Source organism: Streptopelia decaocto, assembly GCF_964273445.1.
Source record: "Streptopelia decaocto genome assembly, chromosome: 3".
NCBI classification, from domain to species: Eukaryota; Metazoa; Chordata; class Aves; order Columbiformes; family Columbidae; genus Streptopelia; species Streptopelia decaocto.
The window spans coordinates 53,368,352-53,608,808 of NC_138656.1; the positions used below are offsets into that span (position 1 = coordinate 53,368,352).

Here is a 240,457-nt window from a genome sequence, read left to right on the forward strand (position 1 = left end):
TGTAATATTAAACTGTTCTTCTCAAGAGTTGAAAGTATCCTGGTCTTGCCAGCAGGGGAGGTAAATACTACAGTGGTCTTGTACCTATGTGTGACTGCAGACCAGACATACCCTGAGGCAGCAAAGCAAAGGGCTTACTGTGGCAGAGCAAATAAGTTAACACCTCCAGGAATAAAAATTAGATGTTCTGACTCCTGGCTTGGAGAAAGTCCCTGCAAAAAGTGAAAGATAATATCTGAATTGTCATCTTAAAAATATGTATGCAGAATACCTGTGTCCAACATAGGAGTCTGTGTGTGGCTGGCTTTCACCAGAGGCTTTGGGGTTTTTAAACTTGTGAAAGTGGTCTGTTATACTTGGTGAAGTACAGGGCTTGCTTGTTCTTCCCTAGCAATCTAATATTTTTAAGGAAGAAAGAAGCTATGAAACCCGTCTTGTTCTGTTTAGTTGTTTGTGATAAGTTTGCAAGTTGTACCAGTTCTTATGGGAAGTGAGTTAAAATATTAGCAAAACTTCTCATAATAGTTGGCAAATACAAGTGTTTAATACAGAGCAAGTTTATCTACTTCATAGGCTGTCTTATGGCATTAATTTTTATGGTATCTAAGCTCAGCAAAATAGTAGGCTTGTCATCAGTGTTCTGCAAGGGATAGACTTCTGTATTTAAGAAGAGGTGGGAGGTGAGCTGCCCAGGTGCAAAGGTGACTGCCTTGGGTGCAAAGGACCACCTTCTTTCCCACGTTTTATGCTGAGGAGCTGATGCAGGGGTGGCTTCCACCCCAGGCTTTTAAGTGAAAGATTTATATCTAGTTTCCCTAGCCCCTCACAAAGGAGGGTGTTTATGGCCTCCTAACTTTCTGGGAAAGGGTGAGACTAGAGAAGGGGAGTCTCTTTTATGACTTTTTCAAATTATTATTAATTTTTAATCTTAAAATGAATTCAGCAACTCTGTAAATCTCCTTAGGAAAGCAACCTGTCTCCTGGAGGATTGCTCCCATTGCTTCAGTCCACTCCTTTTTGGTTGTCAAGGCTCTTCTAGAAAAGAACATCAAGGGCTTCCCAAGCCTCTTGAGACTTATGTATTCATTTTCAACTTTGCAGCAAGAGTTGGACTTGAATGCATCTCAGCAGAGATACCAAATAGGAACAGTCTCCCACCCTGCCCATGCAAAACCTGCCTGCTCCTTTCTGTCAGCAGCCCCTTCCCTTAACTCAGGAGCTGACAAAGCTGAAAAAAATAAACCCCTGCAGCCTTGGAAAGTGCAAAAGGCTCAGCAGCAGAGAGCCCTGAGCCCCAGATGCTTGTGCTGGGGGAAATTTCGACACAGCCTGTGCTCTGGGTGGGCTCCTGTGGAGCAGGCGGTGACACAGCGGTGACAGCGCGGCTGCCCCGCTGCCCTGCCAGCAACAGCCCGCTGAGAAAAAACCCGCTGCTGAGCAGAAGAGCCAAGAGGAATCAAGTTCTGTTCAAAGCCGAAGTCTGATTTATTTTCTCAGACACTTTCTCAGCAGAACATGCATTCTATGTATTTCACTGAAAGATTTCCCCAGTAAATAAGACAGAAATGGAAGAAAAATAATTTATTAGACATCAAGAGAAGATTTTTGAACAGCCACCAAATTCCTGTGCATCCTCAAAAATGAAAAAAGCTTATGCGCATGTCTCCAGCAAGACGAGGGCCACTACATAAAGGCAGCATGCCAATTTTCCTGTGGATTTTAAATGCTTTCTATATTGAAATATGTAACATACATTCCAGACACAAAAATAAATGTTGGCGTGTATGGTTATATCCTGCTCCAGTACTGTGTGTATATTTTCTGAATGCTGTCATTTGGGACTTGCTCTGTTTGAGTATGCAGAAGGTGTTTTTCCACCCCGTGTTGCATTTCCTCTGTGTGTATACATGTGTACAGCAGTATGTATGTGTACAGCTGTAGTTGAGAAAGCTCCAGTAGAGGCTGTTAGGCAAACCAATGAGCCTGGCCTTGCATAAGCACAATATAGGCATTTAATCCTTGAAATGTCTCAGGTCACTTAAATGTTTAAAGTGTGGTGTGTGGCATATTTCAGCACGACTAATGGTGGCTGATGAACTCAAGTACTTTTCAAAGCATTTCACAGGGCGTTTATTCCATAGTTTCATTTTAATGACATTTCTAATCTTTATGTAATATGCAGTGGATAAATTTATAAGCCATTCTGGTAATTCAGTTATATATTTTATGACTATAATTAGTGGAAAATTCATGGCATGTGGAAAAAACTATCATCATGTTCTGTGAAGGTAAATAATAACTTCAACCTCCAAATTAGAATTTCTTGGAGCCAGCCACGTAGCCATAAGCGATTGAATTGATACAGTATACTTATTTCTGGAAGATTCTTTAAACACCACCACCAAAGAAGAGCTGTTGGCAGTTTCTAGAATGGAAAAGGTCAGACTATTACCACTTTCAAATATGCATCACGTGATAATGTCACTAAAGGTAAATTATTACTTCTTAGCCACCTTTTTGAAAGCAAGAGAATTCAGAGCTGTCAGTGAGGACCATGTTTAATTCCTGCCTGGGACCAACATCACTGATTGCACTTTAGAGAAGAACCTAACAGAGATATTGTAGGGCCAGAGAGTTTGTAAAACCCACCTTAACATTGGACTAGATGAAGCAGCAGTGCTAAGAGGAATGGGAAAAAAAAATAAAATAAAATTAATAAAATAAAACCCACCACTACATTATTCAGAGCATAAAGTGGTCTAGACCATCTAATAATATATTAAAACATTTTAAAAGCACGTCATATTAACGTATTTAAACTTTGGTGTAATGCCAAAAACTTTCAGGATCAAGCTTAATATTGGAATTCTAAACTGAAGAATTCAGTGGAATAATGCAGTGATTAGCAGCTTTACAGCTTACTGAAAAACAAACATGTCCAAAGAGAACATAGTTTAGATGTTTGTCTTCATAAAACAGCTGTATAATTGCATTATGGGACCACATTTGGTAGTTAAAGGTTAAGCCAACAATTTTTTTTTTTTTCTCCTGTCTTGGTATTACCTCTGTTAATTCAAAAACAACTGTGAACCCTCAGTCCACATCAGGACTTACACTGAAGATGACTTCTCTGATTTACATACATGGAATCATAGAATTGTTTAGGTTGGAAAAGACCTTTAAGATCAAGTCCAGCTGTTACCTGAGCATGCCAAGTTCACCACTAAACCATGTTGCCAAGCACCACCACCACATCTATATGTCCAGGGATGGTGACTCAACCACTTCTCTGGGCAGCCTGTTCCAATGCCTGACAACCCTTCTGGTGAAGAAATATTTTCTAATATCCCATCTGAACCTCTCCTGACACAACTTGAGGCCATTTTCTCTTGTCCTATTGCTTGTTACCAGATCCTCCTTCTGGCAGATGGGTGTCACTTTTGCCAGCTTCCAGTCAACTGGGACCTCCCCAGGTAGCCAGGACTGTTAATAATTGAAAGTGGATTAGTGACCACCCCATCAGCTCCCTCAGAACCGTTGGGTGGATCCCATCCAGTCCCCTAGACTTGTGTGTATCTAAGTGGTGTAGCAGGTTGCCAGCCATTTCCCCTTGGATTATTGGGGCTTCATTCTGCTCCCCATCCCTGTCTTCCAGCTCAGGGGCCTGGGTACTCACAGAACAACTGGTCTTACTATTAAAGATGACTGAGGCAATATTATGTGTGATCCCCGAGAAACGTACCTGCATCTACCTTCAAGTGCTCTGGAGTATCTCCACCAATTCTGCTGGCCATTCTGTGGGTTCAGAGCATTGGTTTATAAACAAACACAAGATGTGTTTTTGAAAGCTAGAAGATAATAATATGTATCCAAAGATGCCTTCTAGCAGAGAGCACAGGTTAGAGAAACAGGCCAAATTACTTTTATGTGCCAGCTTATGAAGTAGTCACAGGGACTCTGGGACCCATGGAGCTCGTGTTTTTTTTATGGTAGTTGAACAGTAGGTTAAGACTATAAAAATGTGTCTAGTGTTTCAAGGCATCAATGAAGATCTACACCATCCTAAAAAAACAGTTTACTGGTGAGGTTCAAATGCTGACAGACCAGTTCCCCTTAGTCCTCCCATTCATTTCCATGGGAGGTGAATGAGATCCCTCTGCAGTGAGCAGGGGCCTTTGTCTTGACCTGATGCCCCATGAAACATAGTTGGTTGATGCTTAGCCTTTGACTCCTGGAACAGCTATAGCCCTTGCCATCAAGCCTTTCAATAGCACTTCATTATGCCTTAGCTTTGTGCCCCAGGATTTGTGCTTGTTGGGAAAAGTTTGATCTGGAGGCTTCACAAGTTTCTGTGTCTTTGAATCAGTAAAGTCAAGCTAGCAATATCCTTGATATCAGGGTACAAAGCCATGATGTGGTTCACCTCACCATAAGGGAAAAGGGAGCACAGCTCCCTGTGGATGTTTGCTTGCTGGACAGAAGGTGGCCTTGCAGCTGGGGTGGGCCAGTAGTCACTGTAAGAGGCATGGGGGTAAGCATGGGCTTTCTGGAAGAAGCCCAGCTTGTTGCTGGAGTCTAACAGAAAGGGCTGCCGAGGGGGCTGGCTGGGGAAGCGCTGCTGCTGCTGCAGCTGATGCTCGCTGTACAAGTGCGGCACGTCAGGGGGATGAGCTGCAGACTGTGGCAAAACATGGTGCTGCATGTCCAGGGCCTGTTTGTGCTGAGCACCAGCAGGGATGTAGCGGCTCCTCTGACCCACCCCGTGCACGGCGCAGCACTCCTGAGGCCAGCTGTGCTCTGGGCACATCCCGCCCTGCACAGGCGGGAGCACTGTTTGCTGGAAAGGGCAGGTGTGGTCCGAGCTATGGGGGTGATGAAATGAGTACGGGTTGTGCCTGAGGTCACTGCAGTGATGAGGACTGTCCATTACCTCTCTGTCTTGAGAGGTACGTATTGACCGATTGTAACTGTAAGTGTCGTCGCTGATGGACAGCGCTGACATCTTCTCCAGGAGTGGCTGGTGTCTCAGCAGCTCTGGTTGCAGCAACTGCTGGTCTGGCCCCAGGCCGCTGCTGGGGCCACCAGCCCAAGTGGCAGACAGCTGCTCAGGACGGCTCCCCTGGGACCACCCTGGGTAGCAGGAAGCCCCTGCGTAGCCGTTGGCTTTTCGCAGCGTCTCTGTGCAGACATCAGGTGGTGCAGGCTCCCCCCCAGTCCTGTACGGTGAGTGGTTACGCTGCTCCTCCTCTTTCCCCGGGTTTAACGGAACCTTTGTTTTGGCCCTGAGCTCATCAGCAACTGAGAGCTGAGCTTGATGTGGTCTCTCTGGGTGGTAAAATTTGCATTTGTTCCCATAGGTGCATTTTTTACCTGAAAGAATCACAAATCAAACAAGAGGTTGTCACTAGCACCAACGTCAATTAACGTACTCATCACTTTTCCCCAACACTGTGCATTTGCACAGGTGGGGTGAGGACAAACAGTGAAGATGGGAAGTGCTATTTTCCAATTCAGTACTTTTGACCCTAGATTTAAATATTGCTGACCTAAATAGCAGGGTGAAGCAGCAGGGAAAGGAAGTGTCTGCTATTTTGAAAGTGTCTGAAATTCGTTCATGTTCCAATTGCTGCACTCAGTGGGCTGGGAGACCTACTGTTACGAAGGGTTGCTTTAAAAAAGACGGTATAGAGGTTTACTTCTGAGAAACCTCCACATTACTGGAAAGCTGGTTTTGGGGGGGAAGAGAATTTGGATGGCTTTTCCCGAGTGCTGTAATGGAAGCCCACCCTGCAGTGTGAAAAGTGTGTGCAGGCTGGTGGGGTCAGTACATCCACGGTGCCTGCTTTGGGTGCTGTGCCCAGGTGAGGATGGAGAAGCCAGAAACTGCTGCTGAGGCTGAAGCCACTTAAGCAAGAGGGGAAAAAAGCACCACCCTGGCCAAAAACTCTACCACACAATGAGGTGTATGGGCAGTACATGGCAACAACGCTTGCCCTTAGCCAAAGGACAGTGCCATGAGGAAGCAAGGGGCAGGAGGAAGCACAGAGAGACACCCACCATAGGGGCAAGGCTGCCATTTTGGTTCAGGAAGCACTGGTTTTTTGCTGAGGAAGTTACTAAGAGTGGGTCCATGCCGGCCTAATGGATCATCAGGAGGCATAAACCTGAAAAAGGAAAAAGTCACAGGGGTAACAAAAATACCTCAAGCTTTTGGAGCTAAAGTGCCATCACAGCTTGTGGCACAAGCTTAGGGAAGAAAATCCTTGTGCTCCTTTTGTAGCCCAGCCTTCAGGCTGCGCTACTAGACAACGTGCCTTCCTGCCTGCCAAGCCAATACTTCAGCTTCATGTAGTTGTTTTTTCCTGATAACTTAAAGCAACTGGGAATACACGGTGGCTTGGTATAGCTCTGGCCAGCTGGCAGCCCCATCCATCACTTCCCTTTTCTCCGAAGCAGCAGCAAACTCTCCTGTGGTCCCAGCCCTGCCATCCTCACCGGCAGCTCCCTTCCACAGCAAGCTCACTTTTCTCTTACTAAATACTTGTAGGAGAATGAGATTTAAAAAGCCAGTGGTTAGTTCAGAGCTACAGCTGATCGTGCATTTGGTGTGATAAACAAGACCAGCCTTCTTTAAGGGTTCAGTGAAGGTTTCCTGCTACAAGGCCCTCAAAAATGCTTCAGATAAAACTGTTTATTCTCCTATGCCAGTGCCTGAATGTGATGTTTCAGGAAGAAAACTGATTAGCATCTCTAGACTGGTTTGCAAATGAATCTGTACAACACCCACCCGTGGAACAAGTCTCTGTCAGATGAAGGGAGTCACAGGCAAGTGGGGAAGGGAATTTGTCCCTCTGCACCCACCCGGGCACCACCAAGAATTTGTTCAGCTGCATAATGGGACTGAAACCTCCAACTTCAGGCTGTGGTTTTTGAGAGGTTCCCAAAGTTATGCAAGGAGGTTCCACTGAAACTATTCAAATGAGCTTCAGAGTAACAGCTAGGCTTTCTGAGGAAAGGGTTCTGAAAAGACCTACGAAATAGGAAGGAAAATATCATATAAATATTTGTAACCCATTAGTAACTGGGGAAGAAGCCTGGTGGTAGCTGGAGATAATGGACTGGAGCTTTGAGAAATACAGTATATTGATGTTCGGCAACTGCATTTCTGTGAACAGCATTACAGGGAAACTGTGCCAAGCAATCACACCCAGTCTTGGTGGTGGGAGAGCCGAGTCTCCATCCTGACCCACCGAGAGTGCCTCCATCTGATGTGGCATCTGTTCTAGAAAGTTACTATTAGAAAAGCTATTAGAAAGGGGGCTGTTCTGCCTTGTAGCAGAATTAAAAATACTGCCAGCTAGTGAGCCTCCTCTCACTGATCTAATTCTGTTATCCTGCTATGAAACAGAAATGAAAGGCTACCAGGCCTTGGGTTAACATTTCAGTTTGGATTGGAAAGAAGCAAAGCGGTCACTAATATTGCCTTTCAAACTGAGAAGTTCATTGAAGAGTGACATGAGGGGTTTAAGACCAAAGCTGAGGGAGCTGGAACTGAAGAAATGAGATAAGAGAAATTGTGGTAAATCCTCTTCAGAAAAAGGATCATGTACTCTGACACTGATGGGTGGTGCTTTAATGCTGGAGCTGATATAATGTTTAAATTAAAGACTGCTTAGCAACAGCTGTCTCTTACCTGTTACTGACAAAAGAGTACATGAGTAGTCGCTGCTCAATAAACCACTTCCACTCAGGGTTTTCATTCTGGAGATCCCGGTAATGGTCATTAGAAACAATTACTCCATCTTTCTCATAAGCAACTTTCACTATGTAGCGATCATCGTAGCAAACTACCCTCTTGCCTTTCACTTTTCGGCATGGGGTGTACACAAGGATCGATTGCTTTTCAAGCTCTTCAAGAATGTGCTGATCTGGTGGGGTGGTTGGCAGAAACATAAGGGGAAAACAAACAAACAAAACCCACAACAAACTATTAATAAAGACCAAGTCTCAATCATATTCTTCAGACAACTTACAGTGGTGTGACTTTCAGATGCACTGATATCGGGTGGTTATTTGGCAAGTGGAGAATTAGGTCTTTTACAAAAGCATCTAATCATAACATTTGAGATACTTTTAAAAATTTTTTAGGTCTTATCCATAGAAGGATATTCCACACCAGAGATACGCTGAACCCCTGTAGTTCCCTTTTATCCCACTAGATGCTAGAAGGCTCATAACCATGAGTGTTAATGGGAGATAAAATGTGCCTGGTAAAATAAACAAAAAACATCTTTGCTGCCCTTGAGGACACTCTGGCTTCTTGTCATTCCTGCTACACAGAAAGGCAGACCCCCAACCGCTGCAGATGCCAAGCTGCTGGCACAAATCTGGCTGATCTATTTCCACACGAACTAAATCTCACCACCCTCCACAGACTTCAGATGGTGCATTTCCTTCTCCTGCAAGAGGAACCGGTGTAGTTCCTGTATTAGAGTAAAAGGCTAGCAGATAACAGTTATGCAGTAGTGAACACTTCAGATACGGCCACCTTTGGATAATATGTGAAATAATATCATCGTCTCCTGACCAGCCTTAAAAGCTCTGCAGACTTGTGAGCTGACAATCTCATTTTCTTTAACTCAGCTGGCAGTAACTTGTGTTTCTAAAGCAGAAGGCTCAAAGCAGTGTAACAAAGCCTTGTATGCAGTTTTATAATAGCTGCTAGCCAGGAGTGTGTGGCAATTAATTAATGACTAATTTAAATGATGGAAACTTGATACACAACTTCCACTGTGTTTATCCTTACAGGGCAAAACCATACTGGACTCTTCATGCCTCCTGTCTCCAAAATGCACCTAAGGGTTGCCAAATTATGGCCAAGACAGTGACCTACCTGAAATTGGACTGTCTTGTCGAGGAGGCTCCTTTCGCCAGAGTGGGACAAAAACCTTGATGTATGTGTGTCCCCTTTCTCGAAACCAATCCACTGCCAGCTGGATCCCCCAGCAGGAGAATACTTCTTTGTTTCCATGACTATAAAAAAAGAAAGGAAGAGGATGGTGAGGAAAAGCTTTCAAGAAGCTAGAGTCCTCTTTAACCGAGCCAGAAATGAAAAGGCAAACCAAACAACTTTTGTGTCATTCATCATTTTCCAAGAAAGCAACCTGGTAGGGTGGCCTGGTTGGACAGACCGAACACCTCCTCCAGTGAAACCGGAAGCTTGTTATCTGAAGCAGTTTGGATGTTTGAAAACTGAGGTATCCTATCTACCATCGGTATGACCTGCCTGTTAGCCAAGCCTTCTGCCTCTATCTGGATGAACTTGGGTCTGTAAAGTACCAGCAAGACCTTAGGCTGTGTCAGGCCCTTCACATGTCTTGTCTGATAATGGTTTGAGGAGTCAGAGTTTCTTCCAGCACAAGCAGAAACCCACAAGGCTCTCCTATGAGAAATAAAATGTGGGCACTTTCTTCTGTGGTAACAGTGACACTAGGGATTGTAACATCTGAAGCTTCTGCAAGTGTGATCACAGGTGATCCTGCTGCTGACCTCTTTTGGGAACAGGAGTGGAACTATGAGGGAAGGAAAACTGTTAGAGGCAGGATGGAAAACATGGAGAACCTAACCCAGGACACCAGGGCTTCACTGGAGATGGCCACAGGCACCTCAGGCCCATCTTTATCTTGCCCTAGTTGGTGGATTTTGTCTTCATTGCAAAGAGAAGTAGGAAAGACCTAGGATGCGTGCTGTAGAGGATGCAGGCGAGGTGGGTTCAGGAGAATTATCAACATGCAGGCAACACAGAGAACACAACTTCAAGAAAAACAATTGGGGTGATATCCTCCCTAAGTTTGTCCCCCCCTTTATTGAAAGTTCTTACTGCTTGTCATTCCCCTATCTAACACTAGTAACAATGTGATGCATGTGTAAAGGGTGGTAATTTAACTACCTCTGCACAAGGAAACAAAAATAAACTCTACACAAAGTCCTAAAAAAAAAAATCCAAATTTTCTACAGAAACCTTATCTTTGTACTTTGAGCTTTCTGGATAATGTCACCACAGTCTCACTCAGGTTTTCATCTCTGCAAAACATCCTTGTAAACGACTCTCTCAGTTACTATACCTGCCTGCAGTGATGGACCAGTCAAGGATGATGCCACCATCTTAAAAGGCTCTCTCCCTACCATCCCCCAGGAATTCAAATCTAGGTTTTGTCTACATCAGCCTCGTAATCAAAGCTCCATCTTGCACCTAATAAAAGTTTCAGTCCTGAAATGGTGACTACAAATGAAAAATAGAGCAGTTTGAAGGAAGAAACCCAGCTGTTTATTAATAGCTACACAGGCAATAGGCAGTCTTTGAAAAAGAAACAAACAAACCAACCAAAACAAAACAAAAAACACCCCCCAATAATGAATGGTCTGAAGTGCTCAGTGCATCTAATCTCCATTCTAGAGTAACTGTTCAGTTTTAAAGGACAGGGCAAACAATGATAGGACAAGGGGTAATGGGATCAAGCTGGAACACAAGAGGTTCCACTTAAATTTGAGAAGAAACTTCTTCTCAGTGAGGGTGACAGAGCACTGGAACAGGCTGCCCAGGGAGGTTGTGGAGTCTCCTTCTCTGGAGACATTCAAAACCCGCCTGGACATGTTCCTGTGTGACCTCACCTAGGCGTTCCTGCTCCAGCAGGGGGATTGGACTAGATGATCTTTTGAGGTCCCTTCCAATCCCAAACATACTGTGATACTGTGTGACCTACCCGGGGTAGGTATAAAGTCACCTGGATGGACAGGTGAATTGGAAGTGCAGGTGACTTTTTCATATAACTGGATCTAAAAGGAAGCCTAGGTACATCTTTAATACCACAACTCAAACAAAGTTCAACAACAGCCTGCTTTAACATTGACTACTCATGTACACAACCTTGTCAGCTTTAGGAAAGTAATTCTTGATGTAGCCCCGGCACAGAAGGTAAAGCACTGAAGCACAAGCAATTCGGCCAAAAGGACAAGCAGAATGAGCAAGAAGAGGCAGCTGGAATTGTTTCTTAGCGTTATCACTTAATCCAGTTGCTGCTACATTGCTACAGCCCAATCTGGGGAACATGCACCTAAAATAGCATGTACATGCATGGTGTGCTGCAGTGTCAACATTACTGAACACCAATGTCTGTCATGCAATGGAGCAGGACTTTAAAACCTTACCTTCTCCCTGCATGTCTTGGACTCATATTTTGGAAATTATTATACAAAAATATATAAATTTCACAGGCTAGAAGCACATGTTGTTTCTTGAAAACCCATTTAGGTGGGCATGTGGTCTAGGAAAGCAATATGACATGGTAGCTCAAGCTATATGCTGCACATACCTTTAATGACATTTGCTTTAAATAAGCTCTGTCTAGCAAGCTCCCGTGCATGGGCTGGCACAGTGGGATGATCTTGAAGCTCTCCCAGAGTACTCCAGTCTCAAAACATGCATTATCTCATTAGCCACCAACCTACTCTGGGCCTCCTGCTCGGTGGCAAGGGTGCATCTTCTGCCATCTTAGAAACAATGTTGTTCTCTGCCTGTCCACCCCTACCTGCTCTAAAAAAAGCCCTGGTAAATTGGCGAGGACAAGGTTGTGCCAGGAGAAAGAAGCACATTGCCAGTCAGGGTGAGTATCACCCCTAACGCAATGAAAGGGCAGATGCTCAGCTCAGCTGCTCTGTCTGAATGGATGTTTATTTATTTTGCAGAGAGGCAAGAAGGACATCCTAAGGAGGGTCTTGGGTGACAATGTAAATGGGGACAGAAGATCCTAACATCTGGGTATCGAGCTCATGGCCCAGCCAAGGCTGACCAATTTTGCATTGTTGTCTATTTCTCACTGCGCTGACCAAGGAACCCTCATTTTCAGATGGGATTTCTCCCTTCATCCAGAAGATGGCATAATTTGCTTAGTCTCCAGTTGCTCTGGGTGGGTGTGCTTGTCCCCTTTGCCCTCCAGCCAGAGGGGATGTGCTTTCATCTCACCTCACACCAAAGCCAAGGGAAGAAGGAAGGCCTCCTCTGCCCTGTCCCAACCTGCAAGGACGGGCTTGGCCATGCTGAGGAGGAAGAGGAGTGAACAGGGAAAAACGGTGAATCACCAGAGTGTCCTGGGCTCTCGACTGCTGGGGCCTCTGGCTGTTCGTGTTGCTCAGGTAAACAGAGACCAAGCCACAACTGTCCTTGGACTTCCCATCTACGTGGATGCGCCAGGTTCCCCACCAGCAAGAGTGGTTTCACAGTGTAATGGCACTGCTTAGGAAATGTAATAGGCCAGAATGGGTTGCTGTGACATTTTCCAGAAGCAGAATTAATTAAGGAGGAAAAGAGACTATTCAGTACAAGTCAACTATAAATTCCCTGATACTTCCATAAAAAATGAAGCCAAACTGAAAACTGACAAAAATATGCAATCTGGGAACATTGTTGGGGCTTACTTGCAAATCCAAACAGCGCAGCTGTGATGTTGTTAGGAACCACAGCCACCCATTTTTATTTTCCCCCTCCTCCTTAGGCTAGTTGGGCTGTTCTGTCTATCTGGTCATCAGTCTTTCCTGGAAATATGTCAGCATACAGATAGGTACCCATTTGAAAAGGCTCGTAAAGATGAACAGCGAGCAGAAAGAGAGAGCGAGCTGTGGGATCACGCTGCCGTACGCAGCAGTGAGCTCGCTGGTGGCTTGTGGAAAGCCAACGTGCCGAGCAAGCCGGTGATCGCACTGAGCGTGCGCATTTATGAGCATAGATACAGCAGGTCCCTAGAAGCTGTGCCTCAGCCAAAGAACGGGAATAAGGGGTCGTTCATACTTTATACATCAAATACACCAAAGCACCTCTCACCTGAATAAAAACATATTTCAGAACACCAGCTGTAAAACTCAAAATCTTTAGAGAAAGATATATCCCTTTGAGGAAACAGAGCTTACCTCATTGCAACATTGCTGCCATCGATCACAATGGGTCTCAAATGATCGGAAGAATCACCTTCATCTTCCCCAAGCCATTTCAATCCTGGTGAAGTGCTACAGGAGCCACGGGCAACAAGTTTTAGCGGGGAAGGCTGAGCCTGGCTCTCCAGAGCTTGAGGTTTGCTCCCCATCCGAATCAGCTCTTTCAGCACATCGTCCTCCAGGGCCTCTTGGCCCAGGTTCTCCAACACTTTGCAAATGTCCTGCTTGCCATAGCCCAGCTTGCAGAAAAAATCCAGCTTGCTCTGATGCACTTCCACCCCTGCTGTAGGAACTTTTCTGGGGCGTGGAAGCACTGGCTTGCTAGAAAGTGAACTGGCCAGTGCCATCTTAGCAGGCATTTAGGTTCCTTTAAACCTGGTGCTCCTGTCTTCCCAGCCTCATCCAACAGGCATCAGCTTTAGGTGAGGGAAAGATTAGAAACAACAAAATTCAAGCATTAAAGAAGAACGTGCAATCTCAGTTATTTGCCTAGCACACAGCAAAGAGACTGTCTGATCAGCTGTCTTCTCTCTGAAGAGACCATCCAGTCTTCTCTCAGCGTTAAAGCATTTTTCTGGTCCGCTCTTATTTATAAAAGCACTGGAGTGTCCCGTGCAGTGTTTGTCACTGTCCAGGCATTATGTCAGACAAGTGTCATCCTGCTTCATGAGCTATGCAACCCTGCCCGTACACAGAAACACTGTATGCGTTAAGTTTGTTCTTCAAACTTATCTCACAGGAAATGATATAAATGACAGTGTAACCGGGGATTTTCAATTTGCTCAGTGTGGTTTGTGAGCCACAGATAAAAATCTGTCAAATATTGTTGGATGAGCTCAGATGCCATAGCAACTTAACAAGTGTAGAAAATTTCATTGAGTGATTTAAGGAAAAATGTCATTCGCAAAGTAGATGGGAACTCTGAACTTTTTTTATAGTTTTGCCTTTCTTAATATGTGTCCACATGTATATTCACAGACATACACCTTATAAAATTCTGTCACTCATCTGTTCCATTGATGCCTGACTTACTCTTTTCCTGTTATTTGCTATTTCAGTGGGGGCTTTTACATTCAAAGAAGCAGCTTGTTTTTTGAAAGTGCTCAGGGCAGTGGTTGGAAATCAGGCAATCTGAAAAGTGGTTTCAATTTCACTTATATTTATTGTCAAGAGAAACTGATAATTCATAAATGAGTATGCAGAAGTAGCGGAAAAGTTACTTTAAACTTCTCCAGAAAAGCACTATTTACATTTCTGGTCCACACAGTAAATGATAGTGATGGGCAGCATACACAGGCGTACCCAGAGCTGCTCCAGCCCACCAGCTGTGACAAGGGCAGGACAGACACAGTCACTACTCATCCTTCAAGCCAAACATCTTCAGTCACTGTTGGTGTGCTTGCACCAAAGCTTCTCTCACCACATCTCTGCAATTATTGGTACTACCTGCATAAAAGCTGGGAGTGATTCATCTGCCCACGTGTAGGACGTAAGGGCGGCCTCTTCCCTCCACTAACCGTGGTCAGCAAATGACGCAGAATTAACTGACCAAGTAACTTCCTTCATGACGAGCCCAGAGCCATAACCACATCGCACCCACTGGCTCCCCTTCTCGGCCCTGCCCAGTGCTGGCCTGCTCCAGCAGCTCAGAAGCCAAAACCATCTGGAGGAAAGCAGGACGGACTGGAGACAGGAGAGGAACGAGTGCAGCTTCTCCCCAAGACATTAAGGACTCCCTGGGCTATGGCGAAGAAATCCATGTTGGGTTCAGTTAATTTAAGACTGATTAGTTCAGCAGGAAAACATGATAATCAGTTAATAACCCCACCTCATGCAGCTTTGATATTTACTGCTCTATGTAGCCTTATACCTTTCAGGTATTCTTCTGTGGAAGAAATCTGGCACTCTCTTAAAAGTGACAAATAGCATCAGTAGCATAAAAAACACCGTAAGTATGTCATATACATAAGGGGAAAGCAGTTGTCATGTGCATTTTCCCAGCTAAACCAAAACATTGCTTATTTTAGCCGGTGGACATGACTGTTTTTCCTCACAGTGCAATCCACACGTTCAACAGTTTTTACATCTAATCCTTGTTTTTAATTCATGGATTGAAGACAAAAAGGAATTTGCCTGCTTTTTCATTACTGAAATGATTTCTCATCTTTGAAATAGCTACCCTCTGAACTGAAATCCAGTAATGTACCTTCATACTCAAATACAGCTGAATCTGTCAGAGCCGGGCTGGAGCAAACCCTGCTTCCAGGTATGTGGTCAGTGGTTCCAAACTCTTAACATATACTACTTGATTTTTTTTTTTATGTCTAGGTTGTTTCAATAAATTATTGTAAATGAAAAACTTCCATTGCTATCAGTCCTCAGGTTGAAAATAAAATATTGAACACGTATTTTAATAGCCATCACTATTATTTTTTAAAATGGTACTTCTATCTACTCTGACGCTTTTTAAAAAATAGGTATATCAGATCATTTTTTCACATTAGCATCACATTGTGTTGTGCGTATGTTTCTCCTGGATTTCATCAGAAAGTAGGCTCAATTGAATCCAGAATTTTAGCAGGCAGCTTTCCAGCTGCAGAGGGTGCAGAGGCCACATCCGTCTTACGGCACAGACCTCGCAGCCCCCGCCAGCAGCAGCACAGGTGAGCACAAGCTGGATGAAGGCTGCTCACCACATCACCTTCATGGCTCCATCCCAGGAAGCCCCGAGCCTGTGGCAGCATCTGCACCCTTGGCACCCTGGCACACAGCGGCAGCGTTTTGCAAAGCCTGATCCTTTTGTACACCCTTCGGCTCAGTGAGCTGGGGCAACGCGTGGGAGACACTGAGCTCTGGGTTGCTGCCAGGGGTTGATATGATGTAGTATCAGCCATCACCAGAAACATGGTAGTTCTGCAAAGTTAACCACTGGGTTTCTGCTGTAGTTTGGACAAACATTAAAAAGTAGTAATATGGTGACTGCAGCGTTTTCACTACAGATAGGAAAGTTTGAAACCCTGAGATAAAAGCCTTGGTCACAGTCAACACTGAGGTCACCCTTCTAAAGAGAGAATTAAAGGATAATACAATCACTAGCTTACACATTAGTAAACAGTCAGTAGCGCGCCCAAGTCCAACAGGTCACTTGCATGCTTATAACCAGCACAAAAACATATGACAAGAGGATAAATTGTGCATCACAGAGTTCAGCTTTTGCTATCACAGGTTGTGAAATCCCACTTATAAACTTTATGACCTTTGTTTTCAAACTACTTAGATTTCCTCCTGCCGCTTTCCCCCCTCACCTCAGGAGACACAACTGGGAAGTTGCTCTTTTTTTCCCTCCACTGAGACCCAAAATCTTCTCATTTCCTGGTTAAATTTATCCACAGGTGGTTGTGTGCCCATCCTATGTTCTAGCTTAAAAAGTACCTCTCCCTGTTGGCAGTGTTGTGCCCCCTCTTGCATACACACATGCACACACAGAGCAGGACCCGCTTCAGTGACATTTCCAAAATTCTATTTTAATCTTAACAATTTAGCTGTTTAAAAAATTACCTTTGACTAAAAAATTGAGAGACCTGTTAAGGTCTTTTATCTTTTGACAGATTTGGAAAATTAGAAAATAATATTTTGAGATTTTTGTAGAAATTTTTTAAAAAATATTGGCTGTTATATTATAATTCTTCAGCTTGAACAGCTTTGAAGAATGGATTTTGCCTAGTCCTTCTGCCAGATATCTGCTTCACTTGCAAACAGCCAGAGCAGGACCAGGTTCGCCGCAGGGGTGTGTTTGAGCAGCACCACCAGCTGCCTCAGGCCACAGAACCAAATAAGGACCAGCTTGACTCAGAAGGAGCTGAGGCTCCTCAAAGCCTCCACCAAAGCCCCATCCTGCCCAAGCAGGCACAGAGAGGTCACAGCCCCAGCTGGACCTGGCATTGGTCAAGGCAGAGAAGATTCGGGTCTTCTCTAAACTAGGCGTGCACACTGAGGAACACCAGGAATGCAGCAACAGCTCCCTGCCATGTCTGTGTTCCCCCTTACACCTTTGGTCTGGGCCACCTCTTCTTCCTCCTCTGCCCCTGAGAATCCCACCACAAACCACCTCAGCCTGCCAGCCCATTTGATCCCTTCCATGAGCTGTTCCTCTGAAAGAAAACGGGCTGCTCTGTATTCGGAAAAATAAGAATTTTTACCTTTGCAAATTAGACATGCACATAAACTCTTAATAACAAGACTAGTCATTTGTTGTCTTTATGACTAGAAAGAGATTTGCCTTTTTCTTCCCCGCCTTTCCTGTTGCATTTGTTAAAACCAGCAGAGACAATCACCCCAGAGAGTGAGCCGTGCCCAGAAGTAGCCCCCCGGCTCTGCAACTTACCTGACCGCTGCAATTTCTGTGCCCCAGCAACACCGTCGCACCATTCATGAGCCAGAAGCTGGAATCAGAGCAGTACCAGGCTCACAAGGAAGTCGTCAGCCTGTACTTAGAGGCTTTATGGCAAGGCTGATGTCAACTGAGAGCAAACAAGTGCAGTGAGCAGGTTAGAGCTCACTCTATAGGAAGGTTTTACTTCCTCATTTGGCTGGTTGAGCTCTCATTTAACTCTATAGGTTTATAAACTTTCACTTCAATTTTTCAAAAGGAAAAAAAAAAAAAAAAAGAAAAAATAAGTTCACAACACATCTCCGTTCTGAGTCACAGGCAAAGATTAGTCAAACCCACTCTGTCAGGGATCCGCAACACTGGGCTATAAGAAAATGGCATATGAATTCTGGGGCGAGTGAAAAGTTTTCCACTGGGGATGCTTTACCAAGTTATTTCAGCCTCATTCCCCCTGTGTCTGGCACAGTTCTGACCTTCAGGAACACATGGAAAAAATATTTTTAAAAGATCAACATTTTGCTTAGCACTTGATATTGCAAAGCCTCATTCAAACAACTCCACATCTGAGGGAACCTGCTCTGAGAGGCCATAGTAAAATATCAAAAGCCAAACCAAACCCCCTAACCTACTGATGCCTCAACTGAAAGACTTCAGAGACACACAGTCCTTTCCCAGCAAGGACCGACAGACGCCTCCCCACAGAAACCTGAGGTTTTCCTCTGCTTGTGCCTTACCTTGCTGCAAACAAACATATGCCCCAGTTCCACTTTTAGGCAGCAGGAAGGTTTGGAGACTTGAGGTGGGGTTAACCTCTGGAACAGCTCTGCAGGCACAGTGCCCACTGCCCAGGGTCCATGGATGTGGGGGTACCCTGCTGGGGCAGGAGAGCACCTCTGCCACTGTCTCAAGGTGACAGAACACAGCAGGGCTGCCCTTTCCCGGCCAGAAATTCCCCATGACTTGCATACCTTGTGGGAGGAAGCAGGGTGGACAAACCCTTTGTGGTGGCACCCTGTTTAATCCAAAGCATGGCTACTGCTAAGCAAGCCTCGCCACTGCTTGCCAGCCAGTGCCAGTGGGACGGTTGTGCCTTTGCTTTGTGCCCAGGCTCCCAGGAACCCTTTGCGGCCCAGCCAGCCCTGCTGCTCTAGAGCGGTGCCCAGGCAGTCACGGGATGGAAGGACAGCGTATCGCCTCAGCTGTCTTGCCTCTGGCAAAGAACTTCCTCAAATCCACAAAGATCTGGATGGGCAGGTTAGTGGCTGCAGAAATAGGAAAGTGTCCCCTAAGGTCACAGCTAAAGAAACGTGTTAACTTTCCGCTGCCCTGAACAGCTATACGAGAACATCCAGAGCCTTTGACTCCATGTCCCTGGAGAAGAAGGATCCTCTTCGCTCCATTTGAGCTTGCAGAATGCCACATGCCTCATCACAAGACCACCGCAGAGTAGTATTATTGGAAAGGAAACAGAAAGTTGCTGTGTTATTTATAATGCAAGGAAGAAACAGAGCAGAGCACACCACATTGCATAGTATCGTTTTAACTCCTACTTCTTAGTAAAACCTTTTCTTTTTTTAACTACATAAATAAGAAAGAAAAAAAAAAAACAAAAACCAGAGCTTATATAAAGAAATGAGAAGAAAATCAGGTAAGAGAATTTTGCACTCTTCTTTCATTTGTAATGAAATGACTAAACCCATCTACTGTAAAAAGCCATGAACAGAAGACTTCAACGTTATTCAAATCATAGTCAGCCAGGAAGACCCTTACCCAATTCCTAAAATCTGTTACGGGCCTTTACTTAGGCGAGACTAGTTGAGAGACAGAAGACCATGCGAAAGAAAGGATCATATTTAATTCTTCAGATGGGCTCAAACCCCTTTGCTCACCAGCACAGATAAGCATTTGAGTGCCCAAGGCTGTGGTTTCACAGACATTTCCTTTCTCTGCTGTGCTCCTTTGCGCTGACAAGCATGCTGTGTTTTCCCAGTGCAAAGATTTACTGCTTCTCAATGGTATTGTCATGTTCAAGAGGGAAAGGGCTGCAGTGGGGGAAGACGCCCAGAGAGGAAGATGCCGCCACTAATGGATGTTCCTATGCTGAGCTGAAGACTGAGGTTTTACTGGTTTGTGAAACAGCTAGATCGTCACCAGAAAGGATCATTACCAACCTCAAAGCAAGACAGCCTTGTCATGGAGCTCCTGGAGGCTACAGAGAGGGCCAAGCATGGCTTTCAAGGAGGCTCCCTGTGCAAAACCACTTTCCTGATGGTGTCAGACTTTCATATGGAAAAACATTCTCTTGAAACTGGTAGTGTGGAACACCGCAGGTGTTTTGGTCAACACACCCCGGTGAGCTATTTGCTTTGCTAAAGGAAACAGTCATTTATTGCATCAGCACCACAGAAAGGCGTTATTACCGTCTTCCTCATCTGAAAACCTTCACCTGCTGGGAAAATCAAACAAGCGTAGGTGGCCATAGTATGACAGTGAAAATTCTTTAGCCCCTAACCAGGAGAAAACAGGATAAAGCAAATGCTTAATCAAATTCAGGTCTGTTACCAGGAATATTTTAAATACTACCTGGAACTAATACATTCCCCATCCTGCCTCGAGCAAGAATATCTCCCTACTGTCTTCTACCAGGCTTGGGTCAGATCCTCAAGCCATACGCCCTCAATTCAGTCTCCTGGTTCACTAAGAACAAGTCACCATTACACAGTTAAGAGCTATGCTCCCAGTTTTAAATATTATTTTTACACACTATTAGGAAAAGTCTAGACGTTTTCTGCCAGTGACATTCTCTCCCTGTTGGAGACACTGGAAATTTTGACTTGAGGACAGGTGTTCACCCTAAAAAATCACTAACTTAAAGAGGTCCTGCTGGAGCGTTAGATGAGTTATTGATGGGCAATCCTATATTCAGGCTGGTAAGGAGTCAGTACATTTAGAAGAGGTATGTTTTACAGGCTTACGTAAATGACCACCTTTCTTCCCTCCCCAAATCTATGCCACAGTAGTGAGCACTTTATGACCACAGAACATGGAGAAGGGAGAAGAACTGATTTCACTGGTACAGCCAACGGTAACTTCTTTTACTTCTTGGAAAATTACAATCCCGACTTAAGATCTGATGTAGCAGGATCACAACTTGGTTTTGTCTAAGAGATCTGTTTTTCCTCTGCCTTTTATATAAAAAGGTACTGCTATTACTCAAGTGTTTTCCACTGGGCTTATAATAAAAAGTACCTTTTACAATCAGAAAGTCCCAAACAAGTTTCAAGTTGAAAAGTTTAATGCTGTTCAGCTTAAGATTTCAGAAAGCTCTTGGAACCACCTTTCAGCTTCAATGATCTGTTGTATGCTTGGAAGACCTAAACCTTAGTAAGGTTTTCTGCTGCCTTTTAACACAGCTACTGCATTTAACCACAGTGTTACTGGTTTGCTCACTGAGAAAAAGCATATTACGGCAATAACCAGAACAAGAGTTTTACACAAAACTACTACTTTGTAGTAAGTAGTTACATAATTCTCAGTGTAATTTAACATTTTTCAAATTGCTTATACTATCCTTACGTATGAAACATGTGACTGATACAATAGGATTGACATTATCTGTGCTCCAGGAAGCTTACGAGCAAAACCTGTAATCCTGTTGTCAATAACATACAAGATTTATGTGAAAAAAATCAGGCTATAGGAGGGTGAGGTGGACAAAGGTAAGAGCAGCAATGGATTCTGAAATGCTTCTGAACTTCTTGAAAATTTTAAATGTAACTTCTTAAATGCATGCACAATTAAAAATGCTTGTGCAAATAACTAGTGGGGGGGTGCTTTGTTTTGTTTGGGTGGGGTTTGTGGTTGGTTGGGTTGTTTTGTTGTTTTTTTTTTTTGTTGTTGTTGATTGGGTTTTGTTTGGTTTTGTTTGTTTGTGTTTTTTTTACAAGTGGTAGGAAGCAGGTACAACTTTACCTACTGAGAGTAAAGATTCTTGGCAGCCCAGAACCAGGGACACACTGTCCCATCCATGCCTGGGACTACATAGAACAAATCTTGCAGCACACATCCCCAAGGAAGAGCAAACGCACCAAGGCATTATGCCCAAACAGGATTTTGACAAAGAAGACTTACATGTTGCCAGCTTCCTAACCCATCCACAGCACAACCCAGGGTTATGTTTCATAAACACACTCATGATCTTTGAGAAAAGCAAAACAGGAAGCCATCAGCAAGGCCGACAGCCACCAGGCAGAGCACACACCAGGATGAATGTAGGCTTATCACGAATGTTTTTGGGAAACCACTTACCACGTCACACATGCTAGAACACCAACTGCTTGTATACAATCCTTCTGCTACTTCTACCGACTTGCGTGAAGTCCATGGGACTGACACAAGGACTCTGTTGCAAGGCCCCAGCCTCTCTCGCTGTCGGTGCTGTAAGACCAGACCCCATTCATAACAAGGTTTTCGTCAAGTCCACCTCAAGCCTAGGGAGAGCTAGACAACTAAAGGAACTGCAATGCATGACTACAAAATAGGTCTCTGACTTCCTCTTATCCACAGACTACAGCAGTATACAGAGCCTTCATCATATTTTTAAGTTCTTACAGAGAAGGGAATCCAACAGAAAACTACTATAAGCAGCTGATTTTTAAGCTTCTAATCTCTGAACAGTGGACCTAAAGTATGAAGAGCTCCCCTTCAAACAGGCCTCAGGCTAAGTCGATGCAAAGACACTGATGTTTCCACTGTGACACATTCAGTGTTATTCTCAACATTATAGAGGAAGGTGGGGTTTTTTGTTCTGTTTTGTTTTTTAACTACCACAAGCACCAAAGGTCAATACTGAAACCACGGCTGGAGATAGCATTGACGAAAAGGAAACGTGGACAGGGAAGTGCGAACTCTCGTTAGAACAAAACAAGCCAGCTCCTCAACTCCCAGATAACAAAAAGTCCTGTCCGCTCCAGCACCTCTGGCAGGACAGGAATGGCAGGAAACATTTGTGGTTTCAGCTGACCACACAGCTCATTCGTACCATTTCCAGGAGAACCACATGTACACAGCCATAACTTCCGATGACCGTAGCAGTAAATCCCGTCTAACTCGGAGTGCTCCGCACTTCATGCACACCCCAGGTGAACTGTGATCCCTCTGCAGTGCTGGCATAGCCCAGAAATTCAGTATTATTTAGCAGTACCTGAAATTAAGTACCTGCCTTCAAATAGGGAGCTTTTATGCTGTCACCCCATTTTTGAACATCCAAATTTGAAAGTTTTAGCTTGAAAATATAAACAGGTAATTTCATCCATCTGAAGATACTGGATACATTTTAAAAAGCTCTAGGGCATTCTGAAAATCAGAGACCTGAAGCCTTTTGGATGTAATTGATTTTTAACCCTTTATTCTTCACAGAAAAATTCTTCATGGAAGGGGTTGCCAGGCATTGGAACAGGCTGCTCGGGGAAGTGGTGGAGTCACCATCCCTGGAGGGGTTTAAAAGGCATTTAGACAAGGTTCTTATGGACATGTTTTACTGCTAGAGTTAGGTTAGGTTATGGGTGGACTGGATGATCCTGAGAGTCTCCTCCAACTGAAATGATTCTATGGTTCTGAGGACACCTATGCAAATTGACTGTTTACTTCCATGCACTACTTTTATAGATGTTCAGTTTTTAAGTATTTACCTGTTGTGAGGAGAAAAACAAACAAACATTTCTGCTGCTGAGAAGTGATCACATTTGCCAGAAATAGGGTGTTTGATTTTAAATATCAAGTTCTGTATGTCCCATAGGTGGCTGGAGATTGGCTGAAGCCTGGGAATGTCTGCTGAAGCTCTTCATGCTGCTGAGTCACTTTTATCATCACTCCCATGGTGGTCAGCAGGAATCCAGGCTCTTTTTTCCAGTGTGTTTTTTTAGTCTGTGACTGCCATTTCCTAAAAGCAGCAAGAACTCAAGTGCATTAGCATCTCCAGATCCTTACATCCTTGTGAAATTTAGCCAACATTTTTTGCACGTTAAATACATGCTGTGAAAGAAGAACTGAGGACAGTGTGGCAGCGCAAACCTTATTTAAAAAAAAAAAGCAGGCTAAAAGCAGGAAGAGCAAACCTACCGCAGCAGCACTACCCCAAACATCCTGGTCTAGCAGAGTTCTGTGGAAGTCTTTTTACGCCCAGACTGAAGGCAGAAACTTTATGATGGGAACAGTGGGCAGCACTCAGTGAGCAGTGCTCAGTCCCTGGCTCCAGCTCTCCTGTTCACCTCTCCCCTGGGACCACGAGCCCCACGCTCTGCTCAGACTCTGCAGGGACTGCACAGGCCCCTGCATGTACCCAGGGGCTCAGAAACCTTCGTCAGGAGGCAGTTATGGAAACCCCAGATTTCTAGTTCCCCGCTTTGAAGCACACAAAAATTAGAGAGATTCAGCAAAAGGCAGCTTCTTAGCCAAATACACTTAATCTTGAACAAACCACAGGAGAGATGCTGCTGGAAAGCACATTCCCATATATTACACAATACCTTCACTATCGTCTCTCAGCTTGGGGCTGAATATTCTAGGCATCTGGCCTGTTGGGTAGGCAGCTGCTTTTGTTCCTCTAGTACCAGCCTTCCATAGAAGCATCTCAATCAGAAGTTCACTTTTGGCACACAGCCCATCCAAATGCACTGGCCAGGCAGAGCTACTGGCTCTGCAGGCACAGCAATCTCCAGCGACTCTTCTTGGCTTGGTCTTTGTCCTGCAGATCACATTCCAATAAGAGGTATCAAGCTATAAAATCTTATTACATATTACAATCAGACACTACAGCAAATATTGCAGAAAAAACACAATCACAAATGAAAAAAATTAAATTTATTAATCAAAGAAGAATGCCTCCAAGATGTCACATTTCATGAAAGGGAAGAAAAGACAAATATTATTACTCATGTCTCCCCTCCCTTCCTAACAATGTGAGATCTCTCTTTAGAGAGAAAGAAGACGACACACATGTTCTTAGAATGTATCATACTGGCTAACACTGTTTAAATGGCGAGGTCTTGTTTATCAGAGCAAGCCAGACATTTAAGAGCCTGTCAGCTTTCACTAGGACCCAGGCCCTGATAACACCACCTGCATTCCTCTATAGATTATGAGTTATTACCTACTTCTGCCACAAAACCTGAAAATTAATCCCACTTCAGTTTTGGCAAGTACAACGCAACTTACAAATTCTGTTATTCTGCTAATTCTACTAGAGACTGTTGTCTTCTTTCTTACCCACCCAACAGAACCTGCCTGACATGAATAGCAGCTGAATCCCCCTGACACTACAGAGGCCAGATGGGCCAAGTATCAACTGAATCTCAGTTTTGAGGGTCATTCTCCAGCAATGCCACAAGGCCAAGTGATCTGTGTGAATAAGTGAGCAAATAGGTGCTACTGATTACGGTGCAGCACTCCCATTGCCCTTGCAGGCAGCAGAGCAGCAATTCAGTGCCTTTAACCACTGCTGCACACTGGAGCCAACAAACAGAGCTGACAGGGCTAAACCAACCAGAATGACTTAATTTTAAAGGAAGGAAAAAGAGTTTTGAGTATTCATATACAAATGGTATCTGCTCACTTCTGGAAGGAGTGTGCACAGCACATTTCTGTCTCCCCAGGTCTTCTCAGTACCATAGCATCTGAAAGTGCTGAAAGATAAACACAGCCTCCTAGTAGACAGGAGGTACGTTCTGCAAACCTCTTCACAGGGGAGAAAGGCAATTCACTTGTTAGTGCATGTTTATGTTTCCAAAAAACTTTAGACAATATTCCTCATCGAAGACTCAAATCATTTCACTAAAGTGTAATACTTTATTGAAACAACCTTTCTGGAATCAAGGCTTACTCTAACAGTCGTACACTGGGCATTTGTAGAATTATAAGGCCAAGCTGCCAACAGAAGGCAACTGTTTTTATCCAGTAACTGCATATCCATGCGACAGAATGATGGAAATGCTGGAAGAAACAGATTTTAACATATTTTAGTTCCCCTCTCTCTTTTTTTTTGTCCTTCATCTGTATTTGGACCTCTCTTTGTCTTTTGATTTCTTAGGACTTCTGCTTCTGCGTGCTTTTTTATCCCAGTCTCTTATTCGGAAGTCTTCTTTGTATTTGTCTCTTTGTTTGCTGTATGTGTAGTCTCTCTCTTGAGATCGGCTGCGACTCCGATGCCTGTCTTTCTTCTCACTCTTCATCCTCTCTCTACAGCGTTCTCCTTCATGTTTTCGATCAGAATCCTGTCAGAGGAATTGGATAGATATGCAGTTACAGACAAACACAAAGACATGGAGAAAACTAGAAAAGAGTCAAGCATGGTTGGTTCCTTAGCTAAGGCTGGTACTACCTGAAATAGATTGACATCCATGATTTGAAAAAGATAACACATTAAAAAATCCCCACTGCAGCTACATGAAGATGATAAGTCCGCAGCTTTTGTCAGCATTTATGGAAAAAAGCATGGCTGCCAAGCATGCTACTACTTGTATTTCCTAAGGAACTTTAGCAAAAAACAGTTATAGCAGGTATTCAACTTGGATAGTATCAAACTCTTCAATAAGCATCACACAAGCTTCAAAGCTAGATTTGGATTTTGACTCCTTATCTAAACAATGGAAGTATTTCCATCATAGGTTTTGGTTCAAGCCCCACAAGCATTCCAGTGCTACAAAGATGCAGAACACTTTTTAAGACCTGCCTGTAATAACCCTTAATGGTCTAAATTCCAGGCTTTGGAAAAATGAACAACACTGTTACAAAGACCAAAACTACACACACATGCACACAAACTATTTCACTTCCTTGAAGCTAGAAGTCCACAAGGAAAGGCAACCTGGGGAATCAGTCAGACAATTAGGTAATTAAAAATTAGTTGCAATTTGCAGGCTGATGGGTATGAGCCATAAAGAAAAATACACAAGGATACACTCATACGCAGACATAATACACCCTAAGGGGTACAAGTCTACCTGATTTAAAATGGCCTAAAAATGAGAGACCAACACTATGTACTACAAGTGGTAATGGTGTCTCAGCACACACACAAAAACTCTTTAAAAAAATGCTGCAAGTTCAGGTAGCCAAAAAATGAGGAATTTTTTAATTTCCCAGGCTTTCTGCATACCATCACCAAGAATGCTGAGTGACTCAGCACATAGAACAGATTTGCTCTGGAGACAAATGGGGTTTATGTAACAAAGGAGGAATTTCGGTCAGTAGAACACCTACTTCACTTGTTGCACCCAGCAGACACTGAGACTCTGCATTAGTAAATGAAGGAAAGATGGCTTAATTACACAGATTGTGAAATGTCACACTAACAAGATCAAGGCACAGCACATTCTAGAACAACTATGTGGAGACTTCAAGACCTGTACAGGCCATAGTATCATGGCAATTTTAAAAGTAAAAAGATAAAGATCACTTAGAAAGTTGAACTCTAAAACTCTAAATAGATTTTCTTAATACACAACATGTGAACTAACGTTTTCAAGCACTGCCACTATTTTGATCTTATTATTCAACTAAGACATACAGCAAAACAAAATACAAAAGGAGTTTCATAATCCTGCAGAAAGATACATATACAACTTGCTATTGAGAAGGTGTTTGGCACTTGTGTTTTGAAGGCATGATCACTTCCAAGTTTAGTATCATTGTATGCTCTAGTAGACAGATACCATTTTATCCATTTTACAGGATTTTAGTAACACCACTATTAGACACAGATCATTACAAACTATGAAAAATGCCTGCATTAAATTATGCAGAATTTATTTCTTCATTTCAGATACAATTTTCATTTTTAAAAATACTTACTTATGAGAGTAGCATTCGCAATTGTATGGCTAAAACCTACACCACATGTACAAACAAGCAAATTTATTTAAAAGAATGGTGAAGAAACACTCTACTTGAAGCAGAATTTTTATGCAGAAAGGCAGTGATCAGGATGGTTTCCAGAGCAAACTCCCAGAGGAAACATCACCTTTAGAATTACGTAGATAACGCTGAAATACTGGAGTTAAAATAAGCAACTCCTGGACCAATACACACATCCATAATCACAGATTTGATATTTTAAAAAAATTTCTGCTGCTGTTGGTTACAGTAATCTCACTGGTGGCCAAATACTTATTCCACATCTTTACTGTCAAACCTCTATTCCAGTACAGATTTTAAAACCTGATTCCATCAAAAAGGAGTGGTGACTCCAGCTATTCATAAGAAGTTTGTCCATCTTCAGAATGATGCACAGCCATACTACTCTTGTACCCAAAAGCCTCAGTCTCCATCTGTTTGAACAAGACAGGTTTCAAGCCCCTTTATGGAAGGACCTGAGTAAACATCAGAAGATGGAAAAAATGGTGGCGGAGTAGAGAGGAACAAGACAAAAAATCCCGGTAAGAAACACGGATGGTGGGCTTGGTGCACTGCTGCTTTCTAGCTAGTTTGTTGCTGAAGTTTCCTTCCAGCACAAAGAGAAACAGGAGGAAAGCAGAACAGCATTTAGCTGACAAATCCACCGAGCCAACACTGGAGACAGGCTACTGGCCCAGGTTAGTGAAGACTCGAAAGTGAAGATAACTAGTCTACGCTGAATGACACAGAGCAGGGCACCTTACTGAAAGGATTAAAAAAGTCATATAAGCATGGAGCCATCTAAGCACAATGATCTTCACAGAAGCATTTAGAGTATAGGTCCACAAGGCAAGTCTGAAAATGCGACAAAAAGGTTGTCACAGTACCTAATATGATCACTGAATAAAGAAAAAAAGGTAGTTATTTAAATTAGTAGAATTAATTGCATCTTAGTTCCTCCCCCAAAAAATCAGTTACCTTTCCACTTAAATAAGACTAACTTTTTAAAACCTTTGGCACAGAAAAAAATTCAATTTTTTAAACACTTACAATTACTACAGTATTTTGAAATCAAATCTTCTATGCCCTATCCAAGTCAGAAACATGTTGTTTTCCCATTGGAAGAAGAAAAAAAGATTCCTACTTAAAAAGAGGCTCTCTTATTGCTGAAGTGCAGACTTCTCAATCCAGGATCACAGCCTCTTGTCAGTCAATGAATAAGTGATGACCACCCCAATTCTTAATCCAGCACTGTGTTGGTGAACACACATGAGGAAAGAAATATAAAAAGGGCGAAAGACTCTGGAAGTTCATGGCTTGCCAAACTACACTTCCAGGTAAATCAGCTAGAAATACCATGAACACAAAAGCAGAACAAATAAGCCACCTCTACATACGTTAAGCACACTAGTTACAGGTTAAAAGGAGCAAACAAATAGAGACAGCCTTTTCAGGAGGGAGATTTTGATTAAACTTTACCATGAATATAAAGAGAACAGTGTCCAATAAGCAATAAGAGCAGGAAATTAAAACCAGAAAAATCAATATCTTTGACAAAACCATACACTACAGAAACATGGAAGTCAGGAAGCCCCTGTGTCTCAGAAATTGGATATGTAACACTCCTCCACTGATCCAGTTATCTTAAAAAAAAAAAAAAAAAATTCCAAGAAACCAAAAAACACAAGGAAAACTGGAAAGGGAACAAAGACATAATATGTATCTCAGGCAGAAGTGTGATCTGTATTCAAAAAAACTCTACCAAATCACATTCACAAACCCACACAGCAGAGCTGCCTCCTGCTCCAGACCCACATCCTGTTACCTGCCAAAAGGAAGCCACAACCCTACCCCTTATACCCTCTGGAATTAAGTGAAACAGCACAGCACTCAAAAATATGCTCTTAGAACAACAACACAGAGGCTGAAGATTCAGGAAAGGGGTGTCAGACTAAGAAAAGGATGAGTCAAAATATACTAAAGAAAAACCAGCAAGAGAACAGACAAACATGTCAACATCATGGAAACTATTCAGAAAATAAACCCCCTTCAGTCATAGCTGGATCTGGCAGCACAAACTGAAGTTTCAGTTGCCAGAACTTCCCATTATAATACTCTGTTCTCTGTTAATCTGTTCCACACTAGCGGCTCAGGGTGGAAGTTTATGTCTGAAGCATGGCTACTGTGATCTTTGGCCCACTAGTTGAAGAAGGTCTGCTGTTCTTTTGTTTTAAAGTTCTTACCTCAAATATATTCTAATATTTCCAAAATAGGGTTAAGGGAAAATGTTCTGTTTGCCTATATTAAAAATGCTACCGTTCATTTTGCATATGCTAAATAGGATTTGTCAACTAAGCTGCTTGCAGATTTCATTTGGAAAGGGCCATGCGCAAGACACTTACTGAATCTCTAAATCAGACTGACTAGATATTTATCAGTATGTACATACTATACAATACACACTAACAAGAATATTAAAATACAGACACAGAGAAAGATTCTTCACATAAATTCATTTTCACAGCTCCAAGGGGCAACTGTGTTGCTTGCCAGCAGCGTAAGCCTTCACCTGTGGTTTTGGACATAAGAAGGGTAAGCTATTTACACTGAAACAGCTGAAGGTGAGCAGCAGAGAGAAAAGCAGAGGCAAAGAAGATGATACCAGAATACAGCAGTAGACTACAGGAACAAATCACAATAGGAGCAGGTGACTAAATCACAAAAAGATACAAAGAAGACATAAGAGTCAAGCACTAGAAATCACTAATTACCAGAGCCTGGAAACAGCACCAAGCTCGCATTTTTGTGCTATGAAATCCACTGCTAATGTGTCTTGCAGTGCACTTGTAACAATTGTACAGAGGTTAACAGTCTACTGCTGCCAGCACTTGTATGACCTGCAGGGGTTGAGACATCTCAAGGATTTTAAAATGTTCTCTGCTGACAATGCAAAACCAGACAGTTTCACACGTATAATTTCGGAACCATCAAGAACAAAGACTACTTCCAGAAATATCTGTTTCAAGAATGTTAAAGTGACAGTGTCAATGAGTCAAAAAGATAAGGGGAAGTCTAAACCAACATTTATTCAGTCCTCTTGTAGGTAGATGCTCCAACAAAGACTTCCATTATTTGCACAGGCCCCTTCCCTCCACCCAAAGGATCCCAGCTGAATTAGGATACAAAGAGTGACAAAAAGACTTGTACCACAAACGAGCAATAGGGCTTACTGGTGGCACTAAAAAAAAAAAATAATTGCTAATGTTAATGAGAACAGTTTTTTTAGTATCACAGCAAGGAGCAATGCAATGGAACAACCAAATCATGTACACACTCTGTACACAGAACTTAAAGCGGCACACAAAACTCATGCCAGGAAAATGGCTTTATTTACTATAAATATTGGGGTTTGGGTTGTGGGGTTTTTTTTTCAGCTTAGCTCAGTTCTTCCTAATGCTCACACTTCAATGTTGGTTAACCCTCCACTTTATCATTTCAGACAGCGCTTCCATGAAACATCAACATCTTGACTATTCCAAGTTCACAGAAACATGAGAATGCTGACCTGACAGGTTGTAGTGGAGCTAAGGAATGACAGAGCTACTGCTTTCTGATGATCTCCTCCACAGTCTGAGTCTTACAGCACCGTATGCTTGCACAATACAGATGCAAGCAAACCTGCATACAGATTTTACCAAAAGGCTTCCAAAACAGTTAAGGAAAACTAAAAAAAGATAATGCAAAAAGACTGTGTGTCTGATTCCATAGGGGAAAAAGCCAACACAGGCTAGCCTGGTAAGAAAATGAGAAATAGTTTGCATTCATGAAATATGATTAACTACTGGTTTATGAGTGGGGATATGTGAACAACAGGTTCAAAGTGCTGAAGATCTCCTACTTTATGACAGGCTACAATGCCTCTTCAGGATGTTTTGGCAAAAAGCCATTCAGATGTGCCAAGCTTCAAAAGTCCACGAAGATTTGGAAAGCCTCTCTCATAATCAGATACTAACATCAGCCTTCTGTACATTTACAACTGCTGTATTTCATGGGACTTTGCACACCATATCCTCAGTCCAACATCAGACTTCTTTTTCCTGGCTTCTCTTATTAGAACAAGAAATGGGTATCAAGTTAATGCACAAAGAGGTTAGTACCTTAGATTTTTTGGTCCTCTTGTCATCCTCCTCATCTTCAGAGTGGTAGTGCTTTTTCTTCTTCTGTTTTTTAGCCAAGTGTGATTGACTTGTTTGAGACTCTTCTATATCCTCGTCCAGCACAAGGTCATACTTGGTACTGATAGTGTTGGTTAAGGACAGACCTGTTACTTAATAAATAGCAGAACATAAAAGCTCAGAAAGCAAACAAGAAACAGACCCATGTTTATCAGACCAGGGTTTACCAAGACTTAGTATATATTTCAATTAGAACAGGACCATACACATTGAAAAAACTCCGTGTGCTAAACTGACTGAATTCTGTGCTGTTAAACAGTACAGCCAGGTCCCAATTCTCCTTTCTTTTCTGCCTGTGGACAGCTGAACAAGCTGTGGTCTTCTCTCATGCTCACCACGGGCAAAGTAGAATCATAGAGTATGATTTAGTTACTAATATGGTCTCATTCTGGATGCAGCAGGTCCCTTGTGAAACTACTTACAACTCTGTTACGCCACATGTCATTCCAGGGCTCTGGGCTGGGAACATTAATTACTTGCACACAACATGGAAGTGAAACAGCACATTCTGATTTGACTAAGTTCATCGAAGTCATCAAATGAAACATGAAAAATGCGTAATTCCATCTCAAACAACAAATGGTTGTATGAAGCAGCAGCGAAACACCGACTTGGCAAGCTTTAAGAAGTCTTTTCCAAGCTGTTTTCATAAACTGTACTTAGAGCAAAAAAATCCTTTGAACAGAAAAGGATACTCCTGCTTTGGTTTTACCTTCTCTTTCAGAGCAAGTTTTGAAGATTTGTCACGTTCCTTTTCATAGTCTTTGAAATCGTCCTTGGTATACCGCCCACCTGTCCACAGAAAAATATATTCAATTCACTCAACTGAAAACAAACAAACAAACAAGATCCACACCTATGACTAAGCTCTGCTTATGAATTTAAGGGCTCTCTGTAACCATAGGGAGATTCATAGCAGGATACAGTTCCAGAAACAACACTGACATCTGGGTAAGAGTAGAAGGGAGCAGGACAAGTTGTGATCTTTTGTCCTTCTCTTGCTTGCAAATGCCATTAACCAACATATGGCTTTCTCCTCACTCATGTCCAGTGGAGACAATGCATGAACAGCACCACAAAGCAGGACTTAGCAACTAGTCCAACTGTGATTACAGGTTCTATGTCACACTACTTACAATTCTGTTACCTTTAATGTCTACAGACTATTCTCATTATTAAATGACTTTTTATTCTGGGCTGCGCAAAGAGAAACCTGAGCCAGCTACAGCTTTGGAACTCAAATGGGAAACTATCAAAAAAATTGATATGTCTTGATTAAAGAGGGGCATGACAAATTTTATTTTCCAACTACTCACTTGACAGCTCCAGCTCACAGATTAATAAACTATTCTACAGCGATGTGCTGCCACCTCATGGTCATACTTAAAATGCCAATATTAACTGGCTGGGTCAGAAGTGGCTACTCAGGATGGAAGGACATTTTTAAGTACCATATAACTACAACAAGATGACAATACAGTTAGCTTTCCAATATTTAGTACAATTTAGACTTAAATTATCCAGATAAAGAGAAGTCTTCCATGTAGTCACTTAGAACAGGATGAACTGCAGAGTATGGTATAGATTACAAAGTCATCTCAGCTCTGTGCAGGACAAGTTCTAGTACCTCAGTGTCCACAACTAGGCCTCAGTGCAAACAGTTGAGTGCTGACTGCATTTTTAGGCAGAGACACAAGAACGTCACCACTGCAATGCAGTCACCTCTCCAATTCCAGTTTTCCTCACATCCTCAACAACTAAATAACCACTGTATCCAGCCCTCCTGCCATCTTTTAGCTCCCCAAACATCCTCGAACATCTGGAATTGGGTTTTACAAAATACAGTCTGCTATGCAATATGCCTGACCCACAGGAGGTGAAGAGGGGAAATCCCTGGCCTGAATACTGACTACTTCTTGTATACAACCAAATGTCACACAGCGAATAAGGAAACTAGAAAGTAACAATGTACTGGGTATTATTTTCTTAATAAGTAATATCAAAAAAACACCTCTTTTAGAACTTGAAAGGAACAAATACTTTATTGGTAAAAATACATCTGATAAAAAGGCAATCCATGGTAATGTAACATTAATACAACAGTAATAGTAAACTGTTCTACTCTTTCATATGGAACAAGTGAAGAGCTAGCAACTGTGTTGCTCTATTTATTACAGTACCAGGAAAACTTATATTCCTGAAGATGAGAAGATTTAAACTCGTAACAATTGCTTCTCTTTATATAATACTTAAAGTCTAGAAGTTAAGACTCACTAAATTATGAGAGCCAAAGAATCACAAGTGTACCTACCTTTTCCTCTCCACTTAATCTTTGCAACAGACTGGCTAAAATCCACATGTATCCTTCTGTCATCTATCAGCACATTGTCCATTTTGAAGTAGGCTTTCTCACAGTCTTCCTCCTGATATTAATGTTTTCAGAAAATTTTGAGTCATGATTATTTCATAGAAATATTCACTGAAGAGCTCAAACACAAATTCAGCTGCTTAATGTCATACATTTTTTTCTAAAATTGCATACAGCACAGTTCTTGCATTGTGCCATTTCAAAATAAAGTTATGCTTTGTCCAAATGAAAACACTTCAAATTCCATTTCTTCAGTTCATTTCACTATTTTAAAAATTTGACAATCCAGCTACGTGTTTGGCACATGTAAAACATCCAGAAAAATAAGGAAAAAAAGGACAGCTAATAAGTCTCCATTTTAAGTACATAACTAGGCTAAAGAAAAGTGTTTTCCAGTCTTCCTCACAGACTAGAGAGATTAGCAAACAAGAAACTATGCACCATCAAGAGAACTTTTACTATCAATCTCAATCAATCTCACAGTAAGAGCACCACAGTGCTAAAGCAAGCATCATTTACAAGCCCAATACAGGACACTATCTACCTTCTCTCAGACTCCCTCCTCTCTTTCATGCCTATTTTTTTCTCCTAGCACTCGCTTCGTTAACTCTTCAAAGTCCTAAAGTGCTCTGGGAAAAAATGGCATCCATTTCTCCTCCTACTGGTTTCAAGACAAACTAAGAAAAATGTATGTGTATTGCTTGGTTGAACAGAGAAAGATTTAAATGTTTGTCTTGATTAGGACCTACAACTTCTATAACTCAGTCAGTAAGAGAACAATATTAGCTACCCCACACTTGAAGATTTCACTGTTTTTCCTTAATGGAAGCAGACCAAAAATGAACATTTACAAGCAGACTCTATACAGTATACCAAAATAACATACCTTTTCAAACTCAATGAAAGCATAACAAAGAGATTCACCAGTCTTCCAGTCTCTAATCACTTCACAGCTGAAAAATTTATATGAAATTAAAATGTCAATGCTGCTGAAGCAAAAAACATAGGATAGGGAAGCACTGCTTCAAAGGGAGAATAACAGCTAAAAAAAAACCACAAACAAACAAACAAACAAAACAACCCCCACCACAACAAAAACACCTTGAAGGTATAACACTTGATTCTGAGACCTCTACTGATGTGAAGGTGTCTACACAGAAAAAAACGCACATAGCGTTACTTGAATAATTATTACAGTTAATTTGCAAGTGGTTAATACAAAGTGTATAACAAGAGATCTGTTTTCCAACATTATTTGTTATTGATTTTTTTGCATTTCACTAAAGAAAGACAAGAAATATCACATTCTGTTTTCTCAGTCATTTTAAAGAAAGTTTAAACAGACACCATGTGAAAAACTTTCTCTTCTTGACAACCACCTCTTTAGCAACCATCTTCTTATCAGACAGTTCACTGGGCAAAAATAAGAAGCCTAAGTATTGAATCAGTAGATGCAAAATGGGAACAATACAGTAATACATCAGTATTATCAAACTCTTATATGACATGAGAATTCTGACTACAGGATGTTGAAGGAGGTCAGACAGGCAACAAGGGCAGGAAATGTAGTATTAAGGTGAGATTTAATACGGTGAAACTTCCCCCTTGTGTATTGAAGAAGTGACAAATCAGGATTAGGGGACATGATCCAAAAGATGACCAAGCCAGGAAAAGAGAGAGAAAACAAGGCTATGCAGAGAAGCTATATAAATTCTTTGCAGTAGCCATCAATGAGAAAGAAGGTAAGAACCTTGTGCCTGAACCTTTCTTTGTGGATTATTCAGAGAATCTATCTGAAAGTGGAAGCACTGCAGAAGAGGTGCTGAACAAACTGATGGAGGAAAAAAAAAAAAAGTATAAGAAACCCCTAGGACATCCAGAAATCATGTTGGAGTTGTAAGAGTGGCAAACAATGCCAATTTTGCTCACACACAGAAAGTCTAGTGAAGGAGCTGGAAGCCTGCCGGCCCATATACCAGTACTATACAAGCTGGTAGCAACTAAACGCAGAACAGAGTCAGCGTGCATCTGAATAAACAGGACCTATTCACAACCATCTGAATAAATCAGTTAAGTCCTCTGAAAGAGTCAATATGCTTATGTGGGATGATATTCTACTTGATCCAGTTTTTCAAAATTCCTCTGGAAATTCTAATAAACTCCTGCACCAAAGGCTTTTGGGGAAACTAAGCAGCAATGGCATAAGAAACATCTTTGCATTGACAAACATGTGAAAGACGAGGTAAGAGTAAACACTCATTTCTCACTGAGAACATAAAGAGGTCATCAGGAGAGTCCACTGTTGATACTAAGCTGTTAAAGGTGGCAAAAATAAAGATGGAAAAAATTGCAGACAAGTTCTTAGGAGACCGTCTGAACAACAAGATAGTAAATGACATTCAACATAGATAAATGCAACAAGATGAGCATGGGGGAAGAATGCTAATTGTGCACAGTAAAACAACAACAACAACCACCACCACCATACACACACAAAGAAAAAGAAAAAAACTTCAATGTTAACTAGAAAAGGAGTTGAGAGCCACTATGCCACTCTAAATATGTAATTTCTGAACCAAGTTCAGTTTCAAAGGTTTTCTTTTCTATTTTACAATAATTACCTTTTAATGGGACCAAATCGTGAAAATATTATCTCCAGGTCTTCGTCTGTGGTCACAGGATTCAGTTTACAAACAAACAGTACATTTTCTGGTGGCTTGATATCTGCATCTGGTAAGTCCCCCACCTGTGGCATATGGAAAGATACTTTCATCCCTTTTGCCTAAAGCTCTATACATTTTATTGCCACAAGCACACTGGCAACAGATCTTCTGAATTATCTCAGACACATTCCTATCACAAAATCAAAAATTATTAAACGTTTTTCCTACTCAATGTCATAAAAAAGTGTTTTCCATAGCACCTAAAAATGATTATCTATTTGCAATTCCACCACTGGGACTTCATGGAAGTCACAAATATCTACCTTGCCTTCCCTGTTCATAACATAACAAACACGCGGTCCTAAAAGGTGAAAGCGTACTTTTAGAGCCACTCTGTTATAAAAACAAAAATGGACTGGATCCATTCCCTAGTCTCTGTCTGCACCTAAGATAAACTTGCCTTTTCTTGAAATCTGGCAACAGCTTAAATTTCAGATAGCTTGATAAGACTGAGCAGTTGCAATTATACAACTTCGTTCAGATAGAAGGGAGAAAGCATTCATGCTTACTTATAAGTAAGGCTTGTTTACAGCACAAACAACCTTCATGTTTGCAACCTTTGATCAAAATTCCCATTTTGGACACAGCAAATTAAATTACAAGGGAAAATGCAAATACACATACCTCCTCTTATTGAAATGTAGCACTTACTTTTAAAACCTGATCGAAAGACTAGTGATATTTTAAACAACTTATCTCTGTCTTCCAATTAATACGGTAACAAGAAGGTAATGCGCATCAGATAACAGAAAGGAAGAAAATAACACAAGTAAGAAGCAAATTCCACAAAAAGAACACAAAAAGAGTTTAACCAGAAGACACTCTCCGAGAAATTTACTGTTTTGAGAAAAGAACAACGGAACTAATAGTTGGGGTTTTTCGAATCAGTGTAACTAGCAGTACACTTAGTTCTTCATCTCTTCACCTTAAGTAACATAGCTCCCCCATTGCATACTACTCAGCAATACTCACTGAAAATTACTGCACTGGCCCACATACTCCACTTGCCTTTTTTAGCTAACCTTATCTGGAAAACAGGTCATTAGCCCCACTGCTGCTGCAAAACAAGAGCCCACACCTGCAGATCTTCTGCAACACTGTGGCCACATCTGGAATGACCTTGGTATTAGTCCACTGCAATCTATTCACCATCAATTTGAATTTGCTAGTTGTTCAACAGTGTCTGTGCTTTTTTGCTTGTTTTCTTTAAAAAAAAGTAAGACTTCAAAGCCTTTTCACAATTTTTGTTACTATACAGAGTTTACAACTGTCAGTTACTAAACATTGTATTTAAGAAAGAAGAACATAAAGTTAAGCAGTGTTAAATTTAACTAATCCCACAGATGGAAAACATCCATTACATACATTAATAAAACAATCTCAGTGCCAATACAGGTACTGGGAAGAGATTATCTCAAATTAGCTCAGCTCTCTCCTGCATGTGCTAAACCTTTTCCAGGATTAAAGACATTTAGCAGCATACTGTGTATGATACGTTTTTTAGTTGGATGCATTTCCAGCAAGTTTTGATGAAGTCTACACTGGTTCATTTTTAATCCTGGCTTTAAAAATGAAGTATCACTGGTTTTATCCGAAAACCATCTCCAGTGCTCATACTCAGCCTCCTTCATTCTACCACAGACATTTAATAGCAGAGATTCTGGCCATGACATCATAATCAGATAAGCAATTTCAAGATAAACAGTAGAGATCCTCCTAGACTTAATATAACATGCACACACATAGGAACAACACCTAAAAGGTAAATACAGAAAGATGTTCACCATTTCCAGGAGAATGGCACGAGTTTTTGCTTCTTTTTCTGCCTGAACTTCTTCTATTTCATCTGCAGTCCGTCCCTTCATGTCATCAATTTCTTCATCTGCTCCTATTCTGCCACTCTGAGGAATTAAAGAAAAAGCTATTTATTACCAAGCCATGGCCAAAAATTCTTTATCACTTTCCAACTGTTGCTTCGATTACCTCCCCCCTCACTCCCAAAGACATGAAAAATGCTTAAGCACTGTATCTCTGCAGAACTGGGCTTTAATTCTGTTCTTCCCACTTAGATTAAAAAAGAGAAGATGTTATCCTCATGTGTTTCAGGCACTATGAACTATGTATGAATTTTCAGACCCAATTTGAATCATATTCAGCTAGACAGTCTGAGTTCTTTTATACTCCCATCTCATACTCAACATCTCACCACAAGCATTAACTCATTTCTAATCTACCAGAAATGAAGATAAGGAACAGTGCCAATACCTGTGGTTGTCTAATAAGACTCAAGTATTAAATACAGTATATCACAACAAGAATTTTATTTTTATACATCTACACCTAGGTAGGATTTGAGGTTTAATTTTCCTCCTCATCAGCATCTCTAGAATGCTGCCCTTCTTACAGACATTTCTACACCAAAAGGTGTATCTTCAGACAGGCTGGGGGGAAGAAAACTAAGTATAAGCTTTCAAATCTGCATGACATTGGCAGTGAGCTATTAAACTGCTTATACCATTTAATATATCTGAAGGTATGTCAGAGACCAAACACAGTGCAGGCAAGCCTAATTCCAATCTTGCAATTATATCTATTAAGCTTAAAAATAACCAATATTCCTTGGAGCAAATTTATTCATTGCTTGAAACAACTGTTTCTACACAAGGAGATCATCTCACATAGCAACCTTCATAACTGCATGCTATGAGTATGTTATGAATAATTACCATTACATTTTTATCTTCTGTCTGAACAAATACACCACAACAGTATGCATGCTTGCAGATGTAACTCAATAACCAAGATTACTTTTACTGAAACACAGACTATTCCACATTTAAAAGGGAAACAGCAATAGACACTTTTAATATTAATAAATATTAGTTATATTTTTGTCTTCCACCAGAGAATACAAAAAACTAGTAATGCCAAAGGTGAATACTCTGAATGTTCTGCTTATCTACACTGTAATTAGAAATCTAAACTAGGACTTTCAAACTTAACTCCACCATAGTCACAGGAGAGAGCACCCAAGTCACCTTTTTATTCTTTTCTTGACAGATTAAGCAGCTGTATTTGACTAAACACAGCGATAGCCCCCAATAACAGACAAGCATTTCATATATCGGAATTCAAACTGGCGCGGTACAGCAGCATCTCTTATCCTCCTGTACTAAAAATAGTGCACTCTGATGTGACAGACAAGTCTTAAAGACAAAATTCTTATTTTGATCAAGTTCGTGCTGGCCACTAATAGGGACAAATTTATTCAATTATTTCTTCCAACTTTTCCCCAAGAAGCTACTACCATTCTATAAATTATAAGAATCACATCAAGGTATTAACAGAAATAAATAAACAAAGGGAAAAAAAAAAAGAGGTCTGAATTCAAACAAAATTTATAAAATTAAGCACTCACATCTAGCTGTTCCTTGGTAGGTTCTGGTGAGCGATCGGGAACAGATAAGCCAGGTGGATCTTCAAATGGATCATCTAAAATTACTGTATGATTTATCCTTACAGAAAACAAAATCAAGATCAGCAGCCACATGCAAATAAAACTCTTTACCCGAGTAACAGGAAACCAGCCCCGCTGATCCTCAGTTACATCCCCAACAGCCAAACATACCGTATGCTTGTAAATACTAGCACTGATGCTTGCATAAAGGCAACATAGCTGCACATTTTCTTACACAATTGTTTATTTTAGTAGCTATTTATTTTAGCAATAACAGTGGAATAGAAGAGTATTTAAGATACCATGTATAGGTCACCTGATATCGCTATGCTAATCTTGTTTCTAAAAAAGAATAATTGATTGTTTATATTCCTCAAAAAGGAAAGTTAAAAGCAGTCACACCTGATATCTTGATACGGGATAAAATCCTTATCTACAAAGGTTTCATTAATTGTCTTCAATACATCCATGCCTTCTGTCACTTCTCCAAATACTGTATGCACACCATCAAGGTAATCCAGGTTTTCCCCTGTAGTAATAAGAAACTAAAAAAAGAATATACAACACTAGTAACAGTAAACAGAAAAATTCAGGGCTTGAGTTCTACCTTAGCAGAAGCACAACTCTCAGTGAAATCAGTGGGGAAAAAAAAAACTCTTCCTAACTTCTGTGGGAGAAGGTTAGTCTTCTTCCATGAGCCCTGAGAACACGGTGAGCCAACTGACAGCTCGCAGCCTCTACCCAAAGAAGAGAGACTCTCACGCAAGTCTCCCCGCACACAAGCTTGCACCACTGGTTCACTGGATCTTCCTGTGAATTGGTTTGACTCAGTAATCTGGCAGAAAAGACTGGCCAAGGAAGAGCCGACAAGTTATCTGCCAGGTAGGTTTGTGGAGCAAGATCAGCAAAGGTTGTGGCAGGCAGGGCCAGGACAGAAAGTTTAAGAGTACCCTTCCCAGCAGCAGTGAGCTGAGCTCAAATCACCTGTTCATCAAACTGCACTCAGCAGGTGCATTTTCACAATTCTGGCAAAAGCTTCCATAGTTCTACCTTCCCTTCCCTCAAAAAACCTTTTCTCCCAAAACCCAGGATGCAGGAGCATCGAGAGAACTAGAACACAGTAGCATTGAGTTAGATCAGCTTGACCCAGCACTGAAACGCATCTTAACACAAATCAGGTGATTTGCTTTAGGACAGAACTGAAGCTACCAAAATTGATACCAACTGAACACTTGCTAACAAAGACCAAGAACACTTGGTAATGAACAAAGGAGGAAGAAGCAGATATGCACAAATAACAAAACACAACCATTATATCCACCCTTTACAATCTGCCTGGTAACATCTCACTCCTCTACAACACAGTTAAGACTGGTTAGTATTTGGTATAGGTTACACTAAGCTACATTGTATCTGTAAGCCAACTCCACATAATTCCTTACTAGAATTTTTTTTTCCAAGGCAGAAGCTACAATAACGTTCCTGGGAACCGCATTAATTCCCATATGCCTGTGTATATGCTAAAAGGCTGTATTCTCAAATGTAAGTATAAGCACCATCATTTCTTCCTAAACTTCCCACCCAAACAAACAAATTTATACATACAATGCAAGGAAGCAGTAAAATTAACTCCATACATTACAAACTCTAGCCAGAATAAAACCTTAGTTTATATTGCTCTTCCATTATTAAAAAACCCTCTTTCTAAAATCAAAACATGGATATTACAAACGAGGCATTTTAATATATAAAAGTGACAATGCATCTAAAACAATAATTTAGAAATAATATCATTCTATGAGACTAGAGCTTTAACTATACCTACAGCAAAAACTTTGTGTATGGCAACAGGGAACAGCAGGGAACACCACCACTTTCAAAAATTCTTTTATAACAGCACTGGGATAAAACAGCAAACTTACACTGTATTATTAGTTCACACTTTTACATAACCATACAGAGGACACTGTGTTATGATTTCAGTTTTGAAACTAACATGAAGTTATAACCAGAAAGTTTTAAGATTATTTTAAAATCCAGTTTCCTTACTTTTCACTTCCATTTAACTACCATTCTATAAATTATCAAAATCACATCAAGGTATTAACAGAAATAAATAAACAAAGGGAAAAAAAAAGAGGTCTGAATTCAAACAAATAAAATTTATAAAATTAATCTAGGACAGGATTTGAATCTGAGCATTTTCATCCTTCTTGTCTGTAATCATATACCCAGTGGCACCTGGGACACTAGGCAAAATACTATTTTTACCTATGGCTGTTTTTTTACATGCCTTTTAACCATATTACAAGATGATGCTATTGAGATTATGCTGTCATTGTTGTGCCTTTTTGTAAATTCGAGGAATTTTCATTTAGTTATTTAGATGTGTACCAAGGCTTTCCAACACTTTATGCTGACCTGTGATCCATGCTGATCGTTGCCATTGTTCACCATTGACACGGTTCCCTTTTTCTTGTGCTTAATTCTTGGTACTTTTTCTGCCTCAAAAAATCTAGCTTGATCACCATACAGTTGACTGAAAATATATATAACAAATATGTTACAAGGCAAAGGAATTTTTAAAAGTGAGATAAAAGAATGCTGTGAAACAGTAAATAAAACATCTTAAAGAATTTTACATTGGCATTCACATAAAAGCAGAATTGACATTGCATCCATGCACATTTTTATGGACCCGTACACTTACATAATTCACTTTATATTACAGGCAACAACAGATTTTTCTTTGAGGCACCTCATAGTGGCTTTTTTTTGGGGGGGTGAAAGGGGTGGTATTTATGTTTTTAAACGTAGCATATAACATTTTTCTAAGGCATGAACCGAATGCATATTTTGATAAATAGGTTCCATAAAAAGAAGTTAATTCACACAATAAAAACAATCATTTATGTGACAACTTTCTCCTCCAAGATATATGAAAAGCCACTAAAACTATGTGTAGACTTAGTTCATCTCATAGACAGGACTGCATACAGTAATTTGAGATATACGGGGTACAGCAAATTGTTACATTATTTTTAATTTTCCAAGCCTAACCCTGACATCACTCCTTTTGTCTCACTCCATAACTGACAGAGGCATAGTCAATACACACATTTTCCCAAATGTAGTAACACTTTGCTGAGCAGGTGTGTAAGCCTCTATGAAGAGAGGATTCAAATTAAACTTTGCCTGCACCAGCTTCCTGGGTAGCAAGAACAGAAATTCCAATTTCACGGACATCAGCGGTAATGAAGACATAGAAAAGACAAACTGTCACAGATAAACTGTGCTAGTAGTGCAACAGAACTGGCCACTGTCTCAGCACACTGTACCTCCCTATCTGACACACCAAAGAGCCTCAGAAGACCAGTCCTTACAAAAGAGCAGAATATCCCACATGCAGAGAGAGCTCAGACTGGCAAGTTTACCTATCTAGACTTGCATCTGCTTAGCACAATTACACTGCTTCCACGATCACCAGAGTGGTGATCCATGTAATCCGGGTTTTTAAGGTTTTGTATTTAAGAGGCTCTGACAGACCAGACTTATAAAAGTTGATATTGGTCTAGCAACTCTGCCTCTGCTCAAACTGCTTGATCTCTCTATACTGTGTTCTGCAGCACTCCAGGTTCAGTTCTGCTCTGCAATTTTCATTCTACTTTTAGTAACAATTTCAAGGGCATCATATAGAACATATGCACTTTGCTAACTTCCATCCTAGCTCTCTGAATGATTTCTTCAACTTTTATGTGCATGACCACTGAAAACATCTTAAACAAGGAAGAAGTTATTTCCTCATACACATTCAACATGACTAAAATGAACTCAAATTTTCAGAGCAATAGGATTATTTTCTTACAGACAGAGGAAATCAAGTATAGCCTCTCTATTCCCCTCCTGCTCAGTTAAATACATTTTGTTACAGAAATAAAAAGTAGTAACAAACTGCTAATGATTCTGCCTTCTACAGAGCACTTAGTTATAATACTTCTCCTAGAAAACCAAACCTATAGTTATTTGCTAACTTTTAAATAAACTGAAATTTATGTACAACTTGTTAGTTGCAACTTCACTTCTAAGGTCAGAGATAGAACACTGTCCATAAAAAAATATAAATGGCCAAAGGCAGAGTAGAAATTAAAAAGACAACCAGAGAGGCTTACGTATCAACATTCTTACCTTCCTCCAGCAATTTTACCCCAAGAGGTAGCTGAAGACAATCTAACTGGAACCCCTATTCTCCTACACAACTTCTCTGTCGATTAAGTAACACAAAAGTTTTACTTACCAAAATATTGATTCCCCTCCACGGCCAGTTCCCATGGGGTCACCGGTTTGGATAATAAAATCCCTCTGTCACAAAGCAGAATACATAAGATATTGCTTTCATGTTTGTGAACTTCAACCATAAAAAAAAAAAAAAAAAAAAAATTGAGAATACTCACCTGGACATTATGAATAAGACAATAGTTGTAGTACTTGACTTTGCAGAGCTTCAGAAAATTCAGACAAGCTGTAAGAAATTATATCAACATTTACTAATGAAAATCCCAGATATAATAAGTACAAATGTAACATATATTCAAGGTGTGAAAAAGTGTGTTCAGAGCAGACTGTGTTAAGATACAACCTATAAATACTGTGAGAAATGCTCTAAGGAGAAGTAACACAGGTAACACCTGCCTCCCTCCAGCCTACCTCTAGTGATGCAGAGAGCCCTAACTATAGCTACCTATACAGAAATGTGCATTTTTTTCTCCACAATATTCTTCCAAACACTTAAGAAACAATATCACAGTTGCCTTTCCATTTAGAATATATTACATTGCCTCAGTTTTCTGAATAACCGTGCATTGCACATATAATAAACGCATAATAGAAAAAACAAACGAACAAAAAACACACACACACACACACACAAAAACAAAACAAAAACCAAACCCAAACAACTTCTCAACAGCACGTGATGCTTGTAAGTCCCTCAAACACATATCTACGAGCAGCCCGCGGGGACTGCTGACGGCCACGGAGACCCTGGCACCCACTGGGATCTAATCCCGGGACTGAGACCCGACGTGAGCACGGCTGGGAGAAGCTGCCCTAACTGACACCGCTTCCCGAGGAGGCCGCGCCGGCAGCGAAGCCTCGAACTGCGACACCCGAGCGAAGGGCCGGGCCCGCTCCCAGGGGCGGGGGCGCCGCCGGGCAGCGCTCGGGGCCGCCCAATGGCCCCTTTCCCGAGCGGCGGGAAACCTCGGGAACCTTCGCAACCCCAAGAGCCGCAGGGAAGCGACCGGCGCGTCCCCCCCACCGCAGCGCCACAGCGGCCGCCATGAGCAAGGCCGCGTGGTTAAAACCCGGCACTTCCTGACCGCGTCAGGCGCCATCCGGGCGCGGAGGGCGGACGCGATCACCAGCCCTCCCGGCGTTTTATTCAGGGTTTCCACCTCGGCTTCCCCGGCCCCGTCCCGCCGCGCTCCTACCGCGGGGTCGCTCCTCCGTGTACAGGTCGATCACCAGGTCGCCCAACGTGGTCTCCAGCAGCACGGCCATGGCCGCCACCCGCCTCCCCACGGCGGCGCGGCCCGTCGGCGCTCAGCGCCCTCTGGCGGCGCGGAGGAGTTTGGCGCGGAGGCAGCGCGGCCCTGCCGCTCGCCGTCAGGCCCCGGGCGGTGGGGAGGGCGGGCACCATGGGCGCGCAGGGAGAGCTCCGCGCTGGAAGCTTTTCACATCCTCGGGATCAAACAAGCCAACTGTCGCGCCCGGTTCCTCTGGTTCTCGCAAGCCCAGGGGCTACGGGAAAATATGGTGCGGCTGCGCCCCGACGCCTCTTCCCCGCGGCGGCGACAGGGCGGGAGGCAGCCGGGGTAGAGGACCCAGGAGCCCTTCCTGAAGGGGATAGCAGAAAATGGAGACACCCCCAGGAGCAAACTCTTCCGGCAAAGCGGGCGTCTTGAGGCTGATCATTCAGCTCTTGAGCGTGGTGCTCACTGAGGGCGGTGCGTGCTTATGCTACATAGTCAAATAAAACCCCTTTTACCTCACAGTTATTATTTAGAGGGCTATGAAGTTATTAGCAGTCCCAGTATTTGCCTGGAGCCTATGATACTGGGGGCAACACTGAAAACACAGACCAGCAAATCGAAATTTACTCCCTTCCAACTCATGCCATAGCATGGTGGTTCTCGGTCTCACGTGTTTCAGCGGTACTAATGCAAAGGCAAAGCAAGAGGTGCTGCTCCCCTGCGCAGAGCTGCTATTACGGGCTGCACTGTCTTCACCTCTTTCCGGATCACACTCTGGCACTCACTGCACAATGAGTTGATTCAAGTCGCTAATCTGATGGGAAACAATTTATTGTTTTATTGCTGAATTTGTTTTCTGCCAGTTTAGTGACCCAAACTGACCCGCTGCACAGTAAAAGGGAATCAGCAAAGGGGAGGTGGGGGGGGCAGGAGTGCATAGCAGACAGTACAAAGAAGTGCACGTAGGTTGTTAAGAGCAGGATCTCCTCTTTAAGAAGCAGCAAGAGTAGTATCATACATAGGATACATAAGGATACATAACAGCATCCTTATAAAGAGCCAGGAAGGGTATTTACCCACTTTTCACCACTATCCTGCTGCGTGATGGTCCTGGAGACATAGTGGTCTGGTCCCGGGACCAAGATCTGCACTGCAGGGAGTTGATTTCTGCCTCCACAGTGTGCTAGTCTTCAAAACTGTTTATGCTATCATCAAGCATTTTGCAGGGTTGTATTGTTTTTGTGTGCTTATTCCCAGTCTCTACATCAATCCTGAATTGATTCAAGGCTGGTTTTAAGCCATCCTGAATGGCAGTTATTGATAGAAGAAAGCACTATAGTACACATTAGACTTATTACTTTGAAACTTTAAAAGGGATGTAAGCAGTACATCAGTTTTATGCAAGCCTATGCTGACTGAAGTTTAACTATTTACTTGCTAGTTAAAGAACTCATACCTTGCACTTCAGTGAGAGAGCAACCCACCTACTTAGGCCAGACTTTTATAACTTATTTTAGTCATAAAATAAATTAAATAATAATTTCCTTATTCTTTACACTGGCTTTTGTCTTCTAATAACCCATGGCTATAAAGAAGGTTCAAAGAAAACATGGCTTTTCATGATCACTTTAAAAAGACAGAAACCTTACTTGCAATTTAAATATAAACCCACTGAAATACAGCACTTCTGGCACACTCAGCAGCTCGAGTGGTAGTCAGTCTCAGTACAATATACCTAAAAATGTTACAAATTTTAATAGTTATAAATATCAGGAACAGGCTCCCAGCCTGTCCCAGCATTGAGTGGTTATTGATTCACCCAAGGGGAGACCACTTGTGAAACTAGACCACGCGTTACTTGGTTATTGCAAGGAATTTCACCATTTATGTTAAATAAAACTGTTATGACATCCATTGTGATGTGAGACTAAGGAAAGCTTTGAAATTTGGGGAAAACAGAAGTATGTTGAAAGCATTTTTAGTGCATGATTTTTGCAGTTTTAATTAAGTTCCAGGAGAATAAAAAGAAAGGAAGAAAGAGGATCGAAGAAAAGGGGGTGCAAAATATTGGGAGAAAAAGGAAGAGTGAGGGAAACAAAAACGGAAGGAAGGCATTGCTTGATAGGCAGTTTACCAGGAAACTTGCAAAAGGAGACAGTCAAAAAGGAAGAGGCATTCATCTCTTACTCCATATCAGTGAGACACTAAATTCCTCGAGGTCAGCTGAGAACCCAGCCTGCACTTTGCTGAATCTATAAATTCTGCAGGTCAGCAATCCTTGCTTCCCTGTATTTTTTTACAGTCTGATGCCATCAATTATGCCTTCAGTACATTTTGTAAACATTTTAATAATGAATCTAGTACAGAAAACACTGTAGTATTGCAGTTTGCTTTTGCTCATCTAGGATTCACCAGTCCTGTTGGGAGGTAACCCGCACTCTGATTTACGCACAGAGTGCAACTCATAGTTAAAAATTTAGGCAATTTAAACTTTCTCCCACCAGCACGTGCAAATGACTGCAAGCACCAACACGAGTTGCATTCTTGTCGCCGCCCTCCTATCCCGAAGACTCTTGGCTGCCCCTTACAGGACAGCAAAATGTCTTGTTGGGAAGCTGGCTTACCATGTAGTTTTCTGCTTCATGAGACTGCACAGTGAGCAGACCCTTTGCCTATTTCTTTCAGTTTACCAAACACAACAGATGAAAAAAAAAAAATTAAAAAAATCCTAAGGACGGGTAAACTAGGTGATGGTAAAGAGAGGTGGTGGGAATGAAGATGTCAGAGTTTTTATCCCTTCTTCCATTACTGACCTGTGTTATCACAGAGAAGGCAGTTAATCAGCTTTATTTTTTCTAATCTCTGAAGCTACTGATAACAAATGTATTTAGTAATGAAATATTTGAGGTTTTCACATATTATGTGTGAAATATACCTCATAATATATGACTCTCTGAGGCCTCATTTTCCTGTGCCTTGTATCTCATGCCAGATGTTTATACCAGTGTCTCATGAATGCAAACTGCATATAAAATACTACATTTCTGTGAGTTTAATGATTTACGTTTGCTATCAACCAAGTGGGAGTCATGGAGCAATATAAAATTAGGCTCCAGATGGCTTCAACAGGACAGCTAATTTATTGCCCTGCCCTGGTGATACTAAAACCTCCCTAGACAAGTTGTTAAGATGTTTGCCACCCTGACTGTTAGAAAGCTTTTGGCTGGCAGATAACAACAATCTTTCTTGTTGCAGATAAAGCACTTTTTATCTCCACAGACACCAAGCACTTGGGAGATTCAGGTTGTTTGCTTTCTCATTGTCATAGGCTTCCACGGTTTTGACTACCGCTATTAAGTCTCCTTCAGCTTTCTTTAGGCTTTACCTTGTGCTTTCTTCCTTTCTGATGATTCTTTCTGCTCTCCCTGGAGCACGCTGCCTGCTTTTGCTTTCGAGAAACCTTTATGGATGTGCGGTGCTCGCAACCTGGCCCAGGATTATTGCCTTGGCGTTCACACGTAGAGCAGGTGCCCAACTGCCGGTGCCAAGGGTGTAAGTTGGTTTGACGAGCGTACCTTGGCCGCTTCATAAACAGTGTAATTATTAACATTGGCTAGGTAGGTAATTATTATGCAAAGTGCTTTCAAAGGCTGCAATCGCCTGTTAACGGTAACGGGCGTTTGTAGGCGCAGGCGTTACAGTGCAACGCCTCGGCCGGGACCTCCAGCGGCGGCGGTACCGGGCCGGGCCGGGCCGGACAGCACAAATACAGCTGTTCCGCTAAAATTTCGCTCCTCTTCCAAAAAATAAAAGCTCATTCCCGAGCCAACACCCGCCCTCAGCGGGGAGCTGACAGGGTGGCCCGGCCCCCTCCCGTGCCACAGCTAGTGCCACAGCCCGGGGGCTGCGCTCTGCCCGCGGCGGGCGGGAGGAGCGGGGCGGCCCGGCCCCCTCCCGCCACCTCCCCCGCCTTCTCACGGCCCCGCCCCTGCCGCCGCTTGTTGATGTTTCACTTTGTTTTAATTCCCGGGTCGCAAGATGGAGGCGGCGCTGGGACGGCGGGAGCTGCTGCTGCTGTCGCTGGCCGCCGTGTTGCTGGGCCCGGCCGCGACCCTGCAGCTGGACCAGGTACTGCCGGCGTGCGGGGCGGCCGGGGCCAGCCCCAGCCCCTGTCCCTCTGCCTCCGCGGGGCGAGCCGGACCCCGCCGGGGCGCTGGGCGGTGGCGCGGGCGGCTCTTGGCCGCAGCGGCCGCGGCTGCTCGGCCGCAGGCTGGCCCGGCCGGGCGGGCGGTGTCGCCGGCGGGAGGAGGTGGCCGAAGCCGGTGGCGCTGAAGGGCCGTGTGGTGGGTACGAGGTTTGTTTTTCTTTCAAGCTGTAGCGCTTGACAGCCAAGGTCTGTTCTTCCTACTTCCAGGGCTTGTCCTGCTGCTCAGGTACATTTCGGTCTCAAATGTACAAAAGTGGTACAAAAGGACAAAATAATGCTTCTGTCACAAACTCAGTGCATGTAATGTTTCCCCCCCCTCCCTTTATTCTTTCATTTATATAGGATTTGATATGCCAAAATAAATACCTGACAGGTTGAGGGGAGAAAGAGTTACTTCTGTCCAATGTAGATGTATTTATATTGCATTTTTATGCTTCTCTACCCTCATCTTGATAGTTCAGTGCTATAGAAGTATGCAGTGCATTAGGTCCACATTTGCTTCTAGTGATTTCTGTACTCTTGAACCACAAAAAGGTTTTTGATACACTGGTATATTATGGGGCATTGTGCTGTCTGCTTTTCCATTCCATTACCTATGTTGTACCTTGGTAAGATTAGTTTTAAATTAAATTTGGTGTTGTTTTAAAGAGTGGAAGGAATTTTTTGGGTACTACTTAGGAGATCTTCTCGGTGGGAATAAGATGTGCCATGGCACTGGTGAGATTTGACCTCTAGACTTACAGAAGAGAGCTGGGTACTTCTGTCTGTAGTTGAATCACGGCTAAATACATCCTCTAATTGTTATAATTGTGATCTCCAAAATGTGAGATTGCAAAGAAGGAAGTAGTCGCTTGTCTAGCCAATGTGAAGTTGCTGTCATGGGAGTAAATTTATTATGCCTTTTTTCCTCCACAGTTTTTTTTTTTTCATTTAAGTAAAAACCTTTCCAAGAAAGCCTGACAGAGGCACTGTACTGACGCATCCTGTGCTGCAAAGACAGATTCCTGAGCTTACTTCCTTGTTCCTGCTTCTCTATATGAATATTTTGAAGAGAGATGCACTTAGCTCTCATTTCAAAATGGGGATCTAGATCTTCAGACACCTTTAACATTGCATCTGTGCTTGAATTCAGGTGCTCTGAAGAGAGCAGAGAGAGCTCAGTGCTCAGGTACTTCGCTTATCCCTGTGAGAAAAGGGACTGCTAGCTTCAATTTGCCAGAAAACACATGAAATGAAACATAGACCTATGCTTTTGCGTACCTTCTCCCTAGAAACTGTCTCACTTTCACACCAGACGTTCAGCGTAACAGCATTAAAGTCATTTGTCTGTCACAAGTTGGCAGTGGTAGGAGATGTGGAGGCACATCTGCACACGCTATCTTTGGATCTGAAAGTGTGGTGGTGCAGGGTGCCGGGGTGGGTCCCATGGAAGCCAGCTTGGGGTCAGAAATAGAACAGGTATGTTTTAGCTTGCTGATAGGGCTTGATTTAGTAGCTGGGAGAATGCCTTACAGGCACAGCTGTGCTGTTTGGGGGGTTGTGTTTGTCCATTTGTGCCGTACCGCTTAGGTGGTCTGTCAGCTCAGTTTTTGCTAGTTGGAACTGTCTGCACTTTTTAAACTTTGTACTGGTGTGGTGGCATAAGTATATGTGGAAAAGCTCTTTTAAGAGTCAAAAAGGGAACATATACATTTTTACTTCAGTAGTTTTTCTTTTAAAATCTCAAAACCACCAGCTTGTGTTTCTTTGTGTACTGTTTCTTTTTGTACATACAAGATTGTTTTTGCTGTAGAAGGAACAACGCATCTTGAGAAAGTTTGTGAGTAGAATTGCTGTTTTTTGAGAAAGAGCTGGTTTATGGTGGCCTGATAGGAACAGAAGTGGCTAGGCAGTGGGAACAGTCAGAGCAGGAATGCTGCGCTGTCAGGTTGGCTTCAGAAGCCATGAGCTTAACAACAGTGGGCGATGGGGTCAGAAAAGTGATGGTCTTTTCTGAGAATGGCTTGGGACCGGAGATGGGTTGGGAGCAGGCAGCATCAACATATTCAGCTTTTCTTTGCCTGGATGCCATGGCTCTGCCCTCTACAATTCTGTGAGCCCACTGGCAGCACAGCACTGATAACTTCACATGTTGTAATTCTTGTACATGGTATTTATTGAAGTTTACTTCCAAGTTGATGGCCGTGATGTTACAGAAACCATAGTGGAAGGACTGAGAAAAAACTTGAAACATTGGAATAACGTTTTGTAAGGCTGAAATGCTTTTGTTTGGCTCCAGAACGTGAACGTCTCCATGGTTGTGCAACACTTGTCATTTCTTAAATAAGCTGTTTTGAAATCTGGGCTCTTTTTCTAAACATTAGCATGTGTGTTTTGATTTTTCTTTCTCTTCCTGGAATTCAGATGAGCAAAACTGGATTACAGATTGATTGATACAAGACAAAATTAAAAATAAAAAAAAGTCAGGGAATGACGCAACAAGGCAACCAGCCTTCACATGAAAGATGTTTTCTGGTGCAAGGTCAAGAATTAGGTTTTGTGTTTTGGAGTATTTTTTCAATGTGCTGGTAGGAACTCGCTAAAAGCACAATGGACTGAGTGTTAATGATGGGGGTTTTGCCTACTCTGTTTGCCTCTCGATAATTTAGGTTTAGCGATGTTCTGAATGGCTTACTTGCCTACCAGATGGGTTTTTTTAGTTTAGCTGCCTGAAAAACATTGTTTTCAGAATATTTGTTGGCAGCAAGAAACCTCTGCCTGGATGGATTATTTCACAACAGAATAAAGTAGCCTTCACTACATCAACCATTTGAGTACGTATGCAGCGGGTGTCATGTATTTTAATAAAAGAAAAAAACTTGTCCATAGTGACATACTGCAATGTTTATTTCATCGCTTTATGCCAGTTTCTCTATTAACAGTTTGACGCTGAACTTTATGTTTGAAAGATGTGACATCATCTTTCCATATCTATTTGATTAGATTAAAGCAGTATAGTGCAGCCATGTCCTGGTGACGTGAGACAAAATATTGACCGTTAAAACTCCTTATAAAATACTCATAGTATGAGTTGACTTAATAGGGAGAATTAATTCTAGAAATGTATGTAGGGCAAAGGAGAGGTTAAGCAATATTATACTAAGAAGCATTGCAAAATAAGGAAGAATTATAAGTGCGCTTGTTCAGAAAAGCAAAGCAAAAGCATCAAGTTAGATTTTTATATCAGCAGAGATGGTTCTGCTTTAGTTTCTTAAGCAAATACTGGATTTCATTATCTTACCCTAATTATTGTCCTGCAGTTTAATAATGCCAGGCCTTATTGGAAACAATTTTGTAGTGAAATTTTGTAAAATGTGAGGGACTAATTATAGCCCTGCAAACTTGTCAAGTCAAACTTGTCACGTCAAACTTTCACCATGATTATTTCTTCACTCAGTTATGCCTGATTGCAGTTAAGACTCATCCTACAGCAGAGCTCTGGTTTTGAGTCTGATGAAAGGCTTAGGAGAAGCACAGATCACAGAGCCCAGATTGCAAATACACAGTTACACTATTTGGAGCCAGTTGTTCGTGTGAGTGCCAGGACTCAAATGCTGTGAGGCTGGCTGGTAGTTTTGTTTGTCTGTTTGAACACTTTTTTCCTATAATTTGTTTTCAAATTTAGAAAGGAGTTATTAGTTTTGCCTGTTTCTTATCTGTTTGGCAACCTTCCTGGGACTCCATATTTTCCTGTCACGAACAGGATATCCCGACAGTGCCCTCTTGATCGCTGCCAGGGGATTGTCTGTCTTCCAAGTCTCAGCACAGCTGGCCATCTTGCGAGGCGCTGCACCATCTGTTCCCAGTGCTGCCCGCTCCGCTTCCCACAGCCTTCCAGCGCAGAAAGAGCCTTGTTCCGAGAGCCCTGGCGGAGAGCAGCTGTGCTTTAAGTGGGTTGGCTGCTCACGGCTGAATTTACATGGGGTTTATGTGACTAATGCAGCTGTGTAGGACTTAGCAGTTACCTTGTGCTGGGAGAAACTGAACTAACAGGTACCCACTGCTCAGGGAAGAAGTTTTTCCATCATTCTGTAATCAGATCCCTTTGAAGTTCTTGCGGATCAGACCCAACAGATTTGTCTTGTGCGGCATTTTTCATAAAAGGCTAAGATTACGTGATATGTTTTCTATATATTTATGTGGCATTGGTAAAGGGAGTCTTTAAGAATTAAAGAATATTCCCTTGTAACTTATGCCAGATGCTTTATATTCTTTGCTGCCATCTTTTCCCCATCTTGCTTTTCTGCCATTACTGCAATTAGACTGCCCTAGTTAATGCTCCTGTGTTCTCTTACAGCACATGGTGAAAGGGTTAGAAAATGGTCACTACCTGCTTATCTCTATTGATCCAAGTTCACAAAAATCCACTAGTTCACTGTCATATATGTTCTCATGCTGTTACTGCTGTTGCCTAGCTGTCCTAGAAGAGAATGGCATATATTTGTGATATAAGTGCTGACCTCTTTGCAGGTGCTGTGGCTATTAGCACTGTGAATATCATTGCTGAGGCACTAAGTAAGTGATGATAAGTCATAGGAAAACTCAAGAGAGACATCTGCGTCCTATGACAGCATTAAGAAGGATTACATGAGCTGGGAGTGTTAGCATAAAATCAGGAAGACTGAGTTGGAGGACTGTTGTTTTCCATGGGACGACATTGTGAAGAGTAACGAATGACCTGTTCATAAATTGCAGCAAGGAAGCTTCAGGTTAGACATTAGGAAAACTTTTTATGTTAAAGCTATCTGAGCCCTAAATAGTTAATGAGAGTGTGAAATTTTTGGACATCACTGGAGAGCTTGAAGAGTAAGTTAAATTAACACCTGTCAGGAATGACATCAATATAGTTGATTCTGACTCTGGAAAAGTTGATCTTCCTCTGGTCCTTGATGTGTTTCTGTATCAGTTCAGGAATGTTTTGAGTAAGAACAGTTGAAAACTGATTATATGTTACCACCAAAACTTTGAGATCTCTTTGAAGTGTTTCTTAGCAAGACTGGCACCAAGTCTTTGGGAGTGCTTAGTGAAGAGGCAAAACAAGAACACATGAAAACTCAGGAGAATGAATGCACAGGGCATGGGAAGTCACCAGTTGTAGAATTTGTTGGATCTGGATGTGAGCAACTTTCTATTGATGGCTATTTCTATGACTATAAACAGCAGAAGAAAACATGGATATATTATTCCTATCTCTTAACTGAAGCTAAATAAGTCAGCCTCTAGGTACTCAGCACTGTGTACTTGAGATTGAAGATTCAAATTAGATAAATGCTGCTATAATTTATTTGTTTAAACATAGCGTCACAGGAATAGCAGGAACAGGAGTTCTCCAATTCTTGTGAACACAAAATTGCAAGGGTCATGGTATAGCTGCTGTGGTGGAGTATTAATCATTGCTCTAAGTTATTGAGTGGTGTTATGAACCTGTGCTGTTCAGAGGATGCCACATCACCCCGCCTGTGATCAGAGGGAGATGCTGCCAGGACAGGCAGACCCTGCAGCAGAGCCGCCAGCGGCCTGTGGCCACCAGAGCAGGTGGCCCGGCTCCGTCCTGCCAGGTGCCTGCTTGCCTCTCCCATACCTGTCTGCCTCTTCCTTCCTTGTCGACTGACAGAGAAACAGTCCGTCAAAAAAAAGGAAAAGTTTTCTTGATAGCTTAGTGATCTTTATGGGCTCACTGGCTTGGCGCAACTGCAAGGGCAGGGGGATGTGCAGGAGAGGAGGGATCTGCGCTGTCTTTGCTCGCGGCAGAGGCAGGAAAGCCGTGCGGCGTCCTGTCTGCGTACTGCCTTCTGGGGTTTGTAACCCCAACAGCATGGGAGCCATCCACTGAAATATTTAAATTTCTTAAACATGTAATACGCTCTTCAAGTGCAAGTTTAAAGTATGTACCTGAATTTATGACTCTGCTTGTGGATACTACACTAAGAGAACTGAGGGCAGTTGTGAAGAAAATTTGTCATTGTTTATATAGCTCACTTTGTATGCTAACGCTCTATTGTTGAGCACGTCTGTCTTGCCCTGTGCCCTTCATTTTCAAATAAAGCATTCGATTAAAAATCTAAGGGGGATTTTCCTTTATTTCAGCAGTCACAGTCATTTCCTTTTTCTTGTAATCTCAGTGAGTCAGTTTGTAGATGTTGAAAAAAGATTGCAAAATATTTTCTGTGTAAAGGAACTCAAATTTAATTAAGGCTTAAAAACCAAAGGAATATCAAGACTGCCTGGAAAATTCATCTTTTGGGGCCTTTGAATTCCCAGAAAACAGAAAAACCTAGGAAGTCATGACACAAGGTTGTGGTAATCTGTTAAGCAGGTTGAGGGTGTGAAAGAAGTACAGCTCTGAATGTTAGATAAAGAGCTAAAAGTTAGGCATTTTGGTGTGGTATTTTTTGGGTTTGGTGTGGTTTTGTTTGTATTTTTTTGGGGGGAGGGTTTGTTTGTTTGTTGTTTTTAAATATACAGAATTCTTAAACCTTGAGAAGAAAATAAGTGGATTGAGGAAATTACAGGATGACAGAATAGATTACATCCTATGATTGTATTATTGATCTGGTTTATATTTTCAGTAATAGACTTCCAGTTCTCTAAGTAAATTGGTAATTTTCATTTACTTTGATTAGCTAGGATTTAAATTTTGAGAAATACTCAGTATAAACACTTGTTTCGTAGAAGGAGCATTGAGAAAGAGATTTCTCTTTGGTCTTAGTGGACAGAGAGTTTTCCTACTGATTTGACAATTTGTCTGAAGCATCAAATGACAGGTCCTTTCCAACGTAAAGGTTATTTGTGTTAGATTTTAAACCACACTTCTCATGCTGCCAGTTTTCTGTTGAATCAGATTTGGGTGCTGTTTTTCAGTTTTGATAGTCCTGGGTACCTTAGTATACTGCTTAACACCCCTTGTTTTAAGGATTTTTTTACATGATATTTGCACTTCAGAAGCTCTGTGTTCATGAATTGGGACTAGGCTATGCTACGTACTCTATATTTCAAGTATTTCCTGGCTGAAAATTTGGTGTTTTGTAAAAAACCCAAACGAAAAGCCCTTTTATGTATGTATGTATTTATTTATTTATTTCCAATTCTGGGCAAGTTCAACCTTTTACTGAGACATGACTCACATTTTAGCTGCTGGTTGTGAAACCATGACTCAAACACAGAGAGCTAAAGAAGATGCTGAAGGTATGGAGAAGTTTTCCCAAGGAAAATGAAGTGGGATTAGAATAATTTAAGGCTCCTAAAAGGCAAATAGGGAGTTTAACATTAATTTTGAAGAGGTGACTCAGGAAAGCAGTGCGGCAATCATTACTTTTGGATATGTCCAAGAGTGGTTTGGCTTTTTTACGCGGGTTTTGCCAAGGGCAGGCCTGGGAGATTTAGGGTCCCATCTATAAAAGAGCCCCTGAAACTGCAAGGGTGAAATGAGGGGACACAATGAGTGAGTTGATAAATTACAGCAATTAGTGTTCGAAAGAAGGAAGCAAATCCCCATTAGCTGGGAGTTTGGAGGGTGATAACCAAAGAAAAGAAACAGCATTACTGCTTACACTGAAAAACATTAGTGTTCTTTAGTATAGGTTAACATGTGTTAAAGTACCCTTCACCTAGAAGTGGAGCACTTGAAAAGCATTTACAGAGAATCTGATTTCTACCTTGTATTGTCTATTATTTTGTAGCTAATGCAAGAGATTTCTTTTCCATTATATCAACGTGAAACAAGTTCTCCTGTGAATTTAGCCTATTATTATTTTACCTTGACTTAAAAAAAACAACCAACCAAGCAACTTTATACATAAGGGGATGCAGCTGTCGTTCTTTCTCGCTAATCGTCTTTATTAAAAAGAGGGGAAGAAACCCAAACCAACTCTTACATGAAACATGTAAGCATCTTCCTTTTTCTTCTGTCAGCTGGATTGAAAGCCGGGGAATGTGCTCTGGAGATTGTAGGTTGTTACTGCCAGGACAGTGTGTGAAAGTTGCCTGTGGTCTGCAGTGGTTTATGTTTTCCCTCAGAAACCTGCATCTCTTTTCACTGTTGTTTTCCAGGAAGCAATCAGAGTCAACGTTATGATGTTGAAAACCAATGGAGAATTTCACAAAGGACAGGTTTGTCTGGTTTTTCTATTTATTCAGTGAATTAATATGCAGTGAAAAAAAGTCTGCATGTGGATGCAAATACATTGTTTTGTCTGATGCCACTCAGTATGAAGTGCGTTCTTCTGTGAACAGAATTGTAGCATATGGCCAGAAACCATACATTCATTCTGTTTGTCTTTGTTTCAGGTTGTTTTTAATATCACCTACGTTAATGGACAGGTATATCTAAATGATTTTCCTATGAAAAGCGGGGTTGCACACATAACATGTCAAACAGTAATATGTGAGTATTCTTTTTTTTTTTTTTTTTTTTAATTTCCCCGGGGTATTTGGCTTCCCTGTTATCTGGTAACCAAAGCTTACAGTGACTACATGACCGTATTCTGCAAACCTGAGCATTGTAGAAGCAAACCATTTCCCAAGAGAGGAGAATTTTGCTACTGAAGCGTGTGGAAAAAGTCTTACTGCCTTGTTCTCAAGTCACATTCGCATACTTATATGTAAATGGTCTAATCTGACATCCAGACTCCGCCATCTTTTCAACAGAATGTTTTGCACTACAAGCTAGACAATGTAAACAGAAGGATGCAGCTCCACCCTGCTAATGGCTGTGTCCCTGGCTTGGCTGGCACAGATCCAAAAAGAAATTCAATAACAAAAGTATGAATTGTTCTTAGGAAGATCTTTTAGTTATTTCTCTGTCTCTTGGACAAACAACTTCCCGTTGGGTAGCATATTATAGCACAAATACTGCAGTTTTGCTGGTGTCCTGCAGTTGTTGATGACTTCAGATTATCTTGAAACTGCTGTTTTTTCCAGTGAATCGTTGTTACACATTTTGTGAAAGACCAGCAAGTACTGTGATTTTTTGAGATACACAGAACATACTGTATAATTAATTAAAAAAGGGCCATTACGCTCTTTTGATTTAAGCTTCTGTTGTCTTTGGAATGATCTCTTGATGGATCAGGTGCAGTCAGTCTCTAGCTTGGTTTCTGAGGTCATCCTCTCCTTACAATCAGACATTTACTTAGAGACTACTAATGCTTTTTCTAAATTGCTTCTCTGAGCCATGACCTTGTTTCTTGAACCCTTCCTCCCCAAGCACAATCAATTATTAATTTGACACTATTTCTTTTGTGGAGCAGGAGAGCAGTAATTAATTTCTCTTTTACTGGGATAGTTACGTTCCTATTGCTTCTGTTTTTTTTTCTGTCCTAGGGTAGGAAAACATGACCAAATGTCATTTACCTGCAAGACGACTGACTCCAGAAAAATAGATACTATTTTAGTGACTAATTCTGAGAGATGCTGAGCACTTTACTGTAGTTTCTATTGATTTCCTAAATCATAGCTGTATAGCTGGCAGTGACTACAATTACAAAGGTGAATCTGAATCAGTGAGAAAAATAACTGATTTGACCTGGGAGCTAGGAACCTGGAACTCTATCTGCATGTTCAGGTCTGAGTCCTCAGCACAGTACATCTGTTACCTGTAGTATTTATACTATTTACTAACTAAATCCTCAACAGTAGATTTAGATAATGTTTCTAAAAAGCTAAAGGAATATCAATATGCTTGTTTCCTGTTAACAGAGGGGAAGAATAGTCCTGAATGTATGTACTTGTCACACTTGAGCCCAATATTAACGGTCTTGAATATTAGAGTCCAAGTCTGCTGAACAGTATTGTCTTGACACTGTTCTTATATCATACCTGATGCGTGTATCCCCACTTGAAGTTCCCACAGTGGTCAGTTTTGGAAGTGTGCCTGTCTTTCAGTCCTGTGGAATCTAGTGGGGATTGAGCAGCCTGACACATGGAAGGGTTGGGACCACAGGGAGCTTCCGCTACTTGTCATCTTGGAGGCTTTGGTCCTTTCACGTGTGCTTACTGCTGGAAGTCAGAAAACATGCAGCAACTGGGATAGCGTTCTGGCTCACACCTACAGGGAACCTTTCTCTTTCTCTCCTGCCACTTATTTTTGCAATGGAAGATACTGCTAAATGATGCCAAAAAGTATTTTTCTATGTTTAAAATAAGCACAATAGCTTCATGAGGAAAGGGGTCATAGCATAAAAGCAATCAACACACTGAGCTGTTAACTTTGTAGCTGAAGGACAGCAGCCTGACGTTCCCCCAGGTTGCATCTCAGGCTCATCACTGCAAGTGACGCAGCACCAGGGGCTTAGAAACGGGGGCCAGTTCAGTCTCAGCCCAGGTACCTCGCTCTCTGTGTGCTGGAGATACCTGTCACCTCTGTTCTAGCACTGCTGCTGCGCTGCAGTTCTAGCATGCCCTCACCTCTAATAGAGGTAGTTGGGAGGAGTGTACTGCATCTATCCAGAAACAGCAAGGGTAGAAAGGCAGTTCTCTGTGTACTTGTGGAATATGAGTTGGTTGAAATAGCTGAAGGCTTTTGAGTAGGAAGAGAGGCTGAAGTGTCACAGTAACATATGAAAATAGAGCTGGGGGCAGAAAAAATACATATGAGGAAACTGACACTCATCCTGAGTGCCTGGATAAAAGCATGTTTTTTTCTGTGTTGAGAGAAAGGGAAATGTGTGAATCAAGATGTTTACACAGGTGGCTGGCTGGGCTGTGGCATTAATCTTATGAACTCCTTTGGACAACTAAAACAAGAATGCAGCAATAGCCAAGCCAAAGAGCGCTGCTTAGGGTGTTTAAACACAAACCTCAAAGGCCGGGATGCGACATTGTGAGCTCCCTCGGTTATACAGTGCTGCTCTTGTCTGCTGTGTTATATCATGAGACCTGCTCCAAGTTTGATTTGGTGATACAGTGGTAAACGATCATGGCATCTTTTTTACCTGTTGTCCAGATTACTACTGCTTGTAATAGCAGCTTCTGGAAGCGTTAAGGATGTCAGCACAGTACAGACTTTCATGCAACCGTTCAGGCATCTCTAGTGGTGCTCTGTAGTTGTAATGATGCTTCCATTCAGGTGCTATGTGTACAGAGCCATATGTGTCAGAGTTGCAGCTGTTTGCCCCATGGCTGTATACTGCTTTTTGTTTGGGGTGCTTTCTCTTTGAAAACTGTGTATGTTAACAGTGGAGAGTGGAGACTTGGGTAGCTCACCAGATCAGCAGCGCCTGGGAACCGTCAGTGTTCGCATCATGGTTCACGAGTGGCCTTTGGCGTCCAGTTCTGATTTGCAGCTGGTTGTCATTCAGGAAGAAGTAACAGAAGTCGATGGAAAACAGGTAAAAAACCCCACAAACACAACATTCTGTGCATTTTTAAATTTAGGAAAGGCAAGCAGTTACCAAGGATTAAAAGGCTTACATGTGTCTGGCTGGTGGTTAGAGCACAAAGTATATGATCTAATGTTAGCTAGCACAGTACTGAGGGAGATAATACCAGCCTAAGTTGCTGGTATAGTAGTGGGGGTGTTTCATGAAGAGACTTCAAGTTTTAATGCTTCTATTAATATTTTAATAATTAAGTGTTGAATGACCTTCCCTTAAGTTTATTAGAATATCATTAACTCTGTCACATGCTCTTTCAACATGTGCATTTATGCAGGCAAGGCCAGACACACAAGCAATACTTAACTTACAAAATAAAAGGGGGATGGGCTTGTTCTGAGTCCTGAGGTATTCCCCATTCTTTATTCCGAGCTAACAAAGTGTTTCAAGCATGTAGCATGGGGTACAGCTTGCAGCAGCAAACTCTTACGGCAGATGAAAGCCCACAACACCCTTAGCCTTAGAATATTTTGCATATAAGATAATTAATTCATTTGAATAAAACTCTTGATAATGAACATGGATTTTGAGATGAACAGGAAAAACCTCCTCAAATTTTAACTGTATTTACACAAATACCAGTGAATGTGAGGGCTTACAGTTCTAGCTGAGATTTTAATGTGCTGAACTGAGTTCTCAAAATCACCTATAACGTATAGTTATTTTTCTAACCAGAGAGGTTCTGGAGAGAAGATACAGCTGCTGAAGCCAGCAGAATTATGCTATTTTTGTTTCAGTACCTATGGCCAGGCTTTTTTGGAGCTGGCTTATGTTCTCCTGCCCTTTTTTTTTTTTTTTTAAGGAAAATGATGATAATATCATTGATCCTTAATTAATTGCATGGCCAGCATGTAGTATTTTTTAGAGGGCTCTGCACCATGTCAAAATGTTACACTGTTAATGGAAAAAACCTGCTGAGAGTTCTGAAGCTTTTCTAATGACGTGATGTGATGAGGCTGGTATATCCTGGTTTGATTCTGTCATTACACAGTAGTATTGTTGTATTTCAGGTCTCAAACTAGGCATCACAATGCACTTCAGGTTTTCACAGGGAGCTGTTAGGAACAACCAGAAAGCTGATGCTGTTTCCTTAATTGTTCTTTAAGTCAAAAGCTTTCAATTTTTCTCATTAGTTACCAGATGACAGTAACAATCATCAGTTTCATTGCACTGTTCTGCATATGTTCAAAGAAAAAGGAAAGTGTTGGTTGGCCTATGGCCCTGAAAACATGAATGAAACTCTATCACATGCTTCTGTTAGTTGTATTTCTACGTAGCAGTTATAATTATGGTCATAAATACTCTGGATTTCTGTCAGTTCTTGGCCTTACAATGCAGTTATTGATGTTAGTAGGAGTTATGTGGAATGTGTTCTATATAAGTGATGCTTGTAGTGATTATTAAGTGAAATGGGTCTGGTGCATCACAGGAAGAAAACTTGCTGAAAACAACTTCGGTTGCTGAAAAAAAGCGACATTGCTACAAAAGCAGAAGTGTCAGTTTTGCCTCAGCAAATGTTTGCAAGAGCTCTGTTACTACATACTTGAGTTTGCCATGCCCTAAAATGCCTCCCTGAAAGAGGATTGTAATGAGCTATTTAAGACTTTTAGTTAAAAGCCCATGGAGTGACTTTTGCAAGGGGAGAGAGACCCACTCTTTTCAGCATGTTTTCTAAGGCAGTATAGCCTATAGAGGTTTGGTACATAAAAACAAAGAATACTAAGTCATAACTTCCCTATGTCTAAATCTTAACGGCTTGGAGTTTTCTGTGTTGTGTTGGTTTTGGTTTTCTCTGCCTGCATACTTCACTGTAAACTCAGTAATATCAACGCGTTTGCATCTCCTGTAGGTTCAGCAGGAAGAAGTAACAGAAATAGATATTTTGGTAAAGGACCTGAGAGTACTTAGACATTCAAACTACACTGTCCCATTGAAAGAGAGCATGCTGTATTCCATCCCAAGGGACAACGATGTGTTATTTACACTTCCCAACCTCTCAGGAAAAGGTATCTCGTTTAACTGTTACATAATGTTTTAATCCATAGTTGATGTATTGCTTTACAAGGGCAAAAGAACATTGTTAGTGCTGTGTTTTTCATAGTGAAAGTTTATTCATTAACAGGGAAGTGGTTTTTGTTTTATGTGGTTTGTTTTTTTTAAACACCTAAATTTAACTCTTCTATATTCTAGGTATTTTGTTTGCTTGCTTTTAAATCTGTTTTCCTTTGAAACACTTGATACTTGTTACTCTGTAGCCCAGACATCTCACAGGAATAAATTTCTCAGTGCTACGATGGAAGTTTTTGTAAAGCTCCCCCTTTTTCCTGAGAATGAAAGAGAAAACTGGAGAGGAAATACCTGTCTGGGTCACTTCCAAACCAGAGAATAGTTTTATGTTATTAAGCTTGAAGAACTTAAAAGTAAGGGAAGTTATTTGATGTCTTAATCTAATTTCAGATTTGTTTAATCAAAAACTCTCAAGGATTTCTTAGGGGATGAATATTTTGGTCTCGTTCATCACTTTTTAATCTGGCGACAGCTGAAATTCACAGCTAAGGCGCAGCTAAAGGCTGCCCTGTAGCACCGCTTCTGCTGCTTGTCAAGTTCACTACTCAAGTAGACAAAAAAAAAAAAGTCAGCCTTCTGTGTTCTTGTGGTAAATGTGTGAGAACTGTACCATAAGTATAGAAATGCAGTGTGTCTTTGTTTTCCTGAATAGTGAGTCAAATAAAAAGCAAGCCCTTCACTAAATCCACCTTTTCTTCTTCAGATATTCAAGATCCACTGCAAACTACCAGTCAGTACCTCACCCGGCAAGTAGAGACTACAGTAGATGAAGAGACATTACCTGGGAAGTTACCAGAGACCCCTCTTAGGATAGAACCTCAGTCTTCTTACAAGGTAATTTTGCTGTTTGTTGTTTGGTTTTAATTATTAGTATATACCTTTAAAGACTGGTCTAAAAAGGAGCAGCGTTTTTTTTTCTCTCCCACTGTTTTTTCCCCTGTTTCATCAGAGATTAAATGCATACACTTTGGTGACATTTCTAGGAAGAAAATTTGTAGTAACATGCTGCAGATAGAGCTGAGTGTTATTCAGTATTACAGTTTGAGGGGAAAAACGTCCTTCCCCATTTTTAATATTGTCTACAGAAACACATACAAATGTTTTCCTCCTTTGTGGATGTTTATGGAACAAAAAAAAACAAACCCAGTGTTGTTACGATTCAGATAGTGGGTTTTCCTCATGTAAAGACTAAACACAACACCTATTTAAAGATGGTAACAAAGTATATAATATTCCTAGGCCTTTGTCTTTAGTCTCTTGTTTTTAATTTGGAAAAAAGAAGGCAACATAGTATGTATTAACTCATTTCTGTAAGAAGTAATTGCTCTTCCTACTTAACTTAGTATTGACTTCTCAGAGTGTCATTTTGCTGCTTTGTATTTGTTAAAGACTGGGATTTTCTATGGTGTGAGGTATCTGAAAGTAACAGACTTCGACAGAAGTCTAATAAATCCTCACAGCCAACCACTAAGAAGAACAGAGTTTTACAGACATACTCCAGGAAACTTAGGAAAAAACCTTCCTAAATTACCCAAATTACCCCTTAGCAGTGAGAAATTGTTGTGTTTTTTTTAACTCCCATAGGAATCAAATGGGTTTCTGAATCCTGCAATGTTCTGACCTCACAGATATATCATGACAGTGTTATGATATTTACATTATACCAACCTAAGCATTTATAACAATTTCAAATACTGTTTAGCTTTAAGCTACATAATTTTTTTTCTAAATCTGCTTGCCCCTCTGGGAGATGGGCCATTGGTCTCACCCTCTGTAAGAAACACAGCAATGGCTTGAGAAGTTTCAGTTCCAGACTAGGAAAGGATGGGCTTGATGGCCTCTTCTGGGTCTGAGAGAAACACTTTATAACCTACTGCTGGGACAGGAAGGCCAAAATAGCAGGCTGAAAGTTACAGATGGACTAGAGAAGGTGCTACCCCTCTTCTGGGCTGTCAGTGACCCTTTCCCTGCTGTACGTCACCATGGCATTGATATCATGGCTTCTCTACAGCCAGGGCAAACAGCTCACCCTCCACCTGCCCTGTAAGTGTCCTTTATTTTCCAAAGTGGCCTTTCCTTTCAGGGAGTTCTGCTAGGATGAGCAGAAAATTAAACCTTCACCCATTCCAAACTTCACAGAAGAAAGAGGTCTGAGTCACCAGTCAGTTACATCCTGCTTCTATGTATGCTTATGGATACATAAATTTAATTAAAACTATCACCATGTAATGTGAGTCACCAGTAGCTACAAGAACTGCACTTGCTATGTTTTGCATCCTTTTTACCTCTTTGATTGTAGGTGATGTGTCAGTGGGTGGAAGACTTGAGAAAAGGGTTGTGCAGATTCTGGTTTCGATCTTTACCCATCTTCTTTAGTTTGATGGAAGTCATTGTAGTTGGTGTTGTCGGAGCAGCTCTTATTCTTAAAGTCTTAAAGGTGATTTTGCCTTCCTGTGAAAACAAGTAAGTAATTTTTGCTGCTTTTCTTTTTTTTTTTGTCCTTCTCTGATTACAGCAAAACATTGAATAAAAAAATCTTTCAAGAAGTAGCCCCATTCTGTAGGAAGATAGTGGTAACAATTCAGTGAAAAGGCTGCTGGCAACTTTTTATTGCAAGTGACATTTTGACCCAGGCATTTCAGAGGAAGATGGGAAAAATCTTTCATTGGAAATGTCTTTAGCTTGGCTGTCCTACTGCCAAATTTTTATGAAGTTTTACAAGGACTATATTGTGAGACACCATTAACATAGCTCTGAGAGAAGAGGGTAGAAGCTAGACCAAAATAATTCCAACAACTCTAAGTCTTTTAAAACTCCTAGTCTGTTGGAGTTACTATAGTGGTTATGAAAGGCCTCAAGTTTGTATGAGAATTCTCCAAGGAGCTCCCTCTGTAGGCAGCTTACAAGCTAGTGTTGGTGCCAAAAAGTCAAAGGAGGTTGATTGGCTGCAGATGGCTTTACTTTGTGTGTTACCAGCACCAATAATTTTCAGAGAAGCAAGCTCTCAAAACAAGGGGTGTAAAGATGAATTAGTAACTGCAGCTAAAAAGCCAGTATAGATTTAGAGCTGTAATGGGCAAGCATGTACATTTGACAGCAACCCAAGCAGTTTTGGAAGACCTAACCCTTGGAACCATACGTTCTTTCAGGAGAAGTGACTGACAGTGTAGCGTGCTTCATCACCCACAACAAGCACAGCTGATGTCTTCAAATGCAACTGACCAGCTGTGCTTCTGAATGGGCCTGAGGGCAGTTGATTTATGTGTCCAACCAGGAATACAATTGGCCTTAGTCCTTTTGACAGAGCTGGAAAAATGAAGGGTTGGAAGACCAGGAAGGTTAGAAACTGCAGTGACAAAAGAGACCATGCTTCCCCCTGACATTTCACAGTGGGCTGTCAGATGGAATACTTCTTGTAACTAACTGGAAAAAGCAAACACTTTGTACCTCCCACAGCAGTAAGTAGCTTAACAGTGCCGCTTGTGAAACTTTGAACCAAGTAGAATTAGGAAAAAAATTCTAATCCCAATAAACCGTTCAGCAAAGTGTCTGATGGCCTGTCCATGGCAGAGGCCAGCACAGAGCAGGGGAACCAACGTGCAGTAGTTTCTCTTCCAGTTGGAGAACGTGGGGCTGGAAGGATGGTTGTCCCCCAGCTTTTAAAAATTTTTTTAAATGCCAAACCAACCCAACCCCCTAAACCTCAGTGTCATTTTCTTGCTACCAGTACACAGTGGTCCAGTAAGAAGGGCTAAAGGTTTAATTCGTGATTGTAAACCAGTAAGAATGAGTAGGTCTCAGCTGGTGAATGACATGGTCTCAGATGCAAGTCAGGACCTCATCCCAAGTCTTGAATGCCATTCTGCAGTACACTGATAGAACCAGAGGCTTGAGCTGGACTTGGAGAGTTAGTGCTTGACAAAGAGTTAGTGCCTGACAAAGTAGCTCCAGGCAGCAGACAGTTTTAGGCTACTATGAAGTTGAACATATGGAGCCTACGCTGCTGATACTTCAGAGATAGAAACTGGGTGAAGGAACTGCTCTGAAACCACAGCTAGTGCATTTTGAAAACAGTTTTCCCATCAAGTTTTCATTCTAGCTTCATAAAAGAGGTATTACCTGATTTAAACAAAGTTTGGGGAGTTTAAGGAAAAATCTAATTTTTAGAACACGGAATTCTTTTGTATATTGTTTTCTAATGCCAGGTAATCTTACCTTTCAGAGGCATCCTTCTTCTGGATCAAGTCAGCTTTGTACCTGTGATTACCATCAGCTTGCTTTCAGATCTTCCAGACAGGAAAAATAATTTAGATGAGAAAGCATGTACTTAATACTGTGTTTACTTTGGAGTTACTGTTTTTTAAAAACAATTTTTAGTTGACCCAAAATTTGGCACTTGACCTTAATACCTTGTTTGTTTCCTACTAAGAAAACAAAGTCAGTTGATTAATTAGTAAAGGGACACTCAGGCCAAGGCCCAAAGCTGATTTCCCTGTGCCTCTCCATAAACATGCAGCCTTTTCAGTAGCATCAAAATAAAACAGCTTTCCACCCTGGGGGCTACCATTGGTTTTAACTTCTGTGAAGTCACGTTTCCACACCTCAAACAGGATGCTGGCTGCCTTCACACCCACAGATAAACCAGGCCAGCTGTCCCACATAGCAAGATTATGAAATTCTGGGTGTCCTGAAGTCTCCAGATAGCATTCCTCAGAAAAGGATGAAGGAGTATTGCAAACATCAGCTGTGCCTGCAAGCCTGAACAAAGCTGCCCAACCTGGTTTCAGGTCTCTTAAGGTTGAGTGTGCCTTGTAAGGAAAATATCACTACCAAACATTTGAGTTACTCAAGTAATTTGACATTTTATATATGCAAAAGTTAAAAAGGCAGATTTATATTTCAAGCACTTTACACTTTGATGGCCCTTTCCACTCATAAAAATTGTTAGCACTTGTAAACAGTGTGCTTTTTGTATCTGTGACAGCTGTACTATGTGAAGTCTCAAAAGAAAATTCTACAAAATTCTGCAAAAGTACTGGCTTACTATTGCTAAGTAGGCTCAGTCTGCCCATGCTGATTTGTACTGTTAACGTTTTTCAAATAAACATTTAAATTGTTTATTAGTCTGTGTTAATGTGTGCATCTATATCTTATTTCATAAAACAGAAGTTTGCCAAATGTTCAAATGCAGGGTACTTAGTTTTTAGCTTTCATTGTTCTTATTTAGAAAAAAAAATTGTCAGAAGGATGACTAGAAAAAACAAACGACCAACCTTAACTACCTGTCATTAAACTGAGCACAGTTATCATTTAAGTGATGAGAATTATCTATGTTCAGCTTAAGTTGTTATAGTGAGGGAGAGAAAAGCTAGGATTTCCCCCCTTAAGGAAAGATTATCTTAAGTTTGATGGGATCTCTAAGTTATTCAGATACTTTTCCTTACAGCCAGTCTGTAACAGGAACAACTTGAATTGTGTCACTAAACTGACAACCCTGCAGTGGTAGCAGAAACATTTCTAACTCTGACTTGCCTTGCAAAAACCTAAAATAAAACCCACCACCCAGCAGCACATCCCAGGATAACAGGCACACTGCCAAACATTTCTCAGCCAAGGACGGATGACAGAAATCAGGGCTGTGTCATAGCTGGGTGGTTGCTTGGGGCAGGTGTGGAGCCAGGAAACACTGGGGCAGGGTAGCTACTCTGCTACTGGGAATTTGTGACAGTGGCTGACATCCCTGGAGCTCTAAGCAGCACTTTGCAGGGCCATGCCACAAGAGAGCTACCGTAATGCTAACAGAACCATGTAAGACACAGGTGATGCTAGAGACACAGAGGCCTCCGCACCAAGAATGCAATTTAGTGAAAACACACAGGGGTGGTTGTCATCCATGGCTAAACGGGAAACTGCTGAGACTAGCACAGGAGGGGTGACTGCACAGAGGGCAAATCTTCAGATTGTTGTAGACAAACTCCTATGTATGTGTAAATTAGTGTTCTTTCCACTTAATGAACATAGCCCTGGACCCTTCATTAACATAGTTCAAACAGAAGTGATGTATAAGGCTGAAGTTTAGTTTTGAAAGAAAAAAAAAAGTGAAATACAAGAGTTCTTCCATACTGCACAAGCACAGTGTGAATTGCAGATGGGAATCTGGCAGCTGTTAGCATGTGCTCTTTACATCCCCACTTATGAAACTGTAAACCAAGCACCTGCACAGCAACAAGAAGATTCAACTCTGTTAAACAGCTGCAACACAAATGTCTGGTTAAGCCTGAAAAAGTGTTGGTACTTCTTCACAGCTTGGCAGATTTCCATGAGCTAAGCAATCCTCTTCTATCTTGTGTTCTACAAAGTTATAAAGCACAAGAAAAGAAATACTACCATCAGGTTAGTGAAATTAAATCTTAAAAATAGTGCAAGTCTTGAACACAGTGATTGCCAGACAACACTGCTGTGCTATGGAACTGGAGCTATCAAGTCTTAAGTCAAAGCACTAATGTTCTGTTTGAGCATGCACATGGTTTTCCTGAGTCACAAAAGTCTTACATCTTTCACAGGAGTGCAACTTCAAACTGGGACCACTCTGAACCATTTTGTAAGCCAGTTTAAAAACTCCTTACCACAACTAACCCAGTTAGGAAAGGGCAACTATCCTGCATGCCTGTGATGGCAGGTCTTATTTTCCCAGGACACATTCAAAATCCTGCATCTTTTCCTTAACCCTGACACATATGGCTTTCCTTTTGAAAGGAAAGAGGAAAATTTATTTTTCATTTTGGAGATGGAAGTCTATAAATGCACACACTTGTGTACTTACCTGAACGTCTTCCCTTCATTTCTGGGTTCATCTGTGCCAGGTCCACTGAGATTGAGGAGCTCTCAGCAATATCCACATCTCAGCATCTTCCCAAGCATCTAATCTCCAGCAGTGTTGTGAAAGTCCCTTTTCAGCACGTCCAGCTGTCCCTCACAACATAGTGGTAAACAAAACGTTCACAACAATGGCATTTACAGAACTGTGTAGTCAGGACCCACTTGCCTTCTACTCAGACTGCAACTTTTCACTATCCTGTGTCCTTCCCATCTGCCTTGCAGCATCTGAAGAGACACATGAGCAGGAATTCCACAGCCAATTTCGTACAGCATGCATATATCATACCAGCTGAAACAAGTCTAGACTGACTTGATTCATTAAAAAGCACGAAGTTCAGCTGTAAGCAGAACTACAGATGGCTGCTCTGCGATGAGATAGCAGGAAGAAGTGTTTCCAAAATAATAGGGGATGGACAGAAATTATAGATGGCTTAGTTACAGTGGCCACTGTTGAGCAAAATCTAAAATTATGACCTAAATGGTTACTGTAGAACCATTTTCAGAGAACTGCTTTTACATTCCACTTGACAGGTAATGCAAAAAGAGAATTTAGGTTTTTACATCAATCGATTGAGGATACACATAACACGCTGCCTTCTCAGAACAGCCTTATCAGAACGAACGTGTAGAATGGGAGCTAACCTACCAGCGTAGAGTTTTGAAGATCACAGCACCACAGAGTCATGGAAGAAGAACATATTTCAGAACTGATGCCAGCAAGTTTTTGTTTTCTCTCAGACTAACAAGGAAACCACACCACAGGATTACTTTACACGGGCTGGATGTATTTTAATGTTACTTAATAGACACTGTAAACCAGTGATGATCCTGCCCCTTGCTCAAACTTCAGTTGATTCTATTGACTGTGAATAGCGTGAGGGTTGCTGTTCTAAATCTCAGCCTTTGTACAGGTTCTTTATTAATACCTTAGAAACAGTTTAAGGGTAGAATTCTCTAAGATGACCTAGCAAAACCATCTGTAAAACTGCATTTTCTTCATCCCATTTTCTAGTTCTCAGCATCCCTTCCTCATTTAGCAGGACTAGCTTGGTTTTCTTTGGTGGAATACCTATTTTTCAAGTGTAAACCCTCTGATGCAAGAGTTCTGGTATTAAATTTATGGATATTTAAAATCCTGAAGATCAAAGCAGATTGCATCAGTATCTTTCACATTTGAGAAAAATGTGTAACTTCTGAGCTAGGTCAAAGAAAGCTAGAAAGAATTTGCATTTTAAAAAAAGTTTATTTAGACATCTGTTGCTCTTAAATTACAAAAGTTAAAAAGAGCACGCAGTGCACTGACACACTACTTCTTACTTCTAAAGCTGTTTTAAGATGTAAGGTGGCTTCTTCAAGATAAGACAACTCAGCATGATCCAAATTCATCTATCCATTTTTCATATTTCTCAATGTCCGCAGCAGATACAGATTTAGAAACTTTCTTCAAAGCTATTTCAAAGTCTTCCATAGTTGTTGGCATGTGCATTTCATCTCGGGAAAGATTTCTTATTTCTTCTGGTGTCAAGCCTTCAATGCGCCTTCTCATAGCCATCAACGACGCATCTCTGTTAAGATGCAAAAAAAGTTATTCAATGTAGGATGGTGAGTTCAGCTGTTTGAAAGGCTCAGCAGCCTCGTACAACCTACAATACTATGCTTTTTCATGTTTTTCAAACATGGATTTATTCTTGCTGGATCTTTGAACAGCCACTATTCACAGGCTAGCCAGAAGAGGTAAAGATGAACTGATTTATCTAATGTCACTGCATGCCTATGATGTAGCTGATGTTTAGAGTATTTTTAAACAGGAAAAAGGCAAAGTAATGGTTTTACTCCTCTATGTATAGGAGAAGTGGCTGGAATGCTTTGAGTGTTTCCTGGTTCAAACAGGAATCACACTTGTAGAGACAGAGGGGTTGACAGTATCCACCTCCAACCTGTACATTCACAGCTAAATGTTAAACTACAAAATCTGTTAAGCCCGTGGCTCCTCAAACTTCTGGCCTCAAAAAGCATTAAGTGTCTTTACAAGTGAGTTATTTTCTTGCTGCATTAAGTTTGACTGCGTTTGGACTTCCAACAGTAATGAGCCAGTGAGGTGATAAATGGATAACACTGAAACACTAAAGTTCCTGCTAATTCATTGTTCTATATAGCTTATAAGAAAATGCTACTTATTTTGTCCAGCAGTAAAAAAGATGGAAGGATGGTCCTGGCAATGTCACAACAGTATCATGTCATATTGGTAGGTGAGAATCCAAAGATAAAACCTTATAGATAGATGTCTTGTAGGAGGACTCAGAAAGATGGTTTCAGCATATTCTGTTTCAGTTTCATGCCCTCCCCCCAAAGGAAACTATAACTGACAGACTTCATGAATTTACTAATTAATCATCAGCAATTAGAAAGCATAATGCAGTAACTAGAATTTCAGAACAATGCAAAAAAAAGTTGCGGTGTTGAACTCCATCTTAGCCAAATATCACCACACTTTGTTATTATATCATCATTTGAGAACTAAAAGCCAATGCTACACAAGCCAGGGGTGGGGAGGAGGCAGGGCAGGGATGGGGGAGAGGGAGGGGAAGTATCCCCAATTTGCTTCCAGGCAGCAGTTTACCAAAATAAAAACAACTCAGCCAAACAAAAAAACCTCACCATATCCCAACACACCTATAAAATTCAAGTGCAGCTGTCATCGCTTTCTTCTGTAAAGTCATTTTACTGCCAGTCACCCCAACATCAACCCTTAGTACTTAACTTTAATGTACCCTTAGTGCCCGGAGAAGCACCAAAGCCACATTCACAAAATAAGCAGCCACCCACTGGAACACACAGTGGGGTTCAGTTCCATTCCAAAGGCCTTTCAACTCTTACAGTCTGCTAAGAACGATGATTCAAAGTCAGTGCATACTCATATCTAATGTGGACTTTAGATGCATTTTATATTTCCCGAATGTCTTTGTAAAATAAAGTTCCACCTTTATTCTCCATGGTTATATGCTGACTGTTAGGAAGTATACTAATCTCTGACTGGTTTTCACTCCGGCACAGTGAACTTTGGATTTAATCTCAAATTATTTAAGATAGGAAAATTATTTGACCAAACCAGACTTCTTGGCTCACATTTTGTTAAGTTTTTCCTGTGTCACTAGCAAGGACTGTTATAGTCTACAAGTTTGAACTTTATTGTGTTTATATACTGTGTGTCCGAACCATACAAAAGCACTTTTAAATCAGCCATATGTCTTTTTGTCTCAATGTAAATGAAACAATCACATTTAAGATCTGTTTTTCCTGACACCATTAACAAAGTGTAAATACACAGGGTAATAGGAATACTTTCCTACTAATTTCAAATCAGGCACATCCAAACCCCACCTCGTCTGGATTTCTGGGTGCTGCCACCTCAGTCATCTCTAAAGAGCCACAAATGAAAGACTCAGGTGTTTCTTCATGTTTTTTTTTTTTGTTTTGTTTTTTGTTTTGTTTTCTTGCCTTTTTTTTTTTTTTTAAATAGTATTTGTAGAAATGGACTTCAATTAAAAAAGAAAAAGCAACGGTAGTATGTGTATATGAAATTAACTGAAAAACATCATAAGTATTCTGACTTTAAAACAAGTCTATCAGTACCCAGTATAAAGTTAATTACAAATAATGAACAATGGACAGACCAGATGAGACAAGCAGCAGCTAAAATGCACAAAGCAGCAGGCCAAATAAACTCTTTCACATAATGTGAACTTATTAGCACAAACTCCTTTCAAAGCACAACCAACACCAAGACTGAGCAAAAGAACACCACAAATTCATCTCACAATCCTACAAATTAAACAAACCTGCACGACACATTATTTTCCCAGACACCGTGCAAGGTTTGTGCAGGAAACAGTTCTGCGGCTCCAAACTTTTAGTTCAGCCTTAAGCAACCCTGCTGAGAGAGCCTTTAGTGGCAGTTTAGCGTACAAGCCACTCACATTCATCCCTGTAGCACAGCTTATTGTCCACTCAGTTACGCTCAGAAGGGTTTGCAGAGCTGTGGTAGGAATCAAGGCAAGAAATGGATCCACGTTTGAGGAAAGTAATGAGGAGGTGGTTTTAACCCAGAACAGTTCTCTTACCCTGTTCAAAGTACAGCCCCACAACAGTTGCGCTGGCACAACTTGGAGCTCAAGCCTTGCACTGCCACACTTCAGTGCTACCTCCAAAGCCTGAAAGCACAGTTACACGGGTGCTTATTAGATGACAACAGCATCTGAAGAAGTTTCAGTTCTTCATCCTTGACTGCTGATCCGTAATCGGACACTGCTGCAACTGTGCCAGTGCAAGTCTTTAGATGTAAGCAAGATGACTGATATTAGTCTCTTAGAAGAGCACTCCTCTTCCTTCCCTTTTTAATTTTTGAAAGAAAGGAAAAGTTTGGGGGAAGGGCTAGAAGGTATTTTTAGTCAATTATTTCAGGAATCTAGGTTATAGAATAGGCCCAGAAATGCTTGTATGCAAACAAGACTGAGCAGGAGAGGAGATGGAGGAGGTAGGAGAAAACTCAAGTCAGCCTCATCGTTAAAGCCAATGTGCTGAGTGCACAGCTCTTGCATGGTCACACAATAAGGTACACCTGTTCTGTGCCACGAAGGAAGATGTTTTCACTTTAGTTACTCTGGCCTCTGCCACTATCACTTCTTACACATGGATGTTCCGCAGGAATGGTATAACCTCAGTGGAATGACTGCAATTCTGCAAGTAAAAGTCTACCATCCTGTGAATATTCCTCATGCAAGGAAACTGGTGTACATGAAAGAACATGGAATTTTACCTGAAGCACAGCTTGTTTAGATTACTCTGTTGCTCTTCATCATTATTATATGAAAATATTCAAATGGAAATCTAGGTAAACATTAATGCAGTATTTCACCTTTTAGCCATATATAAAAAACAAGTTACAGCCTGTTTTTGTCCAACAATTTAGTCATGTAAATTAGTTACTTTAGAAACAGTTTTCTCAGAGTTTGTAGCAGTAGTAAGACAAATGATGCAATGTTAACGTACCTGCATACGTTGGTAATGTCTGCACCTGAATAACCTTCCATTTTCTCAGCAATATTTGCAAGGTCAACATCATCAGCCAGTTCCAGCTCTCGCAGATTTATTCTTAGGAGTTCCTCTCTACCTTTTGCTAATAAAGAAATAGAAAATTAAGTCTATGCAACTTGCTTTCTGAAGATAAATAATGAATTGAAGAAGGATAAGAGTGAAGAATGAGAAAAAGGACATCACTTTCTACGAAAGTAAATGTTCAGATTTAACCTGGTCCTGCATTCATAAATTAATTTGCATATTGATCAATTAGATTTTTAAACCAGGTGTTCAGAACTAAAGGAATATTGATAAAGTTTAGATTTTAGTCTTTTTAACCACTTATCTCCCCAAGTCTTCATACCTGATGGTAATGGAATGTAAATTCTCTTTTCTAGTCTCCGTCTTAGGGCTTCATCAATATCCCAAGGAAAATTAGTAGCAGCAAGTACCATGACCATCTTGGAAGGATCATCATTTTCAGTAGCCCCTCCAACACCTGCATTGGGGAAAAGAGAAGGTAAAACGTACATACAGTTCGTGAACTTCCATGTATGGAGAGAATAGTAACTACAATTCTCTAATATTAAAGGAGCTGTTCTAATGCACTTTAGCATGTCCAAGTGCAATAGAATCACTCAGTGCAACAGCACTCAGCTTTTCATCTATTTGACAGCCTGCAAGCCAAAGTGGAGAACTGGTTTAACCAGGAGCAGTGGCACAGGTCACTGTTCAGATCAGGAAGTTCCTCTCTACCATGGCTGAAATGCTTTTACAGCAGAGTTGTCTGAATTTTCACATCAATGTCCTGTAACAGCACATACACAAAAAAACCCCCACCCCCAAAACATCAAAACTATCAACACACACACAAAAAGACATTCTCCACCCCTCAAATAGTACTTACACACAAAAGCCCAATTACTCCCCTACAAAGTTCTTCACTTCTGAATCAAGGCCAAATGTTTCACATACTCAAGTGGATTCTTACAAACTGCTGAAGCGAATGTTTAAATTGGGTGGACTGAATCACAGCTTCTCAGAGGCAGAGACAACATCTCAGCCTCTAAAGCACTGTGAAACTGCTGCTATATGAAGAAGTCAATTTCATCAAACTTGCTACCCTCTGCATTTACTGGTTTTGCTTATAATCACAGGATTGGGCTGTGGAATAGCCATTGTACCTAGTCTGCCTGAAAATTTGCATATAAAACACCATTTATGAACGCTCAAGTAAAAGGACTTCAAATAGTTGTTACTTATAAAATTAGCTTATGCACATACTTGAGTTATGAGAACAGTATTACAGCTCTACTACTACTTAAAGTCAAACATAAAAGAGTATCACATCAGAGAACCAGAAATAAATACGCAAATCTTCTGACTCATGGAATCAGATCACAAATTAGTCCATAGAGTAGCACTTCTCAGATGCTTCTTTCCTTCTCCCTGCTCCCTAGAGTATAAAAAGGATGCCTCTATAGCCACTTTGCATAGTGTTACCTACTTTTAAACTTTGTTGATTTGTGAAATATTAACCAAACAGCTGTAATGAACTCAGTGTTTTAAAAAGAAAACTTTTCCAACCACTTCTATAAAAAAATTACCTTCATTTTTTATTTATATCATTAGTAGGAAAAAAAGAGATCCCAAATAAGTTGAGTGTAATGATTGCCTTTGAAGTTTATATTGGAACAGGCGACAGTTCTTTTGAACCACTTTTTACTTGGTTTTGCAGAAGTAAGTTATGTGCTAGGTAAAGTTTGAGAAGAGCAATTAATACTTCTTTTCTTCTGCAGTTTTGAAGTCTCCTATTTCCCACTGAATAATCATTATTCTGGGTCAGTAATATAAGGTCATTGCTCAGATGCTAAAAGATTGTTAAATAATTGGCAACTTCTTTCCTTCCACACTGACAGTTGGAATAGCGCATTTGTATCTTTTTACCCCAATTTTATGTAAGGCTTTCAAACAAATTGCTTCTGAAGAATTAAGTTTTGATTTTCTTTTTTCTCCCTCAAGTTTCCTCCAATCCAGCACTCCTCAGAGATCAAGTTATTTACCATCCATTTGAACAAGCAGTTCTGCCTTTACACGTCGGCTAGCTTCGTGCTCCTCAGAAGTTCCTCTGCGACTACAGATAGAGTCTATCTCATCAATAAATATAGTTGTCGGGGCGTAAAATCGAGCCTAAAGAAAATAAAAGATAAAGCAGAAAGTTAAATGGCAGTCTGCTCACATTTAAGAAACAGCAGCATATTCAGAGCTGAGTAACGACAGATTTAGCTCAAGGAATCAGGTCTTGAGTACCAACTGTACTGAACCTTCCCTCTCTTTGACCAGTGCACACAACTGTAAAGCAGCTGTACACTCATTAATAACATTTGAGTAGAACCATTTCTGGCCAGGTCCTGTAACTGTTAGCGCTATAAACAAATGTTTAATAAGATAAAAGCAGTTCTATACATTAGGAATAACCATGAAAGTCATCACAGAATGCCTGAATAGGAACCCATTTAAAGCTAGGAGGAATGTCAGGCCACTGTATGGAACCTGTCTGAGATACAGGTCAACTGTGAAATAACCCTAACCTTTCTGAAAACAAGAGAGGTGAAAGACAGGATCTGCAGTAATAAAAGCTATTCTCCTACAGCAGTTGAGGTGCTGTCCATTGCACATATGCATTTTTGATTGATAGGCATGATATAAACTCATTTAATATGATCAAACTATATTGTAGAAAGTCTTTTATCTCCTAACTTTTCTGACTACTGTAATTGCAACTCTGCTGCCCCCTTCAGTACTGGGCACCCTGGCAGGCACTGCACAGCAAACCTATTAACACATGAAAAAAAGACTACACATTCTGAGCCAATTTCAAGTATTATGTTCTCTGAAGCCTACTACAGTTTGGAAGTCCACTTATTTTAAGCACAAACACAAAACCACCCACAACACCACCACACGCCCAGGCTGAGTAGGGTTCTCACCCAGAAAGCAATTAGATTCTATCTCCAGTTCTGTGTTCAAGTACGCTCTACAGCACTCATCAGCTTATAGAGAGGTACCTCTAATATAAGAAGCTAATCCCGAAAACAAAAACAATTTTTCAGTTTTTATAAAGCTACTTAGGAATAACCAGATCTTGAATGCACATGGCTGAATCACAAGGTCCTAAAGTATCTGAAGCTTGGAGAGCTGTTTTGGTATGCTATGAGTTCTAAATCTTGGCAAGGTTTCCCTATTCCAGAAGTAACTCTGCCTCATTATCTCACTATTTATGTTCAGAAACTTCAATCACCATTTCAAACAACAGACGAACAAGTTTCTCAGATTCTCCTCTGTATTTTGAGGTAAGTGTGGAAGAAGAAACATTGAAAAAAGTAGTCTTGCATTCAGTGGCTACAGCTTTTGCCAGGAGGGTCTTTCCAGTACCAGGAGGACCAACCATCAGTACACCCTATTAAAATGAAAAAGAACCACTTTTAGGACAAGAAACAAAACAGACAGGCAATTTCACAATCTGTTTAATAGCGTAATACTAAAATACTAGATATAAACTTTCCTTGGAAAAGTTATTCCAAGGTAAGTAATTAATTACTACTGCTTACTTGCAACAATATAGCTGAAGACAGTGTATTTATCTGGCTGACATCTTTGTTTTGTTAGTCCTATTTACCGTAAATTTTGTTAACAAAGTGGAAAGAATTTATATGAACTGTAAACCACCTGAAATCTCTTGTTCCGCCAAGGTCCAATCTCAGAATCTTACTTTTGACCACAGGATCAGATTATTTTCATACCTTCCATGGCCTTCTAATTCCCTTAAAAAACTCCGGCATCCACATTGGTAAAACTACAGCTTCCTTAAGCAGCTTTTTGGCTTCTACTAAATCAGCAATGTCATCCCTGACAAAAAAAAAAAAAGGAGAGAGAGAAAAAGCTGTTTGACAAATTCAGACAGACTGCAAAAGCACCAGTCCACACCTCAAAACAATATGCAATTAAACTTATTGTTATGTAATAGCTCTTCCATAATTCAGGAAAATGAGCTGGATTCATTTACGTTCTAGTGGCAAAAGCCTACAACAATTGCACTTGTCATCCAGCTAGTAGACTCCAGCTGGATGCAAAAGCAAAGAGAGACACAGTAAGTATTTCACTAGAGCACTCTTGTTCTTATTCACAGAAAGAATAAACAGAATAAGGCAAGCTGGTTTAACTTATGCTAGTTACAAATGATGCTTTCTTCTTTTGTCCAGAGACTGGCTGTCCCTGAAACTTGAATACCATCTTTCATCATCATGAGAACAATTTACTGAAGACTAGTAAATGGAGCTGAATTAAAGAGAATTTTTAGAGTTCTTGTTCAGAGTTACAAATGTATTAGTTCTTAGATACCTTACAGGCTGAGTCTTATTTTCTTGAGGGTAACTCTCGGGGCATTCCACTTAACAGCACATGCCCAAGTAATATTTTGGTTTAAAAACATATCTTTATGGAGAATTAGTTTCAAATCTGAAGTGGTGATTTAAGATTCAATATAAAAAATGAAACATATATTTACGTATTAAACTGAAATACGTGGCAGTTGCATGCATACCAAGTTGTTTGTGAGATTTTTCAGAGTTTTTTAAAGTCTACTTTATTTGCCAGAAGATTTTTGCTCATTTAATCCTCACAAAAATCACTTAAGCTTGGAAACATTTGGAACACAAAACAACCTTTGTGTAAGGTTTAATGTTTAACACATTTATGTAAAGGTACTGACACATGGTTATATTTTATACTGGCAGTCATATGACATCCAGTAAGATTTCAAAAGGTTCCTATATTGACATAACATCTTTGTTAACTGGTTTTCTAATCTTGGTACATGCCTGGTAGCAAAACAGGTTTTTAAATGAAGAGACACTGGCAGACACTCTTTTGCAACATATAAGGTTCTAGTATCTCAAAAATTGATTTCAGGACTCTTAGAAAACTTTCAGAAGCTTTGTATGGTCAGGCTGGAGAGGGCTTCGAGCAACCTGAGCTAGGGAAAGATGTCCCTGCCCATTGCAGAGGGTTGAAATAGTTATCTTTAATCATCCCTTCCAACACAAACTATTCTATGAATCCATGGGTAGAAAAAAAAGTTCTAAAAATACTCAACTACAAAGGAGTTTAATTGCCTATTTAATGAATAAATAAAACCTGTAGGTTCTTTTAATATTTAAGCATATATTAAAATAGTTAATTCTTGTCATATCTATAAGAGGAAAAACAAAGAACTAAGAAAGACTGGCAGCAGTATTCAAACTTACCATCGAATGTTTGGATTCTGAGAAATTATATCTCTTTCCAAAGCTTCTACTAAATCTTTATCATATCCAGTACTATCAAATTTCTTTGGTTCAGATTCTGAAATCTCAGATGTGGATTTGTTCTACATATAAAGGATATAACAACATCAATACATAACAATGGTTATAGTACCAATGGATTTTTTTAACAAGTCCATAGTAGCATCATATTTCTAGAAGGCAACAACATAAACCAGCATGAAAATTATGAAGCATCCATATTCCTGCTGCACTGCAAGATCTATTGGTTCACCCACACTTCTGTACTGCCCTGGTCCCGCTTCCTTCTCCACAAAGCCAGCATATTGTACTGATGCAGTTTCTTTGCCTTAGTAGGCAATCAAAACTGCAAACATCTATCCAAGTATAACAGTCTTGGCCTCTTCTCCCAGAGAAATGAAAAACTATATAAGACAGCAGCTGGGTAGGGAGAATTACGTGTAAGACTGGCTCAGAAAAGTGTCACACTGAGCTAGGGTATCTCAAATCCTCTGAGTGTCGTACATATGCCATAAATATGTGACACACAAAAAAATTAAGCAGAACTTCCTTACACAAGATGAGCAAAGGTGATCTGCAGGAAGACCACAGGAGTAAAAAAGAGTTAATTAACTGATAACAGGAGCACGGACAAGAACAGCGGAGAAACAGCTCTGCAGTAGAGCAGAAGCAAAGAAGCTACACAGTTGAAAGGGCTCAAACAGCAGAGACCATGCAACTGAAAGGAAATAAAACGCACCAGACATACCCTTTTTGTTTTTTTATACACTTAACAGCAAGCACTGGTGATGACAGAACAACTGTAAAAAAGAAAAAAGACCTATCCTGTCTCTGTGTGCGTGTATCCTCAGTGAGAGGGGACTCACTCAAGAAAATGTAATTAAGCTTCTAATAAAAGTAGTAGTTTACACAGCTAATCAATTCCACCCTTGTAGCTTATACTATTTCCACAGGCCATGACACCTTGCTACGACATAAGGTTGCTGAAGCTTACAAACTATTACATAGATATTTAATTTATTCAGACTCTGGAAAACTATGAACTGAGAGTCTTCAGTACAATCTCTTACTCTGGGAGACAAGAGCACAAGCAAAAATTAAAGCATTCTGATGGCAACTAAGAGATCATAGATCATTCTATCTCTGGGGTATATGCTGGGTGTTTTCTTGTTTTAAACTGAAAGGATCTGGATCTAATACCAGATCTCAACAAAAAATATGTGGAGGTCTCCCTTCAAGATTAAACAAATCTTGAAATGCTTTGGAACAGGCAAGTCAAACTCAGTCTAAAATATACGAAATCAATTCAAGAACCCATAAGGACTTCCCATTGGAATGAGCTCCATTTACCAGATTACTTCCTCCAGGTGAGTGTGTGTGTGTTTTTTTAACGAATTCGTAACACAGATTGTCCATAAAGCAAAGATACCTTACAAGGAGAGATTCAAATCAGCATGCTGACTTGAACAGAAGAAACATTTTATAGGCATCTAATTTTGTAATATACTCAATATTAAGAAAGCAAGACTGAGTTTCTCAACTTCATGAAGTTATTTGCAAGCTTACCTTTTCCTCCTTTCCTTTATTTTGCTGATCCTTTTTTTCCCGGCTGCGGACTGCCTTCCCTTTATCACTGGGATTTCGAGAGGATGGTCGGTGAGGGCCTCTGACAGATGCACTTATACGATTATTGTGACCTCTGCAATCGCTGCACTGAGCAGACTGACGTTTTCTGGGTCCTGGCGAAGGTCTAATTAGTTGTAACATATGCAAAAAGCCTCAGTGTAAAGTCACTGGTAAGCACTACACAACCAAATAAAGTCGTTACGAGACATTTTGCTCAAGATAAAAATCTGTATGTCAGAAACAAGACAGATATTTTCAAATAGTCACTAAAAATCCATTTGTCCTTTGCCACAAACTCAGGGCTCATTCGCTTAAAACAAGCTCATTACTAAAGTAATCCTAGTATTATGGACTTTAGGAAACAAATAAACAAACAAACAAACACACCTCCCCACGCACCCCCCTCACACACCCTTCCCCAATATATTTTCTCCTTATCACAATGGCCCTCACTCTCCTACCCAAAGAAATGTAAAGATTTCTTGGGAATGACAGTTTTATTTTCACCTCTTGGGAAAGAAAATTTATGTGAGGCTTCCAGTTGTTTGAAACTACACCATTTTTAGAAGCACATATGAATAAACCAGTATCGTGACTGGTATTATGGATTTCTTTTTTAAAATTCAGTTTCTTCCCCAGGCACATCCGTTACTCTCACAGATATATTTTTTCCATGGGCCTTCTCGTGGGCCTTCCTAAAATTCCAGCATTAATAAGCTAGCAGTCAAGTTTAAGGTCAGGGATATTTCTAGAGAACAGAAAAAGGAAGAGATTCTGTGATTTGGTGAAGAGCATTTAGTAACTAGAAGATGTGTTTTGACATATCATTCAAGCTACACCAGGATCCAGTACCTTCATAAAACTTGTCTTTAATTGATTGACAGCAGCAAGTTTGTCAGAACTGTACGCATCTTTTCAGAGTGAAATGCGTATTAGGCAACATGAATGTGCTAATGATAAGGCAGTAAGTGCTAAAGTCTTTCCACTCTCCAAATGGAGTATCTACCAACCTTCATTTTTATTTATGAGCACCTAGACACATCCAAATTCCATTCCAAAGCTCAAAATAAAGGAATAGTGTGATTACACATCTAATTTCCACCTGAATTTCTGAGTTCTGCTATCTCAGTATAGGAATTTACAGTGGTTATTCCAATGCAATATGGCCCACGTTTTCCCTGTGGCTTTCTTCATATTACCACAACTCAATACTTCACCAGCTGGCAAGACAAATGGAACAGAAACAGATCTCTCAAGTCTTTCCCTTTTTAGAAACATGAGTGTGTATCTCTTCTCTAGAAAGCTTAAAAATATTAGAAAAGTTCTACCTCCCAGACACTATTATTTCAGAAGGTTTGAATGAAATGGGCCAGCAGTGTTCCAAAGTTACCAAATGAGATAAACAAACAGTATGATCACACAAGACCCATTTCTTTCAGAAAGCAGGCTTAAAATAATAAAAATGTAAGAATGTAGCCATAAAGACTGAAGTTACCTGTCTGTGAGAAACAGCTTGTAAATTCAAAGCCTCAAAGAACAGTTTGACAGTACAGCTAAGCTGATCTAATAGTTGCTTTCTGTTTAAGCATGCAGTTCCATCTCTGCTTTGCATGCACGTCTGTTTCGTCCTTCATGCTACCACTGGCATGTGTTAAAACCTCCAATTCACCAATTTAGATAGCTAATCTCAGGAGAAAAAGCAAGAAAAAACAAACTAAAAAAGCACTAGCCCCATAAAACAGTGTCTTTTTGCCAGTTTAGCATCCTAAGCCAGCTAAGCAATGCAAACAAGGACACAAGTGAAAAAACTTGGGCAACTGTGGAGGATAGGACTGCCCTCTCAGCAGCAGCTCCACTGTCAAACCACATGGCAAGGCCTTCGTTCCATAGACACTACCGCAGCATAATTCAAAGCTCATGAAATAAGCATGCTGGCCTGCAGCTGCTTGTTCCCACCCCTTCCCTTGAGCTCAAGCCTGCCTAACTGGCGAGCTCACAAAGGAGATTTGGCAACCACCCTGCTACACAAAAAGAACTGAGATTGGACACTTCTAGATTTTACTGTTATTCTGATAATACTTCTTCATCCAACTGCGTGCAGAGTCATTTTAAAGTCAGCAACAAGGTCAATTCAAGAATAGAGTTGAGCTTCCACAGAATGAAGAGTTTATGTTGTCAGTAAAAAAACAAAAACAAAAACAAAGGCAGCAAAAAAAGTGCTTGACATTAGTCAAGACCATATAAGATAAAAGCCCTGGAACATTCTGAAGCAAGCTGCCTCAAAATGGCATCTCCTTCAACACAAACCGTGACAACCTGCTGGTGTGAAGTATTACACATCTAAATTCTAGAACAAAAATTACACAGGATCAGGCTGAACTCAAAGCACACTTTGCCCTGATAAACATTAATTTAGCTCTTCAGGTTTCCTCTTACCTACGTTCAGCAGGTACTGGCAAAGACCAGACTTCTGCATCATGAGCTGGTAATTCTTGTTGTGAAGCTTTCAATGGAGTACTGTCTAGTTTAAAACTCTCTAGTGTTTTCATTATATCTTTCACATGTTTAGCTTCTACACTTATCTCCTGCCAAACCTGATTTAAAAAAAAAAAAAAAAAAAGGCAGATTAAGCACTTTGCAAATAAGTTTGTAACAGACCTCTGTTCAAGCCTGTGTAATGCCTGGATGGATGCCATGAGGTTTCACAAGCTACTCGATTCTACTTCGATAGACAAGAGTAACACACATCAGATATTAAAAGTGTAAGGAAGGCAGAAAAAAAAAAAAAAACTTAAAGAATAAACAAATCCACTTTTGATCTAACAGCAAAGAGACATTTGACAAATTTTGCATATTAAACAAGTATGACAGAAAATAGCACAACCTAATAAACTGAATGTCAATTAAAAAAAAGATGGTTTGTGTTAAGGATAAATTAGCATGGTAGCCACAACTCAGTTCCTATGAAGGATCCATAAGTCACACTACTAAAACACCAAAAGGGAAATAAGACTATTCAAAATTATACCAGCCAAAAAAACTTCAGCATAACAGGGACACTCCTCAGTAAGAAGCTGCCAAGCCAGACAGTGCACTGGCTCCCTAGGGCTGTGTTCCATTGCTTGTTCTGTCATTGTCAGAGCAAGAAATCGTAAAGACGACTTAAATAAGTCTATATAATAACGAAAAAGTCTATTTATAACAGCACGACAGTTTATCAGAGAATGGTGTAAGTATTTTTATACTTTTGTTTACCATAAGATAGGCAATTTTTGCTACTTTAATACTTTTCCCTCAAAACGTCCCAGAAAAGTACTATTTACCTGTTGCCATTTCTGTTGCAGATACGTATCTCTGACAGAGTAGAGGTACTTATTCATTTGGTCAAGAACTCCCTGGTAGTAGACCATTGCAGAGTCATAATTTCCCAGCAAGGCATATTCACGGGCCAGCTTTACATTCTCACTGATCATAACAAGGCTCATGTTCAACATGAAGCTGAAAAAAATATAAAATATTAAGGAAAAAAAAAATCCTGGGACCAGAACAAATTTTTGCAACTATTTGCTTATGCTAATTACCTCATTTGGTACATCAAAATATAGAGGCTGGAAACACACTAGTTAGAAAAAGGTCCTAAAATGAAAGTCATCCACATAAAAAAAAAATAAGTGTTTCTCTATTACTAGAAATGAAACGCTTCACTTCATAGAATTGTTTAATGCAACAAAGATTGTTGAAAAGCATATACAAGATACGCAGATTGAAATGCACTATTGCAATCCACAATCGCATACACTCATTCTCTCTTTATTCTACTGTAAGATAAATTGGTATTTTACTGTTAGCGCTAAAACACTGTCCATACTATGGCATGTGGTTTAAGAAAAACCCCAAACAATAAACCAAAGCCCTTCTGCCATATGCATTAAGTTTTGGGGTTTTTTGCCTTAACATTCCACACATACAAGTTTAACACTCTGGTTTTGTCTTGTGGAGAACACTATTTTTCCATTTTTTCAATTTTACAATTATTCAGTTTTATTCAATGTTTCTTCAAAACAAATATTCATCTTCCATGCCCAGCTTGCACCTTCCTATCCCCTCCATTTTTACACTTAAAAAGAGATTCTTGAAAAATGTTGAGGCTGCTAAGTTAACACGGAAAGGTAAGGAAAGGCCACAATTAAACATTTACTGTGTAGCTACTCACTTTATTTAACCCGTTGTTCAAACCATGCTACTTTTCCACTAGTAAGATGGACTGTGACCACTTCTAGTTTGTAGCACTAGCAGAATCTGCACTTCTGGATTAGAATAGCACATAAATTATTTATACAAATACAGTAATAAGTAGAAGCAGTAGACATTCTTTATGTTACAGCCACAGTCCATATAGCAGCCATCCTATGTTCTTATCCATTACTCACGCATCCCACCCCCTTCTTCTCTAAGATATCTGCACTGCCTCCACTTCTCCTGTCTCTTGAACACCAAGAATTTCCCCACTCTTCTCCTAATTTCCTAGAACCAAGCACAGAAAACATTAAAATAAGAAAATAAACATGCCTGCAAGAGTGTCGTCTTGCTCTCATTTCGGTACCTGTAGCCAGTACCAGTAAGAAGCAATTGCAGACAAGCAATTACAGCTAAGCCCTGGGATGAAGCATACTTGATACAGATCAACTATTTAAAGAATGTAAGCAGTACTATACTCACATGTGCAATAAGCAGACTTAAGACCGAACGCATTTCAAGACCAGGTCATGGTCAAATTTGGCCACATTGAGGTTTCAGAAGCCACACTTCACACACCCCAGACAATCTATTGCTAAAATATTAGCTCCCCATTGTAAAGAGTGGCTGCTAAGTACAAATCACACATTTGAAGACTTACACTCCTTTTTCTGTCTCTTTCCAAAGTAACTTTATGAACGGACACACAGCTGATCCATTCCTGCACCAACAGCCTCTTCTTTTTTGCTTCCTTCCTCAGCTTCTCTTGAAGCAGATAGCTGCTGGGAGAAGTTTCAGCCCAAACAGCAAAACTCTGGCAACAGCAGGAGCCGAAGACAGGCCTCTGACAGCCCACACCCATCCATGCAGAAGGGACCCATGGGGCTGAATCTGGAGACCTGCTATCAGAAGGACCTACGCTACATAATCTCATTCCAGCAAGAGACTCGCTGAGCTGGCCACAACGATGTCTACAAGCTGATACGAGTTAATGTGACCAGCAACCACAAAGGCTACCATATCCCTGGCTAATTAGGCTTTGAAGACATTGTTTGACTTGGGAGCTTTGTTGCTTTTTACCTCAGGAGAAAGAGCCTGAAGATGTTTGGTAATATCTGTGTGATGATCCATACTGCAGCTGACAAAGTTTTCCCTGCTATATTTAGGAGCAAGCTTTTCCACTCCTGCTCATCCTACCAGATACACCTGTTTGCCTGTCCTGAGAATTCAAGCTGATGACTAACACCACTGAAATCACAAGTTGAGCAAGATGCTAATAAACATTTTTAAAATCAAGTAACAGCAAGTTACTAAAGCCAAACTAGACTTTCAAATGCAGACAGGAGCTATAGATTTTTTTTTTCCACACTGAATTAATGCTGTAGGGCAATCCAAGCAGAAGAGAAACTCTGTTTAAATATCAGAAAAACAAAAGCTTGTAAGAATAATTTTCATCTGGAAATGTGAAAATAGCAAGAATTGGAAAACAAACAAATGAGGCTAAGCCAGTAAGATATGAACACTTGGAACCAAAACGACAGCATTGTACATAAATGTGATTTTTAGGTGAGAAAAGAAAAAGACAGAAAGAAGGAACAGAGACAGAAGAAGTTAACATCTCACATGGGGGAAAAGTAATAAAAAAAGGTAATCACTTAAATGTATAATGCTTCCAAGACAACCACAAGTACTAATTCCAATGAGAACCCAGGAATACATCTGTTTTACCAGTGGTACTGAAAATGCAGGAGAATTTATTTTAAACTAGAAAGTCAGTTTAATTTCTTCCTTCATGTTGAGTCATAAGAGCAGAAGAGCTTGAAGTGGCTTCCAAGTACAAGGCTCTTGTGTACAAGTGGGGCAGAAAAAGCTGCTGGCTCTGCTGGACATGCCACTGTTGCTGCCACCGGAATAGTGTCAGAGCTCATACACCAGTGCATGTCCATAGGCTTACTGCACCTGTAACTGAAGATGCTGAAACAGTTCTAAACCAGGAAAAATTAAAGGGAGTACTAATCTGAAACCAGATTAAGGTTTGCAGCAGAAAGTCATCGTATTCTCTGGCAGCTCAGAGTAGGGTACAAGACACCTATGGGAGAGGTGTGAGTATGCACAAATCCAGAGTTCAACTAGACCTGAAGGAATTAAAAAACAAACAAACAAACCCAAACCAAAAACTAATCCTGCACCACCTAGTAATTTTTAAAGTATTTACAAATACCTAGTACTGTCACGTAACAGGATGTCAAAGCAGCAAGGCTGCACTTATCAGCTATGACCTTTCCATGAATCATGCCCAGTGAAGTTATCTATATTCCAACAGCAACTGAAATAGTAACAAGCTTGTAAAGTTTACAACAAACAGGACAGAAGGAAAATAACCCAAGCAATTTGTCTTGCAAGTTTAATTCTACACTGTATGCAAACACACACACTTCACAGTAAGAATACTCACTCTCTACAGTAGCTATATTTATAGTTCCCTGAAATTAACAAAATAAACCCGTCAAATTAACCCATCTCTACTAACAGAATAGATTTTGTTATTTGCTCCAAGGACCTAAAATACTTCTAGAGTTTGGAACAGCCAAGAGCAGCTGGGGTTCAAACATAACAAAGGCTCTAAATACCTACAACTTTTGGGAATGGGATTTTGGAACTTATTTTTATATTTTAAAGACAACAGACTGACCATCATCAAGAAAACACTGCGCATACATCATGTTTTCCACAATGACTTTAAGGAATTACAATAAAGAACAACTAAAGTAATTTCTGCTCACATTCATACATTAGAATTTGGGAAAATGTAACTGAACACAGTGTCAATCCTGTTTCACAAAGAAATCACCCACAACTTTAAAAAATAAGAGATCGATATGCAGATGTTGAAAGGGAAGATTAAAGTTACAACAGGGGACCCGTCAGCTACTCTGCCGACTCAGAGAACAGCAAAAGCCATACAAGGAGAACAATTCCAAAGAGTCTTTCAGTGCAGCCTTAATGTTTGGACTAAGTCAGAGCCTGAATTTTGGCAGAGTGTACATGTTTCCATTATTTCAGCCTGCTATACAGGCTTTGACATCAAAGCAACCATGTAAAACTCATAAAGTTCTCTCAGTGAGCCAGAAGAGAAAAAATACTCCAAAGTAACAGCTTTCAGGAATTGATTTTTACTGATGACAGGGCTGCAATTGGACTGCGTCACCTCAGAGGTCCCTTGCAGCTTTAATGCTCTTCTTCATAACATCCACTCCTACCAACATTTGGTATCAACAAGCGATTGTGTTGGGAAGTTGGATACTTGGGAAACAGAAGAGTTGCCAGACTTACTTAATATTAAACAAACTGGTTCTCATACACCTATTGTATTTAATAGTAACGGTAGTGAGTGAAAAACCACCAGCAACCAGAAATGTAAGCGTACTTAACAGTTTATGCAAAAAAAAAAAAAAAAATTAGATAGATACACTGGTGGTGGATGATTTTATATTTTCAAGGCTAAACCTTTCAAAAGACTTTAAAGATATAATCCTACTATTTACTCCCCATTTCATGAGGGCTGGCATTATTTTAGACGGTCAACATCAAATTAGCAAGCTTCTCGGAAAATTTTGAACGGCCAGCATCAGAATGGGTATCTAGAATTGATGCCTGCTGCTTCTCTCTGGAGATAAAACTAGCATGACTGCAAAAAGCTGACTTCACTAAGGAAAAATAAAATAAAATAGAATAAATATATATATATATATGTGGAGGGTGAAGGGAGAAGAACACACCACAGTTGGGTGTTTGAATCGATGTCGCGCAGCCCCCCGAGCCCGGATCCGCGGGGCGGGGTGCCGAGCGGCCACACACCTACAGCCAGTCACCTGTCGGTGACTCTGGGGACGCCAGCGCGACGCCTCGAGCACCTGCGAGCTACAACAGCGACATCAGACCGACCAGCACGGTAGTCACGGGTGTCACGACAACAACCACCGGGGCGACCCACTCTCCAAAGCAGCGCCCAGTCGCTGGGCCGCGGGGCAGAGGAGCCGAAACAAACCCTCCTCCCGTCCGGCTCCCCTCGGGGCGGCCCGGGCCAGGCGGGGCGCGCAGGTCGCCCCCCGCCTCAGGCCGAGCGGGGGTAGGGCAGCCCGCAACGGCCAGCCCGCAACAGCCACATCGGCCGCCTCAAGAAAGGGAAGGCACCGCGCGTTTCTCGCACTCACTTACTCGTTTCCAGAGCTCGGCCCCAGCGCAGCAGCAGCTCCTAGTAGCCAAGACCCCTCCGCTTCTTCCTCCCCTTTCCTCCTCCAGCCGAGCTAACCCCACCCCTAGCCCTGCCCGCCTCCTCCCGCCGCCGCCGGCAGTTTGAAGGCAAATCCGGCTGCGTCACTTCCAGCCCGGCGAGGCAGCAGTACTTGACGGGGCGGGAGCGGGGGGTGAAGGTCCGCCCAACCAGCCGACAACATCATAGTGTCTGTTTTAACATTTTAGCATTATTACTGAAAGCGATGAGTTTTTTTGCCTTTTTTTCCTAAGTTTTTGAGGGAAAAACAATAAGGCGGAGAAAACAAGGTAGTGGACAAAAGCAGAGTTGCATTGGCCGGGAATCGAACCCGGGCCTCCCGCGTGGCAGGCGAGAATTCTACCACTGAACCACCAATGCTGACACATCGGCGACTCTGCGCCTCTCTCTCTTTAAGGTGGCAATGTCGGACTGCGCCTGCGCCACCGCGGATATCTAAATGGTCGCGGTGGGTTAGGAGCGCCCCGCTGAGACCGTTTGAAAGCCCGCGGCGGCAGTTGAGGGGGAGAGCCCTAGTTATTTTTAAAGGGGATTAAATTTCTTCCCAAAGGCCTGAGAGCACAGATAGGGCAAAAACCCCAGCAAGTTTATACTTCCGAGGAGGAAAGATGGTGAGTAACCGGGTGCTACCAGCACAGGCCGGGCCTGCCGCGACAGGCTACCGCTGAAGACGTGCTTCATTCAGCTAATTGCTTTCCATAATCCACAAAGACGGGTTTTACCTAGTGAAGAGCATGCATCCCTCTTTTCTTCTCCACCTATTCGCTGATTTGTGACAATCGGTGTTGTTCTGGGAAAGAAAACACATCCCATAGCACTGAGCTTAGGAGAGCCAGATGCCGAGCTGGCTAAGCCATGCAAGTGTCCTTGAGTGGTGTCCCTGATGGAGCAGTTGCTTATCATCCATGTAAATAGATTCAGCTGCTTAGCAACAAATAGGATCTAAAGGTTGGGCACAATGCAGCAGGTTTATGATAGTCCATTAGGTTGAACTCCGAAGACCTGCAGCATTATGTAGTGTCTTAATTAAGTTTATCACATCTATTCTTCCTGTTTTGCTCTTGTATTTTTAACTGTTGAACATCGTTAAATTGGCAATTTTAGTCTATCCCTTTAATGAGTGTCTGAATTTAAAACAACCATTTCTGCATTAGCCATAAGGTAAGGAAAGCTGTTGATGAGTTTCTAAAATTCCAAGTGTTACTGTATCACATCACCTGGGGATAATAGCTCCAGCTCTCATAAACCTGTTTGTAGGTGGCTAAAGAACAAAAAATGTTGCTGTACTTCCAGTCCACCTCCCAGCCAAAGGCAGAAGAATTAGGATCTAATAGAGACTGTGCAATAAGACACTGGTTTCTGCATCAGCAGTTTGAGATGTGAACTTAAAGACGTAATAAACGTGAAAGCTGTGATATGTTGTAATCTCTCAAGAAAAGGAGTAGCTTCATGATACATAATGTCTGCATAATAAATAATTAAGATTCAATTATTTTTATGAAAGAGGCAGCAGAGGACAGGGGCAGAGCACCGATACACTGAATTCTTTAACATCAAAATGTATACTTTGAGAAGAGGTTACACATGAGTTGACAGCTAAGTACAATAACAATTCTGCTATTAAACATATGCAAAATTTTTGTTAATCAGTAGAGCTGTTGCAGAGCAAAGGGGACTCAGAGGAGGGGGGGGTGAAGGAGAAGGAAAAAAAAAGCAAATGCATTTGGGCAACTAATGTTTGCACTTCATATTTCATGAGCCAAACCACTAATTCAATTTTAACTTCTTATGAAGATTCATGTATATTTTTATTACCTCAGCAGGTAACAGAAACACAACAGAAACAGATTCTGAGAAAACAGAAACAATTTCTAAACCCCAGGAATATCACTGATCACCAGTAGCTGACAATACATTTAGGCTGTTCACGAGCGCTGAAATTCTTTCTGCTATTCTGAAGTAACTTTTAAGTAAGTGTCAATGCAACCATCCACTCGCATCCCCCAGGTCAAACATGCTCGCTGTAATCAGCAGGGGCAAGGAAGCCTCAGCTCCTCAGCTATCGGGTACAGGCATACAAACAGGCAATCTGGCACTCCTGCATGAAGGGGACAGACACGCCAGGGTACTGACTAGGAAAGTCTGCATAGAAGACACACATTCTTTCCATACAAACATCAGGGGACTCTGAGATTATGGTCCAAGCCAGTGCCACGCAACCCTGTAAAACCCAAACGTACCAGTGGGCATTCAAAGACCACATGCTACACAGGCAGCTGGACTACAGGTATGCAGAGATCTGGCAAAAGTGGATGCCCATGTCACAACAGAGACAAGTACAGAATACTCAAAAGACCATAGTAATTTACTACAGCCGTGAGATAATGCAAGATTGTTAAGTTTACTAACTAGGCATGTAATAAATGAATAATTTGCTTAAGCGGAATTGTGCGGTGGTCTATGTATTTAATTGGAGGATGCAAAAGAACTGACAGAAGGATATTTATAATACAAAAAAGACATTATATATACATATACACACATGGAATATATCTATATATATATCTATACAGATATATATAAATCAGTAAACTTGAATAGTGCCTTTATCAAAAGCATCTTAAGGAATTCAAAACATTTTACTACAACATTGACAAAATTTATTATCTTTTTGCTTTGGATGAGTTAAAGCAAACAGATTAAAGGTCTGATCTGAAACACCAAAGACATGTGAAACCCAAACCTAATAGTATCTTGGGTGACAGCAGCATCATCTGATAACATACCCACTGCACTGCCTATTAGCTGAATAATATTAAAAGGAGTCTAAATAAATCATTCCCACTCACAGCTTTGCAACAGCAGAAGATACATCAGTCTCAAAGAGACTTTCTAGCCATATATTCTATAGATTCTATTACAAATCGAGGATAGAAAAGATACAGCGAGAGGGCCTGCCCTAGGATAGAATGCCACTGAATATCAAATAGTATTTACAGTACAGTTATAGGATTATAGAACATTTCATAAATACAATTAATATGTGTACAAGGGCACATAAAGAGAAATTTATTTTCATGCTTTACAAAGTGAAAATAACCTGAACTAAAACTTACTGCAGAATTCCACAGCTGCTGGTGAGGAGCCTCCCTTCTCAACTGCCTGTACAAACCAATCCCCATCACAGGTCACCAGTGAAACACCCATGTTTTAAGCAGCAGCTACGAAGAATCTCAATAGACTCTGAATCTATGTACGAAACATGAAGTTTCAAAACATGGGTAAGGCATAGCATGTTGGAGAGTTGCGACAACATTTATGTATAACTAACTTTCTCAGAGAACTTGGACTGTAACACATTGCATTTTTGCAAGGAAATATATAACACTGCACCATATAGCTGGCAAAATCCAAACACTGTATATTACAACTTCTAACACAAGACAACAGAAAATGCCAGAAGCATCTACCAAATTCTAAACATGTGAGCTCTTCCTGTATTTGTTTCAAAATGGTAAAATAATATCTAATATTTTTGCTTTTATAGAACCATGATTCCTTTACAGGGCCTTTTTATTTTTTTTTTTAAAGAAAAAAACCACCACGTTGGCTAAAGACCACAGTGTTAAACAGGAATGTAACATCACAAAATGCAGGCAGAGGAGAAACATAGATAAAAAGGCAATTTTAACAGTCAGTTTAATGAAGACTTGACATTATTTGCTCTGCACATTTCACAAATGGTAAGGCAGGCTTGATTAAATTACCTTTGACCAGTAATATATTATACTTTACTCCAAGATAAGTAGACCAGTTTTACTGGGATACTTACTATGAAGGAGGATAGTCTTTACAGGTTTATTTACATGGAAAACAAACTTTTTTACATAATACAGAAAATGGAATAGTTATAGACTGCAGCCATTTTATAATATTTAAACTAAGTGAAATTAATCTTAAAAGCTATTCTATTTCAACAGCTGTGGAACAGGCAGACAGAACATGAACTCTTATTAAGCTATAAGCCCATTTCAATTAGAGAAAGTTACTACTTGCTTGAGAAAATAATTTTTCATAACCATCTTCTAACCATGATAAGCACTTCACAGTAGAGGGGTGAACTTTGATTAATAATTTCTCCTATGACAAAGTCCATTTAAGTAGTTTCCACACTGCCAACCCTCTTTATTTCAGTTCACTCCTCCTTCAGTTATGCCAATATAACTAGTTTTCTGGACCACAGTGGAAACTGGATCACTCAAATGAGCACACTTACAAGAAAGAAACCTCCAAACGCTAAACACCAAGCAGTTTTCTCACTGATCCAGTATTTAGCACAGTACTGTAGACAGTTGCACTGGCACAAAGAGACACTGAACTGGAACACAGAAAGAGAACAAGTGGTCAGAAGCACACAAGAATTTCTTAAACCAGCTTGGGTGAGAGAAGTAAACAAGTAACTGGTGTTTGCTGCGAGAACAACTATGAACATCAATTTAACAATGTTTAGATAGTCACAATGCCAGTGCAATGGCACAAACAATAATTTAAGAAAGCAGTGATGCACCATTATTAGATTATCAATTGGAATTCAATTCCAAAGGGGAAATTTACTAAAAATAGTGCATTTTCTTTACCACTCTGTTAGCTTCAGGAGAAAGGAGGAGAGAAAAATAATCCTTTCTGCCTCTCACCTCTAACTCCCAGTCTTGCCTCAAGGAAGTCGCTTGGAGGGTTACCCCCATCCCTGCTCCCAGTAACCTCACCAGGCTCAGTGCCCTCCCACTAGGGGACCTCATGGGATGCCTGCTCACCTCCTGCAGGACACCATCAAAACAGCCATGCAGAAGGCAGCAACACAGCTCAAAATTCCTAATTGTGTTCTAAATTGGGCTGTGGAAGACTGACCACTGAAACTGTACTGGTGGCTCAGTTAGACAAGTGTGTGGCACTTCCCACTGTCTGTGGAACTAGGAGGAAAACTGCTAAAGCCCAATGAAACTGGCCTTCACGACAATCTCAAAAGCCATAATTTATAATCCTTTCCCATTTCTATCTCAAACTTATAATAAACTGTTCTGAAATTTATTTTTCAAACTAAAAGTTCTACCTAAAGCAGAACTATACACACTTTACAGTTTGGTTGTAGTCAGAAAATTATACTAGATTTCAGAAAGTGTTTTTCCTACAGCTCTTTTCCTCTTCACAAGAGAATTGATGACAGGAGAGAAGCTGTTTTTGAGTGAGCAGTCCTTCTGCTTTGAGAGTACCAGCCACATGCTGCAGAGTTACTAATGTCAAATTCAATTACTACTTAAGAAATCTAGTTCTAATGCTTTATCACCTTACAATCATACTATAGCCAAGACTGACACTTTCTTGTTCCAAAGTTGAGAATTATGCCACTACCTCAGCAGGTGGAAACATTTCACCAGACAAATGGCTTAGTTTTTCCAACACTGTGAATAATCAGCCTAAATACAGTGAGAAGTGAGGATACAGCAACCTCTTTTAATTTTATTTTTCCTCTTCAAAAATGTATCAGAGAGCTTTATTAGTATAAAGCAGATTTTATATTTGGTCATTGCAAGGAAAAACTGCCATTAAAATTCTGCAGCAGAGCTTCATTTTCTAAAATTATTCAGTATATGTACAAATAGATAACAGGCATCATTTTAGGAAAAAAAATAATGATCACTATTTCCTATTTTGAGTACTTAGAGTACAAAGAACAGATAATAACATTCAAGTGATTTTTTTTTCACCTAACAACAATTCTCTTCTAAATTAAACAATTAACAATGCTGGAATAAATTAACATTTGAGAATAATTTCTCTGTATTCTGGGGAAACAAAACGTACAGAGAGGGAAACAGAAGACACGATTTTCTTAGTGTTAAAAAAAAAAAAAGGCAGGCACGTATTTACCCTAACAATCTCCTCTCAATTCTCTTAAGAGAATAGAATTTTCAAAATTTGCAGCTGCAAAATAAGTTTACTTAGTTTTTCATCTTTATTCCTCTACTAAACATAAACCAGATCACGATTTTGAAGCCCTCTACCTGCCTGTTCATCATCATCATCATCATCTGACTGCTGTTCTGAGTTTTGGGAACTACCATACTCATACTCAATGGGCTTTGGATTGTTGTAGGGGTAGCCATTGTCATCAAAAAACCTTCGGAAGGTGAACTCATAAAAAGCATGTTCAGGATGTTTTCCATTTTTGTACCACCCATTAAGTGTATCATTTCTGTTCCCTTCTTTATCATCATCACTCCACAATTTATCTGGATCAACTGGATCAAAGTTTGACGTATCCGTAGGATGAGCAATTTTGGGAATGTAGAAAGCAGACTGCCGCCGTAGATCGCTTGAAAAATCAATTGTCTTAAAAAACGGATGAGCTTTTATTTCATCTGCACCGTTTTTGCCTAAACGATCTTCTGGCCCGCGGCAGAGTTTAATAATAAGGTCGGAGGCCTCTGGACTCAGTTTAGCTTGAGATGGAATGTGAAGTGCAGTTTGCCAGTTGATAACCTTTAAAGAAAAAAGAGGTGTTATTCTGTTTACAATTTCATAAAAAGGAAAAAATATAGTGAAAATTAAAACAAAAACACAAACAAAACCAAACAGCCACAATGGAATTATTCAACACGTTTAAGTCTTTGCGCACTACAGAGGAGAAAATGTGAAACTGCTCTTTCAGAAACACAAGGAGTGTTTTGTCTGTAAATCTGGCAAAATCCAGGTAAAGTTTATTCACATTCCAGATTTAAACTAGAGTCTGGCGCAGAGCTCCCTTGCTGTAACCTAACAAAGATACCATAAAAACTAGTGCCTGGAACCTGAGATTATGCACAATCTTAAGAAGAGGGGAAGGTTGGTTTATTTTGGTTTATTTGATCCACTGGAAAGATGAACAGATTAAAAGTTTAAGGAAAAAAAAAACAAACAAACACATCAACAGTGCACTACATTTGAGCCAACTAATATGTTGCAAGCTGAATGCAGTTTTGCATTTTTGCATTTGCAACCTGCAGAAGATTGTCCTGGTGGTTTCTCTGAAACAGCTGTTTCTCAGGAAGGAAGACACCAGTGGCTTTAAGCTGCCAATGACCCTGAACAGCCAGGGTCATCTGCTGCTCCTCTGCCTTTGCATGCTGAGCACCTGCAGATACATTACCACAGGAAACCCTGTGCAGGTAAGCGGGCACAAAAACTAAGCAGTGGGAAAAGAACACCCAGATGCTGGAAGAGGAGAAGGAAAGAAAGTGGAAATAATAACTGGAATAGCTGCAGAAAGTGAAAGGGAACATCTGAGACCTGAAATGTGATTTTTAGTTGGTGTGTTTATTGTATGACCAGATAAAAGATAAGAACGTGATCCTTGAAGTCCCTTTACAAATTAAGTGCACTGCCACAGTAAAGTTCAAAATCTTGTTAGTTTGTAACATGCTTGCATAGAGCAGCACTTGCAAACAACACCTTTGATTCCATTACAAATTAGACAGACTATGTAAATTTCAAGCCTGCTTTTTCAGACTATTAATACAATGCTTTTAAAGTTACCTTCATTTGTGTTTCCAGTGGAGTTTGTGCCAGGAATGGAGGCTGCCCCACTAACATTTCAAAGAGAATCACTCCAACACTCCACCAGTCACACAACTGTGTGTAACCTGAAATGAAGGCAAAACAAGGTAGTCAAAGCCTTAGTATAATTTTAATCTTGTATTTCTAAGGAAAAAAAAAAAGTTTTACAAGAGAATTCTATTAAATACTTGTTTAAAATTTCCATATTACCAACCATTTATTTTTTGCGAAAATATTATACACTTGGGAAAAGTGGTGGTGTAAGGAAGATGAAGCAAACTGAATATACTTTGCAGCGAGATTACAGTACACAAATGCATTACCTGTTCGTAACAATACTTCTGGCGCAATATAGTTGGGTGTGCCAACAAGTGAATGGGCCAGACAGCGCTGATGCTGACGTGCAGCCCTGCGTTCAAGTGGCTTCAGCCGATCTCCACACCTACAATTTGCTGGGTCACCCCATTCACTGCTGAAATCCATACTGTCTTGACGTGCATGATCACCTGTAATTGAGTGAGAAAGATGCCAAAATTCAGGAAGATTACTTTAGTTCTTAACTAGTATGAAATTTTCTTTATAAGATCTCTTGTTATAAGACACAATCTGTTTCAACGCACAATTTGAGAGCTCAAAATATCATCAACGTCAGGACTTTGATGTTTTGCTTATGATACAAAATACCAACTTTTGAGGACATTGGTTTTTTAAGTTAATTTTTGACATAACTAAGAGAAAGTATCAAGTTTGATTTTTTGTTCAGTTTTTCTTAAACATAATCACATTGGAGGAAAAGGATGTATATTGTTCTTGCTCTTATATAAATAGAAAAAAAAAATTAAAGCATCAAAAAATAAAATCAGATTTTAAATCTTCAACTTCTCTCCAGAGACTGTGTAACAGTCTGGCCTAAGATACATTATATTTTTATAAAATACAAGTTGAAAGTACATTCAAATTTGGTTTTGAAGGTTATGTTTTTATTTTTTTTAAATTAAAACCAGGTTATTACAAAATCTGTATTTTACCACTGTCAGAACTGTGAAATTTTTTGCTATTTTTTTAACTGTTGTTTTAAGTAATCAAGTAGGATTTTTAAAAGCCTACTTAAACCTTTCTCAGAAGTCAATAGGTTACACTAGAAGGAAGTACAGGAGACACTCTGAACTCGCGGCAGAGTTTTCAAGAACAACTACATTTGAAACATCAGTCCTATCTTTAAAACAGAGTCAGGGTTGTTGCTTATGTAATTACCCTGCCACGACTGTGATTTTCTGTCTCCAAATTTCAGAAGCCACTAGTGGGACAAACTTAGAGCATTCCTTGTCCCTTACGCAATCAACGCTCACACTTAAAAACTCTCCCTAACTAAACGTTGCTTTCTGTAATTTGAGTGGTGTGCAGGCATATTTTTAGATGTGTTATAATTCAGAAAGGAAACAGCACAGTCATCTTTCTACTAATGTATTATTTAATTCTTTGCAAAGAATGACAAGTCAACAAAGTAACAAATAAACCTTTTATATTTCTCTTACCACTCTGGTAGTATTTTGAATCGTGGGTCCATCGAAAACCTGTACAGAGCCCGAAGTCAGTCAATTTAATATGACCATCACGGTCTATCAAGATATTGTCAGGTTTAATATCTCTGTGGATGAAGCCCATTTTATGAACACTTTCAACTGCACAAGTCAGTTCTGCTGTGTAGAACCGTGCCAGATTTTCTGGAAAGACACCCATTCTAATTAGGAGACTCATCATATCACCTCCTGGAATGTAGTCCATCACAAAGTACAAATTGTCCTTATCTTGGAATGAATAGTACAGGCGAACCACCCATTCATTATCTGCTTCTGCAAGGATATCCCGCTCAGCTTTAACATGAGCAACTTGATTTCTAAGCAGTACATCTTTTTTCCTCAGAGTTTTTGTTGCATATAAAGCATTAGTATCCACTTTTCTGGCTAGACAAACTTCTCCAAATGCACCAACTCCCAGGGTTTTAATTTTTACAAACATCGACTTGTCCATTTTAGCTCTTCTTAGTCGAATATAATTAGACTCTTTCTGGCACAACATTTTTCTCATTTGATCTCGGGCTTCTGGTGACAATCCAACCTGTGCAGCAAACAGAATTAAATCCAAAGAGTGAATAGTACTCTTAATTTGTGGTGCTGATCTTATAATGACAAGACTTAGGCAAAGCAAACCAAATACTTATATACAGCATGGGAAACAATACTTTAAGGGGCTTTGGTTTGCCTTTTAAAAAATGTATACATTAGGATTCTATGAAAGCATACAGGAGTGATACAAAACAAAACGTGATCACTTTCAACAGCAAAATGCATGAGGTGCCATGCACCAGGAGGTTCTTGAGAAGGGACTGTGTTCTCCAGGAGAGAAAGGGTAATTTAAAAACTACTGATAAAAACACTGCAGATAACACTTATCTGAGTAACTGTGCATCACCTGTCCCACCCTGATTCTCTTTACAAAGCTAAAGCAAGCCAAGAGGTGCCCAGAAGCAGTAAGTTGCTGAGGGCTAACTAAGGAGCTGCTGTGGGAAAGGCTTCCACTCCCTAGACTGGCTAGAGCAGAAGTCACTAACATCCTGACTGTGTCAGAGGAATTCCAGTTGCAGGAGGGACTATGTGTCCCTCTCACTCTCATACTTCCCTTCATAGCAACACAAACCAGACCCACATGGCACTCTTTCCCACCATCCACCCACACCAAGCACCTGCCTCTGCCACAAGCCAAGACCTGATCTTCCCTCTTATCGCATAACCCACCTGTTTCTAACAAGACATTGGTGACACTCTCTCTCCTGCTCTCCACTCTCTATACCAACCAGTTGAGCAGAGAAATTCCTTTGAAGTAGCCCACTTCCACCCACCATATCAGCTCTTGGCTCCCATCTATGTGCATACCCCTATCTTGACTGAACATCCACGGTGTTCTGCTCAATGCCACTAACATTCTGATAGCTGAAACACTCAAAGGCCCCATGTTACTCATCACCTACAGTGTGGAAACCCTTATCTACAAGAACCACTCTGAGCATTCTTGACATATTCCAACCCAGGTTCCTCCTAGTGTATTTTTGCTGGCTTCAACTCCTTTAAAGTGCCATTCAGAATCTTTAATTTGTTATACTCCTCTCTGTGAAACCACCTCCACATAGCTCATTCCTTCTTTTGTCTTCTGTCAGCATTTTCAAGATCTGATATACTTCTTTTTTCATAGCATCTCAATTAATTTATCTGCCTAGCTAGCCTGAAATCATTATCCTACAGCTATGATTTCCAAGTTCAACCTAAAGTATATTTTCTTATTTTGCCCTGGACATTGTGATCATAAAACTGAACCTGGCCAAACTGAATCCCTGCAAACATCACAACTGTTACTCAAGTGCTACTCTGCAAGTTTTCAGTTTCTTACTGTCAAATCTGATCAATTCTTGATACCAAAACTTGCTGCTTCCATGTCCTTAATGCTTCAATGTGTAAGACACTGTCTGGATAGCAGTACTCAAGACCACCATCAGGATTAGGTAACCACTAGTCTACGCCTGTATAAACTACATTTTAATAGATGACTTCTACTTTGCCTAACTTAAAACATAACTTGAAACACAATACAAGAGATGTGACTGAGAAAAAAGGCAAGGCAAAATATCAATTGGATATCACTCAGTATTTTAAAAATGCTTTCAGGATGCTATATGTCACCTATTAAAGAAAATACTGTTAGAACACAAACTTTCTTACAGGCATCATAACAAAAACAGATCCAAAGGAGATGCAACTAGGAAAATGCATACAAAATGCTCGTGTATCCAAACAAACTTCACAAGAAAGATAAATTCAGTAGCATTTAAATGGGGAAGGCTGTCTCAAATTTGAGAAACTATTTTTTGTTGACATCAGACAGGTAGTCAGGACTATTACTCCCTACTCTGAATCAAGAAAGTGTCTTTCTCAACACATTACTGCAGGAATACTCAGGCATTGTCTTCCAGGACAGAAACATCTCACTTTTCTGTGAATGAACGTGTAAGGCACACTTCAATGCAGGAGGGATTTTTGAAGACTTACAAATGTCAAGAAGACATTTGAAGACCTGACCCTATTAATGTTCAGAGAATGGTAGGCCACCTTCTCAAGTCCCATCCGAACCATGAAGTGTGCTTCAGTACAGCCTCACTTGCACACAAACTGAACCCCACTGATCAGTTAGAAAACTGGCAAAGAACATAATCTAGATGACAACAAAACCCTAGAAGGAGTGAGACCCAGTACAGTAATTAATCACGGCAAGATATACGAATAGTCTCCAAAACCGTGGTAGCTTTACCTTCTAGTACGTGCTCTCTAGTTGTTGCATCCTAACAGTTTTGTTACAAAAAACAGCCCAAGTACTACAATTTGTCACGTCTTTCACCAACCCATCTTCGCTTTTTCCTGTGCCATCCACTAAAACAAATGTTAATCATAAACTGATCGCACTCTGCTTTGCTGTATTTCCCTAGAGCTTTCCTCAGCTCCAGCATTTACCAAAAACCAGCCAGCATTATCAGCTGCACAAAAGTCATGCACATACACCTCCAACTATTTCTTGTCAATGCCAGACAGGAAAGCTTCTTGAATTGTTCTATGGTATCACACAATTTGCTTTCATTTCGCTCCCTTCTCATCTTGCGGTGCCTTAAATAATGACTTAAGTTTCTCTTTGCAACAAAAACATCTATCATAATTCATGGACAAATTCATATATCTAAATTAAGTATTTTTGAGGCAGTTTCATCCTATTCTCTAGGAAACCTGATAGGATAGAAATACATCACATATGCTAGAAATACAGCATCCTGTGAAGGTAGGTATTTCTGTAGGGATGCATTCTGCTATTTTTTTTCCCTTTCAAAATTCCTACCAAAGGGGAGAAAAATAAGGGATTCAATACTTGTTTAATCCCACTGAACTTCCCTTTCTTCTTCTCATGAAGACCCAAAATAAACTTCACTGTTGTGGGATTCCTCTCCTATAACCTCATGAAAAAGGAGAGGTCTGCTGCTGCGTAAGACCCCATTTTGCATCCTTCAGCCTGTATTTAAACATCTCAACTTCAAACCTAATACAAATATTATAAATTACATTTCATGTAAGAAAAGACATTTACTAGGGTGCTTTAAATGCACGGGAAAAATATCAAGAAAAGTTCTATTAGTGCTTTCATATAAGTAATACTTATGCTTGCAATACCATGGAACACAACACAGTAAGAAGGGAAAGTGAAGTTTGCAAATCAACATTAATTATAATCTTACATTTAGGTACTGAAAAGTAGTCAAAATAAATTCATGCTTAATTTTGATGCAGGATTGCATGCAAAGCCCTATAAAAAGGGATCATGCTATTCTTAATAAATACTGTTGCTCCAGAATCTTACTTGTCTACACAGGGATGGAGGCTACAGAGTTCAGGAAAGCTTCCCACACCTTAACAGTTTAAATCAGCTGTTAGTGGAAGTGAAAAGGAAAGAGAGAAGACTAAGAATAAAGATCTAGAAAGAGTTCCAGGAAGAAATCTTGCTAACATTTACATATTTGTGGTTAAGCAAACACTTATAAAACACTACAGCTTACAGTTAGAATTTTCAAAGAGTAAGAAAAGATGGATTTAAAAAACAGCAATTGAACAAAGTGGCATAAGCCAAACACATTATTTCACAGAATTAAAAGGTACATTACACTTCTGTCAAAATTTCAACTACAATTGTTAAGAAATATATATATAAAATACATCTCAAATTTCCATTTCTGCAAATCTTTATTTCATTACTTTTCACTATTTTCTCTTTTTCAAAAGACATATGTATACATCAGCTCCAGTTTTTACCCTTTTCATTTGGTTTAGTACAACACTGAAATCCTAAAAATAGACCACTGACTTCATGTAGCCACAAAGAAGTTGATTTTACATGTTTGTGTTGATGTCTGTTTTTTACTCATAGAATGGTTTGGGTTGGAAGGGACCTTATAGATCATGGGGTTCCAACCCCCACTGCCATGGGCAGTGTCACCTTCCACAGACCAGGCTGCTCAAAGCCCCACCCAGCCTGGCCTCGAACACTGCCAGGGATGGGGCATCCACAGCTTCTCTGGACAGCCTGTTCCAGTGCCTCACCACCCTCATGGTGAAGAATCACTATCCCTTTCAATCACCCCTTGTTTTAAATAGATACCCTTACAGCCTGGATTATAAAACACTTAGGCAAAAGTTACCACATCTCTTTCATTCTAAAAATCTAACTTTTAAATACTGGTTTTTTTTTAATTTGAACTTAAAAAACCCTATCGCTAGTGGAAACTAACTGCAGAATATAAAAGGTATCACTGTTTGGGTGACTATATAAACACACTAACCAGCCTACCAGTTGTCCCTGCTTTGCTTGTTCCTGCAGTATTTAAAAAAAAAAAATAAATATTGCGTACAACTCAAACATCAGGATTAACTAGAACCTGTAACAAAAAGTTACGAGCCCTTGAGTTAAATCTCAGTTCACGCAATAATTATTTTGCTGCTCCTGCCTTATCATACGTAAGCCAGATGAACTACATTTAGAGATGCAAAAATCGTACTTAAAAAATTTCTAAGACAACGAAGTATGTAAACAAAAGATCTAAGAACTTGCCACATCTCAAACACAAAAACTAATAATAGACTTCAATACTATAATATACCAGAATGTTCTATTTATCTCTACTATTTAAACATTCTACAATTAAGACATATTTCTTAAAATTAATACAGGAACAGTTCTAGGCATAAAATTAGAAAGAAAAACAGTTTACCCGCATCATTTCATTCTCTAGTTGTTTCTTCCGATGCAGGCGCTGCTGATGTGACTTCAGTATATTCTCCACATGTTGCTCCATGAAGAATTTAAAGGCTTGAGGGGAATAGCTTTGAATGCGAGACTCTCTTCTTTCTTCATCTTTCTTGTTTTTTCTAACAGGAACAGGTGATGTTGTAATTTGTTTCCTTTCCTTATCTGTTGAATCAACACATTCAAAATTCCTTTCAGTTTCATCCTCCTTGGATAAAACAGGTGGTTCCTCTTTGTTGAGCTTGGGTCCTGTCTCATACAGATTAACAGAGGGATTCTGGTGTAACAAGTGTTTTGGGTAAGGTGGTGGGGGACCCTGGTAATTTGGAGCCTCTGCAACAGGAGCCATAACTGCCATGTTTGTAGACGGACTCTCAGAGAAGGGAATAGGCTGAACAGTTTGCACTGGCTGTGGCATCCAGGAAGGGTGCGTGGGCGCTAAGGCAGTCTGTAGCTCTGGTTTTAACACCCGCATGCTTTTCACCGGTTGCTGAATGGGAGCTGGCGTTATAGCCGTTACTGTTGTAGCCGAAGGCTGAGAGCTGCTAGAGTGACTCTGCCTGTTGCCATGATGGTTGTTGAAAGAATTTGACCGCACGGGAACACTGGGTTGCCATGTGGGTATGTCATGCCCATTGCCAGGTGATGACTGTGGTTGCACAGGGGAAGGCTGTGACCAGGACGCAGGTATTCCAGCTACATTTGTATTATAAAGTTCCAAGTTGTGACTATTTCTATTTGGCACCATCATTGCCTGAGGAAGATTCCCATTGGTGTATACTGAAGGAGGAGCAGATCCTCCTGCCTGCATCTGTAGTGCTGTGGGACTTTGCCTGTTAGTTGGATTCATGGGGTATGGGGGTGGCTGGCGACTCACTGAGTTCCCAGACACCACGTTCTGGTGAACTATGAATTCTGCCTGACAACTGCCATTTTGCATTCCAGCTCTTCCTGAGGGAAAACTGAATTTGCTGTTGGCAGAACTCTGCATGATGATTGGTTGCCTGCCAATGGGGACAGCGCTCATACCTCTCTGACCCTGCGTGGAAGAACTGATGGGTGGAGGATTCATAGGTGGAGGTGGATAACCATCCTGCCATGCTCCTGGTGGCACTGGAGAAATACGGGAGATCACATACTCCATGTTTCCAGAGTAACGCTTTGTCTGAGAGTTTGGCTCCCAGGAAGGAGGTGGAGGAGTAGTTCCCCTTGGAGGGGGTGTCTGTCCTCGAGGAGGTGGAGGAGGAGGAGTGACGCTCCTGATCTGTGGTAGAGGTGGGGGATTCACTCTTTGTCCATTGCCAGGATGAGCCTGAGCAAACGCTGCAATGCCAGATCCAGATAATGGCCTTCCTACGTCAGGCTGAGAGCTGGGACTTTCTGAGCGATAAACTACAGCATCTCCCAGGGAAGGGCCATGCCGCTGAGGAACCAAAGACTCCTTAGAACCCTTCCAGCTCTGCTTGCGGTTAACTGATTGTTGTACAGTCCCTGCTTTTACAAGAAGAAGACACAGCATTTATACTATTAGAAATTATTTCTATTTATGGCTTTGAATATTTTATTCTTCTGCATTAATTACTACTGAAATCGGATGGGAATTCTCCGACACAGCATAATCCACTGTGCTTCACATGAAAATTTTATCTGTCTAGTAATACAAAGCATGCTGAGGTTAATATGCTCAGTACACAGTATAAGGAAAAAAAAAGCTATGAAATTATAGTATCAGAGCTTTTAGAAATCAATTTTCTGAAGATGCCTTTTGCTTCAGTTACAGATGCACTCAATTTTTAATGGAAACCAATAATATGCAAAATTATTAGGCATACTATATATTTTTAATCATGCATACAAGCAACTCTCAGAAGAGATGTTCAGTACAAACACAAAAAAAACAATAGCACAGAAAAACAGGCTTAATCATGTTGTTATGCCTTCCAGTTTAACACTTATAATAAATGAAGTGTTCTTAAACTAAAACTTAACTGAATGCTGTAAAAATCGAACAGCCCGCTTACACCCTTGTATGCATACAGTTCAACCAAAATTGTTATACTCCTTGCATGTGAAACTGATTAAGTACTTCAATTTTAAAGTTATGTCTTTATGGGTAACAGTGTTGCATAGAAGCAAGAATTAAAACTGTATAAAACTTACAGAGCCAAACTCTACAAATATTTACAGATGTTATTTTGCATCATATAAACAAAATAATATGCAAGGATCTGACAGCACATGCAGTCTTACCATGCTTTTTTATAATGTTATTACTGTGAACACAGTACTGTAACTGCTGCAAGTCACTGTATCTTCAGTAATGTGTTAATTACTATATCTATGCAAGTAACAATGAAAATCACAGCTATATTACGCCATTAAGCCAACAGCTTCATACAAGCACTGACTAACCGTGCTTCACAGACTAAATTAAAATCATGCTGCATTTTGCTACTCTTAACTACTAATTCTTCCTCGTACCTATATGGTTGATTTAAAATGTAACTTTACAGGGCTAGCAGCTCAGCGCTCAACTTCAGTCAAATAGAAGTTCAGTATTGTGCTGCATCTGAAAGTTACTGTTTTTGTTTAGGTGTATGCTACTAAAACCTGGTAAAAAAAAAATTGAGATGTATTAAAAATGTGCTTGTGTGTGTTGAGCGCAACAACAGCAAGTAGCTAAATTCTGACTCTGTTGCTACTAAAGCTATAGGCTGTCCCCTAACTTTTATAAAAACAAAGTCTGCCTTAAGGCAGACCACACCAACAAAATCTGGAACCAAGCAGAAAATTAAGTATAGAGGGGGATCTTGAAACAGGACATCCTAAAATACAAATATTGTAGCCATATGATTTATAAATATACACACACATATACAAATAACATATATACACGAGTACACATACATACTGTACTGTTGTGTGGGAGAGTGTGTGAAAAGAGACAAAAAATTAAAATAAAATTTCATTGCTCACAACTGACTTGTAAATTGCACCTGACACTGAGAACAAAATATGGGCATCACACTAATGAGGGACAAAAATTACTGAAATGAGATCTTAATGCCATTCCTTGTATAAAATACTTACATACAATACTAAAACCATGCAGTTATAAAAAGAAATGTTTAAGAAATTCATGTCAAATGCACCTATCTTTCAGAAGAATTACATGATACAGCATTATATTTAAGAGCAAAAAACTGTATCTCAACATCTTTTCCATTCCATTGTGAGCACATGAACGAGGAATTTGCTATTTTACATCTTTCACCTATAAGAATACACCCAGTGAGTTACTGAGTTACCATGGATACACCTACCTGGTGGTTTCATACCTGTGTTTACAGGTCTTGCTGCTGCTGCAACCATCTGTTCCCGACGAGGATCCTGGTAGCTCATTTTACTTATAAATTCAATGGCAGCTTCTATACTGCGGTTGTTAGTTTGTCTAAGAGCTTGTATAACCATATCCTAAAGAGAAAATTATATAAAAAAATGAATTACAAGAAAATGACGAATATATTAAAAATCACAGTTATTTAGCCAAATATACTCCAGTAATTTTACTGAAGTATATAACTGACTTCTCCCAAACAATTCAAAACTAATTTTAAATTGTTTTCTCCACAACAGATCCTCCAAAACACTAATACAGTCCGGATCTTCAGGAAAAAAAAAAGCTGATGTGTTGAAGCATTGTAGTTTGATATAAATCTTGTCACTTTGTTATTCGTACAAACGGTTTGCTTATACACACTACCCAGGTAACATCTAGTTACATGATGCCCAGAGGTCCCTTCCAAACTAAGTCATTCTATGAAAAATACCCAATGTAAAATTCAGAAGTTTGGCTTTTGCTCATTTTCCTTCAACTCAGCATGACTTTTTGTCAACAAATATCCATTAGTTTCTACCTAAGAATTCTTCATGATGAAGACAACATTACCACAAAAGTAACAGAATTTCTGCCAATAGATTTAGGCCCTGTGTTCTCAGAAGTCCAAACAAGTTTCGATCTGATGGCCAATCCCAGCTCTGTCAATGGAAAATGCACTATGGACCAGTGGTTTTTCCACTAACTTGCACAAGACCAAGCTCAGGCAAAAGGCAGAATTTCAGAGGTAGCTAAAAGTCAGGCACTGCACAGGATTGTTACAGCTCAGCCTGAAACAAATCCACAGCATAACTCCACGTAATTAAGCACAACATCTTCAGTGATTTGTTACAGACATACTTTGTCATATCGAAAAAATCATTTCAGTTCACATTATATTTGAACAGGTTACCTACATACTACAGCATTCACCTCCTACTAAAAATCAATGGGCCATCAAAGAGGGCCCAGATGGGAAGCAGTCAGTATCAATGTCAAATTCAAACCCACATTTATACTTTCACCATGCCTGTGTATATTTTTAACACTACAAACATACAATATTACAAACAGCCTTTGGAAACAATAACTAAATCAGGTTAATAGAGCAGAACCTTAAAAAAGGATTTTAAAATAAATACATAAAAGGTCTCTGCAATGCCTACAGACCAGCTGACATTGTTGGAAAAAGCAGATACAACTTTTCATCTCATAGCTCCTTCATGACAGTTATGTCTGCGAAGACTTCTACTATTATAAACAAGACTGATCTGTTGCAAAACATACCTTTTCAGCACCAGTATGCTATTTGATTATTGTGCAAGCAGAAGGTTATGTCGTCCAGAACATTTAATTTCCAATTTGGATACACTTTTACAGGACCCATCGTTCATTTCTACCTATCAATTCTAATTTTCTTGTTAATTAGTTTCAACCCCAAATTTACTGTCTTTTTAGCAAATAATTATACAATATATAAACCTAAACTTACAAGTTCACATCACCAAGCCATAAAGATGCATACACGTTGAAAGTACAGAACCAGTAATATTTTAAGAGATTAAATTTGGTTCCCCCTCCAATAACTAGAGCACCTGAGTAAGAGCCAAAGGATCTCTCTCCCGCCTAACTGAAGAACAAACACCTTGGTCACTTATTTAACATGAAGTATTCAATGTCTTGAAGAGTATCACCTTACACAGAACATACAATGACTGCACTTGAATCCTATTAATAATAAGCAACAGAGATTTCCTATAAGCTATTTAGGGTGGTTTGTTCTTTTTTTTAAAAAAACCCAAACATAACGAACTATTCTCCCATAATTACTATACATATATGTATTACTATCTACATGTATGTTATACATACACACAGGCCTACATATACCTGACACTGACAGTCTTACAGCTGAACAGATAGATAAACATCTAAGTAATATCTACGACTTGAGGGGTGGGAAGAATTACCAGAACATTGATGACATCCAATATGATAATAACAACAACAACAAAATAATAAAAAGGTAAAATTAGCCGCTTACAGCTGGCCAACACATCCCAGCTATGACCCAGTCCATAAAACAATCTCATCTCAAAATGCATTCTCATTTCATTCCTACTTGCTATCTTGAATAACCCCCAAGAAAAATGCTTTCCTATTTCAGCTATATCTGTTCCTGGTGGTGTTCACGAGCCAATGCCATATGGACTATTGTGGCAACACAACTGTGAGTTAACACATGGTAGAAATGGCTGATGCTGGCACCATGCCTGAGAAAAGGCATGTGTCCTGGGAATTCTCAGCTCTATCTAAGAACAAAGGGTAGGAGCAAAAGGCTTCAAGATAAAGGATCCAACAAAAATACTAACTCAAGATACCTTACTAGCTTATTTTTCAGCCACATATCATTCCTCAGTTTGTAAAAATGACTGCAGTGTCAATCCATAAAAATGGATCTGAGAACCAATCTACTTAAAACAAACAAACAACAAACAAAAAAACCCACCAGCCAAAACAACACCAACACCAACAAAAAAAAACAAACAGAAAAAATTCCACAAACACACAACAATCAAAAAAAACCCCACCACAACCTCAGGAACAAACCACAGACCAGAAGCAAAGTATTACAAAATAATTTATCATTGTAAAATTCTTTCATTCTTACTGAAAACACCGCCTGGGCTGTGTATCTGAGTGAGCGAAAGGAACATGTAAAACCACAATCACCACCTGACACTGACATGTTGCTGAAGAAAAGCCAGGTGGTAGTTTTGGAGAAGCTTCCTCTTAGTAGAGGTAGATCTCTCCATAAATATCAAAGCATCACAGCCAGTAGAACTCCTGAGCTGGTCACTACTGCAAGCAGTGCTCTCCTGCAAAGGCAATCCCTGTTGTAGTAACAGGGCCTTTTTCTTTGGAAAGATGACTGGTTTGCTTTTTTGCTTAAACTTGCTTTTGTACTCAGGTTTACAGAGAAGGCCTGAAAATTACAGGTGTAATCTACTTCCATGTGCAAGTCCCAGTAAAAACATAGAAGCTATAAGTGTACTAATTTTTTATTCCTGGAAACCACTTTTCAGACTCCTTTCACTTATTAAAATGAATGAATGGAAATAGGATTAGTCAATAATTAAAAAAACAAAACAAACCAAAAAAAACCAACCAAAAAAAACCCCCAAAAAACCCCGAACAATTTAGTTCCCTGTTGTTATAATGAAAATAACAGCAGAATAATTACTTATTGCCAAGGTTTTCAAGAGTCTTGACATTTTTGTCTTGAGAGCATACCACAGAGAAGATATTCTCCAACTGGATCTGTCATGTACCTTGTTATTTTATCTCTATCCGACAAAGCGTGTAAAGTACAGATAGCCAAATTTATTTCTCCACAGAATTTGAGTTTGTATACACCATAGGTGTAAAAAGCTCATTAAAATTCATTTCCAAAATATGTGGTACTCTCTTTCAATTTAGAACGGCCATACTTTATCAATCTATTTTAACTGAGCACAATCCAAAATTCCATTGAGTGTCAGAGGCAAAATTGTCATCCATTATTAGCAGTTTCACTACATCCTAACTAGAAACGTATCAGATTTTGAAGAAGCTATTTTGCTTATCATATGCTTTTCAAACATTCCATGATTAACACCTCCTCTGACACGTACTAATAGTTTTACAGTTAGCAGAACACCATATCTTGAAAATAAAATACTTCACCTCATCAAAGCCAGCAGCTTGTAAGTCTTGCAGCATTTGTCGATTAACTTCTGATGTTCCTTTGACAGCTGAGGTTGGTTCGTTTGCAAAAGGCAGAAGCGAGTTTCTTATCTCCTGCAAAACTTTATGATATGTTACAAATTTGGGGGGATTTCGGCCTTGTCTAGGATCTTCAGATAACATTTTGCCCATGCTGAGATCGGCTTTAGCAGCATCTGAGGGTTTAGGTAAATTCCTGAGGCTCTCTCGTATTTCCTGTAGCATCTGCTGGCTGCTGCCAGTATAGTTACTGGCAGGAAAAGTCTTAGGCCTCATTTGTCTATAACCTTCTGGCTTCTCACTTCTCTTCATGAAAACATCTATATATGCAACCTCCACCAAGGACTTGCACACACCAAAATTCAAGGAAGACTGGCTGGTTGTTTGAGAACTTGTGAAAGCAGGGGCTCTTCACCGTTAAATCGTGGTTCCTGTAGTGCAGGAGTGCGTCACAACCCAAAACTGCTATCCTGTTAACAAAACAGAGAAAATCCTATTATATGTACAGCAGCGAAAGAGTTCACAATGTAGCACTGGTGGCACTGAAACGCTCACACGCAGCACTGTCTTCACAGTTATTAAAAACATGCCAAGCAACTTCTTCAGACTCAACCTAAATTACAAACTGTGCCGGGCTTTTAACAGTCCGTTAACAAGAACACGTTTTAGGTGCCTCAAGTCCAAACAGTCCTGAATTGCAAAGGATGTGGACAGAGCAAAGAGGGACGTGGTGTGGTGGACAAGGCTTCCAAGAGCAGATACAAACTGCTGTGTGCGCTGCAGCATCCCTACACCTCTCTGCTGGTGCTGTCTCTGTTCACCACTCACATTCTCTCCATCAACACTTTCACAGCTCAGGGTGCCAACTCTGCTACTCAGCTAGAGTAAGGACCAGATATTTGAGCTGTTCAACAATTCTGACATCAAGCTCCACTAACAGATGGAAGTGAGAAGTACAAAGTACACCAGTGAGAGTATATAATTACCACGATTTTATCCATCCTTTAGCAGTCGCATATGTACAAAGTAAATACCTGCCTAGTTCATCGCATGCAACTTTATGATTTCTTGTACCATTTGCCACTTAAACCTGTTTAAGGGTTCGGTTTCCTAAGGCTGTCACAGTCTCTTAGTTTGAGTCTCCTTGGACAAGTCCTCGTCAATAGTTAAGTAATTTTAAAATTTAGTTTACATGAAGGAATATGAAAGCAGAGGAAAGAAAACAAATAAAACATAATTGAACTTTTTTACTGTAAAATTGTTTAACAACTCCAGCATCAAATGCACTGAAAGCATAGCTGTGACATGTGGTAAGGGAAACAGAATTTTCTGCCAAAACCAAATTAATAATGTTTGCATTTTGAAGGTGCTAACTCATCAGGGAAGAACCCTATGCCTGCAGAGAACTCAAATCTCTGCATTTGTGCTGTGCACTCATTAGTACTGTAAGGCTGTAACTGTTATGGCTCAACTCAAACTGTTCCTTTACTATAACACGTCTAACAGCAATACCAATACTGAAATGTTCTTTCTTACTTGTTTCTGTTTCTCCAAGTGTTAAAAATTTGCATTCCTAGTTTTCTGAAGGATTATTTTTGAGGATTCAGGTGTCTGCAGGCATCTTTTGTCTCTTAAAGCAGCATGTAGGTGTTTCTCTTTTTAGACATGAATTAAACAGATGTCTAAGTTTCACACAGTCTACAAAAAGTCACTCTTTCGTCATCCAGGATACTCAAGCACATATATGCTCAAGGATATATGCTACTAATGCTTGAGAGAATCATCACCTCCAGGAAAGTGAAATGTCCAGCATAAACTCATCCCAAAACATAGGACAACCAGGCCAGATATTTTAGAGGCTTAGTGATCTGGATTACTTGTTCCAACCCAGTCAGAATTAGGAGTAATCACTAGTCCACCACTGGCAGGGTAAGCTAGATAAAACAGTTGGTATTGATCTTGTTTCAGACAAATACCAATGAGAGAAGAAATGTCCATACACAACTTATTCCTTTTAACAAGTCCCAAAAGCCTGGAATTCAGGAGAAATTCTACATCTACATATTTTACCATTGTTTCACCTACTATTTCAATATGCACTTTATGGTTACATCACAGGTGGCTGAGATATAACAAATATATATTTTTTATATATATATATATATAACAAATATAACACCCCTCAGAGAAATCAATGTTAAATTAACAGACACTAAAACCATAAATGAGGAGACCTAGAGCCTACCACTGGGGCGGGGGGGTGTGGGGTGTCGGAAGTCAGCTTGTGCTCCAACCTCTTTAGATGGAAGACTGAGAGAATTGCATTTCTTTCTAAAGTGCTTTGAGAACTTTAAGACAAGGGATGCTGTGAGTGTTTGATGGCTATTATTTTGCTGGCAACTGTAGTATAACAGGATATGGACTGAGCAGTCTTGGAAAATAAAGCTGCACTTTCGCACAATTTTTTTGCAGAAGCAGAGCTTTACCAGTGTAAACCAGACAGTCCACTTATCTCCCACCACTTACTAGCACCAGCATAATTATTCGTAAGGCCACACAGAGTGAATCAAGCTGAGGGACTTACCCAGATGAATAGTAGGGGCTTTTTTTTGGTGGGTTGTTTCTTTTAGCAGCAGTGCTGGCTAATAGCAGTTGATGTGTATGTGACACTACAGTCTTAATTGTCCAGAATCCAAATTAAATTGGTCCTCCAGTTTAATGAAGTACAAGAAAGCAAGTATTACCATTGACTACCGTTCAACGTGCTTTACATATAAACCTCGAAATTCAAAAGTCGCCTCCTCTTACAGACATTCACACATAATTTAAAGCAAGAAAGTTTTGCCTGCTCGGTAAGAAACCTACCTCAATTTTGTACTTCTAACTAGCAAACACTAACTGTGTTCAAGGGAACTGACATCTATTCTCCCTTGCAGTTTTGTATCATTAAAAGTAAATGACAGATCTATTTGCTAATGTGGTTATTTCCACTGATGAAGTTCGCCGCTTCCCTAAAGCAGTTGAAGTATTTTTCCTGTCTTCTCAACATATGGGGACAAAGTATATTCCTCTACAGGTTGAAACTGTACAGGAAAAAAAAAAAAATTACTTGTCTTTTTACAGTGTAATCATGAAAGATTACACTTAAAAACAAGCATTTGAATGAAAACACATGCATGCAACTGTCAATGAGTTCCAAGTTTTTCCGGGGGAAAAAAATACACCGCTTTGTAATAGCTCTGTAACATTTCTTATCTCCAAAAGTTTTAAGCATACTTTTAAATACTCATGTTTCCAATTAAGTGTTGATTGCCACATATTAATCTATTTTGGTTTGCTGTCATGTACCTGTTCTTATAACTTATTTTATACATCATCACAACACTTTATTGCTAGGAAAAGAAAAAAATCAAGAATTTGGGAGATATAAAACTAAATTTGTAGTAGCTTGTTTCAAGCTGACAAAAGGAAGCTGCTTTTCAGATAACAAGTCACTGAGTCATAAAGTAATCTGCCAAAGGATGCATTTCAAATGCTAAAAGTTTCCATAGGATGAGGAAAAATCTGAACCCTGACATTAGCAAATAAACACAAGCACGTATGTTCAGCGAAGACTGAGCTGCAAACGACCAAAGGCTGGCTGAACACTGGGAACATTGTGCCTTCAGTCTGCTTGTTTCCGTTCTTACACTCTGCTATCTCCTTTACCAGGATACAGCTCTTAGAATCACAGAACAGAATCATAGAATCATTTTAGCTGGAAGAGATCTTCAGGATCATCGAGTCAAACATAACCTCTTCTCACGTACAAATGTACTCTTAGTTATTCTCGGCGGCAGTAGCAGCAGTTATTTGCAGAGCATGCAAGAGTGATCTTTATGGCTACCGGCAGGACAGCCACCGAGGACCAAAGTGTAAGCTGCACTGGCAGGTACCAAGGTAACTCCTGCAGCACAGCAGGACCCGGCGCCTCAAGGACCACCCGGCCCAGGAGGCTCCCGGCACCGGGAGGAGCGCTGGGCACATCACAACCACCAACACCCCGACCCTGACTCCGGCGGCGGGACACCTGCCGCCCAGCCAGCCCCAGGCCGCGCCCCGAGGCCGCTCTTGTGCGGCGCTGTCTCCCCGCACCGCCCAAGCCCCGGCCGCAGCGGCGGCGGTTGGGCCCTTGTGCCGTGTCCGGGCGCGGGTCCCCCCGCCCCTCCCGAGGAGCCGTTCCCCGGCGAGAAGAAGCCGCCTGCGGAGGCACCAACCCCCAGCGGGGCACCAGAGCCGACACCGTCTTCCGCGGCCGCGTTCCGCCCGCTCCCGACGAGGCGAGAAGAGCCCCAGGATCCGCCGGTCGGCCGTCGCGGAGAGGGCTCGTTGTCGTCCCCGCGCTGCAGCCGCGCCTCGGCCTCCCGCCCCCAACCCGCCGCGGCACAACCGACCTACCTGCGGCGAGAAGGCGGCGGCGGCAGTGCCCCGAGCCCGGGCGTGGACGCACGGAGCTCGGCTCGGCCCCGCCCGCGCAGCGACAACCGCCGCGGCCCTCCGCGATGCCGGCAGCGGCTCCTCGGTCCCTCCGCCAGCGCCTGCCGCCGCCGCCACGGGCCTCTCAGTTCGGCGCCGCCATTTTGTCGGTGTCTCCGCCGCGGAGGGCTTCCCGGATATGGGCAGCTCCCAGCCTGCCCTGCGCGCACAGCGCTCCCCCCGCAGCCCCGACCCGGATGGAGCCCGGCAGCACAGGGGCGCTCTCCGCGGCCCCCGCCCCGGGCACGGAGCCCCACGAAGCCCACACGGATCCTCCCCCCCGCCAGGCTGCAGGCGCTGCTTCTTCCTTCCGCGGCAGCGCCGCGATCGAGGGATAAATACCGATTTTCTAAGGGGAAAAAAGGCTTTGCCGAGCCTCCGTGATCCAATTAACGCCTGAAGGAAGGACTCATTGCGGACCGGCGTGCCCAAGTTACCAGGGAGGAAAACCCATCACTTATCCCTCGGAGATGCACCTCGACCGTTTCTCTTCTCAGGCAGAACGTTGCATTTCGAAGTAAGTTCTTCTTGGCAACTCCGTGCGCTCCTTCCTGAAGAGAGGAGAGCCCTGTCCCCAGCAGGGATCCAGAGCAGGTAAGGTTTCCTTATCGCAAGCGATCAAGAACACAGTTTTCCTTGACGTGGAAGTAAAGTGCACTCTAACGCGGTTTTGATGGAAAATGCCATATAAAACCTTGTAGCTTAATGTGCTGCTGCCCAAGTCCTGAGGTTTCCTTCCATCTTTCAAATTGTATCCCCAGGATCAGTACAAATAACTTGCAGTTATTTACCTTCCTGAAAAGATGATTACATCTATTCAAACTAATTTAGTAGTCAGACCAGTATTCCTGTGCAAAGCTTTTTATTAAAAAGAGAAAGGGTTCTCTGCAAAAAAAAAGTAGGTACAACACCAATCATAAGATTTAACTTTTCAAAGTTTGCAACAGACCAGATGTGAAATTTTGATTGTGACAAAGACTATGTCTCCACTTTAGAAAGTCTTGTTCCCACATCTGAAAACACAGCCAACACATCTGTCAATTAGGACCTCAACTATAAAAAGAAAAATCTGTTGAGAGTTACCAGCACATTATCGAGTTTTAACATTCAGCATCCATGATGAAGCTGTAGATAATCCAAAATAATGTTACCAAAATGCTAAGATTCCTATAGAACCTTTCACATTTCACAGCTTCAACAGCTTTCCTTTCCAGTTCTCATGAGCTAACATAAAAAGTTAGGTCCCCTAAATAAAAACTAAATAAAACTCAGATTAAAAAACCCCTCTCTCAGGTGACATAAAAAGAATTTCAAAGAACCCCATAGTTTGGCCTTAGAATTAATCCTTGAAAAATATCTTCACCAGGGCGGGAATAATCAGGGGTTTACCTTCTCTTCATTTTGTATGCACGTGTGTATTATGGGCATCAGTTTGCAGCAAATATCTTGCACTAGCAACCTGCTTACTGAAACCAAACAGGCACTGGGAAAGAAATAAGTGACCCATCCTGGAGCATCAGTAATGAGTTACAGCTTTCAGAATTTGAGTTACCTTACAATTCTTCTGCAGTACCAGGACCAAGCTGGAGGCCTCTGCCCCACATGCTGACAACAGACTAGTGAGCATCATTAAGAAAGAACCTGACATTTCCCAGTAGTTCAAGGTGATCAGTACTTCAAAGGGACACTGGAGTCATTTCACGCAAAGAGTTGTCTGTTCACGTAAATAGCCTCTGCGTCAGTACCATATACTAGGCATGGTCCTAAAACATCTAAACTGTTCACAGACAAAGTCTGATTTGGAATTAAGTTGGTGATTTCCATGCGGTCTTTGGTAGGATCGTTGCTTAGCCAGGCACTTACTACAGACTGATTAATGGCATTGTGGGAAAAATACGTAGTACTTCTTCCTCCTGAAAGAAAGAGAGGGAAATAAGTTCCAATTTAGTTTATGCATTATCAGAACTTGGAGAAACATAATAGGTATGGGACAGACATAATGGGAACATCATTTTATATTTAAGTCAGTTTTCAGATTAGTTAATAGATGTCATCCCTTTGGTAAACAAAGGAAAAAATGCTAAAAAAAAAAAAAAAAAAAAAAATCAAGTACTTGAGGTGATCACAGAAACCTGCTAGCAGCTCTGTCCTCAGTTAAGAGAAATAGGTCCGTACAGTTATGAACTCATCTTGCTGAACAAACAGTGTAAGTAGCTACAAGTTTTTCTAGCTGGAGACTAAAGCAAGGACAGACCTAGGAACAAAATTCTTTCTATACAGTGTCTTGATACATTTGGGGCATCAGCTTCCCTTTAGTAACACTTATTCCCTACCATCTCTTCTCCCTACTTACTCTGCAGCAAGTGATACACCTGGATTTCACTTTGAATTTTTTCCAGATAACATTTTACATTCAAACTGACGTCTCACAGTTTGAGAACTATCAGTCAGTCTAAAATTAACAAGTGGCTGGCAGTGGTGCTAAACAATTTCTATTTAGTATACCTGAAAACATTCAGATTTCAACTTGAATCAGTTATGCTATTGTTTCCCTATACAGAACTGAGCTTTGAATGGCAACTTTGAAGCCAAAGGCAGCAGATGACACCTGAAACTTTCCCTACTGTTTACAGTCTGAAGTGACAAGCAATTAAGCAGTCTTTGTGACTAGAATGTGAAAATGAATGTTTACATTAAGTCAGTATCATATCCTTAATAAAAATCCAGCCACAATACAAAGGGATACAGTTTCATTCATTGAAAGTTCCAATTATGACCCTGAATTTGTAATTCCACTATGCTATTAAGGTAAAAATTATTTTGGTATTACAACATTTTGCATATCTGCCTCAGAGACTCAGATAGTAATGTGTCATTTAGGCTTCTTTCATGTCTTTCACAGAATCACAGAATGTTAGGGATCAGAAGGGACCTCAAAAGATCATCTAGTCCAATCCCCCTGCCAGAGAAGGAACACTTAGATGAGGTTACACAGGAATGTGTCCAGGCGGGTTTTGAATGTCTCCAGAGTGGGAGACTCCACAACCCCCCTGGGCAGCCTGTTCCAGTGTTCTGTTACCCTTACTGAGAAGTTTCTTCTCATATTTAAGTGGAACCTCTTATGTTCCAATTTGAACCCATAACCCTTTGTCCTACCATTGGTTGTCACCGAGAAGAGCCTGGCTCCATCCTCATGACACTCATCCTTTATATATTTGTAAACATTAATAAGGTCACCCCTCAGTCTCCTCTTCTTCAAGCTAAAGAGACCCAGCTCCCTCAGCCTTTCCTCATAAGGGAGATGCTCCACTCCCTTAATCATCTTTGTCGCCCTGCACTGGACTCTCTCCAGCAGTTCCCTGTCCTTCTTGAACTGAGGGGCCCAGAACTGGACACAATATTCTTTGCTATATACAGATGTTTTTTAAGTGAACACGATCTATCTTTGAAATACTGGATGTGCCCCTTCACACACTGGACAGAGTACAGCACATTCAAAACAAAACAAATGCAGACCACAAGAAACTCACACAACTGTTTGCCTTATTTTTTCCTAAAGTGCCTATCAGGGCTTTCTTGTAATTTTCTGTATTAGGCTTGTGTTATTAATTGGGTCATGTGAGAACACCAACTTTAATTATGTTGCCAACTGACAAATTCAGTGCAGATCGACTTCAAACATCCTTACCTTGATGAAGAAAAGATGGTTTTTCAGATACATCTGTGGAAGTATCCCAGTGCCAAAGAGACCCATCTTCAGAACATGTAAATAAGTGATCAGGGTTGGAAGGATGGAAGTGAACTTCCCACACTGGAGGTATCAAATAAAAATCAAACAAAACCACTTCAGAACAAGTATTAAGTATTTTGGTCAGAGTGCTTTGGCCAGCATGATGTGGACATGCACTTAACAAGAACCCAGGCCCCCACAAAAACCTTGAATTGTTAAGTGTGTGTGGGTAAGAAACCCAAAATTCCATCCTTAAGTTATTTAGTGCTGTTTTCCCTCCCCTAGGAAGAGAGGAAAAAGAAAGAAAAAAAAAAGCGGCTATTTTGTTGCATTTTCAGTACTGTGGAAATTGTTAAAGGTTAAAATCTTATCTGAATTCAGGCATTCTGAATACTTTCTCATGCCATCTTCCCTGCTATCAAGTTTCAGTTTGCACACAGCATGCATTCCTTCCCAGCACACACATTATTTTTTTGTCTGAACACCACAACTGTACAAAAGATATTTAAGTCAGTAAAACAGTAAAACTTAACTTCTCAAGAAATATTTTCACTCCTTAAATATAATTGTGGCATCAAGAAATTTTGAGCATGAAATGAATTGCTGTCTTGTTCATTTAAAGTTATGAGGAAGGTGAGCTGTTTCAGCATTGTGGAGGCACCAGATGGATCTGTACCATCTTCAGTCTCTTTCCTCAGGTTTTCAGGTTTGTTAGTAACTGCATTCTTGCTTTACTGCAAGTGCATACTACAGCATCAATTTCTATGACTATTTACATACCTACCCTTCTAGAATCACAGCCATTCTGATTAAACGCATCTAATGACTCATTAAAGAACTGGTTACTAAGTCTAGTTTCAGTTTGGATAGAGTTGGCTTTTAGATAAAAACAGTCTCACATACAGAGAAGGAACAAACTGAAGCCAACTGTATGAAAACACACTAAGTAGCAACTATGTGACTGCTTTCTATTGTAGAAACACCACCTCATTTTTTTACAGAAATCAGAAACTTTTCTAAAATGCCACCTTCTTCTCTCCCTTCCATTTCAGGTACTTACTTTCTGCTTCATGAGCATTTAGCAGGGACACTGGCATAGTACCCTGCCTGATGTCCCATATACTCAGCATCCCATCCTGGCCCCCTGTGGCCACAATGTGCTGCTGATTGGGATGCCTGTCCACACAGTGCAGAGGAACTCTGTCACCTGTCCTGCAAAGGAGAAGTAAAAAAAAAAAACCACTAACCCAAACATGAACTCTTTATTCAGTTTCTATTTTGTTCTTCTTTATTTCTTTGAGCATTGATGAACAAGGTAACTGCATAGGCTGCAGCTTCAATTCCTGCAGCATCTGGTCACTGCAGGCTGAAGCCGCATGACATCTACTGGAAATTAAAGGTACGGCAATAACATGAAGCTACAATTGGATGAACCTACAAAGGTTCTATGCCTTGTTGTATACAGGCATCTACACAGTATCCAACAGCTTTACAGGAGTGGGAAAACCTCACATACAGATAACAGTCTAGGTCTGCTCTAAGTATACCTACAATAATAAGTTTACCCTGTAATTCATATTCTAATCAGAGTTTCAGCATATACTAAGACTTACAAAGGCAGACTGGGTGCTTGCAAAAGCAGGTACATAAACCACAGCCTATTAACAGCAATGGGAATTATTTCACAGGCAAGAGGATTTGAGTCTAGCTCAGTTTGTTTTCTCACAATACCTTATAAGACACAAAGTTGTCATTGAAATTCATTTCAAGTGCCAGAAACTTTCTACTGAGCTTGTGGAGAAACACAGATGTAAAGTATATTCAATTAGGGAAAGAGTTATAGGTGAAGGGTTGTTTTTTTTTGTTTTTCTTCTTAAAAAAAGATCAATTGTACAGCTGCACTAGTCCTGCAAGAGTTAAGTCATAATACAGACCACCTAAATACAATGCTTAACCACAACAGTAATTCAGCCATTACGCAGAATCTGCTTTTGATCATTTAAATACCAAAGAACTTTGTTTTTAGGATTTTCAGCAAAAAACCCCAAACCAAACCAAAAACCAATCATGATCCCATTGTCAAGGTGTCAGGAAAGATTTAAATCAGATTATATAAAGAAACACATCCTTCTCAGTAAATTCATTAAAAAAAAAAAAAAAAAAAAAAAAGGTCTTACAAAGAAAATATTTGAGATGGCTCATTTCTTTGCTGTCTGAGATCCCATATTTTTAACTGTCCAATTGAATTTACTGTCAAGATCTCATTTGTGCGAAGGAAAGTCACTGCATGGAGTGTACTGCTGTCTGCATTGTCTGCAAGAGAGATAAGGAAAGCAGTCAGGTAAACCTGTGGAATGCTGGTCTCCATTTAACTATGATAAAAGAACTCTTTAGAAAACAGAACACGGCTGCTTAAACATGGATACAACATTTCTGTATTTTCAAGGGCAGAGACAGACCAGCGTCATGTGAACTTTAAGTCTTGCAAGGGTACCCTATGAATAAGAAGCCATTGCTTCCTATATCAAACACTGCTGAGACAAATCTGTAAGAAGCTATATTTAATTTGCTCTGGTGCTTACAGAACTACTTGTTGATCTGTAAGATTTCTTTCTATAGTTCCTAAGAAGAAGAATCTATTTACCCAGGTCCATGGTTTTCATAAGAGTTTTCTTTATATGCTCTGCATCTGCTGACAGGAGGCAAGCAATGGAGCTTCTCATAATGCAATTCTTCCTTTGAACATAAGAAACAGTAACTCTGGCTGAGAACATCAAGCAGGTGTGTGCAGAAGCACTTAATTCACCAACTTTCTTTAGACCTTTTCCAAGAATGTCAATGTGATATCCATCCTTGTCCTTACAGCCAAACCAGAATTATGCTGTGCTTGTTAACTAAATAGCAAGGCTCTTTTTTTTCAGGTCCTTTTCTCCAGTGCTTCTCTTGGTCACAATAATTTACAGTGTCGAAAACTTCACAGCACTGAGGTGAAACTTTTCAGGCTTTAGGAGATAATATAGACACCATTTTCTTATATTTTCATGTTGTTGTTGTATATAAAATTATCACCTTGATTATGATGGGTAACGTTGTTAAGTCTACTTTTACTTCAAGTATTTTAAAATTATTTGTGTAAGCCCATACTGAAAATATATGCAAATCTCTTGCTGCATAAGATGGAAACCTTTTCTGATATTGAGACAGACAAGTTACATTGATGCCTGGTTCCAGATATTTGAATGATTTTTCTGCCTACTATTCAAATGAAAGTCAAGGGAAAGAAAAAACAAACACACACACACACCAAAATACCATTAAAAAGTGTTAGATTACTGAACACTGAAGTTCTAAAGGATTTAAAATTTTGTGACAGAATAACAGTGTTTTAGCAATGATACATTTTATGGCTCGGAAAGATTTCTACATTGTTTTTAATGCTGAAGATTTTTCTCCTACCACAACTGACTATAAACCCATCAACTTTGTATGGTACTGTTAAATCCATTAAACAGTAACAGCAAAGTACTCCTTTACAAATATTTCATGAGGTACAAGAGTTCTATCTTCATGTTAAAACATGCTGAGGATTCATCTTGGCACACAGGAAATGTCAAGATGTCATTGAATTGGGAAGCAGTACGAAGAATTGCTTACATTATGGAACGCCATCCTGAAGAACTTCAAAGCATCTTCCAAGATGTTCTCACTCCCCTCTCCAACTTTTATTGTACAACAATCCCTAGTCAATGAGTTTGTGCTAGTCCCCTTCCACATAACTCCAGGTAAGCTTCACTTACCAGGTCATAGGTACGATTGACTTATTTATGGACCACGCCTATTTTAACATTTCCTTTCCCATTTCCAAAAGGACATTTCTCAATTAATTTACATGTGATTTCTTAAATCTCAATGCAGGAACCAGGAAATCTCAATGCAAAGTCTTACTGCAGCATAACACTGGCTGATGCTGCAATTACAAAGCAAGTATATTTACATAGTACTATCAAGTGAGCACTAAGAAAACTAACAGCTTGAATCCTGCACATTGTTAAATCTGTATGTAAGCATCTGAGCAATTACCCAGCGAAAAATATCGATTTTTTTTTTTTTTTTGGCGGACATGTGCTTCCTGTGAGTCAGCAAAATATTCTACTCTATTTAACTTGTATCAGAACATTCCGTGTTAGTATCTGTAAGTAAAAATTAAAAAATAAAATAATCCTTTTAAACTAGTTAATGTTTTCACTCCTCAAAGGAGAAGTTACTGTGTTTTGTGAAAGAAAAAAAGTATTGAAAGGTTTCCTACAGGAATTCTCAAGGAGCTTCAGTAAAGGGCGGCAATTAATAGGATTTATCTTGTGTGTGTATATACAGCCATGCACACACAAGTATCCCCTCTAGAAATCCCAGGGCACTTCCTTCCTTAATTGGCTTATCACTGTGTGAATTCCTTCATCTGCTGGAGGAAGGATTTCACTTGAGGAGAAACACAGATGCTGTGTCAAACAGAAGTTTCAGGGAGAAGGTTCTGGTTTAATAATGCTGCTATCAAACTCAGTGTTACTGTCCTTTAAGTTATTTCTTCTATTAAATTTCATTTCCAACAGATGCTACAAACTTGTATTCTATTTCCATGAGAGTAGTATGGTAGAAGAGTTGGGAATCACCACATTTTGACACTTGGTGTCCTTCTGTCTGGTAGAAGAACAGGGTACAAACAGTGGTTTCTGGTTCTTGGTGTTCCTTTATATGCAGAGAAAGAGGTGTTTTTGTATATGGCCACCATGAGGGCTAATCTTAGTACAAACAGCAAACTGAAATGACTATTTTACTGACCTCCAGTTATAAAGAACTTGGACACAATACTTCTAGCCATATTTAATGTATACAGTCCTGGCATTTAATAGTTCTAGATGAACCAGAAGCCTACAGGGAATGCTAGGTGTGATACTTCTCCATCTGCTGCCAAATATCTGAATGACCATAGAAATATATCTGAAATGTGCTTCAAGTATCTGAAGTCTGGAGGAATACCTGAATAGTCTGGAGCAAACACAATCAACTTGGAATATTTAATTCAATTCTCAACTGACTTTGTGGTGTTATCATTTGAGAAGTTAAATCCAAACAAAACACTCCAAATCAAACTAATTTGAACAGTTATTTGACATACCTATAGATCTTACTGCATCCTTTTGGTCAGCTCTGAAGAGATTTATTCTACCATCTTCTCCAACAGTGACAATTTCTGGGTTGTTGCAGATGACCCCGGTACATGCTGCTCCACCACAAGACGTGTCTTGATCCACATGATAATGGGCTTTCTCCCACCGCTGGTTGGCAGATAAAGTCTAAGTAGTAACCAGACATGAAATTCTGCTGTTAAATAATGATCCTGATAGACCAAAGCTTCCAGAATACTCATGAAACCAGAAACAAGCTCCAGGAAAGCCACACTAACTCCCAGGAATTACTCTCCTATACAAATAAGAATCAGAGATTTTCTCAACTCTTTCTCTCAAGTTTTTCTCAACTCTTGAGCATACAACCCTTCAATGGAACATGGATTATTTCTTCTCTAAACAACCTTTTTCACATGAGCTAGAACTCAGAAAGAACACAATCTATTTATGAACTGTGAAAATGTTTTTTACTAGACTTATCCCTTCAATCTTTTCCCGGGACAAAAGAGTTGAGGCCTTCACAAAATACAAGGTCTGATTTAGATTTTGATTGCAAGGAATTTAGTTTATTTTAGGCACCACCTCAAACTGTTAACAGATATTAGTCTTTATTGTGTCATTGTGAATATATAAAAAGTCATTACGCATTTATTTTCAGCGATTTACAATCAAAGCAAAAGACTACAGACTTTACATATCTTCCTTCACACAATACTCGTGAGAAGAAATTCCACATCAGTCATTTAGTTCGAGAATGCAAAAACTCTAATAAGGCAGGTACAAGTCCATTAATACCTACTCTCCCCAAACAACCCTGACTCTTAAAGTATGTTTCCAGTGAATGGACCATTTAGTTACACAAATATAGAAGTGGATACCCCAGCCTATCTATCTCTGGAATCTAACTTATGTGGCATGTATGCAGAATGCTTTTTTGTTTCTTTTATTTATGAAGCCAAAGCTTTTTTAAACACATTTCAAAAAACTGATTTTGGTATGCAGATGTTTCTTGCTCTAGCAGTTTTGAGAAATCTTATGCTAAGATCAAAGCGACCTGTATCACACAGAATAGCAGCTTAAAGCCAGTGCAAGTTACTTACCTGGTTATTTTGGTGATGACGGAATATAGTTACAGTTCCTGTTGATGAGGCAACCACGATTCTCTCTTGATCCAAAAACTAAAGACAGATAATAATAAGCATACTATTGGCTGATATCAGAACCCAGATGATCATTTTGATTTTAGAGTAACCTAAGTTATTGGTAGGTATAGTCAAAAAAAAACCCAAAGCAAAACAAACAAAACAACCCCACCACAATCTGATCCTGGTTGATTTTGTCTCTCTTCTTCATAAGTCCTTTTTTTGTCAATCTCAGCATTTTGACAGATCACTATCACTAAACTTCTCCTAAGTGACAAGCCCTTAAAAAATACAGATCTATTCAGCACAGCAATTTTACCTGCATGTCCATAACATCACCATTGTGCCTGATGTCACACAGCAGCTGAGGTTCTCCTTGATATTCACCATTGAGGCCCACATTTCCAAGGTCTCCAACAGACCAAAGGGAGATCCTGTTATCCTGTGAGGAAACGACACCACCAGTTTTACTCTAAAACGCTTCTAGAAGTCTCTAACAATAAACCAGCCCAGATGTCACAGCCTTCTCTCCACAGCCAAGGAAAGCAATGTGCTGCAGGCCGCTCTGCTCCTGAGGAAGCCATCGCCCGCCTTTGGGAAGCACCGACTCCGCGGGATAGCCCTGCGGAGCAGCGAGGCGGACCCTGGCTTCCTTAGGGATGCAATGCGCGCAAGGCATACCCAAGGGAACGCCGGGACGGGCAACGCTCACGCCGAACTCCGGCTCTCTCTAAGCGAAGACTGAGAGGGCTGAGGGGGCAGCAGGTGCCGCCGCACGTCTCACCCACCAGCGGGAAGCACGCGCCGCGCCGCCGGGCCCACCCACCCGCTACCTCGTTGTCCCAGGAGCCGGTGGCGAAGAGGTCGGGGGACTGGAGCGCGGCGGCGGGCAGGGGCCGCCAGCGCGTCTTGCTGATCTTCTGCGACACGAACTTGGCGCACACATCCTCCATGGCCGCCCACGCCGCGCGCCGGCTCCCGCCCGACCCGCGGCGCGCCTGCTGATTGGCTGCGGCACGACGGCGAGCGCGGAGGGACAGGATTGTGGCGCGGCGGCGAGCGAGAACGCGCCCGGGCGGGCTGGGGCCGGGACCGGGGCCAGCCATGGCGGGGAAGCGGGGCGGCTGCCGGCCCGGACCCGCCGTATGTAGCAGCCGCACCGCGCCAGCTGCCAGCACTTACCGAGACGGAGAGGCCGGGGCGGACTGCGCCCTATCAGCGCCGGCTGTCAGCTAACCGGCAGCCGGAGGAGTGGGCGCGGAGGTTGCGTTCCCGTCCTGGGGAACGCAGGAGCAGGGAGTGCCGGGCGCTGCCGCTGTGTGCCCGGGCCTCGCCGGCACGGACCGCGACCGCTACACCCGCGCGTACCGCCCAGTTCTGTGCAGAATTGGGCCCGGGAGAGAAAGGAGCAAATAAGTGAATTTGGCAGTGTGCTCACCTGCCTGCGCAGCTGGGCTGCCTTCCCCCCAGAATGTTACACGGGTATGTTACATCTTCACAAGGCCGCCAACTTTTATTTTCCGAAAATAGTGACTTGTACAGCAACTAATGATTTCCAGTCTAGATTTGCTTTTAAATATCTGTGATTGATATTCTCCTCCTTCAGTCAGATTCCTACCTGGACAGAAGGAAGCACAACAATATTTTTTAATGTCCCAAATAGTGCATTAAATCAAACAAGAACGTACATGTGCTTCCTTTATCGTATTTCACTGGAGACCTAGACAACCATGCAATAAATAAAGTTCAGAGGTTGGTTGTAAAATGAGCTAAGGCTGACATAGCTATGTTGTCGTTTTGGAGGACAGGACTGTCTGTCCAGTCACTGCAGTGCAGTGAAGGGCTTTCTCACAAGCACCTTCCTACTTTTACAAACCAATTTTCTGCTGCATTTTTTCCAAAGCTGCCACTGCCAGCTCTCTGAGGATCTGCCAGGTGAAATTACCAGCATTAGCAGCAGTGGCTTGGTCAAAATTTTGCCTGTGCTGTTGCTGTTTGCCCGCCAAAGCCATCTGTCAGATTTCTTCTACACAGCATTTCTGAGTTTTTCATCAAGTCTGCTGTGAAATTTTGTAATCTTTCAGATGTGATACCAAATCAGTGATATTTTATATGATTTATGCATCATTTTAACTTCAGTTTTGAGGAATGTTTGGGTTTTTAATAATTAGGTACTGCAGAGTGCAACACTGAACATATTCAAAAAGCTGGATGCTATTGTAGTCTACCATACCGTAAGCCTTAAAACAGCTTTGTTGTACTCCACAGTATCATTATTATTCTACAGCAGTCAATACCTCTGGGGCCCTTTATTAAATTAACAGCAATCCTGCAAGTCACTGTGAACTCCAAGGGTATTTTCTGCTAATTTTTGTAACACTCATGAGAAAGGTCAACAGGCAGCCTCGGAATACAGCTACAGACCAGACAGCTAAAAGTTGAAGAGAGAATACTTTGGGATTATTGAAATGTTTTATTAGGCAAATGTTTTTGTTGGTTGCTTTGTGATTTCTTTATTTTGTCTCTCGTGCTCTTGGGTGATTTATTTCTTTGCTCAGGTTGTTTGTTCAAAAGCATTTGGGTAGTATTAAGAGGAGTAGGTTGGACATAGAGGCTATTTTCACTAAGAAGGAAAGAAAGAATCACTATTTTTCTTCCCAGTCTTACACTTTTTTTTAAGAAAATGTTGGCAGCATGCTATGTGATGGAGGGAAGAGCTGTGATGGATTTAGGACTGGTCTGTAAACCTTTACATATATTCTCTGTTTGGTCATTATGAAAGATGTGTACTGTGTTAGTATGTTGTTTCAGTGTAATATCAGATTTAAATAAACAAAAGGAGGAAACAAACACCGAGAGAAAATATGCCTCATTAGAATATTTCCAAGGTTGTCAAAAATTACATTAAGTCTAGATGAAGCTGACTCTGGCTATTGGGTCCAAACATGTTAGCTGAGACAACAAGAAGCATCTATGGACTGTCCTTAAATGCGGCTATAGCTAGGAGTGTGAGTGAAAGGGAAGAAAATGGAAAGCATGCCTCTCTCTGCCAGAGGTTAGGGAGCCTGGGAACGCAGGCACTTACTAGATCAGTGGATATACTAGGGCAGGATAAAGCTAATTCTGAACTTTATTTGCTTATTATTTGCTTTCCTCTAATTATCATTCAACAATATTTTAAGAAGGTTATTTGGAGATGCCGTATTTACTGCTGGTCGTAACTCCTGGAGTTGTGCCCAGTTTGATCTCTTGAACAAGCGCAGTCGCTCTGCAGGGAGCTGCAGAGCAGACTTAAAAGCAGAGTGCCAGGGCCCTGAGTGCATTTGTAACCCTTACACTCCCTTAACTGGGGTTCCCACCTGGGCTAGGCACCCGCTCCTGGCCTGAGCTGTGTCATAGGAGGGCCCGTGCCCAGCCATGTCCCTGACTGGGTGAATGGATTGACTTGAGGCCTGACTTGTCACTTTGCTTTTGCTTGATGGCAAAACCATTACTGTGCCCAGCCTTGCTCTGCTTGCCTCGCTCGGACACCATGGGATGGCGTCCTGCTGAGTGGCATTGTCATCCCTGGCTCCAGGCTCACCTTCCCTCATGGAGGGGTCCCAGTTCTGCTGCTCCCTAACACAGAGAGTCACTGATGTGCCTGGGTCCTTCCCACTTCCTCTTTGAGTGCAGGGCGCAGAAAGCAGGGATGCCAAGTTCAAAATAATGTGAACTTCTGAAATTGAAGTAAAAAATGGAGGTATGCACCAAGCTGGCTTGAGATTGCAGGAAAAGAAATAAGAGGAAGTTAAGTTAAAACAAGAATGGAGGCAGGGAGAAGAGTGAGTGTAGGTGTAGAAGCCAATTAGTGTGAGGTTTGGGACATAACTATGGAAATGTTCAGCAGGAACATTTCATAGGGAAATTTCTGCTTGTGATATGCATATGCATAAGCAGATGAGATCAGGCAGTGATGATCAATTTTTCATATGCTTTTTAGATTCAAAGAATTTTAAAAATCTTTAAATTTAAAGAACTTTAAAAATTGAATGGGTTCAGGAGGTAGAAGGCAAGGGATGAACCAGAAAAAGTAGCATGGAGGGCTTTATGTATAAATGCATGTAAGTACTGCTAAGGGATTGAGATGTGGGTGAATGTGTGGAAGAGAGATCCAGCATGTGCTTAAAATTCGTGGGATTCTGTGTCAGAATAATCAAGCGGTGACCCACTCTGGCTACTGGCATTCCCGTGCCTCTTCCCTAACAGAGTTGTCCATGCAGGAGCTCCCTGGGGAGTCCAGGGAGGTGGCTGTACCTGTGGGAGATGGAGCTGCCTGCAACAGTGGGCACCCAGGGACCAAGGTGCTCATGTGGGTTTGGACAAGTGCGGGGGAAGAGGATGCAAGAATACTGAGTGCCAGAGCAGATGGAGAGGTTTCACATGAATGCTGACGTCCAGAATTTTTTTTTTTTTTTTTTTAAATTTCTGGTTGTCTTTTACTCTAGTGTAGAATGTCTGTGTTCCTTTTAGTTTTATCTTAAAGGATGTACTCTGGATAAGTTTTAAAAATGGACTCATGGCCTGGAATTATAGAGCAGAAAGAGCTAGGGACCCTCACATTTGTTTACTGCACAAATGGGTGCATCCTGCCACTACTGGTGCACGTTAGTTTCTCAGGGCCCTTTGAGGCAACTTGGCTTGTCTTAAAGCTCCCGGAAACCAGCAGAGCCAAATGCTGTTCCCTTCACACATGCCTGGTATCCATCCAAGACACCCCAGATATTGCTTAGGCTCACACTTACGTTCCTGTCATTCTCTGAGTAGTCATGCCAAGAACATAGCCAAGAAATGGCCAATAGGTACAGTCATTCCGAAAGTACCTGGGGAAGTCTGCAAGTTCCTAAGAGATAAAGGTGGGCTCTTTCTCGATTCTCTGTGGCAAGTTTAACCCTAATTGATGCTGGTCTCAGTAAGCAGTTTGTATGTAAATGGTTTCTCTTGTGTTTCTGGTCTCCCAAAGGGGTAAGTATCCCTGGAATGCTTTTAAACACAGGCCAGCTAGTTTCCTGCCAACAGCCTCTCTATGTGAGAGCAATGCATTTTGCTTGCATCTGACAACAGAAAATGTCTTTTACATTTAAAACAATGAAATATTTTTGTGTATGTATTTTTACAATGTCTGTCTGTTCTCTGTACTTGCTGCCCTTCGGGAATTCCTCTAACTGCATGACTTCTTTCCTTCTCTCCCAGCCCACTGGATATAACAGGGAGACCTTTTATATTCTGGGATAGGCTGGTAGTCTTTCACAGACTGTAGAACAGTTGCCAGATCATGCTTAGGAGAAGTTAGATGGGGAATACAAAATGAAGCAGTGAATCTGCCTTCAGGATTAAAAGAATCAGTTGGGAAAGGTCTGGGAAGTCTATGGATGTGTCCTGGTATATGCATTGGGCAACTGCTGGATTTGCACTGGTTTGACTGCTAAACAGAAAACCAGATTCCCACCTTCACCTCATTTTCTTCACCTGAACCAGCATTGATGGGATGTAGTATATGTGTTGCGTGGAGCTGGAACAGGCTTATCCCTCCCAGGATGGGTTCTCACACAGAAGATGGTGTTACTTGTGTCTCCCATGAGGGTACATTAGGCTGTGTATGTCCTTGCATCAGGAATGCTTTTAAGAAACAATATAAGATTTGAATTTATATCTGATGGATGATACCTTATTTTCTCTAATGTTTATACGCGATCCCATTGATAAGGCCTATCTATTCATAGTTATCTATCACTATTCTCATGTTTCAAAAGCAAAGAACTGAAAACTGTGCTGTCTGATACCAAGCAGATGACATACTTGCACTGTTGTGCCAGATTAAGAGAGGAAGCACTGTAAAATTGGAATCCTGGACCTGTGAAAGTTCATTTACAGGGATCAGAAGGGGGGACAAATGCAAAAGTCACAGCACTGACAGTAGGTTTCCCAAAATTGCCGCAATGGAATTTGCTTTCTGTTAAGAACAATAGAAACACATATAAATAACAGGTGGCAAATGAATATTGGTGACAAAATTAAAAATTAAGGAGTTTAGAAGCACCCGGGAATACCACATGACTGTAGGAAGTTAATTCTGTGCTTAAGTGCATTAGGCCAGAGGCTGGGGGAGGAACCAGAGGTGCTACTTCTCCCTTCAGATTGCTACTTCACTGTGCGCCTACACTGGGACAGAGAAAAGGCCACACCGGAAGCATCAGTCTGGCCTTTATTAAATTCTGAGTTACTGATTTTATGACCTAGACACCTTTTGAAAGGAATTCTAGTTTGTAAGTTTGTCCGGGAACAGCATCGCGCCAGCAGATGCTGCTGTAGATCACTGGTACCCTGGCAGCGTTTAGCCATACACGCAGGTGCCAACTCTCATAAGCTCCCACTCCTCCCCATTTTTTGTGTTGTTACCCAGTCACATCTTCCTTTCCACGGCCGCTGTCCTGCCGCCCCTGCCGTTGACAGCCGCCTCCCGCCCGGCCGGGTCAGGGCTGGTGGGGCCGACGGCGCGCCCGCGCCCGCTGACCAATGGCAGCCTCCAACACGTAGGCCTGGCCCGCGCAGGCTGGCCGAGGCCAATCGGCGCGCCCCATGCAAAGTACCGCGCCGCGGGACTGCGGTAATTGGCTCTGTTGCAAGGGCGGCGGGGCGCGCGCTGGGCCGCTGCGGGGAGCCGGCGGCGCCGCCGTGACCGGCAGTGCGGCCGGGCCGAGGACCGCTGCCCCACTGTCCCGCCTCTTCGGTACGCGGCGTGTGCCGGCTACTTTCACGATAGCGGCCAAAGCCGGGGGGCGGAGGGGAAAGAAAGCACCGACGCGCTGTTTCGCTAACTCATTCATTAACGGAGCTCCTCAGCTCACAAGCCTACGGATCCGTCCCGACTCCCGCAGCCCCGCCGCTTCTGGGGCGAGGGCAGGGCTGCCCCCTCGCTGCCAGCGCGGTATCCGCCACCCTTGCAGCCAGACCTGCGAACAGGGCGCAGCCGCCGAGTCCGCGCGCCGCAGGCTGCGGCTGTGGGGAGGGGCGGGCTCAGGGCCCGGAGGCTGGGGGGGAGGGCGCTATGGGCACCGGGGCTTGGGCCATCCGTGTGCTCCGCCAGCCCGGGCGCGTCCCGCGCGCTCTCCGCACTCCCAGCGCCGCGCGAGTGGCTACGACGCGCTGCGGCGGTAAGCGCACTCGTGTGTTACCGGGTGCTCGCGGTGGCACTGCGACCGCGGAGGCGGTGAAGGCCGGCTGCCCCGCGTGGGCTGTTGCAGCAGCGGGCGAGCGGCCCGGCCGCGCTCCCCTCCGCCTGCAGCCTCCGGAGAGCGGCGGGGCGGAAGGAGACGGGCCCCTGACGGGCGGCGGCGGAGCGACCCCACCCCCTTCGCGTGCGCGGGGATCTCCCCACGCGCGCCCCTGGGGGCAACGGGCGCGCATGCGCGGGGGGCAGCGCGGGCCGGCGGAGCGGCGGCGGCCGGAGAATGTCGGGCGCGCGGGGCAGTGGGCGCGTGGCCCCTCCCCTCGGCGGGCGCGCGGCAGCCGTAACGGCGGGGGGGGGAGGAGGCGAGGAGGCGGCGCCTGTGTCGGCGCTGGAGGTTGTGTCCTTCCTGGGGAAGCTGCTGTGCGCAGTCGCGGCGCTGAAGGCGGCTCTGTACCTGCTCCGCAGACTGTGTTTGGCAATGGCCTGGAAGTCGGGAGGCAGCAGCCACTCCGAGCTCATCCACAACCTCCGCAGTGAGTGTGGGGCGGGGGGCGCGGGCGGGGCCCCTCACGCCTCAGCCGCGCAGTGACCGTTACCAGCCGCACGCACTTCGCATTCCCGCGGCGCGCGCCCAGCCGCCAACTGTCAAGGAGCAGTGCCGGCGGGGGGAGGAGGCGAAGGCGGTGCCCAGCCGGGGGGGTGTGTGTCTGGGTGTCCGTTCGGGTCCCTCCCGGGAGGGCGCGGCAAACGCCGCCGCCGTCCCGCAGCCGGGCGGAGGGCGGCGGCCGCTGGCGCAGGGCGGGCCCGGGCTGTTGTTGCGGGAGGAGATGCGGCGGGAGGGGCGGCGCCGATGGCGGTCCCGAAAGGGAAACGCTGTGTGGCGGCCGTGACTGTTTTCAGCCCGCCGCCTCCCCCCCTTCTCCGGCACCGTTCCCGCCGCCTTGTCCCCGCCTGCTCGTAACCCTCTCGTGCGAACTGAGGCGGCGCCCCGGCGGCAGCTCCGAAGGGCCCGTGATCCGCCGCACGCACCGGGCTCGGTGTCCCTCTGGCTTCGCACCTGCCGTCCCCGCCGAGTCAGCGCGCCCCTGGGCGGTGGGGAGCGGTGCCCCAGGGCCCTTGTGGGGAGGGCGGTGGTGTCGGCGGGCGCGCAGCGACCGTCCTTCGGTCCTTCAGGCCCTGGCTTCCCGCAGTGGGGAGACCGAGGTTGTTTTTGTTTAGTGAAAGGGGCGTGTGGCAGCAGGCCACTCGTGAGGTCCGAAATGCTCGCTTCTCGCTCCAGTCCCGAGTTGCTCCTTTTGAAGAGGTGGGTAGGACCACTGGGACAGGAGAGGAGCTATGCTGGGGTTACAGACTCACATTCTCTTCTAGCTTTCTCGTGTCTGCCCGGCACTTGGCGTTCCTTGAGGTTTGTGCTCTCCCCGTGCTGTATGTGGAAGGTGTTAGGCGTGTGCCCTTCACTGACATACATCAGCACAAGTCTGCAGGCTCGTTTACATGTGATCCGGGCTGAGAGGACAGGTTGATAGCACCTCCCTGTTCAGAGCTTCTGTTGTTTGTATTAATTTCGAATTAACCTGTATTAGATACACTTGAAGTGTCTTTTCTTTACTCCTGCTCTTTCCCTTCCTCTCCTCAAGTCCATATCCTAGACATAAAAGGATGCAGATTTGGAGCCTGTATTATGGCAGTTGTCTCCTATTTTAGTAGTGCTGCAAGTCCACAGACAACTTCACCTGTTTGGCCTCATTGTTTTCGAGGCATTGGAGGAGAACCATCCTTGTGGTTTTCTCCAATCTGATTATGTTGGATCCTTTGATTCTGTGGTCCTTACCAGCATTTTCTTTTGCTGTTCTTTTGGGAACTCCAGTAGCACAATGTGTGTTGAAGTGACTTTCAGTTTCACTGTAAAAACTGCCTGGTTAACAAATAGATAATATTTTTTCTAGTTATGACAGTTGCAATGCATTTTTTGGCTTGATTTTTTTCAACTGTAAGGGCTAGAAATACTGTTTTGCTGAAATTCTGTTCACTTACACAGCAGGGGAAGACTTTCTGATGTAAAAATGAATGTCAACTTCCAAAATATATCCAAAAGGTTATTATTGCCAGAATTGTCCATGGCTCTGAGAATCTGAAGGCAAAACTGATTTATTTGTTGAAGAAAACAATGACACTGTTTTTCAACACATGGAAACTGTTTAGGGCTTTGCAAATAATAATAACAAATTTAAATCCGTTATTGTTAGTACACACAATAACAGCCAGTATAGGATGAGGGAAGTAAACTACACGTGTTTAAGATGGTAATCTCAAAATATACAGTGATGGTTGTTACCTGGAAAATTATAGTCTGTAATTTCCGTCTCCCCCTCCGGTTTGCAAAAATATTTGCCAAAATATTTTGAGGGGTGTGAAATAGTGGATTGGAAATAAAATATTGCAGAGGCACAAAGATTTTTTTATCTTGCAGCAGAATTGTGTTGTTGTCGTAGGGCATTGTCAGTGCAGAGCAGTTGCACCTTATGGACCATAACTTTTAAATAAGAGTTCTCCAGGTAAGATCATACCTTGTTGCTAAAGTTGGGAGCAGGTTTAGAAGAAAATACTGTTTTATATGATACCTACTTCTCTCAGGTATATTTTAAAGAAACTTCAAATAATTGATTACAGAAAGACTAAAATATTCTGGATAATTCTTTTTGAATAGTAGATCCCTCAATGTATGTAACTTTTTTTCTCTAAAAACAGCTAAGCAGCGGAGCATTTCTGGCATTTTTATGATAGAAGTAAGAATGCAAGGCCGATTAGGTTAATTTCATGTTGTCTTAATGTTTATCTTGTGTGTAACTGTAATTTGCATAACTTAAAGGAAATAATGCGGGTTGTAGTGACACAGTATATTTTGTTCTGCAGCCTGGTTGAGAAGTTCTTGCTCCTGCCCCTATGCCACAAGTCTTCATTTTACTGTGCTTATAGAACTGCTTGTGAGGGAGGCTGTGTTGTGTGACTGGGTTACTTTCTCATTACTTTCCTTGCAAAACATTGAGGTTTAAACTCCTCAATATCTGGAAGCTGTTGTACTATAATGGTTAGAGAAGCAGTGAACGTTGTTGTGGGTGTAAATGCGCTGGGGAGAGTAGGAGCTTCTTAAACTGGTTTTGCTTCCAAATAAAAACATTCACTGGAAGACTCCTGTAGGCTACATATTCTTTTCCTTTGAAACAGCTAAAAGATGATTCTGTATTGTAAGTTGTTATTGACAGTTACTGTCTCTTCGATGTTTTGGCAATAAAGAGCTGTAATTTCATGAAACTATATTAACATAAGCTTATTGCTCATTTCACTGTTGCATAACTATAGAATTAACTTTTCTATAATGGTAAAGATCGATGTTTTAGAGCAGTGGTAAGTGCGTTTGTGTGTTTATATGCAGATTTAGGCATGTATTCTTTACAAGTCTTATCTTTGCTTTCATGTCTTAAAAGAGACAAACTAATGAAGAGGGCCCTGGAACTTTGCATATTTTTCAGTGCATAGAGACAAGTGACTGAAGAATGTTCCATGACTTTTTGTTTTATTGTTTTCATTTTTAGCTGTTTGTTGCATCATAAACATGTTATTGCACCGTTCATTTGAGGCATCATACATACGTGATTTGTGACATATACAAAATAAATTTGCTTAAAATGCACTTTTTCTTCACAATAAAAATGCTGTCCTTGAATGTTCTGTTTCCACAAGGTGTTCAGCTGCTTTGTTTTCCAGTGATTCTCGAAACTACTTCTCATTTTAATGACTTTTTTTTTTTTTTAATGTTTGATTCTTCCAGGTTTAAAGCTATTTTAAAATATTTTTTTCACCTTTACAGAGTAGTTATTTCAATCTTTGGTTCTTCCTAACTGAAAATAGTTGAACACAGGCTTTCAAATTTGAGCAAAATTTTGCCCTAAAAATATTTAAATAAAGATCTTTTAGAAGATGACACTTCTAGGAAACTATCTAAATGCGGATTACTGTAGGGTTAGAAATCATGCTAAACGTAGAAATAATTGACTGTGTTTAAATACATAACTGCGACTGGCGTTTCTTTTTGTTATGAACCTACTGTATAGGGATGCTGAGAAAATAGGGAAAGACTGGGTAATTGATTTATGTACTGTTATCTTGCTTGGTTTAAGATCTTTAGATTCTGTATCTGTATCTTTTTTTCCCCCCTCTCTTTATCTTCAGTTGTCCACTGTTCTCTCATCTCACTATTGGATCATTTTAATCTCATTCTGTCTTTTATTCTTGGGCTCTTGCCAAGTCCTGTTGCTTTACATGCCAGCATCGTAGAAATCATGTATTCTTCCCCACCTGCAGAACAGAAAAATTGGTCCCTGTCCAATTTACAATCCATCAAAGTTAATTAAGTTTCTATATCGCACCTCTCTTTCTCTCCTCCAAATCAATATGGTGTGCTACCATATGATGCTCTTTCTTTGTTTATTTCTCTGATCATGTCATACCAGTGGTGTTATAAGCTTGGTGGTGTTATACATTCTCCTGAATACACATTTCCGGGCAAAAGTGAAGGTGAATTAACTTGACTGTGGCTCAAGTGCTGCATAATGTTAACCATTTGTGGGCTTCTTTCCTGCTACACTGTTTCTTCTCCATCATCTAATAAACCTGTATCATAAAAGTTAGCAACTGTAATTTACGAGATACCACAAATTCCATAGAATTTTGTGGCTCATTTGAGACCAGATTCCTAATTTTTCAGTGTGAATTGTGTTTTGAATCAATACATATTCAAATATTGTCAGGCTTTGTGAATTCTGTTCTTAGATATGCTAAAGCTATTTCTCTGAGTATTTTATTATTTAGATGTTAAATAATTAGAAATGATGTCTTGGCAAGTTTCATCATGGTGAAGGGTAGCCTATAATGAATCTGCACATTTGTTGCAGGTTTTTGATTGCTGAGGTTAAATTTATTTGGGAACTGCCATGAATGTGAAGGCATTGAATATGGCATTGCTAAGCCTAAGCTAGGTTCAGCAAAAACGAAACATTATTTTTGTTTTGTTTTTTTTTCCCCTTCTGTGTCGTTTCCCTTAGTTTATCCAAATCTCTTCTACATCTGTCTAATTTTGCTCAAGGAAGAGTAACGTAACTTGGATGAACATGAAGAAGCGAAATAGCAATGGAAAGTTAGACAAATAAAAAACACTTAACCCAAATTTAGTATTACCACTGTACGAGCAGTTATGCTGCCTGTTGTGTGCATTCGGTAAACACACTTTCCTTGTAGTATTGAGGCTTGAATGACTAAGCATTGTAATTCATGGCGGGATAATGAAACAGTTGAAAATTAAACTTTTTAAAAATAAAATTTAACACAATCACTGATATTAACATACTAACATTTAAGAATATCTAAATTAAAAAAAAAATAAATTTAGCTAAAGTCTCAGGTGGCATAGAGTGGAAATCTATGATGTTATTTTTTTTGAGCACTGGGATTTTGTTGTTGTTAGCAATTCAAATAACTGCCTAAAAGAGTTGCCATGAGGCTTTCCTGTTAGTGATTTAAGTATTTCTTACTGATTTGCACATGTCAGTGAAATATTTTGGAGGACTTTCTATACCCCTAACCTTTTAAGAGGGAGATCTTGAAGTAAATCAAGACAGTTTAACATCTCAGAAAATAAGAAATGTTAACAGAAAGGAAGAATAACTTTTAAAACATTCATCACATTTTATCTGTGTGTAAATTATGATTGTGTTCTTAATTGGTTCTTTGGCGTAATTTTTCCCCTCAATTTTAGACAATGTGCCCATGTAATTTTAAAAACATACCTACTTTTTCCCACAACAACCCCAAAATTCAGTGCAACAAAGTCCAAGTTCTCAGTCATCCAGGAAAAAAGAGAGCATGTTTTTGACTGCTTATTTGTATCACAACACTTCATAATCAGTCATTTTAGTTTAAAAATGTATAGGGTTTTTTCGTGGGTTTTTTGTTTGTTTGTTTGTTTTGGTAGTCCAAAGCTGCCTAGTAACCCGTTGTAAAATAGAAATAATTTTGCAAATCTGTTCCCTTGCAGGTGATCACCCTTGTTTGCGGGTATGTTAAAAACTGGGAATCTCGCATGATTTAGTTTCAAAGTAACTTGCAGCCTTTCTTTTGATGCTACTGTTTCTTCCACCTTGGGGTAGTATCAACAGCTCAGTAAGAGCTATTAATAAGCTTGGAAAGAAACACATAATGTTCGTATTCTTCTGAATTATTTTTTTCTGTGAATACAATACCTGAATATAAAACCAATAACACTTTTTAAAGTAAAAGTTTATCTTAAGATGAGGTTCACCTTATTAATGTTTTTACTTTTTATTTAAATTACCAAATTTTGGCAAAAATGGAGTAAACTCTTTCAGAGCTCAAGACAAGTAAATTTTTCGAATGATACATCTTTTGGACTGGTTGACTTGTGAGTTATGTACTAAGACTTCAGTACCTGAATACTGCAATGTTGGATCTGAGCACAAAGTACTCTTAAACGCTTGCATTGTCAAAATCTAGAAGAGATGGTCAGACAAATATAACTTTTGAAATACTTCTGTATTTTTGCTAGTATGACAGCTTTGTTGCAAGAGTTGGCATCATGTTTTGCTGATCTTTTGATCCTCTTCAGCTTTTGCATAGTAAGAGTGCCTGTTTTAATGAAACCATCTTCATAATAACAGACAACTTATGTGGTCTGGCTGCTGTTCTTGACAGCATTGGCTTTTCTGAAATGGATCAGCAAAGTGGTTGCATGGAATCTGCTCAGTAAGGTATGAGATACTCAGCATCTGCCTTTCTTTAAAGATCTACTAAAGGTATTAAAGTAGTCTTTACTCAGGCCTTACTGTGACTAGAATTGCTTATCTGTCTGTCCTATCCGGCTAAGTTTATCTTAACGTCTGCAACAGTTTTTAGTTACTGTTGATGATTGTTGCCCCTTTATAATGAGCTCTGGAGTTTTGACATTCTGTGTGATTTGTAGGTGAAGTTCAGCCCTTTCAAATGGAGAAGGATCAATGTGTACTCAGAGGTGAAGCGTTGCTCATCTGCGCATGGGCGTTAAAGTGCTTGGAAAACGCAGTTCTGTGTTCTTGCAGGTTGAACCCAACCTTAAAGTCACTTCTTTCACTCAGCTGCTGATGCAGATTTAGGAAAAATCAACATAACCATTTCAATAAATGTGAGTATGTTATAGACAGCTTTTTTGATAAAGATATGCATTATAGGACTACGAGCAAAGAATTAGCGTGCCTTTCTCCACCCCCAGAGAAGAAAATGGTTAATACCAACTTTTCAACTTCGGCCTACAGTATGAAGGAGCAATACAGCTGTGGTTAAATATGTCTAAATTAGTAATCTGCAGACTTTTGGATCTATGAAAATTAACAGAGAGATCTTATCCATTATACTGAAACTGACTTCTTGTTTTTGAAGCTGATCATTATTAAGTAGGGAAGGAGTACTCCCATAAAGTTCAAGTGAAATTTTGGAAAGTAAGTTTGTATTTGACTGAATCTGAGGGCTGTATACGAATTTGTCATATTGAATCTGGCTTTGGTTCCCATGTGTTTTTTATCTGTGCATGTTTTGAGTAGCATTTAGATGCTAATTTAACATTTTTAAAAAAAAATCTGCCTCTGGGATTTTCATGGGATTCAAACTTTGTGTTTAATTTCTGGACTCTAAGATTAGTTCTGACAGGCCCTTACTTTCCTCAGTCTTTCTGTTGTTGTGTCTCTGAACGACAAACTCAACTGATTCCTTCGGGTTAGCAGTATGCAATATTCTGTTTGAATAATGTATTACTGTGAATCTGGATCATAGTGGCAACAGGCAGGCAGCTGAATGTTTGAGGCAGATACTCTTAAATTATCAGCAAAGCACAAGAGGTTTGTATGTATAAGTGGTTTAAAAACACGGGTTTCCAAACACCTACTTTCAGTTTCTTAAGCACAAAGGGCTTTATATGTTTTGGGGTCAACTGTCCTTTTGTGGATCTTGGGATGCTAATCCATCACTTCTTGTTCAAAGTGCTTTCTTTGTGTTTATGGTTTACTGTGAAATCTCCCTATGCTTGATACTTACAAAAAAATTCTATTAGCTGAATTGTTTTCTTTCACATTGTTTTTCTTCCTCCCCCGACACAAAAAGACCCTGACCTTAAAAGCATCAGTTGATCAGCTGCTTAAAACCAACTAACTTCACATTGCTTGAAAATCAAGATGTGGTTCTGTTCCAGCCCACTTTCCTCTTGAAAGTTCCTAGCTGGTTTGTGTGGGTCAGATAGAGACATCTGGAAACTGTTGTCACTTAAATTTTAATCTACTTGATTTCATTTTTTTTCTAATATATGTTCTCCTGAAAAGTCATCTCCATAAGTGAAGTACTCTGCAGCGCTTATGGATAAAGTAATCTGGGGAGAAACCGAACTACATGGATGCTGAAATCGTCCCACAGTAAATGGTTTTGGGATCTGCAGGAGCATTTTGTTTATGTAAAGCCAGCAACAGGAGGTGTCTGAAGAGCTGTTTATAGTTTGCATAGTGAGCTTGTGTGCTGGATTTTATCATGTGGCAATGAGACATCCTTTTTGTGGTCTGGAAGCTAGTCTTGGTGTAAATGTTGACTGCTAGTATTTTATGGCTTGGTTGGAAACTTATTTGATCGATAGTCAGGATACCATCAGTGATGTAGGCAGTTCTTTGAAATATAAGCATTACAGTAATGTATTTGTTGCTAAATAAAAAGATAAGTTGTTTACTTGTTGCAAGTCCCTGGTGTCTTTTCAGACTTTAGCTCTTTTTTCCTTGCTCTCTGACAGCCAACTGCCCAGTTTCCCAGGTTACATTCAACAGTGGTATATTTCCACCTTCAAGTCCAAGGACTGCTCTGTGAGCTCTTTTCCTGTTTTCATGGGGTTATTTGTGGAAAAGAAGCAAACCAGAGTGAGTTTTCAAAACATGCTCCAATTATGTCAAGCTGTCATTGCAGCAGCCTCTGCAGAGTAACTCTTGAACTCTGCAGGCTGTTCTCCACTCATAAGTGGTTACTTTTTGGCTTCAACCCTTTGAAGCTTAGGAGTTGTGCTGATATAACTCTAATAAATAAAGTTTACTTTTCATTTTAAGCTATAAGCTGGTGTGTTTGTGTGTTAGCCTTTGCTGGAAAACATGTTATAATCAGTACTTCCAACAAATCAGATATTAAATTATCAGAGTCTTGGAACCTCATAGTCTCCTCAAGAAGAGTCTTTTGCGCACATTATAATTCCTGCAATATATAGCTTCCTTTTAAGATTTAGAAAATGTTTTGCTTTGGCATTTTATTCATAAATCATTTATTGTTGTCTTGGGGTTTTTTTTTTTGGCATTGAGAGATGGCATGAAATTGCCCTCTTCTTTGCAATGTAGACCTTTAGTATTGACTTTTTTAGATGATATACTTGTTTTTTGGGCTTCAGTTCAGAATCTGATAGGGGTTTGTTCCAGACAGAATTAAGATCGTGGCAGCTGGTCATCTTGGGACTGCAGGAAGGAAGGAACTTTGATTGAAGTTCAGTACCTTGCTTGTTGCTGTGTTTCCTCTGTATGAAACCATTGGAAAAGAAAAACTAATTTTGTTGTCAACACAGAAAAAATTAATACAAAGTCAGTATTGATTTTACTGTTTAGGGCTTGATTACTTTTCTTAATTCCAACCTAAAATTTGTTGTTGTTTTTACTTAGGACTGAATAGCACTAGTATTCCAAGAGTGGTGTGGGTTTGTTTTGTTTGTTCGTTTGGGTTTTTTGTTTGTTTGTTTTAATTCTGGTGTTCACCATTGCATAATAAGCAAAGTTGAAAAGCAGACTTAATCTGTAGGGGGATAATGTGATACCCTGTAATTCCACATTCATATCTGAGTGGGTGTATATTTTATGAAGAGGGAACGTTATTCTGTAATTGAAGTACATGTCTGAGACATGAGGTCCAGGTTCTCCCCCTGGTTCTGCTGGGGACTCTGTGAGTGAGTCACTTTTGATTTACTGATGAAAGAGATGACACTACAGTCAGCAGATCTCAGGGGTGTTAGCTGAATGAGAGCATCCTGAGTGCTCAGAATTTGTAGATTATTAGCAGCTATTATTTTCATTTTCGAGGGGGTTGTTTGCCTGTCAGTGTAAGCATCACACTTGATAAAGTTGTACATACTTTGGCTTAAACAAAGTTTTGTGCTTTGTTTTGCACAGACATCCACAAACAGTCTCTGCCATGGAACTCTTATACTCTGACTAAACAATTTGGGGAAGGAATGGGTAAAATATATAAGGAAAGTAATAGAATGGAGGTGGAATGAAATTTGAAATGCTGAGAGGGTGAACTTACTTTAAGCAGAAAGACGACAGGAGTGGATGAGAGAGGTGGCAGGCTTAAGAGGGGAAATGAATTATGGGTAGTGTGAAAGAAGAGGTTTGGAAGAAGCCTGCAGTTACAGCAGTACAGAGAGGGTCCCCTGAAAACTGTAGGAGGTTCTCAGCCTTACCATAGGGGCCTGCAGTGGCTCTTTCAAGCTGGAAACTTGATCCGGGTATTCTCTTCATGGCTTTTTCCCCAAGGCACAAAAGGAAGAGCAGTTGGCTACCTATAACTTCTAGAATGTATGTATCTATCTGCACAATGCACAATCTCAAGGAATAAATTGCTATTTTATATCTTTCCTGAGTGCTTCTTAGCTGCTGCTTTTTGACCCTTCTCCCTTTCTCTGTTCACCCCTATTGTAATCTTTTTTTTTTTTTTTAATTATTATTACATTTATTTTGGAGCCACTAATTTCTGGTGATACCTAGGGACAATCTAACAGTAAATTTTGTTTGTTTGTTTCTATGCTTTCTTCACAGAACTGATATACAACTAATTCCAAGTGGTCAGGGGATTTTTTTTTTTGTTTCTTACTATCTTAAATTGTCAGTGCCAGTGTGTTAATGGATTGATTTGTTTGTTTTCTTTTGGGGTACAATTTTGCTCACTAAGTAAACTCAAGAACTGCTGCAAATGCCTGCTGTCTCAGATTAAAAAAAAAAATGAGGAGCTTCCTCTAACTGGGACTGCAGTATACAGTTACAAATTAAGTCAAAGCATGGAATATGTTTAATGTGTGTGGTCTGTGAGGGGACTATATACTTTTTCTGGGACTTACCAGGTATAGAAATAATTCTAAAAAAAATGTAAAAAATATTATTTTCTTTAGTAATTTGGTAGTATATTCCTATTGCAGTTCTGTTTGATAGTTTGTCTTCAGACTAGAAAGCAAAATGTTTGGGTGGGTTATTTTGCTCCCTGAATCCAAGCTACCCTTACACAGGATAATTAAATCCAGGTAGTAGCTAAGAAAAAAAAAAATTAAAGAAAATTCCATGATTGATAAAGGGTAGTTGAGGGCACACTGTAAACAGTCAGAGAAGCCTTTGCAGAAGTTAGCCCAAGCCTGGGCACAGGTGTGTTAGTGTTGGTAGTACTTTAAAATAACAGTGGTGCGACTTCAGTTAGGACAATTTTACAAAAGCTCCTTAATCTGATTTTTGTTACTGCATTGTGGGTTAAATTTTTAAAGTACTCAAATTATCTATTTTTTCCTTTTAAGTATAACTTTCCAAATAAATCCTCCTTGTTTAAAGTAAATAGTTCAATGAAGCAATCCATTCTTGATATATCAGTTATTTGTAGTTTATATTGTGTCTTTTAATGGAAGTGGTTGATTTTTTCCACTTGTTTTCTAAAGTTTTCTGTTACTCATAAATGTCTCTTCAGAACTTAAAAAGAATTACCATTTTATCTTGAAAAGTGAACAAAGATGCAAAGTGTTTAGATTTAAAAACTCTTTGGCCAGACCCAGCATAAGAATTCTGATTCTGTAGGAGGTTATTTACAACAGGATTTTTTTCTTTTGCTAACACAAAAGAGAAACAGATCTTGAAAATAAAATACTAACCAAGGATGCTGCAGCTTCACATTTCTAATCGCTTTTGTATATTTTTCAATAATTACTTATAGCTTTTTAGAAATATGAATTATGTTTTGTTTGGTGTGTAAAGTAATATCAGTTTCTTACTATATTTTCAGGTATATCAAAGGTGTGCATGAAGTTGAGTTTTTCTAGGGGACAGATCTTTGCAAATGGTCTTTACTGTTTCAGAAAAGCATCTACAACTGCTGGGGAAGTCCTGTTCAAAGTTCACTGGTCTAAGCATTGTTTGATCTAGGGACCACAGCTTAAATTCTAGCGTGATGAGGTTTAGAATCTTAGAGGGGGTAAGGTAGTGTGATTTCTCACAATATTAGGAATATGTTAACGTATTTCACGGCTCTTGTGTTGCAGAAGAGAAACAATGCCTCCAATTTGATTTATCTGTTTATTTGTAGAAAATGGAATAATCAAATCAGACAAGGTATTTGAAGTAATGCTGGCTACAGACCGTTGCCACTATGCAAAATACAACCCTTACATGGATTCTCCACAGTCTATAGGTAAGAGCATCTTGTAAGAATGATTGATATTGTACTAATTTGCATAACTGTCACTGCCTTTGTCATATATTTTAAGAATGGGAACACAGTTTTTAAAATTTGGAAGCGTGTTTAGTTCTTTATCAGTTTATTTAATACCTTTTAACTAAGTTTCAATTTGTTATGGAATGCAATTGGCATACTTGTCTACATCAAGTAGATGGGTGGCCTTTAGTCAACATTAATATGTGTAATATGTGTTTATTTTTTAAACCACGGTTTGTGGTGGTGTAGTTGATGTTTAAATATTTAAAAATAATTTATATCCAGTTTACATCAGAAACAGTCTCTCTCTTTTCAGAAGTGATTCAGTTGAGATCAATGTCAGGTTCCTTAAACTTTTATGTGAGAATTTTTTAATATGAAAATAGGCTTTAAATGACAAGATCTTCTGGTAGGACAGTGGTTTAGGGCAGTTGTTTCCTATCCAGATCCCAGTTTTATCCTTCAAATGCAAGAGAATGAATTAGACGAATCTACCTTTTTTTTTAGGATGGTCAGAACTATGAATTGTAATGAGATTTTATTATTTGTATACGAAAATTTTAAAATCTTTTAAGAAACATACTCAAAAGCTTATACATCTCCAGAGAAACAAATATAAGTGAGTGTTCCTCCACGTTTTCTCATAGTTGTGTGCTGTTTGCAAAACAGACATGGTTGTTGTTTCCAGGAGTTTTATGGTCCCCACCACATCAAACTTGAACAAACACATCCAGGTTTTTACATAGGCACTGAGTGATGAAGCTATTAGATTATTCTGGGAGACATTACTCTTCTGAATTCAACACAGTTGATCAAGCTAAGGCAATATAATGACAAAATGGAGATGGTAATTGAGATCAAGGATGATAGAAACTTTTTTATTGTCCAGAGGTGCCATGGCGTAACTTTCAGATGATGTACCTTAATTCACTTCTGAAGAAAGAGTACCTATGTAACCATTGGGTAGGACAGGGTGTAGTGCCCTGAATGACAGCAACAATTAAGGTATTGCATTTTGCAGTCAAGGTAATAGCGATCATAATGTTGCTGTCTGAACAATGATCAACACATTCTTCCATTCTTGTTTTACAGGTTTCCAAGCAACAATCAGTGCTCCACATATGGTAAGCTTTAAACTTATGTCATTAGTATAGGTGATTTTATAAACATCCAGATGCTTCTGAAAGAAAATATTTATCCTAGCAAATTTAATGAACAGTTGATTGCTGTGATACTGTTGTCTCAACTGCCTAGTGGGAGGGCGTAGAAAAGATTGAGCCAGATTTTTGTTGGAGATGCACAGTGACAGAATGAAGGGTAGTGGACAAAAAAATGCAACATGGGGAATTTTGGTTAGTTTCTAGAATGGGCAGAAAAAAATCACGTTGAGGGTAGTTAGACACTGGAACAGGTTTTGCAGATTGTGGAAATTCTGTTCTTTGATATACAAAGAAGCTGACTGAACAGGGCTCTAAGCAGCCTAATTTAAATTGCCCTGGTGTAGAAAGAAGGTTGGACCATAGGATTCCCAGACATCCTTTCCAACCTAAATTACTCTGACTGTGATTTTTAAAAATATAAGAATTCAGGAGTGGATAACAATGCTTTCTGTGATGTGGTATTGCTGTAATGCCTTTAATTATTTGGAGAGGAAGAAAATACTTTGTACTGAAATGCATATTTTTTGCCAAGTGGGTTGAGACCAGGGCATTCATGACTGAGCTTTAAGAGGGAATTTCAGTACATAGAGAAATTATATCTGTGCTAGATCTATGTTTCCTTATTTGAGATGAAGTATGGATAAAAGCATATATTTTGCCCTTGCAATGTTTGAAACATGTCAAAACATAGTAGAAGTCTGCTCTTGACTAAAAACTACATAGTTGGGTTAAAATTTACCTAGATAACAATATAAAAAAAAAACAGGAATTCTGTGTAGAAATGGTAATGATTTTATTCAAGGAAAGACAGAGAAGGTGGCACTGTGGCTAAGGGAGAAAATAAGTATTATGTTTTCAAAATTTTAACTCACCTACGGCATTATCTTTGAATTATCTTATGTTTATCACTAGCAGTATGTGAAGTGTTAGAGCAAAAAGGAAATGCGTACTCTAAGCAAATGTTAACAATAAATGTTCTAATAGTAAGTGTTCTAATCACTTCTGTTTTTCTGTGTGTGATTGATTAAGCCATAAGAGTGTGGTAATGGTTATCTCTGAAACATTAAAGAATGAATAGTTTTTTTTAGTCTGCAACCTAAGCTTAGTTTGTGTACCAGGCCACCATGTAGGAAATCAAAACTTATGAAGTGTATCTACATTTCATATATGAGCCTGGCTATGTGCCTTTGTAAAAGTTAACTTCTTTTTCATACTCTTTGATTCAGCAAGTGTGCAGGTTATGCAAGAGAGAGTTTTAATAGACATTTTTCATGATGCTCCAGAGCTGCCTTCTTCCTAGCTAAACTCTGTCCCACCTTGTTCAAGTGTATATAGCATAATGATAAACTGAATTCTTTATCGGCCATATGCTGCTGGAACAGTAAGAACCACCAGACCTGAAGAGAATTAAATTGATTTATGATATCTGTCCTAATAACTATATCTAAATTCAAGTGTGTGCTATTAGAGAAGCTTGAATGGTCAAATGAGTTTATATCTATATATACTAAAAAGAATAGTGTATATACACAGACATGCACAAAATTTGTTGAAATCAATGAAATAACAATGATTATATAATGTAGTTAACTCCCCTCCCACATTTTTGTAATACAAAATGATTCTGAAATTTCTTACATGAATCCTCAGTGCATTGCCCAAAATCACTGAAGAAATGAACATATATTGGGTAAAACAGACACTTAAAATATTTTGAAATTTTCTGTCTTCTTCTCTTAGCATGCATATGCTCTTGAACTTCTGTCTGACCAGTTACATGAAGGAGCCAAAGCACTTGATGTAGGATCTGGAAGTGGAATTCTTACAGCATGCTTTTCGCGAATGGTGAGATCCTTAGTTTAATCACTTGACCATCAGAACTGTTTGAACTGCAGCATAACTCTGAACTAAAGGGTAAAAAAAAAGTACCCTTCATACAGTGGACTGATGTAGAAAGTAATTTACTCCACTGGGTGTGATTAGTACACGTTTCTTACCCTACCTGATACTACATGGTGAAGTTAAAGGATCTGGTAAATTGTGTGGTGGTAAAGAAACTGCCTAGAGAGGAAGTTTTTTTTTCTTGCTGATATTTCAGTGTTCCTTTATAGCTTGAAGGATGGAGGTGTTCATCTTGTCCAGCCCAATTTTTATGTTACTTTGTGTAGTAATGAATGTTCTTGTTGTGACCAATTTTCATGTCTTTCTGTTACGAGAACTTAGTGAGACGTATTATTTTTCCACAGGAGAATACAATGTATGTATATAAATTGTCTTTGAATTTAACTTCCTTTTTTTCCTTGTTGCTATGTTGCATGAGCATCACTATAAGTATTATCCATGTAATCTTTTCTAAGATAAGAATTTATACTCTTTTTTACATCTTCTCTAAGTAACTTAATCTCTGGGTTTTTCAACCTGTATGTAAAGAATTCTCTGTGGTTCCACCCTATCTTACAGCAGGGGAAAAAAAAATGTTTTATGATGGCTGTAACTACAGTGCTTTTAGACTAATTTATGTAGTGGAATATAATCAGTACTTCCTTCTCCATTGCAGGACTTTATTATTGCTTTATAACTAGCGGAGACCTTCATTAAACTGCCAACTAGATTTTTTTTCTGGTTTTCTGAGAAGTTAAATTGGAATTGTGATGCAATTGATATATCACCATATGGGGTTTTTTGGTAGTTTTCTATTTTCAAGCATTGATCTGTTGAGTCTGTGATTGCTTCTGGTTTCGTATGTTAAGAATTAGATAAGAACACTTAGGGGACTGGCCAATGCACCAGAAAAAATATTTGTTTTTTAAGTGCTAGCTGCAAAATTTAAAAAAAAAAAAAAAGTAGTTGAGATAAGTTAACCAAACTGCAGTTTAGAGGAAATCTTAAATGTCATTTATTCAACTTTCTACCCACTATTTTTGATCTAGCTTTGTAGTCAATAATCAAGTGCTAGTACCATGCATGTGAACTTCAATCCTACAAACATTAAAACTTTTATCCAGCTTGTGTGTATATCTCACTAAGAGGTTACAAATGCATAGAGGATTTGCCATTTTCAATAAGACGTGGTTGTAGACACTTTATTTTAAAACTATATCGGAAAAGCTGAAAACATCTGCAGAGAAGTCAGAGTTACCACAAAAAGGAAATTTCTTTCTGATTTTGCTGAGATTAATCACACTATTTATTGTCATATGAATGTTATGTACCTCTTCTGAATCCTCCTTGGTGGTGTGCTGTGGAATGCCTTACAGATGTCTTTTGTGAAAGATCCGATAAATGTTTTTGTTCCGTTTGATAGCATTATTGCTGTGCAATATGGATCTTGCTTCATCCACTTCAGTGAATAAGGCAATATATACTGTTCTGACTTCCTTTGTAAAGTTCTTTCTGACAGTAACAAAAGCTTGAAAGAAGTATGCTATGGGGAATAATGATAAAATGTTTCACTATCAACATTCAGTTGAAGATGTGCTTACTGGATCATGGGGATGTTGCTTCTCAGTCTGCTTGAGATCTAGAGTGAATAGCTCACGTTTGTGGCAGAAGTACCTGAATGGACATTGATGTCATTGACAGTTTTACTCCTATTATGATGATCTCATCTGTGGTACTTCTGGGAAAGCTGTATGTTTACTTAGAGTAGCAAAGCATCTCTAAGATTTTTGTTCGGGTTTTCATGTTAAACTGCTGGGATAAACTTAACTACATAGCATAGAAACTTAAACTAAGTTTATTTGCTTTTAAAGGTTCCTGGCAAATTAAATGAATTGTAGTTTTCATCCTGAAAGCACTGGAATTATAAAAAGAGTGTGGTATGTTTTTATTCCAAACAGACCATGGAGATCCCCAAAATTGTGGGATTTCACTGTTGTCTCAACTGCATACACTTCAGAGTTCCAGGCTAATAGATAGAGGTAATTGATGAGGACTCAGAAATAGCTTAACAGACTGACATACAGTAGGAGGTTCTCTTACCTGATACCAGACTGTTTAATGCTGTGACTGTTCTGCTAAATTTTAATTTCTATGACATTAACCTTTGTTGGACTACAGTGGATCTTTCAGCAGCTTGCGGTAAAACTGACTGCCAAGCATTCCTCCAAATAGCAGCTTGTGGTTGTCATAGTGAAAACTTGCCATGTGTATTGCTCTGTTTCAAAGGCTAGGCTGGGTATCTTCCATTTGAAAAAGAAGAGGTGACACTGCTCTTTTAATGGTTTTAGCACAGGACTTGTCCATAATAAAAAAAAAAAAATAAAAAAGTCCTCATGATATCAATAACCAGTTATTCATTTTCCATTACTTTGAAACATTAAAATGTAAGATACAGAAATATAACCAAGACATTAAAATGTTTCTGAAGGCAAAGTTGTATGTCAACATGCGCTGCTAGGACATACTCTACCATTGTGGTGTTTGTGGTGGATCCTGTTAAAAATGGTCAGTTTTGGATCTTTTTCTCCTCTCTCCAAAGTTGGAATGTTGTGTGGGTTTTTTTTCTGGAATAAAGATGCACTTGCAGATGAAATGCCTGTAATAGAGAAGTTTTTGTTAGTAGGCCTTTTTTTCCCCTCAGAATACACAGATCTTTTGTGACCTTTTTGTGAGTTATGAGCTCTCAAAATTCCACTCTTGTTCTGGAAGCAAGCTGTAAATCTGAAAGTAGATTAATGAAGGCAAGGGTAGGTGGAAGGTTGGTTGTCCTTGACTGTTAATTGGTGCATTTGCTTCTGAAAGGATAGGACTCTTGAGTTATCTTAGAATAAAATGCATGAGTTACTATTTTGCTTAAAGTAAGGTCTTCTCTAGAAAAACCATAATCTTTAAGTAAGTTTATTCGGCATCAAAGGAGAATAGTTTTAGTCTTTGTTCTTGAAGTTTCTACTTTCTATTGCAGGTAATGCAGACACTTATGATCAAATTTAAAAATTCAGAGAAGAAATCTCCACTAGTAGTATAACTGAACTGAATCAGCATAACTGAACTGAATCACATCTCAAAAAGCTGACTGTAACAAGCATTTCTAAGACTGTACTGACAAGCTTTAATTACCAGTTGCTTCCAGCAGTTAGGATGTTTGATTCCAATCAGAAGTCTTAATAATATTGGGAAAATATAATTCCACTTTACTGTTTCTGTTTTTATTTTAGAGAAATGGTCTCAGGAGATAGAAATACTCATTCTGTAAATCAAACTAGCAGAAATTATTCAACTGTATATTTTTATTCCAGGTTGGTCCCAAAGGACAAGTTGTAGGAATTGATCATATCAAAGAACTAGTAGATGACTCAATAAATAATGTCAAAAAAGATGATCCCACATTGCTGTCTTCAGGAAGAGTGAAACTGATTGGTGAGCATCAGACTGATATACTTACTAATTAAACTGATATTCTTTCTAGCAGCTGGTAGAAAATGACTGGAATTGGATGTGAAATTATAATTGCGGAAGTTAAACCAAAGAAGAGCCAAATGAAAATTTAAAAATCCAAGTTGTCTTTAGGCCTTTGAAAAATATCTTCTTTACACAGTTTTGAGAATATGACTTCTGGTATAATCTTAAATAATATGTAATCATTCTATTAGAGAAGCTTAACAGGGAAGTGTTTTCCGGTAAAAATACTTTACATGCTGAAGGTCTGTCATGTTAAATTTGCCATTTAAAATTGGGTTTGAATGCACACCTTTTCTTGAATAAATGTACTGTTATCTAAATTTGGGCATTTTAACAAAGCCTTCGTACTTTTGATACAGTAATTGAGAAACCTGCATGCAAAGACTTGAATGGAAAAAGTACTAGGTTGGCAGTATGCATCACTGAAGTTTATTTCACTTGTTTTTAAAATTTGCAGTATTGGTATGTTAGGGAAGTAATTAATTGACACCAGAATGCTTCAGTCAGAGTTACTGAGAGGAAATAATGCTATACAAGCACAGTGAATTGTTAGTAAATTGTTTTAAATAATACTTTTTTGAATAAAAATTAATTTTGTTTTGTTTTTTTAGAAGATGCAAAGCTGGCAAGAGGAAAGCATTCATTTTGTTATCATTCTAATTGTTAGGTTTAAAAAGAAGTTGAATGTCTGGATTATTTTGAGGCTTCTTACAAGAACGCTTAGAAAATGGATTAATCTGTGGTGTTTGGCTCTTAAGTACTATTTTGATATTTGTTTTTTGTTTTTTTGTAAATGAAGGAGTTCTCTACAGCTTTTTAAAATAAACAAATCAACACATGTACTTGTACATGTGTACAAAATGCAGTGTCCCTCACTGAGAACACTTACGCCTTAAATGTTCTTGGAAAAAAAGTTATACTGAGACTGTTTGGGCTGCAGAGGGGGAATAATGGAAATTATCCCCTTATTGCTATAGAGGAGCAATTTGTACTTCAGCTTCTGGTTATACCTGAAACAAACTCTGATTCTCTTGGTAGTCTAGAATTCTAAGTAAACATCATCACCTATATTGTGTTTGACTGTCTAGAAGGATGACTAAGAGACTTCTGAATAGTTTTGTTGTGAGGTACATTTAAAAAAAAATACAGATGGACAAGTAGCACTTCTGTGAAACAGGTGGAGAAGAATGTTTCAACTGTGCTGGATTCCTGGGAGCTCTTTGATGTGGAGCTAGAATCTGGACAGAGCTGTTTCTTAAAACAACAACAAAAATGAAAAACACCCAAACACCCCACCTCCCCAACACACAAACAAAATCCTTGAAAACCCAGAGCTGATTTGTGATAGGAACTATATGAATTAGGATTAGAGAAGTCAGTTTCTGGCTTCTAACAAATATGCTTCCAATGTTCTCTGTTGCTTTGTCACATTTAAGTTGTGCCATAACTGCATTTCTGAAGCATCAACATTATTTTGGGGTGTCTTAGTAATAGAACTGCACTGAGAACTTGGGAACAGGTATACAGGTATAGTTAGGATATGTCTGTATTAGTTTATGGATTGGTTTTTGATTTGGTTTTGTTTTGCTTTTTTTGGTGTGGTTGTTTTTTTGTTTCTTATTAAGATCAGGAGGATGCCTTTGAGGTCAATATCCCAACTGCTTCCACTTACCACACTCTGAAAGTACTCCTGGAGAGCATAAAGTTTGATTCCTTGTGGATGGAACTAGATGGGAATATGTGCTCTGAGAAGCAATCAAATATGTTTGATATGCTAATGGATATTAAGTCAATAAGACTAGAACTAGACTAGAATGATCATTCTGAAATGCATTATGTTGCGTGGACATCGGGTTCTCAGCAAAAACTGTTCTGCTATACAGATCTACTTCTATTGTACTGCACTATTTGCTGATGCAGACATAGCCAGAGGGGATGAGGGTATCCTAACCACAGTGAAGTAGTTTTCTTCTGTTTCTGTGCTCATGTTACAAGGTCTGCTTAGAGACACTGAAGGCTTGAGTGCTGTGATCAGCATATCAGTTCTAGGGTCAAGAACAAGCTACAAAAACCTTTTGTGTGAGAAGGTCCTGACACTACTTCCCCCCTCATCACCACCTGCCACTGTGATCACTTCTTTAACAGACTGCATGTAACTGGAGATCTGAGTAGGATGGGTGACATTATTCAGGATGTAAGCACAAGCTCAAAATTTAGGCTGCTGTTTCCTTTGGACATTGAATAATAAGTTGTATCACATTAAATATATGAATGTTGACTTAATTTTTTTAAATATTCTGGATGTCTAAAAGTGTGTTCCCATTGTGGGTGGGCATATACCTGACTGCTGTAGCCAGGAGAATTTTTGTGGATGTTAAAAGGAAAGAGCCATGCTGCACTTGCTACAATTAGAAGAGCGTGGTTTTGTTGTTGTGTGTTTTTTTGTTTTGGGGGGACGGGGGAGTGGGCTGGTGCTGATTCTGAAGATGGTAGCTTTGGTTTGGGCTGTTGATGTAAGGGCAAAGGGTTTAGATGTTTTGAGTCCTTTTTACCACTATCAGTGAACTGATAACATGTGCAGAAGTTACATACAGACTTCTGGATAGGCGTACAAGGTGCATTTAGGTCTCAGAATACATGTATTCTTCAGCAGATGACTTAGTGGTTTCTTTCACAGCTGTTCCTTGATCTTGACAATCTCTCCTCCTTTCGCCAGCAGTACTGGAGATCACTGCTCCTGATGTCCCATCTTGGGGATTGAGGGTCTGTCTCCCTGTGTAACTTAGGTCATTCAAAGCAGTATCTGTATGCTTGAGCAAAAGAAGTCTTTCTCCATTGTTTTCTCTGATGGACAGTGGCTTGATACAGGAACATGTTACTACTTTATCTTTAGAGGAGGTATACAGTTGTACTAAGATATAAGCAAATATAAATTATATACTTGACTGCGTTGAAGTGCTTGTTCCAGTAGAAGCAACTTCAGCAGAATCAGAGAGATTAAACCCTGGAAATACTGGAACTTTCATCTTCATTCCTGGTGACAGTAATAAAAGCTGAGTTAGTGGAACTGGTGATCAATAGGCATGGGTTCTCTTTGAAGCATTGGTAGTTCTTGCTTGGCAGCTTCTGCCTGTGGCCCTTCATTGGAGCGTGTACTGGTTAGAATTGGTGATAAAGAGGAATTAAGTCTCTGAATTTTAAGGGGCTTCTCAGCTACTGGGGAAATGTGCTCTCTTCTTAGCTTTGGGTGTGGAAGGTCCTTGCAGGGTCTCATTTCAGGACCCAATGTGAAAGGTCACGAACTCTTCCTGTACATTCTTTGATACTTAAGGGTGTTGTTAGTGTCCAGGTGGCCTTCCCTATCACTGAGGTCAAAGCGAAACCTGCTATGGCCATTGTGTATTTTTCCTGCCTTGTGAGTTGTTGGAAGACAAAAAGTTGACAAATTTTCAGCCTCTAGCAAGATCTTATAACTTATTTTGAATCATTCAGCCTTTTAATTAACCTGCAATAATAGTGACTGCACGGAAGTCGAAGCTTAATCTGAAGACATGAAACCCCAAACAACTACTTGTGCTGAGCAGAGAACTATGTTCATTAGCCTCCTTGCTTTTTTTTTCTTGACTGATTACTTGGACTTCTGCAGTCACTGAGTATGAATTTATGGATGGTTTAGATTCACCACTTCTGTTCCTAAATAACTCCAGAGAGAGCTAGCCTGACTTTTTCTGAATTTTCCAGTGATTTCCTGTAAGTACTGTGGATGCTACATTCACATAATCTTTTTACAAAACTTAACTCAGGGTCTAGTCTAGTTTGCTACATTTCAGTGGCTTTAAAAAAAAACAGTCTGTTCTCATTTCATCCTGCATAACTGGGATGGTATGAGACATCTGTGATAGGGTGCTTCTTCATGAGTTCTCCACCAGAGCAGAAGCTGCATCAGTAGCCCTCTGAATAACTTAATTGCTCCTAACATCTTCCAAGCAGCCACCTGGAGCTTTAGCCACAGGTCTGACCTGGCCATCCATGTTAGTCCAGCAATTGTCTGCAGGAAGGCTAGTGAGACCAATCTGCTGGCAAAGGGGGATACATGGGGATTAGTGTGGTACTGTATTAATGTATAGATGTAGGTGCAGACTTCCTTCCACCTCGTAGTGCAGTTACAGGTGTATAGTCCATGTGAATACTTGGGTTGTCTTTTTCTCACCTTTGGAGTCTTTTGATACGTGTTTCTGAATTTAATGCTTTAGACTTATGATTTGCATTATATTTAGGAATGGTGTGCCTGAAGGCAAAGTGGATGTTCTAAGGGTAGAGGAGGGGAAAAGTCACTTGCATTGGAACGGTAGGGCACATACTTACGTACCTTTTCTGGGTGAACTACGTGTCTCGAAGAACTATAATTATAAATCCATCCTTTTAGGTGCTTCAAAGTATTTAATATTTTTTATAAGTGTGTATATACGTATGGGGGTGTTTTGTTGCATCTATTTTACAACTGTGTTAATATTTTAAAACTGACTTCATGTTACTACTGCTCAGCAGAATTTTAGCTGAAATCTGAGCACAGCCTTGTTGTACATATAGATATGGCAGATCAGCTGTTTTTTTCCATTCATTTTGAAAATGTTAAAAAAAGTGTTTTCTTGCAGTGGGAGATGGAAGACTGGGATATGCAGAAGAAGCTCCTTATGATGCGATTCATGTAGGAGCTGCAGCACCCATTGTGCCCCAAGCAGTAAGCCTCTATGTTTTATGTGTGTGATTCAGTAATCTCTTAGTGGTAAAGAACATTTTACATACATATCTATGTAAAATATTTGGTAGACTTGCACTGCTGGGAGTATCAGTGGGCAGGATGGTATTACATTATGGTGTGGGGTTTTTTATTTCTGTTACAATTTGCCTTCTTGTTGGTTTGCAAAAGTTCTGTGTTATAATAACTCTAAATAAAATTATTTTAAAATTACTTGTGCACAACCCTCTATTACAACAATGGTTATGAACATTTTATTTAATAAATCAGTTTGGTTTTATCAAACATTGAAATACAAAAATCTAAGTATTTGTTTCCCAGGTTCCAAGGTATTGAGCCTGTTAAAGATGTGAAATGCTCAGCTGGAAATACAGACAATGCCATGTGTCTTTAGTTTTCAGGGTGGATATAGGGCAGTTCTTACTGGAAAAGCTGAAGACTAACTAGGGACTTTAGAGTGTGTATACATGAAGTTTATTCTTGCAGATAAGGTGGGTTTTTTTTTTTCCTTCTTCCTTTCATGAGGTGAATGGAAATATGTACCATGATTTTGTTATGCTAGATACCAGTTACTTTTTTTTAACTTGAGTTTTAATGGGAGATAGTGAAGGACTGGAGGTTTGAGGCGATATAGATGGGTTAGACTTTTCCAGACATCAGCCATTGGGTTGTTTGGTGTATTTTTGTTTGTTTGGTTTTTGTTGGTGTTTTTTTTTGTTTTATTTTTCCTGTTTTGATGGTTTGTTTGTTTGTTTATTTATTTATTTATGGGGAGAGGGGCTGTTACCAGATAAGTGTTGGCAGTGGAAAATTAAAAAGGTAATTTAAAGCTTATTAGTGAATTAAACAGTTCTTAATTGTAACTTCTGTTAGTAATAGGGATTAATATTTTTTCATGGCATCTGGGAAGTACTGAATTTTCCTTGAGACTACTGTGATTAGCCTCCTTCTTTAATTATGAAAGCAAAAAAAAAAAATCCAAGCATGTCTATCACATACTGTGTTACTTGTCACTTATCTTACTCATATTCATATATTTTAGACTGGTTTCATAAAACGCTTTCCATTCACAGAATGAAAGAGGGGCTGTTGGGTAGCGAGTGTATTGTAGACACCTTAAAATTATTCCAGGAAGATATATTTTTAAAAGTCACAAATTTCAAATCTTATTCTGTGGGTTTAAGGGGAGATCAGTTATCCCCAAAATGTTCAACGGTGGGCCTGTACTGATGCACAGTAAGCATCAGTTAAACCAGCAGTTTTAAAATATTGAATCTGCTGTAAAAATAACTTGTGATATACATTTTCCCCTCTTACGTAGAAGCTAAAACTGCTACCAACCCAGTTAATCCAATTACAGTTTTACCTTCCTTTGAAATTATTTGTGAATGCTTCTGTAATACCAGTTGTTGTACCGTGTGGTCATGATACTCTCATTTTCAGTGCATTTTTTTATTTTGCCTAATTGAAGTAATTATCTACTGCATAACAGTAGATAGATGAATTGTGGCAAAGCTGTTAATCTAATGTAATAAACTTTGGATCCAGCTTCTCTGAAGTGGCTGGTTACATTCTAATTTCTGTGTTGTGTTCTAGCTTATAGATCAGTTAAAACCTGGCGGAAGATTGATATTACCAGTTGGCCCTGCAGGGGGAAACCAGATGCTCGAACAGTATGACAAACTAGAAGATGGCAGTGTCAAAATGAAGCCTCTGATGGGAGTGATATATGTGCCTTTAACAGATAAAGAGAAGCAGTGGTCCAGGTGGAAGTGATTTTCTGTTCCACTTACTTCTTCCACACACACACAAGGTGAAAGGGTGTGAATTTTAAGCAGATAGACCGCAAAGCCTGCCTTTGCTGCTGTCATTGCTTTCTGCTCCTCCATACCATGAAAAGTGACTCAGTCTGCATTACTACATCACCAAAAGGAGGTTATTCTAAGTTTGAGTTAATTTAAAAGCAGAAGAGGAGTGTTGCATGGGTTGCACTTTGCCTCTTTCAGACATGTTTTCTTTAGTCTTTGGTGTGTTAAAGTTTCTTATTTGTTGTTTTAAACACAGTATTTTCGAAATTTAAATTTCACTTTAATGAACTGTTGATAACTAGCTTGCCCAGTAATTAGGGTAAAGTGTAAAATACTACTTATGAATAAATATTGTGTTGTCCTGTAAGTTAGTGGTAGTTGGATGTTCATTTTTTATTTTTCTGAAATGTCACAAATGAAATAAAATCTTTGTAAAATACTTTGTGGGAAATATAGATGATCTAGTGAGCATTTTTCCCTCAGCCTCCAAGTAGCAGAAAGTGGAGAAGGTAATCCCATCTTCCCTGAAGTATAAATGTAGTTGAGCAGCGTTCAGAAAAAAATTCTCAGACATGTTATTAAAAGTCTGTCTCTGATGGGGTTATATTTGTGTTCAACAACACAGCAAACTCTGGAGGCCTTTCTAGAGGTAGTAAACCTTCCATTTTGCTGAATTGGATGGCCAGTAACATACACGTAACACAGCTGTCAGCTTAAACCATACTAGGCATTAGTATGCAAGTGAACAAAGCAGCAGTTCTGTTTTGCTTCCTGGCAGAAAACACTTGTGAATGTATTATCTCTGTTAATGAAGTTCAGAGATATGTATTGAGTTCTGAAAATGACTTTGAGCTCTATAACTCCTAACTTTAGATTTTATATTTGCCACTATTCCCTCACTAGGGTACTTCGGCGTTTCCTGCCTCTTGTAAGGCCTTGGAAGTCTTGCTTTGTGGTTGTTTTCCTCCCCTGGCAAATGTGGTGGACCTTATTCAAGTTTGGAGTCCATGCTCTGCTTACTCAAAAAAAAAGAAGTATTCTTCCTAAGCCTTCCTTTTTTCAGCAAGGTTTTATAGATATTTCTGCATTTACACCTGATCTGATTATAGTAGCTATTAAGTTTTTTTGGTAGCAGCAACGTATGTTCTTATAAACAGCATTTACTGAAGGGTTTCTGGAATGGCAGTGGTTATCCTTTGGTGCTAGTGAAGGTGGTGTAGTGTATTAAGGACTAGAATTCTAAGGCCATTGTATCTCTTCTCTGCAGTTTCCTACTACATTTTCTCTGCTAGCTCAGGAAAAAGTAATAGATTGTCTTTAGGCCTTCTTCTGTCATGAGTACTGTGGGATTCTTTTCCCCAGATTTTCTTATCAATTTCTGTTATCTGAGGTCTTTTCCAACCCAGTCGATTCTGTGTGTGATTTTCTGAAATACTTCATGTTTTTAATTATTTCTTTCTAAATAAAGTGTTAAGAATATACATTGGTGTTATCAGAAAAGGTAAGTGCTTAGTCTGAATAGTTACCTTGATCACTACAGTGGCATAGAGGTTGTTTCTTGCTACATACATTTATATTTGGTTCAGACATGGAAATTTCAGAAGTCCACTTCTTGTAATGTTTGTTTTTTCTTTAATTGTCCATTTTGTGATCTGAAGAAAATGCCCATTTCCTTCTCAAGGATAACTGCCAGTGCACTGCTGACCTTACAGGAGGTCACAACTGGCGGGTTTTTTTGTTTTTTTTCTTATTGGTGAGTCCGAAGTGCATGGTCAGCCAGCTGCTGCTAAGAAAACTCGTAATTATAAATCAACATTTGTTACCTATGCCAGCAGCAAAGATGAGAGAGGTATTTTTTCTGCACTTCCTAGATTTCAGTTTCTCTTTCTGAAATTGTTGAAGACCTGTGAGCAGAGATCAGAGATTCCTCTGAGAGAGCATCTTTTAAGTCTTTCTGTAATAAAGAGCTGTAGTATATGAGAGACTCTAGAATTCATTGAACAATAATTGTTTTTAGAGCAGCTGAAGAATCATCCTCTGTGTTTAGCTTGTCATTTTCTTAGTTTACATTACATTATACAGTTTCATTCATAATGCAGGTAACAGTTTTGTCACATTAAGAACTGGTGTCCCTTCACAAAATACAATCGATAGGCCAGCAGCATTTTCCTAGGCTGGTAGACCTGCCAGTTGGCAAGAAAGAAGCCACTTCGGGTTTTGCTTAGACATTCACATGTTGGAGAAGTTAGTAAAGGTCCTTACTAGGGCTGCAAGGTGGTCTTTACAAAGCCGCACAACAGTCATTTGATCTCCAAGTGTGTTTGAGGTCAGACCTACCTGCAGACATTTGCATCGTTCTTCACTATGTAAAACTGGAACTTCTGGCAGAAGAAAATATGGACTAGCTGGAGGGAGAAGACTCCGTAGATTTCAATAAACTGATGCTGTGATGCTAAATAAAGAATTTTATTTTGTGAATGTTATTGGATTTCTTTAAATTTAGTCCATAGTTTTCTAGTTTGGGTTCAGCTGCAGTAGAATTTTTAAGCTCCAAGTATTAGGGGGAATCTTCTCAAATGTAGCTCCATGGTACATTTAGAAGTAGAACATACACAGGAATCTAATCACTGGTACAAAATGAAATACATTAGTGTACCAGAGATCCAGCAGTAGGTGCCCACTTACATGATTATACTGGTAAGGATAACTTTCTAATTATTATCTTTTCTTACTGATAAGTAGGGAGGAGAGAAGACTTCCTGTGCCACTCAGTTGAGGACACAGCTTATTTGCTACCTTATTGGCAAATTAGGATCTCTCTGGTTTTACTTCTCTCTGAGAGTTCACTCACTACTTATATGGAGGGACAATTTAAAGAGAATAACAGTGTAAGGAATGCTTAGCAGAGAGTCTGTGTTGCAATCTTGGATTTTATTTCCAAACATCCAGCTGTTTCAAAAAGTTAACAAGCTACTTTTTAAACTTAAAATATTGCATTAGTAGAAATAATTTAGAAATGTACTGCTAAATTCATATTTGCTGATAAAATACAAAGTTTTAGTGACAGTATAACCTTTCTGAGCAAAAACTGTAGTGAGTAGACTGGGGCTGTTACTGTATCCCACTTATCTCTAAATACAACATGAGTAATCACCCTTTTGGAAAACACTTTCGTTAGGAAATATTTTAATATGTTTCTCCTTAGAAACTTTTATTCAGTGTTTCAAATGCCCCTGATGAGCTAGTTTGTTTAATTTCAGTTGAAGTTAGCAGAAATTGTTTTCCCAGAATTTCTTAGGCTATGCAGACTAATGATTATCATTAAAGTTTTTATTTTACTTTAGCAAAAAAAATATCTCTGCACAAAACATTTTAGGTTAAATTCAAAATTTATGTATGATGCAAAAATGCACGTGATGTAAACTATAATAGGTTGCAGAGAAAATTTCATTTTCTTTGTCATTTCAACCTACTCTTTCAGTTTGATGACTGATCATAGCAAATACTAAATACTCTGTAACAACACCTTTTCAGATTAAAATGCTACAAGTCTAAATATTGTGTCTAGGTACTTTTAAAATTACGAAGGGAGAAATAATTGGTTGCTGAAACACTGAGCAGATACTGAAATTCAGAGTGTAGCCTAATATGAATTAGAAATACAGTATCAGTAATGACAGCATATTTTTCATAGATGAATGATGTATCAAAAAGGGAAAGTCAAATGCTGCCTAATGACAGGAAAACTGAAGTAGATCAAAAAGAGTGAGCTACAGATTTCAGATAAATTTATAAATGCTCATTCAAATATTTAATTTGAATGTCTTCCATCAAAGAGGTGCAGACATATCGCAAAACTTGATGACTGACCAGTATCCCAAGCTTATATCTTATTGTTGATCAGATTTGTGATTTTAATTTTTTTTAATTTATTTTTTTTCCACAATGAACTCTTGACATTTACCTGAAATGCTACCTATTAGATTTGTCTTAGTTTGTTGTTGGATACTCCTAATGGGAAGTGTGGAATATTCCTGTATATGCTTCCCCTACTAGTAAGCCAAAGTCTTTCAAACTTTCTTACATTTATTTTTAGAATAGTAATTTTGAGCTAATGACTTCTGAAATTTGCTTGAACTTGAGTTTATAAAGTTGCTTATGCCTCAGCTGATGATACTAGATGAGTGATTCTCTTGCTAGAATTCCAAGGGCCTGAGAAGGACTATTGTGATGACTGAAAACCTAAATATATATATATATATATAGCTTACTAAGCAGAAGCTAGTAAGCAGGTTGGAAGGAGTGTATATATGAAGGTGGAAGGAAGTTGTGAGCTGTTTAAGAATCACAGCAAATAGTTGTGGCCAGAAAAAGGGAGGAAAAGACAACTTAAGCAGTGGATCTTTTCTATGGCTCTAGAGGACAGCAGGATATTTTTAACAAGGAAACAGCAGTCATCTTTTGAGTCTACTTTTAAGCTTTGTAGCAGGATAGATGTTTTACTGACCAGAGGGCAGGCAAGCAGCCTGGTTTTTACCAGTAGTTGAGAGCTGGTAGAGTTCACAGCTTGGCAGCTTCTGATCATACAACTGAAGTTCAGATCAGCTGATGCTGTTTTGCGATGTGTATTTAAGTCTGCAAGCTGTTCACATTAGGTGGAAAGCTGAGGAGTGTTACCTGTCTGATGATCTAAGACTTAAAACTTTCTGATATGTATAATCCAATAGCGAACATACAAGCTCAGCTTCTCATAGCAATAGAAAATAAATGCTGCATAATTTTAACACATACATCCATACATCATGGATTGTTTTGGGCTGGCATGCTCTTCTCAGATTAGTGAAGAGCAAGTGAAAAAATCTACTGAGGGAAGCTGATCCACTTAATACAGTAAATGTTCTAACAAACAATATGAAAATATTTTGAAAGGGACATCTGGGATATACGTAACTTACAGAGACATTATTATGTGGTCAGGAATAGTTTAAAGCAGTACAAAATGCCAACAATTAAAACATTGGCATGTTAATATTACTTATTTGAATTGTAAATACAATTACCATTTTGTAAAAGGAAAAAAAAATCCCACACTTCAAATACCTTAAGTGTGTTAGCAACATCGTGCAAAAATCTTGCAAACATCTGTGGCTCGGTAAAATTATCATGTTTAATAGTTTCAGAATAAATATGGGATTTTTCTTAGGTGTACATTTTCTTGAGGATTTAAAGAGTAAAAATTATTTATCACAGTAAAAGGCTTTTACAAAGAGGGTCTGGTAGGAATCAGGATGAAAATCAAATCAGCAATGAGGCATATGAGACTAAACCACCATTACTTACATATGCTTCTTGAAGTTGTAAGTATTAACTGATGATATAGCTCCTGGAGGTATTAAGGATGAATGAAGTACTTGTCCTAAAGCGACCGGCAGTGCATTTTAAACTGAGTATCAAATGTTGATTTATTTTTATCTGTTTAAAGTAAGCAAATACCCATTCTATGAAATAGGCAAATATGGAGAACTTCCAAAGCTTTGGCTATAAACAGATTTTTATTTACCCCTGCCAAGATATGTTTTCCCCCCTTCTGCTTTTTTTTGTTTTCTGTAATTACTGCAATACTCTGAAGCTGGATGGTTAGTACCTCACTAATAGAAGGCAGTGCAAAGTGCAAAGAATGCAAATATTTGTCACTAAGAAATCACAAATTTTGCATCCCAGCTGCATTAGATAGAAAACGAGCAATTAAAGCGCTAGTTGTGACAGCCTTTTCTGTTGCTTTTAGAATGTTTTGCATGCTGTCATTCCATGCTATACGGTTCCTGAAGGGTAATGCCTTTGTAACATTTAAGCTTTTGCTTATATGCATGTAGCACTATTTTTGTGGGTTAGTTTGCATGATAGCTGGAAATACTATTGTGTATGGAGCCAGCAATCACATTAGTGAAGTTTTTCTTAATTTGAACAGTGTTTGCTTTGGCTCATGAGGATGATGCATCTACTAAATATAAGATCTATAAAGTTGCTTGTTGCCTGGTGGCGGGGAAAAAAAAAAAGGCAAACACTTTTGTATAAATTTCCCAACAGCACAGTGCATAGTTTTTGAATTTGATGGATATTTTGCATTGAAGTTAATGCTTTAGAAATATTTTTTAAAATCACTAATATATTATAATTTCACTGTTGGAATATGGGTTCTATGGGTTTCCTGTTTTAATGTGTTTTCAATGTCCTGCAGGAACAAAAGCCTGCACTTTCTAGATTCCTTGTAGATTTACAGAGACGTCTTGATGCATCCTTTCTCATTTCAACACACACACACACACACACACACGCACACACACACCCTTTCCATAATCTAGACTTGATTTAGCATAGTTCCTTCAGGAGCTAATCGAGCTCCTCTGCGAAACAAATAAAATAAGTAGTACAAACTGCATGAGGTTGAGGTGAGATTATGTTCCTGGCTTTCTTGAGAGACTGCAGCTGAAGCTAAACTTGCCTTTTGGCAGCTACAGAGAATGTTTCTTGCCAATACTCTGTCTAGCAAGTTGGCTCAGTTATTTGTCAGCATGTAGCCAACAGAGTCTGGATGACAGGTAGCTGTGTAACTCGCTGTGTGATGCGGGGGATGTTTGCTAAAACAAACGATCCATTAAACGTAAAATAGAGGGACCCATATTTCACAATATATCACATAATAGTATGAGAAGTTATGGGATTGCTGTTGCCATTTTTCTTTTTTTCTTAAATACTTGAGGAGATTTCTCAAGTTTTGCTGTGTGCTTGAGCATTTAAACGTCGTCTGATTCAATATAAAAAATGTTCAAATGTGATTTCTAAGAGAAGGAGAAACATAACTACATGTGTTTTCTTTCTACAGGGATGAATTGTAAAAGCTACACCATCTTGACCCAAACATAGTGTTACAGTGGACTGCTCATCTCCAGTTCTAAAAGCTTTTTGAAAACCAACAGCATTGCAGCTTGTTTTGGACTTCGTTATACTGTTGTTATCAGCATGGAAAAGCGTGGTGTTTGTTTTATTTTTTTAGATGCTCAAGGCAAATCTGATGAAATGGTGGAAAGTTTTACATGGGCACTGTTTTATTTAACATGCCTTTATTTTACTTTCATTTGTTCAAAGTGAATTTCTGCAGAATGGCAGATAAAGACCTATAGCTTGTGAACTCTAATTTTGATGGGGGTACTTGAACACTCACTTTTCTCAGCTCCTGTGTCCCTTGGTAAAACTGCTTCTGTGCACCTTATGACACTATGTAGGTAATACCAGGTGTCGTGTGTTCTGATGTCTGCTAGATGCTACTAAAAGGACATAAACTTCCTTTTTAAGCTTTTGACATGGTGTCATAGACTAGCATGTAGTAGATACAATCAGCTGCTTTATTACCTTAAAACCAGGCATTTGTATATATTAAACTTCAAGAGATCAGAGGTGGGTGGCCACTCTTATGAAACATTGCTGTTCAAGTCGGACATAACAGACATGGGTTTCCCTTTCCTTCTAAAATTAACTCACGGAGTCTTGAAATTCTCGTTTGGTTTATAGCTCACTACTGTTGTGATGCACATGGATTTAACTCCTTAAATATGCTGTAAGCTGTGTCCCAGTCACCAAACAGTTTATGCAATACTGCTTTGCCAAATAAAGTTAAAAGCAAAAGTGGAGGGCGGTGCTTGTGTGAAGGATTAGGATTAGTATGTAGTGGAATACAAAGATATGGGTTGCTAGATTCTTAAAAAAAAAATCCAGCTTGGTTCTAAAAGAAAGTTGTTTTTGGCAAAGCCACTTGCTGTATTAATGTTCTCATTTTTCTAATTGTGAGCACCCAGGAAAAATTCTGGCTTTTTTAGAAAGTGAATTCTTAATTGCTATACAAAGAAAACATGATACATGCAGAAGGAATAACAAATCCTGGACTCCTAAGCATAGATAGAGATGCAGTTGTTCAATGTGCATAACAAAGAGTAGTTGGAAGGCTATAAATGTGTTTTCTGCCCAAGGTTTTCTGGTTTGGTACTGTGAAATGTGAACAGCAAATTGCAAAGCAGTGCAGTAAGGTGAGCTGCTTTGGAAAGGGTCAAAGTGTGTCTTGAGTCATCTTGCTCAGATTTCAGCAACCAGGAGTGAAAGTAAACAGCATGTTACCATTGTTTTATTTTTTTTATGGTAAAAAGGATTATAGACTAAAATAACTTGCATACAAACAACCCATAGTGATCACTACAAAAATATCTTTGACTCATTATAGTTGAACAGCAATAGTTTTGTGATAGGGTTAATCCCTGAAAGCATAAAGGTTAAAATTCAAAGGCCTCTGAATATGAAAGAGGAACATTTTAAATAACTTTAGTTTTGAAGGTCAGCCCCATCCTATTCATATGTAAAAGACACGTATCAATTTATTTAGATGTTTGCAAGTTAATGTACCACCTCCTAATCTGACTGCAGCCTGGGAGCACATACACAAAGATAAATCTTACAAAAGAATTAATATAGTGTGTATTCTAGAAAATACAATTCAGAAAAACACACTTGCGTCTGACAAATTTGTACTAACCCACAATCAACTGTGAATCTAGTTCTTGGTGTTGAAGTGAAATATCTTAAATGATGCATGCTGATGTTCAACCTTTTGGTCACTGTATCATTCAATTTGAGTTCAGCTTTATTTACATCTTCTTACTAATTTAATCAGTGAAATTCAAGATATGAGCTCAACTGTATCCAAATTCTTATCTCTGGACACAGTGTAATAAGCTAGCCTAACTTGGAAGAGGCGATAAAGCTGAGACCCAGCAACAACTTTGTTTGGAGAGAACCACTTCAGGAGGTGTAAGACTTCAGGGACCAAGGCTGTTGGGATTAGTGCAGCCCTTCCACTGAAGGGGTTGGTGATAGTCAAGGTACTCAGACAGAATGGAGTATCCAGAAGTAGCATTTAGGAGCTGGAAAATGAAAACCCCTCCATGATGGAGCAATGGTTCTGAAGTAAAAACTTCTTGGAGAAGAGGACAAGTTGAAATGCAGATTTGAAGAGCTTGAAAGTGCTGTGTGAACTGTCTGAATTGCTACTTTGCCAAATAAAACAAATTGAGAGGAAGCTGTATCGAAGTGTCTGGGGTTTTTTGTGGTGTTGTGGTTTGTTGTGTTGGGTGTTGTTTTGTTTGTTTGTTTGTTTTTCTAAGACTTCACATGTCCAAAAATAAAGCAAGCATCTACAAAAATACTGGTTTACTAGATGACCAGAACTATGTGTCTGTTTTCTGTTAATTACTGTATTGCAGCAGTTATCAAGCCTGGCAGTACCATATGGAATGCAAGTGGAGTTTTATTTGGCTGTTTGGAACCTCTGTGAGTTCACAGTGATGTGTTCTGGGGAGCAGGCTGCGTGCGCAGTGTGTGAGTTCTGCCTGCCGCCTGTGGCTGAACCCAGCCAGTAGGAGTGTATGATCTGCCACTTGCAAGGATTAAAGTCTATGTTTTTGTAAGAGGTGCAGTGATGTTTCACTGGATTGTTCTGATCACTTCTAAGCTGGAACTTGAGAGAACAGACTGACTGAACCAGCGAGTTGCTTGTCTGGCTGTTTCAGGGATCAGGCAGTAGAAGACCTCCAGAGCTTGAGCAGAGGAACCAAGAGCCTGTACCTGTATTCTGATAATCAATGAACAGTTTTGGGTGCTCCACAGAGAAGAGCAGTTTGGTGTGCCATGTGGATGCTTCCTGTTTGCATAGCAGGAACTGCCTGTTTATTTACTATTTCCATTCAAGATTTTTCTTTTTTCTTAAATTCTTTTTGGAGGGAAGCCAGTGCACAGAGAGTGTGCACCAGCACTGCTGATGGAGGTCACCTGGATCATTCCCGAAATGTTTTGTAGTCAGCGAGTTTGAAACCGGTAGCAATGCCTGGAGCATGGGACTGCATGGCAGGCTCCAGAGCGTCCAGCTGGCAGCAGTTCTCTCCCTGTGTGCAGAGCTTTTGTGACAGGGTGACAAGCTCCAGGGTTTTCCACTGTGGAGGGGCAGGGGAATTAACCATCAGCACAAAGAGGTAAACTAAAATGTCCAGAGGAAAACTCTGAACTAATAGTGGCATTCTTGGCAGAAAGAAGGGTGATAACCCATTCTTGCAACAGCAGCGTTTTCTTCCTTTTACTCATTAATGTGCCCCAGGACATTTAGGATTTGATTGGAATGCAGTTCCCAGAAAGAGGATACGATAGAAACTCCTTCCTGATTTTGGCGTGAGTAATGCAACCTAAGCTCATGATTTGTATCTCTGGTTCCATTTAGCTGATTTTGGACATATTAGGATGCAGTTAGATCAAAAATACTAATTATCTTTATGGAACCCTTGTTCTTTGTCCCAAATTATGTGGAAGAGGTATTCTGCTGAATGAGCAGTGGCCCTGGCTCAGCAAAAAGGCATGATGAGGTCATGCAAGCACATTGTGCCAAAAAAACCCCAACAACGACCAAACAAAAAATGTGGAGGGGAAGTGCTGCCCAAAAAGCAGCATGTGTGCAGGGGGATGCAGGAGGTGATGAGGTGTGAAATTGGTCTTTTGCATTTCAGGACATCTGGACCTTACACGTCAGGAAGTATAAACTGGAGTTCAGATGCTGTGGTATACAGAAGATGGATTCAAGCACGGGGTTTACGTTGGTTTTGTGGGTTCATAAAGTTTGCCTTTGGTTCTATTTGATTTTTTTGTCTGCCCACTTAGAATTGTGAAGGGTTGAAGACCAGTTGTGGGAAGTGCACAGACACTCTTAAGGTATGAGAAACCCCTTTTGCCTTTACAGTCTTTGCCATGCAATTGTGTGCTCAGAGCATCCGGTGGCAAGGTTTGGGTTGCCATGGCTTAGTCAGGGCTGAGGAAATTGGTTTGGACTAAAGCTTGGCCTTGTGCAGCAAAATGCCATAGATTTTCCTCTATCTGTCCTGTCTATTTCCCACATCTCACCTGTGACATGCAGGGCTGCTTTCTGTTCCAGGTGGTAGTTTTACACGCAGTGCAAATTCGTAACGCAGCTGATGCATTCTGAGTTTTCTTATGAAAGGCTGTTATTGTTCTCTCGCGCTCTTGGCAGGGTGTTAATGAGATGCTCAGCAGAATGTGCTCAGGAACTAAAACCATACTTCTTTAAATTATGAATTGAATGGACATAGTTATTGCTGAATTATGTATGGAGGAGATTCAGCTGCCTGTTGAAAATAGCCTGAAAGCCTCAGGAAGGAGAAATGGAAAGAACTCGCTTTGTTTCTCATCACACCAAACTTGAAAATTTGAGAGGCTTAATCCTATGCCTTTTAAACAAACCTCTGTTTTAGCAACAACAGACTATTTTCATAAAGATTGTTGACGGGGTTTCTCTGAGATCTCACTTTGATCTTCTAATTTTTTTTTGTAATTCAGACATTTTTGTTATATGCTTCTGAGGAACTGACCTGATATTCTGGAAAACGAGCAGCTTCTGAGAAGCTGAAGTCCCTTTTTCAACCATGTTTAGGCACATGTTTGCATATTATGTGTCTTTATTATAAACAGGCTAAGTATCTTGTTTGCCATGTTCTGCCAAATCCTTTCTTCACTATAATGGAGATGGGGCATCAGAGGTTAATCAGTAATTCTACTTTCAGGTGCCTTGTGGACTAGGACATTTTAAGAGGCTTCTGGTTAGGGAAATGCGTGATTGAGAGCATCTGCCTAAGCATGTGCCCTGACCAGAGCTCTGGAGCCACTCATCTCCTCTGGATATAGAGGCAGCCTCAAGAAAGTTGTCCCTTGTGCATGGAATTCAACTTCATAGTCTCTGCTTCCCATTGTGCTGCCCACTTTCCTGTCCTTCCCAGCCCTGCACCCATTCAGGTCTCCTGCTCCTTCTGTAACTATGTTGTTCACTCATTTTGTTTTGAATTTAGATATCTTTAATGAGTCTTGTCTGTGCATTAGGAGCTGGTAGTTGTGAAGAACTATGTTGAAATGTCTTCCTCTGTCATCTTTAAAATGGGCTTAAACATTTCTGTTGGCTGAACAGCTGAGGATGTCCTTGCAAGCTGCGACTCTCGGTTCTTCACAGCACTGAACCTTTCTGCCTTGTCTGTGGTTTCTTAGCCTGCTCAAAATACACTTTTCATTGATTTATGAGTGGTGTATAACTGTCAGCCAAGAGCCTTACAAATACCAAAATTCTAGCAGGTATCTTTAAAAACTTGTTTCTAAACCGGCTTTTTTTGTGCTGATTCAGTCCTTCTAGACTTTTCTCTGTGTTTTTGAGCTCCAGTGCAGAGTGGAATGTTCAGCAAGTGTTTCTGTTATATTACAAATGTTTTAGTAGCCTTACATTCTCACTTTCTGACTTGTTTTAAGTAACTATTAGTTGAAAAAACATAGCCAAGGTACTTCTACCTTTTTTTTTTTTTCCTGTTTACAGGATGTTTCACTTTTCTTATGCAGGTCAAGCTGCTTGTTTCATTGGCTCTTTCATACTAATTACTACATTTTTATTGCAGCTGTCTGGTCTTTATGCCCATCAGCTCTCCCCGGGTCTTTTATAGCTTTTCCCTTTGCTTTTACTCTTCTAGGTTTTGTCATTAGAAACTGAAAAATCCCAATTCCTTATGCTTGTGAAAGCAGCAAGCGCAGACCTCAGTGATGCATTATGGTGAATCTGGGGCTTACGAGAAGGGCTCACTCTTTGTTTTGGGGTGGCATGTTTGTGTTGCAATTGGTTCGTGCAGCTGACTCGCTCTGTGGAGTTTGGGATGGAAACTCTTATGCTTAATCTAGGATTTAAAAAGCAAATGGAGCATCACACCAGCCTGTTTCAGCCTTTTTGTTTTGCAAATGTGCTTTTGGAACTGCCCCTTCGATAATCCTGCAGTGCTATGGAGAGACTACAGCGGGGATGTTCAGGCTAGGATCCTCTGCAAAAGTGGGCAGCAAGCTACCTGCATTACGGAAAAAAAATAGGACTTCTCATTATGGATAAAACTCAGGTAAGTATTGTCTGCTACCTTGAAATAATGTGTACCCTTAAGTGTATGTAAGTAGGTCTGAAGGGCAAAACAACTGAAAACATAAAATGCGATCTAACTGAGACATGTGTCTTGATCGACATGAAAATACACTGACAAAACAAATTGTAATGACCTCTCCTAATACACAGAGGAGTAATATCCACAGGTATACACTATCAGAGCAATTGATATTCCCTGCTGATCTGTCTGAAGCATGAAGGTAGGAAAATTAGGTGGACTGAGCATATTCCAAGATGTGTGGATAGACACATGTCAGCGTTTAGGACAGGAAAAACAGATCTGACAGACCACAAATAGAGATTTTTCACACAGAGGATCTGCCTTCTGCTCCAGCATAAACACTGTATATGGCTCCCTAGCTCCTGAAGTTTGCGTGAGAAGCCATGAAAGCAGCTGGCAATGCAACCACGCAGATGGGGTAGCAGCAGTGCCTGCTCTGAGCACTCCTTTGCAGTTGGGGAGTGAGCCCCAACCTTGGGAGCAGCTGGGAAGGGGCTACAGACACAATGTCAGCAGGACGCGATGGCTGGGAGCAGCCTGTGGAGAGGGGAAAGCACCCCCCAGCATGTCAACACAGGTGTCTTGTCACAGGTTTTTCTGCTGGTGCTCAGAGGTGCTCTGGCTCAGTAGTTCAGGATCACTTATTTAAAGTCCAATAGCATTAAAGCTATTAAATGAAAACACATTATCAAGATCAGCATGTATGCACTGCAGGAGCTGCCAAGCTGATGTGTCACTTTGCTAACTTTCTCTTGCTCTTCATCTAGCTGACGATGCCCAGGTTTTCTGGTAAGGCGCAAACTTTTTAAATTTCAGTCCAGCTGGGGAGTTTGCAATTGCCTGAGAAGTATCAGGCCTCAGGCTGGTGGTCCGCACAGCAGCAACTGTCACCATTTTACCTCCTAGAAGTAAGAATCCCTGGGAAGACTGAAACAACTGTAACATAGTGATAGCTCGACTCCTGTGCTACACCTGCTGTCTGCTGCTCCCACTCCAGTGATGCTTGGAGGTGTTTATTCTTGGCTGTCATACATGAAACCCATGAAGGTTGGTTCCACTTGCAGCAGCACAGCAAGAGCGCCTGCTGTCAGGTAAAGCGACTGGAGAGCTGAGCAGCTTCTCACACCACAGCTGTAGTGGCTGGTTTGTGCTCCCTGTGGGATCTCGCTGTTGTCCTGCCCAAAGAACAAAAACAAACCGTGTGCTCGCCTCCTGGCTGCATGCTGGAGTAATGGGTTTCGGTAATAGGAGCACTATGGGCATGGTGAGAAAAGACTACTTTTCCTGCTGCTATGGTAAGATGGTGAAGGAGAATTAGATATTTAATTAAAACCCCAAACAAATTTGAATGATGGTAAATAATACCCCAACCAGATGGGCAGCATGTGGTCTTTTGGGTCATGTGCTGTTTGCCATGCCTGCTGTAGGCTGGGATGGAGGAGAGGGCGTGCTCCCAAGGTAGGAATGGGCAGCATCAGCAGAAGGTCTCCTGGACTCACTGTAATGCTGAAGTACAAACCACCAGGCTTTGCCTAATGTGGCAGGAGGGCTCTGTGCAAGCAGCACTGGTGGCTGGATTCCCTGAGCAGGTGACACAGCCACTGCTGTCCTGCTCAGCTCAAGTACTGCTGAAGAGACAGGTCATGGAGGGAGAGCCCTGTTCTTCTCAGTCTTCCTACAACAAAATGTCTCAACATCTTCCCCCACCATATATGTTCCAGCTTCTTTGAGTGCTGTTTCATAGAGAGGAGAAACGTGCTTCTGTCTGCTCTCACGCTACCTTCTCATAGCCCAAACTTTAGCTGGTAGCTGAAAATAAAGGCAATGCAAGAAATATAAGAATAAAATAGGTTTATTAGAGCTATTTTACATAAAGTAATCAAGACCGAGTAACTTGAAGAGCTATTTGTATACCATGGCAATATTCTCGCTGACTTGAAGTTACCGAAGTACAAAAGACGACGTACAAAAAGATGCATGCCTCATCTGCCTCTGTTTTTATTGGGACCCATGATGAATGTGACATCCTTGGACAGTCAAACAAGATAGACAGCATGGTGTCTGTATATATATATATATAGGTATATATAACATGTACTGTACACATTTTACTGTTAACACATCTGAAGTTCACTCACACATATGAATTACTTGCTCTAATTCTATGAGAATTTTGCTGGGGTGGGGGCAGGTTGCTGAAGCTTTCAAGCTTTGCAGGGAGCTACGGGATAACCAGCACGAATCCTACACTCCAGCATCCCAGGTAAAAGCTGCTGTGTGCTGCTCTCGCACAGCCTGGAGGGTGTCGAGCTGGGCATGGAACAGGCTGAACAAGCCCTGAGCTCTGAGGAGGGACAGCTCTGGGATTGCACACGACTGCTGTCGAGCACTGGTAAGTCCAAACTCATCCGCTGAGGACTTGATTTTTTTCATTTTAGCAGTTAGTAAGCGTGACTCTCTGTTAGCTGCACAGAAGTTTAAACTACAAATGAAAAATAAATACTTTGTTCCTCAAATCCCAAATTTCATTACAAAAGCTGGTGCTTAGTTAGTGATTGCTTTCAATTAACAAAGCAGACAAATTCTTTAATGAAAATACTCCCAGTGCATCAGGTGGAATGCGTCCAGATGAGATGCACCCACGGGTGCTGAGGGAGCTGACTGAGGTCATTGCTGGACCGCTCTCCATCATCTTTGCCAAGTCCTGGGAAATGGGAGAGGTACCTGAGGACTGGAGGAAAGCAAATGTCACTCCAGTCTTCAAAAAGGACAAGAAGGAGGACCTGGGTAACTACAGACCAGTCAGCCTCACCTCTATCCCTGGGAAAGTGATGGAACAACTTATCCTTGGTGCCATCTCAAGGCATATCAAGGATAAGAGGGTCATTAGGGGCAGTCAGCATGGCTTTACCAAGGGGAAGTCGTGCTTGACCAACCTCATTGACTTTTATGAGGACATAACGAGGTGGATAGATGATGGCAAAGCAGTGGATGTGATCTACCTTGATTTCAGTAAGGCATTTGACGCAGTCTCTCACAGTATCCTTGCAGCTAAACTGAGGAAGTGCAGTCTGGATGATCGGGTAGTGAGGTGGACTGCGAACTGGCTGAAGGGAAGAAGCCAGAGAGTTGTGGTCAATGGGGCGGAGTCTAGTTGGAGGCTTGTATCTAGTGGAGTGCCTCAGGGGTCAGTACTGGGGCCTATATTATTCAATGTATTCATCAATGATTTGGACGAGGGAACAGAGTGCACTATCAGCAAGTTTGCTGATGACACCAAGCTGGGAGGAGTGGCTGACACGCCAGAAGGCTGTGCTGCCATCCAGCGAGACCTGGACAGGCTGGAGAGTTGGGCGGGGAAAAATTTAATGAAATATAACAAGGGCAAGTGTAGAGTCTGGCATCTGGGTAGGAACAACCCCAGGTTCCAGTATAGGTTGGGAAATTACATATTAGAGAGCAGCATAGTGGAAAGGGACCTGGGGGTCCTGGTGGGCAGCAGGATGACCATGAGCCAGCACTGTGCCCTTGTGGCCAGGAAGGCCAATGGCATCCTGGGGTGTATTAGAAGGGGGGTGGTTAGTAGGTTGAGAGGGGTTCTCCTTCCCCTCTACTCTGCCCTGGTGAGACCACACCTGGAATATTGTGTCCAGTTCTGGGCCCCTCAGTTCAAGAAGGACACGGAACTGCTAGAGAGAGTCCAGCGTAGGGCAACAAAGATGATTAAGGGAGTGGAGCAACTTCCTTATGAGGAAAGGCTGAGGGAGCTGGGTCTCTTTAGCTTGGAGGAGACTGAGGGGTGAGCTCATTAATATTTATAAATATGTAAAGGATGAGTGTCATGAGGATGGAGCCAGGCTCTTCTCTGTGACAACCAATGATAAGGGGCAATGGGTATAAATTGGAACACAGGAGGTTCCATTTAAATTTGAGAAGAAACTTCTCAGTGAGGGTGACAGACACTGGAACAGGCTGCCCTGGGAGGTTGTGGAGTCTCCTACTCAGGAGACATTCAAAACCCGCCTGGACACATTCCTGTTCCTGCTCCGGCAGGGGCATTGGATTAGATGATCTTTTGAGGTCCCTTCCAATCCGTAACATTCTGTGATTCTGTGAAAGCACACCAATCAGTCAGTCTCTGCTGGGCAGTACAGTAACGTGTTGGCCTGCCGTGTCCCGGTCCCCAGAGCGAGGCACAGCGGTGGGTGGCAGCGCTGAGAAGGGGATGGTGGCACAAGCTCCCCTCCCCGCCTCAGCCAGGGCTGCTGGGCCCTGGCTGATCCCATGCCCAGGCCCTGCGACACACTGGGTCCCAGCTGGGACCCCGACTGCCATGGGGAGGGCAAGGGCATCCCCCATCCAGTTTGCGCTGGCCCCACCTTGCAGCGTCTTCCACACAAGCGCCAACTGGAGTTAGTCTCTGGAGCCTGAATGCTTTGTATGTTCTGAACACAGGCATCTACCCACTTTTTTATTTTATCACCTAGGGGAAGAACAGATTCCTTATATTGTAGGCTTCTTCTACACTTGAAACTTAATTAAAGATTTTGGTCCTTTTATAGAGGCAGAGGTTCATGGACACAGGAGAAATAGGAGAAAATAACTAACCTAAGTCCAAGTTCTAGAGATACATCCCATTGATGAGGTAATCGGACTCTTCAGATGTAATAGGTCGAGCTTTTTTAAGCTTCTGTCTCACTAAACGCAGTCTGCAAGCAACCATGAGCAGCAGTAAAGCAGTGATGGCCAAGCCTAAGGCTAAGGGTAACACAGCACCTACAACAAGGTTAAGAGAAGTTACATTTTATTTAATACAGTCAGAAATCCGTAGAGAAAATCTGAAATATTTCTTAAAAAATACAGCTCGTCTATTACTTTGGTGCTAATATTTGGAGCAACTCATGCTGAGAAACTAAACTGTATGATCGTAGAAGTTAGGAACAGTTCAGAATATGGAAGTACATTATTCAGTTATTGACTGTAGTAGCTGGATCTATAGCACCTGACTGAAAAACTAACATAATTCCAAATAAATTCACATGGTCAATCTTACCTGTTTCTGGGACTGGACGACCACCTCCAAGCTGATCTCTCTTTGGCACAATTATGCCATTCCCATTTTTATCATCTGTTCTTTTCCCTGAGGAACTATTATCTGCACAAAGTCAAGCAAGATAAATGAATATTGCAGTTCAGTGGCTCGGGAAGACTTATCTACAGATACTAGAATTAAACAATGTGAAAGCGCTTACATTTAGAAAACAAACAAAAAAACAGTTCAAGAACTTCTAATTCCTATAGTATAACTTGAATTTTTGAAATAAAGTGAAACTAAATCTAAAATGTAAATTCAATCTTGTATGGCAAACCACAATGCATCTCAACCAAACCCAAATGGATAATTTTCCACTGAAAAAAACATGGATATAAATTCTCTTTTACAAACTTCCATAATGGGGTATAGACCAATCTGAGCTAAAATATTACTAAAGCAGTTATATATAGGTGAAAATAAGGCTATTTCCAGTTATGTTGATCACCACCCTCGGAACTTGCAAAGCGGGAAACGCATAGGTTGGCTACACAAAATAATTTTGCCCGTTACCTGACACATATAGATACAGAACTTATGTATTTGGAAGACATAAAAATACACGGGGAAAGCATTTCAAAGAGGATGACTTGGAGTCACTTCAGCTTTGTGGAGTACAGGGGACATAGCAGAGCATTGCAACCGCACAAGAAGAGACAACACACAGTTTGCTGCTGGGAGTGCAGGCAGCTGCTGTTCTGCTTCACAGGAGCAAAGAGTAACTCAGCTGGGATTCCCTCATCTACCAACACACCCTTGCAAAAATCAGAATTAATCCTATCTTTTTAAATCTAATGACTACGTTTGTTTTTTGCTGATAAACGTTGAAGGGTACTTTGACTGTGCTGTGATATATTTGCTGTCAACCCTCAGAATTGTGACAATGCCAATGGAAACATACTGTGCTACAAGATCTGTAAATTATGAACGTGAAACAGAATTGGAATTACATACAGTGGTGGGTGTTAAGGAAGTGTTTAAGTTAATTAGCTTGGAACGTGCACCACGTGCAGCTCCCACCCACCACAACCAGCTCTGAAGCACTGCAGAATGCAGTGGCAGCAGTAAAGACACAGGACCATTCATTAAAGCTTAAATTATTTCATCGATACTGGCATGAGGTGAGTGCTAATGTCCCCCCCCACTCTAAGGCACAGCACAGGCTCCCAGGCTCTGGCTTTATTGCCCTGCCATTATGGTTAGGGGTGCAGAAACATCTTCACCTGTCAGGAAATGCCTTAGAATTCAGGCTCTTTAAGTTGTTCTGACATGTAAAAGGGACTTAAGGAAATCCTAATCATAAACTGTACTGGCTTTAAGGTCCCTGTACAGTATCAGAGCTGTGCAAAATAATCTGAATGTAACTGAGACCAATACCAGCACCTATTTTCTGCTTCTGTCTTCCCTAAGTGAAATTAAATGAATATTTGTCTTTATTTTGGAAATATCAAAAAGACACTGGCTCTTCTTAGAGCTGCTCTCACCTGTATGACAAGGCTAGATCTGAATGCCTGTTTTATAAATTTGGTTCCCTGCTATTTGAGTAACAGGAATATTTAAGCCAACTGCTTGTAAAGACATCTGGCAAATGTATCTGAATGTGGAGAGAAGTTTAGCAGGAAAATTTTGGAAGGGTAGAAGAATAATAGAATCCTTTGAATAATGCTTGTAGGTTTTTGTTAAGACTTATGGCTGTTTTTACAGGACTGGAGGGGCTCAACATCTTACCTGTTATCAACTACAAAACAGAGATTTCCCCAAACAGCTTTAGGAGCCTGACATAAAGCACATTACGTGCGTTTTGTTTTCACTTTCTTTTCATCTTCTAGTCCATGACTAGGAAATTGCAGTTTATAGCCCTTTCCAGTTAACCTAAATTAGAGATCTAGGCTATAGCTACTGCTGTTGATGCCTCCGCAGCAAAAACATGACTAAGGCTTGGGCACTCAGCCAAACATTGTAATCCCAGCCCTGGACAGCACTGCACAGCAGCTGCTGCGGGCAGCCTGGGGAGAGGCAGGGACCCTGTGCCAGGGGAATGCAAAGCTGTTATGATGATTTATACACTTGAGTTGGCTGTGCTGGGGAGCGCAACTCTTCAGTCTGCTTGCAGATTCAACCCATCTGCATGACTGTGGTTGCTAGACTGGCTACCGCTGCTTAGAAGCCATCCCAGTGCTCACTCCAGTGTGCAACTATTTGCTATATTCATTTACACCGCTATATTTATTTGCTATTTATATTTGCTATATTCATTTGCACTGCAACTATTTTCTATATTAATTTACACATGCAGCAGTGCAAGAACATGCAGCTGTGCTTGAGAGCCTCCTTGGAAAGGGACACCGGTGCACTCTGGGGACAGCCATACAGAAACGCTGTGCTGGCCTTTGGAGGAGCTGCAGTCTGGGTTACATCACTCTGGAGATATGTCTGCAAAGGGAAAGGACTCCTTTACTGACATCAGACACCTCTTCCTGCATCTGCTCTCAACTACAGAAGAAAATGTTTGGCCTTCTAGCCTGGGCAAAAGTAAACCATGAGTCTGTTGCAGAAGACTCCATGCCCCGAGTGCCCGAGGAGGTTATCTCTACCTTGGACATGGTGTTCCCCTGGAGTAACCCTGCTGTAGAGGAATCCCACTGGAAAGGCAGGGGTGCAGAGCAAGGTGCACCCATTGTCAACAATAACTTCTGGGGTTTAGTGGTTTTAATTTTTTTTTCTTCTTTACTGTGAATAGATCCGCTGCTAGGTCAGGTAGAAGTTTTGAACAGTCCTTACCTTGGATTTCCATATTTTTACATTTGCATACTCAAGCATAAATCCTTAAAATGCTTGTACCAAGTCAGAGCTAAACATGAGAGGCTACTGAGTAAAGAAAACAGGATAAGGAAAATTTGGAATGGAGAAACTATTGGAAAAAATGGATTCTGGGACAAATTTACCCTAGTATTACTCTCACAGGCATAAAGCTCATACTCCTGCTGTGAGGAACTATCTCACAGCCCAAAACATTACAGCTTAGCCAGCTCCTTTTAAAATAGAGAAAGGATAAATATGGCTGTCCTTGACAAGGAGGCTCTCAGAGATGAAAGCTTCTTACGGGGAAGTAAGTAGCAGAAGGGACCTGTTTTTATTGGTACTGTAATGACCACTGTACAAAAAAAAAGTAAAAAAGAAAACAAAGCAACTCCCCAGTCCTGCAACTTCTTGTGAAAAACTTCTGTTTTTAAAAAGTCAGCTAAAAGCTCCTGAATCAAGCATCATATCTAGCAGCCACCTAAAATATACCACATGCTGTCTCTGGTAAGTAAATTACCCTTAAAATTAACACCTTATCTTGCTCTGCCTTGCGGGCGCTGGATCTAAGAACATCATGTTTTCCTTCCTGGCTTGTATTTCCATGATGATCTGCAAATGCCAACCAAGAAACAAAACAAATGTAGCACCAAACGGAGCATTCTCAAGTGAAATGCTGGAACCTGTGCTGCTGCTGTAAGGCCATATGCCTTAATATATATCTTAAGCAGACAGCTTTTCACCATGTGGACGTTGAAATAATTAAATCTTGGTTTTGAAATTTATTGATAATAGTATATAAGGAGCCTGGACTCTTGCAAAGTCAACTCTAGGAGAACAAGCAACGTTCTTGTCTTGGTCCAGCAAAGACCTTTACAGGGTGAGTCGGAAGCACACTGAGGCAGGTCCATCCCAGAACAGGATTCTGCCAGTGGAAATGGTGAACTTTTGAGGCTGCTGGCATGAGTTCTGTTCAGTGCTGCTCACCTCTCCTCAAAAATGCGTCTAGCAATTATTGCCCTCCTGAACACTTTTTCAAGTAGCCTTCATTGAGCTGCTTCCATGTTTCTGTGTCTCCCATTTTTGTAGCACCTAATTTTTAGATTTGGCCTGTAATCCCCTTGAGATGGCAGTGATGGAGAGAAATCTAATTAATGGATCTGGGTGGAATTTCAGGAATAGGCTAGACACCTGTCTCCTCAACTCCATAAAGACAGTGGTGCTTGCTAGTGGGGCAGGAGTTGAATCTCTCTGGACCTTCGGGAATCGTCAGTGTACAGCATGTGACTTCTATGGAGTTTAAGTGTCTGCACGAGAAGACAGCAACGCAAGGCAGATTTTGGCAGCTGCCCTTTGGTCTCAGGCACCTAGCACCTCTCCATACCCCATTACATGCATCCTTTTCCGAACTGATCCCTAAGCAGTTTAAAAACTCACTAAGCTGTTTGCTGCTTGGGCTCCTGGATCAGTAAGAATGGGGTCCTTCTACAAGGAAATCCTTAAGTATCATTTAACTGAAATTAAGTTCTGATTGAGCCGTACCAAAAGAGCAATATTAAAACCACAAGAATTAAAACCAGACATGGTGAGCTGGAAATCCTGCCTGTTTAAAAAGATTACAACACCTTCTGGTAGTACACTGATCACTGAAGCCTCATTGCATTTTTTTAGTTTTATAGTAATTTTTTTCTTTTATTGTCTACCGCTGTGCAAAGACTACCCTGAGAGCAAAAACAGTGCAAATAGGTCACTGTGCAATGGGTAAACACAGAAAACTATACAAAAGTGCCATGCTCTTCCAATTATAACCTTCAATTACAGACTGCCAAAGTTGGTGAGCTCCATTCTGGTTTTACTCGTGGATGCACAAGTCAAATAGTTCTTGAGACGTGCTTAGCAGCTGACTTTACACTGGAGCCTACAATGCCCTTTGGCAAGCTCATGTTTGGTTTGGGTGGCCACTTATCAGATGTCACTCAGGACTATGCGAATGAGAAAGTTTGGGGGCAGACTTCAAAATTTTAAGTCATTACTCCCTTTGGGGTCACCACAGATGAAATACAAGCATCTGAAGAAACATCAAAGTACCAGCCAGAGAAGTGCCCTTTACAAGAGTCAGCAGCAGAGGGCACTGAGCACTCCTCTGTTGTAACGAGAAAAAAAAGCTGTTTATAATCGGCTGCATCTTGGGCAGCAAGAATCAGTCTGAACTCTGAAGAAATAAAGGTGGAAGGTCTTGTACTCATTTTAGGTTCTGTGCATGCAGTTTTGCTTTTATTCAGTTTCCATTTCAGATAATTTTAATAAAACAGCAAGAACCTTAAAAGACGTAACAGATTCACTGCAGCTTCTGGAGTTTTACCAAGGCAAGGGCTGGTGACTCTGCCTGTAACATCACTACACACTGGTAACAAGCAACCCCAGGTCCCCAGTACTATTCTGCACAGTGGCTGCAAGCCTGTTGTGAGACAAAGACTTCTCCATAGTGATAAAAGGTTTTTCCTGCCCTGGAGACACACTTCAGGAAAAAGAGTGCCCATAATAATCAAGCTATTACTTTCGGGAAAGGAAAAAAAGAGTCATTGATTAGCACCAAGAGAGATGCAATTGCCCTCACCCAAGCTGTAAAAGGCTTTGTTATGTTCTTCTGAATGTACCCCCCTACAGATTTAAAGAGCCTTATACATCAGCTTACACAGCTGAACCTGTGGCAGAATCTGTATTTACTTCACTACATGTTTTGTTCCTTAAGACTGTATCTTTTCCTAGCACTTCTACATTTTACCTTTCTTGTTGCACCTGGTAAGAACCAAACTTGACTTTATAAAGCAATACATAGTTGTAACTTCATTATTACAAGCTTCTTTTGCATTTTGTACATTTGCAAATTTTTACTCTTAGCCAGGCACCAAAAGACAACTTAATTAAATTTAAGGTGCAAGACATTTCCTTCCTTGAGAAAGATTTATTGAAACCGGTTGGTTTCAATTCTTACCTGGCACAAATCCACTGATTTGTTTCTTTGGTCCCTGAGAAAGCGATTGGTTAGACATGTCTGCATCCACTGAAAGAAGTGGTTGATTTCTGGCAGTGGCTTTCAGGGTGTTTTCTGCAGAGAAGTTTTCATCCATGTTTTCTGTCTGTCCTACGGTCCTTTGCTGGGCAGCACCGAGGGCCGCGTGAGTCACCGTCTTCCGGCCTGGGCTGACTGTGTTAACAGAAACAAAAATCATAATTTTCACATAGAATTGAAGGGAATGGGAGTGTTCTGATGGAAGACCCTGTGATATGGGCCTTGAGGCAGGCTAAACAAGTTCATCAGTTCCAGACACATAATGAAACGTGAGTTCCAGATACACAGCAAATTAGCAATTGCTTACTGTTAGTTCTTAAGCAAGAAGATACATGTGAATGCTAAAGTGAAATCCAGCAACTGAAATATCAATGAAAGAGTGGTCAGCCATCGTGCCAATTCATCAGCTACTGATTTGTGTTCACTTAGCTGAGCATGGGCACATATTGGGGATGACTAATGAAAGTGAACAGAGCAATAGTGAATCAACTGGTTCCCATACATGCTCATGTTTCCAGTGTTTCAGATTCTTTCAAGGTGCATTACTGCACTTTGAAGCACATCTCTGAGACACCCTTTCAGACCAAGACCAGGGTCCTTGTTTCCAGAACCATCACGCAAGTAACAAACAGATCTTTTAAATATTGAAAACTCTAACACAAAATCTGTCATTTGGGCACCTTTAACAGTTTTGATACGCTGTGAAGAAAAGGGATTTAATTCCTGAGCATTTGCTGTATATGGAATTAAACCTTCTCATCTGCTATTTCCAATCAAAGTCTCTATGGTGGGCTCAAGCTGCTCATGGGGAGAGAGGCCACAGAAGTGGCATCATTTCTCCTTAGTTGTTCAGTCTGTGGTTATTTTCACAATCTACTCTGTACTTACAGTTCTGGCAGAAAGTTTCATCTGATCCATCAGGGCACTGTCTCACACCATCGCAAGCAAAGGTGATGTCAATGCAGCAGCCGTCATCGCAGATAAACTGGTAGCGAGAGCAAACCCCGACACAGGCTGTTGAGAAACGGTTCCAAAATTACCAAAAGAGAAATCCGAGCAGTAAATACTGAGTCAATGACGAAAATGTGCAGCACCAAGGAAAAAGCAAAACCACGCTGTGTCAAGAAGGACGAGGAACAAGGCAGAAAGTTGCTGAAGAATGCCTAGCTCAGCTATCTGATGCTATATAGACACAGGAACTAATATAGCTAATAGCTGTTCCTGGAACCCTCATCACTATCCTGGCAATCTCTTTACTACAGGAATACTCAACCTGGAGGCTGTTGCACCTAAAATCTTGTGCAGCACCCCTACAGCACTTTAAACTCTCCTGACCTAAGCTGAAAGGAGATCTTCCCAGACTTAAAAGACCCAGGACAGTCCTGAAAATAAATACATGAAATCTCCATGGCTGTAACTGCATTTCTCCGATACATAATTCCTACTACATACCCATTCTGTATTTCTGACAAGATGTTATTTTACATACACATATATGGACTATATGGGATCTTTTATGGCATGTTTTCTGCAACCTAATTAAAATCCCAAAAGAATGCTTGTCATTTATTTACATGAGCAATGTAAATCCAATACTGCACATGCCAGAACAGGGCTAAGCACAACGTCTCACAGGTGACCTCAATCAGAAAGAACTGATTGCTGTCTGCTTTAATATTTAGATTCCCCTGGAAATGGAGAGTGTGCCTGGACATATCATTTTGCATACTCAAAGCTTTCCTGAAACCCATTCTGACCTTGTAATTATCAAGTGTTTACATCCATGCTATTGACTTTCCAGCAGCGGTGTAGTTCATTGCTTTGTAAAGCACTATCAAATTCAGTGTCTGGTTAATGTTCTAACAGCAAATTGATTTGCATAAGGAAGTCACAGCCTTTGGTTGTTACCCTGCTATGTACTGAAAAAGCTGCACAATGTCAAGGAAAGTCTGTCAGGAACACAGGCACCTATTTAAAATGCCTAAAATCATACTTAGAAAATGCACCTCCCAAATTTCAGCAGTAATAGCACTGGTCTTGCATGCAGCAAGGCACCTTGGGCTGGTTTAAATACTGCAATAGCATTTGAATTGCAAAAGAACTTGGGGTGTTAGAAGAACAAAGGCAGCAAGTCCTCTACATGCTCCACACAAAAGGTACTACAGATGCTCACAGTAACAAATAAATAAATCAGAAAACCTCTCTGGCTGCTTTAGCCGAACTAAATGTTAATGAATACAACTCTATCATCCATTATTGGAATACAGGCATCATTAAACAGACTCATAACTGTTTTCTTGTAATACCAATTTATTGCCACTGGGACCATGCTCTTGTGTAAAGATATTGCACTGGTGCAAAGCTTTTTTTTTTCACTGGTTCAGCTGAACATAGTCGTGATGCTAGTTTAACTTTTACTTTGTGCCAGAGCAGCAGATCTATTTTACCACCTTGCTAGTTACAATATAATTAGAAATTATTACATTAAAGAGTGCAGAATTGACAGCCACTGAAATCTAACTTACTTTCTATGTTTTATGCTTTTTATGTGTTCCTTGAGCTCAGAGTTTTAAAATGATGGGTCAATTCCAGTTTCAGTTTCCCCAGTAACACAGGGATTTGATAACAACCATTACACAAAAAAAGCTGAAATGCATGAAAAAGAAACAAATTTTATACTACAGATGCAGATCAGTATCATTATTAGTTTGTGTGTCACGCCTAGTGTTAAACGCTTTTAACCGGGCCTTCCCTATAGCACAAGCCTTGTCACGCTCCATGCACTGTCTGGCTACACAATGAACTGTTACAATGTGCCTGACACACATGGCAGTATTTAATTTTTCCAACCCTGCATGCTTATTAGAAATACAAGGCTGAACGTTTAAATGCTTGAAAGTATTGCTCTAACAAACATGCGACACTTTATCAGTTTGAAACAGCAAATCAAAACTGAAAGAGATGTCATTATGTAATGAATAAGGGCAAAATAATATACTAAAAATGGAGAATAAGATTTCTGACCCTTGCTCTGAAAATCACACCCCAGGTGTCACTCAGGTAATAGCTCTGGTCATTGTCTTACCTACTGCAGAATGAACCATGGGCAGAACGGTCACGGACACGTTGTCAGAGCTCTGCTGGCCTGCGGTGTCTGTCACAGTTAGCTGGAAAATATACCTGCCTTCCTGGATGTGAGAGAGTTTCAGTGTTCCTGGCTGTGGTACCTGATTAAAGAAACACAGCGAAAAAAAAAAATGGTATAAAGGATCCACCCATAAACTTCTAGGAATAGGGAGCTAACTTCTGTACAACACTTTTCACACAGGTTAAATACTTCCTTCAGTCTAGCCAGCCCAATCAAGCATGTGTATCAAGCCGCAACATTTTGTTCTTTTTTGTTTGCACCCGTTTGTAAAAATAAACATGCTTGACATTTATGTACTGTTTTTCCTGGTACACTCTGTTACCTGGAGCTGTAGATCTTAGCACTGGAGAATAAATGGAACCATAAATTCAACTCAATTTTTAAGTAGTTAGAAATGTAATTTTAGAGGCTAGGCAGTAAAACTTTATGTCCTCTATTGATTCAGACTTTAGACAATATACATATATTGACAGAAGTTACTTTTGCTACTCATTGGTGTATGAAAAGGTGACTGATAGCCTTGCTTTATTAATAAGACTGCCCACCTCTGTCCAGTATGACATTTAATGTAGTCACTTGCAACTTCTATAAATTGCCACACTGAATTTTTCTATGCCTCACACTGAATTTCCATGCCTTGCTCTGAACTGTAAGTTCATCTATACTGAGTAACCTAAACATTAAGTTTCAGAAAGTCATATGAGAGACATAAACAATTTAAAATGGATTAGATCATTAAAAAATAGCAAATTTAAAACAGGTTCCAAACTGGTATTGCTAGTACAGTGGCCATTTAGAAATAAGTTTATATGAAATGACTATGGTATTTGTATCAAATGCTGAACTTTTTCTAGCCTTGTGACATCCTAGTCACAAATAACTTCAGCTGTCTGAGAATTCACTTACACACACTTCAGCAACTAAAAAGAAGCTCTACAGGTGTATTTGATATGTAGCATGTTTTTACAAACGAAGCATACAGGGTTATCTTGATAAATAACTGAAAGGTACATGAAAAGCCTCTGTGACTATCTTTAATATTAAAACAAAAATTCATAAAGGCCTTTAGTTTTGCATATTCATATTTGGTTTTCATGCCTAAAAGAGAACAGGAATTTTCAATAGATATAATAATAGAGCCCCAGACCTAGCTTCATAGCAGGATGTACCGATAAATTCATTTTTCTCATCTGATAAGTGAATTTCCTAACTGAAATTTCTTTCCTTTTCTATTTATCAAAAGGCATTCAGTTACCTGACCTTGCTGTTGATCACATCCTGATGGAGTATAAGACATCTTAGAATTTTATTCTTTATTGAATTAGAGAAATAAATAATGCTCTAAAAACCACCTGCTGCTGTTCAACGTGACTGCAGGGAGAGAAAATACGGTGTTTAAAACTCATGAGCTGTGAGGTCTAACTCTCAGTGCAGACCCAAAGAAACACCTCTGAAAGAAACACCTCTGACCTCTGAATGGAGCCACTCCTCCTGGAGACATCGGTGCTTTCCCTTTTGTCTCTGTCCTGACTTGAAGAATGTCCAACTGTACCTGCTTTCTTACAAACTTTGGCTCAAACTAGACAGTAAATTTCCAGATAATTTGCATTTTAAAAGCCCCAGAATTTCCCACAGGTGTCACAGAGCTGCACAGCTACAGCGTGTGGGTAGCAATCCAAGAAGCAAATTATCCAAGAAGAAATAGCCACAATTGGAAAGAAATTTCCACTGGCTTCCTTCTACAATACAATAAGATCTCTTTATAGCAGTTCTTCCCCCTCCTGCACATTCTATTTATTCTTCGGTACGTAAGTGCAGTGCAACAGCTGCCTTTTATCTTATTTAAACACAGCCCCATTCTCCCTTGTAGCTATGGATTCATAGATAAGTTTTCTAAGAATAGATGACATGAAATCCAGTAACTTCAGGATAGCAACTAAAGGACTAAAGATAGCAAACAACGATTGTACGAATAATCACAATTATTAATTCAACTTCAAAAATTACATGATCATGGATAATCATCACAGAACATATCTGTGGGAGAAAACCCTGCCCATTTGAACACAATGGAAAAGTAGCTATCTAAAGATAAACCTGTGTCAAGATTGTTTTCATTTATCAAATATGAAGAAACCACCAAGATTCATGTTAATTTTGCAGATTTAAATAAATAAGACTGGTCTCTGTTTGACAGAGTGACTGAGTAAAAGTAAAAACACAAACTTTAAAATTTTAAATTAACTTCTGATTTTCTGTTACTCTATATTACTACATCACAGACAAATTCAAATGACATTTCATCTATTTACTGAAAATAATGCTGCAAAGAGTCAAGGTAATAACTCTTGATAATAAAATGTTTGTTTTATCCAGATAATATCTAGCAACTACTCTTAAAGCTTCATTCAGGCATTTTCTGTGTATTATACTGTTTGCACTCCTTATGAAAGCCTTTTGACTTTTTAATTTTCAAGTCAACAAAATAATAAATGAAGATACAATGACAGTGGTCTTTGACATAGTTTAAAACTGCAATACAGCCTCAAGTAACTCAGAACAGGCTGACCCTTCCACAGATGTGGATCTTGCAGCAGAACATAAAATTTGCAAAAGTACGTAGCACTGGCTTAACTAATACTTTTGAATGCCCCTGCTGTGTTTTCTGCAGAGTATGGTTATAAAAAATTACTTGTGGACAAATTTCAGTAACTATTCACCAGACAAACCCAACTGTCTTCTTAGGGTTCATCCAGTAGCATGTTTCCTAGCCACGGTATTGTGATTTTCAATTACTTACACGTTACCTACACTGCCCTCCAGGAGACAAAGGAATAACCAATTGCTCTGTTGAGTTTTGCATGGATGACAATTTTAGGTTTCAATCCATTTGGCTAACTCTTTGTGTTAGGCAAAACTCTGGTTTGCTCCATCATTACAAACCCCGAGTAAGTTCACTGATACTGGTAGTTTGTCCATCTCGTCTTTGATGTTACTGGGCTCAGCAGACACAAGCAGCAACTGTCAGGTATTGCTCATGGTGGCACCGGCACACATGGTGTCTTGGGTTTTGCACTGTTCCCGCTGCTCATCCTGTCCTGTTTAAGCTCTTCCTATCCATCAACAGCATCTCAGCAACAGCAAGGTCTGTGGTCCACCCATTCTCCCCTCTACCTGTCCCTCCTGCTTTAGGTGGAGTCCCTGCTGAGCCCTGAATATTGTGGGCTATGAACAGACTGTGAGTAGATTCTATGGGTTTGAGACATTTTTCCTTCCTTTCCCTGCTGCTTCCAGAGCATTCACAAAGAATGGTAAGATGGAGAATCCCTCTCTTGACAGTTAGTTGAAACCAAGTTGCACAGATTCACAGAAATTGTACAGATTAAATAAAAGAGTATATGAAAATATCTCATAAGCTCTACATCACAAATTTCTTTGCAGCTTCTCCATAAGCATTGACAGAAGACTGTTGGTGAAAATATCTTATTGTTTTTAGCAGCAGAACTACTAAGGTGTCTTTAACCTGGATCGCAGAAGCCAAAAACCAAGTGCCATGAGCACAAAGAACGGCAAAAGAGAGCAGAGCTGAAATACAGTAGAGGATTTGTGTTTATGTGTTTGCTACTGGCTGTCTCATGCCACCTGGGATACAGATGAACTGTATAAAACACTAGAAATAATCACTGGAACAACCTCCCCAGTGACACGGTATGTTCCCCGTCACCAGAGGTTTTCAAAATGTGACTGGACAGGGCACTAGATAATCTCACCTAGGCCCCCTGACACACAAAAGGTTGGGCCAGATGATCTTTCGAGACCCCTTCCAACCTGGGCTGCTCTAAGGTTCTATGAAATAAATGCTCAGGCTGTACAGTCATCCTAATTTTGGCACCTGGTAGCCGCATCCATTTGAATACATTTAATATTCTTAGCTCTATATTTAAAACTGTGCTCTCATGAACATGAGAATCTGCGAGTGACCGGCTAAGTGTAAGGTTGCATGTGTACCTTCATTTCCACCGCCGAGTCACCTTGCAGCAGCGTCCACTCGTACTGCACGATGCCGTGGTCATCTGAGCTTTCTCGGCCGTCCAAAAGCACCCAGTCCACAGGTGACTGCAGCACAATATCTTGTCCTGCCTTGCACTGTGGAAGTTTGTCAAATTCTTCTTCTTCTCCAAAAAAAAAAGAGAAACTTAGTTATTTATCAGGGGAAGCTGAGTGATTATTTATATAAAACATATTCTTTCTTGGTTAAGGCATTGTTCCAGTGCTGTGCACCTTCCTGAAAGACAGGACATGTTCATCTGTGCACATTTTGTTACTCAAAGTAGTACCTACTTAAATTTTAGTTACCTGTTCCATATTGAGGGACTTCTTCAGCAAGTAACAGCTACATTAGAAATACATGGCATAGAAAATCTCTCTATGTACATGGATGTTTCTCTAATACAACAGAATTGTTAGCAGCAGTGTGTTTTTTTAATCTGAAATAAGGAAAATGGATTTAAATATGAATTGCGTACATATTCAGATGGCAGTTACTGCACACCTTTTATAGGCCTCTGCATAACTTCATAGTCTTTTAAGTCTCTTTTTATAGTACATCATTACAGGAGTGAAATATTTAACATGAGCTGGCATCCTGGTGAAGCACTGCACAATAATATAATGATTGAAAATAATCAGAAATGACCGCTGATTTTAAGTGTCTAATTTAAGACATTCAAAGCTTGATTTTCAGACTATCTAGGATTTGTAGCATTTTGCTATATTCAAAGCACAATCCCTTTTTATAAAATTGTGAGTACTAAGTACCTTTGCCAATCTGGCCACAAGTTTTTCAGGCTAGACTAACAAAACCCATGGTGTGTTCAGTGACATGGCCTGAGAGAAGCGGCTTAAATCATTTGCTCTGCAACCTTCAGGCAGCGCAGGGAAGAGAGATGGGTAAAATCTGGCTCCCCAAGTCAGCATTTGACAACTTCAGACAGAAGATCGTACCTTTCCACAGTTCCCTGCCTGAGTTTAACTCCTTCTCTGGGCATGGGATGTTCCCGGCACCCTGAAGTGCCAGGGTGCTTTCTGCTCTTGAGCCTGCACAGGTGCAATACCCTGTGAAGGATATTAATGTCAAGCTCAGAAAAGCATCTACTGAACACAAGGCAGAGCTGTGCAAGTAAAGAAAAGGTGCTTCCTCATCAGGGTAGGTTTTCTCCCCTGCACGTCCTCCTCTCCAGTTTCAAGAACTTGCTCAAAGGTACGGAGCTCATCAGAACAGTGGGACAAATCACCAAACTTTTTCTTTCTTGTTTTTCTCAGAAGTACGCCAGGCATAGTAAATTTCAAGGCAAATGCCTTAAGTTAAGAAAACTTACAAGTAGCCAAAAACTGGCTCTAATAATAGAAAATATGAAACAATTCTTGCTCATCCACCTAGCACAAGAAGCTTTGCCTGATTTGTACACACTCGGTTCTCAAAACCAACTATGTTTAAAAAGCATCACTTAGGTGCAAAAACCATACTCATTGTTAATAAACACCATCATTATGGTGGCAGGGCAACTTTATTTGGTATATATGAATTACATGAAGTCTTCACATGATAATTTTCTTTACTGATCACTGTCAAAAGAGACTGACCTGGGTCTGAAACAGCACAGTTCATTCTTCCACTTGTACCCAGGAGAGAGTTTTCATGTCATCTGTCTGGCTTACATCACTAAATCAATGTCCTGCAGATGCAGAGCAAAGCCCCATTTCCCCTGGGCCCTCAATAAGGGCTTAAATAAGGGTATTCTGATTTTATACTCCAGCAGCCTGAGTTGCAATGGCAGGACCATTTCATGCTGAGGCAGGTCAGAGAAATTCATGCCAGCTCTTTGCTAAAGATGAGTTTGTGATCACATTCAGGCCTCTGGTCCCAAAGGATAGGGGCACCATGCTTGTGCTTCTAATCCACCAGAACCAGAAGATCTTCAGAAAGATAAATGGCAAATCAGCCTGTCTTTTGCTCTAGTAAAGAAAAAACTGGCCTGAGAAAGACATCTGGAATGGGAGGAGACTGCCTATTGAGCCGAAGACTTTTTCCACAGTGAAATTTTAAGCAATTGAATACATTATCTTTAGCGAGCGAAACACCTCCAAATCTGGGGAATACATGTTTTTTAAAAAAGCAAGGAGGCATACTCAGGAGCCACTTACAGCCACCCCTCACAGGACCAAAGGACTAACAGCCAAGTTAGCAGAAAAATCATGCTCAGAAAGCATATTTTAACTTCTTTTTCTAACTTTTATTTAGGTTGAACATAAAAAAGCAATATGAAGCTGATACCACAGAGCAATGCTCTGAGATGCAGGAACTGGCTACTTTCTAGAAGAGGGGCTGCAACTTTATGAGCATCACTTTTTTCTTAGAGGTGGAATACAACAGGCTTAATTTATTCTGCTTTCTCCATCCTTTATACAGACTGACTGCCAATAATGAAGCTGCCAGCTAGTTTTCTGAATGAAGGCTTTGTTATAAAAGGTTCTTTCACTGCTGATCCCTGAACGTCATTGATGCTAGTTTACCTTCATGTTGAACCCTCTCATTGCTCACCACTACTGAGTAGTGGTGTCAGACATTTCTGGTGAGTCACTCAAGTCCTCTTTCTGCATCAAAAAATCAAAAATTTGCCCAAAAAAGGCAAAATCAATTGCCTCGTCTTTCAATATTGGCATACAGGGTTGCATTGTTAACTCAACACTAATTGCCTGCAAGTGCAAAGTAAATCCACAGCCAAACCAGAACAAATGGGGTGTAAAGCGAAGCACTCAGATTTACACTGAAATGTTCAGTCTCAAAAATTCATCCAACCACTGATTGTCCTGGAAGTACACAGAGATACGCTTGATCTGAAGAATACAACCCTGTCATTAATTGCTCCTGGAATTAAATAAGCTATTGGTTTTGGTTTAGTGAAGATCCTTAACATAAATGAAACCACAACACCCCAGACATCACTGTATTGTAATGCTTAGAAATATTTTTGAATTATGACGACACCATGTTTATGCATAAGTGTTGGCTTGGGATTATTGAAAACAGTGGAAGACTTAACACCACAGTACTCTGAAAAAAAGAAAAAAAAGGAAAAGAAAAAAAGAACAGGTAAAATGTGATCCCCCCATAAAAGAAAATCTTGAATAGCTCTTTCTTAAATTTCCTAAATTCAGTCATGGGGTGACATAAGTGAAAAGAGATGTAACTTAACTGTTGTGTGATGATGCACTGTTGTCCAGACTAATTTTTCCACGTAATTCAAAAATGCAGTGGTAACATCAGACAGCAAAACAATTCAGTCTTACTTTTCTCTCTCCTGGTCTATGTCATGGCTGACAGATGTTTGAATAAAAGTTCATTCTCCTTTGTGACTCTGGTTCAGCTCCACTGTAATTGCATTAGGAAGTCATAATCCTGTTTCTGATAGCACACAGACTTTTAAATAAACCCAACAGAACACAGAGCAATTTGCAAATTAGGAACTGAAATTGCCTTGCAAGGCAAGTGCTGATAAAAGCTGCCAAAAAGGCAAGCCATTCAATAATTCCAAAATTGAAGAATGCAAGGAATTCAAGAAATTCAAGATTCCTAATAGGTAATCATTTGAACAACATGATTATTTGTAACATGCCACACATTACTGCATTAGTGTCAGGTTTTAACAGTATTAAGGCAGTTCAAATTTATGAAAGATACTTTCAAACGTTTTCAAAGAAGCCTAGTTCTCTGTGACTTAGATGCAAAACCTAGTCTTAAGCCTTTGCAAGTGCATACAGGGTTATAAAACTTAATTACCCGGAATTACTGTGGATCTAATACTTCTCCTATTGAAAATGTCAAAACGATACCACAGGTTTTTCTGGTATCATAGGATCATTTTTACAAGTTCCTCCCTATAGGTCTCTAGTTTACCTGCCTATGCATTTTACAAAAAATATTTCAGCATTGTAACTCCTGTAAAAACTGAGCCCCTGTTCCTGCTTCTCTCCAGGGGATTCCCATTGGCATTCTCATAAAACACACAGGACTGGATGATCAAGAAGTAGTAGCAGGTGCCACCTGGACACACTGCTTTCATTTACACCACCACTAGTTTTTCTTCATGTTGCATGCAGTGACTACTTTAATTTGAGATATATCTCTGAAGAAGATGAAGAAGAGGACACTTAAGAAAGTATTGCCAACAGAAGGTAATGAAATTAAGACAAAGTGAATTAAGATGCAACCGTTCCACAACAGGAGGCGGGCAAGTGTGAGTAAGTTCTTTGGATCAGACACTAGGAAACAGACTCCAAATTTAGAAATCAAGATTTGTTTTCATCTACAGCTGCTTGCTCTGGATTGTGTTATTCTTAAACACGCTTCAGAGCTGAACAAACTGGTGCTTTTGATGTGGCCCAGACTCCAGAGGTGGTTACATGGAGACTCCATGCTGCTTCTGGACTACCAGTGAAGTATCCTTCTCTTCTTCAGTCTAACTCTCAAGTTCTCAAGCAGGAAAAATTCTAAATTAAGTGAACGCGAAACTCGTTTAGGTGATGACATTTGGACAGCACCACCAAGAAGAAGGGTATGTGCCTGCTCTCAAGCCACTGCACCAGTCCCGGCGTCGCTGTCACCACTGGTTCACACTTTCCAGGGCCCGCAGTTCCCTGAGGAACCTGATCCGTGCAGCCGGGACCGCTGTGGTGCCCCCGGGGGTGTGGGGCCCGTGGACATGCTCACCCCACGGCCGGCTCGCAGCTACGGCCCTGCTGTCGCGGCCGCGCACAGGGTTTCTGCAGAGGGGTTTGGGACGGGTTTTTCCAAACCCGCAGTCCCCGCACCCCCGGGCATGGCTGGGCCGCCTCTCCCGGCTCAGGGGGTCCCTCTGCAAGGCCCGGCGCTCCTCGTCCCCCCCTCACGACAGGGGCTCCGGTTCCCGGCGCCGGAGAGCCGCAGGGACGGTTCCCCTCCTCGGCAGCTCCCAAGGCGCGGCAGATGGCGGCGGCGCCGCTGCGAGCGGACCCGGCCGCCGGCCCTGCCCGCCCCCGCGCCGGGACCCGCTGCCGCCATTTCCCTCCCGCTGTGGGGCCGCCGCTCCCCGGGCACGACGCGGCCCCGTCCTCCCCGCGCGAAGCCATCTTGGGCCGGGCCCCGCGCCCCGACGCCCGCGGTGGCACTTACCCGGCGGCGGGGCGAGGCCGGCGGGCCGGCGGCTGTAGGTGCTGTAGCCGCGGTGCGGGGCGAAGCGGCAGACGGGGCGGCCGCGGTGCGTGCAGTTGAAGAGGTAGCAGCCCAGCTCCGCCGCCGCCGGCCCCCGCGGCCGGGCGGGCTCCTGCACCACGGCCAGCGTGCAGCGCGGCTCGGCGCAGCAGGCGTCCAGGCACTGCCGCCAGCCCGCCACGGCGCCGGGGGCCCGCAGGAATGTGGCGCCGGCCGCGATGGAGTCCTTGGTGCGGATGATGGAGTCGGGCCTGGCGGAGAAGCTGGTGCTGCCGCCGCACCGCTCCCCGCCGCCGTCCGCCGCCGGCGGTCCCGGCTCCTCCTGCTGCAGCTGCCGGCGAAACTCCTCCAGCAGCGACTCCACGCCCGAGATCTGCGAGCGCAGGTCGGCCAGCGGCGCCGCGCACTGCCCGCCGGGCAGCACGGCCCGCCCGCCCAGTGCCGCCAGCAGCACCAGCACCAGCGCCGCCATGGCCCCAGGCGGCGGCGGCGGGGGCGCGCAGGCGGGAGCGGCGGGAGCGGCTCCCCCCGCCGGCACCCGCGAGCGCGGCGCGGGGAGGCGCAGCCCCGCCCGGCTGCACGAGGCGCTCAGCACCCGCCGCCCTGAACAGCTCCGCTGGGCGGGGCCGCTCTGGCCACGCCCCTCTCTGGTCACGCCCCTCCCGGCCACGCCCCTCTCTGACCACGCCCCCCCCCCCCGCGGGCCGCCCCGCCCGTCCCCGGGCCCCCTGGCAACGGTGGGCAGGGGGCGGCCCTCGCTCCTTATCATTATGGCGGGGTATTTCGACTACCCTTCCTGTTTTTTGGGTTGGTTTAGGCCATGTTCCTAGCATATCTCAGAATTGCTTCTAAGACAAATCTGGTTTAATATTCGGCCATCATGGGTCTTTAGGTGTTGCCCAGGATACACACATGCAACTTAGGTTCTGATTGTGATTCTTCTTCCTTCTCCCTCAAATCACTATAGTTCAGTGATTCCTTGAAGCAAGTTGGCCCATCAGCAGCGCAGCTCGTGAAGATTGCTTTTCTCTGGCTATATGGTCTGTTGGTTCTCTAAATTTCTAGAAATTATATTTTTTTGAGACTTTCTTATCAAATTTAGATGAAACCAGTCTATGCATTCAAAGGTTATAGGAAAAGTGGGCAGCCAGCCAGCCAGAAAGATGAGATAATCTTCATTTACTTTGAAAATAAGGCTAAAATGCCATGATTTTATTTTTTAGGAATTTCTTTTAGAGGTGCTCAATCATAGCAGAGGTACTGACTGTGAAGTGCTGATTTGCCAGCAGTGACACTGGTTTGCTACTGCTCTGCCACTGTACCTGCTGATACTACCTGTTCTGCTAGAATGCGTCCCATAAGTAAAACATACCATCACTGTGATGGCTGAAGTTGGCAGAGGGAGCAAATGCACCAGGTCACGACTTCCTCACAGGCATGAAAGTCTTGGGACTCCTCTGCTTGAGCAGGAGCTCCCAGTTCTGGATCAGCAGACAGTCAGTGTTGATTAGCAGGACCTCATTTACAGGGCATAGAGGGTTGCTCATGCCACCACCCTCAGTGTACCCAGTTCTACCAGAAAGGTGACTCCTGGATGTCAGCGGTGGTCATGGCACCTCTGGAGAGGCAGGTGGCTTTTTGCAGAAACCATAGAGTCATAAAATCATAGAATATCCTGAGTTGGAAGGGACCCACGAGGATCACCGAGTCCAGCTCCTGTCCCTGCATATGACAAGCCCAAAATTCACACCATGAGTCTGAGCAACAGTGTCCCTGGCAGCCAAGAGGGCCACCCATGTCCTGGGTGCATCAAGCACAGCATGGCCAGCCGGGCGAGGAAGGTGATTGTCCCGCTCTGCTCTGCACTGGTGCGGCCTCACCTGGAGCACTGTGTGCAGTTCTGGGCACCACAGGATAAAAAGGATATAAAGCTACTGGAGAGTGTCTAGAAGAGGCAATGAAGTTGGTGAAGGGTTTGGAGAGGAAGCCGTATGAGGAGCAGCTAAAGTCACTTGGTTTGTTCAGCCTGGAGAAGACTGAAGGGAGACCTGATCGTGGTCTATGGCTTCCTCACAAGGGAAAGAGGAAGGGCAGGCATTAAACTCTTCTCTTTAGCCGCCAACAACAGAACCAGAGGGAATGTTAGGAAGATGTGCTAGCGGAGGTTTAGGTTGGACATTAGGAAAAGGTTCTTCACCCAGAGGGTGATGGAGCACTGAAACAGGCTCCCCAGGGAGGTGTCACAGCCCCAAGCCTGACAGTGTTCAAGAAGTGATTGCACAACCACTCAGAGAATTTTTGACTTTCTGTCACTCTGTAATGAGGAAGCCATGATTGGAAGGTGTCCACAAGGAGAGTAGACTCTTTTTCTAGCAGATGGGCATTTAAGAGGTAAAGAAGGCTGACGAGAGGGAACTGTACTGCTGGTTTGCTGCGGAGGCACTCTAGCCTATTTGATGGTTAACTGCCAATGCATTTTCCGGAGTTGGGATAAGGATGCCATACTTACCTTTGTGCTTGGAAATTTTGAGACCCCCCCAGGTTAACTTCTTGAGCAAGAATGTGTAAGTGCAGCAGATTTTTTTTTTTTTTTGGTATTGATGCTGGAGCAGAACATGTTTTAGTGCCTAATTTTCTTGGCTCAGTATGCATACCTCACATTACTTTGGCCTTATGAGAAAGATGACATTTGTAGTCATGCTGAGCTTTTTTCAGAAGGTGGCAGCAGCTTATTACTTATATAAAATAGAGTGCTTCTAGATGTTAATGTCTGCCCAAGTGTAAATAAATACTTAATTTCACAATTCTTTACTGGTTCATTGTCATGAGTGCCTGAGATTTGTGTTAGGTTGTGGAGCTGCAAATCCAAATTAGTTTTTAATTTGTAGTAATACTTAAGATATTTTATTCCTGCCTATCACTGAAGTTAAATTTTGGGATGATTTGATTTTTCCAGCAGAAGGCATTAGAGATTCATAAAGACATTTATCAGGCTTTAGTTCTTTTTCCCCTTTTCAAAGGATACATGCATGTACCACAGTTTATTGTCCAAAATGTGCTCTTCATAAGACATGGCACAGACAAAGAGATGGCTAGCTTTCTTTTCCAAAAGTAGTGATTAGACAACATGTATATTCTTTACATCTGAACAATACCTGGCAGAGCAATACAGGGATTCAGAACTCATGAATATTCATGTTTCTTACCATCTGTTGATCAGTTTCAATCTCTATTCATATTCAAAATCCATAGATCACTGAAACTATGAGAGTAAGATATGAGTGCATCTGCTTTTTTTCTGCCTTACGAGATATTTTTTCTGAAGTAAGAGACGAATAGGGATTAAAAAAAACAGGGGACAGAAAGGTAATGGGGTAGGATAAAAAGAAATGGAGAAGGTAAAAAGGGAGCAGGAAGAAAAGGCAAAGTTACATCCAGGCTTCCCCATCTGAAGTGCTTCCCTATGGACTCGTGTTTTCTTCTTTTTTGTTGGAATATGTGCTCAGAAAAAAGAAATATGTCTTTCTTTTCAGTTTATGTCTTCCAGATTCTCTGCAAACAGTAAACACATAATGCAAATGTTATCCACAGAAAATGTGTCATCGGCATGATGCTGTCATTAGATGCATTTTCTCTGCTCTAGCTAGCTTGTGAGAATCTGTCGAGTAAACATCCATGATAGATACAAATCAGCTCAGATGCTGGAGTGGACCATTGATTGACAGCTGAGTTGGAGCAATTTGCTCATGAATGAACTGAAGTGATAACCTTTTCTTTGCAGCTGGAAGATTCAGGTTTCTGACTGTGAGGGTGAGAGCTGAGGCGTTCAGCAGAAATTACAGAGGGTAGGGTGGTAAATGTTAGCACTGGGAGCAGAGGAATTACAGGTATATAACTCAGCTTTTGTGTGTTGTTGTTTTTTAATATTTCACATCCCTCCCAAGCAAAATTATGTAATGCTAAGGTACCAGTGTTATGAAAAGAGCAGGAGGTATCATTTTTCACACTCCTAAATTAAAAACATAATGTAATAATGAAAATGTTTCATATTATATTGATTATATGTATATCCTACAGTGATGCTAGTGAAAAAGGTACAACAGCTTGAGATGGTTTTAGTTCAAGTATGGTAAATGGTTTTCCTTGCCCTCTTTAAGAAGAGAAAAATGGCCAAACCCAATGTTGACAATGTGTGTGAATGCTTGTAATTGTGCTTGTCTTTCTACTGCTATATTAGATACTGGTGTACAAAAAGTGAGACCTCTACTAGTTGCTACAGTGGAATATAATTAACAACCCTCCCTTGTTTCTATATGCCTGACTGTAATTGTGGCTAATACAAAACAAGTTTTTTTACTAAAACAGGGAAGGAGACAGAGAATTAAAAAAAAAAAAAAAAAAAAAAAAAGCATGAAAAAAAGCATGAGATTGTTATTTAGAGACTCTTTCCCACTAACAGCAGTACTAAATATTGGGCTAAGAAAGGGACATCAGGTGATGACTTTAACATTACGTTCATATGTGCTGTGATTGCTTCTCTGCCCAGATACTGCATAATTGACTGCACAGCATTAGCCAGGCACCACGTGGTATGAGCACAGCTACTCTGACGGAAAAAGCACTGAGGCTCTGGTACTTAGATCAATCTTTTTTTTTTTTTCTTAAAAAAAACCCACCTCCTTGGAAAGAAGGAGGATGGGTAGGGGTGAGAAGCGGGGGAGCCATTTCTGTAAAGTGAATTTATTAATTGTGTTTACTGCCTGCTGTAAGGCGAAATTCAGTGTGGGAGGAGAGGTTACACAGTGATCATACTCATTGCTGTTAATGTATAGGCACTATTAGGGTGAACTGACTGCTTCATCAAAATCATGCATAGATGTGAGCATGGAAAAAAGAGAGGTAAGGTAAAGCTGAGTAAAGAAATCCTAATATTGCTGACAGAATAGTACCACTCTTACCACATTTCTTAGCTGGATCTTGGAAAAATACAAAATTTCTTTTCAACTTGGAATCCACCAAATGCTCATTCAGCATCGCTCTGGTCAGTGCATTAGCACTGGCAGCTGCTTCTTTGGGCACAAAGGCTGTAAAACTGCAGTCTGAGAGATGAAGGACAGTTGTGATTTCTTTTTTAAATTATTCGAATACTTCTCTGGGAAAGGTGATATGAGAGCAGTAGATTTGTAACTGGAATTTCAGCCAGTTCTGTAAAGATAAGTTACCACTGATTTACAAACAGTAAAAATCTAACTTAACAACCAGAGCCCAGGTTAAGCTAGGAGTAGAAAAGGTAATTTTGCTTGTAAACAGCACCATTAGTAGAGGAATGGCTGAGAGAATGAAGGTGGGTCGACATTATGCATTTTTTTCAGGCACCATATTTTAACCTTTGAAGACACTGACTCTGCCTATATTTGTGATGGAGCATAACGACTTGTGCTCTGAGGTGTTAGCTAAGCAAAGATTTGTATAATCTGCGTCCACCAGTCAATGAAAAAAATTCCTACTACATATTAAAAACGCATAAAACCATTTCATGTACTGGCTGAAAGCACATAACTGACAGCCTAAATCCTTTATACTTGGATTTTTTTTGAAATACATGAAGCTTTGATATTATGCATAAAACTACAAAGGATTGCTTCCCAGAAGGGGAAGCTGAAAAATTGACTCATTGCTATTTCAGCCAGGCATTATTCTGCGGTATGGTATGTTGATAAAAATCAATTGGGTAATAAGCTCATGAATAGTGAGTTAATGGAAGCTGGTGGCAGCCTTGGTGCTGATCAATAATGTCAAGATTTTGTAACAGGTTACAAAATCATAGCAGGCTCTGCAGAAGCCACTGAATTTGCGAATCAACTGGATGCGACCACTAAAACTCCTTTTTCTGTTAGCAGCTCCTTCTGACTTTTTTTTATATACAAAGGGCAAAAAGAAGCCAATTAGTTGATCATTGGGAGCAGTTTTGTATGGAATTCTTCCTTTATGCACTGAATGTATCATGCTGCTCTTGAACAATTTTGAGTTTTCCAGCACTTCATTCTTTTTAGCAGTTTCAAAATGCTTCAGAAAATTCAGGGCTTCAGGAATGCTTGCAAGGGCAGTAGACTCTTCACATCTTTATTGATTCTACAGGAAAACAGAACTACAATTACGGTAATGTTTAACTTAATGGCAGCAGTTGAAGTCATGAGCTGACTGGATAGCTTGATCTGTGATGCCAGAAATCAGCCACCTTCACTTTTTAAGGCTTCCTTTTAACCTCCTTTACAAAATACAAAACTCACTTTAAACTCAAATCTACTTCCGTTTTTTTGCCAGAGGCGTCTGTTCTCTGTTGTGTGGTGGTGGTGTTGTGTTGGGTTTTTTGTTTTGTTTTGTTTTTGGTGGTTTTTGTGGTTTGTTGTTTGTTGTTGTTGTTGTTTTTCTGGTGATAAACCATAGCAATGAGTCTAGCAACCATTATTGATAACTTTAACCCATTGTGTTACAGCTGATAGTTCACCCAATGATTTTTCTAAAGTGATTTCTTGGATAAAGCTTTGTCTCTTAATGCTGAGAATGCTTTGGCTAATTTGATAAATCAGCTAGAATGGTGAAAATGTGCAGTTCTGTTCAGCAGCCTGAGGTGCTGCTTTCATTTTCTTCTGCTGTCTTAAGTGAGTGCAGCCATGATTAGGTGGAAAGGCAATAAAATTTATTGCTTTAATTCTGAACCTCCATGTTAAAAATAGGCAAAGACTGTTCTTAGGTGTTAATGTAATTTTTAATAATAAAAGTGATAGCTTATGGCCTTGCCACATTGGTTTGCCTAGCTATTAATTTGTCAAAGAAGTAGGACCTGATGCATTTTCCTGTTGCGGGCATAAAAAATGAACCCATGGTAGCTGGAAGGACAAGATTTTTCGTAATCTGGAGGTGTACAAACAAGATCACTAGATCTTCTCTGTCTTCCAGAGCAGATCAAATAGCTTGTCCTCTCAGCTCTGAGAAAAGATTTCTGGCTCTAGTGGGCCTTGGGTCAAATTCATAACCTGCATCTCTTATTTGCAAGTTGGTATTACTAATAGGTATCTACAAAAGATGAGAGAGTTGCAATAGAAAAAATAATTCATGTTAATAACATACTTTGAGGTCATTGCATTGAATAATTAAATGATGCAATTAAAACCATTCTTGTCTGTTTTTTTCACTTGGTACAATCCAGTTCCTCTTTTGCATGTTAAGCCACCTGTGTTTGCCTTAGATTACTATATTTGCATTTCCCCCCCCCACCCCCCGCCCCAAGCACACTGACTGTACAAATCTAGCAGTTCCCTTGTATTTCTGGCTACTGTCATGTTAGAACGGCTGTCACTGTTGTGTTGTAGGTCACACACAATTCTCTCCAGGTGAAATCAAGGGTATGGTTCAGTGATGTTCCTGCTTTGCTAATGGTGGAGAAATGGATTTCAGGTGTGTTGTAACTGGCCTGTTAATTGGAGCTCTTAGATGAGTTTTCTACCAAGCATTTTACTTCTATCCTCATTAAAAAGTCTTTCTGGACTTCAGAGCAGGAGGGCTGTTAAATTAACTTAGATGGATGAGAGAGTGGGATTTTCTTTAAATTGGGCTGCAAATTACACATTTTGTAGTGAAGCCTGAGACCAAACGACTTGAATGCAGATAATCCTCCAGTGTTCTTCCATACGTTCTCCTATATGTATCTTGGAGGACACTAGTGTTTTCTCACAGGTGACAAACTTGGCTCAGCGAATGCCACAGAGGGTGTCAGCATACAAAACCCCAGACATTGTTTCTCAGCCATCTATAATTTAAATACTGTCACAGTTTATAAATTGTTATGGGAGGCTATTTGGGGTTTGGTTAGGCTCAGATACAGAGTAACGGTACAATGAGAATGCAGTGGTTGCATTAAGCAAAAAAAGTCCTAAATATGTTATATGTGTTTTTTCAGGGAGTGTTAAGTTTCCAATTTTCCCAACATTTTGGATTACATTATTCTTTAATACAGACCCAGAGATTGAATACATATCTAAGCAATGGCACATTATGAATTTCCAGAATTGGCGGGTAATATTCTTGAAAAACACTGTTAAAATGAGTTGCTGTTTTCTTGCTTCAAATGTGGCCTGGAAATTTTGTGATAACCACCTTTTCCCCCTGCCCCCCGTCTTCCTGTTTCTGCACTCCTTACCTGGACTCATCTGGAAACCAACAGTGAAAAATGAATTATTTCAGACCCTCAGAAGCAGCTCCCCTGAAGCTCAGTTCTGGCAGGAGGTGAAGACTCCAGCAGGTTAATGGGTTGACTAAACCAGTCAGTTTCTTCTTGCGTTTCTTTTAGGGAGAGAAAAAGGAAATACTTGGACTGGAGCAATACTGATTTTTCTGTATATTTATTTTATCAAGTTACTATTACCTGCTTAACCAGATAGTGCTTCAGTCAGTATAAAGGGTTGCGAATGAACACAGTTTATATGCATTGTGCAGTATACTTTTCAGGAGGCTTTCTTTTTGCTAATACTGCACGGAAGTTATTTATATGTGAAATTTGGAAACTGGTTAGAAGCAGTGCAGTTCACAGTCCGTGTGTGTTCCATTTGTGTCATGAAGCCATTTTCAAAGGCTTTCCCTGCACAGTCAGGTTACCGTGGAGTGCCTGGATTCCTGGCACTTCTGGAGCTGAAAGCCTGCCTGTATTTTTACATCTCTAACAGCTATAGAAAAGCCAAAGGACTAATCCTGGGGCCATGTCACCAGTGTAAGATGTTAGCTCTCTGACTGAGATGTGTGTGGCTGGTAACTCATGTTTGTGACTGGAAGGCACATCATATCCAGAAGAATTACTGAGGTGTTGCTGTAGGATATTATGGAGCTCCTTGATTGTAGAACATTATTGTTGTTGCTTGATTACAAAGTATGCATACAGTGCAGTAGCTCACTTCGATAAAAACTACTGAATTTATTTGTTCTTCTAATCCAAGTAAGTCTTGTAGAAGAGATCTTTCTGGATCTCTGTCAGGAGGGCCCGACTTCAGCCTCTTGTTCTCTGTCCACAAGTGTTCAGGTTCCTAATGTTTGAATAAATACTTGAATGCATACTTTTTGTTTTCCATTCTCTCAATAAAAAACAAATGCCTTCTCCAAGGGCCAAGAAATTTGACTGTGCATGAGACAAGTATCCAAATTTATTGCTTAGTTAGATCAGCCTCAGAGATCACAGTGTTAGGTCCATCTGGACTGGAATACAAGGAATTTTCTCTGGTTCTGTGTAAACTTCCTGCCAGATGGTATGGAAAGTTTGGATAGTGTGTGGGATTGACAGTTTACTTGAGAGGTAGATTGAAGTGATAATAGTATGTGCTATAGGGTTTTCTGGTATCTTTGAGCAGCTCTCGGTAAAGCCTATGTGTTTTGTTTAAAGTTGTTTAAAAAAGTGTCTCCTTTCATTCCTCAGCTTTTTCATTTCTGCCAGCGACTTTTTTAATCTAGAGGAGGCAAGAATGTGTTCACCCTCTCTTTTTTCCCAAGAAAAAAGGTGGGAGAAACATGTAACTTAATGCTTATATGAATTAGTATTTTAACTATATTATAATAACATTTTATTTATACAACTTTTACTCAGCTCCTATTTTCAGGAAGAAAATAAGTGAAATATATTAAGGTAGTTTCCATACTTTGTAGAAAATTCTCTCAGCTCCTGCAGCAAAACTCTGTTCTCCTTACTGGAAATGCCATCTTTATGAGTGGGCATACTCCAGGAAAATACTAATATAATATTTTTTTAAGGAATTGTGCCATTAGCCAGTTCATGTTTTAGTTACAGCTTGCATGACAAAGAGGGAAAGACTTTACTGTTGTTTTGTCAGCTATGATATTAATAGGACACTTCAGCTTTGCTTGCTCACTCTTCATGAGCTGTTGCTGCAATTTCAAGTCTGAGGATCATTTCACTGATATTAATCACTATTCAGTATGTCCTGAGATGGAATATCGCTTCAAGGTAAACACTATTTAAAATCTGGTCTTTGAGTCCATGATGTCTGGGTCTTCCATGGTTTCCTCTGGATATTTGCCATTTGTCTCTCCAGTTGTCTGGCACAGAAAGGAATGGCAGACCTATTATATATTTAAGTATTGCTTAAGTATCTGTAGGCTGTTCAGTGAAAATAACACATCTATTCACAGGCTGGCATTGCATTTGATCAAGATGCTACTTAGACACACACCTATTCTTACTGGAGTTTGGGATCCTGCCATATTTTGCATCATTTATTACTTGATTACAATAAATTTATCCTATTGTTCCTTTGAGCTATTTCAATTATTTATTAATCTGCATAGTGCTTTAAACAGCTTAGCAATAGCTTGCATAAATACCCAGTACAACTTTTCTCCTGTAACAAAGCTGCGAAATCCTTGCAAGAGGTTGCCTCAGTGCCACCCTGTAGTGCCCCAGCTAGCTCATGGCCTTTCAACATCTGTCCAGCCGTGCTAATTCAGGTTGCCTTTTGAAACCCAGGGACACCAGGTAAACACTCGCTCAACCCTTCAGCTTTAGAATTTGAGAAATAGCATTTTGGGCTTTTGTTTATTTCTTATTTTTCTTTCCATTACAGGGTTTTACACTCACTAGATAGTAAACAAAAAGGAAATATCTGCTTAAACAACTTCCATGTTCACCAGTTTAATGGCATGACTTTTTCTCTAAGTGAATTCCTGGGTACCTGTTACACACTGAAGGAAATCCTCAGTGCACTTGTTGCAATTATTCCCCTATGATATCCCAGTTCCAGATCAGGACACTGTGTAAGTGGAGCCTGATCAGTTGGAAGAGTCTGGCCCTGCACTTTGAGATGTAGCTTTAATTCATACTAGAAATAAATTTGCATACCTCTCACCCCAAGTCTGCATACTGAACAATCATTGTGCTCTTTTCCCTCTTCCTAGCTGCACACCCTGTCTCTCAAACAGGGCACAACTCTTGTGCATCTCCACTCCTTCCCTACACCAGAAATATCATAACTCATCTCTCCCAAGCAAGACACAACCATTTTATTCCCTTTGCCACCCTGCTGTCCCTTCTTCTGTCTCCCACAGCACACACCACCTTTCCCAACCAGGATAGCCCTTGTGCCACTTTTCCTCTGCCTTCCTCTGCACACTGGGACCAGCTCTCCCAACCGGACCACCATACTTGTGTGCCTTTGCTCCCCGTTTCAAGCCCATGCCTCTCTCCTAGCTAAATGCAACCTGGGTTTAATTGCCTTTTTTTTTTTTTTTTGTAAACTGGTTTGATTTATTTGATTAGGCAAAGAGAGGAGAGACACTTTCTGAATGTAAAGCCTTTATTATGTACAGTACAGTGGTAGGTAAGGGTGTATATTAACGTACTCACCAATGTTCTGAAAAGGCTGTTTTTTCTTGTTTCCCCACCAAGTTTTCAGGGGTGTTGTACTACTTCTTGTTTAGCTAAGACAAGTTCCCGCACCCTGTTGAACTTCAATTACATTAAAATGATGGGTTAAGAATTTAGTAATTTCATTTGATAATTTGCAATACCTTCTGTTGGAATAAACCTTGTGATTAATTCGGGGAAAGACAACATAGCACATTTATCCTGGTCTGCTCTAGAGAGAGGGGAACTCTCAGTCTTATTAACAGGCATTATAGATTAAGTCTAGAATTTTCTGCATCCCATCTCCCAGACTGCATGTGGGTCAGGCTTGTCATAGTGTGGTGAGGTACTTGAGAAGACTTCAGTTAAGCCTGACCATCCTCAGCTTGGTCAAGCTGAAGGGGCTGAAGCAGCTAGCCAGGTCTTCAATCTTTGTGTCCCAAATTCACTTTTTTGCACCAACCCATGTGCACCACAGAGGTTATCCTGGCTCTGCCCCTTAGCCTGCACTTCACAGTTGCATAAAAACAGACACAGCCCCACCAGCAAACTTTTACATGGAAACCCGCACGTTGTTGCCAAGATGCCACCTAGCACTACCTCCACGTGAAGCCACCCTGTCTTGCAAGCAGCTGAAGCACTTCAAGAGCTGGGGCAGCATTGTGGTTGCCTGCACAGCACCATTGTGTTGGCATGAGTTAAAGCAGAGCTGGGTTTGAAGGCTGGATGTGAATGTGGCATTTACAAAACAATCGAGTTCTTGCTAGCAGAACAGGTATAGGACCTGATTAGAGGCACAGAGAGAATCTGCCCTTCTGTGCTCTGAAGATGAGGGAAATGAGAAGACCCTGTATCAATGAGTAAAATCTTGTGGTCCCCTTGCTTCCTCCTCAGTTCAGGTGCTGCAAAAAACCTACAGGTTTGGGACAGGGTTAAGCACCTTGTAATCGTTACCCCAGCTCTGAGTTGTGCCAAGCTCTTCATTCTTACAAGGGTGTCCTCTTTGCCACGGATGGTGGTTCTGGCACGTGTAGAGTGAGTGCTCCATTATTCTTGATGTGGCTTTTCATTTTACTTTCTTCATAGTCATATCAAAATGCAAACCTGAAATGATGGATCCGCTATTTGTCAATAACAGCTCAGCCTCATCACTCTCTTGAGGAAAATTGTGTGTTTGGAGTAAGGCTTTGTTTTAATAGGGTTAGGTTTTTCCTTTAATAGGGTCTTGTTTATGTTTTATGTGTATATATATATACACATGTATACATATATTTGTATATATAAATCTATGTAAATGTATTTACATTTTATTTTCAGAGAAGGCAAGGCTCAGGAGGAATGTATTTTTTGAAAGGTGGAGGATACTAATATTTAAGGTGGTTCTTAGTGGCTGCAAGAGTTCATTCTTTAGCCTCAGGCTCTGTCCTGAAAATATTAACGGGTGGGCTGTAACCTCACAGTGGAAATTGTTACGTTATCTCAGGAAGGGAGCTGTTAACTGCAGTCTTTATGTGTTAAACAAATGCATGAGAAACTATGCTATCCCTCCCACCTGCTTTTAAAGAACAACAAAAAAAAAACAACCCAGAATTATTGTTAAGAAGTCTAGGTCCTTGATAACCATCATCAGCTGGGATGCTGTCAGTGGTCAAAAAGTTATCAGCTAGCTCCACCGGTAGGCTGACTTTTGACTTCGGTGTCAATTGAATGAGTTCCTAAAAAACAAGGCAGGTTTGCATTTGAGGCATAAGCTACCTGAGAGTGAAAAAAGCTTACTGTAATATTTTAAAAGAAGTGTTTCCTATCTGCCCTCAGACACTGTAATTAACCTGTGTGAGGCCAGAACTAGGTATTATGAGTGGGGAGCATGCAAGCTATTTGTAGACTAGGCAACTTATCTGCTTTACAAGCCGTCATGTTAGCACCTAGTGCAACACCTCTAAGTATAGGCTTTAAAGCCTTTCATTTTAAACAGCAGTTATATGATCTTTAATTGCAATATACTGCTATAAACTATCTCTACTGTACTCTGTATCACCTCTGGCTGTTAGTTCCTCAGTGGGCTCTGAAAGAATAATTCAAACAAGTTTAATTTGTTGTTGCTTCACACTCCTTCAGCACAATAATATGCCTTGTTACCAGGTTAGCAAGCACTCCCTGCTCCCTTTCTTTTTATAGGAAAAGACTGAACAGGCCCTGGTAAGTGCCTTTCAAATCGTATGGCAGTCTCTGCATCTTCTGGTATTAATAGTGTTCTTTATTCATTACCAATTTTTTTCTCTGTCAGTCTCTAGCTCTGTGGTCATGCTCAGACACCTTTCCATAGCTCCTGACTTGGGCACTGCTTTCAGCCCACTCCCGCTGGAACTTATATTGTGTGCATGTGATTATGTGATACAATATGTACATGTAATAACTTTTATCTTCACTGGACATGAAGCTGCAGATCTGACCCAGACTGTGTGCACTAACTGTCATGCTGAAATTGCTTATCATTATCAACAAACTGAAATGTGAAATTACAGGATTCATAATTTGCATTACAATGGAAGAACATAGAAAATCAGTATAAGTGTAATGAGAAATAATCAACAGGGATTTTTCCTTTATGTTTAAGCAACATGTTTTAGAAATACTTTTACTGTTAGGTGGGCCATTTTATAAATTGTGTTTTGGACAAGTAAAGAAGGCATCTGTACTTTTCTGGAGCTCTGGAGAGAAAAGACATGTATATATGTCTCTGCTAGCTTGGAGAAGTTTCACAATTGCCTAGATACTCAGTCTAGATAGGAATTAAGATACAATCTGGTGTGTAAGAAATGTGTACCATGCCTTTGTATCTGCTTATCTCTCCTTCTGTAGAATCTTCTTCCTGTCACTACCTCCCCGAAACCCCAAGCCACACTCATGAGTTCCATGCAAACGTGTTGCCAAACTGCACTCTGCCCTGTGGCTGATGGGTTTCAGGAATGGGAGGTTGCAGCTCTTGGGCAGCTGGCTGACTCGTACAGTGACACACAGGTAGTTTCTGGAAAAGACTAATAAATGTGCAATTTTCTCTGGTTCTACCTGTTAATAGCTAGTGAAGCTGTATGGTACTGAATAAAGAAGGGCTAAAGTCAGTGAGGTAGATCATAGAACCATAGATTTGTTTTGGTTGGAAAAGATCTTTAAAATCATCGAGTCTAACTATTAACGTGACACTGCCAGTTCACCTCTAAACCATGTCCCTAAGAACCTCATTTACATATCTTTTAAACACCTCCAGGGATGGTGACTCCACCGCTTCCCTGGGCAGCCTGTTCTGATGCCTGGCAGCTCTTTGGGTGAAGAATTTTTTCCCAATATCCAATCTAAACCTTCCCTGGTGCAACTTGAGGCCATTTCCTCTCATCCTATCACTTGCTACCTGGGAGAAGAGACTGACCCACACACACCTCACTGCAACCTCCTTTCAGGTAGCTGTAAGCAGCAATAAGGTCTCCCCTCAGCCTCCTTTACTCCAGGTGAAACAGCCCCAGTTCCCTCAGCTGCTCCTCATAAGACTTGTGCCCCAGACCCTTCACCAGTATACACCAGATGAGAGAGTACACTGAATAGAAAGCAGATGTGGGATAAGCACATTAATACATAGGGATGAACCTCCTCAGACTCACAAAACACGGCCTTTATTTAGTATTTCAGGCTGGGCAGTGGCACTCCAAGGCCTGAGGCTGTCTTCAGCTTCCTGTTTTATTTAAATGGATGTCCATGACTGTGTGGAATCAGGTGGCACTATCCCCCCAGGTGTCTCTGTGTGTGCAGGGGAAGAGGCCCTGAGTGTACAGAGGGGGTTTTAGGCTGCGTGCACCCAAGGGGTAGGCATGGCACTGGTACCTGCATGAGCAGGTGACAAGGGATCCTGATGGTTTTAGGGGTGCATGTGGGGACAGACAGGGGCTGTGCAGCCTCTGGCTATCCCAGAACACCCTTACATTAGGGAAGGGCAGGGCTGCCGTGGGGCAGGGGAGAGCGGAGCTTGCTGGAGGTGCTTAGCAGCTCTTCCAGGATGCTTGTGTGGTTTTGACATATCTATTTGCTCCCAGCACAGCCCCACTGCATACAGCTGTAGATTTACATTCTGGCCCCCAGCAAGATGCACCCCATTTGTATGTTTTTCTTGAGTTGTCTAGCCTTATGAATCCCACTTGTATTTTTGAAGAGGCCGTGGACTTCCTGGAGATTTAGGGGAAGGAAACAGCCCAGTTATGCCTTAACCACAGACTTTTCATAACTGCAAAACACTCAGGTGTAGATCAAAAATAGTGATGGAGGGGCATTAGACATGTGCCAGTGCCAAAACAAAGAGGAAAAAAGCCTGCATAGAATTTACACACAAAAACTGAAGGAGAGCAACATTGCCTCTTGCCAGTGCATCTCCTATCAGTACCTGCCACCAAAAGTGCCTGCTCTGTAAACCACCTCAGGCACTTCATGGCTGGCTCCGAGGGTGTCTCTCCAGCACAGGCAGACGTGCCTCTACTGTCTGGGGTATCAGGCAAAAATGCAGGGAGCCTCCCACATGGACAGGCACACAGCTTTGCTTTCAGGCAGCACCCAAAGGGAAAAAGACAGATGGAGCAGGCACTGAGGCCTGGTTTGCAAAAACCAGCCCAGGAAGCAATGAGCAGAGGACTCAGCATCTTCCACTAGTGGATCCTAAAGGAAAAGGTAAGCCAAAGTCAAATTAGGATGCCTGATGCAGATGGGTGTTTGGTAGCATCTACTTGGTAAATGGTGCCCTGGATATGAAGGATGAAATCAGAGACCCCTCTGTTTTCTCCATTTGGTTTGTGAAAGTCAGGAGTTCATCCCAGCATATGAAATGGCTGAGTCATGAATCAGAAGACTTTAGCAGCAGATTATAGCAATAAGAAAATAAAACTAAGCACTTCATTCCAAGACTGTTGCCATCTCTGAAACAGGGCCTTTCTAGAATACTTGGGAGTCTTCTTTACTTATGCTGCACAATTAAATAGTCAGCATTTCCTGCTAAATTTAGGTTTATTGAAGTAAACAATGATGCATAAGGGCAGAACTGGACAATTCCATTTTTAGGTATTAATAATTCAGAAACATATTTGAAAACAACAGAGGGATATGTACCATACATCATAGAGGTTTTTATTATATCCACCCACTGCCTATCCACCCACACAGAGATCTGGATACTGTTTCTACTTGGAAACAATATAGCATCATCATATCTTAGGCTTGTTTAAGTATACAGATATACAAGACACATTTACAAAAATGCACTGTTTTATGTGCAGCCAGATGAGTCATTCTTTTTTTTTCCTGCAACCAAATCAGCTTCTTATTCCTCAAAGCTGGTATTGACAAACATTCAGGCTTAGGATAACAGAAACTGTGTTTATCAGATTACATGAAAATACAGAAAAGTGCATTCTACAATGTGGAAAATATTACTCTAGTATAAAGCGCTGACACTGAGCTCTTCATTTTAGTGCTACGTTTAAAATCTGAATACATTTGTTTATCGCACTGTCATTATTTATATTGCTGTCACTTTAGGGCATGTAAAAAGTTTTTTGCTTTGCAACCCATCTGATAAATTCCTTGTTCAATAATGGGTGTTACCTGTGTGCTCGCTGTCATTGCCTCTGACACCAAAGGAGCCACAGCACAAAGAACTATGTGGGGTGCATGGAAAGGGAAAGAGAAGAAAAGGAGAGACAGTGGATGCATTTCTTAGGGATATATATATATATATACACAAATTTACAGCAGTCTAGGGTTGTGGTTTTGTTTGACTGATACCCTAGCTGGCTTTCAATAACTTCAAGATTGACTTAGCTCAAGTGAACGAGGTTTCAGGGTTTTTTGCTTGCCCATGGTGCTCAGCAATGCCTGCAGAGACATAAAAATCACTCCTGTCTGTCGGCCTTGGGGTCTCTTCACCCCAGCTGCCACCCCCAAGATGTGCAGGGCCGAGGAGATGTGTACGTGAGACTGATTTCACCTTTCTGGTGATCAGTCTAAGTGCTGCTCCATAAACATGGTATAAGATATTCAACAAGAGAGTTAATAACATAAGGACCCGAATTCAGCCTCGAGGAAGGAGATGATTTTCCAGCAAGTAAATTCCAGCAAGGGACCAAATTAGGCAAAGACCTAAGATGTACCTCAAGTGAAAGAGGTAAACAGCTCAGTCCCTTCAATGAAATAGTTTCATGTATATCCTGGTGAAATGAAGATCAGAACTTGCCTGGAGGGAGCTTGCTTTATTTTATAGCTATCTAGTTATTTTTTTCTGCTGCCCAGACCATCTGTTCCATTGGTGGGATGTCATCATTCGTACACCCACTGAATGCCAAATTAGTCCAAGTCACACAGCTTACACCTCATTTCTGATTTAGACCAAAATATATTTTATTCCAGCATAAAATGTACATCAGAGCTAAGTTTGCCTCATTTCAGAGGGGGAAAGGGTGAGCTTTGGGGCTGACTCTGATCCCTTAAGGGGACAACATTAAAACACCAGAACTTGTGTAGCAGGTCCCACCACCGCTCATCAGTACTGGGCAATAATGGATGCCCAGCAGGAAAAGGGACACAGAAACAGAGCAAGGACACAGCCATGCTGCTAGACCCCTCTCTCACGCTCTCAAGTTCTGTATCTTTGGGAAACTCTGAGTCTTTGTATCCAGTAACTCTCAAATGGATTCCCTTTCCACGAAGCTTTTAAGCCCACAGAGAGTTTTTGTGCCCACAGACTCCTGTGGCAATGAATTACACAGCTGAACAGCTGTAGTTCAAAGAATTGCCTCCTTGTGCTTTCTTTGATACTATCACTGTTTATTTAATTTGATGGTATATTGGAAGACAGTGAACAGTTATTCACCTTTTGCATCCTCCTAGCCACTTAAGATTGTTTGGACTTTTGTCATGTGTGCTCCCTGGTTTTCCGCTCTTCCAGGCAAAGGCTCCTGGTCTCTTTGACCACTTCTCACACCAAAACCATTCCAGAGTTTTGAGCATTTTTGTTGTTTCCCACCCAGTTTCTTGAGCTGGGAAGATGGGAACAGAACAGCACACACTATTCAAATGCAGTCACGTTGTGAGTCTGTACAATGACATCATGATATTTTCAGGTCTGGGCTTCATTTCTTTCCTAACATTTGATTTGCTTTTTTAAATATTACTGAGCCCTGAGCTGACATTTTCATAGACCTCTCTATAATAACCTCAAGATTGCTTTCCACAGCAGTAACAGCTATTTTGGAGCCCATCATTGCATATGTATAGCTGGGCTTTTTTCTCCCATGTGCATTACTTTACATTTATCAATATTGAATTCAGCTGCCTTTTTATTTCCAAGCCATTTTGTATTATGACATCCCTCTGCAGCTCTTAGCGGTTGGCTTTAGATTTACTTTTTCAAATAACTTAGTATTGTCAGCAAACTTTGTTACTTCATCTTGGCCCACTTTCCAGGTCTTTTAGGACTAGATCAATCAGTGTGTTCTTGTGGGACTCCACTGGCGATCTTCTTCCACTGACTTTTATCCTTTGTGTCCTATCTTTTAACCATTCATTTCTCCATGAGAGTCCTTTTTCTCCCATTGCAGCTTAGCTTCTTTGGTTTCAGGTTAGTTTTGTCCCACTGAAAATGCAGCTTAATGACTTTGAGAGGAACTTGAACATTGGTTGTATCTGAAAGCAATGAAGCAGGACACTTGGAGATAGAACCAAGCTGTCTCTTGTTTGTTTGTTTGTTTTGTTTCCCCCACAATTCAAAAAATGCCATCTCTCCCAATGATCATGAAAGGATGCCTAAGAGAAACTGCTGTTGCACAAGCATACCCCAAGGACATCCATACTCAAACTGAAGATGCACACAGACATCTGCAGTAACAAAGAGTGCACCTGTTTGCAAAGATCTAGGCTTGCTCCACATTTGATTTGCGATTCAGAGGGACATGCTGGAGCTTCCTGGCAGTAGAGAAACACAATTAGTCGTGCTTTGGAGAGTGGATTTGTTGATCTGAGTTGATGTCAAGTGTGAGGGAGACTGTGGCCTGCAGAGATGAGGTCACTGAAATGTGCATTTGGGAGACAACTCCGGGAGGTACTGGAAGATTTGCAAATCTGGGAGGAAAACACTAATGGTTGCCTTGGGAAGAAAGGGCAGTGGAAGCAATTACCAAGTGAGACATTTCATGAGGCCGTTCTGCACTGAATGTCAGAGCAGCAGTGATTTAATGTTAAGGGCGGTCAAACTAATAGCAATAAAAGATATTTAAAAATACTGAATTGTGAAACTACAGGGTAAATGTGTAACTGTCACAAAGGACTCATTGTTATGAGATATTGCTGAAATGAAGATTTCATCAGAGCTAAGATTTAACATGGGGTAAATCAGCTTGCCTGGTGACATGTCTGTCTTTTCAACTCCGCTACTGATGTTGTGAAACAGCTTTCTCTAGTGATCATTCCTATCCATCTCCTCTGTATCCCTGCCTCATCCTAATATGCTTTTTGATATGTGTGTGCATTCACTAAGGTCTACATCCCTTTGCGGTGGCTTTTTTTCCCTTTCTTGAGGAAAAAGAATCCTATATACATTTTCATCTTTTACTTTAAAAACTGTGGAGCATTGTGAGAATTCAGTTCTTCAAGATCCTCAGGTGAACAAGCTTCATCTCCTAGTTCCCTGGGTTTATCAAAGCTGGCCTTTTTGTGGGGAAGAAGCTTAGTTCCACTTCTCTTTCTGCCTAACTTAAAAGTAGGTCACTCCTCTCAAAATATTGATGCATTTAAAATAAAATGTTACCAGAGCACAACAGGATTGAACTCCCTAAACTGAAGGGTGAGTCAGGAGGGTTAACAGTGAGTAAGGCAGGTGAAGGCTCACCCATTACTTGTAAATGAGTGGGCATCTCGCAGGAAGCTGTTGTGACCTGTAGTAGAAAGCTTCAAGTAAAACTTGATGGTTGAAAGGTGGGTTGTAAAGCAGAGACACTGCCAGTGCCGAGGCAGGGAGCATCAGCAGGGGTGTGAAATAGCCTCCCCGGGGCATGGCAGCTCAGGGGCGGCTGTAGTGGAGGCTGCAGTGGGGAGACAAGGAGACACAAAAATGGTCACTTGGGCACAGCTCAGAGAGGCAAAGCAATGACTACTTTTGAGCCCAGGAAATGGGAATTTTTTTGAATCAGAGAGTCTGAGGGTGACAAGGCAGGTAGTCAGAAGAAAGCTGGAAACCCAGGATGACAAGGCTGGGAATTCCTGTTCCTGGGGGTAACAGGAATGGTGTTGCCCCATTGGAAAGCTGGACACTTTTTGTTGAGTAACACCCTCACTACCCATAAAAGAAAGCAGTGTAGATGGCATCTCTCCAGCATAATTTCTGTGTTTTGAGAGAGGAATTTACAGACTTGTTGGAAAACAATGTGCAAAAAGGGATCAAGGCTGTCCTAAGATCCATGGTGCAACTTAAGCAGTAGGCAGCCACTTCAGGGAGCTGATCCACAATGTTGCAGGCAGCAGGTTTGTGTCTCCTTGAGGAAGACATTTTTCCATATCATGGATTCTTTGGGGGGATGCAGGGAAAGAGAAAATGCCTGTGGAGAGATAGCTCTAAGCCAGAGGTCCTCAAAGTTTTATTAAAGAAGAGCCCTCAATGGCCAGAGCATCTGGCAGCTGGCATCATAAAAGAGTGTGCAGCCTTTGTGCTCAATAGATGTAATACTGAAAACGGACCTTGGGAAAGTTTTAATGTAAAATCTCCCAGGGTTATATGGTACTAAGGTTTAGTAAAGTCTCTTTATTGTCTAATGCTGTTTATGTATTTCAAAATGGCTAATCACGAGTTTCATCCTAAGAAGTGCTAGACCACTGAAAGCAAGCAGTGCTTTTGCAAGTCTTATATATCAACACTCTTGTGCTTTTGGACAGACCAAAAGCAGGAAAAGAATTGCTTTTTTTTTTTTGTAATAAATGTTTCAGGGATCTGCAAGCTGATTCTCAGTGGATGGATGCAAGCAGCAGTGCAGAAAATAATCTCTTGCTGGTAAACTGAACAAATGTAAATACAGTTGCAGAGTATAAAGCTTTTCTGGCAAATGTAGACCTGGTACCTGTGATAGAAATGGCAGTACAGCAGAGCAGAGCTGAACTCCAACCATGCAGGTGTGCTGTCTCTGACAGAAGCCCCATATCAGCAAATTCATCTGTAGAAAGCAAACAGAATAGTTTTCTGTCCCTACTTCAGTTTGTGTGTGGGCTAATAAGACCGAAGGGGGAATTAAGCGATTCAGGCACAATGTGGAGCTGCCTGACAGATTGCAGACAGATGTAAGCTTGCTTTGCCTGTGCTCTGCACTGACTGAAGCTCAGTTAATATATTCTGTTTCTCTGTCAGGCTTATTGCATCAAGCTCAGCATTGTGCTGATCATAGAGTCACGTGGCTTCTGCATCCAAACTGGCTCACTTCCTACCAACTTGAAGCAAACTTGCATCTGTTTTTGAAACATAATGTAGACATAACCTTATAACAGGCCAGTGCTTCTCAGCCTGTGTAATGTGGAGCTGGGAGATGCTCAAAGCTGGAGAGAAAGGATCAGAGGTTGTCTCAAACTCTTTGAAGTAGAAGGGATTTGAAGATACGTGGTAGTACACTGGCAACCTGGAAGGGGTCACAGTGAGTGGGAGCAGATGGTAGCTTGACTGACAAGTGGAGATGCTGAGCATCTAAGTACACTAAATTAACTGGGTCCCTGGAAGCAGAAAATTGAGCAGGGTGTATTTCACAGAGGCTTGTTACTGTGGCTGTTCCCTGACTAGCAGATTACACCTCTGTGTGACCATCCCTCTTTATTCCTGTGTTGTGTTCCCTACATGTGATACAGAGCAATGAAACAATTAGATTACTGCCATGCTGATACAGATGCTTTGAGATGTTTCATTTGGACACAAGACATAATTTTATCATAAAAACTGAGATACTGATTGCTCCATAAATTATGCTGATTATAAGTCAGAAGCATAGCTGGGACCAGGGAGATGGCTAGAGAATGTCAGAAAGAATATACATACTTCCTTCTGAGCAGGAGAAAATGTAGTTCTTTTATTTACAGTATTAGTCAATCTTCCTATATGCACTCACAGTTAACTCTTAAGTGCATTTTACTTTGAATTTGAAACTTCAAGTAGGAGCTCTTTGTTTTAACTTCATTTTTAAAAACTGAAATATAGAGAAAGATTGTAATGTTCTTTAATGCTCTAAGTGCCCTATTCCACTATAAGCCCCATTTGGTTTATGTTTGGAAGAACTACCCTTACAGCACAGTTACTGTAAAGACAAAAATATTGGGCAGACTCAGATTTCCCCTTTTTCCTGAAGAGCACACACCATTCCTGTAAAATGCAAATGGATTTTTCCACGTTAGTCTTGTCCTAATATGTAAATGTATATTCTTTCCTGTACAATGGAGATGCTTTGTTAAGCTTAAGCAGATTTTGTTCAGTGTCAAAATGTGCATGTCCACCACTTCCAGTTAATTTTCCAGAGAAAAGAATGTGTAATAAGTGCAAACTTTTATAATCCTAACAACTGATGGAAATGAAAACAGCAATACTCGCTCCAACAAAAGTGTGCATGTAGAACCTAACCACTACTAGAGAATATTAAATTATTTACTCAAATTTGTATAGTAACAGAGATTGACACGATTTAACAATAATTTTATTTTTTGTAATGTAAATATAAACTTGCAAATGTAGTTATTTATAAGATCCTATATTTAGCCTTGTGTTTAGTTTGTCATTTACTGTATAAAATGAGTACATTTCATGCCTCATAAAGCTTGTACACAACTAAGCTTTCTCTGGGACCTTCACTCATCAACCAGTTGCCCCCGCCTTGGTTTCTGCTGTGGCAGGATTGGTCCCTATGCCTTTTGCTGTTCTGACATTTCTAGTGTAGAGATGCTGAATGTTTTTACCTCCAGGTGATGCTTGTAACCTAACTTGTTCCTTAAACTAAAGGACCTTTTCAATGAATAAAATACTACAGTGTATCAGACTTCTGTGAAGTTAGCACAGGTGGTTTGAAACTGAGGAGAGTATTCAAGTAGCACAGCTATTGGGTGCTTTGCCAGATTGCTTATTACGTTAAACGTTTTTCTTATTTCAATTTTTATGAAACTCTTGAAGATAAAGATCTAACTTGAGATAACTTATCTGAAAAGCCAAAAGGACTTCTGAAGACTCTGATGATTTTGCATGTGATTTATAAAGCAAAAACTTGCTTTTCATTTTTGTTTTAATTTCCTCAAGCCTCTGTTGTGGTGTCTCAAGCATAGTAGTGTGAATTTGCAGTTTCAAGACTTCAAAACCACAGAGTAATTAGTAGTGTTTACTAACCAGCTGAACAAGTCACTTGCCACCTGAATACTGGAATGATTGTTTTTCCACTTAGGAGTGAAGGGTCCATAGTTTTGTCACAGAATTTTTATCAATCAGTAAATGGAAAGACAGCCTGGTGTGTCGCAGCAAAGCAGACTGTGGTAGCAACATTTTGCTGTGATGAAGATTTGCTTCTGCTTCTCCCGAGGAAGTTGCCATCTACAGCCAGTTGCCCTTCTGAGTGGCAAGAGATGGATGTTCTAAAGAAACACGTTTAAACTTTTAAAAATCTTATGTCAAAACCATTGTAAAAGCAGTGGATTTATCCCCTGTTACTGCAGTTAAGTACTCCATTCCCTCCCCAGTGGATACTCCACTGTTTAACTACCATTAACCATTAGAAAGATTTTTCCTAAAGGCCATTTTCAATCTTTCATGCTGTAGCATAAACCCATCACATTTTCCCCTGTCTGCAGTCACATGGAATTTAATTAATTCAGGTTATTTTGCAAAATTGTTTTAAATATTGAAAGACTTGTCATATCCCCCATTTTTTAGACTAACTAACCCCATTTTTCTCACAATCCCACCTCTTGCCTTCCCTAGACTTACTCCAGATGATCACCATCTTTCCTAAGGTGTGTGACAGGCACAGCTGTGCACAGTACTCCAATTGAGTGCTGACACACAGCACCCCTGCCTCTGTGAGACTGTCTTTATTCCTGAGATACTCAGCTCTGAAGCTGCAACAGTGAAACACACACATAATATAGAATACATTAAAAAAATAGGTGTAAGATGGCAAAGTGAGGTTCCACAGAAATCTTATTTGTAGGGGTTTTTTAGGTGTTTTTTTTTTTAAGGGAGTGTAGATACATAATGGAGGTCTTCCAGTTAAACAAAAATGTCAGTAACTGATGAGATGTAAGGGAATGGATGATGTGTATTGAAAAGGTGAAAGGTACAGACTGGATTTGGCGGAAAGCTGGTACTAAGCAAAATGTGGCAGCATGTGGGGGAGCTATAATGAGTTTTATAAGGCCCTGTGGCAGGTATAAGGAAGTAGAATCTGATGTGGAAACGGAAATGAAACTAATTAAAGAACTTGGAGAATTAATATGCTTACCTGTTTAATACTCAACCCTTTCAGAGCGCTTCTGGTGATTACACCCTACAGCATGAAGAATTAAATCCTTTAGTCTTATTTTAAGCAAAACTAAAACAGGTATCAGCACACTGCCTGTATTTTTACCTTCTTCAAAGTAGGAATATCTAAATGCTCAGGGCCAAAATCTTGCTTGCTGGAAAATAGCAGAGCTGAGGTGTAGAGACAAAGCCTTATGTTGCCTTGTAGAGAGTGCTTACTTTTGGGGATGTATTCTAGAATAAGTGGAGATCCCTATGGGTTCAAATGTTTCCTTGCACTTCATTTGTCTGTATGCTAGGAGGTTCTAAACTCAAGCTTTCCCAAGTCCAAGTCAGGAGGACAGATTCCTGTCTCTGTCACTGAACACTTGAAAAGAACCAGCAGATCTCAAGTACTTCTCTTCTTAGCCAAGGGGGTGAAATTTGAGCAATTAAACAAGTGACCAGAGAGGGAAAGTGAGAACGACATTCAGAAAGGGAAAAGCAGTGGTAAAAGCAAGATGTAGTCATTTTACTTTTCCCAATTTCTTTAGTGCAAAGCTATTTGTGGAACAGGGAAACGTAGTCTAGAGGGAAAGACTGTGACACAGCAATAGTTTGCCTGAAAGGAATCCACTGCTTGCTTTCCCCAGTTCCCTCCTCTCATGCTTTCCCGACAGTTCACCGATTAGTTCACTGCCATGAGAAATGGGTCATCTCAGCAGCACAGCAGCAAACGGGTCATCTCAGCAGCACAGGAACAGACACAGCAGGGCAGAGTGAGGACTCGGGCATCTGAACCTCCCCAGCTGGCTCCGGGCACTGGCGGGCACTAGATTTTCTCTTGACACAGTTCGTACCCATGGCTTTGGGGGCAGTGGCGGTCAGGGCAGCTATCGCTAAAGAGATTAATCCCTCCCCGTGTTTAAATGTCTCACAGCTCAGGAAGCCTTTCTGATTTTACTCCAGCTGCCTGTACTTCTCTTTGATTCACATTTGAGTGAGACTATTTTACCTCCTCAAAATGGAAGCTTTAATTGTTCTCGTGTTACATCTCATTGTGGTTACAAAACATGTAATTAGATGACCTCAGGCCAAAACCGAGTCTTACAGCAACTTGGCATTGTTATTGGCCGCCAGTCTACTGACCCACTGCTTCCCATCTCTTGCACTTACTCCAAAACCTGAGCAATGATCTAAGTGGTTTCATATTTCAAGGGTATGCCAAAGAAGTTTATGTAGACTTCTACCTATTGCTCTGTAATACTTGTCTTTATTGCACATATCCAGTAGGCATATAGTAGAGCAGCCATTAAGTATAATGTTCAATACAAATGGCCAAAGGAAGTGTGTTTAGAAAGCATGGCTAATAGTGTAGGGACAAATTCCATTTTGTTTCCCATAGATACTAAGGCTGACAGACTGTTAGTTGCATGATCATTAGCTAAAGTGAACTCCACAGCACTGCTTGAGGCAAAATAATAATAATAATATTGTGGCAGATGCAGCAGGAACAGCACAAGTCAGCAGCACCAGCTAGCAATTCTTTTTCTTATTAGCAGAACATTTAGATTCCAGACAGAATCATTAGGTTGGATTTTTTTTCTTTATTTTTCTTTCTGAATCCTTCCTACATTCATGTCTTACTCCTTTATTGACATCAATTTTTCAAAACAATACCTAGAGACTATAAATTCCATTTTCTTTGAACAAGCATATGGGTAAGGGACTTTTTTATGGCCCAGGAGAGGCTGTTTGTTTTATAACAGCATGCAGTGTTCAGGTTCCTAATTACTGTTGCATTTTAAAGATAATTTATGCATCTTTATTATTGGTACTCCAAAATTATGATGTATAAATCTGTGTCCTGATGCCTATCCCTAGGACTGGAACATAACATTACACCAAAAACCTGCTCATAAATGTAAAACACCCTGCTCTTGGTTATCTTTCTACTTGATAGCCTGAAAAAAAAGCAGAGAGTAATAAGGATTTAAATACATTTTTTTTGTGATCAGTATTTCTTACAGCAACTGTGGTAACAATAATAGATTTTATAGGTTTGCTCAAAGTCAACCAAATGTGAAACAGTCTTGCAGAGCTATGTTTGGTTCCTGAGGGACACATCCATGAAGAACCATGAAGTCATATTTCATAATGACACATCTGCAATGCATGGTTCAGCCTTCAAATTTCACAGGTGTGACAAGTTATTAGAGTTTAATTCTACTTTTCACTTCAGTTTCCAACTGAATTCAGCCACTTCTCCACATTATTTAAAATTCTTTCAGATACTGGCTGATTTCCCGCTGCCCTCTCACGAGCGAGTCAGTTCAGCAGCATCGCTGTGACCATCTCACTGTTGTGCTGCACTGGGAGGGACTTAAAACACCCTTCAAAACATGGTCGAAATAGGACTACAGAGCCCAGAAAACTATTTCAGGAGGTGGGTGGGTGCACTTAAATCAGACTTTCCCTTCAACATAACAACTACCCAAGGCATTAGGAATTACCTGATTTTTTACTGCTATATAGGGCTCATAGATGTCGAGGAATTTTCTCCACTTTTCTCTTCTAGGAATGTGTCGGAACTCCTTTATCTTATGCTATTAACTAGGTTGCCTGTAGTCATGTTTTTTCACGTAAAAAACTTTAAGTGCTAGAGTGGTCTGATTTTATAGTGATGTTTGACAGCAGTGACTAAGTAATGGATGCTTCTTAATTATAGGACATGTACAAGCACTTGTGATTTCTCTCAAGATGTATTATTAGAAATTCTTCAGCCACTTGCCTTTATGATTTTAAGTTTCTGGGCAACAGCAAGGTGTTAGCTATTTAAGGTTACTAGTTGGTAAGTCATATGGCACCCAGTCTCCACCTCCCTCAGTCTCATTACAGCTTCAGTTCTGGGGTCCCGTGTGTCAACAGATGAATTTAGAACTGTGCCTGGAGGAGGTCTGTGGGATGTAAGCATGCACATCAATGCTGCCTGCAATAGGGACGGATCTAGGTAGACACCTGCCTGCTCTCCTAAACTCAGAAATGTGTGAGGATTTCTAGCAAGAGTAATCGCTAATGCCAATGCGAAGCTCATTAATCACGAATACTTGCATACGCGGCTTCATAAGAAATGAAGTGTAAACACTGCTGTCAATCAACATTTTAATCGCCTGAATGTTTGTGGAAAGAAAATTCAAGATGTTAAACATGTTAAAAGGGTATTCACCCTGAAATTTCAGCACTTCATTGTGGAAGTGTTTGCAGTGCTGACCCATGTCCATCTGAACTCCTTTAAAACACTCTGGAGGTTTATCACTGCTATGACTCTTTTTTCCTGGTTCTGAAATCGGTCTGGTAATAATAGAAACATGAAATTTGCTGACAGATTTCCCAGTGAGCTAGGATGGGTTGAAGCTGCTATTTTAAGCACTCTTGTGAGAAAAGTGATTGGTATTGTATGCACTGAGCCCTGATTCAGCAAGAATTGGTGCAGGATCCCTGCTTCATTTTCAAACTACAAGAAACATTGAAGAGGAACTCCACTTAAATCAAATGAATGGATAGAAACATTGCAAGATGTCTGGAAAAACAAATTACTGATTTTGTTAGTAATAGAGATCTGAAGATTACTCAGAAGAGTCCAGGTCTAGTCAGAGCCTCAGCTGATGAAAATGGGCAGAAATTCAATGAATTCAGCAGGGTTATAATGATTTTACACCTATTCAGGATTTGATGTGTCTTCTGAATGTGAATCTATTTTAATCACAATTTAATCACAACTGCTGTCAGTTGAATACCCTTACATCTCATTGTTCTGCAACAAAGACAAAACTGTTTTCCATTTCTCTGTGATCAACTTGAACAAACTGGGAAAGCAGTGTAACAGACAGTCTAAACATTGCAGGATAGCCATGTTTAGACAGTCTAAACCTATGGGAGATGAGAGACTTCTGAAAAATATATTTTTTTGAATTTAATAGGTCAACTGCACCTGGAAGTTGAAAACAATTTTGAGGGTGATCTTCCAGATTAGCCTCCTAAAATGGCCTGGCAAAGGAGGAGGCTTTAGAAGAGTAGTTAGTAGTTGTAGTTACTGTGCTCTTGAGATCTGAAGCATACTGAGCTGTATTAGGTCTATATTTCTTTTCAGTTGAGTCTGGATTTAGCTGAAGATTATCTCCTGGCATGGCATGAAGCTACATATGATTCAGAAAGACATTCTTTATAACAACTTCAGTGGTTTTGCGCCTACTTAATTTTATTTTGTCAAGATCAAATCAAGCCAATTCTAGTCCATTAGGGAGGTGTGTACACAATGAGCCCAGGGATGAGGAAGGGGGAACCAGCCGTCGGGCTGTGTGGGTGCCAGCCCTGACAGCTTTCATACGCTCTTCCCGGCGGGGATGGAAAGAATGATGTAGCACAGCAGATTTTATCTGCGTGTGATACTTACTGGTATTATAAGGGAATTTCAGGGTGTGGAGTTAACCCTTCAAAGTCTGTGTAACTAGCTGCATATGTCACATAATAGATGACATGTAAAATACATTCAGCATTCCCTGGTGAGTTGTGATCTCCCCACTGCTATTGCAAATGGAGAAGCTTAGGCACTCTTCACACCCCCAGGGTTTTCTCTGGCCCTCAATAACCTTTTCTTTCAGCGTCTTCCTGCTACACTTTTCCTGTGATGTTCCTGGCTAACTGCTAGTTCTTCCCAAATTCTGACTTAACACAGCAGCTGTGTACCACATACTCCTTGGTGTTACATCATCCAAGGAAGGAAGGAGTGCCTTTTGGCATGCAGCTTTCATAGAAAACAAGAGTAATCTGGGACGGAAGAGTTTAAAGTGAGCAACATCCAGTCCAACATAGGACTTGAGTTTTCTTGTTGGTTTGTGTCTTCCACCCAAAAAAAGTGGTGTATTTTACACCTTGGGGTACCTCACATGCATCAAGTCTCCTGAGGTTAAAAAATGAAAAACAATGTGTGGATAAAACCCTACAACTTTAGGTCAGAATGAGTTTAGCCTCAAATGGTGTTTGGAGAGAAAAGGCAAAGACAGAGTTTAGTGCTTCACCTCACTGAAGTTTTCTTCCAGTAAAACTGCCATGCCCAGGCTCTCCTGCAAATTTATCACATGCCCGTTATTTACTCCAAAGTAAAGAAAACATCTTTTTCTTCTTTGGATGTGTTGAAGACAAAGCCCTAATCTCCCTTTCCAAGCCTGCCTGCCTGCCTTTCTGGGCAGGCTGCCTGCAGTTCAGGATCCCTGTTTATCCTAAGGAGTGCAAAAAAGCGCAAAAGGCTTTTTTAACTTCCGCAGCTTTCCAGCTGTCAGAGGCCAGACTGCCCCTGGGTGGGGGGGGACAGGGGACAGGGGGGTGACTGCCAAACCCACCTCCCCCAACTGTCAGGGAGGGTCCCCAGCGCAGCTGCAGGCAGAGAACATCACACCAGGCACGTAGACAGGGAGCAGAGCACGCTCCTGCCCACCCGTGTAAAATGGCCACGGTGGGAAAAAGAATATGTTGTGTCCTGCCTTTAAGAGTGCAGCAGGGCCAGGGGTTTCCCTGGGGTGACCTCAGGGAGCATCCCTCCCTCCCTGCGATTTTGCTGGGCAGTGCAAGTCCATACAGCCTCTTGTTGAAGGTTGTGGCTTACCATCTTAGCTAGGTCCTAAGTATATGTTTGATATGCGTTGCCTTGCCTGCCAGAAAGGAAAAATCAAACCTCCATTTCTTTGTGGGTTATTCTTTTTTTTTTATCTCTGGAAACTGTAGCCCTGAACTGTGTTTTCAGTAATTGCAAGATTTATTTTTGTGTTGCTCTACATTAATCACATTGGGATGGGAGGAAAGCAAAAATAGAGAGGGAAGTGCATGCTTATTGAACAGAAATAAAAAAATCAAAACGTATCTAGTTTTCTAAGGCTCTTGAAAACAACGGTGCAGTTTGGGACAAAAAAAAAAAAAAAAGTAGAAAGAGCAAGCTGCCAAGAAAGTACATAAAAGCAAGTCAAAACTGCACAAAAAGGCATGATGTTCCTTTGAAAAGCTACGTGTAATCACCAAGGTACCTGACTAACTGGTACATAACATGTTAATCTAAGTATAGTAACTCTCTCACTGAGGGAAACACCATGAGCTGAACAAGAATATACATGCTTTGGAAATACTTGTCCAGAATCATGATGCTTGTTCCATTAGTCAATCTGGTGCACTTTCAACAGATAGAAGACTGTTTAGCCTGAAGTGAAATAGTCACACAGAAAATACAGAAACTAGGGAGCTTAGTTTTAGAAAATTAAACCTCTGCAGAGAATAAAACATGAGGATAAGCTATGATCCTGTTGGGGTCTGCCTGAGAGGCCCTCAAAATGCTACTGTAGCCCAAGCCACAGAAATGCCCACCATTTATTAAGCAAAGATAAGGCTGCAATAATCTTGCAAAAAAAAAGAAAACCAAAAAGAAAAAAGAAAGAACTGAAAGCTGTTGCACTCTTGGAAAAAAAAAAAAAAAAAAAAAAAGTTTTCATATCTTTCTAAATATCTTTGAGTCTGTTATGCCTGACGTGCTGCTGACTTTGTCTTTTCAGAAAATGAAGTCTATTTTTTCTGGATAATCTTTTGTTGTATTTGAGGTTAAAAAACAACAAATCGGCAACATAAAAGCCAGCCCTGCGGAAAGGACGGCTTCCCAGTAAAGACTCTGAATTTTTGCTCCCCCAGTGGCCAGTGCCATCTGTAAGCAGGGTGTGGAGAGAAGAACGAGAGCTTTGGGCCAAAGTCTCTGAGAGAGGCTCAAGTTTTCTGCTCCCTCTGTCCTGCCACACTGGCAGGGCCCTGTGCCACATCAAGTGTTGCAGAAGCAAACGAATCATGTGAACCCCCTGTTGCTCTGCAGTCCCCTGGTTGGAGGGGTGGCATTGTACGTGGGGCTGCTGGGCGGGGTGGCAGCGAGGGGCAGCGGGAACATCTGGCATCGTTGCCTACTCGAGGCTTAGGTTTTGCAGAACAGGACTGGCTCCACTCCAAAGCCACAAACTGAGCAGAATTTCCAGTTCCTTTCTGAATAAAATGGAGTGTGTTGTTGATGGGGCCTGAAATATTGATGAACCATCAAGATTTTTGTTTCCCATCTGGTTGATTTCTGGTGCCCAGTAAATGTAAGAAAAGCCCTGCACATGTGAAATGGTTTCCAGCTAAATAAATAGGAAAAAATAAGTCTCTAAAGGATGACCGATAAAGACTTGATACTTCCTTAACCTAGTTGTCTATAAAGGCCAAATTTGCTGCAAATCAAACGTTTTCCATTATTAATGAGAGCAGGTGAAGTGGATCTGATAGGTGAATAAGTCTTATGGAAATCCAACCCCCAAACATGTGGGACATCCCCAGGGAAGCATGGGGACAAAGCTGTAGCTATTGAAGAACATATTGATGGCTATGATGCTTTCTTCGGCTGGAATGCATGTTGATGTATTTGAACGCATTTGGGTTTTGAAATTCTTTAGAATACCTTGACAATGTTGGGTTTTGTGTGTGTGTGTGGAGTCACAGAAAAGGGGATCTGGGAAGCAGGGAGGCACCTTACTCATGTCTGTCCTGTTCTTACATAGCCACAAAGGCAGATGGTCCACTTCCTTGCAGTAGTCAATTGGAGTGTCTCATTACTCTTACGAATTTCATAGTGAACCTTGTATATGAGTACTGGAATTAATATTGTGGTGGCTAATGACATATTACATTATGACCTACAACTTCAGTTTGGTGAGGTCCAGCATTATGCTCTGAAAACATAATGGGTGCACACACTTTGCTACCCAAGTACATAATTTAACCATCATTTTACACTGATTTAAGCACTAGCTGCTTCCAAAATGGGCTTTCTCACCTTCTGCTGCCCCCTCCCCAAATATCTCCACTTGCTACCTCCTGGGCATTCATGCAGCCACATCAGCTGTATTGGGGCCATGTCCTTCCTCCTTCCCTATCGCACCCGAGGAAGGGATGTTTTCTGGTGGATCAGGTCCCTGGTCTGGATGACTGTGCAGCTGCAGGAGTGCTCACATTGACACCAGCGGCAGTGAGATTATGCAGCCAAGGACCTGGAGGACTGAGATTATTGCCAGTCCATTGTGGAAGTGGCGCTTAGGTACTGCCCAGGTGTTCAGATGTTGCAAGCCAGCTGCCCCTCCCCCTACAATGCATCATGCCCAAAATATTTTTTTTTTTTTTTCTGTTTCTAAGCCTTCACACCGCTCAGCCTTTTTTCCTTAGACACTGACACTGGGACATCGCTTTCAGAAAGAGGAGACCCACAATGTGGCTCCAGGCATTGGATGAACTTCATCTGTTCAAGTGGAGTTTTGCTTTTGAATTCAGTGGGGCTGACTTTCACCCTGAGGTTTTACACCAGGCATGGAGAAGAGGAACAGAGTTAGGATGGACATCTGAAGAACAGGCAGTGAGAAGACTTCTGCCAGCCATGCTGTGGCCGGCTTGTGTCCCCGCGGCCTCCAGGCATGCCAGTGGGTGGTAGGCTTGGCTGTAGCATCACGGGGAAACAGCAGCACTTTGCACATCCGCAGCTGCCATGTGGTTCTGCAGATGGCACCACCATGACCTGCCCTGAACACTGACCCAGCACCGCTCCGCTGTGAGAGCTTCCCGTGCCTGTGCTGGGAGAGTAGGACCTTTTGGACATCTGCAGAAATTAGTCAGGAATTAACTATAAACTGAGGTGCCCTGGGATTATTTCCCAAATTTCAGGGCTTATTTCTAGGTGTGGTGTGTGTGTTTTGTTTTGTTTTTTCTTTCACCTATTTTTAGCTCAGCTTTTCACCCTGTTCCCCTGAGGCCCAGCTTGGGGCAACCTGCAGGTCAAATGGGTGATGATGCAGCGTTTCGCCTCTGTGCAGTAACGTGTCCTCTGCTGAGGGGAGCACCAGGAAAAAAAGCTTTTAAGGGGACAGAATCGTGCTGTTAGATGTAAAGGCAGGTGACAAGCACAGACACGGTGAACACTGCAGAAATTCAGCCACAAAATCAATATGCCAAAAAAAAAAAAAAGAAGGTCAGTCTGCAAGGTAAACCACAGCAGCCCAGTCTAATTGCCTAATTTAACGTTCCCTGCTAAATAAAGGGAGCTCTGTAGTTCTCTGAAGTGGCTCATCACTGCAAAAGGCTCAGAAATACACAAACAGAACTCCATGTGGGGAAAGGAGTGTGGAGGAAAAAGTCCTAGGAATAATCACAGAGATGAAGAAATCAGTATTTTTCCCACTCAGGAGGTAAAATTAGAAAATAATAATAATAATAGTGATAATGGTGATAATACTGTGTTGTATTAACTGAAATAACACCAACCTGGACCAGAGCTGCAGCTCTGTAGATGTTGTGCTGAGAGATGACAGGGCCCATGCCCTGTACCCAGCACGGCCTGGGTTGTGGAGTGTCTTCAGGGAGTCCCCTGACACCAGGCAGGGTTCTCCTGTTCCACCAGTGCCATAAATCTGCTTTTGTCTTATTCCCTGCTATGCCCTCTGGGAAGTAAAACACAGTGTACAGTTCCACACTCCAAAGTGCATTAATGAAAACTGTGCTTTTTTAATGACTTTTCTGGCATTTTTCTAAATTGGATGGGTATGTTACTTCAGCATGGCAATTAATGATAGTAAAATATAAATTAAGAATTAGCATCTGCCAGCTTGACATGATGTAGCCCTAGCAGGCTTCTTAAGTTGTTTCCTACTGAAATTGTTATTCTTCAATTACACTGTTTCAGCTTTGTCTGCTAGTGTATAAGCCCTGTATGTTGTTTTTCAAATTAAAGAAAAGGTTGGCATTGTAATAAGGAAGAAGCATGGCATCTGCAATAGAAATGCCAAAATCCTGGAAGCTGCTCCACAAGCATGATTATTATGTGCCAAGCAGATGGTAGAAAACCAAGCACATAATAATACAAAAGAGGTGTATTTTGTGTAACTGTATTGCTACATTTTATTTAAGTTTTTTTAATGTATGCAATATACTGGATACATATTAAAGTGCTGGCAGTGCTTTGTAGAACAGGTGCCATTCTTAGCACTTGTGCAATAATATCAAGCTTCAGAAAGAGAGAGAAAATAATTGTGAATCATAAGGGTGATTTGGAAAGAACATGAAAAATGCTGCCTGTTCAGCAATCAAGAAAATCTCCAACCACTTCACAGGAGGCAGTTTCCAACCTTCCTGCTGTGCAGTGAAGTGAGGCAACTTACATGTGTGACCAAACACTTATTTAATAAATGTAACCATAGATTTTCCAAGTGCATTAGTAATCCAATAAAATAATTCCCATGCTTCAATTATATATGTGTGTATTTTTTCCCCCCTGTCTAATCAGGACAAGCTGAATTACGTGAGATAGGGCCATCATGCCTCCTTAGGCAGTTGTAAGCGATCACAGCCCAGCTTTGCTCTGCAGGCAGCAGGCGTTCCCGTTGCAGGCAAAGGATTATAACCTGTCTAGTCAAAGTCTTAATCTCTTCTCAGTCATGAGTCAGTGTTGAAATAGCAGTCAGAGCATGCACAGGCAGTAAGAGAAAGATTTGTTGTGGCTAATGGGAACAGTAAAGGAGGAAACACTTCAGTTGACTATGCTGAAAATATAGAGGACTCTGCTATGGGGAACAAAATTTATTGACAGTACTCATAAGAAAATTAGAAATAAACAACCTAGCCATGCTGTGAGGAGAGTGGCTTAATTAAAACCTTCTATTTATTTTGATAAATATAGTATAAATGCTTTGACATAAAAAGAAACATGTTATGCTGTGTTAATTTATGAACCTAGAGGATTCACAAATACCATAGCTAATATAGGAAAGATGGAGATCAGCCGGGTACAAATGCTATTAAACAAACAGCTGGTTGTTGCTGAATTACTTACAGGTAAAATAGTTACAACATCATATGTCTTATATGTCTTATAATAATAATAGTGTACAGTCATGTTCAGGCGTATTCATCCAGGCATGGTCCAATGTAGAGTACTATCAATTCAGAAGAAATTCAGAATTAATTTATCTTCAGCCATTAAGGAGCATCTGTTTTTTCTTTTTATCTTAAAAAAAAAAAAAAAAAAAAGAATCCTAAAAATTTAACCCAGACAAGTACTGTGCTGCCTTCTTTTGAGTGATGCAGGGATGTGCTTCTGCTATCAGGTGTATCAGACTAGAGATGAAGTCAGGCATGTGGCTGTTCATAGAAGCATCTTTTGGTTTTTTGTGTTGTTTTTTTTTGTTTTGTTTTGTTTGTGGTTTTGGTTTTGTTTGTTGTGGTTTTTTGTTTGTTTGTGGGTTTTTTTTGTTTGTTTGTTTAAATTTTTCTTTCCACTAACAGACCATAGGCCAAAATCCGTTGACCAAATTCTATGGCCCAAATCCTAGGGAGGAGAATTGAGTAAGCCTGGCAGGAGATGCTGGCTCCAGCCATGGAAGAGTGCAATACTTGTATTCACTTAAAAACCTGCAGGAAAGGCTGTTTAATAGTATTGTTCAAGATGACTGCTGGCAGAAAGAAGTGTGCCAGGGTGTGACGGAGAGCGCCAACTGCTAAGGAGATACAGTGAGTAAATGTTTGTTTTCTGCCAACTGAAATAGCAACCTCATAGAGGACTTGTGTAAAAAGCTGGGGAGCTGGATTGCTTCAGTCACCCTAAAAAAAACGCCTCCTCCAGGGAGGCTGCTCCAGTCACCCCAGTGCCTGCCAGTGCAGCCCCCACAGCCTCTGCTAAAGTCACAGTGTGAGAACTGGGGTATAAAACCCCAAATAATGTGCTGCAGTGACGCTGCTACGCTGCTTTGAGCTCTTGTTCAGAATCGGCCACGGCAATTCTGAATGAGGCTCGCCATTTCTGACTCAATTCAGGCATCTTCTGCCAAAGCAGGAGGTCTTTTGTATTGCTCTGGTGAGGTGCCTCCTGCATCATGTAGAAAATGTAGCTGCCCAACCAGGGGCTGGGGATTTAGCTCTGAAAAGGGAGTGCTGTCAAAGTGGATTGATTGACTTCACCTATAATTGCCTCATTTCCTAGTGCTACAGAGCTGTACTATGTATCATTCCAGAAATAATTTAGATGGATGAACATAAACGTGCTGTTGCTAGAAAAAATATTAGTGTGAAGTACATTTATATATCAAAAAATAAGCATAGATAGATAATTCAAGAACAGCAGGCCTGAGCTGAAGGACAATTTCATGTAGCACCAAATATTGGTTCAGTCTTTTTATGTGCTCTGCCTTTCTATTTTTTTCAGTCACCTTACACTTGCTAGAACAGCTGCTTTAGAACCAGCCTCATCATCAGAAAGCACATAATTTAGCAGGTGTATCTTATCAAATTCAATTTCTGCCTGTTTTTTCTTTGATTCATTAAGCTGCTTCTTCCATTCTCAGGATGATCCATGGCAGATTGCAATCTTTTTCCATTTACAACATACCAGGGACATTTTATTGTCTGTTCCAGGGAGGTGAATTACTGGTGTACTAACCCACAGAAGCTAGCATACCTCTACATTTGATTTCTTCAAATGCCAAGGGTTCTTTTTCAGGTCAATCTAGTGAGTTTTTGAGAATCAATAAAGAGGGGTTTAGGAATAGGAATCATTAGAAGTGCCCTAAATGATTAATGATTAATTTAACATTAACTAGGATACCATATGTAAAACTAGTAACATACTACTGCTTTTTACTTGCAAAATATTACAGACATACTTTTCACATTGCATAGGACCAAAATATAAATAGAATTAATAGCTTAATTTTTTCATAACTCACCTTTTTATGTAGTAGTGTGTGTTGCAGGGACATTTGCAGGCTGTGAGGCAGATGGAAATTGAGCTATGTAATAAAATTCATGGATAAATTACTAATGGTACTCTATCTAAGGCTAATATATTGACTAAGCCTCCTGTGAATATCAAACAAGTCAGTGCACGAAGAGGTTACTGACTAGCTGATGCCTGTGGTGTTTTTCTTATGGTGGTTTGAAAGGAAATTAAAATAACCCAGATGTAGATGGCATTTTCAGTACTGCAAGAAATTTATGTCCCCATTTTGCAACACTTCTCTGAATTTCACTCTAGGAAACAGTTTTGTGAAATACTGATACCCAGACTCTCAGTGGTGTTTAGAAACCTGCAAGGCCTGAGTGTCAGAATAGCTTTAAAGCTGACTACAGCTGAAAAAGAGTAACTTGTGTTTATTGAACCTGTGTTTCACTCTCCTCCCATTACAATTAGGAAGTTAAATATAGGACAATATCTGTAGGTAAAAGCTCCTAAATCATCTCTGTACTACCCAGTTCTTTGAAGCTTGTTAAATGGAGGCAATACAGGCAGGCATTTAACAGATTAACTAACGTGTATATTTGTACAGGAAAATTAAATTTTGAAGCAGTCATACCATTATATAAACCCTACTGAGCTGAACCTCCTTGAAAATGGCTTAAGCCTAAGTGGGGGAGGAAATGCTAAATTGTGTCTTATACTGAAAATTACTACAGACAATCCCATTTTTACACTTGAAAAAATTCCTTTATGTAGCCAAATGTTTTACGTGACCATGTGTTTTTAACCCCTGCTCTGTTGTCTCTAACCATACTGGCTGAAGTTTGGGACAGGGAGTTTCTCTTCTAACGAATTTGTAAAAGGATTTAGGATAATGGGACTTTCATCTTGGTAATGTTGCAATGAATTATTGTAACTGTTTTGTATTTATGAACACCTCATGATTACACATGGAATATTTCTTTTCATATGCTATTTATAGAGAGCTGCTTAGTGCAGCAAAATTGCATTAATGCCCCAGAGCTGGCTGGTTGTTGTACACATAAAAGATTGTTCATTTAAATTACATATATTTAGAGAGGGCTTTTGGATTCTCCTTGTTAAAAATAGCTTGGTACAGAAATACCCACAGAAATTAGGACTGGAGGGCACTTTTAGGCCACGTCTTTGAAAAAAACAGGGCTGTGACCTCCTCTTTTGCCCTGAGACCAAGTACAGTTGAATACTTTCCCCCTTGAATATGATAGCCTTGGTCCCTGGTGGCTGTTGGGAACAATCTTTGGAGATTAGGTCCCCAGGACAGTGACTAGTAGAGGGCTGAGCTCCAGTGTTTGAGCCTGCTCCTGGCCTGGACAGCTTACAGGAATGGGTGTAGCCTGAGAGGCCCCTGGTTCTTCTCCTTACCTTTGGGCTGGATAAACTCTCCCTGTAGAGAAATCAATAAACAATAAATATTTGCCTTTTTTTTTTTTTTCTGGTGAACCTCTGAAGAAGTGGATTCCACAGTGTTCCTAGGCAGCGTATTTTGCCATTTCTCTATCCCTACTGTTGGAAAACTTTTCACCATGTTTAATCAAAATCTTCTTTGCTTCAGTTTAAGCTCATTATTCCCTGCGTTCACCACATGAGACTGAGGGCACATTTTTTCTCTCAGCTTTATTGACACTTCTGCATTTTATGAACTGAATATTTCTGATTCCTTTAGTTTTTCCCTGTAGGTTACTACAGAAAGGACACGTCATTTAGACCTCCAGTCATTCCAGTTACTTCTCTCCAATTTCTGCCAAATTGGTCCAATCTCTTCTGAAGTCTCACACTCTTAACAAGGGCCTTACCCACAGAATCTTGCACAGTAAAGTTGCTTCATGTCCAGTATACATGACACTCTTCTTTATATATCCCACTGCAATGTAGCTTTTTCCACCACAGCACGTTTCTGATTCGTGTTCAATCTGTGATTCAGATCCTCTTGGTCCTTGTTGGTAGAACTGCTGTCAAATTCGCATTTTCCAATCATAATGCACAGCTGTCTACTCCAGTCTAATATGGAGTATTTGCATTTCTTTTATTGAATTGCATCCAGTGATCTACATATAAAACTGATGAACTTTTGTTTATTTGTTTGCTTTGATTTTTTTTGTTCTACATTTTGCTGATCTTCTTTCTTCAATGCCTGCATCCTCCGTGTTCTTAATTTACTAGATTTTGAGCGGCAACTCGGAATATCCTTAAGGTTTGAAAAGGCACCTGAGCAGTAGAGCTTGTTCTGCCTTTGCTCCTCTGTTCAAACCATGTCTGAAAGCTTTCACCAGCTAGCCGCCTTGGTTGTTTATGCCTCCTCTATCAAAATAGCTTTTAGCTTGAAAAATCATGTACTGGAATGGCATCGGTTACTTAATGCTTTTAACAATTCTGTGCTCTTTATGTCTTTTGTTTTAGCTAAAGAGACCACAGGCTCTTTCCATGCTAAACAGCCCCGTATCATTCCTGCTTTCCCCAAGGAGGTCACCAAGGGCTTGGAAAGTTTAGCAAATCTTTCTTGAACAACAACTGAGAACAGCACCACATTTTAGCTACACATCCATGCTGGATTTTAGAGAGTCTTGGGCTCACTCTGCATATATTCTTCCGCAGAATACTTTGAGGTGCAGGGATGAGGGGACAAGAGGCAAAGCAGGACTACTGACACCCAAATTGCTAAGTGATTCCTTTCTGCCTTGCTTTTGGGGTTTGTTTGTTTGTTTTGTGTGTGTGGTGTTTGTTTGCTTGTTTTTTTTCTCCCAGATCCAAGCACCTGAGTGCCCTCACTCACCGCTAATTGCCAAGCAAAATGAGTAACACACTTTCTGTCCCTCCTCTACAGGCTGGCGAAGCTATGCAGAATAACTTACTATCATTCTTCATTATTTCTTGAGTGCAAGTGAAATGGACTGTGGAGCATAGGTGATAGGTACCAGTCTGAGAGACAACTGATCCAGAATAGTATTAATCTAGATATTATGAGTGTCTCACTCTCTAACCCATAGTTTCTTTTAATGTTTTGTTTGTCTCTTTTTATGGACTAATAAAAATACTTTATCCATGGCACTCATTTTCTCCCTTTGTATTTTACCGAAGGGTTAATCCTTCTATGTAAGTAGAGTGGGATTCAAGGGCAAAACCCCAATCAATATTTCTAGAGGCTGTGGGATGTTAATTGTCCAGCCCTGCTTCATTGTTTGTTTTGCTGTTCTCTTTTTTTCAAATCTTTTCCTTTATTGATTCCCTACCTCCCCACTCATCCCTTCCAGAAAACAGGAAGGCTGTCCACATCTTTCTAAATAAAAGTGACAGCTTGTGTGGTAGTGCTCAGATGAACAATCATAGGTTATTTGTATGAGGAACTGCTGATGTTATTGAGGGCAAGTGCAGGTAAACAGAGGTTACCTACTTGATGCTTGGGAGTGCTCTGAATTTGTCTGCTTTCCGAGACAGGACTGGGCAAAGGAGAGGGGGTTCCTACAGACATAATATGGAGGGGTCCTAATTCACCTTCTTGTCTGGGAGCGGCTAACAAGGTGCATTGTGTGGTCTTACACTATGTGTGTAAGGTGAGAGTTTGGAGGAATTCCACCACAGAGGAATGGCCACTGCTGGCAGACTTCAGGTCACCGCAATCTCCAGCCACTACTGGTGTAGGGGACCAATGAAGCTACGGTCACATTCCACGCCTGAGGCTCTTCTCTGAGACAGAGGCTGTCATTGTGCATGCTTACTTTGTAGGAAATCATGTGTTTATGCAAACAAATTCATGTTTCCTTTTATTTTTTCTCTCTCCTCATGTGTTGTGTATCTTGTGTCTGAATATAGCTTGGCCTGTGTAACTCAGGAGTACCCAACAAGAGTCTTCCAAAGTTTCATTATCAGAGAATCTCAAATCATAAACAGATTATATCATAACCAAGAAGGACCAGAGCAAACACTCCAACGTAACAAATATTTGCTTTGTGTCATTAGTTTATCAACAACTAGTATTAGAATTTCTGCTTTGACCACAGGTATAATAACTGGAGTTGAACAATGAACCAGTGAACTCTCTTTTACAAGAAAGGACAAAGGAGAAGACAGCCCATGGTGATAAACACTTGTAAATCCAGAGTCTGAAGTGCTTTTTAGTAAAGGCAAAACAACCCAAAATGTAAGGTTTTTGAGCATCAAAAGGGTGGCTGCAAGAACAAAAAGTTAGTGGTGCTGAGAATGATAAATCAGCACAAACACAGCACCCTTGGAGTATGGAACGCCAATATTACAAACAGATGAAAAGTGATTGAAAATGAAAACAAAATCATGGCATGTCTTGGGAGACAAGGAAGTTGCCAGTCAGAGGGAGGGGCATTAATTAGGACATGCCATGCAGAAAATCACTTAGAGACACAAAACCCATTAACAGCTCATAGCCCCAAGGTAAATTCAAATAGAAGACACAAAAGTGGCACTTCTACACTGTCTGACACATAGGGGCTACTGCTGTGATGAAAGCAAAGCTGAGTTTTGCAGTGGTTTATGAACCACTTTTGCTTATTGGTGGGGACGATGGCAACACTGATCCAGACAAGACAATGCACAAGCGTGACCCTGGTAACCACACCACAGGGGTGAAAGCTTCTCTGAGTGGGGTGTCAAGGTGCCTCATCGGTGAAACACTTTTCTTGCACAGAAATAACATTACAAAACTCAGTGCAGTGTCATCACCCTCCTCAGATTCAGTCACCAGGCACAAGACAGACTGTCTGGTTGACAGAAGTTTCCAACAATCATGCAAAAGAGAAGCCCCACAACACTGAATTTCTCTAGTGTGCCTGGAGCGAAGTCTCACAGCTCACCAAGATGCCACACAGAGCTCTTAGGTGATGGGGTAGCTGGTAGACAAAGACTGTCCAGCATTGAAAAATAATGGAATCTGTCATTACACATGCTTGAAATTCCCTAGCAACTCCTAACTCAAGTATTTTGTTAGCAAGCCAAGAAATACAAGTATGAAATAAGTCCTATGATTCTGAGAACATGTAAAGGCTAATGTGCATTTCAATAAGGAAAGAAAATCACCAACTGGTGTGTACTTTGCAGTTTTAAACAATTCCAGGTTGCTGAAAATCCCCAGTCTTCCACTCAACTCTAATTTCCTCTTGAGCACATCATCATGTAAAGTAGAAACCACCAAAATCACATATATGTGAATCCCTTAAAAGAGCAAATGTCTCAGGGAAATAACAGGTACTAAGCTGAATGAAATTTCATTACACATACTGGTTTGTTTCAGAGTCCAGCAACTTCTTATTTTCGAAGCTGTTCAGAAAAGAGCATGGAAATGTCTAGGAGAAGCTACTACAAGACAGTGGAAAGCCATGGAGAAGAGGCAAGCTGCAGGGGTCCTTCCTTTGAGCAGCCTCGGGGAGGGAAAACCTATGGTGAGCAGCATAAGAAAGGGGTTTTAGTTTTGGCCAGTGTGGTATCTGGCAGTATAGGGAAATGGGGATTTAGACTGTCACTGAGGATAACAAGCCTAAACTTTGTTTCCTAAATCGTAAGCTTGCCTAGAGAAGAACCTTTTAACCACAGAAATGAGTCAACACTGACATTTGTGGCCAGCATAGACGGAAGTGTCAATTGTTCAGGAAGAAAATACACCTGCTGTCAAACAGGGTTACTAAAGGTGAGCAGGCAATTAATGTTTAGGGCCTTGAACCTCCAAGGGTCACTGTATAAGACTCCTGAAAAGCTAGTCCAGATACTCTTTAATATTGTCTGTGACTGGAAAACAGGTTAGGACCATGCTGTGCATGCATGGGAAGTGGATATAGTTTCATGTTGCTTACATTCACAAGAGATTCCCACACCACTGTTTGGGAAAGAAACATTGGGAAGTGCAAGTGATACAACTATTCCTCTGCCTTTGGTGTTTCCTAGTTCATGTTGTCTGTTCTTTACTTATCTTGCCACTGGGTACAATGTTCTTGTGAGACACAGACCCAGGCACCATCATGCTGAGAAAACACAGTATGTGAGTGGAGGTGTATTCTATCTTCCCTTTGGTTTTATTGATCAACCATTAGCTTTAGATGAAATACAGCACTGGAAGCTGCTGCTAGAAGACCTGCGCCTATGAAGCCTGGTCTCTAAGACTTTGAATTCATTCCTGAAATTTGGTCTGAAACTGGGGCTGAGGGGTTGGGAAAGCTTGTTCCTCTGCCAGATTAACTCTTGTATTTGTTATGGGTGTAACCATTGATGGTTCCATTGTGAAGTATTTTCAAGGAAACTTCTCACCCCAAGAAATGCTCTCATGCATCTCCAGCCACTCAGGAGTAAACAGAGATTGTGCCCACACAGGGCTGCATTGCTCATTCCCAGGATGTTAGCGGATCTAAACGTTTTTGTTCAACTC

At 40.8% G+C, this 240,457-nt stretch overlaps 8 protein-coding genes across 21 annotated transcripts; 2 read left to right on the forward strand and 6 right to left on the reverse strand.

The window, feature by feature from the left end:
* Positions 1 to 3,570: 3,570 nt before the first annotated feature.
* On the reverse strand, positions 3,571 to 13,346 carry ZC3H12D (zinc finger CCCH-type containing 12D; the record flags this gene model as incomplete). Its single annotated transcript, XM_082049418.1, has 5 exons — positions 3,571 to 5,370; positions 6,058 to 6,164; positions 7,694 to 7,928; positions 8,894 to 9,033; positions 12,964 to 13,346. 5 exons carry the CDS (start codon positions 13,344 to 13,346, stop codon positions 4,340 to 4,342), a joined length of 1,896 nt encoding a protein of 631 aa, XP_081905544.1. The 3' UTR covers positions 3,571 to 4,339.
* Positions 13,347 to 24,223: 10,877 nt separating this feature from the next.
* Positions 24,224 to 45,685, reverse strand: PPIL4 (peptidylprolyl isomerase like 4). 2 transcript variants are annotated; one of them, XM_082049105.1, is made up of 13 exons: positions 45,541 to 45,685; positions 44,503 to 44,570; positions 44,346 to 44,410; positions 42,473 to 42,590; positions 40,454 to 40,596; positions 40,013 to 40,109; positions 38,379 to 38,495; positions 36,493 to 36,617; positions 34,758 to 34,824; positions 33,815 to 33,926; positions 32,199 to 32,295; positions 31,426 to 31,564; positions 24,224 to 25,647 (listed from the first exon to the last, which is right to left on the reverse strand). In XM_082049105.1, the coding sequence occupies exons 1-13, from the start codon at positions 45,608 to 45,610 to the stop codon at positions 25,423 to 25,425; spliced, it is 1,443 nt and encodes a 480-aa protein (XP_081905231.1). In that variant the 5' UTR covers positions 45,611 to 45,685; the 3' UTR covers positions 24,224 to 25,422. The 2 variants fall into 2 exon arrangements, with proteins under 2 accessions (XP_081905231.1, XP_081905232.1); XM_082049106.1 differs by lacking the exon at positions 45,541 to 45,685 and adding an exon at positions 44,999 to 45,351.
* Positions 45,686 to 49,565: 3,880 nt separating this feature from the next.
* GINM1 (glycosylated integral membrane protein 1) lies at positions 49,566 to 68,385 on the forward strand. The gene is made up of 8 exons (XM_082049335.1): positions 49,566 to 49,710; positions 57,878 to 57,937; positions 58,115 to 58,211; positions 61,004 to 61,155; positions 63,050 to 63,206; positions 63,971 to 64,101; positions 65,567 to 65,730; positions 67,490 to 68,385. The coding sequence occupies exons 1-8, from the start codon at positions 49,621 to 49,623 to the stop codon at positions 67,596 to 67,598; spliced, it is 960 nt and encodes a 319-aa protein (XP_081905461.1). The 5' UTR covers positions 49,566 to 49,620; the 3' UTR covers positions 67,599 to 68,385.
* A 2,984-nt stretch (positions 68,386 to 71,369) lies between these two features.
* On the reverse strand, positions 71,370 to 90,747 carry KATNA1 (katanin catalytic subunit A1). 4 transcript variants are annotated; one of them, XM_082049333.1, is made up of 12 exons: positions 90,648 to 90,663; positions 86,407 to 86,500; positions 85,517 to 85,691; positions 84,630 to 84,787; positions 82,134 to 82,317; positions 80,529 to 80,650; positions 79,026 to 79,131; positions 78,524 to 78,682; positions 77,286 to 77,412; positions 75,587 to 75,721; positions 75,196 to 75,322; positions 71,370 to 71,711 (listed from the first exon to the last, which is right to left on the reverse strand). In XM_082049333.1, the coding sequence occupies exons 3-12, from the start codon at positions 85,685 to 85,687 to the stop codon at positions 71,513 to 71,515; spliced, it is 1,488 nt and encodes a 495-aa protein (XP_081905459.1). In that variant the 5' UTR covers positions 85,688 to 85,691; positions 86,407 to 86,500; positions 90,648 to 90,663; the 3' UTR covers positions 71,370 to 71,512. The 4 variants fall into 4 exon arrangements, 3 of the variants coding, with proteins under 3 accessions (XP_081905459.1, XP_081905458.1, XP_081905460.1); XR_014183738.1 differs by lacking the exon at positions 86,407 to 86,500 and adding an exon at positions 74,268 to 74,357 and having other exon boundaries at positions 71,586 to 71,711; positions 90,648 to 90,747; XM_082049332.1 differs by lacking the exon at positions 86,407 to 86,500 and having other exon boundaries at positions 90,648 to 90,747.
* A 2,422-nt stretch (positions 90,748 to 93,169) lies between these two features.
* On the reverse strand, positions 93,170 to 117,570 carry LATS1 (large tumor suppressor kinase 1). 5 transcript variants are annotated; one of them, XM_082047240.1, is made up of 9 exons: positions 116,786 to 117,568; positions 112,310 to 112,818; positions 108,531 to 108,681; positions 106,237 to 106,701; positions 105,173 to 105,372; positions 99,852 to 100,434; positions 98,640 to 98,822; positions 98,296 to 98,402; positions 93,170 to 97,263 (listed from the first exon to the last, which is right to left on the reverse strand). In XM_082047240.1, the coding sequence occupies exons 2-9, from the start codon at positions 112,658 to 112,660 to the stop codon at positions 96,748 to 96,750; spliced, it is 2,556 nt and encodes an 851-aa protein (XP_081903366.1). In that variant the 5' UTR covers positions 112,661 to 112,818; positions 116,786 to 117,568; the 3' UTR covers positions 93,170 to 96,747. The 5 variants fall into 5 exon arrangements, with proteins under 5 accessions (XP_081903366.1, XP_081903365.1, XP_081903364.1 ...); XM_082047239.1 differs by having other exon boundaries at positions 105,173 to 106,698; positions 108,546 to 108,681; positions 116,786 to 117,570; XM_082047238.1 differs by having other exon boundaries at positions 105,173 to 106,701; positions 108,546 to 108,681; positions 116,786 to 117,570.
* A 138-nt stretch (positions 117,571 to 117,708) lies between these two features.
* NUP43 (nucleoporin 43) lies at positions 117,709 to 127,921 on the reverse strand. 2 transcript variants are annotated; one of them, XM_082047242.1, is made up of 8 exons: positions 127,749 to 127,921; positions 127,238 to 127,360; positions 126,877 to 126,954; positions 125,767 to 125,944; positions 122,771 to 122,906; positions 121,654 to 121,805; positions 120,552 to 120,674; positions 117,709 to 118,776 (listed from the first exon to the last, which is right to left on the reverse strand). In XM_082047242.1, exons 1-8 carry the CDS (start codon positions 127,869 to 127,871, stop codon positions 118,562 to 118,564), a joined length of 1,128 nt encoding a protein of 375 aa, XP_081903368.1. In that variant the 5' UTR covers positions 127,872 to 127,921; the 3' UTR covers positions 117,709 to 118,561. The 2 variants fall into 2 exon arrangements, with proteins under 2 accessions (XP_081903368.1, XP_081903369.1); XM_082047243.1 differs by having other exon boundaries at positions 127,752 to 127,920.
* A 5,600-nt stretch (positions 127,922 to 133,521) lies between these two features.
* On the forward strand, positions 133,522 to 169,097 carry PCMT1 (protein-L-isoaspartate (D-aspartate) O-methyltransferase). Of its 4 annotated transcripts, none has more exons than XM_082047246.1 (8): positions 133,522 to 133,687; positions 146,579 to 146,683; positions 147,800 to 147,831; positions 149,608 to 149,712; positions 153,105 to 153,225; positions 157,923 to 158,008; positions 159,623 to 159,792; positions 166,718 to 169,097. In XM_082047246.1, the coding sequence occupies exons 1-8, from the start codon at positions 133,537 to 133,539 to the stop codon at positions 166,728 to 166,730; spliced, it is 783 nt and encodes a 260-aa protein (XP_081903372.1). In that variant the 5' UTR covers positions 133,522 to 133,536; the 3' UTR covers positions 166,731 to 169,097. The 4 variants fall into 4 exon arrangements, with proteins under 4 accessions (XP_081903372.1, XP_081903373.1, XP_081903371.1 ...); XM_082047247.1 differs by lacking the exon at positions 133,522 to 133,687 and adding an exon at positions 133,955 to 134,111; XM_082047245.1 differs by lacking the exon at positions 133,522 to 133,687 and adding an exon at positions 134,353 to 134,661 and having other exon boundaries at positions 159,623 to 159,839.
* A 5,640-nt stretch (positions 169,098 to 174,737) lies between these two features.
* On the reverse strand, positions 174,738 to 196,797 carry LRP11 (LDL receptor related protein 11). 2 transcript variants are annotated; one of them, XM_082047884.1, is made up of 8 exons: positions 196,225 to 196,797; positions 191,022 to 191,188; positions 186,951 to 187,092; positions 184,754 to 184,879; positions 183,788 to 184,000; positions 177,955 to 178,056; positions 177,510 to 177,677; positions 174,738 to 176,008 (listed from the first exon to the last, which is right to left on the reverse strand). In XM_082047884.1, the coding sequence occupies exons 1-7, from the start codon at positions 196,733 to 196,735 to the stop codon at positions 177,523 to 177,525; spliced, it is 1,416 nt and encodes a 471-aa protein (XP_081904010.1). In that variant the 5' UTR covers positions 196,736 to 196,797; the 3' UTR covers positions 174,738 to 176,008; positions 177,510 to 177,522. The 2 variants fall into 2 exon arrangements, with proteins under 2 accessions (XP_081904010.1, XP_081904011.1); XM_082047885.1 differs by having other exon boundaries at positions 191,022 to 191,185; positions 196,225 to 196,795.
* Between the last annotated feature and the right edge of the window lie 43,660 nt (positions 196,798 to 240,457).

Coding starts and splice junctions, on each gene's coding strand:
- PPIL4 (XM_082049105.1), bottom strand. CDS start 45,610: ATGGCCGTGCTGCTGGAGACCACGTTGGGCGACCTGGTGATCGACCTG. Junction 44,411..44,502: donor GTCTTATTCATAATGTCCAG/GTGAGTATTCTC, acceptor GCTTTGTGACAG/AGGGATTTTATTATCCAAAC. Junction 25,648..31,425: donor AGAGGACCAAAAAATCTAAG/GTACTAACCTCT, acceptor TTCCTCTGACAG/GATTCTGATCGAAAACATGA.
- GINM1 (XM_082049335.1), top strand. CDS start 49,621: ATGGAGGCGGCGCTGGGACGGCGGGAGCTGCTGCTGCTGTCGCTGGCC. Junction 63,207..63,970: donor TCCCAACCTCTCAGGAAAAG/GTATCTCGTTTA, acceptor TTTCTTCTTCAG/ATATTCAAGATCCACTGCAA. Junction 65,731..67,489: donor TTGCCTTCCTGTGAAAACAA/GTAAGTAATTTT, acceptor CTTACCTTTCAG/AGGCATCCTTCTTCTGGATC.
- KATNA1 (XM_082049332.1), bottom strand. CDS start 85,687: ATGTTGAACATGAGCCTTGTTATGATCAGTGAGAATGTAAAGCTGGCC. Junction 78,683..79,025: donor GAATTAGAAGGCCATGGAAG/GTATGAAAATAA, acceptor TCATTTTAATAG/GGTGTACTGATGGTTGGTCC. Junction 77,413..78,523: donor TTCGTCTGTTGTTTGAAATG/GTGATTGAAGTT, acceptor TATTTTCTTTAG/GCTCGATTTTACGCCCCGAC.
- LATS1 (XM_082047236.1), bottom strand. CDS start 112,660: ATGAAGAGAAGTGAGAAGCCAGAAGGTTATAGACAAATGAGGCCTAAG. Junction 108,682..112,309: donor AAGCTGCTGGCTTTGATGAG/GTGAAGTATTTT, acceptor TTTTCTCTTTAG/GATATGGTTATACAAGCTCT. Junction 106,702..108,530: donor CACAGGTATGAAACCACCAG/GTAGGTGTATCC, acceptor TTCTTGTAAAAG/CAGGGACTGTACAACAATCA.
- NUP43 (XM_082047242.1), bottom strand. CDS start 127,871: ATGGAGGATGTGTGCGCCAAGTTCGTGTCGCAGAAGATCAGCAAGACG. Junction 126,955..127,237: donor GTGATGTTATGGACATGCAG/GTAAAATTGCTG, acceptor ATCTGTCTTTAG/TTTTTGGATCAAGAGAGAAT. Junction 122,907..125,766: donor GGATGCAGTAAGATCTATAG/GTATGTCAAATA, acceptor TCTCTCTTGCAG/ACAATGCAGACAGCAGTACA.
- PCMT1 (XM_082047244.1), top strand. CDS start 134,409: ATGTCGGGCGCGCGGGGCAGTGGGCGCGTGGCCCCTCCCCTCGGCGGG. Junction 147,832..149,607: donor CAATCAGTGCTCCACATATG/GTAAGCTTTAAA, acceptor TTCTTCTCTTAG/CATGCATATGCTCTTGAACT. Junction 153,226..157,922: donor AGGAAGAGTGAAACTGATTG/GTGAGCATCAGA, acceptor GTTTTCTTGCAG/TGGGAGATGGAAGACTGGGA.
- LRP11 (XM_082047884.1), bottom strand. CDS start 196,735: ATGGCGGCGCTGGTGCTGGTGCTGCTGGCGGCACTGGGCGGGCGGGCC. Junction 191,189..196,224: donor CGGCCTCGCCCCGCCGCCGG/GTAAGTGCCACC, acceptor TTTTTTTTGGAG/AAGAAGAAGAATTTGACAAA. Junction 184,880..186,950: donor CATGGTTCATTCTGCAGTAG/GTAAGACAATGA, acceptor GTTTCTCAACAG/CCTGTGTCGGGGTTTGCTCT.